We start from the raw sequence: 288,358 nt of genomic DNA on the forward strand, positions 1-288,358 counted from the left end.
ACATTTGAAAGTTATTAGGAGAGTAAATCTTAAAGTTATCATCACACCCACAAAATGATAAGTACGTGAGGGGATGGAAGTGTTAACTAACCTTTTTGGGATAATTATTTTGTGATGTATACGTGTATCACATCATCACGTCGTACACCTTAAACTTCTATATATGATATACCAAAAATATCTTAGTGGAACGATGGAAAAAGGTGAAAAAAATTTGAGGCCTGGCATCATATTTCCTCTTCACCCTTGCTTTCAGAGTAGTGCATCGGGCACGTATGGAATGTCTTTGTATGACAGGCACTGTGTTTGGTGTTGGGGATGCAGAGACAAAGAGGACAGATCGACAGACCTTCAGGAACCTGTGAATTCAAGAATGGGTGTTATGTATCTAATCAGTCTTTATCCTTTAAAAGTCATTTTAATCATTCCTATCCTTTCCATCCCCTCTTGAAAGCTTCACCATCACTCCGATGGAGGCCTTGTCTGTGCTCTGTACTTAGGGTGGCACTATACCCTCACAGTAATGGTCAGATGGGTCTTTCTCCCCTGAAGACCCTGTTCTAGAGACTGTGAGGACAAGAACATCATCATCTTTTTCCTCTCCAAATCCCTTTGTCCTGATCAGGGAGTAGTGTTTGGCAGAAGTTCTTCCAATGATGAATCTCAAAGCTTGTGTCAGTCTCAGCCTTCTTCATTCAGTGTCATGTCATGTCACTCAGTTGGGGCAGAGGAATATCAGCCTGACTTAAGAAGGAATTGTCTGGCAAAGGAGACCTTGAAGCCAGGTCAGGGCCCGCGGCTCTGTCTCTAATTTGTACTATATATGAATCTTCTCACTTCTTTGGCCTCTAGCAACTTTCTCCACATAATTTTCTCACATATATTGTGGGAAGATGGGGAGTGATAAGACACAGCTAAACCCATCCATGGCCTAGCCAATCACTGTTTTCATACATAGGCTCATCTAGCAAGCATTTATGGAGCATCGGCTCTATAGGAGGCTTTGTGCCCTGCATCTCTGTTGTGCCTGAAGGAATGCTTGCACTATTCAATGTACCCTCTGCTCTCCCACGCCCATCCTTCCCTCTGCTTGGCCTGCATCAACGCTCCCAGACTCTCTGCTTTTTTATTTTGTTTTCTTAATGCTCAGTTTTTGTTCAGGCTTCTCAACTGTCACCTCCTTTGTAAAGACTTTTCTAGGTCCTCTTACTTTCAACCCAAGTGGAGCGTTGGTGCCATTTCATTCCTTCTCTCTGGTGGCACTCCTGGACTCAGAGCACAGCTATTCGTCTCCATGCCTTACCCTCCTGCTACACTGTGAGGGCTGTAAGAGCTGGATCCCCTGTCATACTTAGCATGATCCTTACCCATACTTGAGCCCAGTTAACAAGTATTGCACGGATTTATCTCTGCTTCCTTCTAGAATAGTCTACAGGAGTGGCATTCAAATATTTTGGCCTCAGGACTCCATTTCACTCCAAAGAGCTTGTGCTTGTGTGGGTTATATTTATTCATAGATATGTATTAGCAATTAAAACACATAAATTTTTAAAAATTCAAAAAATGCCCATATTTTCCAAAAGAAAAAAAATTGGTATCATTGTACATTTTTTTCAAATCTCTTTAAAATATGGCTTAATTGAAGACTGGTAGATTTTATCTCCTATTAAATTTGCAATACTTGGTTTAATTGAAGTAGATGAATGAAATCCTGCTTTTTACAGATACAGAGTTGGAAAAGAGTGGGGTATTTTCCTAGAGTTTTCAGATAATTGGAGACATTTTTCTTTGCTACTACATCAAAACTCAAGATATGGTAGTTTCTTAGAATTTAGTTGCCTTGTGAAACTTGGAGCCTATTAGTGAACACTTTGTATTCAGTTCTGTTAAAATCCACTAGTCTGTCTTGCATTTTCAGTGGCTGTTTTCCCAGGCATGGTTTTGTAACACCATGCATTGGTCATTTGGAAAATACCGGTTCACTGACTTACACCAGTCTTTCAAATGTTGACATATTTCATTCTAAAAATTCAAATAATCACATTTGTCAATATCACCACTGATCTAACCAGAAAAGTTTTAAGTATGGGGAAACAGTTCAGTTAATGGTGTTAGATACACATTTCTAACGTTTTAATTTTTGACTGAAAGCTCAGATTTACCATTGGCAAAAGGTGCTGTCTATTTGGCCCTGGAAGCGACAGGCTCACTTTGTTTATTATTAGGAAAATGCCTGCCAAATGCACAGGTTTAGACAACCACAGTTTGTCAGTCATTCTTCCAGGTAAAACTGGAAAAAAGTGATTGGTAAAGCTTACATCTCAACTGCGCCACTCCTTTTCCTTGAAGCAACCGTTAGACGTTAGTATGTGACTGAAGTACTTTATGCACGCTTCTCACCTTGCTGGGGAATAGAAAAAAAAAAATGTGTACTCGAGGCTTATATTCAGTTTAATAAGACTTAATCTATATTAAAAAAATATTTTTAACAGTTCTTTTATGAGTATTCTGAAGTAAAAATTACTTTTTTAAAAAATATTCATGACGGTGAAGATTACAGTGACTAGGAATCCAATTTGGTTTTAATGCCTGGATACATGCTAACCCTCTCCCCTCTTCCCCTACCCCTCCTCCCCAGTTTTATCCCTTGTGGTGTTTACACCATCAGGTCGAATGTTAACACAGTAAAAACGACACAAAAAAAAAGGGGCAAATAATGTTTTTTTATGATGTTAGCATTATGGTGAGAATAATTTTGACCTTGTAGACCCCCTGAAAAGGTCTCAGGGACCCCCTGGAGCTCCCCAACCATACCATGAGTGCTGTTAATCTCCTGGTTTCTGTATTCCTCTCCCTAGACATTATTTGTCTTCATGAAGGATGAGAAAAAGACTAGTTCCATTAGATCTATACTGAAGATTTGGGGAGGGAGATGAAATTTTTCTCCTTGATGTCACTACTTTCAACAATTTTATTCTTTCCTTGAGGTACACAGGATATCCTTCCACAGGAGCTGATGACCTGTCCAGAGGACTGGACAATTGACAGTGATGAATTGATTGGGTTCTGAGACACCAGGAAGAGGCAGAGAAGACAAGAGAGTAGGAGTAAGGAAAGCACAGATGGGAATAAAACTTGAAGAAAGAGAATTGGAGAAAGAAAGAGAGAAGACCTGAGGAGAGCAAGCAGGAAGAGAATAAAGGAAAAGAAAGAGGGACACTGAGAGCAAAGCCAAGAAGATAATGGGAAGGGGTTCCAGAGGTGAGGGCTCTGATGATTCCCTTGGAATAAAGGGATCTGGGTTCAGCAGGTGCACATCTAGCCTTGACTTTGCAAGAGTCACTGTCCTCTCTGGGTCTCATGGATCCCCTTCTGCAAAAGGAGAGGGCTGGGAGGGGAAGGAGTGGTCCAGAAGGCCACTGCACAGGGGCTCTAGGAGTCCCTGCATTCCCCAATTTATGGGCCAAATCTCCAGGGTCTGCTGGGTTTTGCCTAGGGCAAGGGAGTGGCTTGTTTTGATCAGTTACTCAAAGACCTCTTTACCAAATTGTGTAAACCACTTACATGGATCGTTTAGGATCTTTTCTAACCCTAAAACTTTATGATTCTTGCATGGAAGGGGAGCCTGGAAACTGATACTAAAATTGTTTTCTGGCTCTAGAGGTTCTCCTTCATTGTCTCTTTTGACTGAGCAAAATTCAGTATGAAATCTCTAGCCTCTATAATGACCTGTTCTCTCCTACATAGAGGGGAAAAAAAAAAAAAAAAAGAAGCAGCCGTTGCTGGGAGTCCTGAACCCTGGACACACTGCAGAGCCCCACAGGTAGGACAGGTGGGAAATCAGAGTGCTGGGGGCCGCCGAGCACAGCAACAGCCCGTGGTGTGCATGCAAACAGAAATGGCTTCACTCTGCATGCCAGAGCCGCAACCCCTCTGGTCTCAGCTTGTTGACTTGGTCCCAGGGAAGGAACAAAGCTGGCCAAGTCCAATGAATGGCCGGCAGTGGAAAACCAGCGCTGCTGTCTGCTGGCAGGCAGGGCGGCCGACACCACACTTGGTCAGCTCCCCCCAAGCGGCGCTCTCCTTCCCCCGCCACGGCTGGCTTTGGCAGGGCTGCCAGGCCTGGGAATGCAGGAAGTTTTGGGTCATGGTGACCTCTAGTTGCTGATGCCAGATGAAATATGCCCTGGAGGTTCTCCAGGGTCACATGGTGTGTGGAGCAAGAGAAGGCAGGGCTGCTCCTGTGCTGACAAAGTGGATTTTGGCTCCAAAATGGCACCCCTTGGGGAGTAGGAGGGGTTGTGGGTGGGAAGGGGGGGCAGGCGAGGCAGTGGCGTGAGAGTGGGCAATAGGGAGAGTCAGTCTTGCTTTTTTCATCCCTTTTAGCCTTCCAGGAAGCCACTTACTTGCTCCTGGAGGTGGAGGCACACTCCCAAATCTGGGGTGCAGAGATTTAGGGAAAGCTTTCTGTGCGTTTTTCTTGTTTATTTGGCAAGATGGGTGCGTTTTAAACTCTCCACGCGCTGGGCCTCGGCGCCTGATAAAGCGGGAGAGGAAATGGGGTTTGACTTCATGCTCCTCAGCAGTTCAACTGCTCAAAACGGAAAGGAAGTGGGCTTTCAGCCCCTATCTGGGAAAATAAGGCCTCTACCTTTTCCTTCCGGCTGAAATCTCTCTTCCCCTCAGGCTGACATGCTGTTCTCCTGAACCCCAGACTCCTAGAGGAGGCTCAGCTGTTCCAAATAAGGCCTCGACCAGAAAGCCAAAGATGGACACCAAGCTTTGGTCCCACTTAGGTTTGAGGTGCCCTAATATAGTCCTTTCACCTTCGCCTGGGCAGAGGGAAGGGGCTTGGCTACTTTTGCTTTCAAGAGTCAGAAGCAGAGGCCTAAAATGGAAACAGCTGAGAAGAAAGGAGCCAACTCACAAACAAGATCCAGCTGCAGGAGGTCAGGCCCGATAAGCAGGCCGACCACAGGCTTGAAAAAGAGGTCAGGTCCCAGGAGCAGAGCTGGAGCAGCGAGGAGTGGCTCTGCCAAGGGGAGACAATGGCCTGTGAGGTAGGTGGGCTGTGTGTTTCCACCCCACATTCGGTTTCAGTTAGTGGACTGAGGCCTTGCTGGCTTCCCTCGCGTTCTCGGCTGACCGCGAAGTTTCGAGGCTTAGCTGACGTGGGGAGAGGAAGGGTATGGCTGTGCAACTGGAGGCGAGGAATCTTTGGGGGAAAGGAAACACTTCCAACCTCCAGCTCCAATCTCACCTCCTCAGAGAACCCTTGCCAAGTCACTCCCCGTGGGTCTTGGCTCTACCTTTCTACCCCATTCGATTGCACTTCATTTTTCGCTTCTGACATGTATCTCCAACTGTCACCTAGTAAACTACTTGGTCATGGTAGTGCCTGATATGTGTATCGCGTATGTCCATTTGCAAAGTTTATTACTTTGGTGAATATCAACTCCATTGTTCTCTGTGACGACCTTGAGAAATAGTTGAGTGGTTACTGATAGTCTCCTTTATATAGAGGCAAACTTGTATAGAAAGCATAGATCTTGATCCCATCAGGTAAGAGTTTGAATATAAACTTGAATCATGGGCTGACCATGGGAGCCAGGACAACTTGCTGGACCAGCTCAGGCTGCTGGTGGTGCCACCAAGAGAGATCTGGACCCTCTTACTTGTTACTGGAGTCACGGTAGCTTCCACCAAGAGCTACATTTTTGGTAAAAGAAAATCCTGCCCTGGCACACATAGGAAAAAAAAAAAGATTACTTTGGAGGCATCATATTTTTTTACCAACATTCTGTTTGGAACCCTCAGCAAATGCCATGGTTTTCTAGCATCAAAACAAGTTTATTCCAAAGTTTCTTTTGGAAATTTGAAGGCAGTGAACTCTGCCAGAGTTCACATCATAGCTTTCCTTGGCAGATGTGCCCTTGGGTTATTACTGCTCCACTAGTCACATCCCTGCACCTCTGTCCTGCTTTGATTCCTTTCACTTTTCCCTTCTGCACACACTACCCCTTCCGATCTTTTGCGTTGCAACTTTGAAGCTTGCCTGTTCATGCCGACAAACTCTCTTCTACTGTCAGTCTTTTTACAGGGTTCATTCTCTACCCTCTGTAGTAATTGGAGCCTGGTCTCCCCAGAGAGACCACTTACCTGGAAGTTCTCTAATCTGGAAAACCAGTACATTTTTCTTAAATCTTACCTGTAAGTAGAGCAACGTGACCTTTCTCTATCCCACATGTTGCTGCTTCCAAATCATCCTTCTTCCTCCAGTTCCCTATTTCTCTTGAAAACAAAACAAAAACAAAAACATGGCATTTGGCTATACCTTCCAAATCCTCCCACTCCCGCCTACTCCTCCTGCCCTACCACCTTGTCAACCATGGACCTCTTACTGTCTCTTCACATTCATTGATTCATTGAAGACTAAGGACCACTTGTTGTTCTCCTTCCTTCCCTAAGTCCAGCCATTATCCTCAGTGATCAGTATCCAGAGGACTATTCGACTCCTTGTCTTTCAGCAATACAAAATTTCATCCTCTGACCACAAACCTCTCATTGCATCTCTTACCCCTTCATCTGTTTTCTGGTGTCCATGCCTACCTTCCCCCCACTAACAGTCCTTCTCTTTTTTCCTGTTCTTCTGATCATCCTGTCCAGCCTGGATGGCCATTCTCTTGTTGGTATCTTAAGTCTCTCTCCTTGGACATTACACATGCTAAATCAGCTCCACTCTGTTTCCTTGCTCCTGCACTTAGAGCACAGAGCCAGCTGGGGGGAAATCATGCCACCACATGACTTGATGCCACTGTAAGTTCATGGTTCCAACCTCTGTCTGGTGCTCAGTGACACCTGCATAGTCTTTTATGTATTGAGAGTTTGGTCCTTTGGCTATTTTCGACAACAGACATTTTAGACTTTTCTGGAAACTCAGTTGCTCTATCCCATGGCTCCAACGCTCCCAGCAAGATAGCATGTTTACTCTGTGACAACGATGTTGAGGTTGTCAGATGAGAATTCTAGCTGAAACCACTCTTTATCTTGGCTACACCTGCTTCTGTGGAATAGGTGTCTCTTTCCCTTCTAGGTCAATTCCCCCTGAGCTCTGAATCTCATCATATACCTCTTCCTCCTCAAGAACTTTGATCTAGCTGTTTTCTCCTGTTCCTTGTATCTTCAACCTCTTCTTCACTACTTGCTTTTCATGTTCCACATGGAAAGCTACCCATTTGTCCTACCTTAGCAACCCACACTTACTAGAAATTACATTCTGTTGACATCTCCCTTAGTCAATGTTCTCTGCTTCTTACACCTACAAACCTTTTAGTATACACTTAGCTATTATTGACTCTGCTTCTCCAGCACCCACTCTTTCCTCAACCAGCCACAGCCTGGCAACTGTCTCCCCTACCCTGCATATGACCGTAAAGTGGGTAAACCCACAGATCTATTTAAGGCCCCTTTTTCTTGACCTCTCTACAGTATTTGATGTTCTGTGTACTTCTTTTCTTTTCTTTTCTCTTTTCTTAGCCTCAAGGATGGCACTTTCTCCCACTTTTCCTGTTTTGCCATTCATTCATTTTCTGTTTCCTTTGCAAGGTAATAATAACGAAAGTAACAAATATTTCTTGACTATTCACTATTTGCTGTGTGGCATGGTCAGATATTTACATACATCTTTTAATTGATTGTTAGGAGTCTAGGAGTTTGTTGCTATTATTATTTACCCTTTTCAGATGATGAAGCAGGAATACAATTGTCTGAGGGATTTTTCCAAATCATGCTACTGCTAAGAAGAAACTGGACTGGGATTTGAACTCAGGCATTCTGGCTCCAGGGGAGGGACATAACCACCATGGACACTGCTACCCCTGTAGCCTAAAAACTTAGTTTCTGGAATTTCAGCTTAAATCTTTCTCTTTTCTCATCCTACATACTCTTCGTATGTCATCTGCTCCTATGCTCGGTTGACTCCTAATTGAGTAATTCAGGTCAAGAAATAAGAAATCCAGCTGGAGTTATTGTTCAAATACATTTTCCCTGACCTTTCTTTATCTGTGAAATGGGAATAATAATTGCACCTAGCTGACCGATGTGTATAAAAAGCTGGTCTACCTTCATGACCAGGTGATTGCTCTCCTACATCTCTACTTAAATGTCCCACAGGTATCTCACACTCAACAGTTAGATACTGAACTCAGGATGCCCCAGATATTTCAGTGCTGATGACTTTCCCCCCTTTTATCTGCCCAATAGTCCTATGGATAGTCTGTTCCTTTTTCTCTTGGTCCCACATATAACCTGTCTCCACATTGGATCCTACTGATTCTAATGCTTCAGTTGACTTCATTGCCTAGAGCTAGGCCTTTAAACCACTGTGATTCCAAACAACTGCAGTGTTTTTCTACCTGAAATCCTTCCCCTTGTGATCCTGAAATAGTATCAAAGAAAAAAAAAAAAAAAAAGAAGAAATCAGATAATGTCTATTCTGCTCTGTCTAAAATTCTTCAGTGGCTCCCTAATACCTTGGTTTTGTTTGTTTGTTTGCTTAAAATTGTCCTTGCTTTCCTTCTTTGTCTTATTTTTGACACTCTCATAACTTTTTACTTCTTGTCCCAGTAATGGAAACTATTGGCAATCCTTCAAATGCCAGGGTCTCTTACAACTCATTGCATTTATAAATGCAGCTTTCCCTACTCATCTCCTCTTCCTCTAACATCCCTTTGTTTTCAAAGACTCCATGAGGGTATCATCTCTTGAATAAATGTTTTATCCTCATCCCGTAGAATACTTTGGTGCTTTCTCTGAGTTTCTACAGCAACTGATGCACACTCCTGTCAATCAATTACCATTTCACATTGTGTTTTTTAACTTCACATTGTCCCCGAATATCTGAGAGCTAGGATTGGCAAACTACGACTTGTGGATGAAATTTGGCCTCTTAACCTGAATTTGTAAATAAATTTGTCTTGGAACACAGACATGATCATTTAAGTATTCTCTGTGGCTATCTTCGTGCTGTAAGAGCAGAATTGAATAATTATGACAGTCTATACTATCCATAAGGCCAAAATATTTACTGTATGGTCCCTTGTAGAAAATGTTTGCAGACCTCTGATCTTACATCAATTACTGTGCCTCACTACAGTCAGATTCTTAGAGATGCCAATGCCTGGAGAGAGAAAGTTGATCAAAATCTTGCAGAGGATGTATGGCAAAGGAAGAGGCATTTGGATGAGTCAGATATACACTGTAAGGGGTCATACGTATTCCACCCAACCCTGCTGAGAATGTTGTAATGATCTATGTCCACACCTGTGTCCTTATGAAATACCTCTTAAGTTATAAGTCAGCAACTGTATTTTTTTCATCTTTGTCTTCCATGCATAGCATGGTGATAAGCTACTAGAAGTTTAAAAAAGAAGAGAAGCTTAAGCAGAAAGAATTTTTGCAGGACCCCAAGATATATTCATGAACTCCAAGGAGAGGTGAATACCCAGTCCCTGGGAAAGGTAAAGCAATGGAGAAGATATATGACTGCCATCAGCATCCAGGCTGTCTCGGGTCTCTGCTGTTTTTCACTGTGCCAGCTTCATTTTTTCCCTTTTACTGTGGACTTCCTCCAGCTGACAAAAAGCATGGTCATTCACAGCTTCTGAATACTTCATCCTATAGTTTTCAGCCAGTGACCAGACTTCATTCTAATTTTCTCTTAGTCCCAAATCTCAAAATACTAAGTCAATTGACCTCCACTTATGATCAAGAAATAGGTATTAGTTGAGAAAATGAAAGTTTTTTGATACATACAGATAGACTAGAGAAACAGGAAGGCCCCAAAAGAAAAGCAATCCTTTTTTTAAAAAAAGATTTATTTTTATTTGAGAGAGAGAGGATAAGAGAATGAGCAGGGAGGGGCAGAGAGGGAAGGAGAGAGAATCTTCAAGCAGACTCCCCACTGAGCATGGAGACTGATGCAGGGCTAGATCCCAGGACACTGATATCATGAAATCAAAAGTTGGCCGCTTAACCTGCTGAACCACCCATGCACCCCAAAGTGGTACTGGACATATGAAGCAATGGGTGCATCCTATAGTAGCTCTTGGTAGGTTCCCCTAGAATAGCACTTGGTAGATGCTGCCTACACCAGCAAGTAAGAGGTGTATAACCAAATATATTGGCTCAGTAAATGAATAGCTGAGTGAAATGAATAAAGGATTTAACCTTTTAAAGTCTCTTTTCCTCCTATAAGATGAGAATAGCATTTACTTTACAGACTTGTGTTGAGAATAAAGTACTTGTGCACTGGCAGATAATAGACACTCAGTAAATGCTATCTAAATGTCTAAACCATCATCTGGGTTGGGATTGGGAGGGGGACTTAGGAAGAATGTAACATAGCCAGTCACTTTTTTGAAATTTCATCAACATGATGGACTGACAAAATCTCTATCAGTCTCTGTGTCCCATCTTGTCTCCTAGTCATACTTAAGTCAATATAAATAAAGCCCAGGACTCTCCCTTGGCTCAGGCTGAATTGCCATATTCCCTAAGGGAAACTCTAGGGCATCACTGAACAAGCCCTCATTTGTACCTGTAAGAGATTATATTCATATGTTCAGAAGGCTAACAGAAACTCAAGGTTAAGAACCCCTGACCTCCTGAATCAATGTTTATTCTTTCACAAGCAAAGTTTCAGCTTATCTGTTCACCAAACTAGCTCATACAGCCCACACTCACACTATTGATTCTTGTGCTTTCTTAAATATTCGGACTCTCTTGGGTTTCTCTTTCTCTTTCTCACCTATTAAAATGATTCTTCCTGCCTTGTTAACTTCACTTCCATAGCTCTTCATCTCTGTGTCTGCTCTGGCTCTATGACTTTTCTGGCCCATGCTCATCCACCTCCAGAAGTCCTTTAACAACTTTCCCCCAGATCTGGTACACAACATTTATGCTCAAGCCAGGTATCCTGGGGCTCTCACCTCCCACCCCAATTTCCCTTACCAAACTGTACCAAAATTCTAAACCCATAATGAGCAATGCTAACAGAGATTTCTGATAAATAAAAATTTCCATCCACTAATAAAATACATTATGGTAACCACTGATAGCTGCAAAGCTTCCAGCAGCTCTCCCATGGTGCTGTTATTAAAGCCATCCCACTCCTTATTATAGTTCCTGTCTCCTAGTTGATTAACACTTTTGGGAGATGAAACTTCTCTTTTATTGAGAAGAGTTTCTTAAATCTTTCTGTTAAGAGGCACTTTCCAACGGTATCTCCTGGTGCCAGAATACACTTCACAAGTTGTCTGTTACATTGGTCCTTCAGGTTTTGTCTGAATTTTCTCTAGGTGTCCCCAAGGGATGATTGAATCTGTACATACATTTATGATTCATTTGTGACTTCTAAAAGAATACCTATTTCTTCCATCTGCCAAATTAGACACCTCTGACTCTTATCTGATTCTTTCTTATAGACTGAGGAATATTTTGTCCTCCTTTGAACTTTAACCATGACATCCTCTGGTATCCATTAGAGACCTTTGATGCCCCCTCTTTTCCATGTGACAGCTTTGTGTAAGTATGTCAGATCCAGGCTCTGTCTCCTTTGTTTTCTCTTTCCTAGGACCAACAGCCTTAAAATCATTAACTTTTGCTTAAATGTTAATGTTTTGAGTCCACTTATCTTTTCTCAAGATATATTCTAATCTATCAATTTTTTTAATTAAAATGCTTAATTTGGGAACACCTGGGTGGTGCCATTAGTTAAGCATCTGACTCTTGGTTTTAGCAGGCCATGACCTCATGACCATGAGATCAAGCCCAGATCAGGCTCCATGCATAGTGTAGAGTCTGCTTGAGATTTTCTCCTTTTCTCTTTGCCTCTCCAGCTCATTCTCTCTCTCTCTCTCTCTCTCTCAAAAAAGCAAACAAATAAATCTACCTTTTAAAAAAAATTCTTAATTTTAACCAGATGACTCTTTTTGAAACCTATAGAATAGAGGATGTCCAAAATGTCCTTCAGGCATAATAAATACTAAATATATAGGGATTAGGAATTTTCTTTGGATACTGAGACATTCTAAGTTAGAAACATTTGTTGAGCTTAGAAGGTTTAACCTGAGTGAAAATTAGGATGTCTGTTTTCATAATTGTTCTAGTCTTATCTCAAAATCAGTAGGAGATTATCATCATGGTAGCATGAATTAAAAACACCAGTGGTTACCCAGGCCTTCTGCTAGTGCTTTGGATATATCAAGCTTTTATCATCTCAAAACCTTTGCAAGTATTTTTTCCTTTACTGGGAATACTATCAGCAACCTCTTTCCTCAAATTTTTATCTGCCAGTTCTTTATGCCTCAAGTCTCTGAGAGAATTTCTCTTGATTCCTTTACTCTCCACCCTAAATCCTCTACCTAATTCAGGTCACCCATCATTATTTCCCAACCTGCCTTTAACTGTTCCTCATGGCAAACATCACAACTTTAATTATATTAATTTGTATTATTATTTAGCACCTGTGTTCTTCTCTGGACTGTAAATTCCAGAAAGGCTGCAATGCTATCTACTTTTGTTTGCTGTGAAATTTTTAGTGCCTGGCAGAGCCTGGTTTATGTTGAGAATTCACGTAGTATTTGCTAGATGAAGGAAGGGAAGAAGGAAAGATAGAAAGACGGGAAGAAAGAAAGATGGAAAGACAGAAGGAAGGAATTCTTACAGCATACTGTTTTCTTTCTCCCATGCTTACATTTGTATATGACCTTATTCTTCTCAAAGATTTTTCATGCTCTTCTCATTCTGGGTAGGGAAGGGTGAGACTGTCCCAGTTTCCATCTAATAATACCAGGAAGAAGAATTAACACAGTCTCACTTAGCTGGTAGCATGGGGGACTGTGATCAGAACTGGGAGAACATGTTGACTCTTAGTCCAGGACTCTTTCCAGTAATAATTTTTTTTAAATTTATTTTTTATTTATTTTCAGTATTCATTATCTTTTTTACCACACCCAGTGCTCCATGCAATCCGTGCCCTCTACAATATCCACCACCTGGAACCCCAACCTCCCACCCCGCCCACCACTTCAAACCCCACAGATTGATTTTCAGAGTCCATAGTCTCTCATGGTTCACCTCCCCTTCCAATTTCCCCCAACTCCCTTCTCCTCTCTAACTCCCCTTGTCCTCCATGCTATTTGTTATGCTCCACAAATAAGTGAAACCATATGATAATTGACTCTCTCTGATTGACTTATTTCACTCAGCATAATCTCTTCCAGTCCCATCCATGTTGCTACAAAAGTTGGGTATTCATCCTTTCTGATGGAGGCATAATACTCCATAGTGTATATGGACCACATCTTCCTTATCCATTCGTCTGTTGAAGGGCATCTTGGTTCTTTCCACAGTTTGGCGACCATGGCCATTGCTGCTATAAACATTGGGGTACAGATGGCCCTTCTTTTCACATCATCTGTATCTTTGGGGTAAATACCCAGGAGTGCAATTGCAGGGTCATCGGGAAGTTCTATTTTTAATTTCTTGAGGAATCTCCACACTGTTCTCCAAAGAGGCTGCACCAACTTGCATTCCCACCAACAGTGTAGGAGGGTTCCCCTTTCTCCACATCCCCTCCAACACATGCTGTTTCCTGTCTTGTTAATTTTGGCCATTCTAACTGGTGTAAGGTGATATCTCAATGTGGTTTTAATTTGAATCTCCCTGAGGGCTAATGATGATGAACATTTTTTCATGTGTCTGATAGCCATTTGTATGTCTCGATGGGAGAAGTCTCTGTTCATATCTTCTTCCCCTTTTTTGATATGCTGGCCTGTTTCGTGTGTGTAGAGTTTGAGGAGTTCATTATAGATCCTGGATATCAACCTTTGTCTGTACTGTCATTGGCAAATATCTTCTCCCATTCTGTGGGTCGCCTCTTTGTTTTTTTTTTTGACTGTTTCCTTTGCTGTGCAGAAGCTTTTGATTTTGATGAAGTCCAGGATCCAACAGCACATTAAAAAGATTATCCACCATGATCAGGTGGGATTCATCCCTGGGCTACAAAGATGGTTCAACATTCGCAAATCAATCAATGTGATAGAACAAATTAATATGAGAAGAGAGAAGAACCACATGGTCCTCTCAATTGATGCAGAAAAAGCATTTGACAAAATCCAGCATCGTTCCTGATTAAAATGCTTCAAAGTATAGGGATAGAGGGAACATTCTTGAACTTCATAAAATCTATCTATGATTATTTGCTCCAGATCTTTGAAGAATACCGGTGGAATTTTGATCGGAATGGCATTAAAAGTATAGATTGCTCTAGGAAGTATAGACATTTTAACAATGTTTATTCTTCCAATCCAAGAGCATGGAATGATCTTCCATCTTTTTGTGTCTTCTTCAGTTTCTTTCATGAGTGTTCTGTAGTTCCTTGAGTACAGATCCTTTACTTCTTTGGTTGTGTTTATTCCCAGGTATCTTATGGTTTTTGGTGCTATAGTAAATGGAATCGATTCTCTAATTTCCCTTTCTGTATTTTCATTGTTAGAGTATAAGAAAGCCACCAGTATTCTTCAAAGAGCTGGAGCAAATAATCCTAAAATTTGTATGGAATCAGAAGAGACCCCGAATCGCTAAGGAAATGTTGAAAAACAAAAATAAAGCTGGGGGCATCATGTTACCTGATTTCAAGCTTTATTAAAAAGCTGTGATCACCAAGACAGCATGGTCCTAGCATAAAAACAGACACATAGACCAGTGGAACAGACTAGAGAGCCCAGGTATGGACCCTCAACTCTATGGTCAATTAATATTCGACAAAACAGGAAAAAATATACAGTGGAAAAAAGACAGTCTCTTCAATAAATGGTGCTGAGAAAACTGGACAGCTATATGTAGAAGAATGAAACTCGACCATTCTCTTACACCGTACACAAAGATCAACTCAAAATGGATAAAAGACCTCAATGTGAGACAGGAATCCATCAGAATCCTAGAGGAGAACATAGGCAGTAATCTCTTCCATACCAGCCACAGCAACTTCTTTCAAGATATGTCTCCAAAAACAAAGGAAACAAAAGCGAAAATAAACTTTTGGGACTTCATCAAAATTAAAAGCTTCTGCACAGCAAAGGAAACAGTCAAAAAAAAAAAAAAAACAAAGAGGCAACCCACGGAATGGGAGAAGATATTTGTCAATGACAGTACAGACAAAGGGTTGATATCCAGGATCTATAATGAACTCCTCAAACTCTACACACACGAAACAGGCAAACATATCAAAAAAGGGGAAGAAGATATGAACAGAGACTTCTCCCATCGAGACATACAAATGGCTATCAGACACATGAAAAAATGTTCATCATCATTAGCCCTCAGGGAGATTCAAATTAAAACCACATTGAGATATCACCTTACACCAGTTAGAATGGCCAAAATTAACAAGACAGGAAACAGCATGTGTTGGAGGGGATGTGGAGAAAGGGGAACCCTCCTACACTGTTGGTGGGAATGCAAGTTGGTGCAGCCTCTTTGGAGAACAGTGTGGAGATTCCTCAAGAAATTAAAAATAGAACTTCCCGATGACCCTGCAATTGCACTCCTGGGTATTTACCCCAAAGATACAGATGATGTGAAAAGAAGGGCCATCTGTACCCCAATGTTTATAGCAGCAATGGCCATGGTCGCCAAACTGTGGAAAGAACCAAGATGCCCTTCAACAGATGAATGGATAAGGAAGATGTGGTCCATATACACTATGGAGTATTATGCCTCCATCAGAAAGGATGAATACCCAACTTTTGTAGCAACATGGATGGGACTGGAAGAGATTATGCTGAGTGAAATAAGTCAATCAGAGAGAGTCAATTATCATATGGTTTCACTTATTTGTGGAGCATAACAAATAGCATGGAGGACAAGGGGAGTTAGAGAGGAGAAGGGAGTTGGGGGAAATTGGAAGGGGAGGTGAACCATGAGAGACTATGGACTCTGAAAATCAATCTGCGGGGTTTGAAGTGGTGGGAGGGTGGGAGGTTGGGGTACCATGTGGTGGGTATTATAGAAGGCACGATTGCATGGAGCACTGGGTGTGGTGAAAAAATAATGAATACTGTTTTTCTGAAAATAAATAAGTTGAAAAAATTAAAAATAAATAAATAAATTGAAAAAAAAGTAAATTACCCAGAACGTTAATTTATAATAAATTTTTTATTACAAATTAACTATACAGAAATAATTCATTTATTTTATTAATCAAATTTATATTAAAACTAAAAAAAATATATATCTATGAAAGACCCACAGCAAATATCATCCTCAATGGGAAAAAGCTTGCATCCTTCCCATTAAGATCAGGAACACGACAAGGATGCCCACTCTTGCCACTCTTGTTCAACATAGTATTAGAAGTTCCAGCAACAGCAATCAGACAACAAAGAGAAATAAAAGGTATCCAAATTGGCAATAAAGAAGTCAAACTCTTTCTCTTCGCAGGTGACATGATTCTTTATATGGAAAACCCAAAAGACTCCACCCCCAAACTACTAGAACTCATACAGCAATTCAGCAACGTGGCAGGATACAAAGTCAATGTACAGAAATCAGTGGCTTTCTTATTCACTAACAATGAAAATACAGAAAGGGAAATTAGAGAATCGATTCCATTTACTATAGCACCAAGAACCGTAAGATACCTGGGAATAAACCTAACCAAAGAGGTAAAGGATCTGTATTCGAGGAACTACAGAACACTCATGAACAAAGAAAGAAATTGAAGAAGACACAAAAAGATGGAAGACCATTCCATGCTCTTGGATCGGAAGAATAAACATTGTTAAAATGTCGATACTGCCTAGAGCAATCTATACTTTTAATGCCATTCCAATCAAAATTCCATGGGTATTCTTCAAAGAGCTGGAGCAAATAATCCAAAAATTTGTATGAAACCAGAAGAGACCCCGAATCACTGAGGAAATGTTGAAAAACAAAAATAAAGCTGGGGGCATCACACTACCTGATTTCAAGCTTTACTACAAAGCTGTGATCACCAAGACAGCATGGTACTGGCATAAAAACAGACACATAGACCAGTGGAAGAGAGTAGAGAGCCCAGATATGGAACCTCAACTCTATGGACAAATAATCTTTGACAAAGCAGGAAAAAATATACAGTGGAAAAAGGACAGTCTCTTCACTAAATGGTGCTGGGAAAACTGGACAGCTATATGTAGAAGAATGAAACCCAACCATTCTCTTACACCACACAAAGATCAACTCAAAATGGATAAAAGACCTCAACGTGAGACAGGAATCCATCAGAATCCTAGAGGAGAACATAAGCAGTAATCTCTTTGATATCAGCCACAGCAACTTCCTTCAAGATATGTCTCCAAAGGCAAAGGAAATAAAAGTGAAAATAAACTTTTGGGACTTCATCAAAAGCAGTAATAATTTTTTAAGAATAAAGTTAAAGATAGCTTTTAGAAATAATTTAAATATTCATAATGTAATTTTTAAAAAAGATTTCCTTATTTGAGAGAGAGAGAGATTACATAGAGATTGCTTGAGCGAAGGGAGGGGCAGATGAAAAGGAAGAGGGGAAGCAGGGAGCCTAATGCCTGGCTTTGTCCCAGGACCCTGATATCATGATCTGAGCTGAGATCATGACCTGAGCTGGAATCAAGATGTCAAGAGTCACATGTTCAATGATGGAGCCCTTTTTTTTTTTTTTTAATATATATTTGAAAAAAATACTATTTAAATCTTGGAAATATCTAGGTAAAATGAAGTCTTCTTTTTTAAATTTTTTTTAGGAGATTTAACTTTTTTAGAACAGTTTTATGTTTATAGCAAAATTGAGTACAAAAGGTACCAAGATTTTTCCCTATGCCCCCTGCAATTGCACAACTTTAATGGCTTGACTTCTTCATGTGACCTACTGTGGAGAAGAATGTAAAGAGAAGATCTCACGCACTTGGTCCCATTTCTTTGGGGTTCATAGAACTTCAGACAAACAGTATGGAATACATACTGATTAAAAGCAGGAAACAGTTTCTTTGTCTGAACACATTTATTTTCTTATGAGAGCATCTGGTCAAAATGAAAATTTAGTTTTTGTCAACCAGTCAACCAGTGGCTTAAAAAATTAAAAATTCTCTCAAAATATGCCTTTTGCTTCATAGTATGCCTATCACAGATTTCCCACCCCCACTTTTTTCCCTATGGATTTACTTCACTCTATTAGCCATTACCTTGCAATAACATGTGGACTTGAAAGCATTGCAACATCATCGCTTTATAGAAATTCCCATACGTGGGCCCGATTTTCCTACTGAATCATGTTACTCTTCTTGCTTTATTTCAAATGAGGAAGTTCTGTTCTTTTGCATTCAAAAAAATCCTACAATCTCAGGGCAGTCCTATAGCACAAACTTAAACAAAGTGAAAAATTACATAAACCACTACAAGTATTACACTGAATTAAATACATAATTTAAAAAAATCCCCGAATTTGTAGACTATCTCTGATTTATACCTCAGGTTACACAATTCCTACATGTGGTATCATTTGTTTTCATTTCTCTATGGACTCAGCCAGGCTTTGATTCATTAGGGAAGCGAAGTTTCTTAGAATACCGTATTCTTATGGTTCACCTCCCCTTCCAATTTCCCTCAACTCCCTTCTCCTCTCCATCTCCCCTTGTCCTCCATGAACCATGAGAGACTATGGACTCTGAAAAACAATCTGAGAGTTTTGAAGGAGCGGGGGGTGGGAGGTTGGGGGAATCAGGTGGTGGGTATTGGAGAGGACATGGATTGCATAGAGCACTGGGTGTGGTGCAAAAACAATGAATACTGTTATGCTGAAAATAAATTAAATAAGAAAAAAAATTAAATGAGATAAAATACATTATTATTTTAATAGATGTTGAAATGTAATTGGAAGAAATACTCCTTATTTTATTTTATAGTTGAAAAAAGTTGAATAAAACAAATGGCTAATTAAAAAACAAAAGAATACCGTATTCTTTTCTCACTTCTTTGGAAAAAATACAATTTCATAGAATCCTAAGGTCTTATGGTAGTAGGAGATTTTTTAAAGCCATTTAGACCACGTGCCTTTGAATTTTCTTTGCAATAAGGCCTCCAAACCCATCTATTCTCTCCTTGAATACTTTGTGTGACAGGCAACTTACCACCTGACCTCTGTACACACCCACAGATAAACCAGGTTGATTCTTTCCCCAACTGAAGGTGGTCTCTCTAGCCCCCAGCAGGTTGCTGGCCTGTGAAACACAGGGCTTCATTTAGGTTTGAACAGTAGCTTCCCTGAGATCCTGGACATCTGGAAAGGGTGCTCTACAGTTGAGTCCAACACGTGATTGCTTTGACTATCTGGTCAGGAGGCAGGTTGACTTCCTTTGGGGCTCGAGGCAGGGGCATGTTGACAATAGCTCTCAGAACAAGTAGGTCCCTGACTAGCTGCTTGCCGGAAAGAGAATGTTTTAAGTGAGCTTAGGTTTCTAAATGTCTCCTTCAAAAGTACCTGATTGCCATTAGGAGGTTTAAAACAGGAGAAAATGGTATATGTGAATTAATTACTCTTTTTTACTGATTTTTTTTTTTTTACCTAATATTTGGCAGCACACTTTTCAAAAATCTTATTTTTTAGAATCTGTTTTTCGTGTGTGTGTGTGTGTGTGTGTGTGTGTACGCGTGCGCGCTTCAGAACAGCTGCCCAGAACACTGATAGACCGGCAATGTGTCTTAGTATGATTTTATGCCTATTCTTTTATACTTGTTGGCTCGTACATTATACCTTGCATTCAAAAATCTTTGTTCCTACTTTCTGTAGAACAGTGTAATCTCATAACACAATAACATAATTTTAATAATGTCAGATCAGGTATTTCCATCTTCCTGTAAAGGAAACTGCAATTAAAGTAGCACCTTTAAAATTTCTTATCCAAGAGAGGTGGGGCAATATTTCAAGATATCCATCTGTTCTGTTCTAGCTGTGTTTCCATCTCCCCTCCCTCTCTCTTCACCCCTGTACTTAACTCGACTTGATTGCCTCAGGGGAGGCAGTGAAAGGGCTGAACTCAGAAATAGCCTGCTTGTCTTTCTGACATTTGTCATGGAAAAGCACAAGCCCTCAGGGGAGCTTTGAGAGTTTTCCTGGAGAAGGTAAAAGGTTGGTATTTAAGGGTATAGACGAAGTATTTTGGCCAGAAGCAAGCAGAGGAGAGAGCAGAGTATTCCTCTGGGCACTGTGTACAAAAGCGTGCGCGCGGAAGGTGGGGGCGGGAGGAGGCAAAAAGAAGTGATGATTCAGAGAGCTCTGTGGTCCAGAGAGGAGAAGAAGAATCCTGCTCCCTACTTCTTATAACCTTGACTAGACCCTAAAGAGCAAATAGCTGCCTCGTGCATGAAAAACCATGTGAAAATTGATACACAGCAGGCTTGTAAGAAAAATTCCCTTTCCCCAAGAGTGATGGAAACACTGGGGAGTTACAGATATAATGGGCTATGCAGCACGGGAAAATGGATGCAGCCATCATGTGGAGCTAGGAATATGAATCCATGGCCACGGCACTCCCACCTTGCTACTGTCTGTGCCATAAGCTTGGGAGAAAGCTCGACATGAGTATGGCATAAGCTTGGGAGAAACCAGGATGGGGAATAAGTCCCAGAAAGAACTGACAATGAGCTTGTCCAGCGACCCAGCGGAGTAGAAACTCAGGATAGAAACATTACATTGAATTGTGAGTTCATAATACACCTTAGTGTGTGGAGTGAGAGGACAACTTGTTATAAAATGAAGAATTATTTTTCTCACTTAAAAAAAATTAAGGTAAATTAACATACAGTAAAGCTCATCCTTTCAGTAGACAGTTCTGTGAGTTTTGGCAAACATGGGCTTATAACCACCACGACCACACAACAGAGAACAGTTGTCTCACTCCCCTAGACTCTCTAGGACTCCTTTTTCCCCCTCTCCCCTGGCAACCACTGATTTGTTCTTCACCCTATAGATCTGGCTTTGCAGGATTGTCCTAGAAGTAAGTCACACACTATTGAATTAACTAGTCATTTTCATGGATTTCAGTAGGCGTTTGAGTCTAGCTTCTTCCACTTAGAATAATACATTTGAGAACCGTCCTTGCCATTGCATGGACTGTATGGGTTGCTTTTTATTACTGAATAGTATTAGATATATGTATGTACCACGGTGGTTTCTAGATTTGGGTGACTGCAAATAAAGTTGCTATAAACATTTACATGGCTTTATGTGAACATAGGTTTTCATTTTGCTTGGTGAATACCCGGGAGTAGTAGATTGCTTCATTGTGTGGTTTACGATCAACTTTATAAGATACTTCCAAACTGACTTCCAAAGGGAGTGTAATGCTTCATTCTCATCAGCAACATAGGAGGAATTTTACTTTGCTCCCCTTTGTATTGTCAGTTTTTTCTTATATGTTTTATTTTAGTAAGCATGTAATGGTATTACATGGTGGTTTTAGTTTGCATGGCTTCCTTGGCATTTTTATATTTTTGGTAAATTATCCATTCAAATATTTTGGCCACTTAAAAAATTTTTTTAACTTAATTGTTGAATTTTGAGAGTTCTTTATATATTCTGGTTATAAGTCCAGATATATCATTTGGAGACACTTCCTTTCAGTCTGTGGCTATTATGCCTTTATCAGAAGTTTCAAAGTGCAAAAGTTCTTGTATTGTCTTTTGTGGCTTATGCTTTATGTAAGAACTCTTTGCATATTTTGAAGGTTATAAAGTGCCCCCCCCTTTTTTCTTCTGGAAGTTTTATAGTTTCTACATTTAGGTCTACGATTCATTTCTGAGTCAAGTTTTGTATAAGATGCAAGGTATGGATCCAGGTTCTTTTTTTGATTTTTGTTCTTCGGGCTTTTTGCAAATGGACACACAATTGTTACAGCTGTTTGTTGAAAAGATTACCCTTTATTGAATTGCCTTTGCACCTTTATTGAACTCCCTTGTCCACATATGGGTCTGTTCTTGGTCTCTATTTGGGTGCACTGATCTATACCTCTAACAACCTTTCTCTAACACCAAACTGTTTTGACTATTACAGCTTTATAGTAAGTCTGGAAATTAGGTAGTATAACCCCTCCTACTTTGCTTTTCCTTTCAAAATTGTTTAATCTTTTCTTGTTTCATCATCTTTCTTTGTAAATTTTAGAATCAGCTTATTAATTTCTGAAAAAAAAATTCCCACTGGGATTTCAACTGGAATTGTATTGAATTTATAGATCGGTTTAGAGAAAAATTAACATTTTAACTTGCTGATAATTTGGAAGATTTATGCATATTTCAATCTTTTTGCTGCTGCTGCAAATACTACCTTTTTTGCATTTCAATTTCTAATTATTCGTTGTTGGTATAGAGAAATATGATTGAACATATATATCCTATGCTCTTGTTAAACTCGTGTCTGAGTTTTAAAAGTTTTTTCTTAGTATTTTTTGAGATTCTTTCTTTAGGCAATCATATTATCTATGAATACACACTCATTTCTTCCTTTCTATTCAGTATGTCTTTTTTTTTTTTTTCCTTCCCTTGACTTGTTGCACTGGACTGTACTTTTGGTACAATACTGAGTGGAAGTGTTGAGAACAGAGATGCTGGTCTTGGTCCTGGTCTTGGGAGGAAGACATTTAGTGTCTTACTATTAAGTATGATATTAGCTTAATTCTTTAATAGTGCCTTTTATCAGGTTGTGGAAGTTCCCTTTTATTCCTAGTTTACTGAGAGGTCTGTTTATTTATTTATTTATTTTTTTTTTTTAAATCATGAATGAATCTCAAATTTTGCCTAAAAAATTCCTCTGTAGGGCACCTGGGTGGCTCAGTGGGTTAAGCTGCTGCCTTCGGCTTAGGTCATGATCTCAGGGTCTTGGGATCGAGTCCCGCATCGGGCTCTCTGCTCAGCGGGGAGCCTGCTTCCTCCTCTCTCTCTCTCCCTGCCTCTCTGCCTACTTGTGATCTCTCTCTGTCAAATAAATAAAATAAAATAAAAAATCTTAAAAAAAAAATTCCTCTGTAGCCTGTGAGCTACTCTATTGTTCTCCTCTTTATTCTGTTGGTTTGATATGAATTACTGAGATTTGAATGTTAAACCTGCCTTGCATTCTTGTGATCAACTTAGTCATGATATATCATCCTTTTCATATGCAATGAAATTCCATTTGAAACTACTTTATGGAAATTTTTACATCTATATTCATAAGAGATATTGATGTATAATTTTATTCTTTCCTTTTTTCATTTTCTTTCTCTCTCCCTCTCTTCCTCTCTCTCTTTCTTGTTTTGTTTTGGTATCAGAGTACTGTTCTCAAAGAATTAGAAGATTTTCCCTCCTACTCTATATTCTGGAAGAATTTTTGAGTAACTGGTATTATTTCTTGCTTAAAAACTGTTTTTCCTGATGAAAAATATCCAGATGTTTGTCTGGATATGTTAAAAATTTTTTTTTTCCTTACCTGACAGGCAGCTAAAATACCCCAAACTCTTTATTACATGAGGAAGTTTCTATCCTGATAGTTTTACTGTGGGGTGTTTTGGGAGATAACTAATGAATGCATCTCCACTGGCACCAGCTCTAGGGCAAGTTTTGTTGATTTGTTGATAGGAAATCAATTTGTGGGGCACAGACTTTGTACCAGACACGTAGGTGCTGTGTGTTCAGAATGTCTATTATGCCTCCCCAAATTAAGCAGCAAATACTAGTATTTCTCCAACCTTAGAGGTGAGAAAATAGTACCTTATGAAATCTGGTAATTTTCTTTTTATGTGAATGTGTCCAAATGATAGCACTACACTCTGTTTTTTAAAAAAGGCTCTGGTGTTCTTTTCTGATTTTAAAAATAATTCATGGCTGTTATAGAAAACTTAAATAAAATTTATGGACTATTTTTATTTTTTATAGAGACTCCCAGTCTTATTTCCATATGCAGCAAAATAGTATTTGGAGAATAAAGTGAGAAATGTTTTTATATCTCTATGCTTTCAAGAGCCCTTACCCAACCATACAGGCAATAAAGATAACTTTTCTTGAAAGAAAAAGACAATACTTTGAGAAAGTAAAATGTATGTGTTTTAATTCTAAATCTCTTCTTTAAATAACTAGAGCTCAAGTCTGGAGAATTTAGATCACTGAATTTATTCCATGAATGACACTCAGAATAAGAACTCTCCCACACCACCCAGCTTCCTCCACATAAGAGTTTGATGAGGAAGAGGAGGACTAGTGATGCCAGTGGTAGAATTAGACTTGGCTTCTGTCACTGGGAAGGAGCTCAGCATACCACTTTTTACTTTGTAGAAATCCTAATTCCTAGTATTTGGCCCAGAAAGGTGGGTGATAGAAACTCTAAATAGATTAAGGGTACAGGAGAGCCCAGTGAATTGTTCACTGGATTCCTCAGATGTAACCTCAAGGGGCTGCAATTCTCATAGAAAAATCTCAACTACAATAGAACGATTGAGCTAAACCACAGCTGTGGTTTCCCCTTATATCTAAGGGGAAATATAAGCAGAACTATACTCCTATCTAAGTTCTCTTTGTACATAAAGTCAGAATTTCTGTTTTTGTAGAAGTAAAGAAAGAGACCACTCATCTTTGCTTCATGTCTCCTACTCTTAGACTTGATTGTAGGACACACATGTACTCTGCTTGGTGGGAACTTGTGGTGGTCCTGCTCTGTTTGAGGTAGGATGCGTGCATTCAGCTTGGGAGTAGAGCTTGAAACCGAGGAGGAAGAAAAGCGATTTCTGTAGTAAAACCACTGTTTTGATCTTTGATAATTCTTGAGTCATTTTTCAAGTAGATTGGATCTTGAGAGGAGAGTGGAGTGTTACTTATTACACTTCCACTGCCAACTCCAACATATTGATTGGTACATAGGCTAGGAATCTTGAGAAATAGTCCCAGGGGCTAATATTTGGAGGCTGAGCTGCAGGAGAAATTGACACTTACACAGTAGCTAAGGCAAGAAGTGTGTAGGCTTTAATCCTTTGGTAAGCCAAATTCTCTTGGATCTTGACTTAGGTGATTGGCAGTGGCTCATATTTTGATTATAGAGCTGGAGTTCCACTAATGTGGATCTCCACAGCTTACCTTGGCATAGATTTGTCCAACGCAATTGTGCTTCATTATACAAGCCTTCAAAATATTAGTGGCTGACCATTGGATCCCTGCATTTTTAGTGGGAATGTACCATGAGGCAGCACATGAAAAATAGTATGACAGCCCCCCTCCAAAAAAAAAAAAAACCAAAAAATGGAATATATGATCCAACAATTCTATGTATATACCCTTAAGAATTGAAAGCAGGGTCTCAAAGAGAACACCCAAGTTCATAGCAGCATTACTTACAATAACCAAAGGATAGAAGCAACCCAAGTACCCACTGAAAGGTAAATGAATAAACAATATACATGCAGTGGAATATTATTCAACCCTAAAAAGGAAATTTGGATGCATGCTGCAACATATTTGAACCTTAAGGACATTATGCTAAGTGAAATAACCCTGTCATAAAAAGTCAAATACTGTACAAATCCATTTATGTGAGCTATCGAGAGCAGTCAAATTCATAGAGACTGTGAGTAGAATGGTGGTTGCCAGGGGCTGAGGGGAGGGGAAAGGAAGAGCTGTTGTTTAATGAGGAGAGCATTTCAGTTTTTCAAGGTGAGAAGAGTTCTGGAGATCAGATGCACCACAGTGTGAATGTACTTAACACTACTGAACTGTACACTTAAAATTGGTTAGGATGGTAAATTTTATGTTATACATATTTTAACACAATCTAAAATAAAAATAATAAAAAACTCTAAAAATATTCTTCTCAAAGAGAAGTTAGACTTGGCTGTATCCCCTTTTCCTGTCATATCAGTTTGCCTGTCCTCTGAGATCTCAAACTTTTCCTTAAAGAACACTCTTATCTCCTGTTCAAACCATTTTGCTTCCTTTACCTGAGGCAAAGTTTAATACAAATACTTCATTGGAAGGTACAATCTCAGGTGGGAAAGGTGAGAGAAAAGATGGTAGGGAGGAAAAGACGTAAACGAATATAAGGTGGTAAGTTACTGAGTGGGTCACCTCTTCATAAAAAAATCATTAGTGGTTGTTCAGTCACTTGGGTCTCTCTGGAAAGAGGTGGGGAGAGGAATTTATGTCTTAGCTCCTCACTACCACCTGTCACTCAGTAGTCAAGTTTCTTCCCATAGAGAGACACTCCTGTACTCATTAGGTTACACAACCTGACCCCTTTAAAGGGAAAGTCCCTAGGGAAGCCAGGTTCTGTGTCCTGTGGGTTAGGACTGCAGCCAAGTTCCAAAGTGGTAGAAGGAACAACCACTGTTGTGGGTCAGGTCAGATTCCAGTCCCATGGCCTGGCTTCTGGAGATTCTCTGGTTATGGCCATAGCAAGCACAATGGAGGCCATGCTAGCAGATCAGGAGGTGCTAGGGATGGCAGTAGCAGTAGAGCTCTCCATGAGTAAGTGGCCAAGTATCTGGGAAGCCCCTGAGAACCTATGAGACCCAAGAGGGCATATTAACTGTACCTAACACAGGGGCATACTAACAGAAAATACAGTAAGTCAATAAGAGATGGTGTCCAGGCTTAGCCCAAGTGTTGATCTGGTGGAGGAACGTATTCAGAAAGAGACCATCCAATGCTGGGAGTTATGGACAGACCAGATATGGTCGAAAATAAATGTAATTGGAAAACTTAGAACTCATGACCTTATGACTTTTGCAGTGGAAGGGTTCCTTGATTAGTAATGATAAGTAACACTAGCTGCCTTATAAACCCTTCAATATCTGTGTTTGCCAGAGGCAATGGGAAGAACCACTACCTGAAGCAAACCTGCTTAAAACAGGGTGCGGAGGTGTCATTGCTCTTACCCAGCGCTGAAGAACCAGGAACACAGGTTGAAAGTAAAACTGAATATTGTTGGGTTTCAGAGGGTGGATGGAAGAAAAGCAAACAATGACCCGATGACGGGGACTGCTATCACTGAAAATTTTTAAACTTTGGGGATTAGGGGGGAATCCAAGGAAATCACTCTCTGAAGAAAAAAAAAAGTTGAGAATATGCACAAATGAGTTCTCCCTACCTACAATTAGGGTATATATCCTTATTTTTAATATAATCATAAGATATTTTATTCTAAGTTTCAGCTTTAAGATGTAGACCCTGGACAAAGAGATTGGTAAGGCTAATAAGGTGTAGATATTATTTTTTTTTCCTCTTTATTCTCTTTTAGTCAGATATCCTGGTTTTCTGCTTGGGTCTTGGGAATAGCTATGTGTGTCTTAATGTTGTAGTCCTTGAGTGAGACCCAGGTATGTCATTTTGACTGGGATCTTGGTTCTAAGGGCTGGGGATGTGTGTGTGTGTGTGTGTGTGTGTGTGTGTGTGTGTGTGTGTTTTGTTTATATTTTGAGTGTGTGGAACAGGTATTGTGATAGCATTTGTATATATATTCACTTCCTGCTGGTTTTTAACTAGTGGGACATGAGAAAGGCTGTATTGGATTAATTGAATTTGGAAGGCCCTTTAAGGAATTACTCTTGTTCTATTAGTAGAGAGCTCAGGCTGGGGTGATATGGGAGCCCATGTTCTGCTCACAGTTCTGAGCCAACTGATGCTCTGGCTGAAATGAAAAAGAAATAGGAAAGATTTTGTTTCTTGGAAAAAAATGTACAATAGCTAGGGATGTTAATTTGGGAACCTCAGTTTCTCTTTGAGAATCTGGTAATGGGATGAAGTTCTTATTGCTCAAATCTGAGACATTTTAATATTGTTTTTAGTTTTTCAGGGTTTTTTTTTTTTTGGATAATCTATGACATTTGATGTCATTATCTATATATTGGTAATGTGAATGCATTCACATAATATGGACACCCAGGCTGATTTGGGAGGCCAGGAAAGTCTTTTAAAGAAAAGTGATATCTAGGTTTAAGCCTGAAAGATAAATGAGTGTTAGTTGATAAATGTGCCTGGAGAGGATGGAGTGTTAGGAAGGTTCAAGGGATCTTGTCTAAATTACAGAAGAAAAGGCAAACCTGGTCAACCTTGCTGCTGTGGGTTGAGTGATTTCAGGGTTTTGAAAATTTTCTGAATTTTCCCCCATCACACATATCCCCATCAGAGCCCAGGTCTTATTGGAATCTTTGCAGTTTCAAATGATTGTGGCAAGAGTAGGGAAACCTGTGAATACTGACACATTTATTCTATAATAGAAAAGGAAGACCCCTGTAGAAATGCTAAAGGTAAATTATTAGACTGTACAGTACAGTATGAGCAAAAGTATTTTATCCCAGAGTGAGGTAGGTGGCAGTAAAGACACAGATCTATAGATTTTTATTGTCCTAGAGGATGAAGTCACAGAATTGCAGGAAGATTTCAATTATGAGTCGATTCTGTCAGTTAGGTGGAGAATCCTGAGAATGTGTGGATCTAGTGCTTAAAAAATCTCTTTAAATAGGAGAGATAATCTAATTTAAGTATCAGCCCTCATGGCAAAGATAACACTCTGAGTTTACCACACAATTTTCTCTTCCTGGGTTTGCTGAGACTACACTTCTTAGCCTCTTTGAGGTTAGATTAGGACTGAGTTTTATTGGCCTGAGTCTTGGCCAGCGGAATGTGAGCAAAAGAGATATAAACCACCTCTAAGCTTGACCTTTAAAAATAGCTCCTATATTCTATTTCCCTTTCTCTTCTTATGTTGAATCTGGAAGACAATATACTTACTGTAGATAAAAGGTAGAAGCAACTTGAATCATTGAATGAGGGCTTAGAAGAACTACCAAGTACAGCCAACCTCCATCAAGCTACAACATGAGCAAGAAGTGAATGTTTGTTGTGTTAAACCATTGATATGTCGATAATTTTTTTTATTGAAGCAGAGCCTTGTCTATTCTGATGAATGTACTCCTCCTTGTAGATGTCTTCCCATGCCTGCCTTTCTATTTCATGAGGGTCATTTATGACACTAAGGTTTGGTAACTTGTTTGGCATAGGAAATTAGAAAGCAGGAATCAAGGAAGCTGTTGTTTTTTTGGTTTGTATAGGGAAAGTTGTGAACTGAGATGGAATTTTTCAAGATAGGCCAAATGACAAAGAGTAGGTTTGAGGATAAAAGTATGAAATTAATTTTGGACGTGTTAGATTAGAAGGATTTTTTTACTTTATAATATGGATGATCTCATAAATCTTCTTGAGGGCAGGTATTGTGGTCTTACATGTTTAATTCCCTGTAGTATCTAGTATCTATATACCATTTATATTTGTTGATGGGCTCCCTGGATCAGCTGAATTCTGGAGGAAATTTTCTGACTCCTTGAATCAATGAATTCCTCTGAGAGCTGTGCATATATGTATTCTCTTTGTGACTGGAATTGTCTTGAGTTGTCTACACACTCAAGGAAGTCACGTGTTTAAATCACAATAACATATTTATGCTGCTTTACTTCTTGGCTTCCCCTTCTCCCCAAATCTCCATTTTCTTGAACAGTTTTAAGCAGCATGCTGTCGCTCTTTGTAAAGATATTTCTCATTAGGTAGATTGTAAAAGCCAACACCAAATGTCAAATCCAAGTTTGTTGCACAAGCGATTTGGAAGGTCAGAATGATCTCCACAAAATGCATACCAGCAGCTAACTCAATTTTTGATTTCCCCAAATGACTTTTCTTGTGAAATCTGGTTTTCACATCTTCCCATGCTTTTCCCTAATGGCCTGCTTTTATATTAGAAAAACAACCAAGAGGAAGTATTTTAGAAATGTTATGGTTTTTATTTTTCTTTGAACTCTCTTAGATTATGCCTTTGTGTTTTTTCCTAGAAGACTGTTTTGCATACAGTAGGTACTACCTAAGTATTTGTTGATGGTTTAAAGATACTGGTTTGAGCTGGAAGGAAATGTAGGGATCATCTAGTCCAATCCTGTCCCTTTACAGATGAGAAATTGAAAGCCTGAAGAACTGAAATGTTTTGGCCAAGGTCACACAGCTGATCAAGTGCAGACCTGCTGCTATTACTAATGATGCTACTCCTTTAATTATGTGCATAACTCAACAGTTTTCACAAAGCCATCATTTATCTCATCTGTGAGGTAGGAAACACAGGCATAATCAACACTTTCGGTTTTTTAACAAAGAAGGAAATTGAGGCTCAGGAAAACCGTGTCAAACAGTTGAACTATCTTACTCGTTTATTCCACAAATTTTGATTGAGCCCCTGTTATGGGCCCGCTCTGCTCTGGCTTTGTTCTAAATATAAACAAAACAGAGTTTCTGCCCTCTTTTTATCAGGGAGGAAAAAAGAAGAAAACCCCATAATAAATAATAGCTGGACTGAGTGACCTGGCCTCCCAACTCCAATCCGGTAGTGATTTTTCTCTCCATCCTTGTTAATGAATTAAAACCAATGAAATTTCTGATTGATTGATTGATTGATTCTCTCATACTAAGGAAAGGTAACCCCGTTAAAGGATTTCTCCTGTGAAGAATGCAAAGCATTTTAGGTGCAGCAATAATAGGAGGGCTTCAGAGAGTTATATAATTTTATGTGCTCAAGAGAATATGGGGAAATAGCAGTCCATGTTCTCATTCTCTCCAGTTTTGAGATTTATGATTGGTCTGTTACAATAATAATAACAACTGAATATTGGCACAAGAAATATATTTGATTCAGTGGGTAACAGTTGACAGCCTTAACTTGTGAAATGTAGCAAAGTTCTTGCAGGAAGCTGCTGCAGAATATGTAATACACAAGAAGGTATTCAGGGAACAGGGAAATAAAATCAAAGGAACCTGCTACCCAATCTGTTTCATTAAATATGAAAATTAAAATGCCTTAACAAAATGCTTTCTCTTCCTCTCTCCTCCCAACAAACAAAAGCTTTGGTAGGCAGCCTGAAATTGCTCATCAAGGAAAAAGACCAGACTGATTCTAAACGGCTTCTTTTGAATGAAGCAATTAATGCTAAAAGGAACATGTTGTCTCCTCAGCATTTGTAAGGTAAAACATTCATTGTACTTCCTGGCACTCTCTCAAGCCTCTAGAGCCAGTAGACAAGTGGTTTGCTGCTTGTGCTCTTGACCTCTGGTAATCAGAAGGATTTGGCTGATTAACTTGACAGCAGTGGTTCTTCTTGGGACTAGGAATGTGCCTGAGAACTATATTCCTGGATTCGTCTTTCTCAGACCCTGACTTGCTCGCTTTTGCAGGTCCATCAAGGCTGGCATCCCCTCCATTTACAAAATAGAGATGGTACCTTATGATTGTTAGGTTCTGAAATGCAGGAGAGTAATGCAACAGCGTATTATCTTAATTGCATTTGCTCTCGTGAATCAGCTTTTTCAAGAACACTATCTTCTTAAAGACTTCATTTGCTCACTCACTAACTCATGCATTTATTCAGAACACATTAATTAATGAGGTCTGTGTATCTGAGACAGTAGGGAATGTTCTGGAGTAGGGGCACAGATTAAGACATAGTGGCCATCCTCAGGGAATGCTCAGTTTCATGTGGAAGGCAGGCAGAGATTCTATATGACAGTGAAACATGGTGGCTTAGTGGAAGGAGCAGGTGCAAGGCATGCTGGGATTATGAAGGGGTGGTGGGAGCTCTCTCTGCGCAGTGAGGACTCTGGACTGGGCTGGAGACGTCAATGGCAGGGAGGACTTGGATTTTCTTTTGTGCAAACCCTGCCATCTGCTCCCCTCAAGTGGAGACTTCCTCTCTTATTTGTTTCATACGTACATGTTTCTTAGAAGTGATTTTTAGAACAAAGTGCTTTATTTAAAAAATACAGATGATCCATCTGAATGGTCTCTGTTTAATTCACTTAATGCTCCCTTAAATAATCCTGATAGCAGGAGAAAATGTCCTCCCCATTTTACATAGGAGGAAAATATTTATCTTAAATAAACATTTGTTGTTTCACAGTCAGTGCCAAAAATAATGGTCCTTATTTCTTCCTTCATGAAACCAATCCACTGAAGTATTTTCACATTCCATTTGGGAAGGTCAGTCATTGGCAGGAAGCAAGACAAATATTTGTGGACTGGCTGAATGATGACAGAGATTAGACCCATCTTTGTATAAAATACCCGTTTTAAAGAAATTGTAGCATTTTGTTTGTTAGCCTGAAAGTGAAATACACTTTCAACCAAAGTGATAATAGATCTCTGAATGAGATCCTAAGTGATTCGCTTTAATTCAGGTTAGTAGGTGGTGATCTTTTAGGTACTTGCCCATGCTTAATTTTACTTACACTTTTTGTTTTCCAATCTTGGATAGTAAAAGTAGATTTTATTCATTTAATTAATTTTGATATGATGTCAGGAAGCTTGCTTATACTCAACAAGAGGCGTTATATTTTTTCAACATTTGCATTATGATAATGTGACATAAAAGGGGGGAAAACCTGTATTCCTGAGTCAGAGACTGAGGTTCAAGTTTTTGTTCTGCTACAAGCCAGCTGTGTAACTGTGGGCACATTTCTTTCCTCTACTGGTTTCAGCTTTCTCAGGTATGAAATGGGCTACTAATCCCAGGTGACCTCCCATCATTGTTGAGGATCAAAAGTAATGATCTAATTAAAAGTGTACTCTGAACTATAAAGTGCTGTATGAGTGAATGTGCTTATTATTCATTGAGCCCTGGGCCTCTCAGACCATATGATCTTTTTCCAGGGTTGTTTGTTTACAGTCGATTAACACCCCCTGCAACCTGCCTGCTTTTTAAAGTCCGCAGAGGGGGGATTGTCAAAGAAATAAAAAGCTATAGCTTTCATGTAAAGTTTCTCTCCCACTTAATCCTTCTTTGGATTCCCTATTCATGTGTCTTTTTTTTTAAATTTATTTATTTTTTTCAGCATAACAGTATTCATTGTTTTTGTACCACACTCAGTGCTCCATGCAATCCGTGCCCTCTCATACCCACCACCTGGTTCCCCCAACCTCCCATCCCCCGCCCCTTCAAAACTCTCAGATTGTTTTTCAGAGTCCATAGTCTCTTATGGTTCACCTCCCCTTCCAATATCCCTCAACTCCCTTCTCCTCTCCATCTCCCCTTGTCTTCCATGCTACTTGATATGCTCCACAAAGAAGTGAAACTATATATGATAATTGACTCTCTCTGCTTGACTTACTTCACTCAGCATAATCTCTTTCAGTCCCATCCATGTTGCTACAAAAGTTGGGTATTCATCCTTTCTGATGGAGGCATAATATTCCATGGTGTATATGGACCACATCTTCCTTATCCATTCTTCTGTTGAAGGGCATCTTGGTTCTTTCCACAGTTTGGCGACCATGGCCTTGCTGCTATAAACATTGGGGTACAGATGGCCCTTCTTTTCACAACATCTGTATCTTTGGGGTAAATACCCAGGAGTGCAATTGCAGGGTCATAGGGAAGCTCTATTTTTAATTTCTTGAGGAATCTCCACACTGTTCTCCAAAGAGGCTGCACCAACTTGCATTCCCACCAACAGTGTAGGAGGGTTCCCCTTTCTCCACACCCTCTCCAACACATGTTGTTTCCTGTCTTGTTAATTTTGGCCATTCTAACTGGTGTAAGGTGGTATCTCAATGTGGTTTTAATTTGAATCTCCCTGATGGCTAGTGATGATGAACATTTTTTCATGTGTCTGATAGCCATTTGTATGTCTTTGTTGGAGAAGTGTCTGTTTATATCTTCTGCTAATTTTTTTTATATGATTGTCTGTTTTGTGTGTGTTGAGTTTGAGGAGTTCTTTATAAATCCTGGATATCAACCTTTTGTCTATACTGTCCTTTGCAAATACCTTCTCCCATTCTGTGGGTTGCCTCTTTGTTTTGTTGACTGTTTCCTTTGTGTCTTCTTAATCATAAGGCTCAAATGAGGCAGTACCTTCCAGTCCTACTTGAGGATTCTGGGGGCTTGAGGGTCTCACATTTCAGGGAAGACCATCTAAACTCCCCCTCCCCCCCTTTGCTAAATTCCTTATGTCAGACTCCTTTTTTTCCTTTCTCTCCATAGTTAGAGATTTCATTGCCTGCTCAGAAAATGGAGCTTCTGGCTTTTTAGTTCATTCTGTTAAATTTTGTTTGATATATTAAAAAAAAAGTCTTTAACAATCAGCAAAGTGCTTCTGCAAGCGCACTACTCTGATGGCAGTCCATCTTTCTCGTCTCCGATCAAATTCACTTCCTTGACCATGACCAATTGCAAGGTGGATTTCTCCCCGTCAACATTGCAGGTGCTGCTGTGCCTGGAACAGAGCTCGGCTCCTTCCCTGAGTTTGCAGCATCCTTACAGATAATAAAAATTCTGGAAGCAGGACTTCGCTAGCAGTTTTGGTTTGGGGATTATGTGTGAGACGGAGAGAAGTCCATTTCGAGTTATGAGGTGCTGACACCAGGAAAACTCCTTGTTCCAGATAAAATATGTCAATTTGACTCAGAAGACACAGGAAGGGAATAGAACTATCCTCTTGTAAGATGGCATGACCTTCTTCTAGTATGTATATATATATATATATATATATGTATAATATACATATATGTATAGAATGGCATATATACATACATACATATATGTATGTATGTATATAATATACCATTCTGCTTTCAGAAAGAACTCGAAGGTTATGATTCTTTCAGTGAGGGACACTGGTCATGGAAGCAGACAATGGCTGGACTTCCAGCTTTACCACTTACCAGCTGTATGATAATGGGACAAGTTTCCATTGATTTATAAATACCTGCCTCCTTGCTCCCTGGTATGTTCTGTGGATTAAGTGACAATGCCTGTGTGTGATGCTTTCTGATTTTTAAAGCATTTGCAAATGAGTGGCCAGTAGGTCATTAAAAAAAAAAAAACACACATGTTTTGGGGGCTTTGGTCTGTGTCTGAATCACACTCCAATTATTTGCTAGCTCTGTGACCTTGGACAGTTCGCTTGAACTTACTGAGCATAGGTCTCCTCGGCTTTTAGATGAGATGACCGTACCAGACACCAGGCAGAGCGGTCAGGGGTTTCTGTGCAGTGTGGAGGTCCTCGGTGTGAGCTGCCTCGGGCCAGCTTCTCCACCTGCAGTACGTGCCATGCCTGCTCCAGCCCTGCTTTCCGCCCTCACCTGCCCTGCTGGTGCCAGTCCCCTCTGTGGCTTTAGCTACTCATACACCCTGAGTTGCTGCTGATCGGAGCTGCACGGAGATTGGAGCAACCGGGAAGGGCTGCCTCGCACCCGAGTAGCTGCCAGACTGCTCGAAAGGTTGCCATGGGGTGGTTATTCCAGCAGGAGCCCCGAGGAAACCATGCATGACAGGGGTGACCTGTCCAACACTAGTGCCCTAATTGTGGCCACCCTGGCTACCTTCTGCCCCTGGCATTGCCCTGAGGCATGAGCGGCATCCTTTCAAATCTGGTTAACTCCATCATCCCAATGGCAACAGAAACTTTCAAGAAACACGGAGCACACACCCCAATAAAATCTTTGGAGTGACAACCTTGGACATTGCCAGAGCCAAGACTTTTATTATAGAACTGAGGGGTTTGGCTCCTGCTTGCATCAATGTTCCTGTTACTGGTGGCCATGCTGGGAAGACCGTCATCCTCCGATCTCCCCAAGAACTCTCAAGGTAGACGTTCCTCCAGAACCAGCTGACAGCTGTTACTGGGAAGATTCAGGAAGCCCACATAGAAGAGGTGAAGGTCTAAGCCAGAGCAGGCTCTGCTGCCGTGTCCGTGGCTATGTGGGAGCTGAGTTTGTCTTCTCCCTTGTGGAGGCAATGAACAGGAAGGAAGGAGTTGTTAAGTATTTCTTCATTAAGTCCCAAGAAACAGACGGGCCTTATTTCTCTACACCATTATTCCTGGGGGCAAAGGGCATCCAGAAGAATCCAGGCATCGATAAGATCTCCCCTTCCAAAGAGAAGATGATAGCAGAAGCCATCCCTGAGCTGAAGGCCTCCATCAAGAACGGAGAGGAGTTCATGAAGAAGATGAAATGAGAGAGCAGCCAGCCTGCGGTCTGTTTCCCTAACTTACAAAGACACTTTTATAAGAGACTGGAAAGCCATCTCCTGTTGCTTTGTGTTTCATTTGCATTAACCCCGGGTGTCTTGTTAGGGTCGCCTTCCTTTCCAAATCATGGGTCCATCTGTGGGTACATCAAGAAAAGCAAACTTTTATTTTCTTTTAAAAAAAACATGGGAATGACAATACCAAAGTTGTAGGGACATCAGGAAGGAGTAAATGATGCACGTGAGTTGCTTGGCTGGGTACGTGGTGTGTGGTATGAGCGGTCTGCATGGTTAGGTTGGTAACCACTGGCCCAGAAGGATGAATTGTGTTACTCTACTTAAATCCAGCAGGAATATCTTCTAAAGCAAAGCATACACTTGGAGATTGTGACTACTGTTAGTTAGAATAAAATTGCTTCTACCCTTTGAAGCAGCAAGCATCCTTCCTGAAGTAAGAGGGAGACACCCTAAGATTTCATGCCTTTGATTCATGGAAACCCTATTATTCATGTTCAGGTGTCCCTTGAGCCTGGGGCATGTCCTACAGAAGATCTTTTCTTTTAATATTTCCAATCTACCTATGAGGTAGGGAGAAGGGAACATAGGAGTCTCAACTGAAAGGGAAAATGAGGATACCCATGGGAAGTCCTCCTCCAAAGCCAGGGAGGCACTGGCAACAGTAGACCATGACTCATTTGGCCTCTCCGTCAGAAACCAGAGCCCCAGAGGGCAGAATGCCGGAATCGGAAGGACCTCCGAAATCATCTGGGTGATTATACATGGGAATAAGCAGAAGCTATTTGCCACTGGTAAAATTGTAGCTGTGAAAGTAGGTGCTGTAACCCGTATGCCACGTGAGTGGGGAATCTGGTCTAGGACTTGGGCCTCTTCCCACAAGTGTCACCTTTGCTTTGGAGGCATTGGAGGACATCTTGACATGAACATGACACAATCTTTACCCTCAAAGCCAAAAGGGAGAATGCAGACACATGTGCCTTGACCCCAGGTGAAGGTCTTAGGCTTTTCTCAAAGTAATCTGGAGGGAAAGAAAAACAAACCTTATGCCTGGTTTGGAGAATCAGGGGTACAAATTTCCAGAAGAGATGGTCTTCGAGCAGAACCTCGATGGCCAGCTACTATGCCAAAGAAAGATGTGGATACAATGATTGGCCCTAATGCAAAAAGGTGATCATTTCTGGGTAAGCTAGAGAGAGTCTAAATTATTTTTCTTCCCTCAGCCTCAGTTTTTCATCAGGAAACGGGCACAGGCATACTTCTCCTATGTGGTCCGCTAACGTACAGGAAAGCATTGTGCCCCAAAGCTCCCTCATTTCTCTCCTTCCCTCCCCACAGATCCCAAGAGCTGGTGCATCATCTGCACTCTCGGTAGCTCTGATATTTTTCCTTTGGCTTACCAATTTATGTAACACTTTGATCACTGGGCTGCTCTAAGGGGTGGGTAGTAAAAATACCCTAAAAATTTAAAAACAAATTTTGTACAGTTACAAGTCAGAGAGAAAATTCCTCTGAGTTGCACATTCCCTGTGACCTCACTTTACCAGGTTAGTGACTAACCTTTGTGTCCCCTCCTGGAGCACAGGCTGAGGCTGTGGCGCTGGGGTGAGATCTTTATGCCAGAGGGTCCTCAGAGCAGAGAGCATCAGCACTGTGTAAAAAGAGGCTTGAGGAAGGAAGAAGTGTCTTAAAGAAAGGGACTGACAATTAGAAGTTGGGTAGAAGTAGGATTGCCAGATTTAATAAATAAAAATATAGGATACCCCGTTGGTTTCAATGTTGACAGTCACAATATGATTTTTTAAGGTAAATATGTTTCACTTATTACATGGGATATATTTAGACTAGAGAGATTATTTATCTTAGATCCAAATTTAGTGGGGCATCCTGTATTTTATCTGGTAACCCTAAGTGTTTGGGGCAGGAAATAGTAATGGAGCTAAATAATAATAAAAATAATGTATTTTTAAAGAAAGATTTATAGTTTTTTTTTAAAGATTTTATTTATTTATTTGAGAGAGAGAGGAGAGAGCATGAGGAGGGAAAGGGAAGGGGCAGACGGAGAAGCAAACTCCCCACTGAGCAGGGAGCCTGATGTGGGACTTGATCCCACGATCCTGGCATAGTGACCTGGGCTGTAAGGCAGATACTTAACCTACTGAGCCACCCAGGCACCCCAGAATTTATAGTTTTAAAAGCACCCTTGGAGGGCACCTAAGTGACACAGTTAGTTAAGCATCCGACTTTTGATTTTGACTCAGGGTGTGCTCTCAGGGTCTTGAGATAGAGCCCAGCATAGGGCTCCATGCTCAGCTTGGAGTCTCCTGAGATTCTCGGTCCCTCTCCCTTGGCCCCTCCTGCTCATGCACACTCTTTCTTTCTCTCTCAAATAAATAAATAAATCTTAGAAAGGGGAGGAGGGGCTCAGGTTTCTTTTTTTACTTTGTCCTCACATTAACTAAAGGTAGTGTTGTTGATGTGATGCAGGATAAGGTTCAGAGACGTTCAGTGACTTACCTAAGGAGATGCCACAGACAGTGGCAGTGCCAGCCTTCAAGCTCAGGTACTTTTTAGCTTATTTTGAGATAGTTTTAGACTTACAAAAAAAGTTGCAAAACTAGTAGGGTGCTCCTGTATCCTCTTTAGGCAACTCCTTTTTACATGAACACCTTAAATAGCCATAGAACAATAATCAAATCTAAGGAATTCACCTTGGTATATTAGTACTCTCCACTGAAGTACCGACTTTATTCAGATTTCACAAATTTTCCCACTAGTGGCCCTTTTCTTTCCCAGAATCCATTTCCGCTTCCCACATCACTGTCTGTTGTCATGTTTCCTTAGTCTCCTACCATCTGGAATGGTTCCTCGGTTTTTCCTGTCTTTTGTGATCTTAGTGCTTTTGTCTAGTACTGATGAGTTATTTTGCAGGATGTCCTGCGGTTTTCGTTTGTCTGATGTTTTCTCAGGATTCTATGGAAGGCACTGGGAAGGAATCCACAGAGGAGATAGTCCTTTTCAGGCCATACCATGTTTATTACATTGACATGTTGTATCGGTGATATTAATCTTGACCACTTGCTAAAGGTGGCATCTGCTGAGTTTCTCCACTGTACACTTACTGTTTTCCCTTTTGTGATTACTAAATATTTTTAGAGGAGATACTTTGAGACCATGCTCAAATTCTGTGTCCACTTAAACTTTCATCCACCAATTTTAGCATCTATTGGTAGATTTTGCTTGCTGCCATGCCTAGTGCGGTCCTTATCCCTTCTATATTAATTGGCATTCCTCCATAGGAAAGACTTGTAGGTTTGTCCAGTTACCTCGTTTAAGTTCAGTTATTGTAATTCCAAGTTTATTGTTCTTTTCCCTATAACACAGGTGAAGGAAAAAGGGAAAGAATTTGGGTTACTGTAAAGGTATGATTGTTTCAGATATGCAGTGGGAAGGAGGTAGGGATAATTTTTTTCATTTCACAAGTATTGATCAAACACTTCTATATATGGCATTATATGAGGTCCAGTGAAGGAAAGAGAAGTGTACAAAAAAATCCAAAGAAGGCTGATAAGTCAAAGATTCATACTTAAGGTACTTTTTATAAAAGGGATAATGAAACTTATCAACCAAATATTGAACTGAAAAATAGTCACATCGATGACTATGACAAGGGCAAGTGTCTCATAAGGCAGTCAGTGATCAAGCCCTCACTGCACGGTCAGCTCTGTGTGGTATAGGACATCTCCAACAAGATGTTCATGTTGGGAAGATCTTGGTGCCTTAGTCTGCAGTGTTATGAGCATTTTAAACTTTCTCTCCTAATTCAGAGAGAAGAACCCAACTAGAAGAGAACCATTTGACTGCCTTTGGGCCATTGATTCCTCTCCTATCTGGAAGACAGCACAAGGCTTCAGAGAATTCAAGCATGCTCCTCGTTAGGAGATTGGGAATTAATTTATATATGGTACCTGGAAGAGTTAAACTTCTATTTTTCATGACTAGAACTGACCATATGGGCATAATCCCAGTGCCCCAAATATCATCAGACGATAAAGGACTGGCATGGCCAAAAGATTTCCAAACTAGAGCATATTATGTTAACCAGTAGTCAATAAAGCTAAAGGGCAGTTTTACAGAGAACACTAATTATCCTTTTGTGTGGAGTGTAATGAGATCCAGCTAGGGGCAAATATAGATTCTCCTTGTGTGGGTCAGTGGTTTATTCTCCTGTCTCCTATCAGAGTAATCATTTGCATATTCAGGCAGAATGTGAATTGTTTAAGACACCCTTGTGAAGAATGCTGATGTGAAGAGAATCTAGCTCCGTTACACTAATGTACACTAATGTCATTAAAAAAAAATCTGTCCAATAGGAGAGTTTATTCTAGCTACAACACGCTTTCCTTTATAATCTTCTTCAACTTTTCTGCAGTTGATTCAGGTGATAGCTTTTGTTTTAGAGATGAGGAAACTGAGATTCAGTGCCTTTATGTCATTTTTGCCCACGATGGTGGATCTAGATCTCAGACCCAAATGTTCTGATTCTAGAAAATGTGTTTCTAGCCTTACGCCATATTGCCTCCAGTTAGTGATATTCTTAAAATTCCTTATAACTATAAGTAGTATGATCATATGACCCACTTTTCTCAGAGTGGTTCAGATTTATATTTTCTGCCATGGCATAATTATTGATAGTATGACTTTCTATTCTAAAGAAAATAAAATGTCCTTAGACAAGAGAACAACATATCGCCCTTTCCATAGTAAGGCTCAGAGAAATTCTAGCTGAGAATTCATGCAGTCTTTAAACATATGTTAAGGAAATCCTAGTAAACTCCCTAAGTGTTAAAAACTAATTATGTCAGGGGCACCTGGCTGGCTTAGTCAGAAAGGCATGCAACTCTTCATCTCAGGGTTGTGAGTTCAAGCCCCATATTGGGTATAGAGCTTACTGAAATAAAACATTTAAAAAAGTGAAATTATGCCATTTAAATATATCATGATGCATTCTGCTGTTGGAATAGTATGCACATATAACACGCACACATATACCCAATATTTAATGATCTGGAAAAAAACTCAAAAAAGACAAAATTATAATAACTTGATTCAAATTGTATGTGTATGTGGTTATACCTAGGTAACAAGATTATAGATGGATTTTCCTTTTTAAAAAATATGTTTCTGGATTTCTAAATAGCCTACAATGAATATGTAAAAATTTTACAGCTAAAAATTATCTTTAAAATCTCTCCTTTAGAATAAAGGGATTTCTTTTGACAGGAGAATATAAAGTTTTCACCTTGGAGAAAGTAAGAGCTCATAGATAGGAGTCTAGTAGTATAGTAATAATCCTTCTCACAAGTAGAACAGAGCTTTATATCCCAAGAATTTTCTGATCATATTTTCTTGCTTAAACTTCCAAAGAAGGCTGTAGTCAGTAAGCTTATGTCCCATTTCACAAGGGAAGCCAAAAATGCAGAGAAGACAGTGAATAAGGCATATGTGGGAGCTCCAAGGTTGTCCCAGGTAAGACCTTCCACCACTGGCTCTTATGCTTTTCCTACATTGGTGTTTAATGTCAACAGTGAGACCCTGAGCTAACATGGAGAAGTGAGTCCGTTTGCTCATGCTGCCCGTCTCTTGTGTGGACTGTAGAGAGAACAGGGCATACTGCCGTCATGGTGTAACACGGGAAACGAAGAGAAGCTTTTCCTTTATTTAAGCAACCATTTAGCCAGACATTAATTTCAATCCCCAGCCATTCAAAAGAACACTGACTACAACTCTAAGACAGGTTCCAAGCCTGAATTTGTTGTGACTGTGTCTGCCGTATGATTTACGGTGCCTTGCTTTTTCCCTCTGGTCCTGGATTTCTCCATCTGCAGAATGAAAACTTGTAACCAGATCACCTCTATGGTTCCCTCTGGCTTTGATAGTATGTGATTCCAGGCTTCTGAGCTTCAGAGGGAAAAAGTGAATTCCAAAGCTGTATTCCAGAAGCACCCTGTCTAACTTGGGCTCTACTTTTCTTTGCATTTGGAATCAGCCCAAAGAAAAGGTCATTTTTGCAGACATCTTGAGGTTGCGCTCCAATGTCCTCATTAAATAACAGGAACCCAGACTGGCAGGCCCAGGGGAATATTCAATCAAGGAGAAAAAGGCCAAGTCATTACCGGAACCCTATCATCAGAGCTGTAAACACAAGCATTCATTCGTGGGCTTTAGCTGAAAGCATGTTCAATCATGCACTCTCCCTCCTTATACAGGTTCCGTTTGTCAAATGCGTGTGACCATTCCGATAAGTCACCAGGGGTGGGAAGGGAGAAAGAGAAAGAAAGAAAATTGCCACCGTAAATAGACTCTGAACATAGAGAGATCAAAATAGACAGCCTCTGGCTTTAGGGGATGAGTCATCGTCGCAGCCCAGACCGCAAAAACAAGCGTGGCTTCTCTCCTTTGCAGCAGTCTTCCTGTCTGGAAAGGAAACACTGCTCTGATTGGAGATATTGGCCATTTTACATACTTCAGAGTGGTTTAGGCAACTGAACATACAAGAAGGGGAACAGGTAAAATGATTTTTCCAAGTGCTTCTCTGGAGAACCAGCTACCAGCTCTGATCTGAAGATGAGTAGAAAATTTCCTCTTCAACCAATACTGGGTTTTGTTTTGTTTTGTTTTTGTATGATGGTCTTCATTTCTGGTGTGGTGTACATGTTTGTTTTCCTTCAAGTAAAGAAGTTATTTTTCTGAGACTTGGTTTCTGGGCACTGAGCTGAGCACTGTGCGGAAAGGAGAGATGAGCTGACATGAGGAGCATCTAATGAGGAAGTGGACAGGCACACACATCACGATCTTATGAAAGGAGATACGTGCTGAAACAGGAAATACCCAAGACCACGGGGGTGTGAGGGAACCAGTAGTGGGCCCTGATGAATGGTCCACTAGATTGAAAGACTGGTGTGAAGAAGGCCTACGTGTGTTCAGGATTTAGCAGTGAGTCTAGGTTGAGCTTGATGCGTCGTGCACGGTGAGGGAGGAGAAGAAATAAGGCTTGAAGGACAGATTGAGTCCAAATCCGGAAGGAGCTTGAATGCCAAGATGCAGTTTTGGGCCTTGTCCTCTATGCTGTGAAGATGGGGAGGGGAAGAAGCAGAGACACTGTGGGAAAGTAACAATGCCAGCCGTAGGGAGGAAAAGATGGAGAAGCAAGATCAAGGAAGATTGGTTAGGGACTCTCATCACAGTTTAGGAAAGAAATAAACTATGGCTCCTGTTCGCATAATAGGAAATATATATTTGGTCTTTGTCCCTAGTTCTTGGCAAAGCGTCCTTAAAACTCTTGTAATTTCTTCAGTGATAGGAATGATAAGAGTATTTTTTTTAAACAAAAATTTTTAAACACAGAGCTCCTATAAATCCCTTGGAATTTCCTGAGTGATAGGATATCTTTTTTTCCTAATGAGACAACTGGCTGCAGGGGATCCCTAGATAATTTCAGTATGGGGCTCATCACCAGAAAAATCAAGGTATGACTAGAAGGGTGGAACTTCGAGTCCCATCTCCCAATTCCTAGAGAAGGGCAGAAGTGGAGTGGCTGGAGCTTGAGTCAACCACCAACGGCCAATGAGTTAATCAACCATGGTGATATCATAAACCCATGATATAAGTCCTGATGATTTATATCCTTTATAATAAGTCTGTGATAGTAAAATATTCCCAAGTCCCGTGAGATGTTCTAGCAAAGTAGTAAATCTGAGGAGAGGATTGTGGGAACCTGCTGAATTTATAGCCAGTTGGTCAGAAGTACAGGTGGTAAGACGGGCCTCTGAAGTGGGGGCAGACTTGTGGGAAAGAGTTCTTAGCCTGTGGGACGTGCCCTAACTCTATGTTAGCACTAGAGAGCTGGGCAATCAGTTGGTGTGGGAAACCCTCCTACACACATTTGATGTCAGGAGAGTCGTGAGTAAAACCAGCTCATTGCTCCCCACCTAGAACATTCCCTTAGATTAGAAAGGAGAGCATCTACAGAAAAGAGTAGAATAAATATGTTTGAATTTTTAATCTGGTTAGGGAGGATATCACTATAAAAATGTTCACCATCATAATGTGTGTGAAATCATCAAGGGATCAAGGAGACAGCTGGAGTCAGCTCAGTTTGACACAAAGGAGATTGCCCACTTTATAGGAATATGGGGCAAATAGATTTAGCTGGCCTACTCACACTGTAGACTTTATTTATTGCTCTGAATTCTGAATACTATTTATTCAACTACATTTTCTTTCCAGGCTATGAATTCTTTCCTGCCTTGGTACCAGCTCTTGGTCTTTAGAAGGCAGTGGCTTGGAAGAAAGAGAGCTCATGTTACTGCTGGCTCAGCTTTGCTTCCTGTCTGACCTTGGGTAGATACTCTGATCCCTCTGGGCCTTGGTTTTCCATCTGCAAAATAGGCATCATGTATTGAATTAATCAGTGCCTGGGACCCCTTGCAGCTCTAAGAGTTTAGGATGAATATTTAGTAATGAAGTAGTCTTCATTACTAAGGTTATCTTTCACAAAACAATCCCGTATCATTGAACCCTCCTGATAAATTGGGATATGCTGTGCAAGTATTATTATATAAGTGTATTTCATAGAGGTGTAGATAGAGGGATAGAGATACATAGAAGGTAAGTAATTTTTACAAGGATATACAGTGAATTAATGAGGTGGTCAGCACTAGAACCTTGGCCACCTGACTCCTAGCCCATGCTCCCTCGGCTCTCCCGGGCTGTACCGGTCCCTAGGAAAGGTCAGTGGAATACGTTGCCAGGAACACACCCAGAGTCCATGTTTGTTCTTGAATATCTTATATTTCCAGTGTTTCTCCTCAGTGATACCAGGCCAAAAGAAAGGAAGCCATTTTACCAGGGTCACTGCAAAATATTACTTATGAAAGACACTTAAAAAAAAAAAAAGATTTTATGTATTTACTTGTCAGAGAGAGAGAGAGAGAGAGAGCTAAGTAGAAGGAGAAGCAGACTACCTCCTGAGCAAGGAGCCCAATGTGGGACTCAATCCCAAGACCCTGGGATCATGACCTATACTAAAGACAGATGCCCAATTGACTGAGCCACCCAGGCATCCTTGTGAAACATATTTCTTTAAAACCACTTCTAGCATGCAACTCTTGACCTTGGTGTTGTGAGTTCCAGCCTCATGTTGGGTATAGAGATTCTTAAGTATAAAATCTCAAACAAAACAAAGCAAAACAAACCCTTTTACTGGGATCTGTGCAGATGTCAAGCTGCTTTTGCTGTCTTTGCTTTCATGGGCAGCTGTAGGAAGTTACCTACTTGGATGTGGTCAGCAGGCAGAGGCTGGACCATCTATACTCCTCAGTGTGTGTCCCTCTGGCCATAAAATTATGTTAGCTCTGGGCCAAATGGACTTTGGAGTTCATCCAACCCAATGCCCTGTCCAGGGCTAGATATTTTCTATAACAGTTCTATTGGTTGTCCAGCATCTTCTTGAACTACTACGTTACTTCTTGAACCTAGACCTGTATTGTCAGCATCTGTGGTTATCTTCCCGGCCAGCTCACATTCAACATGACTGAAGCCAAATCTATGTTATCTTCCCCAAATACTTCCCTTTTCTCCTCCAGTTGCATTGTCTTCCATTCAGTCCAACAAGCTAAAACCTAATCCTTTTAAGTCCATTTGAAGAAGTCCTGATTGTGTTCCATTTGCAATCTTGTTTTCCTGCATCCTTCTTTGAACTCATTTCTGCTCTCCCCTTTCCAGGATTTCCACCATATTTTCCTGGACTATCCATGTAGTCCTCTCACTGATTTCTCAAAGCAATTTGATAAGCAAATATAAATTTTAAATTTCTAAGTGGGAATAAGGGATGCATTTTCCAAACTTATGAACCATGGACATTTGTTTCCAGGGTATGTCTGGCCAATGTTCGTCTAGTCATTCCAGATGAATTATAGTCCCTTATCATTGTCACATCTGTCCACCCCTACTTGTCACTGCACTTGTTATTTCCATTGCTTAGAATGCCCTTCTTCCTGACTCTTGCCATCTGGGGAAATCCTACGCGTGTTTCATGGTCCAATTCAAATGTCTCCTACTCTCTGAAGCCTTCTTTGATCCCATGTCCCGGGATAACCTCTGAGTTCTCAGAGGACTCTGCACCTGAGTTTATTATGATATTTGTTTATTTATTCTGTGTCTATTATAATATTTAAATCATATTCTAGTTGTGTGTGTTTGTATCTGTCTCCCAACACATTGTAAGCTCTTAAGGGCTGGAAACTATATTTTATTCAACTTCCTGTCATAAGACTAGAATGATGATTTTGTTTTCTTTTACTTCCTTCAGTATTGATTCAACAACTTATGGCTGACACTTCATGAACTTGATGCAATAAACAAGCTTACGATTCTAGTACAGTGGTCTCTAATTTCTTTACCTCCCCCATTACTACCTGTGTCTAGATGGGAACCAGTGGGGTTATGCTGTGGGACATGGAGACATTGGTTTAGAAAGCAATATGGGGCAAGTATGTTGGCAGTTACAGTACAAGAACCTTCTGGGAGAAGTTATCTGAGAGAGGAGAGCAGGTATTAGGGATGATTCCTGAAGCTTCAGTATCAATATCCTACCTTTACTGAGTACCTACTCTGTGCAAGGCTTTGTGCTAGAAGCCTGGGGACACCTGATCCCTCAAGGAACTAATAGTTAGTCGTTAGATTGCTAAAGTCTCCTCATTCCCATGAACAAAACCCAATGCTGCTAGCTGGGCTACAAAGATAAATTTATTTTAAGGATGTGAGGGTGTCAGCATCCAGGGGCAAGGAAATAGTTAGGTCTGGAACTGAGTTGGAGCCAGGGGATGAAGAGCCATAGGGGGTCCAGGAAGTGGTTGTACTTTTGTTCTTTTTGTGTGTCTGTTTTCTTCTTTCTTGCTATAGGCCAGTATTCTTAGTTTCTCTAGCAATCTATGGTGCAGAAAGCTGTGTTAGGAATGTGGCTAGCACTGAATATCACTTCTAGCTGAGTTACTTGAGACACATAATTTTCCCAAGTCTCCCATCTATGAGATGAGATTTGACTGGCTCAAATGTCAGCTTTGAGGGCCTATTTTGACAAGTTCTGCCTTAAGTAATTTTTCAGATTTGGTTTCAGATTTTGATTATAAATAAATATGAAAATATTAGAAAATAGTGACTCTGGGAAAACTCTTATCCTACTCTAGATTCCAGTGCTCTCGGGCAGCCAATAAAACCTGTTTTGTTAGAACAACTGAGCTTAAGATTCCTCCCTTACTTGTTACTCTTTTCCACCTAGGAACATCCTGGTTCTCTCTAATCCACACTGCCTTCTCCTTTCTTCATCTCCTCTCTGGCCTGCCTCCCATCTCAGTTGCAACCCTGGGCCACATCAACGATATTATGCACATCCAAAAATATTTGCCAAAATATCTTTTGATATTTTAAATAGCCTAGTAACTCTTCAGTTTGGGGACAGTCCATGCATTTCCCATCTGTGCAGTAGTAATGCTTCTCTGTGTACACGCCATAGGATTTGCCAAGTGTTTTTATGTCTATTAGTTTATTTGGTCTTCACAACAATCATTTAGTCACTCAACAATCTTTATTGACTATCTACCACATACCATGTGTTGGGATAGGTATAGGGCTACAATTGAACAAAATATACATATTCCCTGCTCTGATGGAGCTAGAGGGACAGAGTTCATATTTTCCCTCCTATTTTTAGAGACAAAGAGACTAATGTGAAATGATAGTAGATCGGTAGTAGAGATAGTACCCACTGGGCTTCCCATTCCCTCTCTGGGACTCTAATGTTGCCAACCTTCTGCCTAGCTGAATATCCCTGAGTGATCTCCAGGAGTTAACTCAGAACAGCTGATGCCAATGAGGATGTCAGAGTGACCGATAGAGACGCCCAAAATATCACATTTTAAGAAAGTGAGAAAATCAACCAGCTTCTGAAAACCCCAATGTAGGGGGAAGGAACAGATCCCAAACCAAAACAATGAACAGAATGACAGTAATAGCCACTGGAAAACAAAAATTAAAGTAGTTTGTTCTCTCAGAGGCGAAACCCCATAGGGTGTCCTTACGTTACAGGGAAAGTGTTTGATGTGAGTGTCCAGGTCCCGCTGTGAGCAGAACTCCAATTTGTATCTTCCATGCAGCCCTGATTGACTGGCAGAGCTGTACTCAGAAGGGAACAGGCCACAGCTTGGCTTCTTACCTTTTGAAGGATGATCACGAGGGGTCCTAGTGGGGTGCATAGAGGAGTGGGGTGAGCAGGGAGGAGGAGGTTCCCATTAATGGGTCCTCCCCTATGCCCGTAACACATTAAAGTTATGCCTGCTTTCCTCAGGCCAACCAACACCCTCCCACTCTTCACATATTTGTAACAGTCGAGTGCAGGTCTTGGTTGGTAGATGTCTAGCAATGAGGACGAGAACTTGCTTTCCCAGAGCTGTAATAAGACATCTTAAGTTACAGAGGCATTGATGTTTGCCCCTCTACTCCTCCATCTTTACGCTGGAAGATAGTCTCAGGGCACACAATCCTATGGGTACTGAATGAAGACAGAGCCAAAAGACGAGAGGGTGCTTTCTCAGATGTTAATCAGGGGTTTGAAGAAGACAGGGTTCGTGCTTCAAGAGGAGGGAGACCTACGTAGACCATAATTCCACTATAATCAAATAAAAGGTATGTATGTATTTGGGAAAGCCCAAAGGATAGAGAGATTCCTTGCATCTGGGTGATGCTTCAGAGCAGGACGCTGGAGTGAGAGTTTGCTTGGTAGCCAAGTATAGCTGGGGTTGAGGGACAAGGGGAGAAAATGGCCGGGTAAGCAAAGCCTTGGAGGTGTGAAAGTGCTTGGGGAGTGTTTGACGAGTTGCTGACTGTGTTTCCGATAACAATGTCCTTTATGTAATTAGATAAGTTAGACCGTTGTCTGAGTTTTAAGGTAGGCTGGTTACTTTAACGATCAGCAAATTAGCCATAGAGGTTTAAGAGTGTAGACTTCATTTCTTAGTCACTTCCTAGCCAAGTGTAGGTTGCCAGGAGTTCTTCTCCAGACCATCATTCAGTGGCCTGAATTCCTTCTGTGTGTATCTCTGTTCTCTCATAGGCCCGTGTTTGCCCTCAATGCGTAGATGGAGAAAGAGAAGGAGGATGGGTCATGTATGCACAGATAACTTAAAGGTAAGAGTGGGAAGTTGTGAATTTCACTGATATTCATATTTCTTTGGCCAGAACCTAGCTAGATGGCCACACTTAACTGCAAGGGGTTCTGGGAATTAGAGGCTAAGGGGAGAACATGAAATGTCAAGCAGAACAATCTCTACCACAGCTTGGAGTCTGGAGAACAGAGGAATGGAAAGAATGACGGTATTGTACCTACCAGATTGGAATTTCTGAAAGCCTCCAGCTTCCCTGGGGGGAAGGCGTGTGATAAAGGAGTCAGGCTGGGCTGTTTGTGAGAAGTGCCCTGTGGCCAGACTCTTCAGCAGAAAAGAAGAATGATTCTAACTCAAGGGTGTTTATATCTAGATGAAAGAATTCTGCTCCAGCCATGAGAAAATGGACAAGAAATCATTTCAGTTCAGCTCTTAAAATGGGAACAAAAAGAAATCCAGCCAAGAAGGCAACTTACAGCCTCAACATTTATAGAGAACTACGTGTTCACTGTCTTCAGCTGATCTTCCCGCTAATCTTGGGAGAAGGACCTGGTTGAGAATTCTCATTCCCATTTTAGAAATGAAGAAACCTAAGCCCAGAGAGGTTAAATGATTTACCTAGGGTTGCACAGTAAGAAAGAGACAGACCAGCCATCTAAACCCATGTCGCCTTCTTTCCACAGTTCCACACATCCTCCTTCCCATGGGGCAGATGCTGACCATACTTTGGAAAGTTGACCGAGATCCAGTCCTAGACATGGGGCCAGGATCCTGGGGGAAATTCTCCTCTCAGCTACTCTTCTGTCAGCCTGACTTTTGGAATCAGTGAACCAACTCCTCGTTCAGAGAGCATGTACATGTTAGCTGTCAAGCAGCGCGTGCAGCCTCTGACAGCCCCAATATCGCTGTTTGTATTATCAGACAATTACCAGCCGAGCTCGTATTCATAATTTGACTAACAACTCGCGACAATGATTATTTTTCTTTTCCTGGCAAAACAAATATAGCAGCATTTTCTTTTCAGCATCAGCGCTGATGCTCCTTGGCATTCTATCAGCTGAAGAATTTTTTTTTCCGAAAAAAAAAAAAAATGTTAGTTGTACTCCCCCACATCTCGCTAACTTTACAGTCCCCCATGGCATCTGTGTGCAGTGAACTGAGCTGTTGAGACTAAATGTAATTTGCAATCAAGCTTCTGTTAACATGGAAATGTACCGGCTGGTCTGTTGCAATATGGGTTCTCATTCTGTCTAGCATATGGTTGCATTAAATCCAGTCTCCAGAATGTCTCTTGTTACCACATTGTCAATCCGTGCAGAGCAGAGAACCCTAAAAAACCACTAAAGGAACATATTTTTGGAATTGGCTCTTCTATTGGATCTTGACAAGAGCTGTCCAAAGACATACTTGGTTACTTGAAATGAACTAGCCCTGTCAGATCTATGCACACATATACACAGAGACACACAGTAAACTTGAAACCCAGTTAGATGCTCTGTATGTGCAAGCATAGGAGTTACACTGGAGGACAAAGGGAAAGGAGAAGGCGAAGGACTCAGCTCCATTAGGTACATTTGAGATAGTTTATTGATTGTTTTCTTGATACCTCAATATTCAGAGAGTCCCAGGGTATTAGAGTTGCATGGGACTTTAGCCGTCTTTGCAGCTAAAAGCACGGGCTCTGGAATTGGATGAACCATGGCTTGAATCCTGATGCCATCCTTAGCTTGGTGACCTTGAGGCTTTGTGTGCCTCAGTCTGTCCCTTGGTGAAACAGAGGGTAGTAAGAGTACCTTCATGATGTAGGATGTTGTGGGGGGATTAACTGCTTAGGCACAGTACCTGAACTCAATCAGTGGTGGTCATCAGTATCCATTACTTCTTCCTCACTCTCTCCAAACCCAAATCCAATGCTTATGCACTCCCCCACAGCTCAAGCCACCATTGTTCTCTTATTCATGTGTCACACTGGGGTGGCATCTGGGATGCCCATCGCTTCCATGGCAGCCTGTTCTCTTCTGTGCAACTCTCTTAAGTAGTTTTTTCTCACATTAAAAATAAATCTCACCCCCATCCTGAGTCTTTCTTCTGAGGCATATGCATAAAGCCTAACTGGGTGGTAGGCCTTAGGTATTGGAGAGGCCGTCATGTACCTTGTAGGCATGTCATATTCTCATTCAGCTCCTCTTGTTCCTCCAGCTTTCTTGTCTGATGCGGCATGGACACCCCTTGCTAGCCTGGTCACATGCTTGGGCTTGCTTGGGTATGTCCATGTCACAGCAAACATGGTGTTTGCAGTGAGCCTGGTGTTCGCAGAGGTCCTACCTGGCAATGATTTACCAGATTACAGTGAGCTTTACAGAATATTCCTCTCCTTGGAAAATTCATCAATAACTGTTTTCAGTAAATCATGTAATCCTTTAAACTCAGTGGTGGGGAGGACCTTCATGCCTACAGGTCTCTGCATTATTTTGTGGAGAAAAAAATAATTTTTGGGGCGCCTGGGTGGCTCAGTGGGTTAAGCCGCTGCCTTCGGCTCAGGTCATGATCTCAGGGTCCTGGAATCGAGTCCCGCATCGGGCTCTCTGCTCAGCAGGGAGCCTGCTTCCCTCTCTCTCTCTCTGCCTGCCTCTCCGACTACTTGTGATTTCTCTCTGTCAAATAAATAAATAAATAAATCTTAAAAAAAAATAATTTTTTTGAGGAAGTTAATGCCCTTGTTGTGTATCTATTCTGTAAATCTGAGGTGTTATGGGTTTTATTGGATGTGCTCCAAGTAGGAAACTTGTGCACAGAAAGTGTATGAGACACCATAGTGCTGGGATATAAAATTCTTCCAACATTTGAAGAGTACTTTGGAGGGTCAGGAGAAAATGGGAAAAGTTCCATTCATTCATTCATTCATTCATTCATTCACTCATTCTCTTAGAAACCATTTGTGTGTTAGACACAGTGCTAGGCACCTGGGATATAATGTAAACATTCCTTTCCTGCCCTAAGAAGGTGGCAGTCAGATGGAAGCCTATTAAGATACAGGGTGATGAGATCTAGAATACTGCCAAAATACAAGATGATTTGGGGGCTGCCTCACCAAGACTGGAGTAGCTCAAAATTCCAGAGGTGGGGATAAAAATGTGGATAAGTAATTACATTATTATGGACTAAGTGTTATACTTAAAGATTATATGAAGTACTCTGAGCACTTTGAGGAATTTGTTCAACAAATACTGATTGAATACCAATGTGTGTTGGAATCTACAATGATGAACAAAACAGATAGCCCTCGAAATTTATCAAAGTTACAGTCTTGAGCATTTGTAGACATGTGTACTCAGACAAATATTATTTGTTTATTACTCACTTAAAAGCTGTGATAAGTGTTATGAAGGAACAGAAGAGGATTCTAGTAGAAAATAAGACGACGCCCTGATTTAGATGTTGGTGAGTTATCAAGGAATGCTTCTTCAAGTTGTATTTAAATGGAGACCTGAGAAATGAGTAGGGATAAAATGACAGATGGAAGTGCCAAGTTCCATAAGAGGAATGAGCTTAGCGTTTGAGAGTTGAGAGAAATGGAGCTATAGGAAGGGCTTCACAGCCCATGTGGCTCTGGGCAGTTGGCTACATCTGGTGGGAAAGACAAGGCATCTCAGGCAGAAAGAGAAACCCTTACAGAGGAATGAGTGCCCCAAAAGACAACACACCAGTGCTTAGAGAAGCTCCCTTCATGCTCCTCGAGTGTGTGGGAGGGAAGTTTATGATGGGGCCAGAAATGGAGAGAGGTTGGTCGTGTCATAAATGGCTTTATCCACTATGTCGAAAGATTGATTATATCTGGAGACACCATGGAAACACTGAGAATGTTTTCAGTTGTTTTTATTTTTATTTTGTATATCTATTTCCTCAATTTGTTTCATAGCTTTACATGGGGGGGGGGGGACATGCCTTTTGTATCTGTGTATCCCACCCACAAATCCATGCTCAGTTATAATTGGCCAAATTATAAACTTCATCTCCTCTTGACCTCTTTGTTCTCAGCCCTGATTTATGATCTGTGGTGGCTTCCACTTTGAGATTCTCTGTACCTCATAGTGACGTGGCACTAAAGTGCCTTGAGTAGATCCCTGTAGGATCTCACTTCAACCCCCCATGGTGCTTATGACCTGCTCCTGCATTCTGATGGGAGGGTTTCACTCCAAGATGTGAAGGATGAATCACACCATGACACAGGTATTTTCAGCTGCCAGTTGGCCATCCCTTATTGAGATCACAGAGTCTGAGGCTTGTTAGACTGTTCAGCCCAGCACTCGGGCTCAGTGGAGAAACTCATTAGCTCCATTTAATTAGGAAAACCAAACACTTACAAACCTACTTTGCTGTCAGTCTACTTTCTACCATCTCATTAGTGTATTTCTTTTTTAAAAAAATTGCACCTTTAATGTGGTGATGATTTTCTTAATTTCTTTGGCATCAGAACTCCATAGATTCAAGCTATTTAGTTAGAGAACAAGTAGAACAATTACACGACTAGCTGTCACACTTCTTTGAACCAATATCTTTGGTATCACTAAATTGAGACTTTTGGACTTGATTCTTTATGTACAGGATACACAAAGGCAGTTAGTCCTGTAATATTGCAATTATTAAGACCATCTATTTTTAATAGCATCTTAAGGTTTTCAAAAGCTTTTATATCTGTCTGTTGAGTCTCATAAAATGCTGAAACAGAGTGGAGCAGGAGGTGTCATCTCTGTTTGACATATGAGAATACTGGGGCTCAGAGCCGTTCAAAGATTTCTCAGGATGACAGCCCTGGGATGTCACACCCTCCCCCTCCTCTTAGGCTGGTGCAGGGGTTGACAACAAAGACCCAGATTTCAGGCCCAACTGGCTAGAGATAGTGGTCTATCAGTACCAGAAATGGGGATAATTGGTTCTCTGCCAAAGATTATACTTTCAGGTTAGGAAGTGCTGAGGGTCCGCTGACTAGAGGGCACCCAGCCCTGGATAAATATTTGTATGGCTCCATCTCTCAGCTGCCCTGGAACTGCAAAGCACTGTCTTCTCTACCTGGTGGAGGTCAGCATTTTTCTAAAGTCAGAAACATTTCATGTTTGCCCAAGGGTCCACATGCAGGAAGCAGACTCTTAGTCCATCTTAAATCTGGTAATCCACTGCTCTTCTATCCAGGCTTTCCATTCAAGGTGACTCCAGTGCAGATTTAGGTGGAGGAGATACTGATTTGATAATGTGCTTTTACATGCTTTACCTTGTCTGATGTTCATGGCACTCTTGCACGACGTGGCTTCTTGCGTCTGTCACATCAGTTAGGAAATGGGTTCTGTAAGGCATGAGATTTCTTCCATGGCAAACAGCTCATAGTGGGACATGAGAGTCTCAACCTTGGACCTCTGTGTCCATCATCAGGGCTCATTCCACTGTTTCTGCACAGCTCATGGCCCTTCCTCGTCTTCTCTTTTCTCTCCTCTTTCCCCTCTCTGTGGCTTTCCCGTTCTCCTGTAGGACTCTTCGGGGACTCTTCCCATAGTCCTCTGATCACATCTGCTTTCTATAAAGGTCCTCCTGTCAAGGTCCTCCTCCTCATTTTAGGATGAGTTTAAAACTCGGAGTTTCCCAAAGGTGTACATATTTTCATTACCATCGTCTCCCTGCTGGCTATCACAAATACTTCTTGAGCATTTACCATGTTCCTGGTACTGGGGATACAATGAGGATAATTGCACACCATCCATATCCTCTGGATTTAATGTGCTCTTGGAAGACAGCACTTCCCTGGAAGTTGATTCCAGAGGTCCACATGCCTCATAGGCAATCATTTGTTCCTACAGTTTTGAAAAGTTTTTAATCCTCAATTTGGGGGTTATGAATACTTACTCAACCACTCTGCCAGGTGATGTAGAGGCATGAAGAGGAAAAGGGATCTGGAATACTGATGTAACATCACACTCCAAAACAAAGAAGTGGGAAGTTTTGTGGTCAACCTGAACATTGAAATGTTAACTGGGGTGGGGGTGGTGGGGGGTTGGTGGTCAGTAGGGTTGCTTGATGAAAGAACAGATAATACTGGTAAATTCATAATGCTTTTCCCTTTTAATTAAGGGGTTTCCTTTGAATCTTATCACAGGAATAAACACTGAAGTCAGGAAATTATATGAGTTTTATCTAGGTTCCTGCTGAAATTTTGGAACAGATTGTTACACAATTAATCTGTGGGCATCTTTGAAGAAAAGGCACCCATCACTAGAAGTTAATGCAAGTTTACTGCAAACACATCCTGCTAGACATACTGCATTTCCCTTTCTTATTGTGCCACTGAATTGGTGAATCAGCAGTATGAGGACATTTTAGCAGTGGACTTAACATGACCTCCCGTGATCCGATTATACATGAGATGGTGAACTCCGAGAGGGTTCGTGCCATAGTCACTGGTTTCACAGTAATGGCTCTAAGGGATTGCTAAACATCTTTTTGTGAGCTAGAAAGAAGTCTCTGGCAAGGACCAAAGTCTTTTTCCTGGCCAATACCTTTTATGAACGACCTGGAAGTTTAGCTAGAAGGAGAGATGTACAGATTTTCAGATGACCCCAGACTAATATGAAGAGAAAACACCAGGGACTGGCACTTAGAGATGGCATGGGCTAGAGGAGAGGATGCTGGCTTCAAGGAAGGCTGAGCTGACCTTGCCTCTTGTCCCTGACACCTATCAGCAAACGACAGGAGCCAGGGCTTAATTTCTCTGACCGTTCACCCTCAGACCTGTAAAGAAGCAATATGGTGGTTGGTCTTTTCAGTTCAGTATGAGAATTTAAAAAGGGGCCTGGTATTATACTTGGTACATGTTTTCAATGAATTAATGCCATATTAATCATGATGTTACAGGATTAAAATCTAAAATGGTCTAGAGCTTCTAGAACACAGGACTGACACCAACATGAAGAAACATGTCAAAACTTAAGGTATGTGTGCGTGGGTAGTAGTGGAGGGGTCCGGATTAAATTTATGACACACAAAGCTTCTAAGAAGTACTAAGCATATGTTAGGCACTTTAAAAGTGGACGTTAATGATGGTTTAATTAGCTATGTGTGTTCAAAGGGAAAGAACACAAAGGAGAATCCTATATTGATGTTATATCTTTCTGATGTCTTCATATATATGAAGGGCTGCTATATTGAATAGAATATGGACACATTTATTTGGGATTGTTCTGATGAATAGAGCTAGGCCAAATTGGTGTATGTGCATGACATTAGAAGACTTTCTGTGGCAGCAGAGCTTTCCTATAGTGGGTCTGTGTGACCTGAGGACAGGTGATCTCCTATCAGATCAGCTAGTTGTCCTGGCACTGAATGAAGCATGGACAACACTGGTTGTGTGGAGTAGGCATCGAGGCAGGTCTCACTTCTGTGTCACTTGTACTCAATGTCACTTTTGGGCTGGGCACTGAGCCAAGCATTAGAGGGAGAATAAAGGTATGTGGCTCCCACTTTCATTGAGATCACAGCTGATGGGAGGAGAGGCCTCTAAGTCTCCTTGATGGAGATGAGAAGACTTTTCACAGGACACTACCTTTAGGTATACTTGGAGGATTGGTATGGCTTTTTCAGGTAGAAAGGAATCCATTCAGGTGCCAAGGTTAGAGATATGGAACAACAAAATGTATTCTCAGAAAGACAAATATTTCTGGCAATAGGTATTGCCAGCAAGGCAAGGGTTAGATCACAAAAGGTCTACAATGTCTTCTAAGGAGTGCTGGAGCTCAGCCTCCCTCTCTCTGCTGTGTTAGGGCACTGATCCTGCCACTCTGTCATTATTAGCAAGTGGGCCTATTCAGTGCATAGCAAACTCCTTGAGAAGAGAGCCCATGTCTAGGCATCCTTGTATCAGTCTCCGCTGAGCTTGCCACAGTTTATAAGCTCAGTAAATCCTACTGAATGAAAAAAATTAATCTGAAAACAACATAGGTCTCATTGAAAGGATAGGTCCTGGCATGATTTATGAAGAGTTTTGTGCTGTTAGAAATTTTTGGAGCTGTGTTGAGTATAGTACCAGGAATTAACTTCTGGAGAGCCATGCCTTCCGCAGGCTGTTTCTGCTAATGCTGACAGCAATTGCTAACATGAATTCAGTGCTCCATGAACCAGCACTGTGCTAAACTCTTTACATGCCTTGTCATTTAACTGGCTCAACATCCCTCTGAGATATGTATACACTTTCCCCATTTAATAGGATTTGGGAAAGGTAAGCAATTCACCCAAGTTCACACTGTCAGGATGTGACAGAACCAGAATTTGGCCCAGGTCGGCTGCTGATTCCAGAGCATGTGGTGTGGCTTAACCATTCTACTACTTATTGAAAAAAGCATTTTGCCTGGTGGGAAAGGGTGGGGCACAGAGTTAGATGCCCTTAAGCAAGATCGCCTTATTTGGTTAAAAGAAGTAGAGCTCTCTAGAATCTTCTTGCCTCTTATTCTACTTCTCTAGCAGTAGAGAAAGAAGTCCATGGGAACAGGGCAAATCTGGAGGAATTAGAGCATCATGGATGCTGGTAGAGGCAATTCAGGAGATTACATAGTGGCAAGAGGGGAAGCAAGTAAATGGAGCCGAGACACAGAAACAGAAGTACAAAGATAAGGCCCTTTGGTCTTTGGGCTTTTTTGGTGTGGGAAGTCATTTGGGGATGTTTCTTTCAGTTTTTCATTTGGATTGGAGATGTCTTCCTTTTGGGAACCCTTTATTTATGAGGAGCTCCACAGCTGAACATAGGGTTCACAGCTGAAGAGGCCGGAAGCTCTATGCTTAGAGCACCTACAGTTCTCCTGAACCTGACCCGCCAAGCTCTTGAGTGAGGTAGGAGGCAGGAACCCAGAAAGATCCAATATTTAAAAGTAAGCCCACGTGTTGGGCTGACTTGGGCTTGCTGTCTTGTTCTCACAGATGGAGGTAAGCAGGAGGAACCTCAATGGATGGCAGCAATCAGTGGGTAATGGTGGCCATTTTCTCTAAGTGCTGAAAACATGGCCACTTTGTGCCTCACTATGAAACTCAAATTCAAGTTTCTCTGTCCTAGAGCACTAAACAGTATAATCCTTTCTCAGCCTAAGGGAGGAATACTTTCAGAAAGCAGTGGTATGTAGGGAATACAATGGCTGCCTGAGGGTCCGATTCAGCAGTGTGAATTCTACTGCCTGGTCAAAAGTCCTGATATCTGCAGAAATTTGTTTGTCTGTCTGCAAGGACAGAGAGGAAAGTCAAGTTGCTGTAAAACCTTCTCCTCCCTTCTGATTGGTAAGGGGAAAAAAAATGTCCACACACTGCCATCTGGTGGAACCTATTGGTCACTGCAACTTGAATGTGACCTTTCACTTAACAAACCCTTCAAAGGGGCCAGGCACTCCCTTAGCTGGTTAACAAAACAGAGATGCACAAAACACCATTGCTGCCCTTGGAGAGCTCCCTGTCTAATGGAAGAAACTGACACACCACCAAGTAATTATAACCTAAAAAAAATGCTATTTTAGAGAAAAGTTACTAAGTGTTACCAAAGCAGAGGACCTCTCTCTGGGGGCTCAGAAGACTCCCTTGGGCTGGGTCTGGAAGCCTGCCTTATAGTTAACACTACCAGCAGGAGCAGGAACACAGGAATGGCACAGGCAAGTATGAGCTGCAAATCGTTAGTCTGGTTCATAAGTAATGAACATGGGAAAGAAGCTGTAGACAGAAACTGGAAGAAGGTTGAGGCTAGCACATGGGAGACGCTGAACGCCTGGCCAAGGCAACAAGTCTGCGAACAGAAAAAATGATGGGACCACATTTTGCTGCTAAAGTCATACAGATAAGTGTCTATCATGCATACTTTCACTCATTGTGAACACTGTCATCATTTCAGATCTCCTACAGAAGCTCATTGTGTGAAGTCGACGAAGTCGTAGCTATTCTGATTAAAGCAGAAGTCTCCTTCCCAGCCTGTCACCCTCATGCACACGGGGGCTTTCAGATAACATCTGAGCCTCAGAAGGACCTGATGTGACACCTATCACTCTGGAGGATTCCTTCCTCACAGGACCGCCTTGCTCTAATTTTAGGGGTAACCATGTCCTGTCCTTTCTATGTACATGAGTGTTCATAAAGTAGGTTCTAGATATTTCCCTTTGCCTTCAATTAATCCATTAATTAATGACAAATCATATTATTTGTGTTTCTATGTTTTAAAGAGATTTTGGTTTTTTGGAGCAGTTTTGTTCACAGCAAAATGAAGAGGAAGGTGAGATAATGCACACGTTCCCCTCCCACACGTGCACAGCCTCCCTCGTGACCCCCACCCCCCACCCGAGGAGTGCATTGGTCGCAGTGGAGGAACCTTACATGACACATTGTTAGCACCCACGGTTCATAGTTCATATTAGGGCTGACTCTTGGCGTTGCACATTTTATAGGTTTGGGCACGTGTGTAATGGCAGATATCCATCATCATGGTATCATACTCTTTTCACTGCCCTAAAACTCCTCTGCATCCCGTCTCTGGACTTCCTGGCAACAACGGATCTTTTTGCTCTCTCCATCATTTTGCCTTTTCTAAAAATGTTATTTGTTGGAAACCCAATGGATGTGATCCTTTTAAATGAACATCTTTTTACCCCTGTTGGTAGAATCACTTGCAGCCCTGGAGGCTCCATTTTATGGTGACTCCATCTTATGGATACTTTGACTTTCCTAAACAAGCGATGTATATCCCCATGTCACCCAGTCTCAAGCAACTTTAGATTGCCAGAGGCCAAGTACAGGTTGGTGGCTAGAGACCAGCCACCCCTGCAGGGTCCAGTGAGCATCACTTGCCTGCTGCCCACTGCATTAATTCACATTTAACCTTTACAGCATACATGCTGTTCTCAGCCCACAGAACATCTATGATGGAGTTTGTAGAAGGAACCCTCTGACATTTATTAACAGCATACAATTTGTTGCTTTCATTCCAAGAAGAGCACTCTGGGAAAGCATTCACTAGCCTTTTTACAAGCATCTAAATATTCAAGATGCACAGGTCTTTCTGTTCTGTGAAGACATGTAGCCTCTAGATGGAATTTGCCACAGGGAGAAAGATTTCCGTCCAAGAACGGGTCAAGAGGGGCTGGTCCCTGATGACTAAAGTGGTTTTGTTCCACCAACGTGGTTATCTTCCTGCCCTTTCAGATCCGCTCTTTCTGAAGCAAAACAGAAATTCCACCCACCCAACAGCATTTCTTCTAACTCCTTCTTGTGCCCCCTGTCTTCCCTCACGCCTTGCCCACTCTCTCTGCATGATGGGGTCAATTTGCTCTCACTTGCCCACACGAACTTCTCTGTTGAAAGCCTGTGTCCGGAACTGCCTCCTTCTTGCCATCTGGCAGCTGACATCTGTCAGATCTTTCCAAGGCAGGCCCCCACCTTTTCTTCGAGACCTTCGCAAAAAAGATGTTAACTTTCACTCAGAGACTTGCCCAGTACTTGATTATGTACACAACATTTTCACACGCTTGAACAACTACTTTAGCATCGATTCTTGCCTCCATTACTTAGGTTAATTGTTATTTTCCTGAGGGCACGCTGACCAGTGTCCTTTTATGTTCCCAGTGCCAAGTTCAATAAACATTAACTGAATGGATATCACACTTTAGAATGAATGGGTTGCGGTTGTTCTGTGTTTTATTAGACAAAATGGAAATGCAACTTAGCCTACTGTCTTGTAATAAAGAGCAGCAAGGCGGGAACATCTTTGCACGGTTTTTAGACACCGTGTGGCCATCTCCTGTTCACTTACCTCATTCAGTTGTAACTCTTGGTTTCTCTGCTTGTCTCCCTTTGTTAAGGCATGAACTCCTTAAAAGAAACCTTCTGTGTTTGGCCTAGGACCTGGCTTAGAGTACAGAATCAATAACTATTTTTTTTTTCAATGGATTTTCAATATATTTACAAGGGCCCATCAGAATACTGAAGATATTTGGGACCTCAGTAAAGTTTCCCTAATACCAGGTGGTCACATTTTCTTTTCTTGGAGTTATTTTGAATAAAAATCAACAGAGTGGTGGAGGGAATGCAGTGCTCCCCAGGTATGTGTGGGGTTGTCCAGCGAGCTCCTTAGCTCCTCGAAGGCAGGGATGAGTGGGTATTCATGGAGAGAGTTAGGGCTGGGTGTTAGGACATCTGTAATGTAGCCCTGATGGTCCCTGGTCCTGCAAATGTGACTCTGGGCAAGATACTCTTCTCTGGGCCTCAGTTTTTCCACCTGTGAAATAAGAGAATTGACTCCCCAGGACCTCCCATCTCTGACAATGGTTTGGGTTTCTTTAGTTTTTGTCTCTGTTACCAAAAAAGCCGTGATCTTTTGATTAAAACTGCTGAGTAATTTTCAATTAGTAAAAGTCCAGCTTTGGCTCCCATTCTCCTCTAAAGACGTCTGTGCAATGATCTGCACACATAATTAAAATGGCAAGCATATCTCCAACGTGAGTCTCTTTGCACTGCTTGTCCTTGGGGTTCCATAAGCACAGGCATTCAGGAAAGCAAGTGGGTCTTGCGGTTTCAGGGCACACTGTTGTTAGGGACTCCCTGGTAGAGAAAGAGTGGATCCGAGTTGAGAGGTGGAGCTGATGTGCCAGGAACAGTCTTCTGACTTCACTTCTCAGCACTTTGGAGATGTTTCCTGCAGAGGCAAATTTGACCCTGGGTAGAGCTGAAACCATGGCAGTGCAGAGGGCTTGGGAATGGGATATTAGCTTGTCTTTAATTTGCAGGATGTTAAGCAATCTTGGATGTGAGAAAGGGAAACCCAAGTTAAATCGAGTCATGGAGGGTACACCCATGTGGAAACAGGTTGTCTCTGACTTAACCGTTGAACCTCAGTGCCTAGAATAGGAAGGTGGTCTGGATCCAGCAGGGGTCTAACCCAGGTCTGCGTTAGGGACCACAGAAATCAGAGGACATGAGCCTCATTCTGTGCTTCTCCTTCAGCACAACTCAGCACCTCTGCCAGTTTCTGCTTCTCAGAATCTTTTCTCTTCCTGCTGCCAGGCTGCACCATTTACTCCATATTGTAACATCTGGAGAGAAGTGTTCTGGGTGCTGTGGTTCAGTGCCAGAACCCTTCTTTCAAGTCCTGCCACAGCCATGAATGTAGCTGCTCCTAAGCTGGAGGAAAGCCTGTCACCCAGTGAAGTCTATGCCTGCGCCGTTTCCTCTACAGAGTGATGTGTGATAGAAGACAATCATGTCTGCTCCCTTGACTCATTTGTTGGATGAAGGGAAAGCCTAAGAAGGAGTAAGATTGCTTCGCTCTCTCCCAGTTGACCTTGAACAATGTGGGGGTTAAGGAGGTTGACCCCTGCACAGTTGAAAATCCATGTAAAATTTTGACACCCCAAATACTGAGCTGTTAATAGTCTACTGTTGACGAGAAGCCTTACTGATAACATGAGCAGACAACTGACATATTTTGTTCATGTATTATATATATATGTATTCTTACAGCAAAGTAAGCTGGAGAGAAAAACACGTTACAACAGGCCTAAGGAAGAGAAAATACATTTACAGAATTATATTGTATTTATGGAAAATAATCCACTTGTAAATGGACCCGTAGCATTCACGCCCATGTTATTGAAGGGCCAATAGCTACTGTATGAAAGGGGTGACAGGTGTATTTTAGATTGCTCTAGAAGAGAGAGATCAGACAAAGGATCCTTAATTGAGATCACGTGTTCATCATCTGCATGCTGGGAAGGGCAGGGAAGGTGAGGAAAGCTTTTTCTGGTGGAAGGAATGCACTATATCTTACCAATAACTCTCATCGTGGGATCTGCTTCAGAAGTAGGAAGAAAGTTTGGATGCTGTGCAGGAACACCTGAGGGATGGCCAGAACACCTTTTGCAAAGCTTGCAGAGTGGACATTGTTACCCCGTCTCATTGTTTCGGAAACAGCCTCAGAGAAGGAACTTCACTCACCGACTCCCTGATTCTTCAAACCGTTGTTGAGAGCCTATTATGTGCTCTGTGCCAGGTGCTGAGGCCATGAGCAAAATAAGTAAAAACACGTGCCTCCACACAGTGTGCACTTCTGTGGTGGGGAAGGCACGAGACAGAGTAACTGATCAGTAAAACATATAGTATCGCAGATGGGGGTCGATGCTCGAAAGAAAACTACATCAGGGAAAGAGAGTGGGAGGGTGGTTGTATTATGGAGATATCATTTTCAGGCAGGCAGACAAGGTCGGTTTTGCTAAGACAGTGATATTTGATCGAAGACCTGAAGGAGATAAGGGAATGAGCCCTTTGAGCCTCTGGAGAAGGGTGTCCAGGCAGGGGGAACAGCACGGGCTACATGCTCTGAGGTGCCAGTGTGCCTGGCAGGTCCAAGGGCCCGTCTAGAGGCTGGTGTGTTAGGGTCAGAGCAAGAGCAAGAGCAGCCAGAGGAGGGAAGGGCTGGAATTGCTCGGGCTGGATCATCTGCCAGCCCCAGGGGGTTTTGGAGGCTGTAAGACATTTGAGAAGAGGATGGGCAGGATCGGACTTATATTTCTTTCATTCTTTCTTTCTTTCTTTTTTTTTTTTTTTAAAGATTTTATTTACTTATTTGACACAGAGACAGAGATCACAAGCAGGCAGAGAGGCAGGCAGAGAGAAAGGAAGGGAAGCAGGCTCCCCGCAGAGCAGAGAGCCCGATGTGGGGCTCCATCCCAGGACCCTGGGATCATGACCTGAGCCTAAGGCAGAGGCTTAACCCACTGAGCCACCCAGGTGCCCATCTGACTTACATTTCTAATAAACCGTTCTGACTCCTGTGTCTTGAAGACCAGGTGTTAGGATAGCTCTATTTTTAATTTCTTAAGGGGTCTCCACACTGTTTTTCAAAGTGGCTGCACCAACTTGCATTCCCAACAGTGTAAGAGGGTTTCCCTTTCTTCACCTCCTCTCCAACACACGTTGTTTCCTGTCTTGTTGGTTTTGGCCATTCTAACTGGTGTAAGGTGGTATCTCAGTGTGGTTTTGATTTGAATCTCCCTGATGGTTAATGATGACGAACATTTTTTCATGTGTCTGTTAACCATTTGTATGTCTTCTTTGGAGGAGTGTATTTACCCCAAAGATACAGACGTAGTGAACAGAAGGGTGATCTGTACCCCAATCTTCATAGCAGCAATGGCCACAGTTGCCAAACTGTGGAAAGAGCCAAGATTCCCTTCAACAGATGAATGGATAAAGAAGATATGGCCAACATATACAATGGAGTATTATGCCTCCATCAGAGAGGATGAATACCCAACTTTTGTATCAATGTGGACAGGACTAGAGGAGATTATGCTGAGTGAAATAAATCAAACAGAGAGAGTCAATTATCATATGGTCTCACTTACTTGCGGAGCATAAGGAATAACCTGAAGGACACTGGGAGATGGAGAGAAGTGAGTTGGGGGAAATGGGAGGGGGAGACGAACCATGAGAGAGTGGACTCTGAGAAACAAACAGGGTTTTGGAGGGGAAAGTGGGGAGTTTGGTGAGCCTGGTGGTGGGTATTAAGGAGGGCACTTATTGCATGAAGCTCTGGGTGTGGTGCATAAACAATGGATCTTGGAACACTGAAAAAATAAAATTTAAAAAAGTAAGATTAGAGAATCAAAACATAATAAATAAATAAAATTATCACATTAATGTTCATAATGCAAAAAAAAAAAAAAAAAAAAAAAGACCAGGTGTTGGGGGAGATGATGTTGGTAGAAGGATGGCAGAGCAGGAGAACTGGTCAGGAGGCTGCTTCAATAATCCAAGTCAGGGATACGGGAGGCTGGGATGAGGGTAGTAGCTAAGAGAGGTCCTGGGAAAATAATCAGCATTTGGCTATGCAGTAGACTGAAAAAGGCTCCAAACATGTCCGCATCCTAATACCTAGAAGCTTCTAGCCAATGGGCCTTTTCAACCGTGGTTAAATTAAAGATCCTGAGATGGGGAGATTATTCTGGGTGAGTCATGTGATCCCAGTACACTCACAGTGGTCCTTCTAAGAGGGATGCAGTGGTGGTAGAAGGTACGCAGTGATGAGGAAGCAGAGAGAAAAGAGGCGATGTTGTTGGCTTTGACATCACGTAAGGTAAGGGGTCACGAGTCAAGGAACGTAGCTGGCTTCTTGATGCGGGAGAAGTCAAGGGAAACATTCTCCCCTACAGCCTCCAGAAGAAATGCAGCCTGGCGGACTTCTGACCTCCAGGACTACAAGAAAAAACAACAAAAAAAGTGGCTTTTAATCTACTGCATTTGTGGCAATGCACCAAGCGCAGCAATAAGAAACGAATACAGGCAGGGTGGTGGGGCGAGAGCCAACAGGTTACTGATGGACTGGATGCCAAGAACGTGGGAAAGAGAGGCAGGGCTAACTCTAAGGATTTGTGGTGGATCCGCTGGAAGGATGGGGTGTCCTATGGTGAGATGGGGATGACCTGCTAGGGGGACGCTGAGGGGCTGTAGGGCCATGCCCTTTCTGCTCTGATGTGGCCGAGAGGCGGAGCCAGGAGGATGCATACAGCAGGCTCAGCTGGCTGGGGGTGGCTGCGGTGGTACCACCCTTCTCCCAGGTTCACCCCGCAGAGTCCCCCCACTCTCTGCAGCCTCTCCATCAACCCCCCTCTCCCGCCTCCCTGATGGCAGAAGCAGCACAGAGCCGGATGAGATTAGACACATACATTTTATTTTAAGGCACAGCTGAGAAAACACTCAGGAAATAAAAGTTGTTTTGACGTAAACTGTATTATCTGGAGGCCTGTTGATGGTCTGCTGATGGGGTTCTCAGGCTGTGGGACAGATTCCTTACACCGAGCATCACTGAGATAGTCACTTACAACCACTGTGCTCCTGTCCTCACTACACTTGGCTATGCTCAGCCAGTGACGCCTGTCATGCTGGTGTGGGAGAGGAGCTCTCGGTCAAGGAGATGGGCTACCCGACCATGACTCTGGCTCTGCTACTCAGCTGCTGTAAATCTCAGTTTCTTCACCTGGGATCTGCAGGTGCAGGAGCCAATGATCCCTACAAGCCTCCTTGGACCTGGTTTTCTCGTTCTTACCGACCTCAGTTATGTGTTTTGGAGGGAGGCCTGAACAAGTGTTCATCCAGCCAAGGTCTCAGCAAACCACCCCCCCCAACACACACTCCCCGCCATTCTGTCTTCGGTCCTGAAGAGTAGGCACTCACCTCCTTCTCTCATCTTTTCTTCCCTGCCGTCCTGTTGGAGATTATTCTGACTCTAGAACTGTCCCTGCCCAGCCCACGTTGGAGAGCTTACTTCTATTCCACCTGGTCCACAATTCACATGTCCATGGGACTTAACAGCGAGAACAGGCTCCGTTTGATAGAGTCCAAGGCAGATGGCCATGCTTCCTTTCCAGACTGAACATCAAATGCCAGGGACTCAGTGAGGGGCACCTCCTTCTGGCTTGGAGCTCTGCGAGGCAGACACACAGGCCAGGTTCCGGCCACCTTCTGTTCCGGTTTGCCTAATGATGCTTTTGGCAAAAGACGAGGGAGAGCAGGAAAAGCAAAGAAGGAAGAGAGTAGTCTGTGAAGGGAGTGTGGCAGGCATCCTTTACCCTTTGGGAGGAAGTTTCCATGAAAATAAAACACAAAGCAAAACATCAGCATACTGCTGCCTCCCAGGAGGACGGGCAGATCTGCCACGTGAACATACTCCCCATCGTCCTCCCTGGGCCAGCCTGCTGACTCGGAACATGGCAGTTTCTGTGACAGGAGTCCTCGTAAGTTCTGCCACTTCTCTCCATTCTGGCTGTAGAGAACCCAGCCTGTGTAGCAATAAAGGCTGAATGACGGTTGCTGTGTTTTGTGCAATGACATAGACTGATAAAGGTCGGAAAAATACCAGGGGTATTATCTATTTACTGTGCTACTTTATAAATGTTATGTCACACTTTTGGTTCTCGGGGGCCACATTTATAAAACAAAAACTCTAGCCAAACTATTTATCATGAAAAAAGATACTGAATATCAACACCATAGTCATTGACCGTCAACACGGAAGGGTCCTTCAAACATTATTCTGTAGGAAGTACTCACCATCATTGTGGTTTTCAAAATGTTCTCCCACTCATTTTTATTACTCACTCTCTAAAACAGCCCCAGGAGCTAGGTTTCATCATTATTCTCCTTGTTCAGCTGGGAGAACTGAGGCTCTGAGGCGCGGAGGGGATCTGGGGCCTTTTACTACCTTCACATGGAAGAATAGGCATCCCCTTTCCTATTCCCTGGAGACATGGGGTTTCAAGGGCCTCGCCCCATTTTGTTCACTTCGTCTCCAGTTCGGTGGTTTATAGCTCTGTTGTCTTCCTTTCACACTCCCTCTTCTGAGGAATGAAACCAAATTACTCTCATTTTCACCAGAGATGTTTGCCCACTTCTCTGAAGCTGCCTTCAAAAGCACATTTTCTATCTCAAGAACTTATCAAGGTATTTTTTTTTCTTTTTTAGTCTTAGACAAAGGCAATTTTCTCCTTAAAAAGAATGATTATGAAAGCTGTTAAGATAATAAAGTTTATTGTCTCCAGGATTTTCTTCTGAGGAGCTGGTAGTTATTCCTATAATGATAAAAATGCGCTCCTCTCACACCACATTTACACCCTGCTGCCCTGGGTCTGTGCCATTCGGGGCTCACAGCTTTTCGTTTCAACACGAAAATCGTGGTATACTCTTCAAAAAACATTCAAAATGGTAATTAATCTGAGCAATGTACTTAAAAAAAAAAAAAAAGTAACAAAGGTTCTTTCCAGTCTTTTCAATAAAGAGATAAGGGTAGACCCAACTCTGAGAATGACCAAAGGTTTCCCAAGGAATGGATCTCAAGAAGACGGCATATTCCTTCAGATGTGGGGCGAGGTGGCTGTGGTGTTTCAGGCAGAGGGAATAGGACAGACAAAAGGAGAGAAGCATAAACAAGCTTGGCGAGTCAAGGTGACACAGAGGGGAAGGTGAGAAGTGATTCTGGAGGAGTAGACTGAGAAGAGGGAGGGGCAGAGCTATCCCCCACTGTCCTGGCGATTTCTTAGAACTGATGGGAGGCCCAGTAGAGATGAGAGATGGGAAACTCTCATAAATTTGAGAGCACTGCAGGAATATAAGGCAAGCGGTGTTGGTTCACGTTGATGTTGCTATTTATGTGTTCGTACTGTTGTAACCAACAATCTGCAGTCAGCCGAGGATCTTGGACAAGAATGATCTGATTCAGTGGCTGGTGTGGTTTAATTATCTTGTATGTTATTCTTGGTCCTAGGAGTGCAATATGGGATGAGAAATGCGAGATAGGACATCTGTTTTTCTCAGGTACTGGCAATTCATACCCACAGCCCTGGGGTAAACTCTGTTGTGGTAGGTGATGCTTTGATGGAGTGTTTTTCTGTGGGGTTCATGAGCTGTAAACATCCACTGTCATCAGTTTTGGTGAGCATTGGGAGAGAGTGCTTAATGTCTCTCTATTTAATGTCATGATAAATCCTAAAATTCAAGTTCTGAAGGAATGCCTCTAGGGTGGATGGGTGGGTGGATGGGAGCAGGGGTCGTCTGGTTGCTGAGGAGGTGGGCAGAATCGTTAGCCTGAACTGAGGTGGGCGGCAGTGCTCTTAAAGACTCGTGGATGTCAGTATCTTTTGGCAATTGATCCGTGAGATGAATTTCATCAAAAGAAACCAGAATTAGCGGAAAAACCCAAGGCAGTTAGCAAGTTACCTCTGGGAATTTGACTGGGTTATTTCTTGGCGGAAGGATGAACCCACTCAAGGTTATCTTTGGCTAGGGGAATATGATAGAACTTGGTGCTCAGTAACCCTCCTCTCTAGTTAGAAGTCTTGTAATCAGTCATCTATTTTGTGCACTTCTTATTTTCTTTATTTCCATTCGAGTTTTTCTCAGTGTTTGGTAAATTTCATGTTGAATATGTCAGCCTGTCTCAGTTGTGCTAAGGAAAACAAGAAGAAAGATCATGTTTACCTTAAGCTGCGAAGAAAAAAGGGAAAGTACCTCTCTCATCTTCTCCCCCTCCCCAGCCCTGGGAGATGGGGACTTCCCTTGGTGGTGGCAACAGGAATCAAAATAAAACAACTCTTGGGAAAGATTAAAGCTCAGAGGAAGTGGTGAGATGCTGGCACTGCCGCACCCTCTTCACCTGCTAGACTTGTTTCCATGTGTATTCCTCTCTGAGGGATAAAGATCTCAACCACCAAATGGAAAATTCTTACTGTGTTCTTCATATTCAAGATAGCAGTTCCTGCCATGATGGTGTCTTGTTTTGTTTTTGTTTTTGGTGGAGACTCCTTTTAATATAGTACTTATGGCTAGACTCTGTAGAGACAATGAAACCTAACTGAAAGGGGACTTTTAAAAGATCTTGTTGGAGTTTTGGCTTTTCACTGTGACATGACTTTGGACAAATCACCCAACTTCACTTCCTTCTCTGTAAAAAGATTTATAACATTCCCTTCATGGGATGGCTGGTGAATTTGGGACAATGTGTTAAAAGTATCTATTAACTTACACATGATAGACATTTAGGAGGTATTGGCTTTTATTGTTATTGCCTTTTTTTATTACATATAAAGTGAAGTAATCTGGTATAAGAGCCCCCTGGGGGCTAGGGTTAGAGAGGCTAGGATGCCTCTCTCACTTTTCATTTGTTAAGAGAAATAGTTTGCCATGAGACAACAGCACAGCCTGTAGACCAGACCACTCATGGAAGCTTTGGCAAGTTATTGGCTCTTTTTTTTTTTAAGATTTATTTATTTATTTGAGACAGAGAGAGCAGGGGAGGGGCAGAGAGAGAGAGAAGCAGACCCCCTGCGGAGGCAGGGCTCATATATTCCGACCCTAAAATCACAACCTGAGTCAAAATCAAGAGTCAGATGCTTAACTGACTGAGCCATCCAGGCGCCCCAAGTTATTCACTCTTGTTTCTCCCCAGTTTCTCTAGCCATAAAATGAAGAGCTAGGGTAAGAACCAAATGATACAATTATTTTAAATATTTAACAGAGTGCTGCCCCCCAACCCGAGCTTAGTAAATCCTGCTTTCTTGTTCTTCTTATCGACATCTGCCTGCCTCCCCTCACCAACTACTTTTCTCAGGTTCCAAGACTACACAACATATCCTATTGTCTAGGCTCAGGAGAAACCTGGTGGTTGGTCTAAATGCAATGATTATGTCTCGATCTTTATTCTTTTTTTTTTTTCCTCTGTTCATTCTATTTTATTTCATTCCATTCCATGAGATACATTTTAACTGAGTCCCTGTTATGATACAGGGATGAAGGACTTACAGCGATTAATAGGACGGTTCCTGCTCTTAAGGAGCTCACAGATCAGTCGGGGAAAGGCACAGTCTAGAAATCATGACATGAGACAGATAGGGTCAAGCTGGGGAAGGGGGTCAAAGTCAACCGTGGGTGGCATCTGAAAGGTGGAAGGAACGACACGATCTGGTGCAAGCTCCATGGAAGAGGTGAGTTTGGAATGGTCGTGGGAGCTGTCAAGATTTACTCTAAGTGGAGGGGATGGCGAGGGCCTCCCGGCAGAGGACACATCCCAAGAAAAGGCAAGGGTGTATTGGTGTGTGAGACATATTTGGGGAAGTGGCGATTGTTTAGTTTGGATGGAATGTGTGATCTCTGAAGGAAAAAAAATGGGGAATAAGGGTAAGGCATTATTATTAAGAGTTTTTAATGACAGGACAATAATATTGTACTCAGTTTGATTTGCAGTGAGAAAACATGGAGAGCTTTTTTGAGCAAGAGGGTAAGTAATATGACAAGGAAGATGCAATAAGTTGTATCAGAAGTGGCGTTTGCATCTGGCGCTAACAACAGTCAGATCATGCTATTTATCTTGGTCTTTGATAGCTGATATGGGAGAGAAAAGGTGATGGTGTTCCAGATTCTCAGTCAAAAGGAAAATAAGGACACGGAGTGTGGACAGCCTCAGAAATCATTTGAAAACAGATGAATCTAGGCTGCTTGTATAAAATACAAGTTGGGAAATTTGGAGAGATGACTTCAGGTATCATGATAGGATCTTCCATGGAGCTTGCACCAGATTGTGTCGTTCCTTCCACCTTTCAGATGCCACCCACGGTTGACTTTGACCCCCTTCCCCAGCTTGACCCTATCTGTCTCATGTCATGATTTCTAGACTGTGCCTTTCCCCGACTGAAAACTATCAGTGATGATGGTTTCTCTTTTAGAGGAGATCAGAGTATACATAAGGCTATCAAACAAAGAATCCAAATGAGTTTACTGTTTCTTTGAAGTCAGGCTTCTTGGAAGATCTGTGAACTATGAAAGCCTTTTTTCTTTATTGTGGTTAAATACCCATAAAGTAAAATTACCATTCTAACTATTAAGTATACCTGTATGTTGTGCAATCATCACCACTATTTAGTTCCAGAACTTTTCACCACCCCAAAAGGAAGCCCTAACTACTAAGCTGTCACTCTCCACTCCCTGCTTCTCCTGGCTCCTGGCAAACACAAATACCTGAACAGATAAACAAAATGTGGGGTAGCCAGACAATGGAATATCATTTAGCCATAAAAAGAAATGAAGTATGATATAAGTTCCAAGGTGGGTGAACCTTGAAAGCATCACACTACATAAGTTACATTTTGTTTTTAATTCAATGTTAATAAACAATTACCAGTTGTAATTTCCGTCTTTATGCTATGCAGTGATATTTGGCAGTAGAAAATATTTTCACAGGTCACAGCAATTACACTGTAGCTTAGTGACTTAGTGACCTTTGTAGCTCTGCAAACTTTTGGAAGTTTGCTGATAAGTTTCAGGGGTTCATGACACAATCAGTGCTAGGTTTTTTTCATTAAAGTCTCCCAATTACTAGATTTTAGCATCTTGTTGCAAAAATTAAGAAAACACTGTGGATAAAATAAACCAACCAGCAGGAATCCATTGAAGAGCTGTGCTAGAACATACATAATATAGTTATATGAATCTGGTGCTGAACTCCGGCTTTGTCCTGTAAGGATATGATTTTCAGCATATTCCTTAACTTTTGAGTCTCTTCCCTCATTTACAAAACAAGTCTAATGACCATCACTCCCTAACAGAATTGTCATGTCCATTAAGCATTATTAAAGTTTTGGCAAAGTACAAGACACTAAGATGAGATAATATTATCAGCTGATTGGTGATAATGAAACTAATGGTGCAGAGGCACATGGGTGGCCCAGTAGGTTGAGCATTGGGCTCTTGGTTTCCGCTCAGGTCATGATCTCATGGGTTGTAAGACTGAGCCCTATATCCTTGGAGGTTCTCTGTCTCTGCCCCTTCCCCCACTCACTTATTCTCTCTCTCAAATAAATAAACCAATCTTCTTTTAAAAAAGAAACTAATGGGGGCGCCTGGGTGGCTCAGTGGGTTAAAGCCACTGCCTTCGGCTCAGGTCATGATCCCAGGGTCCTGGGATCGAGCCCCACATCAGGCTTTCTGCTCAGTGGGGAGCCTGCTTCCTCCTCTCTCTCTGCCTGCCTCTCTGCCTACTTGTGATTTCTGTTTTTCAAATAAATAAATAAAACATAAAAAGAAAAAGAAACTAATGGTGCAGATTCTACCTGGTTCTGCTCTTTGGAGGTCTTGAAGTACATTCGGGGGGTGGGGGGCTGGTGCAATAATCCTGATGGTGATGCAGTACCCTTTATGTTGACTGTGACCTAGGAGAGCACCTTTTGTACTTATCACACTGAGTAGCGATATGATACTGGCCAAGTTAGTCATTAGTGCCCAGTCCCCCTACCTGTGAGATGGCAGTGACATGTAGGACTTTCCCCACATGGCTGTTGTGGGGGACACATGATTAATATTCATAAGGCCTTTAGCACTTTCTGGCACATAATTAAGTACTCTATAGGTATTTGTTAAGCCACTATAAATAAATAAATATAGGATACAAGCTGATCCAACATAAGGTTCTTAGTGTTTTTCCTCTGAATGACTAATCTCACTGAGGCATTGATTCAATTTGATGACACCTTGCTTTAGTTGATATTTTAAGTAAAATTTGGGAATGTGCTAGCCCAAGTTATCTGTGTTATGATTCAAGACAGAGCTGTGATCCACACTGACATTATTCAGCTAATCTGGAGACCTTTAAGAATGTCAGACTTGTTCAGGAAGCAAAAAGTTTGCATCTTACCTTCAGTTTACGATGACTTCATAAGCCATTGTTTTGGATATTTTAATGGATTACTAGGATGAGGCTTAAGCTATAGTATTTCTAGGAACTAAACAGGTGACTTTAATAAATTCCAAAGACTTCTGTGGGGTACTAAAGGAGAGTGAAAGGGAAAATAAGTGCTCTGACACTAAAACGAAAGGTAAGACTTCAGGACAGTCATTCCTCACCGTGTTCTGGTTTCCCAAAATGTCAACGTAAGGAATTAGGTTTCTATGGATATTACTGGAGCCTCCCCCACACTTCTTAAAAAAACTAGGGGCGCCTGGGTGGCTCAGTGGGTGAAGCCTCTGCCTTCGGTTCAGGTCACGATCTCAGGTCATTCCTTTCATCTTAACTAGTGCCCTTCAGGCTTCCCTGCATCAGGCTCTCTGCACAGCAGGAAGACTGCTTCCCCCTCTCTCTCTGCCTGTTTCTCTGCCTGCTTGTGATCTCTCTCTTAAAAAAAAACAAAACAAAAACTACAAGTCACAGGGACCTCTAATGGATACCCAGGGAGCAGGAGAGCTTCTCTGGTTGAATTGGGATGGCACCTCCTCACGCTTCCCTGGGGATCAGTCTGTCTCTCCTGGTAGTCCCCAAGGCACCTTAGTGGGACTCTGAGGGCCCCCTAAAACTCATTCTGGAAACTACTGGGTAAGATGAGACTGTTAACTTTTAGCTAATAGTCTATGATTCTAAAATTACACATTTTTTTTTTCAAAAAAGGTGAACTTATTTTTGCATAATAACACATATGTGCATTTGCTTGTATTTTCCACAGAACATGGGACTTCGCTGGATAAATGGGCCCTGTGCTAAAATGAAAAATTCTTTTGTAATGTGAACAATTGCTCTTCGAAGTCTCTGTTTTCAAAATTCTGTGCTCTCTCCTTAGAATGGGATACTTTTGGCCGGAAGAGCTGTTGTGAAAACTTAGGATATCATTAGCTTTCTGTTCAGTTTCTCCGTTTTGAGTCCCTGGCATTTGTCATTCCTTTTACCTCTCTTCAAAAGTGGGATAATCTCAGGGGAAAAAAAAAAAAAAAAGCTTCCGTTTAAAAAAAGGTATCTGAAATTTCACAAAGTATGTTGGCATCACAGCAATCCATGAATATTTAATCATTATCAAGACAGGAGGTTGGAGAGAAAAAATCAGGTTGTGATATTTGGGAACAGCAGGTGTGGGAAGGAGGGTGTTGACACCCTCTGAAAATGGATATGGCGTGTTGTTCCCTCCGCAGTTCCCGCGTCACCTGGGGTCCCAAACGCGCCTGAAGAAAACTCTAGGGAGTGGGAGCTTGTCCTCACTGGCCTCACACCCTTCATGTGGAAGAGAGTCTTCCTGGAAGCGGGGGTGCCCTTCGGGGAACTCCTTCATTTCACAAAACCCTTCCCGTTCTCTTTTCTGTGGGCCTTGGTGTCATGCCACTCGTCGTGACCCGGTCCCTTGGCATCTTCTTTTCCCTTCTCCCTTGGCAGATCGTTGTTAGGTCTTTCATGTCTAGTAAGTCAGTGAGGGTCTAGGGATCCATCCCAGAACTTGGGACCGCGGTAAAAGGCTCGTGGGTCTCTTAGGGACGATCGCTGGTCTTCTGACTTGATCACACACCTCACCTGTCCTACCACCCAGTGCTCTGGCCACACAGGTTCTGCCACTGCTTCTGTGAGGTGGAGACTGCCTCGCCCCACGAGCTCCCGTCTTAGGTTTCTGTGCAGCCTGCTCCAGGTTAGAGCTCTCTGTGGGGAGACTGAGAAAGTGCCGTGCTCTCGTCTCAAACTCATAGACGCACACCAGCCACGCCGCAGGACATCTTAACGTGGGGATTCCTGGGCCCACCCCAGGGGTGCTAATCCAGTAAATCAAGAATGAAGCCTGAGAATATACACTTCACAGGAGATTTTCAGGCAGGTAGTCCCAGAACTGCTTGCACATCAAATGCTTGCTGTCTTTAGGGTTGTCCTTTCTGGGTCTCGCACTAAAGGACACCATGGCCTAAAGGTCCACGCTTAGATTAGAGTCATGAAACCCAAACTGTGGGGCTGGCTTTGGTTCAGGTGGTCACAGAGCATTTCCTCTGTGCAAAATTGTTGTGGGAGTGTGGCCAGGACAGGAACTAGAATAGGCCCTTCCCTGTGTGATCTGGGCAACATCTGAGGCTGTCTGCTTGCAATCTGGTCACAGCCCACAGGAGCGCATCAAATGTCAAGACAGAATCCCTCAACAGAGTCCCCAACACATAATAATGATAAAAATAAAGTATAAGCTTCCTGGCCTAGATTTCCAGACCCTCAGTAAGTATGGTCTTGGTCTCTAGCTCACCATCCCCCTCATTCTCACACATCCCATCAGAGCAGGGGGACTGTTCTAGCAACTGTGCATGGGGGCAGGGCTTGGTCTAAATCACATCACTGGGCAGTGAGGACCCATGGCCCCAGGGTCCCTCCTGGGATACAGGGATACACCACCCTGATGTGTCTCCATCACCTGAGTTGTAACCCTAGCATCAGAAGAATTTTCTAGCAGCTTCCTCTCTGGGTCCCCTCCTGTGGTCAGCACTCAACTTTTGAACTATATTATTTTGTTTCTTTCCTTATTTTGTCATGCCAGCTTAGGTTCTAGAGAATAATTTTACTCTGGAAGTCAGTTCTTAGGTCATGACACTGAAATGAAGATGATAGCATTCTGGTTCTTTTTTTTTTTTTTTTTAAAGATTTTATTTATTTGACAGAGATCACAAGTAGGCAGAGAGACAGGCAGAGAGAGAGGAGGAAGCAGACCCCCCACAGAGCATAGAGCCTGATGTGGGGCTCGATCCCAGGACCCTGGGATCATGACCTGAGTCAAAGGCAGAGGCCTTACACTGAGCCACGCAGGCGCCCCATTAGCCTTTTGGTTCTTAGAAGCACCGAAGGCCAGCCCTGGAAGGACCCTCGTTCTGAGCATGTCCAACCCTCCTTGTGCTGTTGGTCAGGAAGCCTAAGTCCAGACAGGGAAACTTTCCACAGTGTATGCTTGCCCAAGTACAACCAGAATGTTAGTGAGCCAGCCCTCAGCAGTGACTCTCCATACATACACAGGTGTGTCATTCCTTTCATCTTAACTAGTGCCCTTCAGGCTTCCCTTGGAGTCTCGATGTTTCTTCTTCTTCTTTTTTTAAATATACTTTATTTATTTGAGAGAGAGAGGGAGATAGAGAGAGCGTGAGTGCTATAGAAAGGGGCAGAGGGAGAAGTAGGCTCTCCACTGAGCAGGGAGCCTGATGTGGGACTTGATCCCAGGACCCTGGGACCATGACCTGAGGCAAAGGCAGAGGCTTAAGCAACTGAGCTCCCCAGGTGCCCTTGGGACTGGAGTCTCCGTGTTTCAAAACCTTGTCTTACTTGCATGTTGTTTATGATAGGCTCTTTATTTACATGTTTAAGTTTGGTGAAGTTTTGCCTGCCTTCTTTGATTTCGTCTTTACTGAGACATATGATCTGACTTGGGCTATTAGAAGAACTTTGGGTTGGAAAGAAGAGCCAGTGGTAATAGTTTCATTGCACTGCAGATTTAAAACACCAGGCTCATCCTCCGTTTAATCTGGCGTCTATTTGTTAAGCAGTGGAACCTGCTGGTCGCTGTACCCGGGGTGGGATTATGTCACTGGTGCGACAGACAAGTAGGGTCTGTCCCTATGGATCCCAAACAGATAGAAAAGAGAAGTCAGTCAAAAGGGAATTAATGCTGGGACGCCTGGGTGGCTCAGTGGGTTAAGCCTCTGCCTTCGGCTCAGGTCATGATCTCAGGGTCCTGGGATCAAGTCCCGCATTGGGCTCTCTGCTCAGCAGGGAGCCTGCTTCCTCCTCTCTCTCTCTGCCTGCCCCTCTGCCTCCTTGTGATCTCTCTCTGTCAAATAAATGAATAAAATCTTAAAAAAAAAAAAAAGGGAATTAATGCTGAGAGCAGCACAGGAAATGGACTCCCAGTGTATATGTGGGTCAGTCTGTTCTCGAACCTGGAGCGGATTGTTTCCCTGATGAAGGGTGGCCTGTGACGGCTGCTCTGAAACCCTGTCTAGCTCTGTGAGGTCAGGTGGTGACTGGATGGTTTCCACGTTCACTCCAGGGCAACCCACACTTCCTCCTGAGCTCCATGAGCAGGGAGGAGCTCAGTGTGCTGACAGGAATGGGAACCACACCTTGGGCATGAGTCAGGCCCCCCATCCACCCCAGATGGGGAAGCTTGATAGGGGTGGGGCCTGCGGCAAGTTTCATGTTCTCCCACCTTGTCTTCTCTTTGGTTAACTATTTACAGTGACGGGCGTTCCATGGCCAGGCTCTGCCATGTGGGGAGCCCTTCGTGCCTCCATCAGTGGCTGGCAAGGCTGCTCCGTTGTTCTCTTCTTCTGATGTTTTCCTTCTATATTGCTTTAGGGGACCGGGTTTGTAAGACTGGCCTCACTGTTTGCAAGCCTCAGTGCAAAATGAAAATGCAGACCCCTTGTCCAAAAATTACAAATTTTAACACGGTGACAGCTGAACACAACCCAGCATGGGGCTTTCTATCTATAGGGCTCTGGGCTCCTGTGTGGGCTTTTTGCCCAGGAAGCCACCCTGGGTGGGTTGGATCAGGGAGTAGGATGGGGATCTTGAGGCGAGAGTTAGTGGGGGGGGCTTCATTAGTCCAACAGACACCAGACCATTGCCTTGAACCAAAGCTAAAGATGAGACATCTTTCCCCCGTTGCAGTGAATGTGAAAAATGGCACAAGCCTTAGTGCAGTTGGTGGCCAGAGAGTTTCAAGCTTTCCCACGCAGATGCCGCGGCAGTCAAGAGCAGACTTTATTTTGCAAAGAAGCGGGCGAAGCTAGGAAAGGTGATCCGTGGAAGGTTGTGCTGCTCCTTGGTGGTGCCTGGGGACCCGTTCTCCGGCCTTGTAACGTTGTTGCCCTCTGTGGCCCTTGATAGAGCTGGCTACCCGTGGAATTGTTCTCGCTCACTGTGGGTGAAATTGGAATTTTGGGACGAGAGTGAGACGCAGGAAGGGAAATGTGATCAATGATAACTGAATGGAGAAAACAAAACAGTTGAGAAAGCCAGAGCAGTTTGTCTGAGTCCTATCTGATACACAACACACAGCAAAACAGACAAATGTCTGTGCGGCAAAACAAAACTGGAAGAAGAAGATATTGTCAAATAAAATACGCATATTTCCAACCAGCCTTGAGCTCATCTGATAAGGGACAGATTGTCCAGAGTAAATAGAGAGAGGAAGAAAGATGCTTTGGGCTGAATTTAGTCCCCTGTCAAAATCACAGGGGAACGTCGCGCTTCTCCTCCTGCTTGTCGTTTCTCCGGTGGCTGGGCCTTTTTGGGCCACACAGGGGAGCAGAGTAGTTCATACACCTGTGTGTTTGTCTGTCCGTCTGTCCATCTATCTGTCCGTTCATCTATCGGTCTGCCCGTCCATCCTTCCCTCTGTCCGACATCTCTTGAGCACCCCTATTGCCTTTGTCCTGTACTAGGTCCCCAAAGCAATGTTTTAGACAAGGCTCCTTCCTTGTAAAGACAGCAGACAGATAAAGATCAGGGGAGAAGACTAACCACGCTGGAGAGTGACGCTCGTGTAGCCTGCTGTGTGCTGTGGGACTCAAGAGAAAGGGAAATTCATGTTGCCTATATTCCTTGGCGGGTGACCTGCCTGCAGGTTCCTGTTGGCTCTGACAGCAGAGCCTTTCAGCGTCTGCATATCATCCCCGCGCTCCGCTTTACGAAAAGACTCCTAGGGAGGAGGCAGGGCTGGGGAGCAGGGATGCCGGATTGCTACAGACACAACCCATTTACCCCCCGGGGTGTATGCCTGTGGGTCAGTCCTTCTAGGCATGAGGGGGAAGCCCTGGGTTCTGGCTCAGACCTGGTGAGGATCCCTGCGGAACTGTCCTTTTTCCCACCCATCTGCTGGCCCGGGCGTGGCTGTGAGGGAGGCACCCTGCCGAAGTCCGGGAGAGGGCAGCCAGGGGTTATCAGAATCACCCTCTCCCCCCTGCAAAATGGCTGGAGGGGAGATCTAATAAACCCATGTTTCCTGACCCAAATAAGCAACAGCTTACATTTTCTGCCAGTGACAGCAGGATTAAAGTAAAGTAAAGTAAAAAGAGAGGGAACTGTAAAGGCCATCACAGAAGAGAGAGAAGGGACCAGGTACCAAAAGAAATGATGGCTAAGTACTTCTCTGGTAAAATGGTTCTGTGATTCTCGGTTCCTTGGTGGTGGAATTCGTCAGCCTCCAGGACACAGCCTTCGCTATCCCTGAAGCCAGCAGAGGAGAGGTGAATTGAGCATGTCATCATATGTCCCATCGTGACTGTGCTGCACGTTCACAGCAGGACTTAGCATTAACAAAGCTCATCTCACCTCCAGAATCTCGTGCTCTCCCTCGCCAGCCTGGGCAGGTGCGTGGGGTCTGTGTTAGAATTCCCAGTGCACAGAAGAGCCACCCGAGGCCAGGGAAGAACATAGCTACTTGCCAGTTAGTTCCAGGGAGTAGCAAAGAGGGTCCAGAGCCTAGGATTTTTATGGGACAATCTTCAATGGCTGTGCCCTCCTCTCCGGCTATAGAGTTGCCGCCTCCCATTACTGCAGGCTGCAGGGTGGCTGGAGCACAGCGCGGGCTGGGAGAAGCGTCTCGCGGCCAGTGGAAGCCTGGTGATCCTCAGCTGCCCCATGGACATAGATGTCTTTTCAGAATCCCTTGCCCTTTAAAACAACGGGCTACAAACAGTGATGCATGACTTGGTCCCAGGCTGGGATCCTGCACCTCTCAGCCACTTTCCCCTCCGCCCCCGGCTAAGTACCAGAAAGACACCATGGCTGAGTGGAAACAATACATGTCTTGAAATCACGTCTCATGGCCCTGTAGTTCTGTGGTGTAGAAGTAGAGTGACTGCTTATGTGAAGCCCTCTTTTCATCCTGGGGTCAGTAGTATGGAAGGCTTAAATCAGTTACATGAGGGGACAGTCCATCTCACAGTTGACTGCATCGTCTGTACTTGTCGAATGCCAACTCTTCCTACCAGCCCAGAGCTAAGGCTGTCTCCTCCCTCTTGAAGCCTTCCTGGAATTCTCCCTCCTCAGGGTTTCCCTCAGCAGTGGTTCTGATGCTATCTGTGGTGCTCAGGTGCTCATCACTTTCTACATATTTTATTTTCTGGAGTCTTCATGCCAGACACGGTGTCTAGTTCATTTTTCTATCCTTGTCTACACTGAGAACTGAGAATGGCCAAGGGGGTTGCTCAGTTAATTACTCATTGAATAACTCACTTAACTACTCATTGATTATGTCCTAGACATTATGGAGGCATGTAAAAAGACTGGCGGACATGGGATGTCTTTTTACTGCTCATACTTCATACACTGACTCTCTATGTAGAAAAGTCTTATTTGGGTTTCAAGATCAATTAGTTATGATGGAATTATATTTTCTAGTAGTGGTTACTGTGTAAACTCTCATCCTAGGTTCACTTCCTATGCTTATCCTTTCAAATGCAACATCTCTGAAGGTGGAATGATATCCCCAGTTTACAGGTGACCAAAAATATCAGCTCAGGGGCCGGTGGTTCTCTCCCATTGGTTACAAAGCCATTCCTTGGCAGATTAGGACTCATTAAACAGATATTCTTTGATCATCATTCATTCAGTATGTATGTATTTGGTCCTTGCTACATGCTGGACATGGTGGGGAATGTATGGGAGAATAAGATGTGGTCACCTCCCTCCAGGGTTTCACAATCTAATGACAGGGACATACACTTGAACGGAAAACCACGCCATGTGGCAAACACCCTAGAAGAAATACTGACCAGAGATGGCGTTGCATGTGTGTCTGTCTTCTCATGGAGACAGACTGCTCTGCATGTCTTCTATATCTCTGATGGAAAGTGGAAATGATGCTTGGGATCCCAGCTAACCAATAAATCAAGTCCTCGGAGGAGAATATTAACAATAGAACGAAAGCTTCAGGCTTAAGCTTCCTTGTAGCTAATTGGGAGCCCGCAAATGACGTGGGGGAAGGGACAGGAGGCTGCCCCTGCTCACCTCATGAGAAGATTTCAGTCAGAGAGGAAGTTGGCAGGAAAATCCAGGTCTTCTTGAAGAAGAGGAAGAGAGAGAGGTGTGTCAACTAGAACGAGAAAGGCCCCACCCACAAACCTGTCCCTGACAGGTGGAGCTCCGCCCTGTAAACATCCTCAATCCTTTCATCGGACCCTTTGTTGGAGACAGGGCTCCTAACTTGCAGTCCACTCGGTGAGGCAGGGTTGAGACTCAGGGGGTGACAGCCCAAGGGCACCCTTGTGTTGGGCATCAGCTGAGCCAACCACTCTCTGTGCTCTGTCCCCCCCTCATCAAAGAAGAGAAAGAAGAGCCTTGAGGGTCAGCCACAGCCTTGTCAGGTAAGACCAGCTGGCTTGTGCCGGGTTCTGCAAGGAGATGGGATTTCTCTCTCTGTGTCAATTGCTCCTAGCCCCTTGCCTGGCTTTCTGGTCACTTCCACCACAGACAGGCTGTTCGTCTAGGCTTGCAGCTTACCTCGCCCATAGGAAAGTCCTCCCTTCATCCTTACTGCCCGGGATTGATGAGGTTTGTAGACCAGCATTCTTCAGCCTATAAAATTACTTGACATACTTATCTATATGTTGATTTTGATCTCAACTGCCTTATAAAAGCAGTAGGATAGGTATAATTTTCTCTATTCAATGGCTTAGTGAACAGAGCTTGGTGATTGGAAGTGATTTGTTCCAGGAAGATCAGCAGGCTAAGGACAAGATTAGATTTGATTCCTCCTTCTCTCTTCCTCTTTTTTATTTATTTAAAGATTTTATTTATTTGACAGACAGAGATCACAAGCAGGCAGAGAGGCAGGCAGGGGTCAGGGGGAAGCAGGCCCTCAAGGAGCAGAGAGTCCTACACCAGGCTCCATCCCAGGACGCTAGGATCATGACCTGAGCCGAAGGCAGAGGCTTTAACCCACTGAGCCACCCAGGCGTCCCTCTCTTCCTCTTTTGTATGACCCAGCAGGTCATACGTTATCTCAAAAAGCCACAAAAAGTGAAAGGGCTTCCTGCATGGTCCAATGAGAAACAAAAGGTGTTATTTCCTTACAGGCAGGTTGGGAGGGATATTTTTGAGCTCATCCGAGACAGATCTTATAATGCTATATAGGCTCCATCAGATAAGGCTGCTTCTAGAGAATAAATGAGAATTTGTATATAAAGAGGCCTTGCAAACCAAAAAGCGATATGCAAATGTGGGAAAATGGCTCCGTGGAGCCCGAAATATGCTCTCACTCTCTGTATGAGAAGGCTTGCATCTGGGGCTGGATGACACTCTCCTAATGTCAGCAGGAGCCTTATGAGGCACAGCTCACAAAAGCCCTGGGGAAATATTTAGCTTTTCCATCTTCCTGTGGTATGTGGAAAACAGATCTCAATGAGGGGGGAGGGAACACCCCCAAATCCTTTTCAAATTGACTCCTGCAATTTTCTCTCTTATGACAGCTATCATTATATCTCATTGTTCTATAGTTTTAAGAAAATCTCATCTTCAGTGATTATGTAGTTTATTTTTTAAGATGCTAATTTTAGCTATCATTTTCCCTTCATGCTCAAAAGGTTGTATCATTCTTAGTTGTGGAAGGAAATATTTTGTGCAAGTGTGTGTGTGTGTGTATGTGCGTGTGTTTGAGTTTGTTATGACAGTGCTAATATTCATCCCCATGAGCCCACCACAACACAGTGGGTTGCCATGCTACACCGTCTTTGGCAGACTTTTGTATATTCTTAGTGCCCGGCTGTAAGCATCTGGAAGAGTCACTTAATCAATTACCGTATTCAAAATGGAGAAACTGAAGCCCAGAAAGATGACATGATGTGCACAAGCCCACAAGGCCAGCAATCATTAAAGATGTCAGTCAAACACACATTCTTACTCTTTCACTGCCCATGATGCATAGTGAATAGTGCCGGGATCCCTCAGCAGAAGGAGGAGCTGTGTCATTAGGGGGATTGGACCCAGATGTCCTTTAAGATTCCTTTCAATGAAACATGATACAGAACTTTGGCCTTGATGGAAATATTATACCCTATAGAGAGTAGGGGAGTTTTCTAGAGAAGACTCTTTCCTTATTAGCTTGGTTCTTTCCCAATATTTGTTTCAGCCAAATTCCAGAACTGCTTTTTACATATAGGGTTGGGAGATGTGCAAGGAGTGGCAGCATCTTCATTTTGTTCAGCCAGTCTAGATCTTTGTATCTTTTAGATATGAGAGGTGTCACCCAGTTTAACTGGTTGTCATGCTGATTGATCTTGAATTCAGAATTATGGAGTTCAATGGCAGGGTTGAGGTCTAGAGTTCCTTTAATCCAGGGGCTGCAGACCAGTGGTCACAGGTGAGTCCAGCATTCAGATTTGTTTTGTTTGTGGTGCAGTGGTAAACCAAACTGAACCTGTTGCAAGTATCTAACATCCAGGGAATTTCTTGTAAAAGTTCAGATATATCATTTTTAAGGAAGATTGGAAGATCTGGTTATAGTAGGTACAAATACCCACGTGGAAAACATATCAGCTGGGTCTGGGCAGCATGTGCTTCTTGTAGATAGAGCATATATTCCTCAATCATTCACATGTCTGTGGGACCTGATTTTGGCTACCATGTATTTTCATTTGCCAGTGCTGGTCTCTTCTAATCTGTCATGGGCTCAAATCATTCTGTGTATCAGGGGAAACCTAGTTCCACACAATGATAGGCTAGACCACAGATCAATGTCACCAGGGAGGAGGTGAAATTAATTCTTTAGTCCTAACCTCTTATTATTTGTGAGGTAGGAAGAGAAATGATGACTTAGCAGAACATGCCATTGGCCCTGATACCAACCCAAGATATTAAACCAAATGTCAAAGCTCAGTGACTAGGAAGCTTAAGTATTCAGCTACTGACATGGTTGCAGCACAATCTCTGGATGCCCACAAGAGAAAAAATGAAAAGCACAGGGTAATACTCTTTACTCAATAGATCAATGTCACAAAAATAAGAAAAGAAATTATGATGTGTGATAGCACATAGAATACAACACAATGCTCCACATTCCCAAAGAATACAGAACAAATTGCTGAAATTCTGGACACTAGCCCAATAAAACATTTCCCGTAATCCATTCACTAATAAAATAATCATTTCTTGATCACTGATAGTGTGCATCATCCTAAGCTGGGGGATTTAGGGATAAAGAGCAAAGACGCTTCCCCAAAGGGGCTTACACAAATAACCACAATACAGGATAAAAAATAATAAATGCTACAAGAAGAAGAGTTTTTCTGAGTAAAGAGATATTCATGGAAACTATGTAGGTTGGCTACATAGAAACTATGCAGGATGGCTGTAAGGAAGAAATGGTATTTGACCTGGGCTTTGGACCGATAGAGGTAGGAAGAGTTTCTAGCAAAAGAAGAATTTAAATAAACTCATTCAGTGCTATCTGAAGTGTACTTGAGAGAGAGAGTATTCATTGTGGGTACATATAGGGCCTGTGGGAGGAGGGAGATTGAAGCTAGAAAGGTGGGTCTGTACCAGATCTTGGGTGCTGAATGACAAGCTAAGAGCTTCAGAGGAGGCATAAGGTGGTGGATTCAAGGAACATTAAAACTATTGACCAGACATTTGATCCAAGTTCATGGCTACCCAAGTCCATACCTTGGCAGTGACAGAACATCCATGTAGGTACCACTAAATTTAGCTTTAGGTTTTTCGAAAAAAACTAAGAGGCAAAAAACAGAACCGAATACATCTAAACATGGTAGACCATATCAGCTGCTTAGGGACCGAGGTAAAGTGGTAATATACAGAAGAATTACAAAGATGGATTAAAATTTTTTTTAAATATGTTGAGAACTTGTAAGGAATACTCGGGAGGAAAAGGTAAAGATTTATTTATTTATTTATTTTTTTAGAGCAAGTTTATTCTTCTGGGTTATCTGAAAGTTGTAAAAGTGATGTGCATAAGTTCTTGTGAGATATAGAGTGTTATTTTTAGCTAATAAGCTTTTCCCTTTGGTCTGGAAAGCAATCACCCCCACCAAGAAGGTTCTTGGAAGTCCTAGTCCTCAGCTCTTTCCTTAAAACATTGCTGGAGAACTCCGCAAATATTTGGAGACTTCACTGTGGTTTATAGCATTCCTGATGGTCTGAAGGGAAGGTTCTGGTCTTGTGAAGGACTCCACCAGTCACCAGAACAATGTTTCCACACATACCACAAGGTATTTGTGTAATTGACCAAACTGTTCTAATTTTCATGCACATGTTTGTCTGTGAGATTGGATCAGCATTGTACCCACATCTCAAAGGCCTGTGCTTGAAGGGAAGTACACAGATAATGTGGCACAGAGATTCATTTAAAGATATCCGTTGAATATCTGTTCAATACAAACATCACTTCAAGTTTCATTCTTTCAAAACTATTTATTGAATATGGATTCTAGGGTTTGAGAAAACCTCTACAATGAACAAAAAGAAATAATCTCTGCCCCCAAGTAGCTTCCACGTCTCATGAGACAGATGTTGGAGCCTCTGCTTTCGGCTCGGGTCATGATCCCGGGGTCCTGGGATCGAGCCCCACATCGGGCTCCCTGCTCCACAGAGGAGCCTGCTTTCCTTCCTCTCTCTCTCTGCCTGCCTCTCTGCCTACTTGTGATCTTTGTCTGTCAAATAAAGTTAAAAAAAAAAAAAAACACAATATATGAGATGTAGAGAAAAAATAGGGAAAGATACAGGAAGTCTTAGAGAGTTGAGATTTTGGAGAGGGTGCTTGAGGAGAAATAAGTTGTTATTTGAGTAAAGAACCTAATGATACAAGGGAATGTGTCATGTAAATAACTGGGCAAATTGTGGTCCACACATCTAGAGTAGCAAGGGTAAAGGTCCCCAAACAGAAGCATATCTGCCTGTCCCTTTAAAGTATATTGCAGAGAGTAGACTGAGCAGAAAAATCCTTAGAAATAAAGCTAGAAGGATGATGGCAGGGTGGGGAAGGGGACAGCAAAATGCAGGCCCTATAAGACACAATAAGGACTTTGACTTTCACTATGAGTAAAATGAGAGCCATTTGCAGATTTTTGGACAGAGGAATGATATGGTCTAACTTACCTTTCAAAGGAAGTCCTTGGTCTGTGTGTTGAGAATAGATGAGGGTGAGGTAGGGAGAAGCCAGGCAGAAACAGGGGGTTCATAAAGGAGTTACTGCTATAATCTGGATAAATGATGTGGAAGCTTAGACAAGTTGGTAGTGGCAGAGATGAGGACATGTGTTTGCATCTTATGGTTGAGATGGATTGAATGGTGAATAATGGGACAGGAAGGAGCCAAGGATGGCTCCAAGGCTTTTGATGAGCAACTGGTAGAAAGCTGTCTACCAGTACCAGTACTACTCTGCCTTCTGTCTGAGATGAAGAAGACCGTGGCAGGGACAAGATTTGAAGGAATACTAGATTACTTTTAGACAGGTTAAGTTGGAGATGTGGATTAGTGAGTTTATATACAAATCTGAGATTCCATGAGGATATCTGAACTGAAGACAAAAAGTCACCAATATATACATGATATTTACATCAATGAAATTAAATAAGATTATCAAAGGAGTTAGTATACACACATACACACACACACCAAAAAAAAAAAAAAAAAAAAAAAAAAAGGAAGAAGAAGAGGAAAGAAAGAAACAAAGTAAGTGAGAGATTGAAGGGATGACCTGGATACTGCAAGACTTTGGGTTAGGGAGGTGAGAAGAACCCAGTCAACAGTGTACCAAAGGGAAAGGGGCATGGTGGGGACAGTTCTAAAACAGTGGAGAGATCTTCACTGAAATTGTTTAGAATCCTCAGCACATGGTAATAATGAAGAGTATTTTTCATTTACATTTTCTATAGACAGTGTGTCCCTTTACCATCTGTACCTGGAGCAGACTACTCCTTCTACTCCCACCACCCACTACTTCTCTCTGGTTCCATGGGAACCAAGACAAAAGATGGAGAAGCAGCAGCTGGAGTGGTGGCCCACACTAAGTGAGCGCCATGCTCTCTGATCCAAGTGCAGAAGATTTCTGAGGAGAAGAGGGAGGTCAGATGGCACAGATGCTACTGAGAGGTGAAGGGAGAGGAGGTCAGAGATCTGAATACACAGAAAGCAGTATGGCTGGGTGGGTTCTGGAGAGAATGGAATAAGAGGAATTGGAGCTGATGAATACAGATGTTCTTTCCAAGGAGCTCATTTGTAGAAGGACCCGGAGAAAATGGACACAAAGTGGAGGGGGAAAGAGGGAAGCATTTTTCCCCCCTTAAGGTGGGAGGCAATGATCAAAAAATACTTTTGGAGAGCTTATAAACTAACTGATACACATAAAGTATTTTCTTTTTTCTACTTCTGTGAAGCAGTCTTGGTAAAGGTAATCATCTTACCTTTTTTCAGGGAAGGAGAATAAGGCTCAGGGGGTTGAAGTCATCTGTCCCAAACCTCACAGCAATCTAATAAGAGATGGGACTCAAATATGGGCTCTGAAAGTCAAATTCATTGTTCTTTTCTCTGCCACAGCCTCATACTACACAGATAATATCGGAGCCTTAGAATGCTCTATAAAGCTTTACGAAGCTTTGATTTGGTCATTGTTTAAGCCCCTTTCATACATCCCAGGGAATCTGGACTTCACAGCAGTGCGTCCTGAACTATAGGTGTGATTTAACCAGATGCGGGATGTCTGGGGCCTTGGGAGGGAACTCAGCATCTGTATCAGAGCAAGCTTGTCATATTTAGAAAGAATCTTCCAAGGATGGTCAACACAGGACTTCATGTTGAACCATTTCCATGCTGGATCACAAGAATGCAATTTCTTGTCTTTTTCCTTTTTATTTATTTATTTTTTTTGAGAATTCAATATATAATAGATCCTTAATGGTGTCTGCTGCTTTCTTTCCACTTGGAGGTCAAACATGATTAAAGCTCTTCCTGTTTACATGGAGCTCCAACCACAAGTTTCTGGGTCTTCAACCCTACATGGGTTCCAACTGGGATATTACTACTCTGTAATCAGGGATACATTGAAACCTATATTATTTGACCCAGCCCAGAAAAGCGCATGTCTGTTTGGTGTTTTGCTTCGGATAAGAACTCTTAAATCCATATAGCTTCAGACAGCTCAGCATGACTCTGCACTTCCCCTAGAATTCTTCTTTGCACTTTGAGCAGATGCCTATCTAGATCTTTATCCAGCCATCTTAATTATCTTTTGGCAGATCTGATTCTTTTATAGACATTTTATTCCTTAAGGGCAGAAATTTTATTTGCAGGTTTTCTTCTACTCTCAATTTGTCTGTCTTCCCCAGGACCATGGTTGGCACAGAAATGGTTCCCCAAAATATGTTTGAATTGATAAATTAAAATGAAGTATTTTGTACCATGCAGAGTTGCACCATGAAGACTAATTTATATCACACAGGAAAAAAAAAAGTAGAGTACTCAAGTTCAAGATATTCTTATATGCAGTTAGTAAGTTAGGCAAGTCAAACTTACAACTTTAGAAGCCAACTGGTGTGGTTCATGTGCCCTTTAGTCAGACATACCTAAGCCTGTATAACTGATAAGCCTATACTGAAAATTTTATACCATCATTACACACACCTGTAACTTTTAGTAGTGTTACTATAATCATTAAGAGCTGTTGACATTATGAACATTTGTTTGTTTATGCATTTAGTAAAATGAAGAATTCTTGTGGATCAGTAAGACCAAACAATGAAACTAATAAAAGTCCAAACACACACATCCCCCCCAACCTTTCAAACTCATAATTTTAAAAAAAAGCATTGCAAGATAAAGCAAATACAAGACTCATTTAAACCATTAATTGCAAAACATGTATTTTTTAAAATTACAAAATTCTCTCCTGACATGCAGGAAAATTGACTATATATATATTTTTTAATTTTTTATTGAAATATAATTGACATGTAGAATTATATTAGTTTCAGGTTACAGTGTAATGAATAGGTACTTGCATATATTGTGAAATGATCACCATAATGCCTCTAGTTAATGTCTATTACGTTACATCAACGATGTAATGTACATCATTACAAGAGTCCTTCTTTCCTTGTGATGAGAACTTTTAAGATCTACCCTCTCAGCACCTTTCAAATATGCAACACAATATTATTACTTGTAGTCACCACGCTGTATATTACATCCCAAGACTTATTTATCTTATAACTGGAAATCTTTACCTTTTGGTCCGTTCCACCATTTTGCCCATCTGCCAATCTCTACCTCTGACAGCTACCAATCTCTATCTATGAGCTTGTTTTTTTGTTTTTGCTTTAGATTGATTGGTTGATTGATTTCTTTCTCTCTCTCTCTTTCTTAGGCTTCACATATAAATTGTATTCAGATTCTACAGAGACTTAAATTTCACAACATTTCTGGGAGGGGTAACGTGGCCATATCTATCAAACACCTGAAATCTACAAACTCTTTGACCCAGCATTTCCATTTCTGCAATTTATACAAAGGAAAAATGTAAGGATCTTTTTTTTTTTTTAAAGATTTATTTATTTGACAGACATCACAAGTAGGCAGAGGGGCAGGCAGAGAGAGAGAGAGGAGGAAGCAGGCTCCCAGCTGAGCAGAGAGCCCGACTCGGGGCTCGATCCCAGCACCCTGGGATCATCACCTGAGCCGACGGCAGAGGCTTTAACCCACTGAGCCACCCAGGTGCCCCAAAATGTAAGGATCTTGAAAAGTTTTACCTGCAAGAATCTTCAGGGCATAGTCATTAAAAAAGCAAGGTAAAGAAGCAGCAACACGAATAAGAAACAATAGGAGTTGAGTTAAATAAATAGTGGCAGAGTTAATAGAGTTAATATAATAGAGTTAAATAAATAGTTAAATATGATGGCATAACAAAGCCTTTATGGCCCCCAATATGCTACTGTAGGAAATTATTTATTAGCTGAATAGTTTAGTGCACTGACAGAAAACAGAGCATGAGGTTTGAGAGAATTTTGATCAACTTAGAGCTCTTATCACTAACTGTGTGACCCTGAGAAAATTCCTCAACTTTTCTGAGATTCAGTGTCCTAATCTGTAAAATGAGGGTAACTCTGATACCTGGACCACAGGGCTGTGATGTTGAAATCAGCCAATGCAGTTAAAGCCAAGTGTTTGGCACCCAGTGTAATATTCAACATAGCAAGTATATGTACAATATATGCCTCAATATATGAAGCATAAAAGGCAGCTTTTGAAACAATATTTACAGCATAACTTCATTTTGGAAGTAAAAAATGATATTATCTACAGATATAAATGGAAATCTTAAAAGACACACATGAAAATTTACTTTCATTTTCTCTGCATGGTAGATTTAGGGGAAGATTCCTTTTCCTTTTGCTTTTATGTATGACCTACAATGTAATAAGAAATGTTAAATGGCTCCAAATGGTCATCAGTATCAATCCCTATAAATGAAAATCTCTCAACACAGGACTTCTTTGCCTGTGTTACCACTGTTCGTCTCACTGTCAAGTCACCAAAATCTCTTCAAATCATTGTCATGGAAGCCATATGGGCTGTGGTTGGTAGTGCTAGGCCGATTACCCATGGGTTCCCCTCGCTGCTCTACCCTTGTCCTCTGCCGTTCCCCATGGGGTGTATCTAGTAAACATTTAGTAAGCATCCTTCTGTTGGGAGCGCTGGGGATGCTTACTGGGGTGGGGGAGGATACAAAGCAGCTCAAAGGTTGGTTTCTGACCTAAAGGAATCTCTAGTGCCTCCAAAGGGAAGTGCACTTAGCTTATGTGCAGGTAATGCTTCATCTTGTTGAGAAGATCCACCTGTCTCAAGGGAGTTTGGATAGCTAGAGAAAGCTGTCTTAAGGTGGTAGGGTGGGGCTACGAGAGGGGCATTAAAAACAAGTGTATTTCCATGGCCTACAGGTAGAATGATCTCTGACTAGGATGGAGCCCTTCTAAGCTCCTTGTGTCACCACTACCTTTGATAAGATTTCTTGTGTGATGGCCTCTTTCTCCACCTGTTTTCTGAGGTCTTAGATGTTGATTCCTATATTTCAGTCAATTCTTTTGTGCCCACACTGCCATGACTCTGACATGAGTCATCATTTGATAAACATCCTTGAAACATTAGTTTTCACATTTTGGGGGTCCTTGAGCATAACTATAATGTATGTCTAATGCAAAGATAAAATTTAGAAAAGTTAGAAAAATGTAAAGAAGAAAGTAAAAATCAACCATAAGCCAGTCATGTGGAGATAATCATTCATAACATTTTGGTGCGTGTGTTTCTAATACATGTGTGGGTGATTTTTAATATAATATTTTTAATCTGCATTTCTGTTTCATAATAATATATCTTTTCATGTCAATTAATATTTGACTACAGGCTTATGCTGTGACATCTTTTACAACCTCCCCCTCCTAGAGAGAAGCTCACTTTAACGCTTCTGTATGTTAGTTTCTAGGACTTTCTTGTGCTTATTTAAATATATTTTAGGTTTTAAAAATAAAACCTAAGTCATGTGTAGCATTGGACCTGCTTTTTCACTTAACATTATTGTGTGAATTTTTATCCATCATGTAACTGTCTTAAAAATATGATTTCTAATGGTTCCATTATATTCCACTAAGGGTGTGTACACATAGTTGATACAATAAATATCTTTAATTTTAAACCTATCTAATTTAGGATTGATGCTTAAATCATTACCCCTTCCATAATGAAAGGGGTAATGATATTTATATTTATATTTATTCAACTTCATACAAGAAGATCTAGTTTTGTTTCATCTTTGTAGTTATATAGCCAGTTGAAAAAGATGAAAACCTTTATTCTTAGATTAAATCCTCTCAATGGAAGCTTCCATTATGTGAATGGATCCAAGAAGTTATGGCTAGGTCACTTCAGAGGGTGGAAAGGAGGCCATGAACCACAACATTGTGGTTGGTTGTGGTAGGAGAACAACTTGTCCTTGAATGGGTCAGGTGGGCAGGATGGAGGGCAGGATGAATGCCTAGGAAGGGCATCCTCTCCAAAGTGCCACCCTCACTATTTAGAGGGAGCACATAATGAAGCCAGGCAAGAAGTTCCCAACATTTGGTGTTTCTTGCTTGTTGAATTAAAAACCAAAACCAAGGGGCACCTGGATGGCTCAGTGGGTTAAAGCCTCTGCCTTCGGCTCAGGTGATGATCCCAGGGTCCTGGGATTGAGCCCCGAATCGGGCTCTCTGCTCTGCAGGGAGCCTTCTTCCTCCTCTCTCTCTGCCTACTTGTGATCTCTGTCTGTCAAGTGAATAAATAAAATCTTAAAAAAAAAGATATTAAAAAAAACCAAACAAACTAGTAACTTGTTCTTCTTTTTGATTTCATATCCCTGGTTCTCTTAAAGATGTGACTCTATAAACCAAAACAAACTAGTAACTTGTTCTTCTTATTGATTTCATATCCCTGGTTCTCTTAAAGATGTGACTCTATAAATCTATAACCAAGGACTAGTAAGTTTTGATTTGTACTGGGATGAAGGTGATTAAAAAGAAATGTATTCCATCTTGTTATTTTTGGTATTTCATCTGCTTTGAAAATGGCCTTTTAGCTCTCTACTTCAGTTTAGAACTACATGCTCTGATCCCAACTGTTCAAGTGTCTCTAACATAGATTCTGTTGATCATTAGACTTCTAGCTTCCTTTTCCTGGAAATCTTTCAATAAAACTCTATTATAGTTTAGGTACTTTGTTAGGTCTTTAAACCATTAATTCCTCTCATTCTTATCCTGTCCTGCAAGGTAAATATTGAATCTATATACATTTGAAAAAATGGAAGCTAAGGATTTTAAAATTGCTACCCAACCTCAGGCAGCTGGTAAGTTGTGGGGTCTGGATTGAAGCCCAAACCTGTCTGACTCCAGAGATTTCTCTACTGTGCCAGTCTCTGTCCTGATACAGGAATTGATTGCATGAAATAAATCAATTTATGTCTTTACTATTTCTTGTCTATTGTCTTGTGGAAGAGCTGGTTTAATTAACTCTCCAAACATTTGTGCCTTTGAGTTGCGGGTCAGTGATTTTGACACATCCCCCACAAAGCAGCACTTAAATCAAAAGCAAAGACATCTTCCAGGCTCCAGGAGAGGAAGCTAAGTTGTGTAACTTAGCCACTCCTACTGATTGGCCCAGCTCCCAAACAGGATTGCAGCTTGACAACTGAAAACAAACAAAAATGAAAGTTTTATAAATGTTGGGGGAGAATAAAAAGCATAAAAGGAAAAGAAAATAAGAACCTGTTCAATAGCACATAAGTGAAGTCATCTCTGCTAAAAGAAAGGATGTATTTCAGAGAGACGCACAAAGAATCATTGAGGAGTTAGCAGGTGTGAAGGAAATTCAGGGCTGTGTTTTGGGATATGGATTCCCTTGGCCAGGCATCTTCTCTTGACCTCTTCTCAAGCTTTATAGGTTATAGTATGACTTCCAAGTCTGTTTGGCACAATGCAGTGGGTATGAAAGAAAGTATTTTATGCTTGGTTTCAAACTGATGTTTTAAAATCTGACCTATGTCAAGATCAGGTTGGTGTGGAAGGGTTCCCCTCAAGAGGCCCCTCCCTGCCACTTCCCCAGGAAACTCTTTTTTTTTTTTTTTAAAGATTTTATTTATTTATTTGTCAGAGAGAGAGTGAGTGAGAGCGAGCACAGGCAGACAGAGTGGAAGGAAGAGTCAGAGGGAGAAGCAGGCTCCCTGCGGAGCAAGGAGCCCGATGTGGGACTCGATCCCAGGACACTGGGATCATGACCTGAGCCGAAGGCAGCTGCTTAACCAACTGAGCCACCCAGGCGTCCCTCCCCAGGACACTCTTACAAACGAGGGGCCTGCTGCTTCTTCTCCAACTCCACATCCCATGCTGTGACCTTTTGCTGGAAACCTGCAACTTCTGCCAAATTACTCTGTCCAGTCCACTTGTAAATAAGGGCTTTGTTCTCAGAGGATCTGCTTATTGGAAGTGTATTGGACTTATTTCTCTAAGACAAGTATTTCTCCCACCTTTTTCCCTTACAGAATTTACATAACCGGTTTGTAACTTGTGGTCCACATAGTGATTTCATAACTCTTTGTGATAAAACTTGCCTAAGAGACAGTATCTTTGTCCATCTCTCACTTTCTTTTGATTTTATTTCCTCAATACAGCCTTTGCATATCAGTGGGCAGACAAAAGTCATTGTCCAATAGACCAGCTATCTGTGTACAGAAAATAGTCTTTATCTGTGTATGATTTTTGGCCTTCTTCTGACTTTAATTTTGGGGAAATTTCTGAGGGCCAAATTTTGATGCATATTCTGTAAAAAAACAGAATTTATTTTATCTCTGCCACTGAGAATAAGAGATCTGTGATGAAAATGTGTGTGCTTAATGAATCTTGGTGCACTGAGAAAATAAAATAAAGTTAAAAAATGTGTGTGCTTAAAAAACCATTAAGTTTTCAAATGTTTGGGCTAGAGCTAATAATTCTTTTTCACTTCATCCTCTTTAAAATATTTTTATTGTAGAAAATTAGAAAATATAATTAAGGAAAAATATCTATAATCCCTGTATTAGAGAAAACCAATGTTAACATGTTTGTGGTTATCCTTGTAAACTTTCTTTTATACATAGCCATATTTTATTTGTATAAAAACTAAGATCACGCTCTGTCCTATTCTATAGTCTTTTTTAAAAAAAATGCCTAGATGTCTTTCTATTATATTTGTACTATGTTTATTATATTAGTTATATAATATTCTATCTAAACTATATTAGATATTATAAATAAATTATAAGTTAAACAGTAGTGCTATCTTAAAAAGGAGTTGGCATTGCCACTAGAACATGATGAATTTAAAATAGAGCTAGAGATATCAGTTATTTTTAAATGATATCTCTCTTTCTTTGTTCAGATATGTCAGCACAGCATCTAAAAATGTACTGCTTAATCTCACTTTCTTTACCATGCAATCTAAATCTCTAGATACATACAATTATTAGTGAAACAAAGTAACAGTCTTAGAGACATCTATACTGGGTATGATACTGAACTACCATTAAGTAAGCTGCCTCCTACATTGAAGAGTCTACTTCTAATCTTCCAAACAAAGAATTGATTTCAACTACTCTCTAGCATTTTCAAATAATTTTATCCACTGCCTAGGCTTTGGTGCGAAAATTACTGTTTCTTAACAGAATTTCACAGTCCAACATTAATGGAATTTGGACCCTGACTTTCCTTATTTTGGGTGGGATGCAAGAGAAGAAGTGATGAATAATATCAACAAGGGATGGTACTGGGTATTAGAGATTGGCGCTAGCTCAATAAGAAGGGAAGACAACTACTCCGGCAACTAATATTGCATTGTAGGTTAACTAAGTAAAATTTACATTAAAATAAAAAGAAGGGAAGATAGGATATCCTTCATGGATATTATATTTAAATATATATTTATTTTGGAAAACGTCAAACAGTTCAGTGATCTCTTTAAACACCATGCAGGGTCATGACTGAAGGTCTAAAATGCAGAGATACTGCCAAACAGTAACACTGTACTCCAACCTACACTAAGTAATACTTACTTCAAAAGAGAAGCTCTCAAAGAGTGGCTACACTTATCCATTGACTTGAATTTCTCCATTCACAAATAGGACATATTATATAAGCCCCAGATGTTCTTTTACCAAGTTGATATTCTGAAGAGATACTCTAGAGGCAGGAAGTGTATATATGGATGACTTTGGCAAGCATCGGCATCAAATTGGGCTTCATTTTCTATCTGGTCTCCTGGCCTAGTTGGAATGGTTGCCTCCTAGGAAGATCTGGCACATCCCTCGTCTAAACACAGTGTCTCCTCACTATCATCCCCCGCATTTTGCCAGTAACTGCCTTCAGCAAGATAGGAGTCGCTTTCCCTAAAGGCTTTGGACATGATCACTTTCCCCTTGGCATCTTTTAGGGAATGGGAAAGCTACTGCTCAGACATTATTTTATTAACTCCTCTTTTTTCTGAGATAATATACTAATGGCTCTTCAAAAGATGTAAGATCAAGGTACTCTCTATCATTTGGAAAGGACCTTCAAAACCTTTTCATTTGATCTTCACGAACAATCTCATAGACTAAGCAGGGCAGGCATCCATAGGCAGATTTTCACAGATAAAGAAATTGAGAGGTATTATTACAACATATATGTGCACTTAACATATGAAGATGACATTGCTGACAACACTTACAAATGACAGGCTTTATCCTTCCCTGGTCCATGTTCCTACACCCACTTGATTGCTTTGTGAGTGAAGTCATACATTTGCAGAAGGCTGAACATAACCAAACAGCATTCTTCCCCAGGAAGCCAGCCTTGATATACACCTTCCTAGAACCAAGGAACTGTGAAATATCACCAGCAGCATTTTAATTTTCTCAATGCATTTGCTAACTACTCTGTGTCATGCTGCTTATTACTTCAACAGTAGATGTAGCAGAGGCCACACATAAACATACACTTATCCTTACTTTCTAATATTCTGGACTTATTTATGTGCATGTTATTTAGTTATGTACATATATAATTATATTCTCATAGGTACTAACATATTTTGTTTTCTTACTGAAATACAGAAAACAAAAAGGCCTTTTGTGACAGATGTTATTATTCCTCATCTCTAACTCTTATCTAACTACAGCAAGCTAATATATATATATTTTTTCACTTCTTTTTTTTAAAGATTTTATTTTTTTTTTTTGACAGAGAGAGATCACAAGTAGGTAGAGGCAGGCAGAAAGAGAGAGAGAGAGAAGCAGGCTCCCCGCTGAGCAGAGAGCCCGATCGATGCAGGGCTCGATCCCAGGACCCTGAGATCATGGCCTGAGCTGAAGGCAGTGGCTTAACCTACTGAGCCACCCAGGTGCCCCAGTATATATATATATATATATATATATATATATATATATATATATATATATTTTACTTCTTATTCATTAGAATTCTGACCTGTCCACTCTTCTTAAATCATCTTATAAAGAATGTGAAGGTCCTTCTTGAAACAGAAATGTCCTCATTTCTCTATACCTGTATGATGGCCTTCATTATTTGGATAGGAGAATAATGCTTTGCTTTAGTTCTCTTGCCTTTTCGCTCTCTGGGCAGTGTTCTCTGGACCTACTTGGATCCTCTTGGCATCTTGTAGAACAAGCTGAATCCCAGGTGTTAACGTTCTTCCCTAGGAGGAGTGGAATTGGGTCAAAATTGCCTTAGGATGATATTACGCTAACACTTTCTTCTAGCTAAAAAAAATATTGTGCCATTTGATGTCTTGTTTAGTATTCATCATTGGACTTCAATGTGTATTTCACTATTAAAACATGGATTGTCAGGGCGCCTGGGTGACTTAGTGGGTTAAAGCCTCTGCCTTTGGCTCAGGTCATGATCCCAGGGTCCTGGGATGGAGCCCTGCATTGGGCTGTCTGCTCAGCAGGGAGCCTGCTTCCCTCTCTCTCTGCCTGCTTCTCTGTCTACATGTAATCTCTGTCTGTCAAATAAATAAAATCTTTAAAAAAAATGGATTGTCTTTCAGTTATGGTGACCAACGAGATGAGAAGTTAACAGTGTCTGTTTTTAAGACCAGGTTTTTAAGACCAGACTTCCCTATCTGGTCTTGTTCTACCCCTTTCAAGTGTCTGTTTCCAAATATTGCTCTTTGGTTTCAGGAAAAGCTCTCCTCTACTCCTTCCATTCCTAGACCGGCTTTCAGGAAAGGTGGTCATATTAGTCATCTACCTATCAGGGTAGTTTGAGGCAGAAGTGACTTTCTCCTTGCTCTGTCTCTGGTGGTGCAGATGTCTTCTGTGACATCCGCTGTGACTGAGCAAACTCTCCTGAACATAGGGTTAAGTATCCTGTGGGCATCCAAGAGGACAAATGAGGCCGTGGTTCATTCCCTCCCAGAGCTCACAAACTACTCAGGGAGACCAATTACAGGCAATGACTAAAGAACTGGCTGATAAAAGATCATGGTCACAGGAGAGCACAGGAAAAACTGCATCTCCAAATTGCCGTTCCTATGAAACTTATGGGAACTGGCAGTTTGGAGCCTGGTTCAGAATAAAGGTCTTCGAATCTTCTCTTTTCAGGTCTGATTCCATCACATCTGAGAAGAAAGACTCTCTAAGCTGAACCTCCTTTGCTTTTCTGTCATGGGTGCTTCATGGAATAAAGATATCTATGACTGATCCATTTGTTCAGCTAACACATAATGAACATTGATTATGTGCTCTACTTGGTGCTAAGCATATCACAGTAAGAAAACTCTGTCCCCATCAACTATTTTATGTACTATTGAGAATAATGTGAACGTTAAGGGATAGCTGTGATATAGTGTGTCAAGTATTGTCATAATGATAAACACAGTCTACAAGGAGAAACAAGGGAAAAGCACGTAAGTTATGAGGCAAGATTGGACAGGGAAGCCTCTAGCTGCTTTCTAAGTTGAGACAAGAAAGGCAACGGGAGTTATCAGGGAAAGGAACTGAGAAGGAGCAGGGTGAATTTATGAGTCTAAAGGTAGAGGAGTGTGGCCGAAGCACAGGTTGTGAGTGCTGGGGTATAGCAGGGAAGATGGGAGAAGATGGAAAAGAAAACAGAGGGAAGACACTTGGTGAGACATGAGCCTCTATAGGTGAGTAGGAGTTCAGATCATGCCTGCCATACTCAGGAGCACCTACTTTATTTGGAGTGCCATGAGGATTCATTGAAACTTAGTCGGCCAGTGACACAATCTAATTTGTATTTTAGAAAGAGTAGTCTTCCTGCTGTATGCTGCATGAATTAGCAAAGTATTAGAGAGAGAGCAGTTAGTGAACCTTTAAAATGATCCACAAGAGGTGACCATCAGGCCATGGCAATAGCAGTGGAGCATAATAGAGAATTCAGTAGATGTTGAGGAATTAAGAGCTATAGGACTAGGGGCCTGATGGCTAAGTATTGCGGAAGAAGAGAGAATCAGACGGACTTCTGGCCTGGCAGGCTTTATAGCTGTGACCTCATTTACTGAGATTGGACTGAAAAGGAAGAATGAGTTTACGGGGGAGATATGAAGATGATGAGTTCCTCTTTGGATAAAATGAGTTTGGGGCACCTGGGTGGCTCAGTGGTTTAAAGCCTCTGCCTTTGGCTCAGGTCATGATCCCAGGGTCCTGGGATTGAGCTCCGCATCGGGCTTTCTGCTCAGTGAGGAGCCTGCTTCTCCCTTTCTCTGTCTCTGCCTGCCTCTCTGCCTACTTGTGATCTCTGTCAAGTAACTAAATAAAAATAAATTTAAAAAAAACTTTAAAAATGAATTTGCAGTACGTGTGGGTCAACAAAGGTGACATATATATTAAGCAGTTGTTTAGATGGATTTGAACTTGGGAGAGAGATCTGACTGGAGATACAGATTTGGGAGTCATAGACGTAAAGATTATGGCTAAGCAGTAAGAATGATGGAGCTTGCTTAGAGAGAACATCCAGAGTGTGCTCTGACAAGCACCAGCGTGTGAGACATGGGTGTGTGCTGTGCGTTTGTGGTGGGGTCTTCCTGAAAGAAATACATGCAGTGAACAAGCAAGTAGAAAGAACACTGGGAATGTGCAGTTCCAAGGGTCAGAAGGACACAAGAATTTCTAGAAGGATGATGTCATCAATCAACTGTGCTAAAGATGATCAAGAAGGATACGGAATGGAAAGTATCTATTGCATTGTCACAAAAGCATCACTGAGAATATTTCAAAGGGACTGAAAAACAGATTTCTATGGGTTCAGATGTGAATGAGATAAAAGTAAATAGAGACAGCATGGCGGCCTTTTTTTTTTTTTTTTTTTTTTTTTTTTTTTTAGAAGCTTGGTCATGAAAAACAAGACTCTTCACCTTTCTTATGCTTCTAAGGTCAAACGGAATAAATGTGCTCTTTTCCTCCTGGCTATCTGTTAGATATCTGAGGAGACTGCTTCAGTGTCCTCCATATTTTCTTTCATCTCAACTAAAATTCTCCAGTTCTTTTTATTGTTCCTCATGTTGGGGACCACAGTTGGTGGTCCCTCACTCTCTTCAGCATAAAGGGGAAGGTTATCTCACAGGCCATGGGTCAAGATGACCAGTCTGATCATGGAAATAGGGAGAATTTGAGAAGCATTGGTTGACATGGTAAAGTGTCCCTTTATTATTTCATTTAACAAATATTTTACCATGTGTCAGATAGACACCAGGAGCCCATCAGAGAGGAAACAATAATTTGTGTGGGCTTTAGAGGAGTGTCTCCAGGATAGCTCCTCAGAGATGAGCTTTATGGAGCCAAGAGAGAGTGAACCTCAGACTCTTGGAGAAAGGAGTCATCACAAGGAGTAGGTTTCTTTTCTTCGTAGGCCAGCTAAGTCTTCCTAGGAGTTGGGGGCAATAAGAACAGGAAAGAGGAGCCTGAAACCTTGCTCTTCCTCTAATTTGCTTTGTGACCTGAACTAAGTCACTCCTCTGAGCATCTGGTTTCTTATTTGTAAAATGAGGGTGTTGTCAGATATCTAAAATGTCTGGCAGTGCTCTTGGATTTCATCATTTGAAACCGACTGAATATTTACTTTGAGAAAAATAAATCCTGTCAATGTGCCATTACTATGGTATTTCTGGACCTATGTGGTAGTTACCTGGGTGTGTTTATTTTATGATCCTTCATTTATGATTTTTTGAATGCATGTCATACTTCAGTAAAAAATATTTCTAATAAAAATGTCATTAAAATAATAAAGGATGCAGTTTTTTTGGGGGAGGTGCAGTTGGAGAGAATGCTGTTGTCAGCATTTGGATAAATGTCTTTCCCCAAATTTCACAAAATCTTTATGTGAGAAGTCACAGTTGGCCCAGCAGGAAACCCAGGCTTGGGGGCGACTTCCTTCAACAAAGCTCCCAGCCAGGAATATCTGGTTGTGGAATGTGTGCTAGCACTGCTCCCTGGCACTGAGACTAATGCTGGGCAGGTAGTAATCCTGGTGACATAATCCACACACTCCCCTGGGATATCCCAATAACTGGGAAAGAGACTTGTTCTCATTTCTAAGCCTCATCACCATCTAGTCTCTGAATCAGTGGCTTCAAAATTAGGGAACCTATTTACTTTGGAGAGGGAAGAAAAGAGGCTGCGGTAGGCTGAATTGTTGCCCTTTGTTGATTCTTTTGAGTTCTCTGCTCCTTCCTTTATCATTAGTATGTGGAAACCATATTTGAGGTCTTATAGTCCCGTTGAAGCACATTGTCCGGACCCGGCGTCTTTATTCTGGTCAAAGAATAAAGATTCTGTTCTTCTGGAGGGGATTGGAAGGTTGGTGATTTAGCCTCAATTATTCTTCTTCCCAGGAGGAGAATTCCACCACTTTCTGTCCCCTCCCTGTCCTAAGCTCTTCACCATCAGGTCAACTGCAAATTTAGGACACCTCTGCTACTGTGTGAGATAAGTCATTACATGTGATTCCTGGCTTAATGGTTGGCTTATACGTTGGCCTCCTTCTGCTTTTTTAAGCACATCCCCAGCCACCTCCTCCCCAACTCACAAATCCTTGTACAGGTTTATATTAATAGCTACTTCCAGAATTTATCTTTGTGGGGGAACTCCATTTATTTGGGGTGCTGAAGGGGAGAACCTGAGTGACTTGGCTATGTGGATAAAACAGATATGTCTTGGGATGCCTGGGTGGCTCAGTTGGTTAAGCCACTGCATTCGGCTCAGGTCATGATCCCAGGGTCCTGGGATCAAGTCCCGCATCAGGACCTCCGCTCAGCAGGAGCCTGCTTCTCTCTCTGTCTCTGCCTGCTTGCGTGCTTGTGCTCTCTCCCTATGACAAATAAATAAATAAAAATCTTAAAAAAAAAAAAAGAAAAGACAGATATGTCCTTCAAATAATAAACACACAAGGAAGAAATTGTTACCCTGGAAAGAAAGAAGACACAGATGAATGGTGCAAAGCTGGACCGTATGCAATGTGACTCACCCCTCTAGGACTTCTTTCAGTCCTTGGTGATGTTGTTAATCTCACAAAGCATCTGGGGCGAGTGAAACCACTATAGTGCCAGCCCTGATGCTGCATTTGGGTTGCCTGTGAGGGAGCTGTTCCAGCAGGGATGGAGGTGTGGTGACAGCAGAGAGGAGGTGTGAGGAAGACTTCAGACTCTCATCCTGCCAGAGAGTGGCAATTTTAAGCAAGTGATACCAACTCCTCAAGGGGTGTGGGCTGGAGGTGGGCAGCTGGCATTTCAGTCACACACACCATATTACCTGCCATCTTTTGAACACAATGCTCTTCACACCTCACAGCTGTGCAAGGACTGGCCTTGCCCATCTCCAACATGCTGTTGGCTCTATGGCGCCTTTCTCTACAACTTTAACTTTCCACACTCTCAGCCCTTCCTCCGCTCACCCCTGTTAATCCTGCCTTCTCTTTCCACAGTATTTGTGTGCATTCTCCTAGTGTGACTTGCTCACCAAAGTCTGTAATTATCTGCTAGATTGTGAGCTTCTCTGAGGAAAGACTGTGCAATGTGCTTCTATGTGTGTCTGTGTCTGTGCCTGTCCAGAAGATGTTTCTATCCATGTTGTGCCCAGAGCTTCATTCCTCAGCCCACCAACATTTACTGAGTACTCATGTATGAAGTATGAGGTCATGTGCCAGCAACAATAGATCTGACGGAAGCCTTGTCTTTCAAACTTAGACCTGACAGAGAAACAAACAGGGTGCCCATTTGAGAACTTGTACTTGGTACCTGCTCTTTGTCATGCCCATGACAACTTTGGGTTATAAAGATGAGTGCTTGGAGTTGCTCATGGCCCAGGAGTGAGGACAGGGATGTCGTGGGGATGACACAACAGCAAGATAAGTGCTACAAGTCAGGGACGCAAGCCCTACCATAACCTCACTTTGGAGACTAGTGGAAGTGTTTGTGGAATGTGTAAGAAAATTAATCTCAGGGAGTCACAAGGGATCTGTAGCCTCACAAATTTTTCCAGCCAATATCTTTGTCTTTATCAATTCTTTTCCATATACATTTTTGAAGAACCCCCTTTAAAAATTAGTATCTGGTGTGAGGGGCTCAGCAAATCTCTGCATGTTTACCTTCTTATATGCAAGAAGACTTATTGGGGCCCTAGTGTGTCTCCAGCCCTGGCTTGAGTGAGGTGCCCAGGGTATGTCCCTAGTAGCTCTGGTCAATATAGATAGCCATTTGCACTAAAGGGAAGTCAGAGGCCAAACACCCCAGAGTCTTCACAATGGGCACCCAAATTCATGACATGGCAATTCTCTTCCTCTGACCCTACAGACTGTGCATCACAGGGGAACTACCATGTTTGTGGGAGTCATATAGTGAAGATGAGATGGGGAAAACCATACATGAGCAACCTCTCCAAACTTAGATCTAGAATATTGTGGGCACTGGAGAAAAGTCCAAATCTTGTAGCACTGTTGAGCTGGAAGGAAACTTGGGTATAATCACTCGAACAGTTTTCAAACTTTCACATAGTGTTCTCTCCACATGAAAGCTTCAGAGAAGGTCCAAAACCGGAGAAGTGGAAACATTTTGATTGAAATGAGTTACTCATGTATGCAAACCATGAAGTCTGGCCGCTCACTTTTGTTGACAAGGACTCTACGGTACAGAAAGAAGAGGGACTTCCCTAAGGTTACCCAGTGAGTGAGTGGGGATGCCTTCTTCATGCCAGACCTGTGTTTCTCCCACCCCCTTGGCCCTGAATGAGCACAAGGCCCTGCCCGCCAGGGGGGGCCCAGCTGGGATTGAAGAGACCCTGCATCCATTCAACTTTCCCCCAGGATATAAGCAGCCCTGCTGGCACATTATCACTAATGTACAAAATGTGAAATTGTGAAGGCTTGTTTGCCAATTCTCTTATCTCCGCTGGCACAGAGAAGGGCTCGTTGGAGTTCTGCGGTGTTAGAGTATTGTTTCTCCACCTCACATCCCTTGGCTGTTCTCATAGAGACTCAGGAAAGGCTGCGCATATAAATTCACATAAATTACCTTTACAAAATGTCAGAATTAAAAGTGGATTTTTATTTTGGGGATGTGCCTCGAGCTTGTTAACCCCTTCTAGTGGGTACATGTGTCACCATCAGAAAAGCAGCTGACTTCTTCAAAAGCAAGGTAAGCCACAGGAACTTATGCCCACGCTCCCTCCCCAGCCGCGCGCTACCTCATTGGCAGAGGTAGCAATTCTTGTCAGAAAACTATGGACTTTCCTAAGCTCCTGGCTGGCCCATAGATAATCCTCTGGAAATAGTATTTTTAATCTGGTGGCCGCCATAACTTCACTCTTTATCACTTCTTTTTTTTTTTTTTTTGAGTTTATTTTTTAATATTTTTTTAATTTTTTATTTTTTATAAATATCACTTCTTCTTAATTGACTTGACTGGTCAAGTTCAGAAGAGACACAGAACCCACCTGGGCCTCAATTTCCTCATTGACAAAATGTGGAGGCTAGCACAGATGTGTGTTTCCTAACTAGGCATTGTCTGCCCAAAGATCCAGAAAGGTGGTAAGGGGGATACTTAAATAGCTATTAAAATTTCAAAAGCTTTACGGAAATCACAAGGCACCTGCAATAGGGTTACATAGAGTTAAAATCAATCCCATGGAGACTTCCGGAGTTACATGGGAGAAGCCAGGGAAAGTAAAGAAAGTAAGGGAGAAACAGCTGTGCAGGCTTGCCAGGGAGGCAGAGGAGGTGAGGATCCAAGACTTCCTAAAAGAAGATGGAAAAATGGGAAAGATAGTGCTGGAGAGTGGCATGGATGGGCCTTGAAAAAAGGTCCACCATGAAACAGCCCGAGTTTTACTGCTATTTATTTTACTGGTATCTCTGTGATACTTTTTATCATGTCTGTCCTATTCTTTATTAAACTTTTGTGAGAAGGAAAAAGTCCCCAAACTCCCCCTTTCTTTGCCTCTGGTTGGAGTTGTGGCCACTCAGTGTGGCCAGCTACTTCTTTCAAGCTGACCAGAAATTTTCAGCATAGTTCTTTATACACTTTTCTAGAAAACAAATATTTATTGGGGTCAACTCTTCAGGATGTCTCTTTAATTTTAATAAAGCAAAAAATAATTATCTTAAGATTGCACAGTTTTTCCACAGGACAGAAAGACAGAAATCTTTCAGTACATAGTGGAGGAGAATCTTCCAGAATAAGGAGTTTGGAGGCACTGGAAAGGGTGGGGAATGTTTCTAGATCTGATAGTTTATTAGAATGGAATGGAATATTTCCAGAAATATTAAGGAGCCAGTGTCAGTAGTAGGATGGAGCTTTGATTCGGGGTCACATTATCATTTCCATGACACTAAAACTCTTTTGTCTTTATGGGCCTCTCCACCATAACATTGTCAATATTAAAACTTACATTTCTATGTCATTAAATAGTGTCATTAAATCAAAACATTTCTTTTGACCATAAAAACTGTCTTTTCTTTTCTTTTTTTTAAATATTTTATTTATTTATTTGACAGAGATCACAAGTAGGCAGAGAGGCAGGCAGAGAGAGAGGAGGAAGCAGACCCCCCACAGAGCAGAGAGCCCGATGTGGGGCTCGATCCCAGGACCCTGGGATCATGACCCAAGCCGCAGGCAGAGGCTTTAACCCACTGAGCCACCCAGGCGCTCCTCTTTTCTGATATTAAAATAAATTGACATGTTTCCTGAGCCTCTAAAAGGTTTGTGGACCATAGGCACTGTGCCTGTCATACTTAACAAATAAAACTCAACCTGATGCGAGGTAGAGGAGAAAGCTTTAGCTCCTGGGGTTGGGTGCTGGGTACCTGCTGGGGATGCAGGAGAAGTTGCTTCCTGGGAGTTTTATCTCCCAGCCCCAGAGCAAAGCAGAGATGACTGACTGAGACATTCGGCAAAAGTGTTTCCAATTGATCAACATGTAAATTTGGTAACTGTATCTCGGCTTCTCTTCTAGGTGCTCCAACTTGAATCAGTGAGCAAGAATCCGAAGTCCTGTTTTGATTCTATTTAGCTACTTGGGTGAGGCCCTCACCTGAGTGTTCCAAAGTTTGCAAAATGAAGGCGTTGCACTAGACATTGATTTTCCAGCCACAATTTATGCCCTATGTGCTTCTGAAATACTATCAGAAAAGATCGTAGAGAGATAGATGAAAGCATGTATATAGTGAGGCAGGTATACTAAGGTGAGGACCCAGAAATAAGTTATTTACTGCAATACTGTATTAAATTTAGCTCTGAATTTGCTGGCAGCTGAAAAATATAGAAGACTTATCATCTAATTGAAGGAAGAATTGCACAGGTTATTTACTTTAGATATTTACTTGGCATTACATTGAAGGTCATGCAGAAGATATGATCACTAGTTGACCTTCGAGGTAGCTAGCCTCAGGGCAGCTGGAAAATTCTCCCCCATCCCCTGCCCTTGAAATGTACATTCCACCCACTATTCCCACAGTGGGAACCACAGCTGAGGAGAGACAGGACATAGCTGAGAGAGAGAGAAAGGAAAAGAGAGTGAAGGTGTTAGAGACCATATTGACCTTATATATGATGGAATCCAAGTATGTCCTGTGTACAAACTTTGAAGATTATGAAAAATCTTCAAAAAAAAAAAAAAAAAGGCAGGGAACCTGGGTGGCTCAGTGGGTTAAGTGTCTGCCTTCAGCTCAGGTCATGATCTCAGGGTCCTGGAATGGAGCCCCATATCAGGCTCTCTGCTCAGTGGGGAGCCTGCTTCTAACCCTTTCCCTCTGCCTGCTGCTGTCCCTGCTTGTGCTCTCTCTTTGACAAATAAATAAATAAGCAAGCAAATAAATAAATCTATCTTTAAAAACTAAATAAACTTTTACGGTTCTAGCGGGCACATGTAGAGAGGTGCCTGTTTTGAAGCACCAAAGACAGCTCACATTAAGTTCTCTTGCCTGTTAAACCGGCCACCTACTGCTCTTTGTCTGATCTCTCCTTGCCCTCTGTGTCGGGGGACGGCTTCATATTATATCAGAACATCTCCAGAATTCGCAAATCAACATATTTACTAAACATTGTATGTTTTATTACAAAAGCAGCACTAACACAATTTAATTTTTTTTAAAGCAAAAAAAAAAATCACTTTTAATTCAATTACCTCAATAAATCTAAGTATTTTTCTTATGGTCTTTATCAATGTAAAAAATTATTCAAATCATCCTATCTAGAGAAAATCTTTTTTTGCTTTTTTTTTTTTTTTTTTTTTCCACTTAGGAAGATCCGTTCTTCACTTCCTTGCTCTGGCAGTGGTTATGCATGTTATTTTAAATGTCTGCAGGCTATCAATTGGACAGACTTTGCAACTGTCGGTATTTACTTGATTTCTATTTCATTACCTCCCACAATAAGCAATTAATATGACTCCCTTTTGCTCATTGGAATGAGATCAGGTCAAAAAGCATGGACTTCTTTTCTAAGCCTTGACCTTACTTCCCTTAGAAATTGTGTGATTTGAGTACTAAATGCTAAAACTTAAGATTCCATGGAGTGTTAGAGAATAAGGATCTTTTTAAATTATAAATGGCCCCGAATGGGTCTGTCACAAGGCATGCTTTATCCATGTGAAGCAGCAAAAACATTTGAATTTGTCTGGATTTGTTTTCAGTATTAATACGCTTTTAATATTTCAATGTCCACTATTCAGGCAGAGGTAGAAGAGCTTATCTGTTGCGTTGGGGAGATAAATCGTCTGGGAGGAGGGTGATGAGGAGGGGAACTGGCCCCTTCGATGTGGGCGCTCCTCTCATATTGGGGAGGTTGTAGAGGAAGTTACATTTGCTGTCCTTGCAAAGATGTCCCCATGACCAGAGCAGAGCTGGAATCATCCTGGATTAAGGCGGCCAGACTCCATTTTCCACGATTCGTGGCTGTTAAGAATTGAATTGGAGCTGAGTTTCCTTCTTTCCTGGATCTCAAACAGCTTGGTCTCAAAGTGCTCTGATTTTCTTCCCAGAGTGTTTCCAGAGAAGACAGCCTGAGGGAGAGGAAGTGGTGCAAATTAAGTCCTCCCCCTGTTTTCCAGGCACAGGAGCCTTCTGCAGATGTCTGTTGTGAGGCATGCGTTCACAGAGTGTGGCAAATACAGAAGCAGGCTTTTCTTCCCGCAAAGGCACAAACCTTCCTTAACAGGTTACAGGGAACTCCAGAAACACTCTTCCTTCTAACAGCCTGGTGGGTGGTTGAGGCGGCAGACCTGCCAGGGAGGCTGAAGTACTTCACTGATTGTTCTGTCTCTGTCTCTATCTCTCTTTCTCTCTTTCTCTTTCTCTCTCTCTCTCTCTCTCTCTCTCTCTCTCGCACACACGCACACACACACACAAGTGCACGCACACACGATTTCTCCTGCTTCTATGGGTGTGCCTTGTATTTCCTACAGGCCAATTGCTGCCTTTTATGCATTTAACTTAAAAAAAATTACTGAAGACTCAGCAAAGCCATCCTGCTGTAACACAGCGTGCCTCAGGATGAGCGCGCTGGACTGGTCTGGAAGCCCGGTTGGGAGCCCAGGGTGGGCATCGGATGCCCCCACAGCTATCTGAGTGTGCCCTGGGTGGGTCCCTAAATGCTGTGATTCCCAGAGAGATACAGGTAAAATCATCTTGTAGGGTTGCTGGGAGGATCCAATGGGGGACTCATCATGTGACCTACAGAGTCCCCTAACCAGCTGTGTTTTCTCCTGCATTCAAATATCACAGGGTGACTGGGTACGTCCACCTCTGTCTGAGAGAATCCCTGTCATAATTGACATAATTGCTAATAGTGCGTTTTTCATGCTCCAAAGGGTCCAGCTTTAGGCAATAGGTTATGTGCTCATACTATTGTTACCTCTCTTAATTCCAATGTTAAGAATGTACACTGGCTGGGGTCAGGGCTGTTTCTCATGGTCTAGTGTTTCACAGGAATTGAGGAGATCGGATTTATCTGATTTAGGAACACTGAAGCAGCTTTGAGAATAAGATGGCATTCCCAGTCACAGTGAAGCAGGGCGCAAAACTCACCTTCTGTGTAGCCTGGACAGTGTACTTACTGCAGGCCAGACTATCTGGTCTCAGCTTGGAAATGGTGACCTGATGTGGGGGCGCTTTTTACTAGAGTAGCGTGTGCTTTCTATTTATTTTGTTCAATTGTGCTGTGTATTTATAAAATAGATTAAGTTTATTGTGTTTTTACTTAAGTCATATATAATCATTGCAAGCATCCAGAGACTTCTAAATCAAAAAATGAAAATCACCTATCATCCAGAAATAACTATGAATATTCTATTTTATTTCTTTTTAGATGTTTTCTAACCCTGCCACATAATACATGTATATACATATTCAACTTCCAGTTTCCTTTCTTCTTTCTTTTTTGTCTTTTTGAATTATTTTTAACCCATTTGAATCTAATAATTTATAATTATTCATAATCTTTTTTCATTAACAATATATTTTGGATGGATTTCCATGATAAAAATATGCACTTACATTTTTAATGTATATAATGTAAATTACATTTCACTTTATGATATAATGTATTTAACCAATTCCCTACTGACTGGTTCTTCATTTTACTATATTCTTTTGGTATTAGAAACAGTATTGCATGAGTATCTAATGTGACTGTTACACACAATGTTTTGCTATTAGACATAAAGTTGTGTATTTTTCTACTATTAGACACATGTGATGAACTACCTTCTATATTGATGTCTTTGGTCATTTTTCTACATTATTTCCTTAGGATAAAATTTTGGAATCGTTGTTTTTTGAGTTAAAATATGCTCAGTTCTAAGTGCTTTTGTGCCCTATTACTACCCAAGCAGCATAGGAAAAGGTGCATTATTATTCCTTTTAAGTGTTAAATTTTAAGTTGTCAGGCTGATGGTTTTTTTAAGCAAAAATTCTATGAAATCTTGAAGATCGATTGCTTGGTAATTATTTCATACTGCCATCTCCATACTCCGCTTCCTGTCCTCTGGGATTCAAGGCTGGGGGGTGGGGGAGGATCTACTTACAGCCACCTTTCGTCTGTCTAGAGGGTCTCTGCTTCCCACCCCTCCTACTCCCCCCCACCAAATGGCCTAACAGGGTGGTAGTGTCTGCGTTATTGAACTGATTCATTAGTGCCTTTGTTTAGTTAACGTGTGGGTGCTTTTGTCAGTTTCAGGAACATCATTTGCACACTGCCTACTTTTTGCCAGAGCAAAGGACAGAGGTGACTTCTTTCCCCTCTTTTTTTTTTTTTCTCTACTGAGAAGATTGTTTTTTCCCTTGTTTTAGGTAGAAGAAATGTCAACGATTAGGAGTTTTGAGGGATTCCACCCTGTGTCTCTGAAGCAAGAGGGAGATGACCAACCCTCTGAGACTGACCAGCTGTCCATGGAGGAGAAGGACCCAGGCGAGGACCCGGAGCCAAGGCAGATTTCAAGGCAGCCAAGTGTGACTGAATCAACACTCTACCCCAATCCTTATCACCGACCTTTTGTCTCACGGAAGTACTTCGCTACACGGGTAAAATTTTTGAGGTTACAGTTTGACCTTCTAAAATACTATGCAAGACTACTCTTTAGAATATTCTAATATCATTATACATGCTGCAACTTTTACCAAGTATTTTCACATTTGTTACCTAACAGTCATAATAAGCATGAAGTAGTTAGCTATCCTTGTGGCATTTTATAGGTGAAGGAGCTGAACTTCAGAGAAGTTAATTGTCTATTTTTGATAATCATGTAGTGTTGAGGAGAAGCTGGTTATCTTGTTTCCGTGGATCCTTGGCTCTTCAGTCCTGTGCTCATGTTAACCTTGATCTCCATAGATTAATGACCTATGGAGAGAAAATCCAAGCAGCTGGAATATAAATCTGTGTGCGCAGAGTGGGTATTTGCTGCATGTTTGAAAAAGACGGGGTGATGGAGTAGAAAGCCTTGCTGAGAATAGGTTGAACCTCAGGGTCTACACTGGGATACTGGGATTATAGTGTGGGAGTAGCACTTCGAAATCCCAAACCCTTGCCTGCTGTCTGAACCTGAGCTCTTTCTCCTGAGCATTGGAGCTGAGAGAGCAAATGGAAGAATGAGTATGGATATGGAGTTTGTATGTCTAAATATAAAAAAGAATGAGGTGCCTGGGGGGTTCATTCTGTTGAGCATCTGACTCTTGATTTTGGCTCAGGTCCTGATCTGGGGGGTTTGAGATCAGGCCCCATGTCAGGCTCTACCCTGGGCATCGAGTCTACTGGAGATTCTCTCTCCTTTTCCCTCTGCCCCTCCCTGCTCACTCTTTCTCTTAAAAAAAAAAAAAAAGAAAAAGAAAAAGAAAAAAAGAAATTTTGAACCTCTAGCATTTAGATCAAGTGGCGATGGCGAGTGCTTCCTGGGTTTGAGTACTTTCTCTCTCTCAAACTCTCCTTCCTACTTATCAGTGCTCTTTCCCAATCCTTCAGGGTTCTTGTTAACACAGTAATTGCTGGCTCACAGGCCACAATCAGTTGGTGGATAAATGCAATTGCACAGTGTGGCAATAGAGACCATCTCATTTTTGAAGCAATACATGGGACACATTTTGAAAAAAAATTTTTTTTTCAACTCAATCTTATGAATAAATTGTGGCTAAGATGTGACAATATATAAAGCTTTAACGAATCCTGATTTGGTAGTTTTTAGAACATCTTTGGTTAAGATAAAAGTTGAACTAAGTTGACTCAGTGTGTGTGGGGTGTGTGTGTGTGTGTGTGTGTGTGTGTGTGTGGTGACATATGCGGAGCATATGGTTTGTTTTCCAAATCCTGTGAACTTTATTGAATAAGCAAAATTAAGTTGTAAGATGCATCTGGGAAGGAAATCAAAGCCCCCCACTTAAAGTCATCTCATCTTTGGTAATGATGATGTATCAGTCACAGCTTGATGAGATAACAACCATGAGTGGTACAGAATAAGAGAGGCATCGTGCTCAGAAGTGGGTGCAGTTATGAAGGCTGGGTGTGTGTGGGGGGGCTATGCAAAGCTATAGTCTTTGCCTCTGCTGATGGGCCTGAAGTTGCCCCATGCTGTCAAGTGAAGAGGCCGAGAACACGAGCTGCCACAGTGGCTGCTGTCCTGCACTGATCTGCAGGGAAATGACCGAGGTGTCATTCTGCCTTGCAGGCCTGACACTAATGTCTCTCATGGCCAACTCTAACTGGGAAACAGATAGGAAAGGAAATTCTAGAAAATGCAGTTCTAGCTTAGCTACATTGACAGTGTAAAGCCACCATGGAGTTTTCTTTGTTTGAGTGATGCTTCTATTTGTGTGGCTCTATGTAACTTATTCAGTGAGGCCCCCTGGAGTGACACTGTAAGGTAGGCCGAGGAGGGCTTATCATTCTGGTTTCATTGTGGACATATTACAGCTTCAGGGGAGTGAACGATATTAGTGGAATGCCTATAACTAGAATCCGTATCTCCTGTCTGTAAGTCCAGTCAGTGGTCTTCCCACCATCGAATACAATCGCATTTACCGCCCTTTCCTAACGGAGCCAGTGACAGACTCCAGTCCATGTGAAGAATATCTTCTTCCTTGGGTATACAGAAACAAGCCCTAAATTCTCAAGAGGTTGGGAGGGAAAGCTTCTAATCTTGTTAATGAATTTAAAGTAGACTTGAGGACTCTTTAGGGGCTGAGAGGGCTACATGCTCAAGGCGCTCAGCATTTGCTCTCCTTCAGACCAAGAAACAGTGTGTGTGTGTGTATTTATATATATATATATAATATTCTGTGAGCATGTGAGTGTAATGAATGTGCTTTATATGTATTTTTATATTTTTTATCTATATCTTTATCTATCTATAAATTTTCTCATTTGCAATGAGCAGATAAAATACCAGTTTTATACAGAGGTTTAAATATTCTTAGTACAATGCGTGGCACTAAATGTTCTAAATATTCTTAGTATAATGCATGGCATGTCTATTAACATTTCATAAGCAGCATCTCATTGCTATAATGAATGCTTTCTTCCTTTCCTGTTGATTTGACATTCCCATTTCTGTATTTGGTCATAGGGAATGAATGACGTTAAGTGCCTGTGACCTCACCATGACTTCCAGAGGGAGACACCAATGTAGATGTATAGCATCTATAGTAGTAAAGAGGTTTGAGTGAAGGAAACTAATTCACTTCTCAGGGAATAATTCAATAAGACCCTGGCTCTGAATGATTCAGATCTATGAAAGATTCATCGTAAAGTATCACTTCTTAGAACTGAAACAAGATCGACAGATGATCTGGTCCCCTGGTTCTCCATCTTCATCATGTAGACAAATGACCTGGAAATCTTGTGATAATGCTCATCTGACTCAGTAGGCCTAGAGGAAAGCCTCATACATATCTTCTGGCAATAAGATGCAATCTGTCCACAGACCAGACCTGGAGCACCAATGAGCTAGTCAACATCAAGGCTTATAGAGGGATGCTTGACCAGTGTCATAACCATTAGTGAGCACCAACTTCCCCAAGAGGCTAGTGACAAGTGCTAAAGCTAGGGTTAGAACCCAAGTTTTCCAATTCCCAATTCATAGTTCTGTGATCCCATGAAGCAATTAAAAGGAAATAAGTTTATTACAGTACAAGAGTTTAAAGCATATAGTTTGTAAATTCAGAAGAACAGTAAGTAAATGAGTTGAGGAATTTCTTGATCAAGTATTTTGTTTTATTACATGTTTTAAGACCATTTCACAGAATGTGGTTTATTGAAAAAAAAAAAAAAGAAAAATGTCAATAAGCAAAGTAAAAGTCACCATAATCTTCCTGTCTAACTTTAACCAAAGTATATTGAGTGTGTGCTTATACGTTTTGGTGTATATTCTCTCTTACTTTCCTCCTCACATGTACAATTGGTTGTATAAAAATATTTCCTATGTCAATAGCTAAACTTCCATAAAATCATTTTTTACCATTCAATAACATTCCACTATAGAGATATGATTTAATTTATTTAACTTTTGATGGATATGTTGTTTCCTACATATATATATATATCCATATATATCCATATATATATATATATGGATATATACTTAAGATTTTATTTTATTTGTTTGTTTGACAGAGAGAAAGAGTGAGAACACAAGCTGGGAGACAGAGGGAGAGGGAGAAGAAGGCTCTTTGCCAAGCAGAGAGCCCAATGCTGGGCTCGATCCCAGGACCCTGGGATCATGACCTGAGCCGAAGGCAGATGCTTAACCACTGAGCCACCCAGACGGCCCTTCCTACTTATATCTTTTAACCCAGAAAGGAGAGTTAGTCTTTGGCTTGCTGTGGCAGAATGTCACTGAGTTTCTTGGGTACTGAGAGCAGATACCCAATGTTATGATAAGAAAGAAGCCAATTATAAAGTCAATTATATGAGTGTCAGACTGCATATGCAAAGATGTGACTGGTCTGGAAGTTTAAATTAATCCAAGGCAAACAAGAGGCTCTATCTCATGACCCTGAGATCATGACCTGAGTCAAAATCAAGAGTCAGACACATAGCCAACTGAACCAGCCTCGCAGCTGTCCCCAAGAGTCATTTTTTAAGTATCATAACCTCATGCATTAGATCATACCTCTAATGCCTTAAATCATACCAGATCATAAAGGAAGTCAATCTGGTTCCTTAAACCTCTCATGTTATTTCATGGGGTATCTGGGATATTGTTTCCTATCCACAGACTTCCAGACTATTATTTATTTCCTGAACTGTGCCCTTCCAACATAGAGACATTCTTGCTCAGAGCCAGAAGGAGCCTTAGAGGAATATCCAGTCCAACCCCTGAAACACACAAAGAAGACATGACTTGTCCAAAATCAACCAGCAGTTAAAGGCCATGCCAAGACTAAGAGCCAGGACTCCTGACACTTTTTACCACCCCTCCAGAGCCTCTGACCTTGGACAACGAATGAGAGTTCGTAGGAATGAATGTCTGAAGCACTTGCCGTCACTCTGCTTGGATAATTTTTTCTCCTGTTTTTGTTCATTTGCTATTTTATTGCCTAGACATATCTAAAAAAGGCCTAGTGCCTTTTCTGAACAAAAGTACCACTCAAGGCTAATAACTCGAGGTATATTATGATAATCCCTTTAGTTGTGGAGACTGATATTCAAAAGCAACTTCTTATGAAAGGAACAATACTTGATACGCATGGGGAAAGATATTTTTAAACTCCCTGTAGGACTCTATATTTGCAGATACCTTATCAGAAAGTTGAAAGCGATTAGGGATGGGGAATTATCTCTAAATTTATACGTGAGAATGTAAATTACATACAAACTAATGGGACTAAAACTATTTGATCTTTTAATATTTAATTAATGGTTCCCCATGGCCTTTTTATAGCCTGTGTTCTATTGTGAGGAACGAGACTTTAATAAGCAGGTTTGGGACTTCCCATTGTGTAGCAAGATGTCATTGCTTTCATGACACTAATTTGGCTTTCATACTCTCTCCCTTCCCCTCTTCTCTTACTATAGGGTTCCCTGTGTCTTGCTCTTGCATTGGGAACAACTAAATATATTAGTTGTATTGTTATTGTCTGTGTGAGCTTCTTCCTGGTCTAGAAATTACACATCTCACTGGGCAAAAGGTTTCTTGATTCCCCTCCTTACAGTGAAATCCCTTGAAGATTGTAATAAAAGTGGTGTTTCTTTCTGAGGGCAGGCACTTACCAATAAAAAAATAAGCAACATTTCCTTTATTTTCAAAGAGAGACAAATTTGCCCTGGACTTTACAAATTGCATCCAATTTAGAGCTGTTTTTTCTTCCCGTATGTGTTTACCATGGAGTGATTTCTATCTGGGCATGATGGTATCCACAAGAGAGATCTTATTGTGTGTGAGTCCCTGGGAGCACTCCTTTCTATGCTGCCCTCTCCTCTTACGGTCTAAGGATCTAGTACATGGTAAACTATTATCAGCAGATGGGAGTATTATTTGTGTGACAACTGGCCCCTGGCTAGTCTAGCTTCAGGAAAGGTAGGGAACCCCCCCCCCAACACACGTCTTTGAAATTCCCTTAGTAGGTTTGTTTTGACTGAAGATACTCAGCGCTGAACTATTTAGAACAGATATTGCCTACTCAGCTATATAATAACTTATAAATAAGGATCCCCCTCATAATTTTTCTTCAAATTTAACATTAGAAATATACACATATTGAATGATGGGTACTTATTATTCCATTGTACTTTCCTATTAGTCTTAGGCAGCATGGCGTCTTCAAGCTAATTGTTCCATTTCTGTGACCATTTGACCCCCAAATCCTGGTACGACTATTTTCCCTGTATTTAATATTAACAATAAGAATGAAAATACAGTGTTTTATTATTCAATGTTCCCATATGTTTTTGGCATTTCCCAACAATTCTGTTACAGTTAATATTATCTTACCCACCCAGCAAATGAGTAAACTGATATCTGGAATAATAAGGACATAATATGGGTCTCATGGTGAGCAGAAAGTTTGAGATCTAAACCTTGTCCTGGACACAAGTCAGAGTGTTCACACACTATCTCGTTTTCTACATCGAATGGCAGTAGTTAATTTATTCCAGTTAACTAACAATGGCAAACAGAAGAGAGTAAACTATTAAAATACAGTGATTAACTGTCCCATAAAGGCACAACGACTGTTTCTGCTAAAGGTGATGACACCACACTCAGTGACGACATTCACTGACAGAACCCTAGAGACTTCCCAGCCATTTCATAAAAACCACAGTGATGTCCAGTGTTTAGGTTTTGAAAAGGTGTACAGTAGAACATCACCTCTAGCCACTGCCCCTTATGGGGACCACAATTAACATTTTCTAGGTATTCTTCTAGAGTTGCCTGAGCATAGATAAGCACATGCAAATATTTATCCTTATCTGTTCTCCTCTCTTTTATAAAAAATGTGGCATATTTGCCCTTTCTTCTGAACATTTTTTCATTCATTTAGTAATACATTTTGAAATCTTTCCGTATTAGCACAGATTTTCTAATTGTTTTTGTACAGTCATCATGCTCCATTGTATGGATGTGTCCCCTATTATACCTAACGAGTCCCCTACAGATAGATATTTGTCTTGTTTCCAAAATTTTGCTATTCACAAATAAATCTGTGGAGAACACTGTCTATACATCTGTCATTTTTCACATATGCAAGAGCAGCCATAGTATGACTTCACAGAAGTGGAATGTGTAGATCAAAGGATAGATCATTTTGATAGATTTTGCCAATTGCTTTCCATAGGGAAGACAAGTAAGGTTTTGAGAAATTCTACAATTTTATATTCATCTTCACATATTCTGGCAAAGTGCCTGGTGCAAAAGCATTCAACAAAATGCTTATTTTAGGATTATTTCATTATTCTCCAATTTCACTTGCAGTTTTTTTTTTTTCTTCTTCTGAAAAGTATTAGTTTCACTACTGAGTTATGTTAGCTAGAGGAAGAAATTATGTGGATATAAGAGGAGAGACAGGAAAAATAGCCTGATGAGTCATCAAAGAAAGGATGATTTGGTCTGGTGCAGTCAGGCTGCATCCCGGGGAGCTCAGGTTGGGAGATGGGAGCATTGTCGTGGGATCATAGGGGATTTCTCTCCAGCCTAGTTTGGTCCTGCCAGTGGGTAGAACAGTGATGTTGGGACAACCTTCTCTGTCAGCGGGGGCTCAAGGCCTACTTGATTAATCCTCCAGAACTAACTGATTTTATGACTTATAGTTTCCAGCAGACATAGGCAGCCATGTTAGCTCCCTGACAACCCACAAATTAGCAGCTGAGGATGACAAAGGAGTCAGAAATCATTCAGTCCACTGGCTGACTATTCCATTCAGCAGGAAATGTGTTAAAATGAGGAACTCAGAATGTCTCAGTATCAGGGCTATGATCATATTTTCTTAAAGACTTCCAGGAGGCTTCCATCATCAGCTTGGCTTGGGAAGCATTGGTTCAGTCTCCTCATTTGTCTTTGTAGATAAGGAAATGTAGGCTAAGGAAGCTCAAACCATTAGCTACAGATCACAGAACTGATTTACGACAGATCTGGAGCAGGAGCCCAGGTCACTTGACTCTGTTTAATGGACATTTCCTTGATGCCTTGGGCTCTGTCCAGTGAGTTGGATGGGGAGGGGCAGAGCTAAGTTGGGAAAGCTCCGTACCATTCCTACCACTTCATCTGAAACAGTGCCTTTCTTTCTTTCTTTCTTTCTTTCTTTCTTTCTTTCTTTCTTTCTTTCTTTCTTTCTTTCTTTCTTTCATTTTTGTATATGGATTCTCCTATTCTAAGGTCTTTTTCTTGACCAATGGACTCTGTGGCCAAAATGTTCCAAGCCTTTCATCATAGACTGAGAAAGCGAGCAAACCCAAATCTACCACCTCTCTACCTCCAAGAGGAAAAGGCATTTGAATGGGTCCTAGGCCAGGTTAGTGTCCTGGTTTCCTTTCATGAGAGAAGGGTCTCAGGCTGGGGGATTAGGAATGTTAATATTTAGAAAAGATTAGGTGGTTAGTATCAAAGTCCTGTTACACAGAGAATATTCAAGAACTGACAACCTACTCGTCAGTAGTTCAGGAATGAGGATGAGGCCAGCACTGCCTTGTAGGTGGGGCAATGAAATGTCTGTTTTCTTGTCTTGTCTCTACCCTTCTTAGCTGAATGAACTTGACAACTTACTTCCCCACAACAGCCCCCATTTCCACACCTATAAAATGAAATTGCTCAGGCTAGATAATCCCTGGGCTGTAGTGGTTCTCAAACTTGTCTACACATTAGAGTCATCTGGGACACTTTAAAAAAATCCTGGTGAGTCCCATCCACTGAGAATCTGGATATCATTGCCCTGGTGTGCATCTTGGGCATTAGGATTTTTAAAAGCTCCCCTGGTGATTTTGATGTGTAGCCAAGGTTGAAGATAATGGTCTAGAGAGCAATAGTTCTCATAGTATAGCCCATACCAACAGCACCAACTGGGAACTTGTTGGAAATGTAAATTCTCAGGCCCATTCCAGACCTACTAAATCAGAAAAGCTGGAAATAGTGCCCAGACATCTGTGTTTCTGATTCTGATGTGCACTGAAAATTTAGGGATCACTGAGCTAGAGATCTCTGAATATCTTATCAGGAAAAGGGTTAATCAACTTTGAACTAGAGGTAGGCCCATGCGTGGGAGCACCTGTTTGGAGAAGGGTAAAGAATGCAAGATAATGAGACAAAAAAGCTAATTGCCCAGAGCCAGCTACAGTTATGGTCAAAATATTAGAAAAGGATTTCTCTTAGGTCTTTTATTGCCATGTGCTCTTTGAAGAGAGAAACGTTTGATTTTAAAAATGTATATATTGCTAAATGTTTTGAAATTTCTGTTAAACATGTTTATTGAGGAAAACTGGCCCTCTGAAAATGGCTGACATCATTTCTGTGAGAAAGTAGGAGTTGGATCATGGGAGACAGCACTCGGATCCCTTTGGTCCCACTCAAGGAGAACAGCTTTGTAAATACCAGAGTTCAAGACTCAGCTCCCCGGCAGGCTGTGCCTAGAACAAACAGACAAATGCAAGAGCTATCTTTCCCATCGACTTTCCAGAGGAGGCTGTGGGTTATACTCACTAATCATAAGCACACAGAGGGCTCAGTTTCTCTAAACTCGGTATTTTCTTTTTTCCATCCAGCCGGGGGCCATTGAGACTGCCATGGGAGACTTGAAAGGGCACATAGCCGAGACTTCTGGAGAGAAAATTCAAGGCTTCTGGCTCTTGACAGAGTGAGTAGTTATGGCTAAGTGAAGGGCAGTGGAAATCTGGCATTTTCCTTAAGACCACTGTAGCAAAATAGGAGACAGACATGTGAAAGAATTTATTCTGGATGCCAGGTAAGATCATTGATTGACATGTCCCCCAGTTAGAGAGTCAAGTTTCATGGTGCCCTATGGCTGATGCATGGCGAGGTTGGACTCTTGGTGAGTCGCTTCACTCAGCTATCACTCTGACTTTCTGACAGGCCCCCTCATCATGGCTCTCAAGGACTATTGCAGGGGCCTCCTCACCCACCTCTTCGGTTATAATCTGTCTCTTATAAATACTTTCCTTCCAGCACATCAGACTACTAACCCATCACACTCTGGGGACAGTGGAAAAGAAGGTTAAAAAGATGAATGAGGTCAATGTATACAGTTTAAATGTTATCTTTTGTGTAATAACCTGGGCCATGAAACTAGGGAAATCATGCAGGATAGAGAAGACAGGCCACCAGTCCAGAGTTAGGATAAAAGCCAAGTCTAACACTTGATTCCTTTCCTTTAATAAGTGTTCTATTCATCCTAAGGCCTATCTTAGCTCTAAGGGCTTTAATTGCAAATGACACCAAGTAGATGGTTATCTTTGTGTCTTGCCCTGAGATTCTAGAATCTGTGACTTTTACCAGCAGACTATTAGGAATGCCATGGTATTTACAATGATAAAGGAATATATTCACATATATTCACATAATAATATATTCATATAATAAGAGAAAGAGGCATCTCTTTTCTGCTACAGAATAGCAGTAATATATTCATATAATAGAATTTACATAATAACAGAAAGAAGCACCTCTTTCCTCCTACAGAATCCATAATATTAAATGGAGACTGTACTTAGAACTCCATTTTGGATACTCAGTTGATTCAGTAAGGTTTCTGGCTTCAAAGAGTCCAGAAGAAAAGCTCAGTAATTTGTATGCTTTGAGTAGAGGATCATTTAGTCTTTCACCCCTGGGCAGGACATCTTCTTTAACCAAGTTTTTTGGAGGGGAAGGGTGGGGATAAGTGGGGGGATGAGTAACACTTGAATGTTCAACCTTCCTAGCCAACAAAACTCCCTCAGTCAGTGGAATGTAGAATCCGATCACCTGTGGATCCATCTGACTGACCACCATCTTCCATTATTGTTTCAAATGGGTTCTAAGAATTGAGTGAAAATGAGTTTGGAAAACCAACCTGACCATTTCTGAGCATTTGTTTCTTCATGTATACCCTGGAGATAATAATATGCATCTGAGGAATTATTACAAGAGCTAAATAAGATGGCATGATAAAATTCTTAGCAAAGTCCCCAGCCCACAGTGGATTTTCAACAGATGTCAGTGTCTCTCCTCTGTTCACAAGTTCTAACTATTGGTCAAGGCCTTCTGTTTTTGTTTGTTTGGTTGTCCCTGCCTTGATTCCTGTCCCATCCATCTCTATCTCCTTCATCCCTGGGTTATCGCTAATGAAAAGAAAAATCTATAATTCAGGTTTTTTACTGATTGACTTTTACCAATGCACATTTCATACCCACCTTCCATCTGCAAAGTAAAATTTGATTTGTGCAAATAAAATGTCTACCTTGATTAGGACTGATGTCTACTTAAAATCTGAAGGTCTAATCAGAAATAGACACCTATTTTTTCTACAGTGCATTTCATTGATTAGAAAAAAATGTACAAACCCAGTCTTTCAAAATCAGGGGTGGCATTTTGAATTCTCAAATAATAGAATCAGCAATTTCTTTAATAGTACATGTTTGAATTGTCTTATTTGTATAGAAATTTGCCTTTATGTTTGTTTGTTTGTTTAAATGTCTTTGTTCAGTGATTATAAAGGCCTAGGTATATCATTTGTCCAAAGATAAATGTGTGATCTACATCGAGACTTAGCATCATAATTCTGTTTGATTTAACATCAACTAGGATGATTAATAAATCCAGGAGTTTTCAGATAAATATGGACAGTTGTGCCCCAAAGACCCAAGTTTTACACTTAGCTCTGAACCTAATGGGAAGTTCAAAGAGTTGCTAAGGACTATCTGGCAACTGTTTCTCTTTTGCTTTGTGGTATTTCTTTATATCATAGACAGTAATGAGGGATGTATCTTGTTCATGTGGAATTTTAAGCAATCGTTGTTCCCTGTCAGACTTTCTCCCATTTGCACTTTGAAACCATTTCTCCTCTTTTATTATTTTTTAAAAGGATTTTATTTATTTATTTTTAGAGAGAGAGTACAAGAAAGCAGAGGGGAGGGACAGAGGGGGAAGGAGAGGGAGAGAAAATCCAAAGCAGACTGCATGCTGAGCATGGAGCCTGAGATGGGGCTCAATCCTAAGACCCCAAGATCATGGCCTGAGCTGAAACCAAGTGTCAGATGCTTAACCAGCTAAGCCAGCCAGGTGCTCCTCATTTCCCCTCTGTAAATGGTAGTTCCTTTTTATTCTCTTTGGTCTTCCTCTCTGCCAAAATCCTTTTACACCTCTTCCCACACTCCATCTAAAGCTACTTAAAAGAAAAATTATTTATTTGCTTTTATTAACATGAATTATTTGTTTCAGGGGTACAGGTCTTTGATTCATCAGTCTTATGCAATTAAGTCATTTCTACCATAGTAAGAATTTGCTGTTTGCTTTTCTTTGCCTGTTAAGCCTTAAAGTTGGTTCAGACCGCCTTCTTGTCATGGAACGAGCTGCCAGTTGTAAATAAGATGGGTCAGGCATCTGGGCTAAATGAATAGGCTCTAAGTCACTTTGACTGTTCAAGCAGAAGATGGGAGGCATTTGTCAAAGGAAGGGCACACCTAGACCTTCTGAATGACCTTTCACACTTAAGTTTTCGTAGTGCACCAATGTAGGGAAAGCAAACACAACAATAAAAACAATCAAACATAACCCCAAATCCCCAAAATGACAACAGCACAGCAAAGCAAAACAAAACAAAACAACATGCCTAAACAAACCTATAAATATTCAGGCCCAGAAAGGTGAGAGCCTGGGGCTACTCTTGCCTCCTTCTCTCTTTTTTTCTAATGGGATGAGACCCATCCATTTAGTTCTTATGAGTTGCAGAGACTGTTCTATAGATCAGCTTCCCCAACTGCACCAACCACACAAGGCTCTTGTCAAGTGTAAGGCTTTTGTGTGTGTGGTAGAAATGACTGGGCTTTATGCACATCAACGGTTAGCTCCTTTTATGGAAATGAGAAGCCCCTAGCTACTATCCAGCAATTTTTAAAGAATGTTTGCTTTCAAACAAGTTTTTCAGTTTCAGAATGTAAGAGTGAAGACTCCTTTAAACTATAGGGCACATGACAAGCTAGCTTGGTGTCCATGAACTTGCTTTATGTGCGTGACAGCCTTGCTGGTTTTGTGACTGCCATTTGATAGGTGAGAACTGGAGGTGAAGGAGGAGGAAGTAGGCAGATGAAGAGCATATAACAGATAAAGCGAAGAAGGCAGACTGCATTCTTGCACTAGCTGGGTTCTGATTCTTGCCCAAAGGATGTGATGTGATGTGTAGATGTGGGGTGATTAATGAACTCAGCTCAACCTTTAAGTGGTGAGTCCCAGAAGTGGTTTGATACAGGAGGGTGATGTGGGTGGGCATGATCGTGAGGGCTAAGGGCCCTGAGTATCTTGTTTAAGAACTTAAGATTCTGCCCCGTAGGCTACGGAGTGGCACTGATGGGTAACCAAAGTGTGACTCTATTTCTACTTTATAAGGCTCTCTAAAGGCCCACAATCCCTTATCTAAAATTTTTGGAACCAGATGTGAATCAGATTGAGAATTTTTCAAATTTTTAAAGGGAAAACAATGCATATGTGTTTTATCTGATGTCCCCAGGAGAGGTCTGGGACAGCCCTCCATAATCAAGCACATGAACATTTTTTTTCAGGAAAATAAGTGACATTAAAAGTAGAGTGATAGGCTGCATGAGGGTTCAGATCTGGCTTGCATCACAGTCGCCATTTTCAGGGCATTATTGAATTCGGAATCATGGCTGACGGAGTAGGGTGTGTACATCTTTGACATGTGAAGGATCAGTGTACAGGGGTGGAGGGGCAGGAAGTCTGGCTGATGGATTAGAAACCACGCAGTATCAGCGGAATCCAGTCCAGTGACGGCCTGCACCGGTTCAAGCAGGCTTATGACCGGTGAATGTTACCATTTCAGCAATGTTGAGAGCTGATTGTTAATTATTGAAACATAAAATTCCACACCAAGCAAATTCAATATAAAACAAAGATAATGAACTCAAGCCTCTTTACTTTCCGACGTTCTTGATTTCACTTTGTTGTTCCATTTGCTCTTCATGCTTCTGGTATTTGTATCATGGAAATGCTAAAGGAAGGGGTATTACCGCACACCTCTTCTTAGCTATACCTTCCATGCCGCCATATTGGTCACTTGGAATCAGCCCTGGTGGCAGCAAGTAAACCATGGCAGTCAGCAAATATGAGAGATTAGAGCTCGATGTTTGGCTCCGTGGACTGTCTGAACTCCAGAAAACAAGAGAGAATGTCTTTAAAAAGCCGATGAAATTCAAAAGTATGTCATGTCTGTGGCTGTGATACTATAATAATATACCAAAATATTGAAATATTTTTCCAGCATTTAGGGAAAAAAAAAAACCCCAAAACCCTATTATCCTGTTCCATGAAAGTCACTTTTTTCACGGAAAAGGGGGTGAACCCTGAATAGGCAGCTGAGGAAAGCTTACTGTCAAGCAGAGGCTGCAAGGCTGCTGAGGGTCCATGTTCTGGGCCTGAGGCTAGGGCCCAGGCCATTGCTGCTCTCACACCTGACTGCTGACCCCCAGTATGAGCTGGAAATTATAAAAATCCACCTTTTTCTATTTCATCCCTCTTGTGCTCTCTACTGCAAAAGTGTAACATTGGGCACACATTAAAGAAGAAATGCTTCACAGAATTCTGTTCAGCATAGAGCATGTGCTGAAGGGTGCATTTGGGATTGAGAGGTGAACTAATAACCTACAGAGTTGGACTTTGTGGATCTCTGTGTTTAACCATCTGTGAGGGAAGAGTTCAGGGCAGCTGGTGGTCTTTGGCCTGGGAAACAGATGGGTTCACTCTACCGCCGTCCCTGGTTTAGAAGGAAAAGAGAACTCTCCTTTATCGAGAACATGCCATATCCCGAACGTCGCAGAAAGAACTTGGTGCATGTAATCTCATTTAATTATCCAAACAGTCTTGTCGTTTGCTTTTTTTAGAACTCATTGAGTACAGTTTTGGGGCAAAATGTGTGTGAGGTGTCCATAGAGCATCTGCATGGAGATGTTGAGTGTATGGCTTTACATAGGGATCAGGTACTATCTTAAGTGATCCTCACACATTTATTTCTTACAGTCTTATCTTCTATAGTCTCTAAGGGCATTAAATAGCATTAAGTCAGTAAAGGCACTTTCCAAGGGCTATCACCCCAATTCAGAGGAGCTGCTTTGTGACGTTCTAAATGTATACAGGTAGATTATTCAGTAAAACTAGAAAAATTAGTTTGAAGGCACTTGTGTGGAGGATATGAGGAGGATGGACAGAGAGGCCAAATGAAGAACTGGAGAGATGCAACCATCAACTCCAGCTAGTTCCCAGTTAGCTGGAACTATTAAGAATAGAATCCTAAGAAGACTCTAGTTAGGACTCAGGCCTCCAACCCAGCCCATCCTGGAGCTTTATATGTTTCTATAGCTATAAAGACAGGATGGTATTTATTTTAACTTTATCTCCTCCTCTCACTGTCCTTCTTGGCCCTACTGGGAAAGAACTTTTTGAAGAAAATGTGTGTATCGTTTCAGAAGTGATCCATTAAGGCAGCACCAAGGAGAACATCTTGACACTCTGTAAGTCTCAAAAATTGTGTTATAATGGCAATGAAGTAGCTCTTCAGTAGAATGAACTCAAGATGTCTTTGTATATGGTACTTAAGGAGGCAGGAGGAGATGGGATCTTTCTCTCCAACACATTAGTCTGAAGTGGTGGGGCGGATATCCTCATTCCTCTTATTCTTAAATGAGAAGTCTTGCCTCCAGTGGCTGGGGGTCAAGTAACTCCCACTCTTCATTTTTGTGGAATATACAGTGTGTTTTATTGTCTGCCTTCCCCTAAACCCACCAAGGTTTCTATCCTAGCACTTTGGCATAATAAATATATGAAACCCAATTCTCTATCTATGTTGAACATACAGACAATACAAAAGAGGTGAAATCAAGGTGGCAATCTCATGTCATAGAGAGTCTTGGATTTGCAGTCAGAAGACTTGGGTTTGAATCCTTCTTCTGCTACTCACTATCAGTGCAGTGAAGTAAACTTAAGTAGGTTTTGGCATTTGTTTTTTTAATTAGGGTATTTTTTTTAATTATGTTATGCTACTCACCATACGGTACATCATTACTTTTTGATGTAGTGTTCCATGACTCATTGTTTGTGTATAACACCCAATGCTCCATGCGATATGTGCCCTCCTTAATACCCATCACTGGGCTAACTCATCCCACTCCCCCCTCCCCTCCAAAACCCTCAGTTTGTTTCTCAGTGTCCATAGTCTCTCATGGTTTGCCTCCCCCTCTGATTTTCCTGCCTTCGTTTTTTTCTACCTTCTCCTAATGTCCTCCATTCTATTCCTATGTCCCACAAATAGGTGAAACCATATAATAATTTACTTTCTCTGCTTGACTTAATTCACTTAGCATAATCTCCTCCAGTCCCATCTATGTTGATGCAAAAGTTGGGTATTCATCCTTCCTGATGGCTAAGTAATATTCCATTGTATACATGGATCATATCTTCTTTATCCCTTCATCTGTTGAAGGACATCTTGGCTCCTTCCAGTTTGGCTGTTGTGGACATTGCTGCTGTGAACATTGGGGTACATGTGGCCCTTCTTTTCACTCATCTATATCTTCAGGGCAAATACCCAGTAGTGCAATTGCTAAGTCGTAGGATACCTCTATTTTTAAGTTTTTGAGGAACCTCCACATTGTTTTCCAAAGTGGCTGCACCAACTTGCATTCCCACCAACAGTGTAAGAGGGTTCCCCTTTCTCTGCAACCTCTCCAACATTTATCGTTTCTTGTCTTATCAATTTTTGCCATTCTAACTAGTGTAAGGTAGTATCTCAATGTGGTTTTGATTTGAATTTCCCTGATGGCTAATGATGATGAACATTTTTTCATGTGTCTGTTAGCCATTTGTATGTTTTCTTTTGAGAACTGACTATTCATGTCTTTTGCCCATTTTTCGACTTATTTGTTTTTTGGGGTGTTGAGTTTGAGAAATTCTTTATAGATCTTGGATATCAGCCTTTTGTCTGTAGTGTCATTTGCAAAAATCTTCTCCCATTCCCTGGGTTGCCTCTATGTTTTTTTGACTGTTTCCTTTGCTATGTAGAAATCTTTTATCTTGATAAAGTCCCAAAAGTTCATTTTTGCTTTTGTTTCTCTTGCCTATGGAGATGTATCTTGACAGAAGTTGCTGTGGCCCATGTCAAAGAGGTTGCTGCCTGTGTTCTCCTCTAGGACATTGATGAATTCCTGCCTCACATTGAGGTTTTTCATCCATTTTGAGTTTATCTTGTTTTAATATATTCTTTAGTCCATTAGAAATTCAGTTGACAGAAGCACAACTATTGTTAATTTTTGATGTATTTTATTCCTGCTTTTCTTCATGCATCTTTGCTAAAGATCAGAAATAATATTAATAAATAACTTACTGAATGTTTAAATTGTACCACATGTTCTGATAAGTAATTTCCCTGCACTTGCCATTATACTGTTATAATACACATGACTTAGATGATCTCTAAATGGCACTTCCCTTGGGCTCTTCCTCATATTTTCCATGTAGCTTTTATAAAGTTACTTGACCATTCATCTATTACTGGGTGATTAATTCCAAACTATCAGTGGCTACAAAAATTTAAGGATTGATATTATTTCGTTTACGTTGAAGCCCTCAGTAAGAGATATTTACCAGTAGGGCAGAGTGAGACTCCGCAGTTGGAAAGAGAAATGAAAATATATAAGACATTCTCCGTTTATGTTTTGATTTTTTTTAAAGTCATGTTCTATAGCACTTTGTAGTTAAAAAGTGCTCTTCTTCATTTAATCCAATCTTCATAGCAGTCCTCTGACATAGGAAACATTACCTCCAGTTTGGAGGTGAGGAAATCAAGGCTCAGAGAATAAGAGAGCTGGGGCTGTAGTGCATTCTGCAGCCCTGACTTTTGCTAAAATGATCCTTTTGCTGTTGTGCCCAGATTCCATTTGCGGCCCTTACTGGGTTGTGGTCTGTCGTTCTTCCAGCAGGAACAGGTTGGATAAAATCAGAATTCTGTTTCTTGGGTGGGGTAAATGGAAGGGTGCTTAACTTAGATTTCCCAGAAGAAAGAGCTATCTTGGAAGCTTAAATAAAAAGAGAGCCATCCTGAGAGAGAACGGGATGTTGAGGAACAGACTACTGGAAAGTATTTCCCAGGCACAGGGTGCCCCAGGCACTAATGGATCCCCAAAGCAGCACTGTGGGTGATCACTTTCTCAACTGCACTCCCATTTGATCCTCAAACAGACCAATGGGGGGAGGCCAGAAGGAACTATTGACTTTATTTTACAGATGAAGAAACCCAGAGATTAAATGACCTGCCTAAGGGCAACCACTTATTAAGGTCACAGTAGGCTTTAACTTCACAGTGCCCCTCACCCAGCCTCCTTGTCTTCTCTTTATGTGGCTCATGCTGCTTTTTGTGAGTTTTCATCTCTGGAGACAGTGATCACCACAGTTTAAAATTACCTGAATACTCTTTGTGCCTGGGTCCAGTTTCTTTGTTGATTGTGTGCTGTCTGAAGGGAGGAGGACAGAGACTCACTGATCAGGTTCAGAGACATTTTCCTGTTTTCCTCTCCAGATCTTACTCTGCTCCTGTTGTTCATTTGACTTTACTTAGTGTTTTCCCCAAATCAACTAAAAAGTCCAATACCTATAGGGGTGGGTGGATGCCTCAAATGGGCTAAGGCCCATCTAACGCCCATCATCTTTTATCTTGTTCCAGTCTAATTGTAAGGAGTATTGAACTACTTTTTTAATGAAAAATACTGCTACTGATAACTTCGGAAAAGTAGAAAGACCCCAAAGAACTCTGGAACCATAGATTTCTGATATTTTTAGTCCTGAGTAATAAACTTACTGTGCAAATTGAGTTGACATTCTGAAGTGTATCTCCTACTCATCCCCATCCATTTTTACATGCATTCTCTTTTAGACCTTTCTACTGAAAGAGTGGTCTTGGAGTGAGTAGCATCAACACCACCTAGGGATTTATTAACAGGGCTCATGCTCGGGACCCACCCCAGACCTACGGAACATGAACCTGAATCTGTTTTCCCAGGTTCCCTAGTTGGCTTGGGTGTACATTAAAATTTAAGAAGTTCTTGTTCAGGTCACTCTTGTGCTTATCATCCGAGGAATTTTGTGGCTCCTCACTGCCTACATACTCTTCTGCTGTATCTTTAAAACCCTGTGTATTATGGATTGAATTTGGCTCCCTAGCCCTATTTACTATGATGTCCCTTTACAAATTCTCAAAGTGAACAAATTCTCAAAGTAAACTCAAAGCACATTGGTTTCCTAAAGTTCCCGACACAGTGCTTTGGCATCATAGCCATGATTGTACTCCCTCACTTTATTTCGTATGCTGTTCCCTCCATTCTGTTTGTTCAGAACTTTCTGGATCTTCAGAGGTGATATGTTTATCAAGCCTTTCCATATAATTCTCTCAAAATGTTCCCTTTCTTCTTTCTGGTCACATTATACTCTATAGCATAGGTTACATACTGTGAAGGATTCATCCCTTGAGGCAGAGCCTGATTCTGATTCACATTTATCCAAGCCCATCTCTGCCCACCTCCCAGTAGTGTCTGGCATGTTGGGGCTCAGAACCCATCAGGAACTTGACTTGAATTTAATTCTGATAGAGTCATCTCCTGTTTGAAGCCCTCCACTGACACTAACACGGTCCATCCATTGAGTCCTGCCTCCATTTCCCTGGGCCTCCTAGAGACCCCTTGCTTCCTCCCCTGAAAGCACTCAAGCTGGAAAGTGCCTCAAATCCATTAAGATGTTAATGACCTGTGGCAGGACTCTGGCAGCAACAACAGCACCTCTGTTGCCAGAAACCATTTATACTGGGTGGGTGTTTTCGACAACCACTTAATTAAACACATTGCCTTTCTCTATAAATTCCCCATGGCAGCAGACGCATCCAGATAGCTAATGGTCCCGGAGTGACCTGAATTATAGGACAGCGAGGGCATTTAGTTACTGCAGTCACAGATGTACTTGGAAATGTTTGTTTTCCCAAGACTGCTACCAATTAGGGAGGAGTCAGAAAGAGCCAAGAGGTGAAAAAGTCTGACGCAGATAAATGCCCAGTTCCATCACTTACTAGCCATGTGACAAATCTCTTATATCCTCCAGGCCTCAGTTTTATAAATAATAAAACTATTATTTCATTATTTATATAAATAGCATATAAATTATACATAATATATAATAATATATAATATATAAACAACATATTATTTACATTATTGTTTATATTTATAATATATAATATATATGATATATATACTATATATTATTTATATTTATATTATTATTTATTACTTATAAGATGGGGATGGAAAACAGGTTATTAATTTAAGGATTAAATTACTTAATATATGTAGAACACTCACAATGTTTGTAACACCTACAAGGTGTGTATGTACCACCTGAGAGCTGGCTTTTCTTATTATTATTGTTATTGTTATTATTTATATTGACTCATTCATACATTCATTTGTGTATTCACCAAGCTCCTCCCATAAGCCAGTCTCCACCCTAAGTGATGAAAATACCAAAATAACAAGACAAGATTTTTTGCTCAGGGAGCTCTCAGTCTGGAGGGAAGGAGGATATGTAAATGAAGTCAGCATATAATATAGGTTGATATACAGCCCTGCAAATGATCTTTCAGGAGCATAGAACTTTGCATTCGTATTGTTGACTTAGGTAAAGGAGATACCCAAGATTAAAGAAGAAAGAGAAACTTCCAAAAATATATGATGAAGAAGAACTTCCGAGGAAGAGGGAAAGAACATGTGTAGAATAACAGACATAGGCTCTAGGAACCACAAATTGTTCAGTATATCTGGGTTATAGTGATCCATAGTAAGAGAGAGAGCTAGAAACAAGCTAGGAAGGTAGAAAGGAAGCAGAAAGTCAGGAATTTTGAATGCCAGGGCTAAGGAGTTTGGATTGCATTTTTTTCCTGCAGCCACAAATTGGAGATCCATGGATCATTCAAATGCTTTAAATTGATTATGTATTCCCAATTTGCCAACATCATGTCACTCCCCATTACCTCATACTGGCCCCTCTTTATTCCCTTGTTGCAGTGATGGGTGGTGCTCTCTTCCAGTCATGAGCGCCAACAGTAGGCCTCTCATGATCAGTGACCGTAGCTTGGCATCTTGAAATCAGTGTACTAGGAAAATATATACCAAAGAAATGAAATGGGGGCATCATCACTATCATTACTATTATTTTAGAAAGAGTTTACAGTTTACAACACGCCACTGCCGTTATGTTTCCTTCGTGACCACCATAGGCATTTCTTTCTTGAGTTACTGAAAGATATCAAACAGGGTCTTGACATTTTTAGAAAGGTAATAGGTTCTGGAAATGATTTACCAATAATCTAAAGTTAATCTTGATTATTTTGGGACCCGCCAATGTGTGTTTCAGTAAAGAAAATAAATAAGACCTCAACTTTAATATTGAGGCTATCAACGCATTTGGGCCTCTACAGCTGTTATACAAACAACTATTAAAGAGTCTTATGAATAAACATGTTGCCTGATTCACAAACAGCAAATTGTGTTTACTCTATGAGGTACCTAGGCTGTCCTCAAATGCCCTGTTTTAGGGAACATAGGGTGAGTCTAAGAAGAGTAATCTGTGTGAAGAAGCGGGAACTTCTGCTTCCACTGGTCTCTTTAGTAGGAAGAACAAAAAAGTTTAAGAAATGAAATGCTGTGCTTTTTGAATTAATAAAAGTGTAGACATTTGAGCAAAGACAATTACCCAGGGCAAAGAAAGACTTATATAATGATAAAAGGGTCAATCTACCAAGAAGACAGAACAACCGTAAATGTGCCTACACCAAACAAGAGAACTGTAAAATATGTGAAATGAAAACTAATAGCATGGGAAGGAGAAATAGACTAATCCATGATTCTAGTTAGAGACTTCAATGCCATTCCCTTAATAAACAATATGACAAATACACTGAAAGTTGGCAAGGATTTAGAAGAACTCCCAATACCAACAGAACCCAATAGGCATTTATAGAACACCCAGAAAAAGCAGAATTAATGTTTTTTTAAGTACCCAGAGAATATCTACCAAGATCCAACATCTCCTGAGCCACAAAACATACCTCACCAAATTTAAAATAATTGAAATCATTCAGAAAGTATTCTTCTACCACAATGGAATGAAACAATAAATTAATAACTGGAAGAGAACAGCAAAATCTCCAAACCGTTAGAAACAACACATTTCTCAACAATCCAGGAGTTTCAAAGAAAAAGGAAGTTTCAAAGGAAATCAAAAGTATATTGAAGCTGAGTTCAAGTAAAAATATAACATATGTGAGATTCAGATAAAGCAGTCCTGAGAAATTTGTAGCACTAATGGAAGAATGCTAAAGGCAACTGAGGAAAAGTCTCAAACCAATAACCCAAGCTCCTGCATCAAGAAACTAGAAAACAACAACAATAAGAAAACAAACTTAATAGTAAAAGAAGGAAGGAAATAATAAGGATAAGAGTAGAAGTCAATAATAATTTTAAAAAATAGAGAAAATTAATGAAGGAAACGTTGGTTTTCTGAAAAGTTCAATAAAATTGAGAAACTTTTAACAAGGCTGACAAAGAAAAAAGAAATAGGATACAGATTATTAATATCAGAAATGAAATGGAATATCCCTACAGACCCTGCAAACAACACAATAATAAGTGCAAGAAATAATAAGTGACCATAGCTAAAAACTCTACACACATAAATTTGCCAATTTAGAAGAAATGGATCAATTCCTCAAAATACTCTAATGACCACAACTCACTCAATATGAAGCAGATAACTTCAGTAGCTCTACAACAATTAGGAAATTGAATTTATAATTAAAGATGCTCCCCAAAAAGAAATCCCCCAGCTGAGGTGGTTTCACTGGAGAATTCTATGAAATGTTTAGAGACGAATGAGCACCAATTTACATAATCTTCCTCAGAAAATAGAAGAGGAAGAAACAATTCCCAGCTCATTCTGTGAAGACAGTATTAACCTGATACCAAATCCAGACGAAGACAGTCACAAATAAAACTACAAACCTATATCTGTCATGAATATAAATGCAAAAATTCTTATTGAAATGTTAGCAAATAGAAATTAAGTAACATATAAAAATAATTATATATCATGACAAAGTAGGGTTTATTCGAGGGATATAAAACTGGTTCAGTATTGGAAAATTAATCAGTGTAATCTACCATATTAACTGGCTAAAGAAGAAAAATTACATGATCAGATAAATTGATGCTGATAAATTTGGCAAAATTAAACACACACATTTCTGATAAAAGACCTCAAAAATATGCAGCAGGAACTTTTTTGATTTGCTGAAGAATATTTATTAACACCTGTAATTAACTTCATGCTAGTGGGAAAAGACTAGTGCTTTCTTTCTCCTTAAGACTGGGAAGAAAGCAAAAGAGTCAACTCTCAACTACCAGTATTTAACTTGGTAGTGGAAGCTCTAGCCAGCACAATAAGGCAAGAAAAGGAAATAAAAACCACACAGATAAGAAAGGAAGAAATAAAAATTGTCCTTAATTGTAGATGGCATGAAAATCTTTGTAGAAAAACCCAAGAAATCTACAACAAAATTCCCAGAAGTAATAAATTACTTTAGTGAAGTTGCAGGGTACAGGATCATATGAAATCAGCTGTATTTCTATAGGCTAGCATTCAAGAAGTGAAAACAAATTAAAAATACAGTAACATTTATAATTATCCAAAGAAAGAAATACGTAAGTGTAAATATAATAAAATATGTATAGGATTTGGCATGCTGAAAACTACCAAATGCTGATGAACAAAGTCAAAGACCTCAATAAGTGAGAGACATACCATATTCATAGATCTGAAGACGCAGTATAGTCAAGATATCAATTCTCCAATGTTTGACCTGTAGGTTTAACATGATTCCTTTCAAAATCTCAGCAAGGTTTTTTGCAGCTATAAACAATACATTCTAAATTTTTTATAGAGACCTAGGAATCAGAATAGCTGGAACAGTTCTGAAAATGAAGACTAAAGTGCATTTCACTGACTGCTCCTATGTTCTGCTCTGTGAGTTCAGTCCCTGGCCATAGCTGATTGGACAAAGAGGAGCCGATCCATTAACTGGCCCGTGATCCAAAAAGATGGCTCAAAGGAAAGCTCAGGACTAAAAGAATTCCAGATCTTGAGCATTTGAACAGGGAGGAACAGCTATCATGGCAATGAAAGTGGATCTGGAAGTTCATGTCCAGTTAGGAAACAAAGGTCATAGGCAAGGTGAAATTAAAGAGGAACAAACACTGGTAGTAAGCAAGGGAACATGGCAATCAAGAGGAAACATGCAATGTTCAGAGAGACCCAAAAATCATGATAGAGACAGCCCCCGAGGGAATAGCTTTTGATCCTTGTGGCTTTCCAGCTTTCATAACTGCGCAATGGTTCCTGCTCTTGGATTTCTGTGGGATTCCTCAGAGTATTTATATATCTCCTCTTTCTGGGCTCGCCCAATCTGGGCTGTGTCTTCTGTACCCGAAGAGCTGAACTGACATGGTGCAGTAAATAGACATCTCTCCCAGTTAAAAAGAATAATACAATGGAGGTGGCACAAAGTGAGCATTTGCTGTATCTTGTCCCACTGTTCTTTCTTCTCTGCCGCCTTCTCAAAATTAGGCCTTGTTCTCTTGCCAGCTTTTTTGGCTTCTGATCAAGTGAATATCCCCAAAGTCAATTCAGGGGAGGAGAGAGCTCCTCAGGGGGTGGGCCTCCTGTTAGCCCCTGGTGCGCTGGGGGGACTTGAGCTATTCAACAGCTATTCAGTCGTTCTGTGGAGAAGAGAGAAGGATGGGGTGTGCCCAGAGTCTTTTCTTCAGTGTAGCTTTTAAAATACCCTCTTACTGATGGTACTGTGACAGGGAGAGCAAAGTTGCCTGGCTGTATATGAAAAATAAGTGGGAGAAGCAGCTGGATGGGATGTATTTTGCCTGGGCTAGGGGTGTCCAAAGAGCTGGATTCTGGTCTTGCCTCTGTTACTCAGTACTAGGTGCATGTTGCTTTATTGGGGCTTGGTTTCTCATCTGTAAAGTGGAGGATAACAACCGTTTACTATGAAAAACATTCATAAATCACGAAGAAACTGTAGTTGTTCCAGCATGGGATGTTGCTTCCGTTTACCTCTCCCTCCGCTCTCCTCCTTGCTCCCTTCACCTTGGTCATGCCGACTTCCTTGATGTTCTATGAAATGTGATGGAGCCTGTCTCTGGGCTTTTGCACTAGCTCTTCACTTCACCTAGATATAATTTCCACAGATACCCTCATGTCCCTTTTACCTAGGTCTTCACATTTACGTGTCCATTTCCTTTTTTCTGTGTGCCTTCCTAGAATGTAAGCACGAGAGGAACAGGGGCTTGTTTAGCTCACCACTATACCAGTAGACCCTGGAGCATAATTATGGCTCAACAAATATTTGTTGGATCATTAAACGGGATTATGTCTGGACTGGATATCTAGTATTGCTTCTCTAAAGAAATACCTTCCTTGGGGCATCTGGGTGTCTTAGTTGATTAAGTGTCTGACTCTTGATTTTGGCTCAGGTCATGACTTCAGCGTCATGAGATCCAGTCCTGCATTGGGTTTCACACTCAGTGTGGTCTGACTGAGATTCTCTCCTTCTCCCTCTACCCCTCTTCCCTGCCTGTGCACTCTCTCTCTCTCAAATAAATAGAATCTTAAGCGACTTCACATATGGGGCAAAACTCTACTTGGGGCCGCATCTCATGACCCTGGGATCATGCCTGGAGATGAAATCAAGAGTCTGATTCTAAACCAACTAAGCTACCCAGGTGCCCCTGCTGCAAAAGTGCTTAAAGGGAATTTAAAAGAATTCTTTATCATCATTTTCTCCTCCTCCTTCTTCATCACCATCATCATCATCACCATCACCATCATATTAATAGTCAATGAAAACTAAGTGCATTATGTGTGCTTTGCATTCTACTAAATGCTCTGTAACACTATTTTAAAAATTCATAACAACCCTATGAAGTATATTTGTATTATTATTATTTTCATTTTAGAGATGTGGAAAATGGATTTTAGAAAAGATAAGTAACTTCTGTAAGATCTCACAGCTAGTAAGGGTCAGAACTGCATCTCTAACTCTGGTCTGTGTGATAGGAAGCCCACTATTGCTCAGGAATCTAGCACTTGAAATGTACCATGAAATGAAGACCCATTTGTGGTTAAAATGAGTCTAATGCTCACAGGAGTATCGGCAAAACTACTGATCAAGGGCTGTTTGTCTTCAGGACAGGGACATAAAAAAAAAGAAATTAACATTCACAAAGCAATTTCTGGTACACCAGGACTAGGTTGGGACTATGACATAATATAATGATCCTTTCTGGTTAGTTATTTTGGCTGGGAGACTAAGAAGCAGAAGAGGTTCACTCCTGGTGGTTAAAGAACTTTTGATAAAGTGATGGTGGTCATGATTAATTATTTGCATTGGTAAAGTAATCTTTAGAAATACTCTGTAGCATTCTACTCTGGAAAGTTGGGTAAATCCACACATCTTCCAGTGCCACCTTTAAATTCTTTGGGTTTAGGCTCAAAATGGTTCCACCTCAGTGCCTGAGGGATCAGCTCCTGACAATGTCTTGACATTTCAAAACCTTGGTTCTGCCTCTGGATGTTTTTTAAAAGGATAGATGCCTAGGGGCACCTGGGTGGCTCAGTTGGTTAAGCCACTGCCTTCAGCTCAGGTCATGATCCCGGAGTCCTGGGATCCTGGGATCGAGCCTCGCATCAGGCTCCAGCTCTACGGGGAGTCTGCTTCTCCCTCTGACCTTCTCCTCTCTCATGCTCTCTCTCTCAAATAAATAAATAAAATCTTAAAAAAAAATAAAATAAAAGAAGGATAGAGTCCCAGGATTCCATCTCAGCAACTCTGAATCAGAATCCTCCTGGGTTGTACCTTCTCTTTTTATGGTAAATCTGTTTTCATGAATTTCCTTTACATACTGTGCAAAAATGTGTGTTCTAACAAGTCATTCTGTACATGTCATTGTGTGTCTTTGCACATACTGTTTCCTCTATCTAAAATTAATTAATCCACCTTCTGCATCAAGTTATTTCAAAATAATTCTTCAAGCACACTTTATCCAGAGCCTTGCCTCATTTTCTTGGGAGTTTTAAGTGCCTTTCAGTAGCAGAGTGGTTAATCAAAAGTATGTTTTCTAGAGGCAGACACCCTCAGTGTGAGTTGTAGTTCCAGAATTGGGCAAGTTATTTCACCTCTTTATGTTTTCTTTCCTCATCTATAAAATGGGGATAATGACACATCTTCATGGGTTTTCTGTGAGCATAAATGAAGTAATTTATACAAAGAACTTAGTCCAAAATCTTACAAAGTAAACATTAAATCAATAGTAGGCAGCTGGGATTTCCATAGCGTTGTATACAAGCTTCCACGTTATTATTTATCACTCAATACCATAGTACTGATTTATGTTCTCCCACATTAGAGTATAATCTTTTAAGAACAGGAAAAATTGAGGAGGACTTTACAGTGTGAGCACCTACATAATGTCTTTAATAAAACACAACTGACCCTAGAACAATGAAGGGATTATGGGTACTGAGTCAAAAATCTATCTATAACTTTTGGCTTCCCAAACTTTACCAAGAGCCCACCGTTGACTAGAAAGCTTACTAATAACACAGTCAATGAACACCTATTTTGAATGTTATATATGTTCTTACAATAAAGTAGGCTAGAGAAAAGAAAATGCTATTAAGAAAATCAAAATACACTTACACTACTGTACTCTGTTTACCAAAAAATCTGCATATAAGTGGACCCACACAGTTAAAACCTACGTTGTTCAAGTATCAAGTGTATAAACACTCAGCAATATTAATTGATTACATGATGAGATTTCATTACCTTCCTAATAAGTGGTGTTTTTGTAGAGAGGAGAGCATTAGGGTTTAAGGTGGAACATACCTTGGATGAATCCAGGCTATGTTATTTGGAACAATTTAGCTTCCTTTATTAGTCAACGTGGGTTGCTGTGACAAAATGCTCATAGAGTCTGTTAAATGACAGACATTTATTTCTCACAGTTCTGGAGACTGGGAAGTCTAAGATCAAGATGCCCACAGATTTGGTTCTCAGTGAGAGCTTTTTTTCCTGGCTTGCCTTCTCATTGTATCCTCACATCCTGGAGGGAGAAAATTCTTTCTCTTCCTCCTCTTTTTTTTTTTTTTTTTTTAAAGATTGTATTTATTTGACAAGTAGGCAGAGAGGCAGGCAGAGAGAGAAGGGGAAGCAGGCTCGCCGCGGAGCAGAGAGCCCGATGCGGGGCTTGATCCCAGGACCCTGGGATAATGATCTGAGCCAAAGGCAGAGGCTCTTCCTCTTTTTATAAGGCCCATAATCTCATGAGGGGAGTTCCATCTCCATGACCTCATCTCACCTAATCACCTCTGAATGGCCTCACTGCTTAGTACCGTCATTTTGGAAGTTAGAGCTTCAACATCGGAATTTTGAGGGGAAATAAATATTCAGTCGGTTATACCTCCCTGAGTCTCCATTTCCTCACCTGTACTCATCCAGACTGTTCGATGCAGATTAAAACAGGTAATATTTGTGTAATATCTGGCACACTACCTGATCCAGAGAAGACCCCCAATAAATGAAGGCTTTTTATTATAACCTAAGAAAAATGCATGGCAGAATTATTCATATGCATGTAGATCTCAGAAGCTTTAGAATTGGCATATATATGGGTGTATATATACACCCATATATATATTTGCATATACACATACACACACATATAAATTATATATGTGTATAATTTCCCAAGTAAAAACTGATTGTTTATAGTTTCATTATATCTTTTAGAATTCAAAGACTCCATTGTTTTCTGAGGGAAAAAATGCCCATTGTTTTTTCTTATTCAGGAAAAAAACAGTCTTTGTGGGTACATGAATGGATGTTTCCAGGTCTATCCTGTCTATGTTTTATGGGGACATTTGTCTATCCTACAGTGGTATACATTAAGGAAGTGTTAAACACACACACACACACACACACACACACACACACACACAACTTAATACTCCTGAAAACTTTTTGCATGTGTTTATTCCCAAGAATCATTCCTGCTTTGCAACGTATGTTTTTTCAGCACAAAGATCTTACACCTAACAGCAGAAAATGAAGTGTTGATAAAAGAATGTTCTTCAAGGGCATGAAATAGGTAGATTCCTGGGGTTCCTTTTCCTCATCCCTGTGAACAGGGGCTGGGAATCTGGAGACCTGAGTCTGTGGACTTGTGTTAATATTATAAAATCTCGTCACAACTTTAGGTGCCATATTAGTTCTTCCATACATGATTTCATCTCATGTCTTAGAAAATTGTGTATTCCTTAAGAGCAGAATATTCTTCTCACTATTCCCAGTAGCTACCACAGAACTTGGAACATGCCTAGCTCTGTGGGGTAGTGGGGAGAAAACCGAACCACAGGAAGTCAGGTCAGGGGATCTGAGAACAAAGAAGGTTTGTGGGCATCGGGTTTTTATTAGAATACCGTGTTTACTTGGAGGGTCCCCTATTTTAAACAAATTGGAGAGTGCCCAGGAAAGAAAAACCAAATGATTGAAAGAATTTAATGTGGATTATTTAGCTACAGGTTTTTTAAGACTTCACTTAACCCAGGGGGAGGAAAATTGCTTTGCTTCAATGCCATGCATTTTTCATCTGTTTATGTTTCAAGAGCAAACCCAAATTGGATTCTCTTCAGGGCCTGGAACCCAGTGGGTGCTCAGGGAATATGTGTGGAATGAATGATTCAGTGTTTTCCTCCTGGGTTGCCGATTTCTGGCTAGCCAAGAAACTGTCTTCCTCTTTTAAGGTCTGGGCTGTGCTAAGAGGCTGGAGGGACACACGAAGGAAGATGAATTTGTAAACGAGGTATAGTCAGTCTATTCAGTATTAGGGAAGATGTTTCTACTGAATGGTGTGTGTGTGTGTGTGTGTGTGTGTGTGTGTGTGTGTGTGTACATACATGCATGTGTGTAAGTGTGAAGGAATAATGTTAGAAAAAATATTTTGGGATGAAAATCATTTCTAAACCACAAATTAGTGTGACACAGCCTTAAAAGAGCAACTGAAAGTATTGTTGGGGTAGGGCTGGGGCCACAAGGAAAGCATCTGGATGGTTTGAGTGACCAGGTAGGCGCCCTGGAAACTTGCTCTGCCCGGTTGCCTGTCATTGCTGGTTCGCTGTTGCCCTCTGCTGGCAAAACTGTTGTCATCCCAGGAAACCACAAATCTGGAGTTCCTAGATTCCCTTTTACACTGGGGTGTCCAGGCCCTTCATCGAATAGGGAAATGACACTAGTGTTGAGGAACAATAGTGGCAACAGGAGATACGGCAAAGCCTCTGCCAGGAGACACTGAGTCTCACAACTAAGAGGATGAATCATGGTTTTCGTCTTTTATGCTCTGCTTACTTGCTATGATTTCTATCTCGGCTTTGGTTGGGCATAATGAGGGGACCCAGACAGGACTAAAACACCTCTCTGTACTGGGGGGGTGGGGTGTCGTTCATCAAATGTGGGGAACAAGAGGATATTCTGCTCTATATTATAGAGCAGATTGTGACCTGGGCCACAGCTGAGACTGATAAAAAGCTTGTGTGTCTTTAAAAAAAATTTTTTTAAAAGATTTTATTTATTTATTTGACAGTGAGAGAGAGATCACAAGTAGTCAGAGAGGCAGGCAGAGAGAGAGAGGGAAGCAGACTCCCTGCTGAGCAGAGAGCCTAATTCGGGGCTCGATCCCAGGACCCTGAGATCAAGACCTGAGCTGAAGGCAGAAGCTTAACCCAGTGAGCCACCCAGGCGCCCCAAGCTTGTGTGTCTTTAATGCAAAGAAATACGATATCTGCTTTGCAAGAGGTAGGCTGGAGACTGGCGAGGGTGAATCTCCATGAAACAGATAGCATTTAAACTGGGGACTTGAAGGATAGGTGAGGTTATTTTTTTAAAAAATATCTTTTTGTCATGAAAGTAGAATGTGTTCATTGCCAAAAGAAATTAAATACTGGCTAATAAAAGCATGAAAAACCCCAGCACTCAGAAATAATCAGTTACCATTTTGATCTATGGATTTGTTGTTACAAAGTTGGAAGTATACTGAAAGCAACATTTTGTATCCTCTCTTTCTGATTTTTACGCTGCATGAACATTTTCCCAATGTTACTGATTAGTTTTTGAAACTGTGCTATTTTATGGGGGAGTATTTCAATGTGTAAACGTGAGGATAGGATTCCCAAACAGCATGAGCCAAGGCATATGGCTTGTACAGCACAAGGATTGTTCATTCTTTACTAATTCATTTCAGAAATATTTTTTGGACACATGCAACCTCAAAGACACAATGTGCAGAATTATCTCTATCTTTGTGGCGTTCATAGTATAGGAGAGGAGGCAGACGTTAATTAGGTCATCACAGAAATAACTAAAATTGCATCTGGGGTAAGCACTATGAAGGAGAAGTGTGCGCATTATGTAAGTGTACACTAGAAAGAGCAGAAGTAGTCACCGAGGTCTGGGAAGGCTTGCCTGAGTAAGGAGTAATTGAGCTCAGCACTATAGCAGTTAAGTAAAGAATCCCAGGAGGAGGCGGCAAATGCAAAGTCACTTTAGAAGGAGTGGGGATGTTGAAGACAAGAAACTGAAAGATGGAGAAGAATGAGTGCAGAGACTTGACCTGGGATGAGGCTGAAGAAGTTAAGTAGGGCTTGACCATGGAGAGCATTTCAGACCTGGTGAAGAACTTTTGTCATTTCTTACGAGAACTCCGGAGAACTATTGAAATGTCTGAAGCCAAAGTGGAGAGGTGAGGGCCAAATTCGTTTTTTTCAAAAGGTCTTCCTCAAAATGTGGAGAGGTTAGGAGGGAACAAGAGTAGATGTAGGCAAAATGGGTCTCGGTGACTAGTAGCCAGACTTAGTCAGAGGATGACTGTGATAGTCTAAGCAGGAGATGAGGGAAGACTTGATCCAGTCAAGAGGAGGTCAAAGTCAAGATGGAGATAAGTGGGTGACGTTGAGAAATATTTTGGGCATCAAATGTTTAGGACCTGGCAGATGAGGTAAGGAAAGGGAGAGTCCAGAATGACTCCCTCCTATGTCTTTGGCTTGCATAACTGGAAGGAGGGTTCTTCACCAAGATTAGGAACACTGGAAGAGGACAACGTTTGAAAGGGACAGTAATGTGTGTTTTCTCAGGAGAAAGGTTTCCCAGAGAGAACAGTCCCCGGAGTGGTATATATCATCACATCAGCTCCTTCCAGAAGTGGGTTTTACAACATTCTCATACCACCTGAAGGACCCTCTCTTTGGAGGTGGATGGTACTAGGAAGAAAGCCAATACCATGGCTGGGTTTTATGTCTCTACTTTGTCTTTAAAATGAAGGTAATAACATCCAGTCCAAAGAGTTGTTGTGAGGATTAATAGGACCACCAATATCCAAGGACTTTGTAAATCTCCACAGTATTTCACTGTTACTCCTATCCCTATATTTGTGGTGGATACTGTTGCCAACCCAACTTCAATTATGTTAATATTGGGGATATGAAATTCAATGTTTTTTCCATGAGTTATTTGGGGAAAAAGGTGCGATTGAAGTCTAAATAAATACATATACCACCCAGGAGCTAGAGATGTGGCCCCAAACTATTTATAAATCTGTGTGTTTACTTGAATTCAGACTTTCCCGACATGTAAATTATGCAAAATCTGTGTCACAGCAGAGCACTCTGTGTTCCTAAAAAGAATTCTCTTTTTTTCCCAAATCCTTTACCTTTTAAAATAAATCTCATTATGGAGTGCTGACATTTTCAGTAAAACCATTCAACCAAAAGCTGTGGTTTTTTTAGACTAAAACCAAGTCTGGTTTATTAGGCAACAGCTTTTAACTTGCTGCTAAGTAGATGCAAGCTATTTAGAGAAATTTATGTAGATATCCGATAAGACATTTCAGAGTCCCCAGTCTCTTTCTGATTAAGACTGAGAGTGTTAAACAGATCATCTAGAATTCCTTCCTTTTCCCAGTACGTCAGGAGTTGAGTATGGCAGTGTCGTTGAAGTGGAGGGACACAGAGGAGACAGGATTTAAACCAAATCTCTCAGACTCTGCACCACTGATCCTATTACCATATTCTAGTTGACTGACTTCAGATGAGACTTTCTTCAAAGGATTGTGGGGGATGTAGAGCTAATACTCTTACCACATTATGGCTACCTTACAGCAGGACCTCTATCAATGATCCCAGCCTTCTTGTTTTTCCTTTTTCTCCTTTTCTCTCTTCTCTTCTATCTTTTTTCTCTTTTTTACATGTCTACTTTTCCTTGCACTGATTTAATTCTTGGCTTGCCTTGCCTGTCTGGGTTTAGGTTATGCTGTACTGAGGAATGGCTTTTATCTGGGTTGCCCCAAATTCCTTAGTGACTGAGGTCCCTGCCCCGGATCATAACAGCTGATTTTATAGAGCACTGATTGAGAATAATTTCCCCTAATCCTCTCCCCAAACTTAGGAGATGAGCGCTAGTATTGTCTCCATTTCACAGGTAAGGAGCAGGAGCCAAAGACAGGTTAAATATCCAATCCTACAGAGTTATAGAACTGGAAGTTTTACCTCCGCCCTCATCTAGCCCAACAACCTTCAAAATTTTTGATTAGCACTCATTTATTCACTCAACAGGAATTTATTTATTGTAGGCTATTTGACAGGAGCTAGATAGAGTCTCTACCTTTTTCACACACACACACACACACATACACACACACACACACACACACACACACACAATACAGAGCTCACACTGACTGCCACTGTCTTCCCTCTGTATTTTGGTGTCCTTTCTGATTAGTCAGTGTCCACTTGGTACTTACCTCTAAACGTTTTACATATCATCCCTCCTTACAAAAAGCAATGGGTCCAAAAATGAAGGAGGATCAGGATGCTTTGAGAGAACATAATGGAGTAACACATTTGTATAGAAGCTGAAGAAATCCTCTTGCATGAGGCATTTGACCTATAAATCATAGGACAGTTAGGGTTATGAGATAATGCTACAGTCCGTGGGATTTGCTCCTAACTTGGATTCGCTCCTAAGATCAAAGACATGCTATTTAATAAAATAAATAGGGGAGTGATGTCATTCTGTTTGTATTTTAAAAATAGCACTGTAGTTACTGTGTGAGAATGGATGGGAGTAGGGTGTCCTTTCTGTCTTTACATTAGACTGATTTTGTGTAGTGAGGATTCAGGTATAAATCAGTCACAGATCACCCTTTTCAAGTTACCTAAGGAAAACAAAACATGTACTGAAATAAATCTAATAAAAATCGTGAGTGTTATATCCTAAAGACTATAGTAGATAGACAGCAAAATTGCTGTGAGTGAGAGGATTTCCAGACCATGTGCATTTTCTTCTAACCAGACAGCATTGCTTGTATTTCTTTTTGTTTTCTCTGGTGGAGATTCTGTTGGAATCAAAATTTTCCATTCATGCCCTGAAAGGCTCTCAAAGCCAAAGCAAATTAATTTAGTAAACAGTTATCTAGTGTCTACTTTGTCCTTGGCTCACAAGAACACCAGTTTACTTGTTCAAGGATATGATAGGATGAGCAGATGGCTTGTGGGGGAGGGGGTCAGTGCACCTGTCTCCATTTTATCTTCACTCAGCAACATAACTTTTGGGGATTAGAAAAAACTAGTGTGTGGTGAGTAAAGTTTATAGTAAGAACTGAATTGGGGAAAAGAACAATGTTTTGGTGTCCTTGGAGGAAGATGAGGGTTTTCTAGCAAACAGGGAAGATATGAAGGAACATGAATCAGGTGTCTGTCAACACACTACAAGCTTGTCATTACCCTCATAGATCTCTTCATGGTTACTCACCTCTGAAATTGTATTCTTTCTGCAATCTTCCATCTTCCCTCCTCCCTTGGTCATGGTGCTGGACTGAGAGAGAGATCACCCTCTTCTGAGGTGATCAAATCTCCCTATTTTCTGTGTTAGTAGAGGCATTTCAGGGAGTGCCATTATTTTTAACTTGGAAAGACCATGCCATTAACTCGTATCCTCTGTGATGATTCCTACAGGATAGACCACTGGAACAATGAGAAGGAGAGGATTTTGCTGGTCACAGACAAGACTCTCTTGATCTGTAAATATGACTTTATCATGCTCAGCTGTGTGCAGTTGCAGCGGATTCCCCTGAGCTCCATCTACAGAATCTGCCTGGGCAAGTTTGTCTTCCCTGGGATGTCACTGGACAAGTGAGTGTGATATCTTAGATTTGGAATACTGGTTCAGTGGGGGCGTGTCACATAGGGAGTCCATCGCAAAGTTCAGGTTAGTATGGTAAGCTTCGTGAATCCATAGGGAAAAAGTGAAGCTCTACAATTGATTTCATCAATTATTGAGTTTCTACTGTGTGTCAAACACCAGGGATACATCTTTAAGTAAATTTGTACTTTAATATGAGAGCATGAGAAACAAGTGGTTGAATGTAAAAATGGATGGAGCTGTGGGAGCATGGAAGAAAGATTCTCAACCTAATTTGTGTGGCAGAGAATCAGAAAGGCTTTTCTGGATAAGGATTTGAGCCTACATTTGATGTTGGGTGGGGTTAGCCAAAGAAGGAGAACAAAAATTCAACATTCCAAGCTGAAGGAATAGTCGAGGGAGTAGAGGTGGGAAGAGTGTAATGCCTTTGGAAATTGAAATTATTCAGTAAATTGAGCAAACAGAGTCTATGATGGTTAGTAGCTCTTCTTCTTCTTTTTTTAAAAGATTTTATTTATTTATTTGACACAGAGAGAGATCACAAGTAGGCAGAGAGGCAGGCAGAGAGAGAGGAAAAAGAAGGCTCCCTGCTGAGCAGAGAGCCCCATGCGGGGCTCAATCCCAGGACCCTGAGATCATGACCTGAGCCGAAGGCAGAGGCTTTAACCCACTGAGCCACCCAGGCACCCTTAATAGCACTTCTTAAAAGAAGTCTCTTTGAGCTCTGCCCTGGCAGCTTAGTGGAGATGACATCAACCATCTCAGTATTGTGTTGGCATTCACCATGATACCTGGTGAGATCTGGAGAAAGTTGCTATACTAAGCTCTTGTTATGGTTTTGGAAGGAACTGTTTTTTCTATATATCTTGTATCTAAGTCAGAAGGACAGCAGTCTTCCTCTGAGTCTTTGAATGTGAGGTGCTCCCATTGAATGGTGAGCTCCTTGAGGGAAAGTACATTGTTTTTATTTGTTTGTTTAGTTTTGTTTCTCTAAACACCTGGCCATGGGCCTAACAAATAGTAAGAGCAGGAAAAAAAAAGTGCAATTCAGTCGAGTGGTTGGTTTCTTTACAAAAAGCACACCATATCAAAGATCTGTTTTTTAATTTACTTTTCATAGATGTAAGATGCAACAAATTGATTTTTGCTGAGTTTTCAAACTTTTGGATATTTCAATAATATAGCAGTTGTAAATATATTTTTAAATATCTTAAAATGTTTATTTTCAGGGAATATCTCCCTCAACCCAGACTCTCAGTTCTCAAGCATTATCTCCCTATGTAATACCCAATAGTTACACATTGTTGTTGTTTTAAAGAAATAGTATGCAAATAAAAAAGAATATAAATGTTTTTGTATGCATTTATGTGTGTTTATACATATTTATAAGTAAATATCTGCACATGTACATTTGTCATAAATTACTTTACACAATGGGAACACATGTCATAAATTGTTTTCCCTTAAGATATTTTACCCAATGATATGCCTTGGAGATTTTATTATATAATCATCTATAGATCAACTTCAATCTTTTTAATAGTACAGAATATTTTATTTAAAAGCTAATTTATTTATCCAGCCCTTCATTAATGGATATTTATTTTTACCTTTGCTATTACACACAATGCGACTATAACTATTCTTGTGTAAAGGACTTGGCACAAATGCGAAAATATTCCTATAACGTAAATTCCTATTAGATCAGAAGTCTTGTGAATTTTAACTAATAGATGTTGTCAAATTGCCTTATACACAGATAACACCAGTTTATACTCTATACGTTATTATGAAGTATATTATAGAGTATATTATAGCATTTATACATTATACAAAGTATACAAGTATCCTTTTCCACACATCTTCACCAATATCACACATGAATCTTCTCTTGCTTTGCCAGTGAGATAAAGAAAAACAACCCATTTTTGTTTTAATTTCCATCTCTAGAACTTGAAGGAAGCTGAGGATGTTTTTCTTATGTTAGAAAGTCCTTTATTTATTTTTCTGTGACCTGCCTAATCACGACAATGACCTATGTTTTTTTTTCTATTGGGACATTGATTTTTTTCTTATTGATTTGTAAGAGTTCTTTAACTATAAAAGAATTTGTCCTCTATTCTGCCTTATATTTTACAAATATTTTTTTTCAGCTTTTCTCAGCTCTCTTTATAAGGCTTTTTTTTTTTTTTTTTACTTTCTTTGAATTTTGGGTTGTCAAATGTATCAGTCTTTCAAATCAACTTTCTACATTTACTTCTTTTTGTGAAGCCTTTCTCCACATTGAAATTTTAAAATATATTCCAAATTTTCTTCCAGTGTTTTTATAATTTTATTTTTTTAAATAGTTAAATTTGCATTTCATCTAGCATTTACCTTAAGTGAGAAAAAAGATATGCAATCCGCTTTATTTTTTTTTACCTAAATGGCAGGTTAGATTTCTCAGCACAATTTGTTCAATACTCCATCGTGTCCTCTCTAACATATAACCTTTATCATGTGTATTTCTCTTTATTTCTGGAATCACCATTCCATTTATCTGTTTATTAAGGTACAAAGTGGTTTCCATTATTATAATATTTTATTATGTTTTCATATCTGATAGAGTTAATTCCCTGTTCTTTTTAAGACTTTTTAAAGAATTTATGTTTATTTATGCATATTTATTTTTGTCTGCCAGCTTAATTAAAAATCCTATTTATACTAGGATTCTCAAATATTAAATCAACTTTGAATTCTTAAGATAAACACATTTAGTCATGATGTTTTGTTCTTTTTACACATTGTTGGTTTCAGTGTGCTAATATTTTATTAAGGAGTTTTGTGTCTATGTTAATGAGAGATATTGGTCTGTTATTTCACATTTGCAATATTTTATAAATATTGGGTAACGTCATAATTCTTTGATTTTGTGTTAATTTTTGTAAATTTTATTTTTCAAGGAATTTGTTACACTTACCAACATCGTGGTATTTGTTTTTTATTTTTATTTTTTAAAGATTTTATTTATTTATTTGACAGAGAGAGATCACAAGTAGGCAGAGAGGCAGGCAGAGAGAGAGGAGGAAGCAGGCTCCCTGCTGAGCAGAGAACCTGATGTGGGGCTCGATCTCAGGACCCTGAGATCATGACCTGAGCCGAAGGCAGCAGCTTAACCCACTGAGCCACCCAGGCGCCCCTCGTGGTATTTGAAAATATAAACAGGTTAATAACATTCTTTTTTTTTACCACATTAATGTATAAAAATATTTAGTGATATCCCTTTTATTTCCTGATTTTGGTGATTTGTGGGTTTTTTTCTTTTTTTCCAATGGACCTTTCAATTTTTTTGGTTTTTAAGAACTTGCTTTTAGTTTTGTTAATTTTCACTCTCATTTGATTTTTATTTTGTTGATTTCTGCTCTTTGATTTATTTTTTCCCCATTCTTGTACTTACTTTTTGGTTTACCTTTCCTTTCCTTTTTTTTTTTTTTTAACTTCTTAATTTGAAACCCAAGGATATCAATTTTAGCCCTTTCTTCTTTTCTGATATGAGTGGTTAAAGGTCTAGATTTTTTCCTAAGGACTGCCTACACTGGACCTCATAGATTTTGACATATTGTGCTTCTATTATCATTCAGCAAGAAGTAGTCTCTAATTTATTTTGCGATTTCTTCTTTGAGTCATTTCTACTTTAGAAATTGATTTGGCATTTTCCAAATATTTTGAGTTTTCTTAAGATTTTAATATTATTTAATTTTAACTTAGAGAATATGTGGCTTTGATTTTAATCTTTATAAATATATTGAGACTTCTTTTACTGACTGAACAGAATGATCTTGTTCATTGGAAAAGAATTCTGTATATAGTTTTCTATAAATATCATTTAGTTCATTATATTTGACAGCATTGTTTACATTTGACAGATATCATTTAGTTCATTATATGTGCCAGCATTGTAAAAATCTATATTTTTACAGATTTTTGTCTAGCTTTTTATTGGTTATTGAGAAAGGAATGGTGAAATCTATCATCATGGGGTTTTCTTGTTGCTTCTTTAATTTTATTATTCTTTGCTTCATGTATTTTGAGAGTCTTTTATTAAGTACATATACATTTATAATTAATATGACTTCCTGAAAAATTGAGCTTTTCTTATTATGAAATATTTGTTCCTCTTTATCTCTACCAGAATTCTATGTGTTGAAGTTTATTTTTAGTTTATTGAAGTTTATTTAATTTAATTTTATCCACTCCATCATTTTAATACTTTTTTTGCATAGTAAATCTTTTTAAAATCCATTTACTCTCCACATCTTAGTATTTCAGCTATATTTCTTTTTTTTTTTTTAAGATTTTATTTATTTATTTAACACAGAGAGAAGAGCGAGAGAGCACAAGCAGGGGGAATAGCAGGCAGAGCAGGAAGAAGGAGAAGCAGGCTCCCCACCAGGCAAGGAGCCCGATGAGGGACTTGATCTGAGGAACTCAGGATCTCAGGATCATGACCTGAGCTGAAGGCAGCTGCTTAATTGACTGAGCCACCCAGGTGTCCCCAAACCTCATTTCTTATAAAGATCACATAATTGAATCATGCTTTTAATCCATTCTGATAATCTCTGCCTTTTAATTGGAGTGTTAATCCTTTTACATTTTATATAATTTTAATTTGATTGAAGTTGAGTCTACCTATTACTTGTTTTCTGTTTTTCCTTTCTAGTTTTTATTCTTTTATCCTCTTTTCAACAGTCTTTTTAATTATTTGAATCTTCCTAATTCAATTTTAATATTTCTGTTGGCTTTTTAGCTATAACATTTATGTCATTTTGTGATTACTTTAGGCAGAATTTCTTAATATCAGCACTATTTACATTTTGGACAGGATAATTCTTTGGTGTGGAAAGCTGTTCTGTGCATTGTAGGATGCTTAGCAGTAACTCTGGCTTATACCCACTAGATGACAGTAGTACCCTGCTTCTGTTATGACAATCAAAAAATGTCCCCAGACATTGCCAATGTACCCTAAGGGCAAAATCACTCCATATTGAGAACCATTCCTGAAGGAATTATAGTGTATTTAATTTTTCACAGTCTACTTAGAGTTAAATTTTTAATGCTATACTTCAAACATAGAAATCTTGTAAACATTTTGTTCTAGGAATGTAAGTGTTGGATATGGTATGATAAAGTTGGTATGGTCACAGGCGAAAATGAGAAAGCAGCTTAGAAGAAAGAAGTTTATTATATTCACAGGTCCAAGATAGGAGGTCACCGTATGCCATATAGGGCACAGGGGAATTCACCAGTGGCAATCAGGAGGCTGAAAGGGCAGGAGCTATGAGAGAACTTTGACCATGGCCTTTACTGGAGTTTCTACAGGAAGGGCAAGGCATGACAAAGTAATTAATTTGGGGATTGGCTAGTTTTAGTAATTTTGGTGGACTTTAAGTCATAGGAGTAATCCACTGTTTCTTAGTACCTGACCCCGGATTAATTAAGGCAGAAGAATGTTGCCTCATAGGGTATATGGACCAGACAGAAGAGGTATGACTCTGGGTTGTTTTATATGCATATCACTGGCGTACTCTGGGTTGGACTATCTCTAAAAATAAACTATTTCCAAGAGTTTATTGCCCAAGAGGGGCTATCTCTCCCCAGACAGAAAGTCTCCCTTAATATGTAAAAACATCATAATATACATTAAAATATATACCTACCTTCATGCAAACACCTATACAATATGCATGTAGCACTATTTACACCCCTTTCCTCACTGAACTTCATGGTGCTGTTGTCATGCATATTACTTGTATGTGCATTTTAAACCCCCCACCATAATGTTATAAACTTTGCTTTAAGAAATTATATGTGGGGCACATGGGTGGCTCAGTTGGTTAAGCATCTGCCTTTGGGTCAGGTCATAATCTCAGGGTCCTGAGATAGAGCCCCACATCAGGCTTCCTGTTCAGCAGGGGCGGGTCTGCTTCTACCTTTCCTTCTGCCCTCCCCCTTCCACACACACACACCTGCGCTTGCTCTCTCTCCTCTCAAATAAATAAATTATTTTTTTAAAGAAATTACATGTATTTCAAAGAGATTAGGATATATAATTGTATCTTGTATTTAAATAGATATTTTCATTTCTGATACTCTTCATTTGTTCCAGATTACTTAGATTTCTTTTTGATGCCATATGCCTTCCATATGAAAAATTAATTTTTTATTCCTTGTACTGCAATCTGGTTATATATATATATATATATATATATATATATATATATTTTAAATCTTTATTTAGCCTTCATTCTTGAATGATATTTTCTCTAGTTAGAGAATTCTGACTTGACATTTTCTTTTCTTTCAGTACTCTCGAGATGTTCCACTGTCTTCTGGCCTCCATAATTTCTGAAGAGAAGTTCATAGTTATTTGAACTGCTATTCTGTGTATTCTTTAGCTGCTTTCACATGTTATTTTTATTTTTATTTTTCAGAAGTTTGACTGTGATGTGCCTAGTTATGTGTGTGTGCATGTATGTATTTGGGATTCCCTGAGCTTCTTGCATTTAAAATTTGTATCTTTCAACAAATTTGGAAATTTGGGGTTTATTACCTTTTAAAACTTTTTTTGTCCCATTCTCTGTGTTTTTTTCTCCCTGATATTTCAATTACATGCATAATAGAAATTTTGATATTACCCTACAGGTATCTGAGTCTCTATTTTTTCCAAGTCTCTTCTCTATCTCATCTTCATATTGGCAATTTCTATTAATATATCTTCACATTTACTGACATTTTTCTTTTTCATTCCATTCTGCTATTAAGTCTATCAAGTATTTTTTTTTACTTCAATTGTTCTTTTTGTTTTAAAACATCCATTTAGTTCTCTTTTATATTTTCTATTTCTCTTAAAATACTTCATATATTTTCTTTTCTTTATGGATATATTTTCCTTTATCTTACTTAGCATAATTATAATAATTACTTTAAAGTTCTTCCTGATATTTCAAGCTTATGGGTCATCAATTGATTGCTTCCATTGATGGTCCTTTTTAGGGATAGGTCACACTTTGTTGATTATTTGTATACTGATTACTTTCAAATTTATTCCTTCTGGCATTGTGGAGACTTCCTTTATTTACTCTCTAATGCCATAGGTAGAATATTTATGGGGAGGAAGATGGGTCTTTTGGGTTTTATTTTGTTTTGTTTTTTGGTATTTTGTGTAGAATTTCTAGTTGTTATCTTCAGAAGAACTAGTCTTCTGGGAATCTATGCTTAAATATTGAATTTCTACAAATGCTTTTATAGAAAGCATCTTTGGAGATACTATTTTTCTCCTGAGATCTGATTAATATCATGAGTACTGTCACACATTTCTTAATATTAAGACATTTTTATATATTCAAGGTATAAATATTCTATTGAATATTCATTGCAAGTTTTGAAAGTGTTTTTCATATCAATATTCATAAATTTGATTGATATTTAATTATCCTCTATTGGGCTCTCTTTGCAGATTTTGGTAATTATATTAAAAGACAATGTTTCCCCTCCCCTTCTTGATTTTTACCAAATAAAGAAATGACTTTATCTTTTACTAAGATGATTGGTATATTTCACCTATGAACATGACTGGACCTGGTGCTTTTTAAGGGGAAGTAGCACTACAACTTTCTCAATACTCTCTACCATATTGACATGTTTAGACATTCTCTCTATTTATAGCTATTTTCTTTATTTTTTACTAGATAATAATTCCATTTTATTCAGGTTTCTAAATTTTCACTGAAATGAGAGAAGTAAGAAGACAGATGATTAAAGTAATAATAAAATATTATTTTATATGTAATGCTTTTTTCCTTACGTAGGTAATTGAGTAGCTAATAGTTGAGTTCAAAATACCACCTCTTGAGTTTACTTGTTCATTTTCCCATTGATAATTTTTTATATTTATTTGTATTTCCTGTTGCTCTATTTGTGTAAATTCTGTTGTGCATTTTGTAACTTTTTCACTTAAAGTTTATTTAGAGTTATTTTGTATTAAATGCATAAATTCTATGAATGTTAAATTTTCTTTAATTAAGCTTTTCTAGCTATAATGTTTTATTATATTTCAAATGCCCTTTTGTTTTATCTTTGATTCAAAGATATGACTAAGGTAACTTTTTTTTAAAGTTAGAAGGGTTTTTACTCCTTTGTGATATATTATTTATTTCTAGATGTATACATTGGTTTTAGAGCCTGTCTTCTCTATTTCTGTGATTTTGGATTTACTGGATATTTTTACATTTAAATAGTTAATTTTTATCCACATTTCATAAATACTTGAATGTGCAGTCTCTGTTTCTGTGTATAGAACCTGATAACTGGTACTTTGATCCACTATCATTATGTTATATATGTCTTCTCTGTCTTTGACTATTAATTAATTAACCAATTATTTTTTTTTTTTTGGCTACTTGATCTGTCATAGACTGAGTGTTGAGAATTAAATTTTCCTTAATTACTATGTTTTTTTTTCTTTCATGACTTTACATTATGAATATTAATACTGTCTTATTTAAGACAGACGATTGGTATATTTCAATCTGTAAGTATAGGAACACTTACAGAATTTGATATTTATCTTAGATTAGAATTTTTTCCTTATAAATTTTATCTTATTTAGTGCCTCGCCTGCTTTTTTTCTTGTCTGGTGAATATTGTAAAACTTAAATTGGTTTTCTTTGCATCTTCTTCATATTATTTGCTTAGTTCATACTATAAACCTGAGTCTCTTTGTTTTTCATATGTTCATATACATAACATATGATTGAATTTTGCTTTGTGATCCAACATGGGTGTCTTTTCTTTAAATTGGTAAGATGAACCTACTTACATATAATGATACGACAATGATAATCTTTATTCCACCATCTTGATTTTTGTATTGTTATATTATTTTAAATATATTGCCATATTTTCTAGATTTCCTTTGCTTTCCATTGAGTGTATTTTCTCTCTCTTTTTTAAAAAAATATTTTATTTATTTATTTTAGAGAGAGAGATCCCCGCAGGGAGAGGAGAAAAGGGGGAGGGAGATGGAGAGGGAAAGAATCCCAAGCAGACTCTGTGCTGACAGGGCCTGTCAAAGGCTTAATATTCTGATCCTGAGATCATAACCTGAACGGAAATTAAGAGTTGAGTGCTTCACTATATGAGCCACCTAGGTGTTCTGAGTGTATTTTTCTTTTAACAAGAAGGTTTATAGTCTATCTTTTTCTGTGGGTGATTAGAGGTGTAACTTAGCACAGTATTTTTATCCTAGCCTTTTTGACTAATATCTAGTGACTTCCTAATATAAACCCATTCACATTAACAAATAAGAACTCATTTCTTTCATCTTCTTTTTGTACTTCTCTGTCATTCATTTTTTAAAAAAAATGCCTATACTGATCATTTTTAGTTACTTCAGTGGTTATTTAAATAATATGTTTCCACTCGATGTGTTATCTTAAATAGCTTACATTGAACCTCCAAGAAATCTGCATATTCATACTATTCCCATATTCTCGCATCTTTCATCTCCCTTCTTTCATTAGTTTTACCAGACAAATTTCATTTTTTTATGGCATATTTTATTTTATTTCCCACGAGGCACCCAATTATTACCACAGAGAGTTGATGTAATTCCCTCCTAATTAACTTGTGTGGCTTTCTCCAGATTTGCATTCTGGGGTTAGGGAGAGAAAGCCTGTGCCAGCAGCTGGCATGTTGGTAAATGTGAAGGGCTTTCCTGAGCCCCAGGTAGTAGGAACACAGTGTGAGGAAGGCGGGTGGTATTCTAAGTTCCCCTCAGTTCTCTTGCAAACCTCCATAGCAGATTGCTGGACTAGGAGTGGAGCCTGGGTTTCAGCCCTGATCTTATAGCTGTTAACTTTGTTTACTCATTTCTCAAAAAAGGTGACATTGATCATCATTCTGCTTCATTAATAGTCATATTGTAAGGTTCTAATGAGATAGCTTGAAAGCATTTTGTAATATGCCTCATAGATATCAACTGTTAACGAGTTCTGATTTTTCTCCCAGATAAGAGCTTTTGTTAACATGGAACTAAGTAGGCTGATTTGATTGTTGTCTTTGTTTCCAAGTCAGTTGGCCCTCCTTGGTTGGGCATTAAGTCACCATTAATAAGGTCAGAGGTCAGGCAGCAGCTGGCAGAGGAGGAGGAGAGGCAAGGGAAAACCAGCTGCTGACTAATCATAAGCCCATCCCAGAGGAAAGCTTGGACAGAGTCAGAGAAAATTCCCTTCTCATAAGAAAATGCAGTGATTTAATATTAGCCTCCTCTGGCTGTAGGTGGTAATGCTGACCTTGTTTACCAAATAGCTTTAACCCCCTGTGCCATTTGCCCTTCAACCCCCAAGAAGAAATAGGCTGAGTGAATACAGTTTAGAGTTGAGGCAAGACAAAAGAGGCTCTGGGATTGGGGCACGCTCCGCTGTTTAGTATCAGAGCTGGGTTTCGAAATCAATTCTTCCAACTCCCTGTCCAGTATTATTTTTGGATAAATACTATTTTATTTGCTTCTTTCTCTCTCTCCCTTTTGTCCTCCTTCCCTTTTGGTCCAGTCCTTTCTCTTCTTTCCCCCTCGTTTTCTTATGATCTTGCCTCTGTGTTTTTCATCCTGTCCCTTCTCCTTTCCTCTTCTCTATCCCTGTGGGTGAATATAATCTCCCCCTGTTAATGTAGCTCTGCTTCTCTTAAGAAGCCACTAAGAGGACTATTGGAATTTAGTGGAATGTGTGCCAATGAATCCCACATATTGGGGCTTACAAAACAAAGTTGTTTTGTTTTATCCACTGCTTGCCTTTTGGCTTCATGTGAAGGAGAGGGCAATAGCCAGAGAGGACTAGAGGCTGTGGGTTAGGTATTTGTGAGATGAAGGCCAGTTCCCTTTGGATCAGAACATTAACTAGAGACAAAGTCAGGAAATGGTACAAGACCTGGTTTATGCTCTAGGTCAACTAGTTGCTAGTACATAGTGTTTGTTACTATTTCTTATCTCAAATTGAACCCTACACCTTATTTCTATCATTATTGGATTTATTTTCAGATTTTAATTAGAAACCCCTTTTCATGATCCTGTTGTATCTGTAACCTTTCGGAAAAGTAGAGGAGAAGGACACCTCTCAGTGGCTTGGTCAGTTAAGTGTCTATCTGGCTCCATTTTGGCTCAGGTCATGAACTCAGGATCATGAGATGGAACCACATGTCGGGCTCTATGCACAGCTGGGAGTCTGCTTGAAAAGTCTCTCTCCCTCTCTCTTTGTTCCTATCCCTTACCTCTTTCTGTCTCTCAAATAAATAAATAAATCTTAAAAAAAAAAGAAAAAAAGAAGAGGAGAGAGGACTAGGCTTCTGTGAGATTAACCACAGGTTAAAGCTATGACTAATCTCTTCTTTAATAAATATTTTATTTATTTATTTGACAGAGTGAGAGAGAGATCACAAGCAGGCAGAGGGGCAGGTAGAGAGAGAGGGAGGAAGCAGGCTCCCTGCTGAGCAGAGAGCCTCATGCAGGGCTCTATTCCAGGACCCTGAGATCATGACCTGAGCCAAAGGCAGAGGCTTTAACCCACTGAGCCACCCAGGTTCCCCAAAGCTATGACTAATCTTAACCATACCGATTTTCTTGCTGTTCAACTTTGAACAATGTATTTTAATTCCTGGGCTTTCAATTTCTAATCTATAAAATGTGAATAATAAAAATTCCTACCAGGCTAACTCATAGATTACTATCAATTTTAATGATGAATGTGAGAGTGTTTTGTAAATTGAAAGCTGCTAAAATAAAGTAAGTTGTCACAGAATTCTAGAAATCCATACTTACTTGATAACTCTCTCATTAAAAAAAAAAAAATGTCCACAAGAGCTAAGGGTGAGGAAGCTGTGATCTTGAGTGGTCTAGTGACTTGTATGTAAGTAGACAGTGGTGGGGCTGAAAACTTGAGGTCTTCTGATTTCAAATCCTCCCTTTGTCAAGCTCCTGATTCCTACTCGTCCTCAAATTCATTGTCCTTTTTGAGGATAAATGGGCCCCATTTCTTTTCCTCCACTCCTGTCTGAACTTTGTAATGGGGAGGTAGAGAATTCTAGAACTTAGCAGGTTCTGAAGTCAGGCTGCCCAGGGAACTGATCCTAGATCTGCTTACGGGTAACATATAGGGCAAGTCCCATAGCAGCCTGTGCTTCAGTCTCCTCATTTATAAACTGAAGAGAGTAATAGTATCTATCTCATTGGTATGTGTGGAGAATTAAATGAGATAATACATTTCCAATGCTCAGAAAAATATCTGGTATGAGTGAGCACTCCGGTATGTGATGCAGCAGAAGCAAACCTATTGCTTCTCTAGTAGGTTTGGTGGGAAGATACTAGTTTAGGATTCAGAGACCTAGGTCCTGATGGCTTTCCTGATATGTCTCTGCCCTTTGCTGAGACTCATTTTCTTCATTGATAAAATCTGTAAGGGTTTTTCGTTTTTTGGTTTGGGGTCTTTGTTTTTGGTTTGTGTGTGTGTGTGTTTTTGATATTGAAATTCTGTACCTTTATGGTACTCTATTGGAATACCAAGTTTTTAAAAGTCATTCATCTTGGAGGGCTAGATGACTTTACCTAATCAATTATTCCTGTGAAAAATGTCTCTAAAGAGGTTTCATGCTGGAAAATACTATTTCTGTCACATTGATATGTCAACAAAAGCTGAGCAGGAAGGTCATGCCTAGAAATGTCTTCCTACAAGAGTAGGCATCACATATTGATCTCTCCATGCTGTTTAAAATTTGCATTTGGCATAATAGAAGGGATAGACTGTGCTGCAGAAGTGAGGCTTGGGAAACTTCCTGTGGAGGACACCACCACTCATTCTGTCTGTAGAGATGCTGGTGGAAGCAGGAGATAGAAGCCGCCCCCTGTTGACTTAGTGTCAGCACATGCAGAGGGCGGCAGGAGGGGATCCCAGACATGACTCCATCAGCTCAGCAGTGTTCCCTTGGATCCAAAGGCCAGTGAGCTGCTCTGTACCCCCAGAGTTCTAATTGGGCTTCTTTTTCCCAGACAAGAGCTTCAAAGTGCCTCTGCTCCGCTCTGGGTGAAACCGGCTCGTGGCCCAGGCCAATTCTGCTGTCTCTGCGTCTGTCAGTGTGTTCTAATCACTGTTATAAGTGTGGTTCTGTGGAACACCTTGTAAAATATTTTCCTATTGCTCCAGCAACATCTCCTGTCTAGACAATCTAATTACGAGCAGCACAGAGCAAACAGCTGAAGTCTATTCCGCCCCCAAGGGTTGCCTAACTCCCAGGAGTGGGGGTGGAGGATGGGGGGCGGTGAAAGGTATTGGTTGCTTTTTGTTGACCTGACCAGAAAATTGAGTGCTCCAGAAGAATCTGGCTAACTTTTAATTAAAAAGAAATGATCTGGTGGAAGCTGGCATTTTGTTGTTTTTCCAAAGTTAGTGGAGGATTAAAGGTACCGATTTATTTCCCTCCAATCGCATCTTTTTCTTGGCTTCAGAGGTGGTTTGTGGTCTTTGCTTTAAAAAAACAAAAAACAAAAAACAAGAAAACACTGATTTAATAATCTGCTCTCCCAACAGCATGTTGCAAATAGAAGGCGGCCCCCTAAAGGCATGCTCTTTCCAAGTAGTAATTCAATTATATTCAGTGAGTGTTTCCTGAGCCCTGGCCAGGTGGCAGGCATTGAGCATGACAAAATAATGAGACATGGACTCTGTCCCCAAGATGTTCACAGTTTCACCAAGAAAGCAGACCCATACACACTCATGCTTTAAGTGGCATTATTTAATGCTTTGATGGAGAGGCAACAGTGTCGTGAGCACCAGAGAGGGGAAAAGAATTTCTACTACGATGTATGGGGAGGTCTAATGGAGGAGGTGGAATCTGGACAGAACTTTGTAGGATAAATCAAATTTGGGCAGAGAGATGGAGAGGGGCAGTGTGGTCCAGGCATAGGAAAGTGAATGCCCAACCGCTGAGACCACACCAAGTCTTCCATGGGGCTTGGTCCTGGCTGTTGGGGAAGTATAGTGGAAGCTTCTGAATGGTTTTGAATAATAACATGAGGAATTTGGGATTTAGTCATAAAAGCATGTAAAGGGATGAATTTGGGGGCATGGGGAGAAGCCTGAAATCATTGACATTCTGCTCAGGAAGTTAAAGGCGGCAACCATGTAAGAGATGGTTTGGAAGAGACAGAAACTGGAGAAAGGGGCTGGCTAGGGGACAGATTCTCTGGTGGAGAATCTGAACTAGACCAGTGAGTGGCAAAAGGAGGGCATGGGTGTGAGAAGGCTCAGTTGAAGTAGACTCTGATACATGGTGACTGGATTGGGTTTTCTTGAGGTGGCAGAGGGAGATGGTGACCATGAGCCTCCAAGTGGAAGGTGCTCTTCATGTTTGTTCCTGGGGAGACTGACTGGTTATGGGGCGATGTTTGGATAAAGTCTTCACATAACTGACATTTATTAAGCACTTGTCATGCCGGTTGCTGGGCTGTGTACTGTGATGCCATTGTGATAGAGTTTCTGCCCCATCAGACAGTAATGAAATCATCATAGCAATAAGATTAAAATTACAACAAGGATATGCTCTGAAGGACATATATGGGACGTGTGAATTATCTATTGCCATGTAATGATTTACCTCAGACCTAAGTAGTGTAAAATGAAAAACATTTATTATCCCTTGGTCAGGGATGTGGGTGAGGCTTAGCTGGATCCTCTCATTCAGGATCTCTCCAATGCTTCAGTCAAGATCACTTGGGCCACAGCATCTCAAGGCTCAATGGGAGAGGATGAGTCTCAAGATTGCTCATGTCATCAGGCTCAGGTCCTAGCTGGCCGTTGGCTAGAGAAATTAGTTCCTACCTTGTGAGCCTTTCCCTAAGGCCACTGACAACATGGCTGCTTGCTTCTGTTAGAGAGCAAGGGAGAAGGTGAGAGAGAGCAAGAGAAGTTGAGCAAGATGGAAGCCACCATCTTTAAGTAACCTAATCTTGGAGGGGACATCTATTACCATTATGTGATTATCTGTACCACATTCTGCTCGTTGGAGGCAAGTGAATCCAGCTCACACTCCAGGGGAGGCTGTCGCACAAGGGCATGTGGATCAGGAAGCAGACATTTTTGGAGGCCATCTGAAAGACAGGTAGCCTATCATCTGAAGGATACCAGAGCACTTATGACAGGATTTGGACCTAACATTGGAGAGGAAAGAGCAGGGAAGGCTTCTCTGAGGAAGGGATTCTGAAGCCAGGGTTGGAAAAAGATGGATAGGTGTTGACAAAGTAAAGGGGGTTATGGAGAGAGTGTTCCAGGCAGAGAGAAGAATGAATGTGTGCAAAGGAGGAGAGAATTTAGTACCTCTGAAGAACTATGAACCGGCCAGCATGGCCCGCTAGCTAGGAAGGGCTAGAGGGACGCCAACATGGAGATGAGTTCTGTGTTTAGCTGTGGATGAGCTATGTTATTTTGGAGGAGTTAGAGTAATTCTGCTTTTATCTGTCATTTGCGCTGGCATTCACTAGAGAGTGAGGGGGCTCAGAGTTAAAACGAGTTTGAAAGCCCTCGCTCTGAACTGTAGGACTGTCTCTGGACTGCTGGGAAATGGGTCTGATTCAGTGTACAAAATGAATAAAATTGCCCACTTATCTCTTAGGATAATTACTTATTATGTAATGAGATAATGTTCATAAATCTCCCTGGGCTTTTTGGGGGAAGGTGTTATATAAACATACGGCTTTATCAGTGATGATGGAAACAGATTTGGGGGATTAAAATCAGATGTGCATGGTGATGGTATGGCATTTTACTCCAAACCAAGAGACCTGTGAAGTTTTCCAGAGTTCTTGGGAAGGGTTTTAGGTCCAGAAATGGAGGCAGCAGGGTAATCAGAGATTACCCTGAGGCAGGTTGGAGTTGGGGGTGAACTCCTTTTAACCCATTCACCTTAATAAGATAGAGCATGGCTCTTATTAATCTTAGTTAAAGGAGACTTTTAAAATGCAATATGATATCTCTTCTTCTGGGAAAAAGAAAAGTCTGAATTCTTCATCCATATTCTGTCTTCAGTTTGCTGTATATCCTTAAAAGATACGTGTTTCCCCTCTCAGGGCCTTAATTTACCCACGTATAACATGAAAGGAGTTAAACTAGATGATTTTTAGGGTCTCTGCCATTTCTTGGGACAGGGATTAACCAAGTTTTTGTAGCATTGTTTCCAGTTTTGCTTCCATGAAATGAGAGAATAAGAACGACTTTAATGTCAGCAGTCAAAAATTGCTCTGGCCAATGACAGTTTTTTGCTTTGGGAAAGTTGAATGTTGGCGGCAGAAGCTAGACATCTGTGCATTTACTTTGCTGACCCATGAGAAGGATGGAACAGGTGAAGAGAAAATAGTTCCGAGTTGGTATTTGATCCACTTACCTCCAGCTTGTGCAGATGCATTCTTCTCCTCCCCCACTCCTCCCCGCCCCGCCTCAGTCCCTGCTTTTCTTAGTCCAGTTTTCTTACTTCAATTTCGGTGGTTATGAACATATTCATATGGTTCATGTTTTCATTTTGTCATCCCTTGTTTCTCTTTTTATTAAAAACACCCAGTCAAGTGTGAAACAGGTTAAGTTCTTCTTCACTTAAATACGTGTGAATATTAGATTATCTATCCAACAGAGCGTTTATCTCACAAGGAGGGTATTTTATAAAAAACTCACAAAGCAAATATTCTCACTAGGTGTGACTGAGGTACAAGGTGATTGGACCAGAGTCTAGTCTGTTGTTTTCCTGAGAAGTAACTGTCCGGCTCCGGCTTCTCATCCTCTTCTTCCCCAAATACTCCCTAAGTGAATAAGATACTGTAGAACAGTACTTTTCTCCCCAAATTAATCCTTATTTACAGAAGTAGTTCTGCACTCCACAGGACTCAGGATAGGAAGACCGGGGAACAACTGAAATCCCAGAAAAATTATAAATAGCGTCAGATTACACAACAGGCAGACAAGCCCTGGGAGAATGACGACAACGAGGTACAGTCACCAAATGGTGACAGACGCTTAATCCTGGGGTATTCACTCGCCATTGTTAATCTGCAAAGCCTGAAAGAAACTACTTCAATTTCGGTGGTTATGAACATATTCTACTTTTTGATTCTGTGTTGCTTGTATTCTGACTTACACAGGAGTAGAGAAGGCCACAATCTTTACAGTGCTTAGGGTCACAAAATCTTTAGTAGTGCTTTCAGTGTGAATGGAGGCCCTGGAAGCCAAGGGAGTCCTCTCTTCTGAAAAGGGCATCGCGCTGAGAGACCAGACGTGGTTGGTTCATCTGATCCTCCCACTATGGCAAAAAAAAAAAAAAAAAAAAAAAAGCAACAATTTTTACCTTCTCTTTAGAGTATCTCTAAGCATAAATAAAAATGATCCAATTTTATTTTTTCTACCTTTTCACAACTGCATGAGAATCTGGCACATTCTGTCTTTAAAACATTAAATTAACCTTCAGAGTAGGAGCAATGTCTGCGAAGTACGAAAGTCATTATGCCAGTTCTCAGTAAAGTTCTCTCTCTCCATCTGACAGAATCCCTAAGTTATTGGGGGCGGCCATAGCTCTAACTGAAGCATTACATTTCTCAGACTCTCTGGATGCTAAGTATGTCCATTTGACCAAGTTCTGGCCAATGAATTGTAACCAGAAGAAATGGGAGGGCCGTTTGGGAAGATTCCTCAAAAGGCAAGGACACACTCTTCTCTGTCCTTTTCTACTTCCCCCTCTTTCTATCTATAACAGGGATGTAACACTCTGGCCCCAGTCCTGGATGGTGGATCCAAGGATCAAACTTAAGGGTGGTGGGGGGAGGGGGGCAGCTGAAAGGAGCCTGGCTTCTGAATGACTCTGTGGAACTTCCCTTCCCCTCCTACACTGCCCACCTCTGATCTTCTTTTACCTAGAGAGAATGTGCATTTCATCCTTAGCTGGTATTTTTTCTGTTACATACAACCAAACCTCTTTCTAACAGAGCATAGGCGATTGTGCCAACTCTTGAAGGCTGATGATGACAGAGATGGCAGTTTCATGTGGTAGAATGTTCAGGATTCCACAGACTATGGTTCCAATCCCAGATCTGTCACTTGCTGTCTTGGATACATGACTTTTCTCAGGTTAGTGTTCTTATCTCTGAAATGGGGTTAGTAATACCCACCTCATGGAGTTGTGAAGATTAGGGAAGGACACTTGAGAGATGCTGGGCTGGTCACCGCTATAGGTGGGCTCCAAACTATTAGTTCCCTCTCGCTTTCCACTTAACTCTGCTTTTATTAGGGAGATGACATGCTACATGTATTTTTCAAGGTATTGGGAGTGCTCATAGACAGCTATCCCCCAAGAGGCTGCTGAGTCACCAAGTGGGGCAGCTGGGACTATAGGTCTGCACTGTAAGTTCAGCAGGAAAGGAGTGTTAATTGTTCACTCAGCTCTACGCCTGTCCCTCTGTGTCAAGCTAACAGGGAGCTGGGGTCTATTTTCTGGGAGGAATAGCAACTTCATGAGTTGGTTTGGGAGAGTCTGAGCCGTATGAACAGGAGATAAGGGATCTATTTCTGTGAGTAGGGGAAGCACATGTTAAAATGCTCCTAAGAATGAGAACGTAGCTCCCAGTTCAGACCAAGCAGAAGGCGTGTATAGGAAGGAATGACCTTTATAGGTATGCACAGAGAAGTGACCCAAATCCAGGGTGTGCCTACCTAAAACACCTTGTGTTATATTTTGTCCCATTTGCTGAAGGCGTGGCAGATAGAGGAAGTTGGTTCTGGTGCAAAACCCAACTTATAATTAAGAATGATAGGTAATTAATATTACCTTGATTAATATCAATATTACCTTGGTTTTAAATATTCCTTGATTTTTTTTTTTAGTTAAAAATTATTTCAGCTGTTTCATATAGTTACCATCATTGTGCATTTTCCTTGTGTGTTTTTTGTTTTCTTTCATGGCATATTAGATATTGCTGTACCCAGATCCTGGAAGAAAGATTTAGTTTTGATAGGATTAATGTGGTGATTCAACCAATGAGAACAATGGTGTCATAATTTCTACAGGGGAAAGGAGATGAATTACACATCGGCCGTACTCTCCAAAACCTGAGATCTAATTTGGGCTGGGAGAGTATGTACCTAGAAAACCAATCCTCATATAACACACATGCACGACAAACCCTGAATGACTGACAGAGGCAGTGCACTATGGGAGCACTGGGAGCACTGATTAGGCAACTGTTTTCCTAAGCATGAAAATTATTGCTAAAGATATAATAGACTAATGGATTTTGGTAGAGAACAGTAAGTGCCTCATGGGCTAGGGAAAGAGTATTATCAAAAGACATGATACAAAGTGTGGAAAGTTGTTTCAGAAGCCATGACTAGCCTCCTAGGCCACTGGAGGACAAGAAGGGTAGAGAGAAGGAGGGAGGGAGGGGAGGAAGGAAAATCTGTTGATCGATGATGTTAAAAGGCAGGATAAGGAGGTTTTCTATATTTTGATTGGTCAAAGGGAGTCATAAAAGTTATAGAGCAAAAAGGCTTTTATGCATCTTGGTGTTTTCGCAGCTGGTAACACAATATTCCGTGTGTATTCAATGGGTGGTAAATAAATGATTAGGACAGGTGGTGGTGTGTGGCGTGGGTTAGAGCACTGAGAAAAGTTTGATCAGATCTTCGAGTCAGTCTTGCTGAGAGATGTTGGATACTTAACCTAGGTGTGGAAAGAAGTTATATGTGAGAGTCTGAGTATCATCTTCTTGTGGGCAACACTGATTAATGGCTCCAGATTCCATGGGAACCAAGTTGCTTGAGATTCGCTTGGATGGAAATAAAGTCTGAATACATTGCCTTGAGGTTTATGGGGCTACCATCCTCTCAGTAAGGATCGCGTTACGTGGCATTCTATGGTGAACTGGGCAGCAGGCAAGGATTTTGTCACGCATGCCCGCCACTTTGCCTTCGGGGGTGTGGGGGGCGGGGTCTGTGCCAAGAATGCCCTGGATTGGATGTTGGGTGCGGTGTCGGCCACTCACTTATAATGCCCAGGGAGGCGTGTTGACAAGGATGGGTGGATGGTGGGGGGTGGCTGAGCTATTTCTTGGCAAAGCCCTGGGAGGAGGCGTGCCTCGGATGCCACAATCCTGTTATTTTTGAGTAATTGGCTGAACCCAGGTGCCTGATTGGACAGGGCCACTCCCAATTTCTTCTAGATAAATATTTGGTTGCCAGGAGGTTATATTTAAATGAGCAATACCTCCTTGGGAAGTAGTTGCCTAGGAATTCCTGCAGAGGGCAGGATCCCATCCCTGCTGGGATATGCTTGAAAACTACCCCAAAACTTACTCTGCAAGTACTTACTGTGTACTTACTGTTAGGGCACCCGGTTTAAGGTTCTATTAAAGTCTGTTGCTCCAAATAACAAGAAAACCCATCAGTGTTAGAGGCACCGTGTTTCTTCAGAGAAGCGTTTGTGGTCTTCAGTGGCGTAATGGCCGAATTTTGAAGCACATTTGGAATCCAAGTCAGGGATTTGGTGTTAAAGAGACAAATAGTAATACGTTATATGTTAATAAAATAGAAAATAAATAAATAAATACATAAATAAATGAAGGGACAAATCAGTTCTCCGAAACAGAGCCTGATTGTTGCTGGAATCCAAAGCACAGAGTCTGGGAAGCTGGAGAATGTGGATCTTTCACACACAGGGCACTCTTGACTTTGTTCTTCTTACTTGTAATCCATATTTAGATGTTAGCTTTTCAGGCCTCATCAGTTTAGCTTTTCTATTCTTTCTATGGGGAAAATGCTCTTATATTATGTATTTTCCTTCTATTTTCACCAAATGAGAGTCTGAAGAATCAGCAATTAAATCTTAGAACTGGTATTTGGATCATCTATCTTTAGAAATACCCCAGTTAACATCCTCAGTTTTTTTTCCCCCCAAAGGAAAGAACACAGAACAAAACACGAATAAAAACACACGGCAAAAAGCAGGGCATAAGGCAAAAGCACAAATAAAAAGGCCATTATTCTAGCTTTCTGACTCAAAGTTCAGTGTTTCTGATCCTTCTGTCAAGATCCATCTTTAACATACAATTGCCATAAGAACGTGTGACTTCAAGGTCACATGCTGTGACTCTCCCCATCATTTTCCGAATCATATCTTGATCACCAACCATATGTTATTTTTTTTAACCCCCCAAACTCCTTTTCATTAGGGGCGGCATGAATGTTCACTGACTAATGGATCGCCTCAGAAAAGAGCTCTTACCCATGTGTACAAGCTTACATACAAATAAGAAAAGGCAAGAGTAATTACCAGGTTGGCCTGTGCCCCAGGGCTACATGGGGTATGTCTCAGAGAGAACCCACCTGGAGGAAGGTCATGGAAACTTAGGGACGCTTGGCAGAGAGTCAGAGTTCAGGATTTGTTTCTTTTAATTTCTTGCAGGGGGGGGGGCCTGTTAACTTTGATGTGTTTAAATTCTTTCAAGGTGCCATTATGATAATTCCGTAAATGAGAGTGAGTGATGAGAAACACAGGCTTTTGGAGCTTGAAGGGATTTTAGAGTGTCTGGTTCAGTCTCCCTTTTTGAAGAGATATAAACTGTGGTTTTAGGGGACTGTGCTCGGGACCCCAATGACAAGGCTGAGAGGAGAACCTACAGAAGGGTAATTAATTAAGAAGGTTGTTCATTGACTAAATCTTTAGTGTTGTTCTCTTTACATCATCAGGAAACAGGGAATCTACTCTTTAGAAACATCTAGGGAGTGGAGCATCAGCATAAGATAGTAGATGTGGAATGAGTGTTTTGACTTTCTGTAAATGAGCTCCCTGACCCTGGCTCTTGACGATCTTCTCTCTTCTCTTCTCTGATCTTTTTTTTCTTAAACATCTGCAGAGCAATGGGAGCATAGGCTCTGATCTTCCAGGTGTCCTTCAGAACTAAAATTCTGTAATTCAAAATTCTTATCTGGGTACTCTTAAATAATAATAAGAGGAGGAGGAGTAGTAGTAGTAGTAGTAGTAGTATGCTGAGGAGAGAAGAAGCTTCAAGTGGTTCTATAGAAATTATACCTGTCAGGAACGTGAAATTTGATCCAGTCTTAGCATGGAACCTCTCCCGCATTTATAAGTTATTGCTGGGGAAGGGGTTTTCAAAATAGGTCTCCCTTCATTGCCTCTTGGACTTTTCAAATAACTACTGCTTTCAATTCTGCATGTATGAAATGCATGCAGTTCCTCTGGGCAGTTGCTGGGTGGCAGCAGACGTACTGAAGTATTAGCCCACGGGAGAAGACAACTGGCCATGTTCCTTTAGCACTGAGTGGCCCCCACAGCAAGTCAGTGACAAAGCTGGAAGGGCTGTGAGGTTTCGGATTGGCAGGTGAGAGCGGGGACAGGGATGGGGGGGGAGCGCTTAATCTTTCCTTTCCCTTGGTTTATGACTGGCCATTTGAAAAGGGTAGTATATCATTACAGTGCCCACCACAATTTATTGAACAGCCACTGTGGACCAGACAGTGTGTTAGGATCTTTCAATATGTCATTGTGAATTCAAATATCACCACTCAAAAGGTATTATTACCCCATTTGACAGATTGGGAACCTGAAGAAAAGAAAGATTAACAAACATACTTAAGGCAACAAAAAGCCAGCCAGTAGTTCAACTGGTTTAAAAACAAAGACACTAAAACCCATGCTTTCCCCACCATAGGAGTGCTTAAATAATAATAATAATAATAATAATAATAATAATAATAATAATAAAGAGAAAGCCTACCCCAGAAATCGCATCTCTGTTTTTGAGGTGGGAGAATCAAAGAGAGTGGAAGTGTCAGGCAAAATTTTGGCTGGAGAAAGGAGAATGTCAGCTCTCAGTACTTCAGAGTCTTAGAACCTGCAAGGCCCTGCACTCATTATTTGGACACACACACACATATACACACACACACCCTTCCATAATAAATGCAGGAGGGTGGTTAATTTCAAATTTTGTGAATGACGAAACTGAGGCTCCCTTGAAGGTAAGGCATCTTATCAAAGTCCTTGGAGTACGTGATGCATAGCTAAGTCTAGGACATTTTCACCACAGCACAGTGGCTTGAAGAGATGGGCTGTTTTCTCTACATGATTAGTCCTCTAGGATCTGTAGGCTTAGAGGTGGAGGGACAGTCTTCAGCCTTAGTGCACACAGTTGACTGTCCCCAACTTGAGGGCCCTCTTCTGTCAGCCTGAGCTAATTCCTGCCTACATTTACGATGATGCCTGTTTAAGCTGCAGCTGCTTCCAGATCTCTGCACACAGTAGATGCCTCACTTAAGCTTGCACATCACACATATAAAGAAACTGTGAATACGTTGCGTCTTTACTGAAGGTCTTCATTTGGTGCCAACACTCAGACAAATCCAGCTAAATGTGCCATAGCAGAAAATAGAAAAGAAAGCAATCTAGAAATTGTGGAAATTGTGCATTGTATGTTTTACCTTATTTATTTTTGGATAGGACATATACTAGAACTTCATTTCAAATCTTGGATATTTGAGATTGTGTCGGAGAATGGACCTTCAAGATGACCGAAGACCCCAAGAAGGAAAGTTACTTATGTAAAGTCAAATCCATGTACAGGGCCACAGACAGCTCGGGTGCCCTGATCCCTTGGGGAGGAGCTTGGGCTTGGGAAATGAACAAATGTGGATTTGAATCCTGACTCTGTCATTTACTGGTAGTATAACCACAGGTTAAACACTTGATGTCTCTGAGCTCCAGTCTCATCTTTAAAAATAGAGATAATTATAACTGCTTTGCATGGTAGTTGGCCAGTCTAAATGAGGTAGTATATTCAAAAGCTTCATGTAGTGCTTATATGCTTTGCCTTTCCTATCCACCCTGATGCTCCAATGACCCTGATTTGGTATGGATTCTAATGAAATCATGTGTCTTAGAGTTTACAGCACAGATGACCCACATGATAGAGGAGTACAACTCAGCCTTTGATGGGAAAAATACAGTGCAATCAATCCCTTTATAATTTATTTACGTCATAGGTTAACCATGTTATAGCATGCTTTTCCCATATGTAGTTTTAGCATCTATTATTACATTTGGGATCTGCTTTGACTTGTATTCCTGAACCTGTATAATTAGTGTTATATTATAGTGGGCTTCACAGCACTGGGTAATGAAAAGAATTCTGGCCTTGTAATCAGCGGGATTTTGTGCCAACCCTACCAGGCACTAGGAATGTGGTTAGAGATGTCTACCTTTGAGGCCTGAATGTGAGCATTTTAGTTCAGGTGATTTATGAGGTTCTGATAAGTTTTCAGATTTGCTTTGTCTATGTTTTCTTCTCCTAGCATATATTGGGACCCAGGTTTATTATGACTTTTATAATGTTTCTTGTGGAGTAGGAGCATGTGTCATTCTAACTCAAATCAACTCAGGAGTGGAAGATTAAGTTGACTTCTCAGCCAGAGACCTCTCCTACTAAAATAAGCATTTTTGTTTGGTTTTGATTTTGCTATTTAACTGCAGAGGCTCCACATACAATAGAATCAGCAACCCCATTAGTCCGCTCTAGGAGGACAGACCTTTAAAAAGTACCCCAGGTTACAGGAAGGTGGCGCTAGAGACTCTTCTCTCAAATCAGTCATGAGACCTGGGTGCTGGAATGGAATAGTCCTAGAATCACTAAACTGGAGACCACCCAAAGCAGGTTTCTTCTCTCCAGTAACCCTGGCAGGTGATTGCCCAGCTTCTGTTTGCAGGCTTCTGTAAAAAAAGAAATCACTGTTATCTGCCTCTCCTGTCCCACTCTTGGAAGGCTCTGGCAAGAATGACATTTCCTATATTGAGTTGAAATAAGCTCTTCTTGAAGCTGCCATCTATTGGTCCCAGTGTTTTTCACTACAGCTGCATAGAATCAAGAGTCAGTTCATTAATTCAACAACTATTTAGTTCCAACTGTATGTCAAACACTGTGCCTAGCTCTGGAGAGATAAAATAAGACATCTTTCTTTTCAAGGGCTTCAGTGTGGTTGGAGAGGTAGACAAATAAAACGCCAGTCACAGTATGTTGTGACAAGTGCTGCTGTGTGTCAACATGGAGTAATGAGGGGCACAGAGTTCTTCTTAATCAGAAAAGGAGGCAGGAGAGATACCCCAAAAGTCTTCATGTCTTCCTTTACTTCTATCCTCCTCAGGTTAACTGTACCTCTAGGAGGTCACAGGCAGTGAAATTTTGGAAGTCATAGAACTCAAGAGACTTGAGTTCTAATCCCAGTTTTGCCGCCATCATCCTTATGAGACACTGAACAAGTCGACTGATTCATTGCCCATAGTAGACAATGTAAATGGCATCTTTTCATGTTATTCGTCCTTGATGTTTTCAGACAAATAGCAGATGTCCTTACCTGATGAGTCTGGCCTGGCCTTTGGATGACAGGTTATTTTTCACCTCTTTATTTCTATTCGTTACTGGTCAGCCTAAAGTAGATGATCAGTACTTACTTCTCCCTGCAGTTGGGCCTTCCCAAATCCCTCTGAGCTCTCTCTTCCATGCTATGGACTGTATTGGGGTGACCCTTAACTTGTACTTGAGATGTTTTCAGCAATCATTAAATTGAAAGCACACTTAGAAAAACCCACAGAAATTTTGGACATGCCCAGGCAAATTGGAAGTTGCCCCTGGGATCTTTCCATTGACCAGCACAAAAAAGATGACTAAGGCAGTGTCTGCCCACTCCTATGTGGAAATAATGTTGTGTTTGTCTGGAAGCCAGTGAAAAAAACGTACCTTGAAAATGGCCTGATGACAGGTTATTTTGTACCCCCAAGTGCCTTGATACCTTAAGTCCTTTATTTTTTTTTTTTATTTGTGCACTTCATTTTTTTTTTTTTTTCCACTGATCCTTGGAGAGATTTTGAGGGAAAGAGCTAATGACTCTGACCCAGAGGTGTAAGGAGTCTGTTAGAACTGAAGTAGGCGTTACTCCCACCTGCTTCAGCCAAGCTCTGATGATTTTTTTGGAACTAGAGTGAAGGCAAAATATTGGGTCAAAGGGGCATCTCACAATCACTGAAAGGAAAGACCTTCATGATGAGATATAGAATCCAGACTCCACGTGCTGTTACATGAAATATTCTTTTTCTTGGAATAGGAAAAAATGTAATTGCCATTTGTTTAGCCTGTCCGGATAAATTTCAGGATCAATGCCAATCTCTCTTGGGAGTTTTTATATTATAGAGAAATTAAATCAGTATGTGGACCCGAGAGGACAGTGGACTCACTGATTTTTGGACTCTGAATGATTCTCATGTGAATGGTGGAGAGACTAGTAATTGAGGCATGGGACCCACATAGTAGCTCTGAGAATCCTCTAAGACTGCTATGTCAGAGTAAAGATTTTTCTAATTTCAGTAAGCTTTCATCATTGATTCAGAATTTTGCAAAGGAATCCCCAGGATTTGCCACCTCCTCTCTTTTCTCTAGGCTAAAAGAAATGAGGCTTGTCCCTCAACTTTACAATAAAAATTCCTCACCAATTTAAAAAATTCTGGAGAGTTGGCGATTTTGATCATATCTGAAAGCATATGAATAGGTCTCAATTCTTGCTTTAATTTTGATCTGTGCTTTTTCTTTTTTTTTTTTAAAAGATTTTATTTATTTATTTGACAGAGAGAGATCACAAGTAGGCAGAGAGGCAGGCAGAGAGGGAAGGAAGCAGGCTCCCTGTCGAGCAGAGAGCCTCGATCCCAGAACCCTGGGATCATGACCTGAGCTGAAGGCAGAGGCTTTAACCCACTGAGCCACCCAGGTGCCCCCGGATCTGTGCTTTTTCTAAAACAAATAATATCCACGGAGTTTTCCCAAAAGCATACCTTAGCAATTTTGTGAATTTTGAGGGATGGGTAAAAATAAAGTCATAATTGACTGTAATAATTATAAACTACAAAACCACTCATTTATGAAATACTCATTAAGGTTAGGCAGTACTCATATTTGTGCCTTTTGATTGCTCTAAGAAGAAGAGAATAAAAAATGCATTGCCTTTGGTGAGGTCTGAGGCCTTTTCCTCTTTGACCGAGCTCTTCTAAGATCAAGCTTGTACTTGACAGTTTGGCTCAGGCACCAAGGAACATGCATAAGGCACTATTTCAAGCCAGGTTCAAACAATCAGTTCAAATGCAGGAAGCATGCTCTGGATACAAAAATGCACACATCACTGTGTTACGTGTCGTAGTGATACAGAGCTAAGTGACACAGTCCCTGCTGGAAATAGTGCACATTCTAACAGCAGAGAAAATTTAAGTCAAGCATCTGGAGAGCTTTGCTTTAAGGTGTGGTAAGGTTATGTCATTGGTTATACCATTGGTTATGCATAACCATAAGGTTATACGGAGTTGACATGAGAGAGAATATTTATACAACTGTAGCTACATCCGAGGAACATAAAAAAGTGGTATGTAACATGGTCTTTGAAGGATGGATCTAGGATATTGGTGGGAGTTAGGATGTAAAGAGCTAGTTAGAGGTAGAGGGTGGTCCACGTAGAAGGTATAGCAAAAATAAAGCCTGGTCAGGAAAAGAGCAGGGAAGCAGAGACAAAAGTGAGTAGGTGCAGTTTTGCTTGAGTATCATGAACGCAGGGTGGATGATAAGGCTAGAATGGGACCAAATGAAGAAGGCGGCTTTGAATTTCCTTGTAAAATGCTTGTGCCTTCTTGGTCACTCTGAAACTACTGTTGAATTTTAAATGTGGAAGTGCATCCATAAATAGATTTTGTTAGTTTTTGACATACTCTCTCCAGGTTGGACTTGTGAACTGTTGAGAATTCAAAGGAAAAAAAAATAGATAATTTCATATTATGAACTCTTCACTTCTGGGTGGGAAGAGAGGCAAATACAATTATTTTAATATATTTAACAAATATTGTGGGGGCATCATGCTCGGATAACTAGGTGATCATGGAAAGTTGCTTAATTGGACCTCAAGCATGGGGTAAAGTCTGTCGAGTGGGCGAGAATGAGAAATGCTGGCCCAGAAGACCCTGTCACCGTTTGTGTGATTGCTAACACAAGGCACACGGGGAGGGGAGATTTGGCAGGAAGATGGTGTTAGGGGAGACCAGTTATGTGGCTGCTGAAGCAGCATGGGAAAGAGGAAGGGAGCATGAGCTAAAATGGTGGTAAAGATGAAGAGAGGGTGACCTTATCTATAGAAGAGGCAGCATTAGCAGAATCGATTAGATGCTGGAAAGGGGTTTGCAGAAGTGGAGAATTGAACAGGAGCTGAAAGGGTACCGCTGGAGGTCTGGGAGGCAAGGAGAGGGTTGCTCCCATTGGTAAGGATGCAGTAGTCAGGAGAAGTTGGTTTCCAAGGAAATGTGTGGAATTCAATGTTGGGTCACTGCTAGAGAGCAAAATAAGCTAATCTCCATAAAACTGGGCAATGAGCAAAATTTCTTAAGCTATGATGTCATAATTTCTCTCTTTTCTCTCCCCCCAAAAATCAAGGCCATAGGAGTGTTGCCCAAACATTGCCTCAAGCACACTTTAAAGTATTGATATCAAAGACAAAAAGATCATGTATATGAACTAGAAAGTGTAACACTAGACATTGTTAAGAATTCTTAGACTCCCTTGGCTTGGCTATGGACATTCTAAATAATACGTTGAAATTATGTAGGATTACTGCTTTGGCATTCCTCTGGAACTTACACATACACTTACACTTCAGCAAGCTGCTTCCTTGGGAAGAGACCAACAGGGACATGGTTTTGTCAAAACACCTAATTTTCATTTCTTTCTTCTTTCTTTTAATTAGCAGATAAAATTGGTGATTAATGGACCATATATGCATGATGATTATGGAAATATATATATAATATAAAACTATATACATTATATATATTTATACATATAAATATATAATAAATAAATATATAAATATAAATATATAGTATATAAAATAAATATAAATGTAAATACCATATATAAATAAATATTATATATATATATATATATATACACACACACACATATATTTGTATTTATTGACCCCACATGCTATCAGCATGAATCATGGTGGTCTCTTCTCTTTGCCTCCTCATTACTTCACTTCCAGCTCCATTTCTGTCTCCACTGTAATTGCAGCACTGGGTGAGATGCTGCTCAGGGAGGAATTAGCTGAACTGTGGTGGTTTGGCAACAGAAGGGTAGAGAGGAAATAACATGGAACAGGAGGTCTGGGTGAAACATGTAGCCTTGTGGCATTCTGCCCAACCAAGGCAGCTTCCTCTATAATCTCCAGCCCTCCTAGCACTCTGAAAGCATGGAGTATGAGATGGGGGTAGGTCTCTATGCTGCATTTGCCCCAGATATAATTCTCCAGCTACAGAGGGGGGACTGTAAACACAACATGCACACACACAACACCTCATAACCTGAGATCCCAGGGGAATTTCAAGACCATATTAGGTATCAGAAAACAGTACATTTGAGGTAAGGATTATTGATTTGAGCAATCTAATAGTTCAGTGGAGAAAAGAATATAGATAGTAGGATGAGTTAAGAATGGGAGTATAAGGGCACATATGTGGCTCCATCAGTTAAGCATTTGCCTTCAGTTCAGGTCATGATCCCAGGGTCCTGGGATCAAGTCCCACATTGGGCTCCTTGCTCAGGAGGGAGTCTGCTTCTCCCTATGCTTATTGCTCCTCCTGCTTGTGTGCTGCTCTCTCTCTCTCATTTTGACCAAAAAAAAAAAAAAAAAAAAAAAAAAAAGGGACTATAACAGGGGCACTTGTGTGGGTCAGTTAAGTTCAGGTCAAAAACTCAGGGTCCTAGGATTAAGTCCTGAATCAGGCTCCTCACTGAGCTGCATCTCCCTTTCCATCTGCCCCTCCTCACTGCTCATTTCTCTCTCTCTCTCATATAAATACATAAAATTTTAAAAAATGGGACTATAACACAGTTCTATTCTATTTGAAACAGTTCTTTTTAAATGTTGTTTTTTTCCATTTGCGACTCAAGTCTCCCCGAATCAAAATGCGTCACTCAGTAGGACTTTGCAGTCACCAGTGTTTGATCATTGTACAGAATAGAAAAGACTAAATGAAAACTTATGACCTTGAAGTCCTGAATGCCAATGATTCAAGTAGGGAGGTCAGTTGTGGAAAATTATGCAATTAAAGGCCACTTCAAAACACCTCTATGAGCAGCAGGGGTAGCATCAGTCCCTGAACTAGAACTATTTTTCAGCTCTGCTTGTCCAATTCCACATTCTGTATTGGATCACTATTGTATTGTCTGCTGAAGGGGAGAGTGGTGTCTGCTCCAACATGCTCAGAGATGGGGAACTCACTACCTCCTCGGGCAAACTGTTCCGCTCTTTATTGAGGTACAACTCTTAGAAGCTTCTTCTGTTTTGCCCAGTCTGCCCCCCTCTGTGCTTTCTTTGCATCAAGAGCCACAGAAAAGTCTAATTCTTCCTATCTATTCACAGGCTTCAGATCTGGGAACATGTGCTTTCTCGGGCTATGTGTCTCCTGGCTAATGGACCCTCTTCATAGAGGACATCCATTCATATTTAAGACTTTTATCATATATGCCTACTCATACCTTTGGTTGCTTGACTTAGGTTTGGTAACTTTTATTTTCATGACATTCTGTCTTTTTTTTTTTTTTAAGTATTTTATTTATTTATTTGACAGAAAGGGAGGAGGAACAGGCAGAGTAGTGGAGGAAGAGGGAGAAGCAGGCTCCCCACCAAGCAGGGAGCCCAGAACGGAGCTGGATCTCAGGGCTCTGGGATCATGATTTCAGCTAAAGGCAGTTGCTTAACCTACTGAGACACCCAGGCATCCCTCTATAACATTGAGTCTTAATGGGTTTAAAATGGTGCGGTGAAGGGTGCTTTGGTGACTCAGGCAGTTGAGCATCTGACTCTTGGTTTTGACTCTGGTTGTGATCTCATGATCGTGGGATCAAACCCCAAGTTCAGCCTTGAGTCAGGCTCTGTGCTCAGTGGGGACCCTGCTTGGTATTCTCTCCCTCTCCTTCTGCCCCTTCCCCTGATCACTCTCTCTCAAATAAAAAGAAATAAGTAAAATCTTAAGAAAAAAATGTACTGTGACTTCCAAGGCTCAGGAGCAGTGAAGGACATGGGGATCTACCACTTGGGTCATCTGTTTGGCTGTTCCCAAGATGAATTTAGATAATGGTGAGAATTTCCCTGGGTTGGGGAAGAACAGTAAGAGTCCAGAGGTCAGTAGAAGTCTGGACTATCATAGCCCTGATATGTAGGTCTTGTAGACCAGCGTGGGTTGCCAGAAGCTGGTGCTGGGAAGCAGACTGGCTTACAGATGGAGCAGGTAGCTCATCCAGATCCATAATACCTCATCTCAGTACCATGGTAAATGATACTATGAGCAATGCCTCTTTCTCCCCACCTCCCTAGTCCATGTGCTCATTAAATAAGGTTGGTTATGGATCTCATCATAGAGGGACAAAAGTGCTTAGCATCTATGCTCAGTGTTCTTAGGAAGTTTGTTTGTTTGTTTGTTTGTTTAAAGATTTTATTTATTTGACAGACAGAAATCACAAGTAGGTAGAGAGGCAGGCACAGAGAGAGGGGGAGGCAGGCTCCCTGCCGAGCAGAGAGCCTGATGTGGGGCTCGATCCCAGAATCCTCGGATCATGACCTGAGCCGAAGGCAGAGGCTTTAACCCACTGAGCCACCCAGGTGCCCCAGTACTTAGGAAGTTTTTACAGAACATAAAATAGTAAAACGTCATAAGTCAAGACTTTTTAGGCTGTATTTGAGGTCAGGGATATTCTAGACTAGAGGTCAACAAACTTTTCTGTCAAGGAATAGATGGTAAATACATTAGACTTTATGAACCATACGGTAAGTGTCACAACTTCTCAATTCTGCTCTTTTAGAGTAAAAGCAACCATAGAAAATATGTAAATGAGTGGGCACAGCTCTCTTACAATATAGGTTTGTTGTTGTTGTTGTTGTTTTTAATAATAGGCAGTGGACCAGATCTGGCCACACACCGTCATATGCCAATCCCTGCCCCAGAGGGTGGACAGCTAACAAACTGGAGGACAGAGCTTGGCAGCTTATAGAAAGGGCCCTGTTCTGTCCTGTTCAGCATTCCTGTGCATGATTCAGTGAAAGGCAGAGGGCACGCCTGGTAAATCTGTGGATTTCAGAAATCTAGAATGTCCTTTATTATATTTTGCAACATGACTAGGATGCAGAAAGAACCAGATATAACCTAGTGGCCAAAAACACTAACTTTAGAGTTAAATAGACCTACATTCTAACTGCAATTCTACCATTTTCTGTTTAGAACAATTCTTAGTAACTTGTAGAACTTGTATTCAGCCTCTCTGAGCTTTATTTTCTTCATCTGTAAAATGAGCATAATTTTCCTTGTCTCAGTTTATTGTGAAGATTAAACTAGAAAACATATATGAAGTATTTAATCCAATGTTTGACACACAGTAAGCCCTCAGTACAAGGTAGTATGAAAAACCTCTCTGGGTCACAACCAAAATGAAGAAAATCACCTGATTTGGAGAACTCACATAAGCTGATTCCCCCGATGACTGTTCCATATTGTATCTGGAGTATCATTATCAACTTGTGGATTGTGACTTTGGATGGAACAGTACAGAGAGGTGATTCCCTCTCTAGCAAGGTCTTTAAGGAAAGTTACAGAGGGGGATGGATAAATGAAAGGGAAACTGGGTCTAGTCCTTCAGATATGCAGAGGAATTACAGGAAGGGGCCTCTCAACATGGAGTGAGAATATTCTGGTAGACCATGGGTATTTATCTGGAAGATCTCTGAGCTAACTCTGTCACCACTTTCTGTTATCTGGGGTTAGCTAAAATTCCTATTGTGGAGGACAGGAGCAGTAGTAATACTATTACACCTTCTCTCTGCTACTCAGAGATTTTGCTGTTAGCATGAATCCCATATCAGCATCAGCCCTTCATAGACCATCACCATGCTACACTAGAAGGTATTTCAGATGATGAACAGGGTCTTTGTCCCTCCAGCCTAACAGACTGTAGAAGATTTGTTTGTTTGTTTGTTTTTAAAGTAGGAGTCTCATGAGTGATAGAAGACATAGTTCATTTAAATAAATACATGTATTAGGGGTGCCTGGGTGGCTCAGTCCTTAAGCATCTGCCTTTGTCTCTGGTCATGATCCCAGGGTCCTGGGATTGAGCCCTGCATTGGGCTCCCTGCCTCTTTCTCTCCCACTCCTCTTGCTTGTGTTCCCCCTCTTCTCTTTCTCTTTCTCTCTGTCAAATAAATAAATAAATACATACATAAAATCTTAAAAAATAAAAAAAAATAAACGCATGTATTAGTAATGAGAACTAAAGAACCTGTAGATCTTCTTAACCACTTCCTTTTCCATTTTTTTCTTCCCTAAGCCATAGCACAGAGACAAGTATGAATCCTTCCTGCATATGCCTCCGTAAGGCTAAAGGAAAACTCTGCTAATAGAGACTCAGAGAAGCCTTGCATCCTCCATTAAAGTGAAGCTGATTGCCATTATGGAGAGAACATATGACTAGCAAACATTCTGGTTTCTGGTTTCAAGGACCAACCCTACCATTGCTATTTCCATTACCTTTGGCAAGTTCACACTTCTGAGTCTTAAATTTTTCTCTGTAATATGAGGATGATGCCATCTGCATCTCAGAACTATAATCAGGATTCATGTCTATAATACAGGTAGTAACCAATGTTGACTGCCTACCTAACAACCCCTTACCCCCTCCCTCCATTCTAACCCGATCCAGCTGTCCTCAGAGAGGTCATGTGATTCAGGGAAGGTGGATTTCCAGTCCCAGGAGATGAGTGATTGGTTAAGCTCTTTCCCTTGTCAGTTAATGCTTCAGGCATGAGCGTAACCCAGTTCAAGCTCATTAGCTAACATGTAATAGGATTTACTATGAACCAGATGCTGTCATAAAGTCTTTATATACATTAATTCAGTTAACCTCCTATGAGGTAAATATTATTAACTTCATTTCACAAATGAAACTGAAGATCAGAGAGGTTAAGTAACTGGTCCACGGAAACACAGCTCATCAGTGGTAGAACCGTGTTCAAACCCCGGAGCCTGTCCCTAAAATCTGATCCTCCTCATTAAGCAAAATGCCTTCTCACATAAGTGAAATTCTGTTAAGGAACTTCAGGGAAAAGTTTTCTTCATTGAAAAGTTTCCTTCATTGATTTAAAAAAAGAGCTCTGCATTGTTAGGTCTGCATGTGAGACCTGCCATAGCTCTAGCCATCCTACTACCATGAAAGAAACTAACATGAAATATATAGGACTGCAAAGCAAACAGATCGTTAGAGCCTGTTTTTGTTTTTGTTTTTTAAATGACACTTAGCTCCTGAACCAAACAACCCTGGAGCTGTATCAGAGCAGATTTGCATGTGTATGCATGAGTGTTTATGTGATATTGGGACTATTTTTTATTATCTACTTATGTGACAATAACTTTATAAATTCAAAATCAAAAGATAATTGGTATTTTTCATCTTCCTTAATTTTTTTTTATTTATTATTTATTTTTTTTTTCATCTTCCTTAATTTTTAAATACAGAATAGATGATTACTGTCATTTCTGGGGTTCACAGGTTTGAGTTCTAGCCGAGTAGGTAAGTTTTGTCCTCAGTGACTTTAGCTTTCCGGTTTGACTCTTTCCGGCTTCGGTACCTCTGAGTTTCATATTTTTTCCTCTTACCCTGGGTCCAAACCAGCACCCAGGAAAGCTCTTGAAAGGCATCCACGAGAAGATTATAAATGGTTGCAAAAGGCTGAAAGAGTTTCCTAGCTCAGGGCAATGTCAGTGGGCATCATAGCTCTTTCCAAAATAAATGAAGCAGGAAGTGTGGAATCTTCGTCATCAGCCAATGCATAAAGTGCTGTTATTTTGGGCAGTGGGTCATCTAGGTGCACCTGAAGTCATATCTTGTAGGCGTTCCGTCTGTTCTCTTCAGTATGCCAGGCTGGCTCTAGGGGCTGCTTCTGCACACTCTTCTAACACCTTTATCTGCCCAGACACGCAGTTTGGAAGGCAGAGAAACTTGGGGAGAGGGCATGAAACACGTGGTTTTGTGTCTCATTCTATTTGGTCTCATTTCTCCTTCCTTCTCCCTCTGCTTTCTTGTTTTTTCCTTGCAGTCCTCTCTGTTAGTCCCCCGGCCCCCAAGCTCAGTCAGTGTCTGTCTTCTTCTCTCCCTCTCCCCTCTTCCTCTCTGACTTTCTTTTGTAGCTGATTTAATGGAATCGCATTTTCTGGGGTTTTCTATAAAATGCCTTGGGGCGGTTCAAGGAATACCTTTCCCAACTCCTTGTTTTGATTACTCGGAGCAGGCATACACAGCTGGCCCCTTTTCTGTTCAAGTAAAACCACAATCCACTCGGCAAATCACTGCTTTTCATTTTGCTGGCTGGAGGGAGAAAGGATCAGATAGGCAAGATGAAGATGTGGGGAGGGGGATGGGAAGATAATGACAGATTTGATGATAATTAATATTTTCTGTGTCTGAATAGTGAAAGTCTCGTCCAAGCCCCCCAGCCAAGCTCAAGTTAAACTCTTGGTGTGTGGGTTTAAGTGCTCTGTAGCCTGGCGTGCTGGGGCTGGTCGAGAGGGAGTGATGCTGTAGAAGTGGAATTTTGTGGTTCTCTTTTATTATGATTACTGAGTAAACCATGCATATCTAAAAAGGAAATTTTAAGTCAACTTCTCTCAAGGTGAATTAATGTATTGGGTCTGAGTTACCTCACCCATAATTTAAATTACCAGAAGTTTTATGTATTAATTATTAAAGGCTTTGGAGTTCCTCCATCATTCATTTTCATTTTTGTATCAAACCTCAGTTATTTGTGCATGATGTTTGTACCTATTTCTTAAAGTAATGAGACACCTAAGATCTGATGGACTGGTAACGATTTTCAGATTCATTAAACTGGTCCTCAACTTCTTTCAGAATTCAGAACTGGGAATGTCTCTTTTGTGACTCCCAGGCTTTATTCTGATTTTTTTTTTTTCAGCAAGCCAAATAACCATTTCCTTAAGATCAGTAGTCATTTCTTTTAGATCAAACTCAAAAACAAAATACAATTTTCTTGCAATACAATTTGTTAGAAATTCTCAGCTCTTTGTTTTTTATGAATATATCTTAGTAGAATGTATCTGAATGCTATTGGATTTGCTTACTACGAGATTGATGTTTTTAACAGTGTCCTTAAAAATAAAATTGGATGGAGTCATAGAAACCAAGGGAGAGGGTATTTTTATGATGGGGGAATGGTCAGCACAACGAGCCATCATTCTACAAACATTTGGTAAAACTGAGCGTGGCAAGGGATTGTCCTACTCATTGTTTCATTTAATATTTATGATAATCTTGAGAGGTAAAAATTATTTTCTTTTTTTTTAAAAACAGATAAATTAAGTCATGGGGAAAGTAAATCACTTGTTTAGATCACAGAGCTAGTAACTAGCAGGGCCAGGACCCAAACCCAAATCTCAAGTTAAATAAACTAAAGATGTGGACAGAGGGGTGAACCCTTCAAATTTACTTTGCTGTTTTTGTGTTTGGCAACAGACAAGATGACTGGAGACTTCTCCCTCTTCTCCTGTGATCAGAATTATATTAAAAGTGGGGGCAGATCAAGGACATCTAATAAAAAATGGATGCACAGATGTACTTGAGACAGGCATCCAATGTAGCTCTGCTCATGTTCCCTGACTCTTCGTCAATGTTTCTCCACTAACTTCAAGAAGAAAACTTCCTGCCAGTCCCCTGCCCCATTTTAACTTCAAATTTCCCACATTTTCTTAGGAATGCCCTTGATTATTTTTCTACAGTACAGGATGCTGCCTTGTTGGGAGAATAAAGGTGTCACACGCAGTTTGCAAAGTGTCAGTGGACTTGACTTGTGAGTCTTTCTTGCCAGGGCCTGCCAGACCTTTGGAAATTGGGCCCACAGTGCTGTAGCTCACCAAGAGAAAGTACTGTGGCCTTTCTGTATCAGAGAGAACCAGGCCCTTTGAGGACATTAGGTCTAAAGTTCTCCATGGAATCACACACATCAAAAAGTTGTTCAGTGCTCCAAGTAAATGAAGAAGTATCAGAATGCAGGAATTAAATAGGTCTCCTAAAAAGGCCCTTCAAGAATGCTGGTAGACTGGGCGCCTGGGTGGCTCAGTGGGTTAAGCCGCTGCCTTCGGCTCGGGTCATGATCTCAGGGTCCTGGGATGGAGTCCCGCATCAGGCTCTCTGCTCAGCGGGGAGCCTGCTTCCTCCTCTCTCTCTCTCTGCCTGCCTCTCTGCCTACTTGTGATCTCTCTCTGTCAAATAAATAAATAAATAATCTTAAAAAAAAAAAAAAAGAATGCTGGTAGACTAATGTGCATTGTGAATGTATAAAAGAGTGGTTTTCCCACAAGTTCTTTGATCATAAGAACTCTTTTCTCAAAGCACCTTTCTGCATATAAATAAGCCAGGCATTGCATAATTTAACTTAGTTCTTTCTCACAACAATTTTTGAAGGCATACATTAAATCTCTTTTACTTGGGAATTGAAGAGGCTGATCTCTTGTCCAAGAACCGGCTGTCCTAATGGTCCTGGTAGGATCCGAACTTGAGTCTTTCTGACTCCAAACCCATGATCTTCCCTTATGCAATCCTGCCTTGTACTTTCTCCATACAGACTTCTCTAACTTTCTGCACATGATGATTTCTTTTTTCCAACAATGTACTCTAGCCCCCTTATATCAGTGTGTAGTAGACATTTTTGAGAAATATTTCCCAACCTATCTTAGTCTTGTTTGATCAGGGGACTACTCTCAAAGGTAGACACCAAGAAGATACAGTCTGACCTCTCACTTGACTTATCTGCTACAACTTTCTCTTTAGTTCAGACTGCTAAAGATGTGTTGGTTCCATGGTGTTTCTTAGAAAATTGTCAAGTAAATAAATTCTCTAGTTTCAGGGTCTTCACATCTGCTCTTTTCTCTGCCTAGAATGTCATCCCCCAGATATCACATAAAATGCTCTCTCATTTTCTACAGCTCTCTGTTTAAATGTCACCTTCCTAGAACCCTGACCACCCTATGGAAAAAATAGTAATTTTCCCTGTCATATCAGCCTTTTGCTTTACCCTACTTTATTTTTCTCTGTACCACATATTTCTACCACATATTATATGTTGGCTTGTTTCTTGCCTGTGTCCATGGACCAAAAGCAGAACTCCATAACAGCTGGGACTTGATTTGGTTTCCTGCTGTGTCCCTAGTTTCTAGAACAGTACCAGACCAGAGCAGGAGCTTGAGTGGTTTAGTTGTAAGGATTGCAGACAGCTGTTAAGACAAATAGTGGTTTAACACTTGTTTATGAAAAAGTTCAGCACTGGCACCCAGTGATGGCTCCTGAAGCCATCAGGAATTCAGCCCCCTTTCATCTTCCTATTCTGCTGCCCTTCCTCTGAAGACCATGGTATTCATGCTGTCACTTAATGGTTACAAGATGGTGCCATACCTCCCCTACCATCACTTCTGCACATCAAACAGGAAGAAAGGGGAAGGAGACTGAGGTTTTCTTTGCCTTTTCATTTCAGAGAGGTTGTCATCCTATATCTCACCCTCTGGAACAGTGTCCTGACTTAAGGTAATCAAGTATTTTAGCTTTTTTGATATTTTTATATGAGGATGGCAAAAGAAAAGAAGGCTTCAAATGGCTCTTGGTTGGCTAGTTCAACAGAATTTATTGTAAACAGCAGCCAAAAGAACCTGCTACATATCCCAGAGTTTATCTCTACTCATTCTCAATTGTTTTCTCTTTCTAGTTTGAATGTACTCTATTTGAAAGGGGGACCATACCTAATGCTGTGGCCTTCAGAACATGCTGAACATACAGGCTCCATCATATGTAGATGCTGTTATGGGCTTTAATTTGGTCTTTGAGAATCTTCTTCTTCTTTTTTTTTTTTTTTTAAGATTTCATTTACTTAGAGAGAGAGAGTGAGAGAGAAAGATAGCACAATTGGTGGTGGGGAGGGGCAGAGGGAGAGGGAGAAGCAGCCCCAATGTGCATCTTGATCCCAAGACACCAGGATCATGACCTGAACTGAAGGCAGGTGCTTAACTGACTGAGCCACCCAGGAACCCCTAAGCATATTATTTTCTACCAAAGAAGTTTCAGCTCCAACCCATATTAATGGCCAACTTTTTTGACTCCAGTAGCATTTTATGCACAACTGCATGTCTTAAAGATTCCACATCTCCATTGTAAGCACTTGCTGGTTGGGCTGGGCCTTAACTTTCCCATTAAACTCTTAACACAAGTTGTCTCATAGTCAGGACTCAGTGAATCCATAATAAGTGAATCTACGTGTCATTGAATACTACATCTCAGAATTCTGTGTCAGAAGGTGTTATTTACTGATTTATTGGTGATATTTCATTTGTCTGCATATTTTCTAGAACTCAAATAGAAGTAATATGTGTAGTTCCCCTATAAATACTACTGGACACTTAGAATTGTCTAAAAAAGAACAAGACTATAAACTTTGTTGAGAGCTATCAAAATGCTTGTTTTAAGTTGTAATCTGCAAATGTTGTGACAGATATGAGCCTCGGATATGAGCCCAAAGGAGAGGGGAAGTAGAAGCCAATAGATAACACAAAGGACATTGGGAGATGGAGAGGAGAAATGAGTTGAGGGAAATTGGAGGGGGAGACAAACCATGAGAGACTGTGGACTCTGAGAAACAAAGTGAGGATTTTGAAGGGGAGAGGGTTGTGTGGTTGGGTGAGCCTGGTATTAAGGAGGGCATGTATTGCATGGAGCATTGGGTGTGGAGCATAAACAATGAATTTTGGAACACTGAAAAAAAAAATGAGAAAAGACACAAGAAATACCTGAGAGCCCCAGGCAGTTCAAAGGGCATTGTGCTTATTTCTAGAAAGTGCCTCTAATATCTGAGCAATTTGCTCTGGTGCTGATAATTTCACAGAGGAAGTATTCAGAGATGCTGGTGTTGCTTAATGTTCTAAGTGCTACGGTGCATCACAGTATCTGTCAGTACAAATGTTATTTGGGTTCAGGATGCTAAGTTAATGTTGCCCAGAAAAATCACTGGTGATGACTATTTAAAATACTTAATAACTATTATATGTGAAAATATTTAATGACTATTAAAATTTTTCATTGAAAAGTCAGCTCTAAAAGCATAACTTAAATGCATTTATCTTTGTATGTTGTCCCCCCATTTTATGGTTTGAAAAATTTTTAAAAGAAAAAACTTCTGCGGTGGCAGTGTGGGAACAGATTTAGAGAACTGAATCTGTAGTGATAGGACTTTTTTACCCAATACTATAATCATGGAAATTAGCATTTGGATTTTTAACAGAAAGGTTATATCAAAAACAGCACAATAAGAGAGAGTGAGATAATGTGTGTGTATGTGTGAACACAACCAAAGTTCAGCCTAAAGTAATAAAATTCATTTTCAAAATTTTAAAAATTCAGACCAATAATGTATCCCCTTCACTTGTTAAAAAAATGAAGAATATATTGTCTATAACCAGCAGATGCTGCTATCTGTGAAAAACTGTGAGAGCAAAGTTTCCGTATTCTGTTTGGTTGTTTCTGGAATCTGTAGTGAGACTTCAGTGCAAAGTAAGAACAAGCTCCAGAGGTCAACATATATTGCAGGAGGAAAGGAAAGACTGGTATGGCAGACAGAACTACTATGAAAAGCTCTCTATTACTCACTGTTACTTTTCGGGTGATACGCTTATTTTTAGAAAGACCAATCCCAATTTGTCCTGTGATCCTAAGTCCCTACCAACTGAAACACAAAATTCACTTCTCTTTCTAAGTTTATTTATTTATTTTTTTTTTAGTAATCTTTATAGCCAGTGTGGACTTGAACTCACAATCCTGAGATCAAGAGTCCCATGTTCTTCTGGCTGAGCCAGTTAGGTGTCCCCCACATCAGCATTTTAAACGACCCAGTGGCTTCTGTGTTCCAAGTCTTTCCTCTGCCAACTTTGGACTCTTCCCTAATGTCCCCTTCTTTCTTTTTTTCTTTCATTTCCTCAGCCTAATTAGGAGCTCTCTTAGACCTCACTCCAGACAAAGGAAATAATTTTGAGCTAAACTGCACTTCTGAAACTTCCAAATAGACTTCATTATCATGCAGGAGCAAATTCACCTTCATAAGGGCAGTTTGCTTCAGGGAAGGAAGGAATTACTCCACTGTTACTGCATCTATCCTCAAGCCACTGATTTGTGTACCTAATATTTTGAGTTTGGAATATAAGCAGTGTAAGGTGATTTTGCAAAAGGGTCCAGCTTATTATGAGGTGGCTGAATTTATAGGGGTTTTATAGTTTTTTGTTTTTTGTTATTTTCTTTTCCAACTCTGAGCATTTATGGAAAATTCTATCCTGTCACTCACCAATTTTCAGGGTGAGTCTAAGACTGAAAATAGGCTGCAAATAGCTGATTGAAACTTTATCAAGTCTGGGGGCCCAGTGATGGGAAGCACTCCACACCTGCACTCCTTCCCCTTGGCTGTCTCCACCTGTATGCCCCACAGGCATCTCCAACTCAACACATCATCTTCCTCCTATCTCGTGCTTCCCTAACAAACCTGCTTCTTTTCTATAGGCCTTTATTTATGAGGATGGCCTCATTATCATCCCAATTATCCAGGTTTCACAAATCAGTCATCTCTGACTCCTTATTTTCCCCCAAATCTAACCAGGTTGTCAAATTCTGTCAAGTCTATCTTTGCCACATTACTCAAACCTAACCCTTTCCATGGCTACTGTCATGATGTTACTTTGGGTCTTTATTACCTCTCATTTCAATGAATATGGTGGTCCCCAAAGCACTTCAATGTAGTGTTTAAGAGCCTGGACTCTCTAGACTTGTTCTGGTTTAAGTTCAGTTTCAGCCACATACCAACTTAACAACTCTTCAGAATGTCTCTTATATTCCCTTTCCTTTGGTTTCTTTAAATCTGTGAAATGGAGATGACGATAGTTTGCACTTCATAGAATTATTGGGATTAGCTAAGACTATTTATCTTAAGTGTCTGCTATAGCACTAAATAAATACTAAAAATTATGAAGTTATTGCATCTTCCCGCCTCCAATGTCCACCAGTCCTCAAATTAATCCAATTTAACACTCTAGGATTATCTTCTTAATTTATCACTTTGATTGATTCATCTCTTTCCTCAAAATTCCATTAGTGATGCTCCATTATCTCTTTATGCTTCACAAGCTGTATTGCAGAAAATCTCAAGTAACAGAGATATGCTGGGGTCTCTGAGAAGCCACAGAATAAATATGCCTTATCCATCGGAAGTCTAAATTTTGATGAGTGTTAAATGGTTAGGATTTTAAAATACTATTTTTAAAGTTAAAACCAATACATGTAAATGAGATATAGCAGGAAACCTAATCATATGGTTTTAAGGATAAAACAAGAGATTGCAAATAAATTTAGTGTTTAAAGCAAGTGGCCTTGCCCTTACAGCCTTAGGAATATTCCACAGGCAAATATGAGAAGCAGTAACATACAGTTTCATAGCTTGGCTTACAAAACTTTTGCACTATGATCCCAACCTACTTTTTTAGCCTGTCCATTCTTATATTCTCTTTATATAACTCAAAACCTCATCAATTCAGACATATCAATGTTTGCCATACATGTACCATCATTCTACTGCCAGTGAATGTTCTCACATAATTTCTTCCTCTTGGGCTGCTCCAAGCTATCCAACTATGACACCTCTCATGCATACTGTATTTACTTTCCTTTGCTCTAAATTCATCCATATCCTAAAGCCCATGTCTTGGTGATGAACTGATGGAGCTGATGAAGTAAAGAGAAGTGTTAAAGATGACTTGAAAGTCTTGTCCATGGAGTACCCTCACACAGAAAGCTGTGTCTTAAGTCTGTTAGAGATAAATAAAAAAGATACTGTTTGTGATCAATGAAATCAGAAATTCAGGATGAGCATTTATTAGAGAACTGTTGGATCTCTTTGGAAGGAATAAGATTTTGTGGAGGAAAAATCTCTGAATGGTTCCAGAACAGAGGCTTGGCTGTGTTTGAGTGTAGACTGTTGTAGTTCATGACACATCTCCAAAGGCAAGAGAAACAAAAGCAAAAATGAAGTTTGGGACTTCAACAAGATAAAAACCTTCTGCACAGCAAAGGAAACAGTCAACAAAACAAAGAGACAACCCATGGAATGGGAGAAGATATTTGCAAATGACACTACAGATAAAGGGCTGATATCCAAGATCTATACAAAACTTCTCAAACTCAACACCAAAAAACAAATAATCAAGTCAAAAAATGGGCAGAAGAAATGAACAGACACTTCTCCAAAGAAGACATACAAATGGCTAACAGACACATGGAAAAATATGACTCATCACTAGCCATCAGGCAAATTCAAATCAAAAGGACACTGAGATACCACATTATACCAGTTAGAATAGCAAAACTTGACAAGACAAGCAAGAAACAACAAATGTTGAAGGGGTTGTGGAGGAAGGGGAACCCTCTTATGCTGTTGGTGGGAATGCAAGGTGGGGAGGGCACTTTGGAAAACAGTGTGGAGGTTCCTCAAAACTTAAAAGGAGAGCTACCCTATGACTCTGCAATTGCACTACTGCGCATTTACCCTCAAAGATACAGATGCAGTGAAAAGAACCCAACGTTCATAGCAGCAAAGACCACAATAGCCAAACTGTGGAAGGAGCTGAGATGATCTTCAACAGATGAATGGATAAAGAAGATGTGGTCCATATAGACAATGGAATATTACTCAGACCTCAGAAAGGATGAATGCCCAACTTTGGCATCAACATGGATGGAACTGGAGGAGAATATGCTGAGTGAAATAAGCCAAGCAGAGAAAATCAATTATCATATGGTTTCACTTCTTTGTGAAACATAAGGAATAGCATGGAGGACATTAAGAGAAGGAAGGGAAAAATGAAGGCAGGGAAATCTGAGAGGGAGACAAATCATGAGAGTCTGTGGACTCAGAGAATTAAACTGAGGATTTGGGGGAGTTGGGAATAGGTGAGCCCGGTGATGGCTATTAAAGAGGGCACATATTGCATGGAGCACTGGGTATTGTACACAAACAATGAATCATGGAACACTATATGAAAAACTAATTATGGTGACTAACATAGCAGAACAAAAAATTAAAAAATTAAAATTAAGTAGGAATAAGGAAACAAGAAGAAGAGGAAGAAGGAGGAGGAGGAGTAGGAGGAGGAGGAGGAGGAGAAGGAGAAAATCATGAAGAGGAGGAGGTTTGGCATGAGGCCCATGCTGGAGAACCTCTGCAGGTATCTTTTGAGTTACATAGGCTAGAGTGAAGCCAGGTAAACTCCCTCTCAAAACAGGGATCATATGTATGGACCTAGGGTTATTTGAGGAGTTAACTGAGTGGTGAAGCTTTCTGTGATTATTTGAATACAGAGCCAACAGCAGTTTAATTTAAAAAAACCCAAGGCAGACCAAGTTTTAGACCAAATCTGCCCTGTGAAAATTTTGTGAACGTGGCAAATTGACTTTCTGATTCATAATTCTATCATCCAACAAAATAAAAAAAACTATTGGGGATATAAGAATCAAATGAGGCGATTGGTTTATATGTAACAACACTTTGTAAACTTCAATGGAGCCTCCTTATCTGTGAAATGAAGATAATATGGCTCCACACTGGGTCAGTGTGAGAATTAAGATGAGAAAGCCATGCAAATCCCTTCCAACGTGTTGAAAATAAGGTGCCAAAGGAAATAAATATTAGCTGTCATCATCATCATCACCAATTATTACTATTCATATACTACATCTATGAAAATGGATTTTTATTACAGTAGCATTTTTATTATGGTTTGGCAACTAATTTATGGTTTAGGGTTATAAACGGATAGCATCATGATTCCCTTTACCCTGTGGCAAAATCTTTATTTCTGAAGTTGGGTCCCTAATTATTAGAGATTTGAGCAGTTATCTTTCATTTGCATACTGCTTTATTTCCAAGTGCTTTCATAAATATTTATCTCATTAACTCCTGAAAACAATCCTGATCACTAGGCAGGGTAAGAGTGATAAACTTGGGAGTTGGACAGACTGAATCTGAGGGCCTCAGTTTTTGTCCATGGTCACAAAACAAGCTTATGGGAAATACCGTGGACCCCTCTGACTGCGACTTTGGAGACCTCCCAGAGCTCTGACCATGCCTTTGTTTATCCATGGCTGCTATTTTAGGGGAGTTTGTGGAGGACAGGTACCAACAGAATAGGAATACCTTCTAATTCTCCAGACTTGATGACTACTTCTCACATTCACTTTTTTAAAACATGAAAATATCTTTCCTGTTTTTTCTTGATGATTCTGAATATGACAAGAAGATGTAATTTGTTCAAAAGCCTTCTGTAGCATCAGTGTAGGAGCTCCAAAAAGGGAGTTAAAACTTTTGCAATTGCAGGATTTACAGCAGAATATTAAGAGTGATTATCTCTGGGTGGTGGGATTAGATGCAATTTTTCTTTTCTTTTTTCTTTCTTTCTTTCTTTCTTTCTTTCTTTCTTTCTTTCTTTCTTTCTTCCTTTCTTTCTTTCTTTCCTTCTTTCCTTCTTTCTTTCTTTTTTTTTTTTCCCTTGCTTATCCTTACTTGCTAGCTGTTTTCTCTCCCCACTAAATGTTATCTAAAAATAGCAATTATATTAGCTTGGCTACAGTGCCACACTTTGGAGCTGGTATATCTCCCCAACTTGCTACCTTTACGACCTGGAAAACCTCTTTCACCTCCCTGTTTCTCAATTTCTTTTGTATAAAATAGAAATAATCATAATCATAATCATACACGACTCACTCGGTTGTGGGAGGATTAAAAACTAATATATTATAAGGATCCTGGCGTGGACTGATCAGCTAATATATGTCTACCACCACCTGTACCTCTTCTTCCCTCCTTTCAAATTTATATTAGTTTCAGGCTAGAAAAAAATCTAAGTGATAACTCTAAATTTTTTAGAATTTAAACATACTCATTTGCAAAAACAAGCAGGTGAAAACTTTAGGGTGACAAGTTATCCCACATCTTAATGCTTTCCCACAAGTCCTTTGGTGATGGGCTCTTACAGAATATTGTAATTAAATGCCACATGGCAATGAGCAAAGAAGCCAGGACAGATGATCACAGGAGCGAGATTGGGAAGCATGTTTGTAAAGACATCCTTAAATGTGAGGAGATGGATGAGAGCAGCTTCTACAGCCCAGAGTATTGGGCTGTCTTCCAGGACAGGCCAGAATTCAGGCGTCCCAGGGTCCCACATCTGCTTGCGTTGGCCCTTGTTCAGATCACTGCACCTATTAAGAACCTGAAGCCTCTGTTGCAGGGTTTGGGCTTGGTTTAGGCAGCTCTCTAATTGGTTTATGTCATTCATTAGGAATTTCTTTTCTTTAAAATTGGCGACTTGAAGCCAGATTGTGAGGAGAGAGTTCATACCACCCATATCTGTTTTGTTATTCCCCAGGATATAAATGAGGAGATGTGGGGGCTCCTCTGGCAGTGTCCTTAACTCCCAGTTTCTGGAGTTGGAGGCCTGGTCTGTTTGGATGGGAAGACCTCATCTTGCACCTCCCCCTTCACAAACTGGGCAAAGTCCTGGTGGCAACCTGCCTTGTGGGGGGCGGGGGGGGGATGGGGTAGGCACTCTCTTCTTTCCTGCTGCACTTAACACTGAAGGCCTCCTGATCTGGGGTGTGGATAATTAAAGAGCTTTTCACTCCTGGAGAGGGTTTGGCACAGGGAAGGTGGGGTAAGATGTGTCAGGAAAGGGAGCAGGGAAATGTCAAGAATGACTTTGCTACACCACAGACCCCTCAAAACCAGCAGGCCCAGGAATAGACCTCTCTCCTATCCCAACCCCACAGGGACTGCTCTAGTCAAAGGCACCACTTTCTTCTCACTTACTAGGGATGAAAACCTCAGGACCATAGGATCATTGCAAGAAACATACACTGAACAATTTTTCAAAGAAATTTCCAGGTGGAGATCGAGATTCTATTATCTTTAACCCTGAAGTCTCCCTCAGTCTCCTTTTTATTCTCCTTGGTAACACTCTGCTCTAGGTCTCATGATTTATCCACACTGACTCCTAACTGGTCTCCCTTACTCTGTACCCTCCAAATTCATCCTACCCCTCAGATTCTGACCATTTAATTTTAAAGTCAAAGTTATGGTCAAGTTCATATCTCTTCCCTTATTAAAAGCTTTCCTCAGCCCCCAGTTGTTTACAGCATAAAGACAGACTGTGTGGTTGAGTTTTCCTTATCTTTTGTTACCCGACTCAAATCTATTTGTCCAGCCCCTCTGTTGACTTCTTCTTTTACGTATGCTAGGTTTAAGTCACACTGGCAAATTCAACAGCTTTTGTATGTACTTTACAATTTCTTTTGGGAATACTATATGAAGCTTTAAGATTAAGAATTAATTGGGTACATAAAACAATGTGAATGTCTCCTTATCAGTTTACCTTTCCTACCAGATGGTTTTGTCTATGGGAGACTGACTGGTGATTTTGAAGACTGAAATTTAAGTTTAAAGAGAAGGATAAAAGTGAAGATTTGGGATCCAGTATTCAGAAACTATGTTACCTCTACGGTGGATAAATAAGAACCCGTATATGGGAAGAAAGAGAAAAAGTAAACAAACAGAAACAAAGCAAAGCAATAACAAAAACAAGCTATTTCTTGGAATCTATTCTCAATTATGTAATAACCAGGTTGATGGCATAATACCACCCCATAATGTAACAAAATTTGTGTTCCTGCCCAGTTTGCTTTTTAGGTATAAGAGAATGAGCAAAGGCAGAAGCGAAATGATAAACTAGCATTATTAAAACACTCTGTATCTTCGAAGATTTTTGTGAGAACTTTGGCTGAGAAAAACATACTACTAGCCCACCTGCATCCTCTTTGGAGAGATGGAGAGTGGACTTGTTTATCATAGGAGGAAACACATAGGCCCTAAGGTCAAACAAAACTGAAGAAAATACTTCAATACTTCTAAGTAGGGTTTTTGAATAGTCTGAGTTTCAATTTCTTCATAAATATAGAAAATAATATCTGCCACAAAATTGCTATGAGATGTGTGGTTGAGGAATGTAAAGTGTCTATTTTTTAAAATAAAGATTTTATTTATTTACTTGAGAGAGAGAGAAAGTATGAGCACGTGGGATGGGGTGGATGCACAGAGAGAGAGGGAAAAGCAGACTGCCCAATCAGCAGACTCCCCAGTGAGCAGGGAGCCGGACTCCTGGCTCCATCCCAGGACCCTGGCATCATGACCAGAGCTGAAGAAAGGCTTAACAGACTGAGCCACCCAGGCACCCCTAAAGCATCTGATTAATACATAGGAGCTAGGCTTCTTATTATACCAGACTGTGACTTACCAGAGAGGGTCTGCTACCTGCAAACTATGTGCTTCCATGTGGAACACGAATGCTCCCCTTTTCTGCATCACCCTCACTTTCTTAATGTGCACACACACGGAGGGGATGGTGGTGAGGGGAGAGAATTTCTCCCTCATTCTAGAACAGGAAGGCACTGGTTAAAGACATTAAGCTCAAGGATAATACCAGAATTTACCTGGCCCAGGGTGAGAAGTAGAAAAACTCCAATAATTCCCCACAGTCATGACTTTATGTTATGTTCTTCCATTTGGAGTATCTTCCTCATCGTTGAATGCCCACTGCATTTTATACCTCCATGTTCTGATTGTCACAACTTTCAGGATTCGCTGATCCTCAAATCACGTGTGGAATCTTCCTGTATGTAATGATAGCTTCTCTTCACTGTTTTCTCCTCCTATCTTTCTTTCTCAGGACAGTTAGTCTTTCCTACTGACTGTGAGCAACCTGCATGAAGACCAATTTCGTTGTTTATCTCAGATAAATATTGCCGGGGCAGTGTTTTGAACAGAGTTCCACTGAGCACACATCTCTTGAATGAGTATTGCTTCTAAGATAAATTTCAATACTTTATATCTTTTTTTTTAAATTTTTTATTAAGTTATGTTAGTCATAATACATCATTAGTTTTTGATGTTCCATGATTCATTGTTTGTGTATAACACCCAGTGCTCCATGTAATACATGCCCTCCTTAATACCCATCACTGAGTTCACCTATTTTCTCCTCCAAAACCCTCAGTTTGATTCTCTGAGTCCACAGACTCTCATTATTCCTCTCCCTCTGATGTACCCTCCCCTTCATTTTTCCCTTCCTTCTCTTAATGTCCTCCATGCTATTCCTTATGTTTCACAAAGAAGTGAAACCGTATGATAATTGATTTTCTGCTTGGCTTATTTCACTCAGCATAATCTCCTCCAGTACCATCCATGTTGATGCCAAAGTTGGGCATTCATCCTTTCTGAGGACTGAGTAATATTCCATTGTCTATATGGACCACATCTTCTTTATCCATTCATCTGTTGAAGATCATCTCAGCTCCTTCCACAGTTTGGCTATTGTGGTCATTGCTGCTATGAACGTTGGGTTCTTTTCACTGCATCTGTATCTTTGGGGTAAATGTGTAGTAGTGCAATTGCTGAGTCATAGGGTAGCTCTCCTTTTAAGTTTTGAGGAACCTCCACACTGTTTTCCAAAGTGCCCTCCCCACCTTGCATTCCCACCAACAGCATAAGAGGGTTCCCCTTCCTCCACAACCCCTTCAACATTTGTTGTTTCTTGTCTTGTCAAGTTTTGCCATTCTAACTAGTATAATGTGGTATCTCAGTGTCCTTTTGATTTGAATTTGCCCGATGGCTAGTGATGAGTCATATTTTTCCATGTGTCTGTTAGCCATTTGTATGTCTTCTGTGGAGAAGTGTCTGTTCATGCCTTCTGCCCATTTTTTGACTTGATTATTTGTTTTTTGGTGTTGAATTTGAGACGTTCTTTATAGATCCTGGGTATCAGCCCCTTATCTTTGCAAAAGATATTTGCAAATATCTTCTCCCATTCCATGGGTTGTCTCTTTGTTTTGTTGACTGTTTCCTTTGCTGTGCAGAAGGTTTTTATCTTGTTGAAGTCCCAGAAGTTCATTTTTGCTTTTGTTTCCCTTGCCTTTGTAGATGTGTTTTGAAAGAATTTGCTGTGGCTAATGTCGAGAACATTACTGCCTACGTTCTCCTCTAGAATTTTGATGGATTCGTGTTTCACATTGAGGCCTTTCATCAATTTGGAGTTTATCTTTGTGTGTGGTGTATATTCTTCTGTTTATAGCTGTCCAATTTTATTGAAGAGACTGTCTTTTTTCCATTGTAAGCACTTTTAATGGCACTTTTCAAAGTGCTAGAACAAACAATCTTAAAATTTGTATGAAATCAGAAAAGACCCCAAATCACCAAGGAAATATTGAAAAAGAAAAACAAAGCTGGGGACATCACATTGCCTGATTTCAAGCTATATTATGAAACTATGATCACCAGGACAGCATGGTACTGGCACAAAAACCACATAGATCAATGGAACAGAATAGCCCAGATATGGACCCTCAGTTCTATGGTCAGTTAAAAGCAGGAAAAAAAAAAATATCCAGTGGAAAAAGGACTACATCTTTAAATGATATTGTTTCTGTGGTTTTAAATGATAATTAATTTTTGTTTGCCTTCTGGAGTTAGGTAACATACTCTATTGGGCATAACTCAAATTGCAAAAAAAAGATCTTCATCTCCTTGACCTTTAAATTATTCTGAAGATGCTTTTTTGATATTCTGAGAATCTTTTCAGCTCTCTGTAGAAATATGAGCAGATATGGTAGAAGAAGACTGTAGTTGTACTCCAAGTATCTTTGGGAGATTGTTTATATGTGCGAATTTTAATTTCAGTAATCAGCAACCAAGAGTGAATGCTGCTGTAGTAGGCTTGATGCAGGATTAATTTGAGACTGTGCTCAGCTTTTGTCTTTGTGGCTCCTACAGCCTTTTGGTTAATGCTTATAATGCAAAAAATAGTTGTGGTTACTGAAATGTCCTACCACCTCTTTATTATATTGTGGAAACATTTATTTATTTGATTTCATTTTTAAATGATTTTTTCCCTTAATTTTTAAAAAACACTTAAACCATTTTTAAGCTTTGGCCAAGAGAGGCAGTTGATCTATCTATCTACCTACATACCTATCTATCCATCCATCTATGCATCCGTCCATCCATCCATCCATCCATCCGTCCAATCCATTATTTGTTTCAGCTCTACCTCCCTTAATTCAAGAACTAATCTAAAATGGAGGTAACATTTTATGATGAGCTGGTAATTTAATGCCTGCCCTACCAGGATATAACACATTAAATTCCTTTTGTTTTTGCCTTGAGCATTTAGCCTAAATAAGTCATCAGGAGAGTTTGTTTTGCCTTATAGTTTCTGATCAAAAGTTTCCTTATGAAAGATCAGGTGCCAAAGGTGGGATTTAAGTATGAGCTGTATTTTCCAGGTCTACTTTCTCCAAAGTCAATTTGAAAAGTCAACTCTTCACAATGTAGTTTAGCAGCAGCAGGCGTGAAAAAGACTTAGAAATTAGAAACTGTATTTTATGGTGAACTCTAGGTGAGTCAGCAGTGTGGTAAGTCACCTGCACAGTCAATGTTATTGTTGGCTAAATTCACTGATGTACAGCCTCCAGAAGGAGAGGCTTCTAGAGGAGAGTTGTCATGGTATTCCACACTGACTGGATCACTATTGGAGTATTGTTTTCCTTTCTTGGCCATATACCATTTACTTTAATTAGGATTCTCAAAAGCTGGAACATTGTATCTATACCTGTATATCTTTATTTATATCTATACCTATACTATCTATCTATCTATCTTTCTGGGAAGAGATTCTATGATTACAAAAAAATCTTGTATCACTGAACATTTGAGTAATCTTTAAACAAATTTAACACTAGTCTCTTGATGAAAAATCAATTTTTTTCAGGACTTCTGTTAGATAATTCCATTGTATGATAGGAAAACTATCTTGATTGCAGGCTTTGGATTTTGCCTTTAACCACAGATTATCGATAGAACCCTCTTCTTTTAGATTCTTGCCTTGCAATCAGGCACAAACCACTGGGCCTTCCCTTGGTCAACCATGACTCCTGCCCTAGTCCCACATGGTAGATAGCCTTCCTTTGATCCTTATCCATCTGTGACCATTCCCATAGACTAAGGAGGCCACAGGGCCATGGGGATATGCCTAACTCACAGCCTGCACCCTTCCCCCACTGAGCTACTTGTTACTGGGACTGGTGACATCAAGATCACCTGGGAGCTTGTTAGAAGACCAGAGTTTTCTAGATTCTCAGGATACACTACACCAAGTGAATCAGAATCTGTATTTTAACAGGGTCCCTGTGTGATTCAAACATATATTAAAGCTTGTCAGGCATTATTCTAGACCATGCTCTGGGTACCACAGACCCTAGAATTTGCTGCCCAAAATGTCCTACATTGGCCTTCAGGGCCTGTCCTTCCCAGAGCATTCTGTGCTGCCCAGGGACATAGCCTTAAGCCTGAGGGGTAACCAAAGGGTGACCATTTGAGGGTGGAACTTGGAGATATGGGCTGGTTGTTCTCGCTTATGTAAGCAATGCCCCCCACTGAGGGACTGGATACCAGGGCTAAAAAATAAGAGAGAAGATCCTTGGTTTCTGTCTGTATTTGTTGCTCTGGGCTTGGATAGTAAAATAAAGCTCTGTGGTAGAAGTAAATCTTAAGTGAAAACAAAAGCATAAAACCCCAATCTCATATGTATGCAAAGCAATACAATTGCAACATGAAGATTAAAAAAAAAAATGCACACACAAAAAAACCCACACACACATTTGCTCACATACCGCAAAGCAAATATGCACTGTGGAATGTAGGTAAATCAGTTCTGTTTTATGAAATGTCTGGATTTCTTAACTTTGTATATAGCCTTTATTTCACCCCTTGTTCCTTCTTTGTCCTCCTCTACCACCCGCACCCCATATTTATGATTTGGCAGTTTTTGGTGGATGGAAAAGAAACTAGCAAGAGTGCAAGAGAATTCAGAAATGTCTTGCCTTCTGATTGACTTTTCAGAGGTCTGCTAAAGGAGGGCTTGAAACCTCTGATGAGAGGTGACAGGCATACTATACCCAGCCAGCAACAGTTCTGCTAAATAGGCAATTGTCTCTTCCTTTTGCAAAAGAGAAAACAGACTAGGAGGATTAAAGTGCCTTTTCCAAGGCTACATAATAAATGAAGGCATAGATTCAAACCCAGGTCTGTATCCTCTCTCTAAAATCTAGGGCTTCTTTATTATATCAAAGTACCTCATAAATAATATGGATGTTTATGTTGTCTGAATTTTACCTATGATGGAGTATATCCACTTTGGGCAGGGATGGGGGCAGGCACTGAGCACACCGTTCTTGCTGAACAGTTTGAATAGCTTATGTCAACCGTGACCAGGAAAGAATGTGATGCTGATGGTGGACCACGCCTGTGTGTAGAAGTTAGAGATGGACGGATTTTTATTGTTTATTGGCCAACATAACATACTGTAGGGAATATCATAAATAAACTTCCTCACAAAATGTTTCTTAAACATCAAGGGGAAAATAAGTAGGTATATCACGTATAGTCTCTTGAGATTTGTTTCATTCCAAATTCCTCCAAAGTGGAAAAAGCAAAATGCTTGCTGACTCAGGAGCAGGATCAAGGTGAAGCATTGGTGGGCAGAGCTGAGTTTCTTCTCTCATTCAGAGCTCTCATATGCCCATTGCCTTCCTGGGTGGCCCCGTCTGCTTCCAAAGGACACAGGAGAGCTGGGCCACAAGTTTCTGGTAACTGGTCTCTCTCATTGTCTGTGTATGTATTCCAGACAATCTAATCTCCATCTCCCTTAAGAGGAAATGGAAACAGAGGAGATTCAAAAAAAAAAAAAAAATGTTTTTCTCAGATGCTTTTCTTTCCTTTAACTTAGCTACTCCGTGCCTGTTGAAACTTGGCTGTTCAGGGTGCTTAAAAGCAACTTCCTGTTGAGAGAGGAGACCAAAACTTACACAAACTCAAGGCTAATGTGATTTGCCAAATATCCCCATTCATAATAGAGGGACATGCCTCAGAATAGTTTCCTTTATTGTGTGGCATTTTCCTGGATTGTAAAAGTTGCCCTCTCCTCTGTACACACAGAAACCTCAGCGCAGGCCTGGCATGCTAGCCCCTGCAGCCAGTGCTCTTAGAGCAGGGTCCTAGATAACCTGCAGGCAAAGGTACAGCCCCTTCCATCCTGGGCCTTTCTCTAAGCATGTCCTTTTAGGTAGACTTCGGCCCCCTCCGCTTAAACAAACAGAAAACAATGGGAGAGCTCAGTTTTAAAGAGTGCAATTCAGAATTGTAGACTAATGAAAGACAAAAGCAGCAGCCTGATCTATCTGGTTTGAGGGAGAGTATTTTTGTTCTGTTTTGATGTGTACTTTTTATAGTAAAGACCATGGGTCTACTTATTTTTAAAAAAATCATTTACTGGGTGCCTGGGTGGCTCAGTGGGTTAAGCTGCTGCCTTCGGCTCAGGTCATGATCTCAGGGTCCTGGGATCAAGTCCCGCATCGGACTCCCTGCTTGGCGGGGAGCCTGCTTCTTCCTCTCTCTCTCTGCCTGCCTCTCTGCCTACTTGTGATCTCTCTCTGTCAAGTAAATAAATAAAATCTTAAAAAAAAATAATTTACTGTAAGATAGTATATCTTATATAAGATATTATATATCTTATATATAAGTATATCTTATATTATTATATATAATAATAAAATATAATAATGTATTATTATATTATATTATATATCTTATATAAGATCTTGTCGGAGGGACGTATATGATTTATGCATGGACCCTCGTTTTGGACAGCTCGCGGTTCATTTGATGATATGAGACAAATACACAGAATAATATCATGTTGGTGGAATGATCACAAACGCTGTAAGCTGGGCTCAGCAAGTTGCATTGTTTGGTTGGATCATTGAAGAGTTGTGGCTTTGAGTTTTGGAAATGAAAGAATGCTGGAACCATAGTGCAAAAAGTCTCGACTGTGAGGCTGAGAGATTGTTTCTGAATTTTGAAGGCAACTGGAAACCTCTTTAGGTGTCAGAATCAGCATTCTGGAGAAAGGTGTAAGAAGGTGGATTAGTTGAGGTGAACAGAAACTACAAATAAAAATGTGAGCTCTGCATTGATGGGCTTTATTTAGGTTTGTGGGGGAACACGCAGCTGGTTGGCACCAATGTTCATCTTCGTCTCTGTCTTTTATATCCAATGGGTTCCATGCATTTGTTGGGGTGTGTGGAACCAGGGAGATCTAAATCTGAATCCCAGTTCTACCACTTACCACTTGGTGGCTTTGGATCTCTCTGTGAAATAGAGATTATAAACCAAACTTGTTTGTGGTAAGGACTAGAGGTAATAGATGCAGAGGTCTTAGCCTACTGCTGGTGCTAATTAGTCGTGGCTCTGGTTGTGATGGATGACATCATCTTAAATATGCAATTGTTCATTTCCATGTAAAAATAATACATTCTCATTACAGAAAGTAGGGAATTTTTTAAAAATTTTATTTATTTATTTGACAGAGAGAGAGAGAAAGAGAGAGATCCCAAGTAGGCAGAGAGGCAGGCAGAGGGGGAGGGGGAAGCAGATTCCCTGCTGAGCTGAGATCCCGATGCAGGGCTTGATCCCAGGACCCTGAGATCATAGCCTTAGCCAAAGGCTTAAACCACTGAGCCACCCAGGCACCCCGAAAGTAGGGAATTTTAAAAGGAGGAAAGTAATTCTATTGCATCAATATTTTTAATACTCTAGAATGTTTCTTTCAATCCTTTAACCAGAAGGGAAACAAGTTTACTACTGTCCTTCTTGAGACGACTGCTTCCTGATTTGCTTTGCTGTTTACAGGAACAGGACCTGGACCAGATAGGCTTTAACTGCCTTTCTCTTTCATCACTGTAGACACAGTTCTGATCTAGATCTTTATTCTGAGCACTGCTAGGAGTAGGCAGACTTCCAGAAATGCCACGAAATACCCTCTTTGTCCATCCACCCTCAGATCTCCTAAACATGTACGGAATGAATGAGGCCCTATTTGATACCTTCAAATATAAGGGACTGTTTCTGCAGCTAAATCCCTGTTACATTTTATTTAGACCATTTTCTCTGGACTATATTTAAGAATACTAGCAGAGATATGCTGATAATTTTGCTACTCAGATTAATCATTAAGTATTATGGGAGCTATACTCTAAACAGTTTGAAGGATGGGTCAGAATATAAGACTTCTTGTACAGAATATGACAGTGCCACTCCTTGTACAGAATATGACAGTGTCAGTCTACCAGAGTATGACCTTAAGGATGACAAAATTTCATGTCAACCCCATTGGTGGAAAGGTGGTTGTCATTATTAATTCTGAGATCAGATTTCATTCTCATAGGCATAGAACTCCAAAAGGACTTTCTAAAACTTGAGGCACTCAGATCCCCATCTAAAAGTTATTCAACATCAACACTATTGGATTAGCTCTCCATTTCAATATCATCTATGAAACTAAAGCTTTTGCTATAAATATCCCTTACAGGAAAGGGCATAGAAAAGAGTATCATTTTGTTTAATTATTTGCCCATGACCCCAAAAGTAATGCATTCCTAGATTCTCCCTCAGTAGAAAGTTCAGAAAAAGCAAATTAGAAGGAATCAGGAATGTTGATAGCAGCAAGAAATAACAGAGGTGAAGGAAGAGAGGGCTGATATAAGAACTAAAAAACTTGGCAGTCAAGAATCTTTCAGAGTTTGGGTAAATAACCTTACTCTTCATGTACAGCCATTGGCTTTCATAAAGAGAAGCATTGAAGTGTAGGTAAATATTAGGAGGAGATTGAGCATGAATCCAGGTAATCTTTTAGATTTCAGTTTTTGTTTTAGTAAAATTAAGGGATCATGAACATAGGACACAAATGGTTAATAATAAATCCCTTTTAGGTCTTAAAATTTGGTTTGTGATGATTTTTATTAGGCCATAAAAATACTCTTTATATTTAATATAATTTGCTTGAGAAAATAAGTATGTATGTTTTAGAATGATTGCTATCTAAATAATCCATTCATGTCAGTTCTGGAAAATAAAATATCTCTGTATATTATTTAAATGAAACCCAGAGGTAGGTAATGATTAAGTCTGGTGAGTCAGGAGTGTTCCACGGGCACACACTTGGAGCGTCCTCTAGAGAATATCTGATCCAAAGCCTCTGTCATCATCATGAGCACACGGCGAAGGCGCACACAGGAGTTGGATCTTTCCGCAAGGTCAGCTTTGTTCAGTCAGAAAGCAAAGTTAAATCACAATTCTAAAGCAGGTTCAGAATTCCAAACTCAATGACAATCCATCATGTGATTAAATTTGGCTTCCTACACAGCCCACAGAGCAGGAGAGAAGACAAGCCACACAACAAACAAGGTAACAGAAGGGTGTAGGAAAAAAACAAAATGAATGCGAACTCGGTCTGTGGGTACACAGTTGAGATAAGGCCTAGGGCTGGTCCGGGTCCGCTCTGGGCACTTAACCGCTTCTGATGTTCATGGAGGGAAGGATCTCCGTTTTGTTAGGTGATTGATTGGGCAGATTGTGGCAGTTGTCTTTTTAAGTGGTCAGACATAGAGGGGTCATGTCGGAAGAGTCTCACAGTTTGCTGACAAAATCCTTCCCTTTTTTTTTAAGGGATTCAGTCAGTTTCGGGTCTCTGCAGACCTCCTCAGGTTCTGCTCATTATCAGTCCTGGGGGGAGGTCAGCTGACGTTGGTCCTGGTGAGATCTCCTGACTGCAATACCTTAAATGCTTGCATCACTGCTTGACACAGGCTCCTGCTTGACATGAGAGACTCCATTTTGCTCTCTACAATTATTTTATAAGAGGGATGTCTTGGTCTTCTGAGGCTGCTATAATAAAATACTAGAGACTGTGTAGCTTATAAATAGTATAAATTCCTTCATCATACTTCTGGAGGCTAGGAAGTCCATGATCAATATGCTAGCAGATTCAGTCTTTACGAAGTGTCTGCTTTCTGGTTCACATGTGGCACCTTTTCCCTGTGTCCTCATATAAGCGAAGTGGTGAGGGAACTCTCTGGGGGCTCCTTTATAAAGACATTCATCTCATTCATGAGGACTCTACCTTGTGACCTAATCACCTCCCAAAGTCATCACCTCCTGATTTCATCATCTTGGTCATTAGGATCTCAATATATACATGTTGGTAGGACACAAATAATCAGACCATAGCAAATGGAAATGGAGGCTCAGTGATGCTGTGCCCAGCTCTAAGACACAAAGAAAGTTAGCATCAGTAATAGGTTTAGACCCATATTTTACTGACTACAAATTCAGGGCTCTTACTACCACAACATATAAGATTTTATGAATGGAATGATATGGCATTCGCATTCACAGGCATCCTAACTGGCTTATGAATTCTGTGAATTTATTTATTCATTCATCTTTATTAAACATGGATTTATGGAGTGATTACTATGTACCTTGCACACTGTAACTTTAGCCTAAACATTAGCTGTGTGTGTATGTATGTAGGCATGCACGCGTGTGCACGCACACACACACAGATATATACACTAACACTGTGAGTCACAAGATCTTAGGTTGGACCTCTGGTTTGGACCTTAGTCTTCTTCACCTCAGCCCTGAACATGGTGCCCTCGAGGACAAGCATTAAGTTTCCCAAGCAAATAAACATTTCTTTTAAGGACTTTCAGCCTGAGAGATTCCATAGTCTTTTTCTGTAGCTCTTTTTCTAATTCATCTCACTTTCTCTGGGTTCTGATTCTGGTTTGTTTAATCCTACATCTTTTATTCTGTAGTTTAAGATCCATTCTTCCTCTAGAAGAAGAAAAAGTCTCAGCAGCCCTCTAGGAATCTCTCCATCACTAATTTCTCCTTTGGCTTTTTGTCTAACTGGTAGGATATAAATTATTTTTTTCATAATAGATATTAATTTATCAGGGCATAAAAGGAGATTAGAGGTGATCTAGTTCAACTACTACTTTTATAGATGGTCCCCTGGAACCCAGAGAGAAGAAATGGTTCAAATTACCCAGCAAGTTCGTAGCAGGTTTAGTCTTTTGACCCAGGTCCTACCTGTCATCCAAGGTGTTTGCTATGACACCACATTGCCCTAGAGTTCTTTCTTTACGGACACTGCTGGTCTGTTTTACTTTATCACTTACTTCTCCCTCATGTAAAATAACCTACGGAATTTTTTGGTTCCCCATGCCAGGAAATGGTTAATCTCACTGAGCCCAAGGGCCTGGAAACTTCTGGGAGGGAGCCAGGTGAGCAAAGAGAGCAGATAAAGGCACCACCTGCCGATGGGTTAGAACAGCCTGGGGACACAGAGAGAATGTAAACACATTCTGCAAATCTTATTGTCTGACACTGTGCCAGCGTCTTTGGGGTTCTTGTCATGGAAAATATTTCATCTGAGGTCATTCAATGAGCAAAAAGAAGCATTGAATACCCTCCAGGGTGCCAACTCTGTCCCCCCACTTTTGTCCAGATTAAATAAGAAAGAGACTGACATTTTATGGTTCTAGAAGGTCTGCTTTTCAACAGTATAGTCTGTAAGGTAGGGAAAAAGGAGACATAAAATATATTGTGTTGTTCTGAACAGCTCTCTCCCCTGGGCAGCCGCCCTCCTCCCCTGCGGCCTCCCTCTGTTTGCTCACATACTTACAAGCACACGCCCTGCGTTTAGAGCAGGACTTAATGTCTGTGCTTCCTCATAAATCTCGGCTTGGTGCCTGGAGCTATGTTTTTAATTCTGTGGTGGAGCTTTGAGATCTGAGATGAGTAGAAAGGAGGGGCAGCTGATGGAAGCAATAATAGAAGTTGCCATCTCTCCTTCAGGGGACTTGCCTCCTCATTCACATCTTCTCTCAGGTGGTTGAAAGCCTTAGCTCAGCCTCTGTGAAGGCCAGGGTGGAAGGAGAGTGGGAAGTCAAGAGAAAGAATAGCTATGTTGTACGACCGCTATGTTGTACTATGCTGAAGGATACATGGCTTCTCTCTGAAGGTAGTAGAATGTGCAAATTAACTCAGTCTGGTGACTGGGTGGCATAGTTTTCTGGTTCAGCTAAAAATGACTTCAAGGACAGGAGTCTTTCCTGTCAAAAATAATGTATTGTCTTACGAAAATTGTTATCAAAGAAAGTTTTCCCTCCATTCAACTTGGAGCTCCTTTTTTTGTGGTGTTCATTTATTTTTCATGATTGGTCATTTGGCACTTGGATGATAGTTTCTTCTGTATAAACCTCATCTCTTCAACATGCCTTTGTTTTTTGTGGTGTAGAAGGCAAATCTCTTCAGTTGCTATGATGGTTTAAAGTAGTAATTGCTTAGGTTTCTACCCTAACAACAACTGTGTTTGAGTAGAATTCTAGTCTGAGTCACTGAGTGGAACATGTAATTAACAAGACTAAAGGAAGAACTCTGATCTTTGAAAATTCTGGTCCTCAGTTTATACATCTATAAAATGAAAAAATTGGAAACATATCTCTTAAAAGGCCTCTAACTCAGTCCGGGATCCAAAAAATCTCCAACTGTTATAAGCACTCTTCTTCCACCAAGTTCTTATGAATCCTTATGGAGACTTTCCTCTACTTCTATATCTTTCTAGAAGGTTTTGAAATTTATCAGAAGTGAAGGGTACATTGACTTTCTTGCTTCTACTACTGTGGGAATGGAGGCCACATCCAGATGGTCTTCCTGATGATAGAAAACAGGAATGAAGTAAATTGTAATGGGTGAACTTCTGCTTTTATAAAGAGATCTGTGGGTTTCTATTTGTACCTGTTTGAGGTATGGGAAAGAGATGATAGTAAAACAGATGATGGGCTTCTGGAGTTCAGAGGCTGAGTCTTATTCATTTCTCTACCTGCAACAATACACTGTACTGTACAGAGAATATGCTAATTACATTATGGGAGTGAAGTTAAACTTCTTGGGACTGTTTCAGGGAATCACCTCTGAGGCAATTAAAAAGATTATTTTTAAATTATTAGAAAAGTTTTACAGAACCATGTTGATTCAGTCTGAAGAAAAAAGAGCTATAGGGGTGTTTTCAGCTGAATGGAAGTCTCTGATGGATTTAATGTAAGTAGGAAGTTATACACATCAAAATATTGATAAAGCAGAAGCTAAACTCGTTAAGTATTCAGAGACTCAGAGTCAGGTGGAGGAAGAGATCAATAAGTGAAGAAAAATGTAGAATATTCCAGAACCTTCTGTTTTTCTCTGTTCTAGAGATTTGTTTTTCTGCTTTTGTCTATGTAGGAGTCCTGGTATTTCTCCTCCCCCTTCTTAGTCTGTTCCTTTAGTGGTTCTTGACTTGCGGATCTGATTAAGTCTGGTCATATTCTTTATCATATTTCTTATTAAATTCATTTATTTATACCAAAGATGTTTAGAAAAATTCTGTAACAGTTAATAAAATTTAAAAATATAAAGTTTCTAACAGTACACTGTAAGCGTTATGGTATACACTAAGAACTCAAGATTTGCTAGTGGGACAGTGCCTTAGGGCATACAAAACACTTTTTCATCTGTTATCCTCTTGTTCCTCATGAAGTTTTTGTTACCTAAAGATTGGAAAGATGGTATATAACGCTCAAAGCCAGGGTTTACACTCAAAGTATGATTTGGAGCAGAAAGCTGGCAAATTTTTCTTTACTTAACAATTTGGGGGGCACCTGGGTGGCTCAGTTGGTTAAAGCCTCTGCCTTCAGCTCAGGTCATGATCCCAGGGTCCTGGGATCGAGCCCCACATTGGACTCTCTGCTCCACAGGCAGCCTGTTTCCTCCTCTCTCTCTGCCTGCCTCTCTGCCTACTTGTGATCTCTGTCAAATAAATAAATAAAATCTTAAAAAAAAATTCTCTCTCTCTTAAAAAAAAATAATAATTTGGTGTTGCATTCTTTATCCAGAACTGTACCCCACTTTGATAAACTTGACCATAGCAGCTCGGTGAGAAAGATCAGTCTTCTACCCTGAAGACATAACTTGTTTGTAATTTCTTAATTTCTCTCTTCACTTCCAGGGCTACCTTATTTTCCTGCAATCTCATAAATAGTATACACACACACACGTATACAAATGTGTGTATATATATAATTTATATATATAATTTATTATTATATATTTAATATATATAATAAATATTTATTTATATATAATATTATTATATAAATATGTATATATGTGTGTGTGTGTGTGTGTGTACACACACACACACACACATATATACACATACACACACATACACAGTTCCTTTTGCGGTTGCGATTTCCTTTTTTACTTTCAGCTATGATCTCTGGGCAGGCCTTTTGCCTACAGATGATGACGGTCTCCTCAGGGCAAGTCTTTTAACTATATGTCAGTTGGAAATAAGGCTGTGTTGTGCAAAAGCAGGACCTTAACTTGGAATGCATTTTGTGATGATATCCCAGAACGGTGAAAACACCCCTAAATGATGTCTTGGGAGACCAGGGCTCTCAACAGCTCAGTGGTGTGTGTTATGATGCTTCAAGGAAGCTCTAATCCTTCTGTAGCAGTTTTCTCATATCCAGAAAGAAGGCACTGGGTTTTACCTTCCAAGAGCCCTTCTAGCTATGAAGTTCTCTAGTTTATAAACATTAAGATGCTATTCCATCACCGGTGGCAGATTTGACCTTTTACATGTTTGTGAGGTATCATGGAAGGTGCTGATGTTCCCTAGGAATCATGGGACAATGCTTGGTGTAGTCTTTGCACCAGAAGAGGTGTACAGGGGGCTAATTTGATGCCTCTAAACTGAAGCCATAACCCAGAGGTTTCTTTCAGATCTTGTATGTCCTTGACTGGATGAATGTCAGTAGCATCATGACCGTAGCTGTCTACACCATTTACATAGTTACTGAGGTCATGAGGTGTCACATGGAAACATGCCAAAGAGCATAAGGTAAAACTGAGATTTAGAAAATGAAACGAGCTCATTCATAGTCACACAGCATTAAGCTTCAGAACAAAGACTCTAACAAAATTATACATGACATCCTATTCTTTGCATTTTTCACTTTATTCTGTTATATCATATGCTATCTTTCATGGTGAGCCTAAGTAACTAATAGAATGCTCCTGGTCATAAAGGCATCTATATTCTCCAGAATTATTCTAATGACATTTGACAGAACAGAAGATGACAGATTTTCATAGGTCTCTCGTCTGAGAAGCGCTGCCTTAGCTTTACCTTTGGAAAGGCTTCTTAGTTGCAGATTTATCTTCTTAGATATCACCAGTGGAGCTTAAGAGAGAAGGTTGGCTGAATTTGTATGCCTATTTATTTATTTTCTTTTTAAATTTAAATTCAATCAGCCAACATATAGTATATCACTAGTTTCAGATGTAGTGTTCAGTAATTCATCAGTTGCTTATAAGACCCAGTGTTCATCACATCACATGCCCTCCTTAATGCCCATCACCCAATTACCCCATCCCCTCATCCACCACCCCTCTAGCAACTCTCAGTTTGTTTCCTATAGTCGTGTCTTATGGTTTTTCTTACTCTCTGATGACTTCCTATCGAGTTTTCCCTCCCTTCCCCTGTGATCCTCTTTTCTATTTCTTATATTCCATTCATGAGTGAAACCATATGATAATTGTCTTTCTCTGATTGACTTATTTCACTCAGCCTAATACTCTCCAGTTCCATCCAGGTCGATGTAAATGGTAAGTATTCATCCTTTCTGATGGCTGAGTATGAACTTGTATATTTAGAAGTATGCTACCTTTCTGAGAAATGTCATTGTCATGCTCAAATTGATTGGTTATTTAGAAATAAGGTCCCTCTTGAATTTCACGCTTAAACTTCATTTGAGGTTTCCCTAAGGTAAAAGAATATAAGGTGTACTTATTAGAGAAGCTATCTTGGCAGATTTTCATTGCCTTTGGATAAAAGCAAAATTGCACTGAGCACATAAATTGACATATGAAGCAGTAAATAATTCCATTGTACAAGTTGTTTGAAAGGACTAAAGCCAGAAGGCTCCATTAGCCAGCATGCATAGAATATTCACTGAGCTTAGAGTTTATCACCAGGCCAGGCGGGTGGGGGCTGGGAGGGGGGGAAAAGAGAGAAAGAAAGAAAAGAAACAGAATGAAGGAACGCATGGGGGTGAGGGATGATAAACCTCAGCAAAGCAGCTGGGAAGGTAAGAGGTTAGAAAGGGAACTTTAGAGGTATGTACAATATGTTTCTTTTCCTCTCTTCTTCTTCTTTTTTTTTTTTCTTTTGTGGGGAAGGATTAAGTAAAAAAACCAAAATGGTTCAGTGTCAGCTTTCAAACATAATGATCAAAAATCTGAGAACTGGGCAGTAGAATGAACCAGACTCTTTTCTTATTTCCTTTTGAAAATAGAATCTCAGAGATCAGCCAATGGGAAAGAGGGGTGGCATATGTCTATGTGTGAGATTGTGTTTATACACATCTCTACTTGGATAAACACCCAGAAGCCACAATAGCATTCCCAAAGGTATTCTTCCTTAATACAGGAAGTGACAGCTTTGTGAAGGTACCACAATTAAGCTCTGGGTTTTTATTCTAGATCCCAGGATTTAATTTCTAGAAGAAATGAGAGCTCTATGATGTTCCATGGGGCTGTTTAGAATTACAGGCAACTTAGTTTTAAAGCTTGTTGAATGCAAAGCACCTGAGCTTAGCTTAACCTCCAGGGATCTCTTTGCATTTAGAAATGTCTAAAACCACAAACCATAAATTCTGATGGGCACATGTAAAAGAAGAGACCACAGGAATTACAGTTTTGTTATTCAACGTGGCCACACTCTCCTGCCACAACTTCCCTCCCATCACTCCCAAGCTTCCTCTTGTTTTTGCACTTGGGTTTACCAGATGACCAGGCCTCGGTTCTACCAGGTAGTGTGTGAAAAGGCAGGCACAATTCCTTTACAAGCTTTGATATGTTTGTTTCTGCAACTTTGCTGCCTGGAATGTGTGCAGAGAACAGAGAACCAAAGCTGAAGTCACAGATATTTTGAATCGGTCATCATCCCTCTTAAGGATCATATATACGCTACTGTTCTTGATGTCCCATGTCTCTTCTCAGTCATTTCCTGCTTGCATTTTTTTTTCTTTTTTGTAGAAACTGGAACTGCTGTCATTCCCCTCCTTCCTGAAACCTCCTGCCACCTCAGCACCTTGAATTTTCCTGTTCCTTTCCCATTTAACCATTACCATTGGAATATTGGCACGAGATTAATATCCCTATTTCCATCCCTGGCTTCGGTCCTCAGCACCAGAGTCACATTTCCAGCAAGGCATTTCCAGATAGGATTCTCAACAACACCCAGAACTCATCATGTTTGGAACCGAATTTATCCTTTTATTCTTACCTCCTAAATTTCTGGAATAATCAATTAGTTAGTAGGCAAGTCATTTAGCATTATTATAAAGGTTAACTGAGACACTACCTTACTTTCCCATCCTTTTCTTTATGTGTTAATCTAATGGCAATGGCTAATCTAAAGGAAATTCCTTTCTTGTAGGAGACAAGGAGAAGGCCTTAGGATCTACTGGGGAAGTCTGGAACAGCAGTCCCTCTTTTCCCGCTGGAACCCATGGTCCACTGAGGTGCCTTATGCGACCTTCACTGAGCACCCTATGAAATATTCCAATGAGAAGTTCCTCGAAATTTGTGAGGTAGGCAGTTTGGGCATCACTCTTAGATCACCTTTGATGGTGAAGCTGTGTGCTTCTAAAACATGTAGTGTTCCAAAAAACAACAACAAAAAAAAGGTAAGATACAACCTGGGTTTATACAGATACAAACTTTACAAGGTTTGCAGTACTTTTTAGTAAACAGTGGAGCTGTTTTATTTATTTATTTATTTATTTATTTTTAAAGATTTTATTTATTTACTTGAGAGAGAGACAGTGAGAGAGAGCATGAACGAGGAGAAGGTCAGAGAGAGAAGCAGACTCCCCATGGAGCTGGGAGCCCGATGCGGGACTCGATCCCGGGACTCCAGGATCATCACCTGAGCCGAAGGCAGTCGTCCAACCAACTGAGCCACCCAGACGTCCCTGTTTTATTTATTAAAAATATAAAATGTCAGGGTGTCTAGGTGGTTCAGTGGATTAAACCCCTGCCTTTGGCTCAGGTCATGATCTCAGGGTCCTGGGATCAAGGCCTGCATTGGGCTCTCTGTTCGGCAGGGAGCCTGCTTCCCCCTCTCTCTCTTCTTGCCCCTCTGCCTACTTGTGATCTCTCTCTCTTTCAAATAAATAAATAAAATCTTTTAAAAAATAAAAAAAATATATATAATGTTTATATTAACCATATTGATTCCTCCTTGCTAATTTCTTACCAAAAATTATAGTGTAATATTATTTAAAAATCACAATACTTGTGTCTGACTCTGTTTATTGCTGAGAGGATACATATAATTTTATGAATGTCATTAAATTCTAATTATTTTATTCAGAGAAGGAGTGTGGGATAGTATGAAGCATAAAGTCAGATATGGCGCTTTGGTCATGTTTGTCATTTTTCTTTCTGGACCTTGGTAGTCTCATCTCTAAAATGGACATAATCATGATCACTGCCCTTCCTCCTAACTTCATTGGAGCACTGTAAGGTTAAATGAGATAATGTGTATATAAATGCCCCACACATGGTAAAGCAATCAGGAATTAATTAAGAGTATTTTTATGTCTTTCCATTTCATCTCCCCAAATAGATTTTACCAGGGAGGGATAGTGGCAGGGAGAGTCTTTCTACTCTTCTTTCATCCCCCCTAGTGAAATTCAGGCAGCGCTAGCACACTAAGTAGGCAGGAAGTGAAACAACTGGAGCTGTAAATGCTGAGAAAAATCAGACTTTTATATTTTCAGTAAAATCTATATACACATAGGAGTGTGCTTATAGGCCAGAGGTAAACCTGGAGACCATACGCCCCTAACTTCATTGGAGCCCTGGAAGGTTAAATGGGATAGACGAAGAAATTCTTGCCTTCTCTGTCCTTTCTACATTTACTTCTATATGCTGTGATTCACTTCCAAGCATCACAACTCTCTATTTGGTATAAATTCAAAAATTAGCAACATACATCTAAAGTCCTTCTGTGGAGGGACAGCATGCATTGCATTGCCTGTGTTGTTTCCAACACACCTATTCATGCAAGTATGCATATGTATAAATATATTTTTGATTGATAAACCCCCTATTTTAAAAAGGATTTGAGGCAAAAACATATATGATTATAAGATAGATGGAGTCTTCATTCTCTTTAATATATAGATGGAGCTGGCTTAAATCCCTTCTGCTCTCAGAAAGATCAATGGTCTTTACAAGATTGATGCAAACGTCCTCAGGGGCTTATGGTCTTCAGGTTAACCTCCAGCTAATTCCAGGCACTTAGTTAGTTCATTATATGGATCATGTAATAGTCCAGTTTCACGATGCTACAAGCCCAAGCTTCAACATCAGCCCCTAATCTGACTCTACTACCCAAAAGCAACAAAACAGAACAGAATGAAAACCAATGAGAACAACAAAAACCATTACACAAAGGCATTGATGTGAGAGTAGACTTGCTGAGGGTTTCAGTGAGATGGAGTGGGAATTTATATCATAATGAGTCCAGACTTCACAGGGAATATCAGGTGTCCCTGTTTTTAAAATCCTTATTAATTATAGTACTCTGATACATTGCTTCACAATCCTTTCTCCTCTCCTCTGGATCCTGTCTTCCTCCTCCCCAAACACTTGTCTTTCCTCTTCCTCTTTCCCTTCTTCTCCTTTCTTTTTCTTTCTCCTTCTCCTTTTTCTTTTTTTCCCCCCTTCTTCTTCTTCTCCGCCTCCTTCTTCTTTTCTTCTTATTAACAGTTCAGATTATTTTGTCTGTTTCTTTTTTTCTAACACCTGCTAATCCAACCCCAAATGCTTAATAATAAATTTTTCCAAAGTAATCTCCTACCTTTAAAGAAAGTCTAGTTCTGGTCATTAAAATAATATGTATTTTGCATTAATAGTAATTGTATTTTATTGTAAGTTAAAATAAATACCAACAGCCTTGGTTTCTACATCCATCACTTTCTGAGCCAGTCTCTTATTCCTCATACCTGATGCATTAATTTCTTACTCCCTGAGTGTCCTTTGCTGGAATACGTTCAGGGTAAGGGACTAAAGAATAAGTTCTATTCACTGCAGAGAAATGACACTGCATTACTCTAATTTCTGATGGTACTTTGTTTTATTCTGATACACACACACACACACACACACACACACACACAATAAAATAATTTTAAAAGGAAGATAAGAAGCAAAATGTCAAATGGAGGGATAGAATAATTGACTCCCAAATACAATGAATGTGGTTAGTAGAATGGAGTATTAATTTTACACAAGCCTTCTTATTAGTCAAGGCTAAAAGGAAAACTCAATATTTATAAAGCTCCTGTTAGATGGGAATAAGATAGCAGGTGTGTGTGTGTGCACTTGAGCTCACATATGTGGATGTGAGTATAATGAATGGTTGTTTAGTTGGTTGGTTTTCAATCAATCAAAGTATTTTGTGGATCTGTCAAGTGTATTTTCTTTAAGGTTTTTCTCTTAATCTACTCTTCCAAAGCTTTTTATTTTTATTTTTTTTAAACTTCCTGGCAACAGTCTGGCATTTTCATTTGCCAAACTATTTCTTATTCAAAGGCCACCCCAAGTCCTGATTCTCTATGAAAACAAATGATCTCCATCTGTGATGTCAGATGATGAATATTCTGATCCAGTTCTTTGAGTCTCAATTTCTCTTTTGTTGTTGGTTTTATGTCACAATATTATTTGTGCTTAGGATATTTTCCAAGATGGGCCTTGATTAACACTCAGTTATATTAATGTAAATGAGTAAATAAGAAGAAAGATGATTCTGTGGATATATAATTCCTTTTATGTGAGTATTTTGGCATAACATAAGATTTTAAAAGGATGATATAAACTAGTTTTTCCACCCCCCTTATAAATGAAATGGGAAAAAGTGGAAAAATATGGGGAAATTGCATAACTAAATTGAATACCTGAAGTAATTTAACAAGTCCATTGTAGCAGAGAAAAAGGAATCCTATAGAGCTGGGTTACATATAGTCAAAATTTTCAAATTATGTACAATCCAATGGAATAACTTATTTAAGAAATACCTTAAAAAAATCCAAATATATTCTTACTCAGAGTCTTTTCTTATGTGGTACCTGAGATCTCTTTATTCAACAAGTATTTTCTGACATCTACAAAGTATGGGTATTATTGTTCGGGATGCAAACATAAGTGAGACAAGATTCATATCTTCGTGGAAGATATTGCTTAACAGAGGAGGCAGATAAAAATGCAAAGATTTTTAAATGAGTACTAAGTTGATTAAACTAGAAGTTTAGATCAAATGAAGAAAAGTGGAGGCACATGAAAGTACAAGTAACATTCGTAGAAACAGGGTAATTTATTTTATCTGGAGTTTATGGAATTTTATCTTTTATATTCCTATCATGATTATAATGGCTCAAATAATAGGTATAAGGGCTTAAGTTAAGGTCAGTAAGAATGGAGAGAAAATAAAGAAATTTTGAGATATTCAAGACACAGAATTAATGGAAGCAAGTAACTTACATGATATAGAAGGTGGAGGATAGAAAGAGGTTGAAGATGATGTAGTTTCTGGTTTGGGTAGATGGTGATTCCATCAATTTCAATGGGGAAAACTGAAAGGAGAGTACGTTTGGAGGTTCAGTGTAGGACTTGTTGAGTTTAGAACGTCATGGAACATGGAGTTTAGTTGGTTTCAGGCAGCTAGAAATTTAGGTCTGAAGCTCAAGAGAGAAAGAAAAACTGGTAATAGAGGTCTCAAATTATATAACTTTGGGTCAAAGCTGAGTCATGGGCTTTGCTGGTCAGGCAGTTACCATAGGAAAGATCATCAATGGACACATTAATTATGCTTAAATCCAAATTCATATGATCTCTAAGTCTTTTAACACTTATCTAAAAAATTACTATCAAATTTATGCAATACAGCTTCAAAATATATCATTTTTTTCTTGTATTCATCTCACTAACTCTATAGCATTCTACATCTGGCAGATACAATGGTCAAATGGCCTCTTTCCAGACATTCTTACTTATCTCTGAGCCTCACCAACCTATGCATCTGTGTATGCATATACTTTGCATTACTCATATAAAACAGATGTAAAAATAGGAAATAATCATTTTTTGGCATTGACTTTCTTGTTACAAGATATAAAAATAATCTCATGTAATATAGTATAATCAGATGATATTTATTGATTACAGCTTGCATGTAATTCAACTAACAAAAATCCTGTGAGGTCAAAATAGCTATCTCTATTTTTAAAATGAGTATACTTAGAGTGATTAAATGAATTGACTAAGGTATTACAATAAAATGCTCTATTGCCAACCTAATCAATTTATTAATAAGCGAGGAAATGGGTATAAACTTGAAGAAATTCTTTGTGCATATGTGTATGTGTGTATTTATTGATATAATGGAATGTGATATATTATACTTATGACAAGACTCAATTATCCTTGATTGTTTCATTCACTTTATATCTGTAATTTGTAGCCTCATTTCCCCTGTTTTAACTGTTGCCTTTCTGGGCTCTTAGGATGTGTGGACAGTCTTGCTGGGGTGAACTAATGACCTAGTCCGGAGGTGGTGAATAATAGTGAATGGGTCATGAATGATCTATAATCAAATTAAAGGGATCTATAGACCAATCATTTTTACTCTTTTATGGCATATTTACCCTTCTTTTCAAGGGAAGTATGAAAGTGAACTCATGTTTTGGCAATCAAATGTAACTTTACATCATTAGTTTCTTAGTTTCCCTTCACATCAATTTGACAAATATTCATTGAATTGCCCATCTAGCATTGAATACTACATACAAAACAATGTGCTAGTAAGCTGGGATACTGAGAAGAATAAAACATATTCTTCCCTCCAGACGCTTAGAGAGTAGAGGGAGAAAGGTAATTAACAAATTATAATTTAATATGCTAAGACGGTTGATAGAGGGACTCACAAGTTTCTACGGGAGCCCAGAAGAGGGAAAAAGTAAATCCGAAAGTTAGCAGATATGATAACATTTGAAGTGAAACTCAAAGTATGAGTGATGTAAGAATCAAAAGATGTGAGAAAAGACATTTTAAAATAAAATAAAGGTGGCTGGAAGCTGCAAATTGCCAAGATATATGAAATGTTCTTGAATAAAGATTAGCTCGTTTTAGCTAGAATTTAGAACAAGTTTGTGTTGATTGGGAAGAATTGGGGGAATGGAATAGGAAGAGGATGAAAATCAGGATGTAGAGGAACCTCTCTTAGAGGAAAGAAGCTTTTGTCTCAGCCTCCTTTTTCTCTCTACACACCTGAGCATACCCACAGTGACAGCGACTCCATAAAAATAATTCCAGGTGAAATGTACCGGGATGATAGAAACATTCTATCCAGCTGTGTGGCTTTTCAATTGGTTTCCAGGATTGGGTGTTGGATGGACTTGCTCTTTATCCCAGCATGCTTCACTTCCTACAGAGGGAAACTTATAGCCTGAAGGTTTGGAAAACCTGCTCAGCTGAGGAATGTGGGCCTGCAGGCATGAAACCTGGTCTCTTTACCCAGTGTAAACAGGAAGCAAGTTATGGTTGTAATAAGGAAAACTGAGACTCTAGGCAGTGAACTGCTGGCAGACGGCACCTGAAGCACCCCAGGAGCCCAGTCACTCAGCTGGTAAATAATTGCTATAGAGTCAAGAAGAATGTTCCGGGCTCCCACCACCCTCTCTCCCCCCAACCTCCAACACACCCACCCACCCACACACACTGCTATACTTTACCCCAAGCAGCACTCAGCTCCTATGTAATTTGAGTTGTTAAAACTTGACCCTCTGTCTTTAAGACTGGAATAAAAGAAGGAGCCAAGGGTGGGTGTATAAAAGCTTTTAGAGAAAAGAATGTGGCTGGTGGCATTCATATCAGATGACACGGCGTTCCTGTCACACAGATTGAGTTCAGGTGCTTGAGATGCTCAAAAGCCAGCTTGCAGACTTGGCCTTTTGTCTGCCTTTCCTTCAATGTGCTACTTGTCACTTTGTCTTCATGGTCCCTCCTCCTTTTAGAGGGCTCACCAAAATGACTAGAAATGAAGTGCATCTGACACTAATGAAATGCCAGGTTCATGGAGTATGAAATAGTGTCAACTTTTTCTTCTAGCACTTAGATGCTGAGGCCACAGAGGCTTCTCTGAATGAAGCTGATGATGAGGACTGGAGAAGCATCCGGTCATCTAATCTAAAGACATTTATCGAGCTAGGAAAAGATATCCTGACAGTCTAGAGGGTGTTTGCGATGGAAATGTCGAGGTGAATTGCATTTTGGTCTTCAAGAAGTCATAGTTTGATGCTGATATTGTCAGTGATTTTTTGACAGTATTTGTTGATTCCTGGTAATAGGCTTCCTTAATGGCCTTTGCAATATGTCTCCATATTCCAGCCTCATCTCATTCCATTTTCCCAGCCCTTCCTAAAATACATGAATATGTGTATCTGTACATGGAGAGCTTATACACAAACCCTTCAGTTATTAAAGTTGGTTTAATCTTCACAGCCACCCTCTTCCTTTGACCCTATTATTATTATTATTTTTAATGGAAAAGGAACGATAAAATTCAGAGAGGTTGAATAACTTGCTCACAGTCATACAGCTCATGAGTGCCTTATTTGCAGCCCAAGACTGGATTGGTTTGATCTCAATACTCATGTTACATCCTGCATACTTCCTTTAGTTCAGTGCTTTCCTACAGGGGATGATTTTTACCTCCTGGGGGACATTTAGCAATGTCTTAAGACATTTTTGGTTCTCACACCTGGGGTGGGGATACTATTGGTATCTGGTAGGGAGAGGCTATTGAGGATGCTTAACATCCTAAAATATAGAGGACATTGTCCCTCACAGTAAGGAATTATTTGGCACAAAGTATCAATAGTCCCAAGGTAAAGAAACCTTGGTTTACTTATGTAGACAAACAGCCACACTTATGACTCTAATTCTTAGAAAACTGGATGAAATATTTAAGTGGAGATCTAAATGAAATGTGATAGAATAAAATATTAATTTTTACCTTCAGTAGATGGGAGAGCAAGTGGGAGAGATAGGATTTGCATTTTGTTTTGAAAAATGAATAGGAACATAGACAATATAGATCTTTGTGGACTTGAAAACACTGTCAGAGCTAGAGGTTGCTAGGCAAGCATAGTGTAGTGTTTTTTAAAATTTTTTTAGAAGCAAAAGACTTTTAAAAAATAAAATCTTATTTGAAACACAAATATATAAACCTGTTAAAAATAGAACAGCTCTAATTGATGTGATTGTAGCAACAGGCGTATGTTACTTCCTTGCCTTCCCATATCTTCTCCCCAAACCATCAGGAATATCTGTTATTCCAACATTGTTAATAAGAACACTTCCTTTCTTTCCAAAAGAATCTTGGTTTGGATAATAAATCGTATGGTCATCCAACCTATGAGGAAATATGGTGTTCTAAGGAACATGGTGTGAAAATTCTGAGTATAATTTTTTTTCTGTCCTTTCTGAAAAATAAGGACCATAAATCCTTTGCTAAATATTAGAGTTTTACTGCTCATAATAACAGTATGTTATAGAAGAGAGGAAGGATAAGTCAGGATACTTGGGTCCAAGACTTTGCTCAGTTATTTATCACTGGAAAAATCTCTGAAACACTTGGACCCTCAGTTAACCTATTAGATCCCCTATGTGTTACCCCCAATGCCTAGCATTTTGCCCAACAAAGCTTTCTGAATGTGTGGATTTATTTTTTTTTAAGATTTTATTTATTTATTTGACAGAGAGAGATCACAAGCAGGCAGAGAGAGGCAGGCAGAGGGGGAGAGGAGAGCAGATTCACTGCTGAGCAGAGAGCCTGATGTGGGTTTGATCCCAGGACCCTGAGACCATGCCCTGAACCAAAGGCAGAGGCTCAACCCACTGAGCCACCTAGGTGCCCCTGAATTTTTGGATTCCTAATCTCTGCCCTATAACCAATCTTGGGTAGGCTATTAACTTCACTTTATGAACATTGCTCTTGACCTCAGGATCTATAATTATTATTTTGGAATCATTGACTATAGACACAGACCTATCATCTCTACATTTCTTCATGCCCCAGACTCATGTATCCAGCTGATATTAGAAATTACTAAGAGGCTTACTGGGTAGACACCTCAAACCACACATCTAAAACAGAATCCTTGATCCCTATACCTCACCAAGTGCAAGCTCTTCTCTCACCGAGTTTTCCCAACCCAATAATGAAATCACTTTCTATCTTCTCACACCAAAAATCTAAGTGTCTTCTTTGATTCCTCTGGCCTCTTCATCCTCTATATTTCCTTATACTAGTAATTTCTATGACTCTGCATCAGGTAGTATCCTTAAGTCAACCAGTTCTCATGTTCTCCTCTGCTCTTTTTGTCCAAGCCACCATAATCTCTTGCCTGGGCTAATGAAGTGATCTACAAATTCCTCTTAATCTTCCTGTTTCCATTCTTGACTCTAACAGTAAATTCTCCATAGAATAGCCAAGATTATTTAAAACAAAACAAAACAAAACAAAACAAAAAACAAACACACAAAACCCCACCAAAACCCAAAAAACATACATCATTGAACTTATTTTTAAAATCACTTTGGGGCACCTGCCTTTGGCTCAGCTCATGATCTCAGGGTCCTGGGATGAGCCCCACATCGGGCTCTCTGCTCACATTGGGGAGCCTGCTTCCCCCTCTCTCTCTGCCTGCCTCTCTGCCTACTTGTGATCTCTCTCTCAAATAAATAAATTTTTTTAAAAAATCTTTAAAATCACTTCAAAGTCTTTATATGGCTCACAAGATGCTCTCTGCCTAAGATTTCACTTCAATCCCTTTTGTTTAATCACTATATTATAGCTGTATAGGATTTTTTTTCCCTGTTCCTTGAATAAACTAAGCTCATCCCTATCCCACAGACTGTACAAGTGCTTTTATTTTCTCCCTGGACTACCATATGATTGCCTCTTTTTCATACTTTGGGCCTCAGATGAAGTTTTACTTTCTCAGAAAGATGTGCCCTGAATTCAATATCTAAACTAACCCTCAATCCTATTACTTTGCCCTTTTCCACATTTTATTTTCTCCTAGAATTTATCACCATCAAAATCACCTATATTTACTTTTTCTTATACCACAAGACTGTAATACCCATGGGAATAGGATGGCTGTCTTGCCTATTTAGTCACAGTGCTTAGAAAATGCCTGGTGAATAGTGTAGGTGTTTCATTAATATTTTTTGGATGATTTTAGAGCTTTTTAATCTATTAGTGACATTGAAAGTTAGTTTACAGTATTAATACTGATATAAATAATTCATATATACACAGAAAGTTGAAGCATGTTATTTTTGACATTAAGATGCAAAATTTGAGGGCTCCTGGGTGGCTCAGTGGGTTAAAGCTGCTGCCTTCGGCTCGGGTCATGGTCTCAGGGTCCTGGGATCGAGTCCCACATCGGGCTTTCTGCTCAGCAGGGAGCCTGATTCCCTCTCTCTCTCTCTCTCTGCCTGCTTCTCCATCTACTTGTGATCTCTCTCTGTCAAATAAATAAATAAAGAAAAAATCTTAAAAAAAAAAAGATGCAAAATTTGGCCTGAAGAAAGTTAACGTTAGTAGAGTTAAACACAAAATTAAATGACAACTAAAAATACACTCAGGAAAATAATAATATTAAAAGTAATCTTGTCAGAAGAAAACTTAAAAATGACAAATCTTGACATGGATAAAAATCAACTTTTTTTTTTTAAAGATTTTATTTATTTATCAGAGAAAGAGAGGGGGAGAGAGCGAGCACAGGCAGACAGAATGACAGGCAGAGGCAGAGGGAGAAGCAGGCTCCCTGCTGAGCAAGGAGCCCGATGTGGGACTCGATCCCAGGATGCTGGGATCATGACCTGAGCTGAAGGCAGCTGCTTAACCAACTGAGCCACCCAGGCGTCCCAAAAATCAACTTTTTGATTTAATTTAATGGTATATACATGAATTCATCCAATGGAAATTTTTCAGAAAAAAAAATGGAACAGTTTATAAATTATTTCTTTCAGATGGAAAATTCTTCAGTGAACCCAATTGTCTTAGTGTAATTCATGTCAGAAAACAGAGTCTTAATAAAAATCAGTAATGCTGGCATAACTTTGGTGTAGGTTTATATTAAAAAATATAGAGATAAGAGAAACAAAATGAAAGTGTCATCTTGCACCTGGTTTTCTTTGGAACTTTTCTCCTTGATCAAGTGAAAACTTCAATAATCTTGAGGAACTAATATTTAGGATTTTCTTTCAATTAAGAGTTTAAAGGCTTTTTATTTTGAAATAATTTTAGACTTACAGGAAATTGCAAAGGTGGTAAAGTTTCCATGAACCTGTCATTCAAATTTTTCTAACAACTTACATAATAATATAATATAATATAATATAATAATTAAAACCTGGAAATTCAACAGTGGTACAATAATATTAAGTAAACATTGTTAAAATGTCTATACTGCCTAGAGCAGTCTCTACTTTTAATGCCATTCTGATCAAAATTCCACGGGTATTCTTCAAAGAGCTGGAGCAAATAATCCAAAAATTTATATGGAATCAGAAGAGACCCCAAATCGCTAAGGAAGTGTTGAAAAACAAAAATAAAACTGGGGGCATCACGTTACCTGATTTCAAGCTTTACTACAAAGCTGTGATCACCAAGACAGCATGGTACTGGCATAAAAACAGACACATAGATCAGTGGAACACAGTAGAGAGCCCAGATATGGACCCTCAACTCTATGGGCAAATAATCTTCGACAAAACTGGAAAAAATATACAGTGGAAAAGACAGTCTCTTCACTAAATGGTGCTGGGAAAACTGGACAGCTATATGTAGAAGAATGAAACCCGACCATTCTCTTACACCACACAAAGTTAAACTCAAAATGGATAAAAGACCTCAACGTGAGACAGGAATCCATCAGAATCCTAGAGGAGAACATAGGCAGGAACCTCTTCTATATCAGCCACAGCAACTTCTTTCAAGATATGTCTCCAATGGCAAAGGAAACAAAAGCGAAAATAAACTTTTGGGACTTCATCAAAATCAAAAGCTTCTTCACAGCAAAGGAAACAGTCAAGAAACAAAGAGGCAACCCACGGAATGGGAGAAGATATTTGCAAATGACAGTACAAACAAAAGGTTGATATCCAGGATCTATAATGAACTCCTCAAAACAGACAATCATATTAAAAAATGGGCAGAAGATATGAACAGAGACTTCTCCAATGAAGACATTCAAATGGCTATCAGACACATGAAAAAATGTTCATCATTACTAGCCATCAGGGAGATTCAAATTAAAACCACATTGAGATATCACCTTACACCAGTTAAGAATGGCCAAAATTAGAGGTCTTATTCAAATTTTACTTTGTTTGTTTGTTTGTTTTATGTTTCCTAACATCCTCTGTTTGTCCCAGGCTTTAGATCAAGATAACAAATTATATTGAGCTGTTCTGTCCCTTTATTCTCCTCCAAACTGTGACAGTCTTTCATTCTTCCTTTTTTTTAAAATTTAAATTGAATTAGCCAACATAAAGTACATCATTAGTTTTGATATAATGTTCAATGATTTATTAGTAATGTATAACACCCAGTATTCATCATATCCTTCACTCCTCCTTTGTTTACATGATCTTAGCACTTCGGGTGAATACTGGTCAGTTGTTTTGTAGAATGTCTCTTGATTTGGGTTTGCATGATGTTTTTGCATAATTGAATTGTCTTCTGCTTTTTTGGTGCAGATACTAGAGACATGATGTTGTTTGTCTTTACTATAGGCTCACAGCGCGTATATGCCTTATTACTAGTGATGTTAACCTTGATCACTTGTTTAAAATGGTGTATGCTGGATTTCCCCTCTGCAAAGTCTGTATTTCTCCCTTTATAACTGATAAATAACTTGGGGGAGATACTTTGATGTTCAAGCCATGTTTTTTGAAACCCTGTTTTCTGAGTAGAATTTAATATATCCTTTGGCATCCAGAAAACTCTGTTACCTTTTAAAAGCTCATATCAGAGTTTAAAAACTGTGTTTTGGAGTCTATGATTCATATTAAGGAAATTAGCATTCCACGTATGGAATTGAAGGGAATGGGACTGTGGAAGTCAAAGTCTTCTCTGCCTATAAATAATGAAAATATTTGTGCTTATAAATACTTATAAATACTCTTTCTGCTTTTCTTATTCAATCAACTAAAACACTGGTGGAATATGCTGAAAGGAAGGATGTCCTTCCTTTTAGATGTGTGATTGTAGCTTGTATCTTTCAGAAGCAGCAATGTTCAGATCCTTTTTAAGATCTCAAAGAGGATGTTGGAACTGCAAATAGTAATAAGAAGTACCTTCTATCTGTCATTGCTGTTACCATGGAGAACAAGCAAAACCCTACTTCTTTGTTAGTTACATTCTTTAGTCTCAGTGAAGTGAGTCCATTTTTTAAAAATTAATGTTTTGGTATTACTCAATTACTTTAACTCTTACTTTAAAGAAAAATAGAGAGACTAAGTTGGGCACTTAGGGGCACCTGAGTGGCTCAGATGGTTAAGTGTCCAACTCTATTTTTTTTTTTCCTTTTAAGATTTATTTATTTATTTAATTGAAAGAGAGCAAGTGAGAGAGAGCATGAGAGAGGAGAAGGTTGGAGGGAGAAGCAAACTCTCCATGGAGCTGGGAGCCCGATGTGGGACTTGATCTCAGGACTCCAGGATCATTACCTGAGCTGAAGGCAGTCACTTAACCACTGAGCCATCCAGGTGCCCTAAGTGCCCAACTTTTAATTTTGGCTCAGGTCACAATCTCTGGGTTGTGGGATTCAGTCCCTCCTCAGCCTCCATGCTCAATAGGGAGTCTACTTGATATTCTCTCTCTCTCCCTCTGCTCCTCCTCCACTTGCACATGCACTTGGTTTCTCAAATAAATAAATCTTAAAAAGAAAAGAAAAGAAAAGTAGAGAGACAAATATATCTGTTTATTTGGAAAACCTAGAGATATTGAGGTAGTCCAGAAAACTATGTTGCTTTATCATCATAATCATTTTTTTAACTTCTGATATTATGATATTATCTAAAATCCGTAGATCTCAATGCTTTTCAAAAGAATGAACTAAGGCTCAAAAGGGGAAATGAATTTACAATATTACACAGTTAGAAAATTATAGAAGTTTTATTTGCTTGGCTTTTTTTTTTTTTTTTTTTTTTTTTTGCTTATGGGTTAGGTTAACTAGCAATAGTAGATACATTCTAAATTTTAAATGTTTTTTTCTTACTGATAAGGAAACTAAGACTAGAATGAAGAAGTGTTTTGCTCAAGGGCAATATAAAATTAAGAACCCAGGATAATATCTATATGGAAAATTGTATTATAGAGAAAGACTACAAGCTTCTCTATCTTCATTGAATCATCAATCTTGTGTTAGTCCCTTAAAGCAAAGATTTGTCTCCTCATGGGCAAATGGGAAGAACAATGATCATTTTACATAGTATGCTTAATAATTTGAATTGATATAGGAATATACTCTAATAAGAGTCTTAATTTAGATTAGTGGCCAGTTGCTTAGGAGACAGATTTGTATCTCACTGTGAATAAGATTTTATTCCCCATGTTCTTTTTCACTGTGATGCAGAAAGTGGAGTTACTGTGGGTAAGTCATTTACCTTACATGAGCCTTGGTTTTCTAAGATGGAAGTCATGATAGCTTCTTTGACTTACCTAATACATTTATATAAGAAAGAAATCATGGAAATAAAAAGAGCTTATTTGAAATACAAAGATATGAGCTTTCCTACTTCATTTCCTTGCTTGTTTCTCTATTTAGAATGCTCCCTGAATTACCTCCTCTTAATCCAATTCATCTTGGCTTGAACAAAAAAAGGAATTTTTCTTTTACTCACTTAAAAGTTCAGGATCGACTGATCTAATAACTTGAATGACTTTGTCAAGAATTCATCTTACTCTACATCTTAGTTCTTTCACTTTTGTGGGCTTATTTCTCAGTCAGGTTCTTACTATGTGTGGCAAAATGACCATGAATACCTCCAGGCTTGCATTCTATCAGTTTTATAACAATACTGTTCATGTGCTCATTCTGAACCAATCTCTGTGACTAGAAAAATGGAGTCCTCTGATTGGCTAGTCTGAACCATATGCTAAAGTCAGAGCCACTTAAACTCTGTGGGCTAAATTGGATAGGGTGGTTGTCCAAAGAACAAAGGAGGTACTCTTGTTGGAAGAAGTATCTCCCATGACGGAAAGGATGCTGGGTTGGAAAAAAACAACAGCTGTTGACAAGGCTCTTCCTAACCCCATTTTACCTAATGAAACCCTGTGAACCCTTTAAGGATTGTCTCGAGAATTGCCTTTTGAGGTCATTTCTGATCTTCTCATTACATATGATTTCTCCTTCTTTTGTGTTACCTTAGCATCCTGTGCTTCTTTTGCTTTTTATTTTCGCAAACTTTGTGTAATCGTTACAAGTTCATTACTTAGGGGCACCTGGGTATCTCTGTCTGTTGAGTACCTGACTCTTGGTTTTGGCTCAGGTCATGCTCTTGGGGTCATAGGATTGAGCCCCACCTAGGGTTGCATGCTTAGCACCAAAGTCTGATTATCCCTCTCCCTCTACTCCTATCCTGCTCTCCCCCTCTATCTCTCAAATAAATAAATAAAATCTTAAAAAAAAACCAGAACTTCATTTCTTAGATTATTGTAGTATCACTTTTTTTGGAGACAGAGACTCTATGTTACTTGTCATTAAATCTTCAGCAACACCCAACAGGTATCTGATTCATAATAGACTACCAGCAAATATTTATTAAACTGACTTCTTAATGTTGTACAAATTATGAAGGATGAAAAATAAACAGGATGAGGCAGATGATTTCATTATGTACATAATCTTTTGACTGATGAATTTATAAAAGACTAACAGAAGCAATGTTGATAATCTGAGAAACAATTTCTAAATAAATAAGGATAGTTGCAGCCTCAAGAGAGTTGTCCACTTAGGTGAGGACTGGCTGGGGAGGAAGTGTCTCTGGACCTACTTTACATTTACTAACTGTGCCTTCTTTTCCTCTTTAGTTGTCTGGGTTCACGTCTCAGCTTGTTCCAGCTATCCAGAATGCCCACAAGAATTCGACTGGATCTGAAAGAGGAAAGGGACTGATGGTGCTAACTGAACCCATTTTGATTGAAACCTACATGGGGCTGATGTCATTCATTGGAAACCGCAACAAACTTGGCTATTCCCTTGCCCGTGGGAGTATTGGTTTTTGAGATGTTTTTTGATGTATAAGTATGCCATCCACTAATACATATTTATCGAAGATTCTGTTTCAGGCCACCATAGTTTTGGATTAAAACAAGTCATTACTTCCTAATACTATAACGTGACTTTGAATACTTAGTGTTTCAGAAAATCTAAAAGCTTGACTAGACTGATATGTGTACACTTCAGACCTCGTGTAAGTGTAACCAAATTTCCTAAAACCAGAAAATACATTCTCTTAAGCTCATCAAATAATGTTAGAATGCCTGATCATAAACTGAGGGTAGACTCTGGGTTCTTATTCTTCTGTCCTCTAAATGTAGGCATTTTCTGGATCTTGACCTTGAGTCCTTTGATTCTGATCTCTTTCACTGGGGTCTGACTATATCAGGATGAATTACTATATGAGGATGAATTACAAGTCCATATTTATATCCCTGATATTGCTTCAAGATTCAGTTTTGTATTTCTTTCTGCTAATCACATATATCAGTGTTCCAACAGCCACTCACATTCAACATCTTCAAAATCCTAGAGTTCTCTGTGGCATTTTTATGGTTCTAGTCATATTCTCTGAAAGCCATCAGTTTTGATATACCTAAATTCCTTGCTAAATAATTTCATATAGGATCTTTCTTTGTCTGCTTGGACAGTTATTACAAAATTCCACAGGCTGGGCGGTTTATAAACAACAGAACTGTATTTTTTTGGAGGCTGGAATTTAGAACAGGCTGCCATCATAGGCAGGTGAGGGCCCTCTTCCCAGGTGACAGACTTCTTGTCATATCCTCACATAGTAAGGGGCAAGAGGGTTCTCTTGTGCTTCTTTTATTAATCTTATTCATGAGGGCTCTGCTTTCATGATGGAATCACCTCCCAGAGGCCACTTTTTAATACCATCACATTGGGTTTTAGGATTTCAGCATATGAATTTTGGGGTGACACAAACGGTCAGACCATAACAATACCAAATTTATGTATGGCTTAGTATTGTACCCCAATGCCCAGATGTCAAACTTAAAGTTCATTCTTCTTTCAACCTTGTTCATGAACTCTTTTGCCTTTCCATTTTCACGGGTGTGTATTATTAGATCAAGTCTCTAATTCTGTTTCCCTGGATAATTTTGCCATTGCCTTTTACTTGGGATCTTTGATCTGAGGCTGACTCTATTCTAATCCAGCCTGCATTCGGTTGCCAGAGTTCTAAAGCACAATTTGACCCTATCACTCCTGGCTTAAGAACTTTTAGTGGTTCATTTCTTCTGCAGTCTTTTGTTCAAACATTTATTTCATTTTATTTTACAATAGCAGACACTTTCTTCTATTGAAATATGTTTTAGACTCTTAATGTGTAGAGCAGAGAGAAGTAAGGCCACTAAGATTGAAGTGGACATGGGAATGCCTCAGATTCCTCTTTTCATGGGTCTTGGAGGTGCCCCCTGTGGAATGTTGATGGGTCCCAGAAGGTTTTGAAGAGCATGTTTTCAAAAATACTGTCCTATCTTATCCTGTTTCCTTTGCTCTTTTCTCTCATGTTTTCTCTCTTCCTTTCCCTGATGAACTACTCAGGAGATTATCTCATCTGTTCTCATCTCTTTGAGTTTTTCTTTTTTCAATTTTACAATTTTATTTTTTTAATATATTTTGAAAAGTTTCTTTGAATGATGAACACCATAAATATTATTACAATCAGCTTTTCAAGTCTGTCTCAAGACTGAAAGTTAAGACACTTCGGTTTGTATTCAAGTTAAAAATTCCAGCTATTTTTTTGGGGGGGGGTGGCTTGTGAAGAGTTTATTTTTAAAGGCTTTTCTTCTAAAATTTTATTTCTTCAATTTCAAAGATTTGTCCTCTGATTCATTAACTAACATCAATTTGATGCAGACATTCAAAACCCACACCTTAAATAACCTTCATTTTATTTAGTCTTTGTCATTGTTTACTTCCATTAACATTTCTCTTTTTCTCTCTCTTTCCCCTTCGCAGCACCCACTTCCCCTCAACAGTCCCTGCCCCCCCCCACCATGATGGCAAATATTGTTCTAGTCCCCAAGGCAGGGAACTTCTATTCAGACTGTAAAAGGAAATGTTGAAATCCTTAGCTGTCCTGTCAACAGTAGTGGAATGAAAAGTCGTTGGATTGTTTTGGCAGTGGTTCTGAAGCAGGCATAATTGGCAAATTATTATAACACTGTTGCCCGAAAAACTCTGTTTGCCTCAAGATAGTGGCATTTGTTGGCAGAAGCATCTGAAATGTCCAGCACATTCTTTTGAGTTACCATTTAAGGATCAGCCTGACAATAGACTTCTTTCTGCACATTTGTCCCCTTTGTAACTTAGGACAGACTGTTCCCAAGTGACTTTCTAAAGAGCACAGTGCAGTCCCACCAATGCAAAAGATGAGAGGAGGGAGATGTCTCTTAGCCCTGAGGTCTAGCCTCTAACAAATAGGATAAGCATTTAATAACACTGAAACTGTTTGCTATGGGGAAGACTGAACTCAGGGATGATGACATGAGAATGCTTTGCACATTTCACAAAGACTGTCTAGTGTGATATCCCATAAACTGATATGTGGGACCTAAAAAGCAGGCTATGATTAGAGGATGAAAGGATTCAGGAGTCTAGAAAGTCTAGAAAGTGCATTAAGGTAAAAAAGAACTTCTTACAGGTAGGGATGTTGAAGATGGAATGGTTTCCCCTTGGAAGAGGGAGCCTGCTGTTACTCGATGTAGGGCCTAGGTGAAGTGGATATTGTGAACAGGATTGACAAATGGGTGATTGATATTACACTTTAAAGCTAGAGACCTTACTATGATCCTCCAAATAATTGTTACTAATGATTAGATAATTAAATCATTTTTTCTTTGAAAAGAATTGAATCAGTCAAATGAGACCCTAGAAAATTACCTCAACTTTCCTAAGATTTAATTTCCTCATCTGTAAAATGGAGACAGTGATAACTTTTCTGCCCACTTCATAAAGATCTTGTAAGAACTGAATGAAATGAGGTTAAATTATTGTATTAAAAAAACAAAAGCAAATAAAAAAAACCAACACCCCCACAAAACATTGAGTACCTGCCTGTAGAGTGATAAGACTTAGAAGCAGAAAGTAGGACAACATCCTTGGGAACTATATTTAGTTCCCCCTGGGAATTATTCCCACTATGGACCTACTGACCATCATTCTCCCATTTGATCCTTGGTGTTCTAACTTGGGTTCCTTGTCCATAAGCTCAACAGGAAATACAAACCACAAATCAGAGGACCTACTATATGCCTGGACTGTTCATTCAGATTGTCATCTGAACTATACTAATAAAGTTTCTGAAAGGGACATCATTAATTTGGGAATATGGTTATTTATAAGAGCCATTAAGTATCAGGCACATCATCATAATAATGTCATGGTTGGCCATCTTCTTTATCTGATCTTTATCCCATTCAGGAAGTCCTTGATAAATCTCCTTTCAAAAACTGCTTGAACATCTTTCTTGACAGATAGTTCAAGGTTTCTTGATAGATCTTGGGTCGTTTTGATGGTTAGAATATTCTTCTTCTTTTGTTTAAGACTCTGTAACATCCACCCGCCGAGACTTCAGGAATTAAAAAAAAAAAAAAAAATTCTTTTGCTGGAGTGAGTTTAGCTTCAGTTTTCACACTGGGATACCGGGATGTGGGATACTTGGGTACAGAGGCGAGGTTGGTGGATTCTCTAATGTTTACAAGAAGGGGAGCTGTCAAGAATTGGTGAGCCTGACCTTCAAGTGGGCAATAGGGCCTCCTAGGAGGCCTGACCTTTGGCCATTTTCTAAGGCAGAAAAGAGAAGCCAGTTGATATGCTTTGGATCTTTTGCCTCAAGGCCTGTTCTCCTTGTCCCCTTGCTCAAGCAATACTAAGAAAGCCACGCACAGAACCCTGGGGCTAAGGAGTCAGGAAAATCATCCAACCCCATGCATTCATTTCACAATGAAGCAAAGGGATAGAAACTGGAAAAAAAAAATGCTCAAAAAGCAGATGGTACTGGGATTAAACTCTAAAGCTTCCAATTTCCTATTCCTGGCCCACTGCTCTTTGCATAGATCTCTATTCCCGGGGAAAGGCATAGCATCTAAATCAGGGCCTCATAGTTGCTGGGCTGATTCTGAGGTAAGAAAACAATAGGTCATCGTTTTTTGAGGGGAATTTCCAGAAATTACCTGTCTTTTCTTAAAGGCTAAGGTCACTCACAGAACTCTCTGATTTCCTATCTGATCGAAAAGCCCAAACAAAGCTGCGGAAGCCAGCCGAGCCAGCAGATATTTTGTAAGGCGGCTTTACCTCTGCCTGGCATTTGGTGGGGCCAGAGAGGGGAGGGCAAAAGTATTAAATTTAGGCTTAAAAGCTCCTCAGAAATTCTTTACACACAAGAGACCAAGTTGGAGAAAAGAAGATGACTCGTGCCAAGGGGAAGAAAGAGAGACTAATGCCTGTGGTTTTCAAAGGTTAACAGCAAAAAAAAAAAAAAAAAAAAAAAGCCCAAGTATTTGCACAGGGATGAATGCTCATTGGCTCCTGGCCAACAGTTATACAAGGGCTTATGCCCACATCCTGTAGCTGTGGTTTAGGGACGCTGCTCATGAGTGACTTCTTGTGCTTAGTGGCAGGAAACTTTAGTCGCTGATGTGTAAACTCACCTTTGGTCTGCACCTCCCACAACGTGCTCCTTAAGCAGTTAGGGGGCCAGGCCTCCTGACTGCCTGGCAGATACCTGTTCCTTGGAGGCTAGGGAAGGACTCCTTCTGAGGCCTTGGAAGTGACTGAGGTTTGATCCATGCTTTTCTTATTCCACTTGACTGCCGCAGCCACAAAGAGGAATCACAGACTCTTCTGCTCACTTCTCGCTTCAGCCTTAAAACCTGGGACAAAAAGTACATGAGCTGGATTTCATTTCAGAGCTGCAGCCAATGTGGAATAATGAGAGGCAAAGTCATGAGGTTGCACCTGAGTCTAGATCTTGTATCTGATGGGCTATTTGTGCTCAGTCTTAAAAGGATCTTAGCAAACATCTCCCAAGTTTCCTCCTGGTGAAGCCACGTGGAATTTGCAAGGAGTTGCTCAAAAAACAGATGGTGATTTTTTGGCAATACCAGGATTAGATCCTACATCTTCCAATTTCCTGTTTCTGGTCCACTGTTTGTTCCACGTATCTTCCATTCCCAGGGAAAGGCATGACATCTAAATCACTGTATCACCATTGATGGGTTAAATTGAGGTGAGAAAAATGTAAGCCCGATGTAATGAACTCATGTTTTTAGGTAGATAGGAAGGATCAGGATGCTACATTATGAATGAGAAATATGTCACGATCAGGTTCTCTGAAATAGCCCCCTTGTGTCTCACATCCTGTCAACAGTGCCCACACCATGTATCTCAGAAATTCCTCTTTGCTTTTACATTCTGCTTACTCTTTAGAAGCTGAGACTGGAAGGGACCTTAAGCGTCATCTACTTTAGCCTCCTACCTATTGCTGGAATTCTGTTAAGCAAAACACGTAGAAGCAGCTGCAGACAGAGCTTCTGCAAAAACATTTGCAAGGCAGAGAATCCCTGGCTTGCTTGCTTGCTTGTATTTTTTTTTTTTTTAAGATTTTATTTATTTATTTGACAGACAGAGATCACAAGCAGGCAGAGAGAGGAAGGGAAGCACGCTCCCTGCTGAGCAGAGACCCCAATGCAGGGCTTGATACCAAGACCCTGGGATCATGACCTGAGCTGAAGGCAGAGGCTTTAACTCACTGAGCCACCCAGTCACCCTGAATCTGTGGCTTTCTACAACAGCTAATACTATGCTCAGCAGCTGCAGTGAGGAGAAAGTTTTTCTGAACATTGCCCCCAAACCTTCCTCTCTAGAGATTTGTCTATTTGATCCTACATCTTCCTCTGAAGTTACCCCAAATAAATCAGTTTTGTACCCCATGTGGTCATACTTCAAATAAAGGCAGTTAACTGGTATTCTCCCAACAAAGTAGTTGTGTGGGGGTTTTCCTGTTTGTTTTTGACATGAAAGCCCCAGTTCCTACAACCGTTCTTCATGTGATGGGTTATAGAGAGCCCTTACTGAACTTGTCTCTTATTTGTGGTATTTGCTTTGGTTAACCTTTCTTTGAAAAGATCATATTCAACACAGGCCTGGCAGTTCATATACAGATTAGAGTGTAGTTTTTCTTCACTTGCCACCACACTACTATTGAGGAAATATGGGTTTTCTTTATCATACTATTTGTTTACAGGAAACTTAGGGTCAGTCTCATACTGTATATAACTTTTTTTTTCTGATTTAGTAATTTCACTTAAGAAACAAATGAAGGGCGCCTAGGTGGCTCAGTCAGTTAAACATCTGACTCTTGATTTTGGCTTGGGTCATGATCTCTGGGTCATGAGATGGAGCCCCAAGTCCGGCTTTGCACTGGGCAAGGAGCCTGCTTAAGATTCTCTCCTTCCCTCTGCAATTCCCAACCCAGCCCCTGCTCATTGATGCATGTGCAGTCATCTCTCTCTCAAAAGCAAACAGACAAATGAGACCAATTTTTTATGTACTCATAATAAACCTGTACTAGTTGCTAGTAATTACTGATTTTCTTCCTGACTTTTATATCTATTTTTAAATTGTGTTGTTAAAGAATCTGTTTAATATTTAACCCTAAATCGCTAAGACATTTCCTCTTCTATGGTTTCTGGCACCCAAAATTATTTTTAAGTGGGATTATTTTTCCCCCGTCTCCAATCTAGAGGACTTGGTGGGCCTGGCTATCATGATGGGAGCTGAACCAAAACAGTAGTCAGCATGGTTGGATCCTTAGAGATACTTGGCATTGGTTAATTGATTGTTTTGTCCCTGGAGCACACATAAATGGGCAGCCCACTCAAGTCTTATTTGATCTGAGCAGAAATGAATGGAAGTGTGTCTTGAGTCAGGACACACCACCCCAGGATACCCTTCTCCCCACTGAGTCCAGAATGCCCAATTCAATGGCAGCAGTTCCCACTGCCATTTCTGTCGACAGAGAATAACCACAGTGGGGCTACATCTTAAGCATGTCGAGATTTCCCTCATAAACGTATCTCTCATAGCTTTGGTGAAGGAAGCATCTCTGGACCTTCACAGAAGGGAGGTGGGGTCCTACATAATAATCCACTTTGGCCTTTGGATGCCTTCCTTGGGCAATTCAACTTCACTGAGCATATACTTCTTTTGGCCCCATGTTTTAGGCAATTTATGAAGCAAACTCTTTGAACTGTTTTTAGTGGCTTATATGCATCAAAACTAGAATTTTAACTTGGTGCAGTGTAATTAGTAAATTTTGTCTGCTCCAATATTATATTTCTTCCACTCTGCTCTAATATCCTTAGGATTGGTTCCCATTCATGTTCTCCGGTTTTTTGCTAATATAAATTTGCAAAACCTCACAATTATTTTGGGTATATTATACCTTCTCATGAGTCACACTTTTTAACTGACTTGTTAGAAACTGAATTTGGTTATGTGTCTACAAAAAGTGAGAAAGGATTATTATGCATTTAATCAAGTGCTGACTCCAGCTCTACCAGGAATGCAGACGTGTGAAAGTTTCTTTTTTGCTTGAGTAAAAAGTACATTCCCCGACAACTGGTATGCTAGGGTTTTGTTGTTGTTTTGTTTTGTTTTTCTTTTTACCTGTTATTAAAGATCATCATGGGAAGTTTGCTTTCAGATATTGGGACCACTAGTACACTCAGGTTTATGTCAACCTTCCAAACCTATGTTAGAATCTAGTCAAAGGGAAATTGATTACCTCGCTATCCTGTAAGACATCACCCTGGTCTGTTTCACTGATGAGATCATACTGATTTAACCAGGTGAACAGGGAGTAGGAACTATTGTAACACTTGTGTGACACATGTGTGGAAATATACCACCCCCAGATTCTGAGGCCTTTGTCATCAAAAATCACACAGCTGACTTTTCTAAGGGATCAGTGGTCTAGGACATGTCAAGATACATGTCCAAAGGCAAATGGCAAATTTTCCACCCTTTTATTACAAAGATAGAGTCACAGTGCCTAATGAAGTTCTTTAGATTTTGGAGGTAATGTATACCTCACTTGGGTCTGCTACTTGAACCCGTTGTGCATTTAGTCCAAGAAGTTGCTAGTTTCAAATAGTGCACAGAATAGAAGAAAGATCTAGAACAGGTACAGGCTGCAGTGCAGGCTATTTTATCACTTGGGTTATATACACAGCAGATCCAATGTTGCTTGTAGTATCTGTGACAGATTGAGATCCTGCATGGGGCCTTTGGCCAGCCCCTGTAGGTGAATCACTGGCTAGACCTTAGTATTCTGAACAAAGATACTCCATTCTCTTAGATAACAATTTTCTTTTTGGATCACAACTGGGCAATTTTACAGACTGAGCACTTGGCCATAGGGCACCAACTTGTGGTACAGCCTACATTGCCCAACTCAATGTTGTGTGACCCATCAAGTAAAATATTGAGGTATGCACAGCAGAACTCCATCAATTGGGGTTGATATATACATGCTAAGTCTAAAGTAGGTCCTGAAGTCACATGTAAGTTGCATGAGTAAGTGTCCCAGAGAACCATGATATATATTCCTACTACATTTTCTTCTCTCTCTCGGCCCACATTTATAGCTTTGTGGAGAGTTCCTACAACCAGTGGTTTGGGGGAAATTTTTTGAACCTATTTACAAATGGTTTTAGATAATATAGAAGGCTTTCTATTATTTGGAAGTATCCAGTTATGGTACTTACTCCATTGGGGATCCTGAGACCAGGTAGTAAGGAAAATTCCTCGTAGTGAGCCGAATGAATCAAATGCCCTTTACCAGTACTGTTTTACTACTACCCTCCATTTTATAAATGAAGAAACGGAGACTTGGACTAGTGATATGACCCAGTTACTGCCACGCGGACCTCACACAGCCACCACTTGCTAATGGCAGAGAGATGATGGCCCTTCTTCCATCCTGCCTCTATCCCGTTTGGATTCAGTTTTACCTCATAGAAACCACTTCACTATCTGAAAGCAAAGTGTTTTAATAGATGGATTTAAGTACTCACAGCATTCTTAGGAAGTCTGGAGGCCCAGGCTCTCTGCTGGAGTTCCGGAAGTGATTCCCAGAACAACAGGGCAAAATTGGTCCAACTAAGGATTCTTTGTCAATGCCTTATAGGAAGCTAAGCAATCAGGAAGTTGTTCTTCCAACAGCAGGCACCAGGATCACACCCCTGGGTCACCATCCAATGATCAGGGGCTTCCATTAGACCCACCGGGTCCAGAGCTATGTTGTATCTGCTAGATCTGCACCAGCAAAGTAAATGTGACGCTTTCTGTCTCCTTCTTCCTAACTTATCCTGAAGCAGGACGTGAGAAGAATGTTCCAATTCTTCCTCTTAATAATAATTGCAAGAATTTATTAAGTGTTTCTAGGTACCAGGCAGGAGGCTAAGGTTTTTGTATTCACTGTACCAGTGAATCTTACAACTCTGTCGAGAATATATTGTTATAACCTCCATCTTGAAATGAAGAAAGCAGACTACAAAGAGGCAAAGAAACTTGTCCAAGATTGTGTATTTGTAGATAGAAGACTGGATTAAGTTGGAACTTGATGATACCCAAATCTAGCTACAGAGGAATCTGAGGTTATAATATTTAGCTTTCTACCTTCTGTAGTACAAAGGGCCTACTAGAGCAAGGTTGGTTGTTGAACTGGCCATCCTACTGGATCCTCCCTTTTATTAAAGAGAGCTGCTAAAGTGTTTTTTCCCCTGATTTACTGTGAAGTCCTTGAAGATACCCCAATTTCTCCTTTAACACAGAACCTTACATAATATGTAATTAGTAGATGTGTTTTTTATGACACTGATGCCATAGGCATTTGGGGTTCACCCCATTCCAGTAGTCCATGTTTAAGCTGCCATGGAACCACTGCCTTTCTGCAGTCTGGTTTTACAGAGCAGTGGCCCAGCTTAGGCTTTCTCCTTGATGTTAGAAAAAAAAATAGTATTTTGATTTTAGCAAAACCCTTTTTATGCTCCAGATATTGTTGTGGTTACATCAAAAACACATAGCAATTCTCAAAACATATCATAATTATGGAAAGTAAGGAATGACATTTCACCGGGGTTTTAAAAAAAAAAAAAAATCATAAGACTAGCTGAGTGATGCCCAGAGGGTCAGTCAGGGGCTTGTTGTAGAAGTATAGACCACATCTAGAATAAACAGAAGGCGATGACCTGGTAGATACTACAGCCAGAAGAGGTGTATCTAAAGGAAGTGATAAGCTAAGGTCTCCCAGACTGCCATTGATTTCAGGGAAAGTGATGTGACCTGCAAGCTGTGGAAACCAGGCATCTGATTCTAGTGACTTCTCACTAAAACTGAGTGACTTCAACACTACAGGTAGGGAGCATAGAGAGTAGACGTGATTTTCACAGAAAATACAATGTGTCCAGATTTGGATAAGTTGCATTTGAAGGCTATGTGACATCAAGTGAAAATAATTCCTATCTAACCAGCAGGTGCTTATGAAGGTGTGTCCTCAGGAGAGAGGATCTTTGGCTAGAGATAAAGATCAAGGAGTCATCCAAGAATGAGTGGCAGTTAAAATTGTACGTGTAGATGAGATTGTAGGACTTCCTGTAATAATGGAAACCATAATTCTGTGCTGTCAGACACAGTAGCCATGAGCTATGAAATATGACAGATGAGACTTAGAAACCAAATTTTTATTTTATTTTAATTAATTAAATTCCATATAGCCACATGTGTCTTGTTCTATTGACCAGCACATATAGAATGAAAAAAAGAGATGGCTGAAAACAAATCCTTAAAAACAAAATGTTGAATATCTGAGGTTATCTTGATAACCAGAACACAGGCCTTTCTGAATAATTTATTTTTTTCTTTTATATTTTGTCAAATGTTAAAGAAAATCAAATGATACAGAAGAGCTTCTGTTGGAAACCAACAGCTTCCCCCACTCATCGCCAACTTCCAACTTAGTGTCAACTTATTTTCTAAGCCTTTCTGGTTATGCTGTTAGTCACTTTGAATACTCTGATAAATATGTTTCTATTTCTGTGTATTGATTTATCAACATCAGGGACGATCTATTGACTTCCTCTATGAAAGAACCAGACTTAATTCACATATACTATACGTCACATTTCCCTTGCTGTCTTAAATGTTCATTATTTTCTTTTCTTTTGACTATATTTCTTACTCAGATGATATGCTTTCACTTTGATTTCTCTATCAACTTTGGTTTTTATCTCATCTCCCCTCAGGGTCAATAAAGACGTTGGTGAGATAACTTTAGCTTTTCTCAGCAGCTCTTATTTTTCCCTTTGTCAAATATATCTTAGCTTCTACATAGTTCGTTAACATTCTTTTCTGGAATCATTAAATTTGTCACCCTTATCGTGTACTTAGTAATTCTAAGGTAAGTGGTGATGGGAATCACTTCCTTGTAGAAGGAAGGATGTGAAACAAATTATCTGCTCCTTAACTTCAGTCCTCCATCTCTGTTGGTGCAAACATGGCAACTCATTATCTATATGTCTTCAAATTTACCATGTACTTTATTTTAATGATTCTCTCACAGGCCCATAAATTATTAATATCCTTGTTCTGCAAAGAAAGAAATCCAATAGAAATAAGTAGAATGACTTGACCAAGGTCACATAACTGGGAGGTAAGTACTTGAGAGTCGATTAGGTTTTCTGGTGAGAGAACACCACACAAGTCTGTTCTCAGTAAGGTTTTCTAACAAGTCAAGTTTGCAAAAAAGTTTATGGGTTGGGTTTCTTGATTCAGGTTTACAAACCATGGTTCATGTTGAAGCAGAGAAATTTGAAGCTTGTGTACTGTGACCACATTTTCTTTCAAGGAACTGTAGAAATGCCTCCAGGCATCTGGGTGCTTCATGAACTCAACTTGGCAAATGCTTACCTATGGGTAAAGAATCATCTAACATTAAACTAACATTTACCAAGCACTCATGTCCTAGCATCGGGGCTAGGATAGTTCATATATGTTATCTTATTTAACCATCAGTAGGGACTATTTCAGAGATAGAATTGAGTAGTTGGAATTTTAATAATTCATCCCTATGATTGAGTCTTCTTTTTCTGTAAAATGGGCTGGAATAGCCTCTCTCCTGGACATGTTTCATGGATGTGCATATTTGGAAGATGAATTGGATTTGGTAAAATCAAAAGAGATTAAGTGGTTTGGTTGCTTGGGAGATAGGCAGTATACAAAGATAATGTCGATGAGTAATTGCAAAATGTTATAAGGCTTGGTTCCTGTTACCAGCAAGGGAGGTGCTCCAGACTGGCATTGGGAGATGGTTCCTGTGCACAGAGTAAAATACTCTGAACACTCTTCTAAACTGCCCAATTCCCATGAGGATAGTGCTAGAGTTATTGTACAGTAAGGATGAGCTTCTGACCCACAAACCCCACACTGGACAAGTTCTGTCATTTTTAGTGATCCTGTGGTGAATGCAACATTATTAAAGAAGTATCACAGACTGGGGACAGATCCAAATTTCATACAGCTTATATGACATAGGGGCTCTCTTTAAGAAAAAATAATATAAAATTATAAATAGAAAATTAGGCGCAGAAATGAATATTTTTGAATGACAAAATACATCGCAATTACAAAAAATTGTAGCTATTACAAACCTGACAAATACTACAAAAAATAAAAAATCCAGAAAATAGCATACTACCTTTATTAATTATCTCACCTATCCATATGTTGTACACTTGAAAATAATACAACATTTTATGTCAATTATACTTTAATTTAAAAACCCCACACCTTTAATACTTTATTCAAACCTGGTATTGACTGCATATTGGTTGATTGCCTCTTCTTATGACTATGCATTTTTAAAATTATTTTCTGTAAAAAGAGGAGATAATTCAATTTTTCCTCAGTTTATTGAAATGTATTCTTACAAAACTGTTATTTCTAAGCAGATAAGTTTCATTTAGCTTCATGAATTATCACTGATAATGAAAAATGACTATCAAATTTCTTTCACATGTAAGACATGAGATTTGGGGAAAAAAAAAATTTATTCGACAGAGAGAGCAAGAGGGTGCAAGCAGGGAGAGCAGGGAGCCCAATGCAGAACTTCATCCCAGGACCCTGGGATCATGACCTGAGCCAAACTGATTGAGCTACCCAGGAGCTCCCTGAATCCATGTGTTTTATTGGCTGATTGATTGATTGATTTAAAGATTTTATTTATTTATATATTAATTTGACAGAGAGAGAAAAAGAGAGAAAGATAGGCACAGAGAAAGCACAAGCAGAGGGAGCAGCAGAGGGAGGGGGAGCAAAAGGCTCCCCGCTGAGCAGAGTGCCCAAAGAGGGGGCTCAATCCCAGGGCCCTGGGATCATGACCTGAACCAAAGGCAGATGGTTCACCAACTGAGCCACTAGGCGCCCCTGAAACCATGTGTTTTAAACCTTGTTCTTCTTCATTATCCTCATGTTTCCTGTGTTAGATGCCTTAGGGCCTATTAATATCATCAGGGAACAGAACTTTGGCCATGCCGTCCTTTTGAATACTGGTGCTAGTTGTAGAAGTGTTCTCAGAGGCCCATCCTATATCAAGCAAGATAAACAATAATTTCACTCTTTATGAAAGTAACTAAGAACCACATACTAATATCTTACCAGCCCCCAACTAAATGTTAACCTACCTCAACATTCTCTTAGCCAGATTTCACAAATTCCCATGTCCATTCTAGTTTCCATCTGGAGGGGAAAGTGACAATGGAGGGCAAAATAGAAAGGAACAGCATTCTTAACCCATTTTAGTTAAAATATCTTACTTTTGAAAGAAGGAAGAGAAGGAAAGATGGGAGGGAGGGAGGAAGGAAGAAAAAGAAAGAGAGAAAGAGAAAGAGAAATAAAAAAGAAAGAAAGAGAAAGAAAAAGAAAGAGAAGCCAAGGGAATACATGGCTAAGATCCCTCTCACAGCCTTGGAAGGGATACCTTAAAGGAAGTATTTTGAATTTAATCTTTACTAGCTTCCCAGTAAAATCTGCTCTGATGCAGGATGGTGGAAGGAGTTAACAGATTTGTAGTGCATGACCTTAATTGCAGTCCTGGCTCTCCTACTGATCCACTGTATGGTCCTTGGAAAAGTTATTCAATCCTTGATCCTCAGTTATTCCTTTAAAATAGTTAGTTTGGGCTAGATAACTCCTGAAGTCTTCTTCCCCCTTTGACGTGATATTGTTATCAAATAGAACTGGCTGTAGTAACAAAATCCACACAGATGGGGGCATTCCTGTCTTCACAGGCTCAAGACACATAGCATCTAGGCCTAAGTTCAAGAGATGGGAGCAACCCTAGCCATTCCACCTTGTTCTGGAAGTGGCTGCCTTGTTTCTCAAGAATGCGGTCTGATAGCCCTTTTTAAGGAGAAAGGTGTTGTCTTTCTGGGACTCTAGTCCCCTTTGCATCCCCATGATCTCCTGGTGAGTCACTAAATGACTGATGAGGGGCTTGTTTCCATGGTGACTGCTTCAGCCCTTCCCAGCAGCTGGAGAGCTTAATCCAGGCCTGACACAGCTTCCTCAGTTGGGCTGGGCATCCACTTAAGCCAAACATTCAGGGCAGGACTTGACAGCTCTGCACTGTGGACCTTGGAAGGGATTCCAGAAGGGAGAAGGGTGGGAGCCTGGTGAAACGACTCATCTGTGGTCTCATTTTTTCCATGGGTTAAGGTCTCATGGGGTATGTCTTAGCTAGAAAGGAACGTTAATGGCAGAGAAGCCTTGAGAGGCCCTCAATGGCTGAATGAAACATTTCTTCATGGGTGGGGTTGTCCAGTGAGTCTTCCTATTCCATTTGCTTCTGACCTTCCTAGATAATCTTCTCTCTTCCCTGGTTCATTGGGCTAAATTCACTGCATCTCGATCTCAGTAAAGCCTGCCTCTTTGCCATCAATTGACTTGCTGATGGTTTTTGGATTTGACCTCCTCTAGTTGCCTTTTCCCCAAGGTCTGTCAAAATAAACCTAAAAGCCATCTGCTTGAATGGAAAACCATGCCTAAAAGTTAACAGGCGGTCACAGCTGTGTTAGAGGATTCAGGCGTGAGTACATTCTAAAATAGAACTCGGCCACACGGCCATGGAGACATGCTGTGCTCAACACTGCCAGAGAATGTGGCCCTGAAGCTTGGGTTTTTCACGCCTCAAACTCATTAAACCTCTAGCCTGCATTTCACACATCAGGTCCCTCCAAAATCTCTGGCTTCCTTTCTTTAGACAGAACACCCTTTTCTTCCTTAGGTAGCTTCCACTTGTCCTTTCCCAATTTGTTATTGATATTACTATTCATCCTAAATTTTCTGAATGCCAAGGTTATAAAAGAAGGGAACAGAATATCCCTCTGGAGGAAAGGATTGCTCTAATTATTAGAATTAATGGATTGTAGGCACGTAGGGCTGGAGGGGATCCTAGAAATCATGTAATTTTACCACCATTCTCCTATCACTTGGGCCAAAGGAGAACCAAAGTTCGCACTGTGAGTTTGTCCTATTACCAAGAAAGTGGAAACTGATTCCTTGCCCTGCATTCACTTCCATGAAACCAGTTCAAAATCACTATTCTTAACATCAAGTAATTTGTAAAGGTACTTAAAGTTTATAGAAGTAGGTACCTAATACAATCAATTAGCTAATTGTCTTCATCTTTTTCTTTAGTTTTAGAGTACAGCCTGGTCTAGAAGTGCCAAAGAAATTACCCCATGACATACACAAAAATCCAGGACATTTGTTTTCATTATCCAGATGCCCTCGTACTTCTATGATGGTTCATAACTAGATGCGTTGATGCATTCACATATTCATTCAACAAGCCATCTGACCGTGAACTACTGACTACTGACTACTGACTATTGCTTGTGCAGGTGCTCTTTCTGGTACTGTGGGGTGCTGGGAAAGGAAATATGGGAAAGCCTAGGTGGGGTTCCCAGGAAAAAGAGAGCTTAAGTTCCTTTTATTTATGTACTCTGAGATTCTAGAATAAGGTGGGTCAGGATACTTATTTTAAAAAGGCATGTGATTCTCAAGGAAAGAGATAGAATGATTAAACCAGGTTATGCACAGAAGGCTTTTAGGGAAGGTATTTTTTGAACTGGTTTTAAAAGTTGGGTAGGAATTGTGCCTGTGCACATCAGTAGAAGAGCAAGAATCTAAGATGGGGAAATAGTGTGGACATAGCATGGGGCTGGGGGTGGGCATTGAGGGTTTAGGCACCACTTTGTGGTCAGCTGATGCTATATCTCACAGCTGACTAAGAAGGAGGAGGAAGCACAAATGCTACTCAAAGAGTTATACCTAAATTTCTAGGTGTGAATTCCCATATCCAGGAAAAAAAAAAAAAAAAAAACCAGGCAGGATTTTCATATTTTAAGACTTTGTCATTGTAGGCATGTCTCTGTAAAGAAATGTCAATGTGATGAGGCTTACCTAGGTTCAAATCCTGGCACTACTACTTCTAACTCTGAGACTTTATGCAACCGATCCAATCCTCTCTTACCCTTCCTTCCTATTATAGTAGGGAGTAGACTATCCCTCTAGAGGGAAGAATAATTCTAACTATTAGAATTAGTGGATTATAGGCATGCAGAACTGGAGGGGGTCCTTATATAAATTGCACATGAGGATTCAAATGACACAAATCATGGAAACTTCTCAGTATGGTACTGGCATGTGTTAATATTTATGCTCTTCCCTCTGACCTCAGTCTACCAAGGGCATGAAGACAAGTATGGCAACCTGACTGACTGGATCACTTCTTAAGGCTCGAGTTTAATTGTTGACATATAAAAGAATGCAGTTATGTGTAATGTGTTCAAGTGTCCTGGTTTCTCCATGGCCAAGGGCTTTCCTGGGATAATCCCAAGCAAATCAGGATGATGGGTCACCCCACTCTTCTATGCAAGAGTGGAGGCTCCAGGGCCAGACCATTTGGGGTAAAAATCTTAGTGTTGCCACTGTCAATGCATAATCTTGATCAAGTCACCCAACAGTCTGTGTCTCAGTTTCTTCATCTGTAAAATAAAGATTAAGTTAATAATGCTGACCTCATAAAATTGTTATGAAGATTTAATAAATTAATCTACATAATGTTAGCTATTATTTGTAATGGAAGATGTCAAAGTCTCTTTGTCTCCACTCACCCAACTCTAATGTCCTTAGACAATGATTTACAAAATAGTTTGTTGAAAGGAATTAAACCAATTTCTACTTGTGTCCTTACACACTCTCTTCACAAGGGATTTGAGGTAGAATGAGACCCTCCTCTAGATGTCCCTGGCACCCTGGGCTTGGTTTGTTTTCACACTTGTACTGTCTCTCTTTGTCTTTTGCACCGTTAACTGCAAATAGAAATCTGTGAGAGTCTTTAGGGTGGGAGAAGAATGAACCTCATTTCTCAGGTTCTTTCCACCCCTCAACCCCACCCTACAGAGGGCAGTGTGGTGAGGTAGATGGAGCACAGGGTTAGGAGTCAGGACACTGGGTTCTGTCACAGGTTTAACCTTGGCCTGGTCTTCCCCTCTCCGGAGCTCAGTTTCCTAATCCTTTAAATGAGGGTGTTGGGCGGCATGATCCTCCTGGGCCCTTGGAATCTGACTGAAACACTGCATGGATGCATTCTCTTGTGTTCCTTTCTTTAGCTCAGGAAATGGAGAAGGGAGAAGCAGACAAGAGTCTCCTTGCATTTCCCCAAATGTCTCTGGATCCTAAAGAGAGCAGAATTCTGAAGCCTTGCACAAAGGCTCTGCCCCCTCTAATTAGGGCCCATTAAAGCCCCAGATCCCTCCTGTCTGCAGAATGTGCTCTTTAACATTCTCCCTGGCGGTGCCTTGGCCCAGGACGCAAGCCATTGCACTCACTCCTGTTGATGTTTATGTTGAGAAAGTAGATAATCCTCGCTGCAGTGACAAGTTGATTGAAGCAAGTAAAAACCGAACAGGGTTTAGAATTCTAATTGCTGACAGATTCATAATGGTTTGTGAGCCTGGCTGCCTCGCTGTTGAGAACGAAGTGTGAAGTTAAAGAGTATATTGTTTCTGGATGAGATTTCTCAACCCCAGAATTGTTTCTTTTTGAATGGAGGTGTGAGAGAGAAGTGTGGCTTTCTAAAAAAATGAAGAAAAACATTTACAGCACTTACAAGAGGGGGAACAAGACAACCAGGTGGGGTTTTCTAGTGAAAAGGGAACTTAAGACCCAGGTGTAGGGGGAGGGCGTCTGGGTTCTAACTGAAAGACGACACTGTATCACTTGGGGCAAGTCCTGTAACCTCTTTGACGTGTCTGTTAAATGAGTGTGTCAGATTGAAATTGTTTACAGTTTTGTTATGTTATGGTAGTTTTCTACGAACTATTTCTAGGAAAAATAATATAGAAGTGGACAGAAGCAGAATAATTGTGACTGAAGGATCCTGAAACCCCTGGAAGTAGTAGAGAATATATATGATCCCTTGATATCAACATGGGCAGATGGAATTTTATACATGGTAGATTATAAGGATTTAAAACATTTTTCAAATACTGGCTGTCCCTGGGTTAACAAGGAAGGCAGGGAGATTTAGGGTTGGGGAAAAAGAATTTTAACAATATCTGCGTAATTTTATTTCCTATAATAAAAATGTTTGAAATAAATATGGCAAAATATGAACAGTTGTCAAAGAGGTACGGTGGGAACCACAGGCATTGTAATAGTTGAGTATTTTTTGTACATCTATTTCTCTAAATTAAACTTCAGATTGACTAAATATCTATTACCCCTTCAAATTCTAATGTTTTGTCATTTTGTTTCTCTCTTTGAACCTCAACTTTCTCATTCATAAGATAAGAAAGTATGTCCAGGCTATGTCTAAGATCTTGTGAATCCCTAAATTCTATCTCTGGTAAGAAAATAACAAGATGGCTAATTGACAGGGAAGGAAGAACCTATGATTTTTAGCCAATAGGCTGGAAGATTGTACTGAGACCCTCTTGAAAAGGAACAGGATAATTTTTTCTTCCTCTCACTTTCTGGTGAGTCTATATAGATACGTAGTTTCCAATTGCTCATTTTAATATCTGACATTTGCAATTCCCTGTGGTATTTCTATGCCTTTGCAGAAATCACCACTTTGATTAAGAGGAAAGTGGTGATTATTTGAGAGGAGGAATGAGCCCTTGTAAGGAAGTGTTGTTTGAGCATTAGAAGATCCAGGATTTTGGTCCTGTCTGTGGTGCTTTCTACTTTGGCGACTTTGAAAGTTTCACTTTAAGCTCTTGGGGACCTGTTTCCTCATTTGTAAAGTGAATGATTTGAACCAGGTAATCTTTAAAGTCTCCTCTGTAAGGGAAAAAAAAGAGTGAACATTTTGCTTAAGAATGAAACAGCCCTGGGAAGAGATATGAAACAAATAGCAACAAATTAGGAATCCCATAAGTAGAGCTCAATGATTCTAGTGATTAGACTATCTGTGGCCAGTCTGTAGGTTATCCAGGAGACAATGACATTGCTATTCTTTAGTCCTTTTTCCCTGGACTTGTTTATGTCATTCTCTCTTTAACATTTGTCTCATTACTGCTTTGGTCTTGTACTATTTTGACTCCTGTATCTTAAATATTATTTTTCTTGATGCTCTGTTGTTCTCATATATATATTTATGGTACACAAATATATATATTTATGGTACACAAATATATATTTATATATGAGGTTTTATTCCACTTAAAGTATAGAATGCTTCTTTTCCTAAATAAAATTTAATTTTCTACTACAATTGTTATATTATTTTGTCTTTTTTATCCTCTCATACCAATCTGACTTTTAGAATCAACTTTTGAATTTAAACTAGTCTTTCTCCAGGAGGATGGTGAGAAGCTTCAGGCACATTACAAGCTAATAAATTGACAGTTTGTAGATTAAAGCAAATGCAGAGACAATGATTAAAGAGCTTCTACACTAGTAAAGTGAATAATAAGCACTCAGAGATTGTCCTTGGATAAAGGCTCCCTGTGGGCATATTTCAAAGTCCATTCAGTGGCCAGTGGTTGGAGAGCTCTTCTACAAGAACATACCATAAATCACTTGCTCTTCAGATTTTTTTCTAAAGAAACAAAGACTGAAGCCATGACTCAAGCTTGCCAAGACTTTAGACCTGTGGTTCCAGGAAGTCTGAGAATTTTGAAGCTGAGACCACTGAGTTATGTTTCCAGCATCAAAAGCCAACTGAAGGGTGATACTGCCTTGACAACCCTAGGAAACTAACACGAGATGGTTCTCTACCCTTTTCTAGATGTTTCTTTCTTCATACCCTTTCTTTCCTTTTTCTCTTCCCCCTCTCCCTCCTCCTCCTTCCCCTTTTCCTTCTTCTTCTTTTCTAGTTATGACTTCTATTCTCTATTATGGATCATGGTATAAACTCAGAAAAAGGAACCTGTTGGCCACTCCAAATTTACCAAACATATTAGCCATTCATAACATAGAATCCTTTGAATCCTTTTGTGAGCTTTTTTTTTTTTTTTTTAAGATTTTATTTATTTATTTGACAGACAGAGATCACAAGTAGGGAGAGAGACAGGCAGAGAGAGAGGGGGAAGCAGGCTCCCTGTTGAGCAGAGAGCCCGACGTGGGGTTCCATCCCAGGACCTCGATCCCAGGACCCTGGGATCATGACCTGAGCCAAAGGCAGAGGCTTTAACCCAATGAGCCACCCAGGCGCCCCCCTTTTGTTAGCTTTTAACACTTGCCTTTTCAGAGCTGTTCATCTTTCCTTAATGAAATCCCACTCTGATCAGCTTAAAGTGTAATTGACAGAGAAAACAAAGCTTGGATTATTGTCACTGTTGATGGACCATAAAGAAGACAAAACCTGATGACAGTGACATGGGGGGAGAAGTTCCAGAGATATTATATTTTCTGATCCACTGACAGTCAACATGTGTTTATGGAAATCAGTCTGTCACTGGATTTCCCACCCAACCCTTGGGAAAAAAGACTGAGAAGGTGAGGGGGCGGAGGAGAGATTGGGAATTATCCCTGATAGAGATCATATGTATGCTGTAACATTGATTTCTTGTAAATTTGGTTCTTGCCTTCGGAACAGCAAGAATTAAATTGCTATGCTGAACTCCTCTTTTTCTGCAGACATCTATGAGAAATAAAATACCTTTTTTTGAAAAAAGATTTTATTCATTTATTGGAAAGAGAGAGAGAGAGAAGGAGAACATGAGCAGGGAGGAGGGACAGAGGGAGAGGGAGAAGCAACTCAGTGGGCACCCCAGCTCAGGGCTGGATCCCAGAACCCTGGGATCATGACGTGAGCTGAAGGCAGATGCTCAACCTACTGAGCCACCCAGGCACCATAATAAATGAGATATCTTGATATTAGACTTGAAGTGGGAGATTATTAACCCATCCTTCTCATTTAAATGAAGGGAAGGCTTCAGCCAGCAAAAGCCCATGATTGCAGAGTCTCTGAGAGGCAGAGTTGGAAGCTCTGTTTTTTGTTTCTGTTTTTTTAATTCTTGGGCTCATGCTCAGCTTCAGTTTTGGAGGAAGACTGCACTGATTTAAATTCCAGCTTCTTGCCTTAAGAATTGTACATTTGGGGGACACCTGGGTGGCTCAGTGGATTAAAGCCTCTGCCTTCAGCTCAGGTCATGATCTCAGGGTCCTGGGATCCAGCCCCACATCCCGCTCTCTGCTCAGCGGGGAGCCTGCTTCCTCTTCTCTCTCTGCCTGCCTCTCTGCCTCCTTGTGATCTCTGTTTGTGACAAATGAATAAAAAAATATTAAAAAAAAAAAGAATTGTATATTTTGGGAATTGCCTGGTTGGCTCAGTCGATTAAGCATCTGCCTTCAGTTCAGGTCATGTTCTCAGTGTCCTGAGATGGAGCCCCACGTAGGGTTCCCTGCTCAGTGGGAAGACTGCTTCTCCCTCTCCTCTGTCCCCCGCCCCCTGCCCATGCTCATTCTCACTCTCTTTCTCAAATGAATAAAAAAAATCTTAAAAAAAGCCCAAACAAACCTGTGCATTTTGGGGCATGTTATTTAACACCTGTGCCTCAATTTCCTTATCTGTCAGAAATACTATTTATTTCACAGGATTATTGTAAGGATTAAATGATATACATTCAGGTAAAGTGCTTAACACAGTGGCAGGCACATGTTAATACAATATGTACCAGCTATTATTGTTATTATTTTTATACCATGAAAATGAGGGCACAGTGGGTCAAAATATATAGTCCCTAATGAGGGTCATGAAAAAGAGGCAAATGTCGTTCAATCACCCACTGTCATGTGGAAACTCTCGAGGCAGAGCCCCTGGATGGCTCAGTTGGTTGAGCGTCTGACTCTTGATTTCAGCTAGGGTCATGATCTAGGGTCCTGAGAACTAGACCAGAGTAGGGGTCTGTGCTCAGCTCCCCAGCCGGCTTGTCCTTCTCCCTCTGCTCCAGCTCCTCCCTCACCACTCAGCTCCCACTCTCTCTACCATTCTCCCTCTTTTTCAAACAAAGAAACAAATAAATAAATATAATCTTAAAAAAAAAAAAAAAAAGAAAAACACTCTTGAGGCTCTGCATTGCCTTCAGAGTCTAAGGATGCTTTCCTTATCCTCGGGATAAGGCTCAGTGCTGGGTTTTGACAGATGTTCCCACCCCATCCTTTGCCCTTCTCCCTCCCAATTTACCAGCCTCTGGTTCCCCTCCCCAAGGTTGGATCAGTCCCACCCTAGTTTTTTTTTTTCTTTTTAAGGTTTTATTTATTTATTTGACAGAGAGATAGAGAGCACAAGTAAGCAGAGCAGCAGGCAGAGGGAGAGAGAGAAGCAGGCTCTCTGCTGAACAGGAAGCCTGATGTGGGGCTTGATCCCAGGACCCTGGAACCATGGCCTGAGCCGAAGGCAGCTGCTTAACCAACTGAGCCACGCAGGCGCCCCCACCACCCTAGTTTTATAAACAACCCATGATCTCCCTCATCTGCACGGCTTCATGACACACACCTTCTCCAACCTCTTTTCCAAGTTAATTCCACTTACTCTTCAAATTCGCTCAGCTCCACTAAACAGCCCCTGAATCATCTGTCCTTACTTTTCTTATCTTCTTTATGACACACATTTGATTTTTCGACTTCCTTGTCTATCTGTCTGGATGGAGTAGACATAGCCCTTAAGGTCAGGGACTATCGTTTTTCAGGTTTATCCCCAGCTTCCAGAATAACGTCTGCCGTGGGATAGCGGCTCAATAAATATTTGTCAAATTAAGCAAACGACCCACAGGATTCCTTCCCCTACACGAAGAACTTTGAGGCCTGAACATAATGAGAGGTTTTCTTGTGCTCCTAGTGGCTGGTAAGTGGGAGCTTACAGGTCAGTGTCAAAATCACTGAGGCAGCACTTTCCCAAGAGGGAGCCATCCAAACCTCTAACTTCACATGAACAGGCTTTAGGAGACGGCATGGCCTTTCCCTGAGACAGACCTGGAATATCAACAATCAGACCATGGGAAAAAGAGGAGAATAGTGATTAGGTCTCTCTGCTAAGCAAGCGACTTGAAGAAGTATGATTTCCATTGTCTCTCCCGGTAATCCTCCCGTACATTTTCTCATGATTGCCTGCAATAAGATTTCTTAATCGTTCAAGGGGTTTAGAGTGTGATCCCTTGAATGTATAATTATCTCCATTATTCAAAACAAAGAAGACGCGTGCCAGTCGGAAAAAAAAAATAATAAAAATAAAAATGTAGCCTCCAGCAGAAAACCAAGTTTGACTCCCCCCAGCTCCCAGATCCTCCCTTTTGTTTTTCTGTTTTTTTTGTCTTTTCCCAGTGCTCTGCCTCACATGACACGCTCCACACCCCAGCGTTGGTGGCTCTTAGATCTCAGCCACGAGGTGGAGATGGGTACTCTGACTGTAGAGTGGGCAGTATCCGCTTCAGACAAGAAGGGTCCATATATGGCCATGTCACCCAACAGGACACATGAGAAGACACGATAAATTCGCCACAACACCTTCATAAATAGTTTCAGCATTTTGGTTTTGTTGTCTATTTTTTTCCTCCTCTCTCTAGGAAACATTCATTGATGCTAAGACCCCCAAAAGTGGGTCTTGTGACCATGGCCCGCTCAGTCACTGGCTAGCACCCTATGGTCCTTGGGACTCCAGGCCACGGACTATGATGAGAAAAGCCCTTACATGATGAGATTTAAGTGATCCCAGCATCATCACTGCCACATGCCAGTGCTGGGAGCCTGAGGTACTGCTTGCCTCTGGGTTTGTGTTTCCTTATCCTCAAAAGAGGGCATTGGTTTATGCCAGGGACAGATAATTTTTTCTGTCAGGTGTCACTGGTGCGTATTTTGGACCTTGCAGGCTATACGATCTAACGTTGTATACTTATGCTGCCCCGTTGCCATGTGCAAAAGCAAGATACAGACCATTCAGGTGAGCATGGTTGGGCTCCAAATGAAACTTTGTTCATGGATGCTGAACCTAGAATTTCATATCATTTTTGGGGGCAGAAGTATGTCATGAAGTATTATTCCTCTTTGGATTTTCTCAACCTTTAAAAAATATAACAGTGATTCTCAGCTCATGGGCCATTTAAAAGCAGGTGGCAAGCTGGATTTTGCTGTTGCCTGATCTACACTTTAGTTATCAAAGGAGGGTCTATAATAGGTCAAGGGGGAACGTCTGGTATAAATACACAACAGCATACTTTGTTCTGTTGATCTGAATTGCCTTTTTGCCACAATTTTTAATTTACTTTGAATTTCAAATGCAATTAAGTGTGGGTGTGGGAATTTTTATTTCTCAAAGGGAGTTTGTAAAGAGTGTGGAAGTCTTCTGATTTTGATTTTAAGTTTTATTATCTCCAAGGCCTTCCCATTCACACTCTGTGAGTCTTTGGAATCAGTTGCAGCTGATCTTCAGCTTCTAGGGTGATTGTGGGCCACTGTGGACCAAACAACATTTGTTCAGTTTCATTTATGCATGGCCATGACAGGGAACTGAAGCATGAATAATACAGAAGAGTGGATAAAAACATCATTTATACTTCTCGCGACTTTAAAATACATCATGGATATGTTTTTCCTCTGAAGATTTACTTCCCTAATCCCTTTTGCTGATGTGAAAATGAGTTTGCATTACCTGAGCTCAGAGCAGGTTATGGTAGAACCTGGGTGCAGAGGAGAAAGGTGCTAGAAATGCAGTAAAAGCAACACCCCCGGCTAAGGCTTCCTCCCTTTTGTCTCTCCCAGACCCTGGGATTTTTCTTTTTCACCAGCTCCTTTGTTGCACCCACTTACTGGAGCCCTGATACTGCCTTTCCCATTCTGACTATTCTATTCATCACTGGCTTGCCCCTAGTCCTGGAGCCGCGCTGATGTTTCCCGAGTGGCCACACACTGTCTCACTCATCTGATTTTGAGGCCAGGATTTAGCAAATACCACATAATTTGAGCATCAGTAAAAAAGGAGATGACTAATAATGATGGGTCAATTTCAATATTTTCATATTTTGAAGGCCCTCTTACGGTGGAAATCTGCCTTGCTCACACAGTGATAAAGGTGGACTAGCCTTCTGCTCTGGCCTGTGTTTTTTCATAGCATCCTCATTTTTAATCCAGGAGAATGCCAACACTTTCCAGTTACTCAGACCACTGTAACAAGTGAGTGCCTTTTACACAGACCCAGCCTCCCTCTTCGTCAGCACTCTGAGCCTGCCAGGATACGGTCTGAGTGTGGATCCCTAGGACATGCTCTAGCCATATGGTGATACAATTCTATGCAGGGCCAGTAATTACTCTCTGAGATTTTAGGGGCCAAATGAGTTCTTATAACTTACACGTGAGTATCTCAACTCATTCAGACAGGAGGTAGCTCAGAAGGGAGTAATGAATCCTGTAATGTTGCCTGGATGGGAGATGAATGGTACAGGAATAAGGTACTCTGCCAGGTCTTCTGAGAATGTGTCTTGGGATTCTGTAACAGGAGAACCTGGATGATTTAAAGGTTGGGGTTATGGGAATTCTAGATTATAAATGCTTGCTAACCCCTCCTTCGTGGCAAGGATTCCAAACCTTCCAATTTTCTGGAACACTGAATAAGATCTTAAATATTAATTGATGAGTTCATCCCCTCTGATTTCTTGGATCCTGGGGCTTATTCACTTTAGTCTCATGTCCTCAGGATGAATTGTTACTGCAGAAGCTCAGACACCAGGAAGGAGAAGAGCCTCAATTTTTTGTTTCAAAATAGGTTTTTTGAAGCTGATGACAGAGATTGGAAAAAAAGAAGAAGAAGAATAAGGAGGAGGAGGAGGAGGAGGAGGGGAAAGAAAGAAAGAAAGAGATAAAGAAAAACATGTCAGAGAAAATCTTGGGGGACTTGGAAGAGCCTCGGTCTTTTGGAAGTCAGTAATGAGGGTTCTGGCATGGACTGATGTTGGCAGAGTGTTAAACATAGACTGGTCTCCATATCGACCATGAGGAGTTAAAAATCTGAGGATGAGGAAGAGAGGTAGCCAAACTAGTAAGAGGCTCGGGAAGGTTTCTGAGGACGTGACTCCCCCACTCAACAAGATGAAAGGTGAGTGGGTAAACACTCCACTTCCCTCAGATGAGGTGATCTGCAATTACAGCTGACCAGGAGCCTACTTCCTGAATGGATTCTGGCAGGTTTCAGAGTACTGATCACACTGATAAGGAGTGGTGCTGTATCATGTCTGCACAAAGGAGACCAAAGACAGCTCTGGTGTGGTGTGGGAAGTATCCAGAAATCATCCGTGCATCTCTTTGGAGGGTCCTGAGACCCTGAAAAAGTCACTCGGTCAGCAAAAGGCAATGTCAAAGCAGTATGTGATGTGAAATACATAGCAAGAGACTTGTGGGATTTCAACTGGTGAATATTTATCGAGAGTGCTGACTAAGAGCCAGATACTGTTCTGGCTACTTGGGGTATACTAATGAAAAAAGAAAAAAAAAAAAAAAAGGAAGAGAAAACATTAAAATCTCTGACTTCATGAAGGATTTTGATGATGCGACCAGAGGGAAAGGAAGGGAAAATAAACACAATAGAGGAATATATTTTTAAAGATTTTATTTAATTATTGAACAGAGGAGGAGAGAGAGAGAGAGCGAGCGCGCACAAGCAGAGGGAGCAACAGAAGGAAAGGGAGAAATAGGCTTTCTGCTGAGTAGGGAACCTGATGTGCGACTCAATCCCAGGACCCTGGGATCATGACCTGAGCTGAAGGCAGATGCTTAATTGGCTGAGCCACCCCACGTACTCAATAAAGGAATACTTAAGAAATTGAAAAGTGCAATAGACAAACAACAACAACAACAACAACAAAAACACAAAAAAGTAAAGTGGGTTGAAGGGTCCTGGAGGGAGATAGTTGATTTTAAATATGGTAATCAGGGGAGGTCTCATTAGGGCAATGACCTGAAGGGGCAAGAAACTGAACCAGGGGGACACCTGGCAGCACTCAGTACAAAGGCCCTGAGGCAGACATAGGTTTAAAATTTTTAAAGAACAAAGAGGCCAGTATATCTGAGTGAGGAGTGAGTAGGGAAAGTCAAGGTCAGACGAACCACATGTATCCAGATCATGTAGGGCCATGTGGTTTATTGTAAGCATTGGCTCTTACTCTCAGTGAAGTGAGAAGCCTTTTACTGTTTTACACAAAGAGTGACATGGTCTTACTCAATTTTCAACAGGATCACATTAGATACTCTGAGTAAAATAGTTCATAGTGCTCAAGGGGAAGCAGAGGCAGCAGTAAGGAGGCTACTGCAATAATCCGGGTGAAACAGGATTGTGGCTTAGACCAGAGTGTTGCAATGTAGACCAGTATAAGTGGTTGGACTCTGGATGCATTTAGAAGATAAGAACAACAGGGTTTTAGGATAGAATAAATATTGAGTATGAGAAAAAGTCAAAGAGAAGTCCACCATTTTTGGCCTGAGCTACTAGAAGGATAGGGGTGCCATTTCTGGAGTATGGAAGAACTGAAGAAGGAGGTTTGAGGCTGTGGCATATCAGGAATTGATGTGAGATATGTTAAGGGTGGGATGTCTATTTTACTTTCTGGTGGAGGTGAGATCTTGTGTACAGGTGGAGAGGTAGAGAGAAGGAAAAGCAGAGAAACACATGGACATTGATGTTGGCAGGTAGAGACAGACACCTCTTGGTTAATACCAGCTTCCACAACTGATACAGTATAGGCCACAAATGTTTCTGCATGGTGTGATACCAATCTCCTCAGAGCTTCAATGCACTCTTGCAAAGAAGACAGAAGGCAGATTTAAAGTGATGAAAGTTACCCAGAATGGCAAATATGAAGTTGTTTATTTGACCCACAGCAAGGCAGAAGCTCCAGTAAGGATCCTATATGACCATCTTGCAGATTTCATTGCATTGGAATGAAACACCTATGTTTGGAAACACCTTATATGCTACACATTTTAAAAGCACGGGTGAGAAAAGGCAATAGGATGAGCGTATGAACTTAAAGAATGAGCTAAAAGGTCAAGTTGAAAGCTGAATAGAAAATAGAAGATGAAGGAAAGAGATGTGGGGCTCACATTAACGGATGAGGGACATTCATAATGGTCTTGCTCTTTTGCTTTGTCAGAAAAGATGTGGATGGCTGCTCTCGGATCTAGGGACCAGACTTTTGACCCTGACAGTGAGAGGAATCCTCAGAGGAGCATGATTCAAATGACTTCCCGGGAGGGAGTCACTTGCAGAAGACTCAATGGAATTATTGTTACCATCTTCAGGTTTCTGAAGGGCCGGCCAGGAGGACAGATTGTACTTAGGCTCTGCAGCCCTGAGGGATAAGTTAAAGCTAGCATTATAGAAGCTCCAGAAAAAATGATTTCACAAGGTGAAATAGCCAGTGTTGTTCAAAGGTGGGTGAGCTGCTCCCCAGAATGACTGAGTGCGTTAGCTGGTTAGTTCTTCATCATAAATTCCACAGCCATTTGGCAGAAAACTACATAGAGAAGATCCAGCATCGAGTTCCTGCCCAAACCTGAGATTCTATTAGCCAATAATGGCACTGTGAAAACACTGCCTGAGACAAATGCTATCTGTAAAGACTCAGCAAGATAGGCAGAAGACCAAAAGTCAGGACAAAACTCATGACATAATTTTCTGTTTATATGTATTTGACAAAGAAGAATAATGAGTGGCTACATAATCTAGCATAGAATTCATTGGCTGGTTCAATATAGAAAGATTTTAGGTTTATTTTAAATACAGAGACTTGAATATTGCCTAAATAAATAGTGGATAATTTGGCAGGTACTGGTAGTTTCAGAAGAGAGTTCTTATTCGCGCCTTTTTATAAACATCCATAAGAAAAGGAAAAAAAAATGTTTCTAAAGGAGGTTTTAAAGGATCAGAAGCTGGGATTGAAGAAGAGGCCGCAAAGCTCCATTTGACTGTGGGGTGTCATTTTTCAAATGGCTCCTAATCACATTCTCCAGCCTGTCTGGAAAGGCCAAAATATTAGTGTTCTTAGCAGCAGGCAGTTAAGTGATTACCGTCTCATGCAAATGCACCTCGGTTTCAGCTAAGATCGACACAGCAAAATTACAGTCTCTGCATGCTTCAGTGGGCCTCAGACATTTTTTTGTCAAACAAAAAGACTACAGCGAAGCCACTAGGATGTGCATGAAACTTCACGTAGAACTCAGAAGCATGATCTGCTTTGTGTGCTATCCTTCTCGGAGTTTGCCACCCAGAGTTTCGAAGCTGGGCAGTTATTGTTATTATTATTTATTCGGAAATTCCACAGATGGTATGTTAGTACTTACTGCGTATTGGCTTCTTTTGTCACGGTGGGGTTAGCAGTGAACACGAGCAACGCCCTGGCCTCAGGGGGCTCTTGATGGAAGGGGAAATTGAGGTCAGCAGAGATGCGGGTTATGCCACATGCTGTGATCGAAACGGCAGAAGACATGGCGGTAGTGGTAGCCTTCAGGGGTGACTTTGAGAGGTAATTAGGTTTTAGGCCAGAAGATGTGATGGAAGAGTGTGTCCAGCAGAAAGCAGAACATGGAAGGTCCAGGACCATGGAAGAAACGTATTCAAACCTATTTCCAAAGCCATTAGTACAAAGATACTTGTCACAGCATTTTTTTTTTTTTTTTTTTTTGGAGTTCTCTACATTTGTTCCTCTAAAAATCTCCATCCATTCTGTATAGGGTTTATATTTTGCGTCCTTACCTTTTACTCTCTCCTGCTATTAAACTTTTTAAGCTAGCCTGCATGGAAATTTAGAAAAGAGTGAGTGTTTTTATGCAACCCATTTCTTACTCAAAAGGACTAGTTATCTATATATTCTCTGTCTTCAAATACATGTGATAAATACCTGGAAAATTTGATTAACATGTTAGCTGCTAATAGTGACCTTTCTTTTTCATCTCTGATTCTGAATCTGTACAGAATGTGAAAAAATCACCTGGGAGTTTGTTCAAGTGGCTTATTTGGATTGGTACTGTGTCTTGCAATTCCCTGTGGACCCTTCATTATCCTGCTGGGTTTTAGCCAAATGCTTTTTCAAAGGTTTTTTGCTTTTGTTTTTGCTTTTTGAGTCATTTAATAAGTTCACCCTATTAAGCAGTCACTGTAATTATTCTTATTTTACAGTTAGAATTTTGTTACAGATCAAACATACATCCTCCAGAGAGAAAGGCCAGACTATGTGCAGCGCACTAGCTCTTAGGATGTTCTACCCATGTCTTGACACTCTCCAGATGTCTTCCTGAGCACACCTCACCACGACCAGAATGTCTGCTACCATTTTTTTTAAAATATAAAAGCTTTAAGACAGTTATATAGCTCAGTGATGTAAATCCAAGTCGAATCCCAGTAATAGGAAAACTTACATGTGAACTGTTCACTTATGATTAATGAACTCATTCTTTCATTTAAGTGTTTATAGAAATCCTGCTTTTGTGCAAAAACACAATTCTAAATTCTGGGCCTATAGGGTAGAATGAGAAGAGATGGTTCTTTGTTTTTTAGGATACTTATCTAATAAGGGAACTAAAAGAGACAAATAACCAAAACAGGACCATTGGATCCTTATTATGTGCCTGGCACTATACCAAGTATTTTACCTTCCTTCATTATTTCATCTCACAACAGGTAGTATTAGTATTCCTATTTCATGGGAAGAGGAGCCTGAGGTGTAGAGGCATCAGCCAACTTCTTCAAAGTCTTACAACCAGTAAGTGGCAGGGCTGGCTCTTAAACCCAGGCAACTGGACCAAGGGACTGTGTTTTTAACCTCCTCATAATGCGGCTTTCATAAAGAAGGTGCTCTATGGGGCAGTTTGAAAATGGGAGTCCTTCTGGAGGCATTGGAAAGGTGTGGTCAACAATCCGTATGTCCTCAAGTCTAGTTTGTCACTGTTTTCCACAAGTTTCACACATATTTTCTCACTTCTTCACACTCTTGCTGCTGCTTTGACTTCAAGTTGAAATGAGATCACCCCTTAATTATCCCTATCAAAACCTGTCTGTCCCTTATGTCAGGCCCCTAGAGCACTGAGTGCCTGAAGGCCTTTTTTGAAATCTACAATTGGAATTAATTGTTTGTGTTTTTTCTGCTCCCCATCTCCATCACCTGTTGTACCTGTGTTTTACTTTGCCTGATATGAAAGACGATTTCTTTTACCAGTTTGTTTTCTCTGTGCCTTTCCTGAGTGCAAGATGTATGACTCGTCTTAGGCCTTAAGACAGGGCAATGGTACTTGCTTTCTGAATAAATGAATGACTTCAGTTTGTCCCGAAGTAGGCATACTATGGCCACCTAGAGGGCTTCAGTGTCCCGAAAAAGGAGCTGGGCTTGGAGTGGTTATGTTTTTCTGAAATAATTAGGATCGAGTCACTTGTCTTTAGGTCAAGTACTTCTCCATCCTAGCATGTCTGGAAAAAGAACATTTTCCTTGGACCTAGCTTTCCTTCTTCTCTCTCCTCAGGGAAGAGAAGCTGCATTGAAGTAGGTTGTGTAAACCCAGATGAGACTTGGTCACAAATACCACAGATCCATTTGTCCCTCCTCCAAGTCTGAAGGCTCAGGAGCCTGCTCAGGGCCTGCTCTGTAAAGGTTCCTTTCTCAATCAGTCTGCTTCTATCACATTAAAGAACAAAGCCACCGAGATTCTTCCTAGTTCTGTGCTCTGTGCCTGGTTGATGCAGAGATCCCGGGAGCTGGAACGTGCAGGACTCACGCAATCTTCCCACTCCACAGGCCTCGTCTTCTCTCCTCCAGACATTCACACAGGCTTAGAGAGGCTAAGTGATTTGTCCAAGATCACAGAGCTACTTATTAGGACTTTTTAAAACTAACTTTCCCAAATCACATGGAGCTAAAATGATATTACCAGGCATTGACAGTTATTTTATAGTTCGAATCATAATCAGTTTCTTCTTTCTCTCATTCAAGAGACCTGAGAGATTATATCTCAACTTCTAAAAAGGTAGACTCGGGGTGGGGGGGGAAGCGGTGGGGGTAATTTTTATGAACCAAGGGCTTAAGACAATAAAAGAAGACACAGTTTCTGGTTTCCCCATCATCTCAAGCGCCGTTGGATCAGGCTGTATTCCATCCCAGCTAGAGTATCAGGTTCACAGCAAGCTGCTAGGAAAGCTGTATCTATTTCAAGGTCACAGCCCTGGCTGTGCCTTTTTTTTTTTTTTTTTTAAATCTGAACTCTTGAGCCAGGAAGGGGGGTCCAGGAGGGTAGAGAGACAGAGGCAGAAGAGAAGTGGGGGTTATTTCAGGCCTCGCTTCTCTAAGCCTTCAATGTCTGAGCTCCAGGACAGACCTTCCTGTTGTGAAACGCTGGGCCAGTTGTTGCGGTCTGAAGATAAACAACATTCCAGTAGTTCTCCTGGAGGCTACCCGAGGCCTTGTGCTTTTCAACATTTCCCTGGCCCTGTGATGATCCAGAAGCCGGGAATCAGTGCCTTACCTGCTGCGGTATACACAGTGGTAGTTTTGTGGTCTCTGTGCTCTTAAACTGGCTAATGGTAATGAGGTCTGCTTGGTTGTTAAATGGTGAAACACTGGTTCCTTTTGTGTCACTTTGGATGCCCAAGCTATGCTGATTGAAGGTTGGTGAGAACAGGGGCTCTTTGCCCTGATGTGCAAGTTTGCTGTCATTGTTAAAGTTTGAGGCTGATTTAGGACTCACTGGGGTTATGTAAGGGCAGGTCTGGAAACCAGTTGCAAGCCTTTAACAAAATCAACCTGGGCTTATCATGAAAGGGTTGGACCCAAGTGGTATTCCCAATAAAGCAAGCATTTCAAATGAATTTCTCATAAGTTCTTATAAGAACTTCATTCTTATATAGGTAGGCGTGGCTTGAAAGGGCATAAAGCCACAACAAATGAAGGAATAGCCCAGTCTTGTCTTGCACACTGGGACTGAGGGCTTGAGGGATGATTCACGGACTGTGAATGCTCACCCTGGTCCCTGGCTTAGGTCTACCTACAAACGCTACCAGCACCCAAGAATTCACAATACACTCTTTCCCTTCTGGATCACTTTCTACAGTTTATCAATCACACTCCTACCCATTTATACAATTGTTCCCCGTACTCACCCATAAGGTATAATAAAAGGTATTATTAACCTCATCTTCGTGATAAGACACTGAGGCTCAGAGCGAAGAAATGTCTTTCTTTCCCAATATCTTATGGCTGTCACCCTTGCCTAAGTAAAACAATGAAAATTTTTGTTGGCCTTAGATATTGCTTTCCTTTTCGTGTGTATCTATGTGTAATTGCTAATTGAGTACATTTAAGATGGCTGTTGCAGGCAGAGATATCAAGTGGTCCCAGTGATTCCTGCCTCCTTTATTCTTTGCAAAAGGAAAAAAATATATATAATTGATGTGGCAACACATTTATTATCAGGGTCTGGTCTGGGTCTTATAGTATAGGCTACTTGAATAAATATTCAGATGAAAATATTGAATGTGATATTTTCAATAAAAAACATATAAAAACCATAAGTTAATAGAAAGGTGAATGAAAAGGAAAATAACTCTTTTTAATCATTAACAAATAAATACAGTATTATCATCTGCACCTTCTTAATAAAGCTTGGCACCTAGCCTATAATTTTTGAAACAATGACACAGTAAGGTAACTAAGAGAATAAGTGATAATAACAAAAAGACTTGTGCAGTAAAACTAAATAGTTGCATATTCATAAGACATAAGGCTGGGTTATAGAGAAGAATATCCACAATAGGATGGCAAACTCGCATTATGTGGAACAAAGATTGGGGAGGAGGTTAAAAAAGAGAAATAAATGTAGTAAAAATGCCTCACATGTACATGAGCCATATAGTTTTCAAAATTGTTTAATGTAAGTGATTCACTCTAATCTTTATAACAATTCTGTGAGATCTTAGAGAAGGCAGGGTAAAAATGGTTATTGCCATTTGAGAGGCATGGAAAATAAGAGCCCGTCATGTTAAAATGTTGCCTGAGCTCTTAACAACAGAAAAGAGAAGAGGTTCATAACAGCCTTTGCATTTGGAGCTTTATATTAGAGCTTATGCGTTTACAACTTAGCATTTTATGACAGTGTGCATATCAAAATGTGTGTGTATGCTTACAAGTATGTAACATATAGAGTTTTGATGGCCAGTAAGTACAGGCATAAGAAAAAAAAAAAAAAAGGAAAAGATGAACTCTAGACATTTTAAGGCAGCAGTGGAGTGATTGCAAAATAATTTTACTTTCCATTAAAAATCAATGAAGACTTTCCAAATAATCAGCATTGGAATAATTCAAGAACTGTGTTCATATAAACCTCCCCCACTTCATTTAAAATGTTAGGTGTTTGTTTTGTTTTTAGGAATAAGAAATCCAGCATCTGTGACATTTGCTTATAAAAAGGGGACATTTAAAAAAAATCAATGTTGGATAAGGATTAAATTTCCTATAATGATTTATATTCTGTCTTGGAAATGTACTTCAATGTGTGATGTGGACTCATCAGACCACCAGACATATTTTGCCAGAAAACCTGATGAGAACGCATTCAGCAGAGTTGGCGAGGTGTGGCACTTGGTGGAGGGGAACCAACAGGGATGGCAGTCGTCATCTTGTAATGGAGGAGCTTACGATAAGGGAGAAGCAGAGAAGCCCTGACTTCCCCCCTTTAAACTACCACCCAAGGCCAGTGCAACCAGCAAATGTCAGAGCTTAAAGATTCCTTAGTTCATTTATAGATAGAAAAATAAGAAGCCAACACAGGTTGCCAGGAAGACCAGCCATCTTCTGTGATTTCCATTCTCCTTCCCCCTCTTATATTTAGAGGAATAACTAGGGTCTCTCTGCCTGTGCCAGTCCGCATGTGACGCAGTGGGAAGAGGAGAGTGTATTTAGTATTACACTATGATGACTTCAGAGAACTAGCACATCTCTTTCCTCAAGGTCAGGGAGTTGGGGGTGGTGTTCAGATAATTCCCTGTGCAGTGACTCTGACTGAGGCTTGACCGTGACGTATCTCCATGATCCCTGCTTCGTTAGCCTAGCCTGTCACTGTGGTGTAAGGAAAAAATGTAGTGTCCCAGGGCTCAGATTTTCTCTTTCTGCACTTTCCACCTAAAACCCAAGACCAGATCCTTAGCCTCACATGGCTTCAGTGTTTTTACCTCCTGCACAGGATTTAACGATTCCTACCATGACATCTTCCCACATTTTTACAGGAATTAAATAGGATGGGGGTATTAAGATTTATAAACCCCAAAAGACAGCATAAGTATTAACTATCATCACCAGTTCCCAAGGGGAGTACAAAATAGTGGTGAGAAGCTCAGGGTCTAGAATTAAAGTTTGTTCAAATGCTGCTTGGGACACTTATAAGCTGTTTGAATTTGGGTGCGTTGTGTAACTGCTAAATCCCAGGTTCCCCAATCTGAAATGGCCGTGATAATAGTCCCTTGAATGGGTTACTTTGAGGGTTAAGTTAAGCAGTGTCACAGTGCTTGACACATAGTAAGCAATGGGCACATTTTTCTGTCACTGTTATTCTGCGTTTCCAAACTGTGGCTGCTGTGATCCCCGAATCTGGTAGAGCAAAGCCTTTCTGGAGATCCACTGACATGATGGCCTGGGTGCTCTTTTGAGCTAATCCTTAACTATTTTCAGAGATTTTATTATTCCCCACTTCTAAAATGCAGTTATTTTTATAGAGGGCAGTAGCAGTGGGAAATCAAAAAGGTTTTTTTTGCTTTTTTTTTCCCCTTTTAAATTTTTCGCACTTCTGCATCACCTCTAATTTTTCTGGAAGGGTAACAGGCCTTTGGAAGTGAGTGAGTTGAAAGGCGGGGTATATCAGGAAAGGGAACAAAACAGATTGGACTGGGAATCTAGTCCTGAGTCTGCTTCTACATCATCATGTGACCTGTCCCCCTGGTTTTCTTTTCTGAGAATTCTGGTTTCCCATCAGTGAACTAGGAAGGATAAGCCTAGATATTTTTCAGCAAAGTAAAATAGTCTTGGTAAAGCATGTAACATAGTTTCTGACACAGGGTTAGGACCAAGTAGTCATTCTTTCCCACTCTCTTTTTTAAGGAATTTCTAGTTCTAACATTCTGTGATTTTAGAATCACATTTTTTGGCACCTTAGTCTTGTTGAGGTATTTGACATAAGGACAGAACCTCCTGGAAAAGGTCAGGATATGGTTTCCTGGGCGTATAAACTCTTTCCTGGTGTACCTCTAAGATAGCTTCTTTGATAATACTTCTGCGGTTTTCTTCCAATTGAGCCCATAACATTCTTGGGTACAAAGCAGTATGTACAGAAAATGAGTCATTTACCCCCAAGTGGTGACTGATATCTTGTTGCAATGCCATACACTCAATCACCAGAGTCCTTTAGAAAGCAATGTTTATTAAAGGAGGATGGGCCATGCTGAGCCAAACCTGAAGACCACACAGAGAACTGAACTTAGAACCTTCACCTAATTAATTGCTCTAATTGGCTCTACTACAGCCGGCTCTACTATAAAGATATTATCTGGTAGAGCTGAAAGAAGACCTTAAGTATCCTTTCTAATCAAGCTTCTCATTTTATAGGAGGGGAAAGTCAGAAGAGAGTCACAGTATTGTTCAGGGGTCACAGATAGTAGAAGAGGTAGCCTGAAAAGCTAGATCTCTTGATTCGTAGCTACTATATCAGTAACACCTACAAAGAATGTCAAGGGAGTAGAGAATACGTTTTTCTTTATGTTTAACCAAACTTTCTTCTGCTAAATTTTCCAAATCTCTAGACACTGATGTGTTCAAGTTCAGTTAATTAAAGGAAAATATTTTGTGTTCTGTAAACAAAAGGTGCTGCTGAAGGCTATTTAAAATGGCTTTGAGACTGAGGCTGCTGTGTTTGCCCTGGGCCAGTCTCTGGGGGGCGGGGGGGTGTTGGGATGCCATTTACTAGATGGAATCTCAATGCATAGATTTCAGGTTTTTATCCTTTGGGTTCAGTTGGTCTGTTGCTATAGCTGCTGGAGGTACAAGGCGTACAGTCTCATTCTTCTATTGCCTCTATGGGGAAATTGTGCTTGGCGATGTCAGAGCATGGATCCTGCAGAACCCAGACTGACCAAGGTGCAGGGTCTAGTGGATACATGTTGACTAGGGGTGGTGGGTTTATGGAGAAGCCTGAGAAAGCTAAGCAAAATCATGCGAAGAGAACAAGGGATCTCAATTTTGAGTATGCATCAAAATCACCTGGAAGCTTCGTTAAGACACAAATTTGAGGCCTTACCCCCAGTATTTCTGATTCAGTAGTCTGACTCACCTATTGAATCAGACAGGAAATCTAAAATTTTCCGAGTGGTCCCAGGAAATTAGTTTTTCTATCAATTTCTTTAGTGATGCTGATGATACTGGCCTCCGGACCACACTTTGAGATCCCCTGGCTTACAGCATAATGTGTTGATGCACACAGCTGATAGCCAGTATTTGAATGGAATATAAAGAATTCAGGAGGCTTTCTCCTTAATGGGCTCCCTGGGCAAGGACTTCAGCTTTTTCCCTTGGGTCAACTTGGGTCTTTAATGATCTGGCTAGCATTCAGGAAGGCATTTGATATTCTGGTTTTAATGTAAACACTTCCCACCTGTCCCAAGTATGTGCATCCCTTTCCAAGTGCTGCAACATTTCTGACATTGGCAGAACCCTAATCTTCTCTCTCCTCCCTTCTCCCTCTCTCACTCTCTCCTGGCCAGCATCTGTTCTTTTCACAGCTGTGCGCTTTCATTCTGTCTGCCCCTTTCTCTTCTTGTCCCCAGGCTCTCACCGCCCCTCCCCCTCCCATTAGGATCAAAATACTCTGTTTTTATTTATTTACTCCACAGCTGTCAGTGTTGTGTCTGGGTCACTGCAGTGCAACTTGCAGGGAAATGCGATCCATAGAGAGTTCTTAAAACTGCAGATACTTGTAGTAACCAATGTACACACACTCCATAACACAGGCCCCTTCCTCCTCCCTGGGTTGGTCTGAAGTGGCTGGCTTAAGGTTGTGTGTCAGGGTGACCCCAGGAGGAATGAACCTCATGGCCCTTGGAATTTGCACCAGGCCATTTAAAGGTATTGAACAATTCTGAGTATTTCAGACTTTAACACTAGAAAAAGAGACAGAATTGTTTCAGTGGAAAGAGCTCTAAATTAGGAGCTGAGAAACTGAAGTTCTAATTTCAGCTCTTCCACTAATAAGCTGAGTGACCTTGAACAATGTCCTTTCTCCCTCTTTCTCTGTCTCCCTTTTCTCTCTCATCCTTACATTGAAAACAGCGGACCTAATAATTTCCAAAGTCCTGTCCTCAGTGGCTCTAAGTTATACTCTGACTCTGTTGAGCATTTGAATCCAGTGTGATGGGTCCACATACTGATTCCAGTATGGGTTCTAAAAAGCTTCTAATAGTTCACCCCAAAGTAATTGCAAAACTAGAAAGGGCAGGACTTTGAGGCAGACTTGAGGACAATGAAAGCAATATAAGTTAATAAATCAACCAATGAGGATTTATTTGGCAAGTGATATGTCTCAAGGAGATGTCAAAGAGGCAATTTAAACTAATTCCACTAGTGGTGGAGGAGGCACCAAACTGGAACAGATACAGGAAAGGTCAATGTTAGAGAAGGATCAGTGTGATACAGAAGGAAGTGACCAGACTGTGAGTCTGTGCTATCTTCTATCCTCCACATCATGTTCTGAGCTAAACCAGCCTGAAGGATAAATTGCACAGTCATGCAGAAAACACACTTAATAATTCACTTTAGAGAGCCAATTACAATTACGGTACACAATCACACTGCCTCTTTCATTTAATTAACACAATAATCCTATGAGGTAGCCGAGTAATCATCGTTACTCTCATTCTTCACGTTCAAGATCTGGGATCAGAGAGGGTGGTGGACTTTGCTAACTTCTCACAGATAGTGATAATGTCACCAAAATACATAACTTAATTTTCATTCATTAATTGAAAAAGATGTAATATGTCTTGGAAACAGGATTTCCTGGGGTATGTGAAGATGGATGAGATAGTTTCTGTCCTCAAAGGTAATCAAAGGCAAGTGTAGTGGACAAAGTCAAGTGTGTAAACGAGGGGGTACCCTCATGAGTTATAGGGGTTGTGATAAAAGACTTAAACTACCTAAAGTTTGACAGAAAGGCATACTTTTTTCTGTTCATCCCTAAGTTATGAAAGTTTCTGTCTGATATATTTCAACCACATTTTATTCTAACTCTATTTCTTATCATCAAACAATTCAATATGTAAAGTACATATTAATAAGAATTTACGGTAGAAAAAATACCGTCTAGAAATATTGACTGTGATGCTCGTTTCTGTAAAACAAATATGACTTATCATGTCTCATAATTTATAAATCAAACATGTTTCCATGGTGATAAATATCTCAAAATATGATTTTGAAAAGAATTTGCTGAGGCATGGTGTCTGGGTGGCTCAGCTGGTTAATCATCAACCTTCAGCTCAGGTTGTGATCTCACAGTTCTGGGATCGAGCTCCACGTCGGCTCTGCTCACTGTGGAATCTGTTTGTCCCTCTCTTTCTGCCCTTCTGCCTGCTTGTGATCACTCTCTCTCTTCAGTAAGTAAATAAAATATTTTTAAAAATTTGCTGAGGAACGAGTCAGGAAGGGGATTGTTCAAGATATTCTGTGCAATATTAACATACTTGTCGACAACAGGCAGGTCCCCTTTCCTTCATAGGACTTTGACTACATTGCAGAAACTTTTCAACTTAAGGATTTCCCCAAAATTTTAGTTTTCTGCCTACTTTTATTTCTTACCCTTCCTTTTACATTTTCCGTGTTGGTAAATGCCCAGCCTAAAAATTTTACTATGAATACAAGCCATTTCAATAAGGGGGTTACTTCTTTTTTATATTGTCTTTCAAGTATTTGATTTTTTCAGCATTAAATGCATATATTTATTATTCCAGAACATTAGGGCATAACCTCACAAAGGTTATCTAGAGTTTGGTTGTTTGTGAAATAAATCAATATGCCTGATTAACATTTCCTTATTAATTTCTTCTAATGAAAGTCATGCTCTGAACTTTATATGATGGAAGAATCTTACACTGACATATGTGCAAAATTTCTCTAATAAGTACTTATTGAGCAAGAACAGCTATGCTGGGAAAAGTAGTGGCGTTCTCAGAGGGGTCTTAGGAATGACTTCATTAAAGCCTTTCATTTTAGAGACGTTCAGTAATTACCATATCTCACCCAGCAATGCAGAGGCAGATATGGTACTAAAACATTGCACTGTTGATTTCCATCCTCAAATGCCATTTTCCTGTAAGGTCAAGGTATTTTTTTTTTTTTTAATTTATTTGACAGAGAGATCACAAGTAGGCAGAGAGGCAAGCAGAGAGAGGAGAAAGCAGGCTCACTGAGCAGAGAGCCCGACGCGGGGCTCGATCCCAGGACACCGGGATCATGACCTGAGCCGAAGGCAGAGGCTTTAACCCACTGAGCCACCCAGGCGCCCCTGGTCAAGGTATTTTTAAGTAGGTCCTTTTCCCTATTCCAACCATTTCACCACAAACTTAATTTAATTATAGGTTCTTCAGAGACTTCTCGTTCACCAGATGTTGAACCAAATCTCATTGAAGCTATCTGGTAACAATGATGCTTGGAAACTTTAATCAGATATTTGTAGAGTTTCTAAGCAATTAAGTGGTAGTGGTATTCTACAGTGCAGAGTCCCCTGGTATGTTAGTCACTAAAGAATCCTACTAATAATTTTCTGGGAGCCCTTAAGCCAGTCCTTTAATTTCTATAGATCCTAATTTTATCTTTAAGATGAGGCTGGTTTAAAGATCTCATTCACCCCCCCCCCTTGACATTCTGGCTCAATAACTCAACTTTGGCTCTCATATAGATATTTGGGGTTATAATGGCCAGATTCCAATATCTTATCAAAATCCTGTATTATGTCACACATATTTTGACTGGAGTCTCATTGTTTGCTAATATTCAAGTACTTTATAATGAATTTTTGTTTAATGTAATTTTTAAAAAAGATTTTATTTATTTATTTGACAGACAGAGATCATAAGTAGGCAGAGAGGCAGGCAGAGAGAGAGGAAGAAGCGGGCTCCCCGCTGAGCAGAAAGCCCGATGCCGGGGCTCAATCCCAGGACCCTGGGACCATGACCTGAGTTGAAGGCAGAGGCTTTAACCCACTGAGCCACCCTGGTGCCCCTGTTTAATTTAATTTTTAACATGTATATATTTTCATCGATACCTGGTGGTTTGGGGTTTCGTTCACCAAAATGTGACTGTACTGTGAAAGAAAATAGCTATAGAAATGTAATCTCTTTCATGGGAAGCAAATCTATATAAATATAATTGTGAATAGTCTGTTCATACCTCTCTGCTTTTGTTTACGAAATTAACAGAATTTTAGTCTTGGGTGAAATCAGTTCCACGCACAGAGAGAGGGGAATGTGGTGGCCTAATCACCATCGGAGAGCGGACTAAAAATTCTTCTGAAGTGGCCTGAAGTTGGAATGGATCGCTTCGTGAATTCTTTCCATATCCAATTCTCATGATTCTGCAATAACTCTACTTCCTGAACATAAAAATAGGCCGTTAGCAGAGCAGTGGAATGGTGACTCCCTTTTACCCTAGGAAGAAAGGTTCTCTGTGAGGAGAGTAACTCTCAAAGTTGGACAGGTCCAATTCCCAGCCAGATTCACCTTCTTTCAACTCAAGTGAAACACCACATCTAACTTTTTTGTTTTTTTAAAACCACCTAAGTTTTGAGGGGCAGATATGACCGAGAATACTGAGAGAGAGTGGACGCATTCTTGGAATTGAAAGGTACTCTAAAAATACAGCTATCGTGTACCTGGCATCAGAAGGTCCTTACTCCAGCTCTTCCTTCCCCTCCCCCACCCTTGCAGCCAACTTCAGTAAAGTCCCATCCAAATATAAAGTAGATGGGTCGTGTCCCATTCCATGGGGTCTTGAAATGTCTGTACTTAAAACAGGATAAAGCTAAAGCTGTGTTTGAAGTGTCCTAAACTAGGGCACCATGAGCAGCTGCTCTTATTTCCAGCTGGATCCTCAGGCTGGCAGTGGTGAAGGGCAAAGCAGGAGTTACCTTGATGAATTCTCATTTCCAGGCATCTGGAGGTTCAGCTGCATGGACTGCTGGGGCACATAGTTGACAAATTCAAGCAAAGCAAAACGAAAGAGCAAGAACCAGAACAACAGTAAACACTATTCTAATGCGATTCCTTTTTCAAAGGAAATGATCCATTTAAAAATGTGAATTATATGCATGGTACCACCTATAGTATTCAACATAACAAAGTTTAATATCATTTTGAGGCTCATTTAACTCTGTTGCTTCTGATTTTTGTGGTTGTTCTTACTTAGGATGAGAAGACAGGTACTCAAAACTTTACAGGTGGATTTTGATGGCCACATTCAGAAATTACCTATCTATATTAGAGGCTTGATCTTTAGTACCATCCTTAAAGTTAAGGGGAATGACTTAACAGTCTGAGAAAACTCATTGTTTGCTTTTCTATTACTACCTACCATTTATGGATATTCTACCTTACATCAGGCGTTATATTAAAACCTTTGCTTATTTTATTTCACTTTTACTTCAGTTTTACAAAACAAAACATGATTAGTGTTAAGATGTAGGAAGCAAATCTCAGAGAAATTAAAATAACCAAGTTCACAGAATTAGAAAATGGTAGATCAAAGATCCAAACTCAATCCAGCTACACTGCAAGCCTGCCTTAAAAAATAACAACATTGCATGGAGGGCAGAATTTTTGAAATTATAACTGATATTATTTTTCCTCAACTCTAGTACTTCCTTTGACACCATGATGCTACCTGGTCAAAGGAGGTAAATGTAAAAAATCTAAGTATATTAACTGGCAAAGAGATAAGAGAGCAGAATAAGAGAAGGGGATAAAAAGTCATTATTTTGGATTTCGCCCTTCTAAAGAATAACCCTTGGAGAAAAGAGAGACTACCTGATTTTAGACTAACCCTATTTCCTTTTTCTCCTGGCACACAACAAAATTTTAAGTGTCAGGCTTCTCTCCGTTCAGAGTGGCTATAGGGTGTGAGTGGAGATGAGGGACAGCATATCCAGGCTGGGTGCATTAAAAATTAAACCACTGCCACAGAGGATAAACCATGCTCCTTTTCCCTCTCCCACTGGTTGGCTGGCTAGAATGAGAAGTCCAGTCGGCAAACTCCAAAGGCAAATGGCACAAGGAGGGACGCAAGATCCTAGGTCCTTCTATCCATCACTGTATGAAGGAGAAGCACTGTTCACATGATCAGCAATGCCTGTTTTAAGCTTTACTTGAAGAAATGAGTTTGTTTTGTGTTAAAACATGCCAGTCCGGGCTTAGGTGTCATGCATAAATACAGGTGGCAATGGTAAGGAGTTTGAAGAGGAGATTAAGGAGGATGTCTGATGAATGTGGGAGGTGGGAGTGGGGGTGTGCCCCACCTAGAGCACAGATAAGGATTTCTTGAAGGTATACAGGGGTAGGGACCCAAACCTTAAGAGACCCTGAACTCCAGGAAACAGATTGAGGGTTGATGGAGGGGAGGTGGGTATAGGATTGGGGTGATGTAATGATGCACATGGGTACATGTGCGCATGATGTAATGAGCACTAGGTGTTGTATGCAACTGATGAACCACTGAATTCTACCTCTGAAACTAATGAAAAAAAAAAAAGAGGAAAATACATAGGATAAAGGATCTCGTTTCTTCAAGCAAAGAATTTTTTATTTATTGTTCTTTTTTTCTTGTTTTTGTTGGGAGAGGCACAGAGACTTAAGGAGCAATTACCTGCAGATAAAAATACATTTATAAGACCTATTAATTAATAGCAATGCAATGGTCTTGTTTTGATCCTAATTCAAACCAGCTGTTTAAAAACAAAATAGTTCTCAGATTCTGAAGTGTAAAATATGTGAACACTAAACAGATATTTGATGATAAAATTATTACTGGTGTTCTGTAATAATAGTATTGTGTTTTTCTTTTTGAGATAATCCTATCATTGAGAAATTACCTAAATGTTTACAAATGGATCGATATGATACCTGGGATTTTCTTTAAAATGCCACTGGTGGGAACTGGTGGGAGTATAAATGAAACAAGTTTGGCTTGAGTAGTTAACTGTGAAACCTGGGTGACAGGAACATGTGGTTCATTATATTTTCTCTGTTTTTGCCTATGTTTGAAATTTTCTGTAACTAAAAAGTTGAAAAAAGAAAATATTTCTTTTCTTTTCCTTTTGAGTCTCAAAGCAGTGAATATGTAGATATGAGACCTGAAAGAGTCACTCTGCCACTCTCTCTGCCCCAGACTGAAGCCCTGAGGAGGACAGTTGAATCCTCACACAGATTCTTGGGACTGAATAGAGAGGTCTATGCTTTGCTTTCCAGGAAATCCTGGGCAAGAAGCAAATCCTAATGCAGAAAGAACGGCATCGTGTTTTGCCATTAACATGCTATGAAGGCTCACGCATGAGCTATGTCTTTTCACATGTCAGATTTATTCAGTCATAAAGCAAGGTAAGCATAATGATAAAGCAGGTTTAGGATTCCAAACTCAATGACATTTCATCCTGTGTCTAACTTGGCTTCTTACATGTCACACAAAGCAAAGCAAAAGACAAGTCATACAACAAACTAGAACAGGGGGTAGGAAGATGACAAACCAAACACAAAGCCAGGCTGTGGATGCACAGTTGAGATGAGGCCTCAGTTTGGCCTGGGTTGGCTCCCTAAGCTTACTGTCTATGATGTTCAAGCAGTAGAGGATCTTTGGTCTCTTCCAAGATCAATTGGGCAGAGCTTTTCATGACAGCTGCCTTTTTGAAGTGATCAGAAGTAGAGGGGTCAGTGTCTAAAGATTCTGACAGTTTGGGGCAAAACCCCTCCCTTTTTAGAGGGATTTAATCAGTCTTGGGCCTTTAAGACTTCTTCTGTTTCTGCTGGCTATCAATTCTGAGTGTATCATCAAATGGTGCTGGTTTCAGTGATATCTGGTCTCAGCTGCAGTTTTCTTAGCTGCCATTGCTTGACAAGAGTGGCTCTCTCCATGTATGTAACCAGGACCTTGGCCTCACCAAGTCTTCTGTGGCTCCATGTGGCCCAGGAGGAGCTGGGGAGTGGGGACTGAATCTGACATACAGAGAGAATCAGACCTCTTGTCCATGAGAATGAGGGATGACAGGTGTGACTGTGTGGACCCAGGAACAAGAGTCCAACTCTTGGTGGATGTCTCAGTGGATGGTTAGATGGCAGATAGGACCAGATGTCTCCTGGTGTCACAGCATAAATGGGGTCCTTTGGGGCTTACATGAAAACCTCAGAAGAGGAGAGAAAAGATGAAAAGTGACCAAGATTACATTTCCACCACCTGGCAGAATGGGAATTCTACATATACAATAGGTTGAACTATATAAAAATAAAGAAAATTAAAAGTCTTGCCCACCTGCATGTTTGAACTACAATTCATATATACTGCAATTATAGTGCCTTTCAAAAACCCGGTGATTACTTCCACCACATTTAAGTACCCCAGATGAAGCTCTAAACACATCCTTGTTTCTTTGTTTTTCCTCTTCATTAACTTCATCTCAGCCCTTTAAGTCAGTTAAATATTTTAATTCTTAGTTCCAATGGAAAAAACTCTTCCTGGTTGATGACAGCTCAGGGCTAGAGCCTGCTTGTGTTCTTCTAGTAACTATTTGTGTGATGGAAGAAAATAATTTACCTCTTTGGGCCTGAGTTTCTTCTTCAGTGAAAGGAGGCTTTCATTCTAAATCTGCATTCAAAGTCTCTTTAAAAGTGGGTGTCTGGGGGCACCTGGGTGGGTCAGTGGGCTAAGCCTCTGCCTCCAGCTCAGGTCATGGTCTCAGGGTCCTGGGATCAAGTCCGGCATCGGGCTTTCTCCTTGGCGGGGAGCCTGCTTCCCAACCCCCTCTCTGCCTGCTTCTCTGCCTACTTGTGATCTTTCTTTCTCTCAAAAAAAAAAAAAAAAAAAGTGGGTGCCTGTTGTTTTGGGTGTTGTTGCGTGTCTTCAGATTGCCAGAAATGCCAGGGAATGTCAGACTGTGCTGTGTAGATACACTAGCTGATCCTGTATGATGAGGCTTCATGGATCTTAGTCTGAGAGTTTCTCAAGCTGGATTGGGAGTTGGGATTGGAAGTAATCAGGATTGTATGTGCATCGTATTTGTGGAGAAATGATAAAATAACAAATCCTAAATATTACAAGGGATCTCAGAAAAGGTCTAAAGCACTCTCCTGTGACTCACAGGAGATACTCACAGACTCACTGTGACTCAGTGACAAAATAATAGTGGCACAGCCAGGCTTTGAACCCAAGTGCCCAAGTGTCATTGTTATTGTTTGTGGTGGTGGTGGTGGTGGTGGTGGTGGTGCTGTGTGTCTGTGTGTGTGTGTGTGTGTGTGTGTGTGCGCGTGTGCTGTTTTGGTTATATTCTCACTATTCCTGCCAGCCTCAAATATAAAGCTGTACATTTCAACACATTTATTTTGTTTTCCAATTCCAGATACCATTACTGAGCATCTGCTCTATACTGAGCACTGTGAAAGCTTTGGTGCAAATTCTGTGAGTCACTGTTAGGGAGCTCACATTTGGGAAAGTAAGGGGCACCTCTATTAAGTGCTAATACTAGGTAATGCATTTCCGAGTGGACTTGAATGATCACTTTCATAGGGGTCTTGAAAGGGCATTTTGGATGTAAAGCCGAGAAAGAGCACAGTTCCAGGAGAAGAATGGTGTTCGAGCTGGACCTTGCAATTTGGGTAGAATTTTGGAAAATTTGGGGTGGGAAGAATGGGCAAAGGTATTTCAAAGGGACCAAATAAATAAGTAAATAAATAAAAAACCATGATAAAGTCTGAAAGAAAGAGAATGTACAGTACCTGGGGAGAATCTCCAGTATACTGACAGACCCAGAGTCATGGAAAAGCTGGAAATGAGACTGGGTTTGGCTTTCCCATGGAAGAGGGAGTCCTTGAATTATATGTAAAGTGGCCAAATGAAACAGGCAATGGTGTGAGCTCTGGGACACATAGTGTCTTAAAATCAGCTTTGGAATTTAAAGAGTCTTCAGGTTGACAAGTTTAACTAGGTCCCTATTTGGAAAGATACGTTTGCATTTTTCAGTACAGCACACACAAGCATGGGAAGTTGCAGGGAGGAGCTCTTCCTAAGTCCCTAAGGATGTAAATGAAACTGGAATGAGCTTCACTGGGAACATAACATTTAAAATTTGAACTCAACTAGGGACCAAATTAGTACCGGGAAGAGGCTGGCGGCAAGCCAGAACTCGGGAATACACTGGTAAATTAAGTTAAAGTGGTTTAAATAGTTTTAAATAAAACCATTTGCCCAGAAGAGCTTTGGGGCTGTGTAAGGGCTGAAATAATTCACAAGTGTGCATTTACACGGTGACAGGAGCAGCTGACGTTGCCTACTCTGGGCTTTCTCTCGAGGGCTTATTTTAACATTCTCTTTCACAGCACGTAAGGGTTAGCTTTTCATAATGAAAACCAATAATCTACTCTAAAAAAATGACAATAATTTTGCCAGGTTTTAGGGTTCTTGTCAGTTCCCATCTGGGTTGCCTCTGCCTTTGTATCTGGATGGTTCTTGCAAATCACTACTGTCCCAGGGGAGTCATTTGTGCCAAAGAAATGGAAAAATAATGAAATCTGTATGCTTTCCTATGGTAGCAGCTGATCTTGTAAAAATTCCCTCCATATGCAGTTACTTGAAATACTGTGGAGATTTTTAAGAGCGCTGGCTTGAAGCCCAATACCTAGATTTTAATTCCACTTCCACTACTTTCTAGCTCTGGGACTGTGGCAACTGTTCAGCTACTCTGTACTTCAGTTCCTTTCTTGTAATACAGAGATAGCAGTACCTGTCTCATAGAGTTGTTTTGAGGCTTAAACAAATTATCGTATGTAAAGAATTTAGAAAAGTGCCTGGAGACAGTAAGCATCATAAAAAATGTTAGATAAAATACTATTAATTATTCTTAATTAATTATTTATTTCCACCAATCACGGTTCTTGCTCTGCCCCTCGTTCTCCAACAAAACTGAACAGAGGCGCTTTCCCCTTTCTTCACTTCTGCTCAAATAGTTCATGCTAATGAAAGAAACTTCCCTCACTCAACCTCTCTCTGAAATTTCTCCCCCCCCCCTTTTTTTAAAAGATTTTATTTATTTATTTGACAGACAGAGATCACAAGTAGGCAGAGAGGCAGGCAGAGAGAGAGAGAGAGAGTGGAGGAAGCAGGCTCCCTGCTGACCAGAGAGCTGGACATGGGGCTTGATCACAGGATCCTGGGATCATGACCTGAGCCAAAGGCAGAGGCTTTAACCCACTGAGCCACCCAGGTGCCCCTGATATTTTTTTCTTATTTAATGATTGAGTCCTGTGACATTCCATTTGTGAGGTCTTTTCTTACCAAGCCCTTTTTCCAGCAACACCTGGTGGGATGAACTCCAAATGCTTCTGTGCTTCTGTACCATTTTCCACATGGTATTATCCTTACTTATTTGTCTTTACTACTAAAATGTGAGCTTCTTAAGTCCACAAAATAGTGCCCTTTACTCTCCTCTTTGGAGAACCTTAGAGAACTTCCTGTTTCAAATAAATACTATATGTATAGTCATTGAACTAATTAATTAGATGTCACTGTGCATATAGATATCAAAAAAAGTAAATTCATGAGAAATCGTGACAACTCCAACAAAGATATCACTGAAGTTTGTAGAGATTTCTAGAAGTAAGAATTTAAGTAAACTAATACTACATTTTGGGATTATAATGAAAAGGTGTAACTTGGATAAGAAAGGGGCTTTTCAAGAATTTTATCATAATTAATGTCATTAATTGTTATAGACTATGAAAACAATTTTTCCATGATTTACTTCCACAACTATCACAACAATTTTTTTTTCCAATAATTGTGATGATTTATAGTATGATATCCTCACCATACTTCAAAAGCTTTTAGGTCCACCCAGAAACCTGGGTAGCTCAGTAAGTTGCGTATCTGTCTTCGGCTCAGGTCATGATCCCAGGGTCCTGGGATACAGTCCTACATCAGGCTTCTTGCTCAGTGGGGAACCAGCTTCTTCCTCTGCCGGCCACTCCCCCTGCTTGTGCTCTCTCTCTCTCTCTCCCTGAGAGATAAATAAATAAAATATTTTTTAAAAAATTATGTCTACCAAGTGTTACCTATCTAGTCCTGAATTCTTAAAGTTATATCATATTTATGCACACTTGCACGTGTGTATACACACCAGTAACACCACTGCCACCATCCCATTAATCTGATGCACTTTCTCACAGATTCCCCCAGTTAATTATTTTCATGATTGGGACTGCTGAACAATATAAAATCCTTTATTAACACTTTTGGGAAATACATAAAATAAGAATAATTTTAATACAGATGCATCTGCAATTAGAATATGTCTGATAATTCATCAGATGTTTCCTAAAAGACAAAATGCATTATTGTATTTCAAAAGAAAGGACCAACAACGTAATAACAATAATAATGATAGTGATAAATGCAACAACTGATCAAGAACAGAATGCAGTCATCAACTTGTAGTTCCTAAGCAATGTTGCCTCAAAATAGTTAGTTCACAGGGGAGCTGGACAAATTTATAACCACTGTGGGTGATTTTAATCACACATCTATCAGCAACAAATCTAGCAATCAAAATTTAGCACTAAACATAGCAGATTTGGATACAAAATTAACTAGTTTATATAGACGAGTTCTTCATTCCTAGCCAAGCAGTTGGTCACCAGGGAAGCTATACCAGATTTCTGCACCAGTTTTCACAGAATCAATATCGTGTTTTTTGAACCAAAGTAGATTTAAATTAGAAATCATTTAGGTTAGAAAAAGCCCATGCCCACACATAACAGTAAATGAAGAAACACAGTCTGAGATAGGTTATGAGTAATGAAAAAATCACATCCAATTCAAAAGTGACAAAAGAGAAGCAACGTAAAATGTTAAAAATAAAAACGGAGGAAGAAAAAAACAAATGGCAAAAGTAAAACACACACACACACACAAAAAAAAAAAAACCTTTTTTTTTTTTTTGAGAGAGAGAGAGAGCATGTGCACATGTGCAAACATGCACCTGGGGTAGAAAGGGGCAGAGGGAGAAGGGAGAGAGAGAATCTTAAGCAGGCTCCATCCCCAGCATGGAGCCCAAAATGGGGTTTGATCTCAAAATGCTGAGATCATGACCTGAGCTGAAATTGAGTCTTGTGCTCAACCACCTAAGTCATCCAGGTGCCCCAAAGTCAAAAATAGTTTAAATATGAAAGTAAACAATAGAATTAAAAGTCAATTCTTTAAAAAATAATGAATAATAATGAATGAATAATAGATGATAATAAATGAATCACACTAAATATTCAATAATAAACATTGAGTAATTAGTATTAAGTTGTCAAATATTAAGGTTACAGATAAATGACTATTTTCTAGAAAAATATTAATTGTAAATTTGAGAAAGAATAAACATGAAACAAGAAAAAAGAATAAACATGAATTGAATTAATAGCAATGATAATAATTGAATTGACAATCAAATGCCTCCTTATCCCCTTCAGAATATACAAAGTGTGTGTTTTTATGCTGACTTTTTCCAAAATTTGAAGGAATATGTCCTACATATATTAACCAGAATATATAGTAAATGTACCTCCCACAGGTCATGAGGTAGATATTACTTCAATCTCAATAACAGTAAAGTCAATGTGACACTTCGCTGCAGGGCACATACTATTTTAAGAGGAAGTGCTAAAATAGGAATTTTTTTTACACTACTGGTAGAAAAATAAGATTATACAACTACTTTAGAGATATCTAATAAGGCTGAAGATAAACATTTTTTTTTTTGACTTGTCAACATCTTCCCAAGAGATGCTCTTGTATTTGTGCCCTAAGAGTCAGGTACTAGAATGTTCATTGTAGCATGATATCAATGAAGAGTTAGAAACAACACAATATTTATCAAAAGAATTACAAAAACAGACACATAGACCAATGGAACAGTGTAGAGAGCCCACATATGGACTCTCAACTCTTTGGTCAAATAATCTTCGACAAAGGAGGAAAATATATCCAGGGGAAAAAAGACAGTCTCTTCAATAAATGGTTCTGGGAAACAGCTATGTATAGAAGAGTGAAACTTGACCATTCCCTTACACCATACACAAAGATAAATTCAAAATGGATAAAAGACTTGAACATGAGACAGGAATCTATCAAAATCCTGGAGGAGAACATAGGAAGTAACCTCTTTGACATCTGTCCTATTAATTTTTGGCCATTCTAACTGGTATAAGGTGGTATCTCAATGTGGTTTTGATTTCAAGACATGTCTTCAGAGGCAAAGGAATCAAAAGTGAAAATGAACTTTTGGAACTTCATAAAGACCTAAAGCTTCTGCACATCAAAGGAAACAGTCAACTAAACAAGGAGGCAACCCATGGAATGGAAGAAGATATTCACAAATGACACCACAGACAAAGGGTTGGTATCCAAGGTCTATAATGAATTCCTCAAACTCCAAGCCCAAAAAACAGATAACCATGTCAAAAAATGGGCAAAAGAAATGAACAGACACTTCTCCATAGAAGACATACAAATGGCTAACAGACACACGAAAAAATGTTCATCATCATTAGCCATCAGGGAAATTTAAATCAAAACCACATTGAGATACCACCTTATACCAGTTAGAATGGCCAAAAATTAATAGGACAGGAAACAATAAGTGTTGGAGAGGATGTGGAGAAAAGGGAACCCTCTTACACTGTTGGTGGGAATGCAGGTTGGTGCAGCCACTTTGGAAAACAGTGTGGAGATTCCTTAAGAAATTAAAAATAGAGCTACCTTATGACCCTGCAATTGCACTACTGGGTATTTACCCCAAAGATACAGAAGCAGTGAAAAGAAGGGCCATCTGTACCCCAGTGTTCATAGCAGCCATGGCCACAATATCCAAACTGTAGAAAGAGCAGATGAATGGATAAAGAAGATATGGTCCATATCTATAATGGAATATTACACAGCCATCAGAAAGGATGAATACCCAACTTTTGTATCAACATGGATGGGACTGGAGGAGATTATGCTGAGTGAAATAAGTCAGGCAGAGTCAATTATCATATGGTTTCACTTACCTGTGGAGCATAAGGAATAACATGGAGGATGTTAGGAGGAGGAAAGGAAACATGAACTGGGGTAAATCAGAGGGGGAGATGAACCATGAAGGACTGTGGACTCTGAGAAACACAGGGTTTTAGAGGAGTGGGGGTTTGGGGGATGGTTGAGCCTGGTGGTGGGTATTAAAGAGGGCATATATTGCATGGAGCACTGGGTGTGGTGCATAAACAATGAATCTTGGAACACTGAAAACATAAAATAAAATTTAAGTTCAGTTAATACTGAAAACCACATACAGTCTTATGGATACATCTCAAAATTTGGGATTTGGACAGTAAGTGTAGAGCAGCCTACAGAGAGGTGATAAACACAAAGTCAGAGTAAGGGTTCTGTAGAGGTAGGGGATGGAAATAGAATCACAAAAGTAATTATAAGCAGATTCTATGGGTAATATTTTATCTGTAATTGTATCTGTAATATTTTCTCTCTCTGAAAAAGAACAAAGACAGAAAACAATCTGAAGGATAATAATAATGGGATTGTTTCTCATCCAGTTAGAGAAAGCAAATCTACAAGGGATAAAAATCTAGGCCAAAATAAGATATTGTTCCAATGACATTCAATTCTGGACATTCAATTTTAGTGCCTTCAGGTTTCTAAGAGAAGAAACTGTGACTAAAGAATATTCAGTAAGCTGGGGGCACCTATGTAGCAGAGTCAGTTAAGCGTTACTCTTGTTAAGTCAGTTACTCTTGGTTGTGACTCAGATCACTGAAGATCAACCCTTGCTTCAGGGTCCTTGCTCAGCATAGAGTCTGCTTGAGATTCTTTCTCTCCCACTCCCTCTGTCTTTCCCACTGTTGCTCTCTCCCTCCCTCCCTCTCTCTCTCTCTCTCTCTGTAAAATAAATAAATAAATACTAAAAATAAAAGAATATTCTATTAGCCAAGATACCATTCATGTATAAAGACAATAACAGGATGACATTCTCCCACATGAAATGTGAACCCTTTTGGAAAACATTTCTTGACAATATCTAGCCAATTAAAGGGGGACTCAAAGAGCTCAGAAATGAAACAGGCATGATTAAAACAAAACAAAACAAAACATGACTGCTGGTAAGCAGTGACTCCCCTTAAAAACAGAATGAGTGCCAAACAATTTTGCTAATTATGATAGCAGAACAGAACGTATATTTTATAAACATTAGTGGTGTAAAACTAATAGAAACCACAAGCTGGGAAGAGGAATGATGCACTAATTGTCAGAGTTCTCATATGTTCATCTTTTTTAGCTAAGGGACTCACAATCCTGTCTACATTCAAAGTATGTAGTTAAAACATAATGACTTCACTTCTTTTTTATAATTAAGGTTTTAAATCTAGAATAATCTTTAAATAAGTAATTCTTATAGCAAAGAAATTTTTCTAAGAAACATCAGCAACTTTTAATTCATTTCACTTTTGCTTCCTTCTGCTAAGTTTAAGTAAGAGCACTCTTCTACTGTTATCACCTTTTATTATTATAAATACATATCATATATTCATGATATATTAATTAATCACTTAAAGACCATATTTTTTTCTAAAAAAGTATATTTCTCTGTGTTGTGTTCATCTCTTTCTTTCTTTTGGTCAATATCTGTGAATAAAAGAGATGTCTGAAATGGTAGTCATCCAATGTTATCTATAGTCATGGGATCTCAGGTAATTATGTTATTATTCTAGTTTTCTGAATAATTAAGTAAAATAGAACTGCACCAATTTTACAGAAACAACATCATTCTTAAGGATTTTATTCATTCATTCATTCATTCATTCATTCATCATTTATTTATTTACTTAGAGAGCACACCAGTGGGGATGGGCAGAGGGAGTGAGAGGAGCTCAAACAGACTCTACATTCAGTATGGAGCCTGACACAAAAGTTGGAAGCTTAACTGACTGAGTCACCCAGGTGCCCCCAAATAATGTATCTTTATTAAGATGTAGACCTGATCAGCATCTCTACCTTTCCCTTGAGCTACTCAAGAATCCTTGTTTTCTTCCATTTTTTCCCTTTCCCTAGCCCCAACTTTCTTTCACATCTGTTATTGAACATCTCAGGTTTTACTTTCAAATATGGATTATGGATTTATTATAATAAATGGCTGTTTAGATTGTTTTCTGTGCTCTTATGTATTCCTTGTACCTAGCATTTTCCTTTTGGTTTTTATTTTCTTCAAAGACTACATTGACTAATTCTTTTTAGAGAGATTTCATGATGTTAAACTCCCAAGTTCTCACATGCTGGAAGTGAATTTATTTTGTCCTTACACTTAGATAATAGTTTGGTAAGTTATTGAATTAGAAGATCAAAGTGCTTTTTCTCAAGTTGTGAAGACATTACTCAACTGTATTCTTATATTCAGGATTGATGATCTGACTCTTGTTTTTAGGATGGCTGTTTTTCCTCTATGGAAGCTTTTAAGGTTTTTGTCCACTCTTGCTTTTCATGTGTCTAGATTGGAGACATCCTTCTACATAATTGGTAGATTTTTCAATATGAAGAATCATATCTTCAGTTCTGGGAATTTTGTCAGTAGTAGTAATAGTGTTGTTATCAAGCTATTATCTCCCTTGTATTTACTTCCTTTTCTCTTTCTAAATTTCTTTTTTTTTAAAGCTTGTTTATTATTATTAAATTTTTAGTAATCTCTGTGCCCAAGGTGGGGCTTGAACTCACAACCCTGAGATCAAGAGTTGCATGCCCTTCTGACTAATTCCTCTCTCTTGATAAATTTCTTTTGAGGTGATTAGTAAAATTTTGTATCTATTCTCTTTATCTTGTAACTTTTCTTATACACCTTGTCATTGACTTTTCCTCTGTGTTTTTGAAGAATTTATCAGATTTATTTTCATCTGTAGCTATTCTACTATTCAATCCATTTATTGGGATTTTGATTTGGGCAATCACATTTTATTTTCAAGACATTTAAGTGGTAGTTTCTCACAACAGAGTTATTGACTCATCAATTACTCTGAAGATACTAATTATAATTTTCAGAGTATGTTTTTGTTTTTGTTATTTTTTCTTACACATTCTTTTTTTTAGGATGAGAGGTATTTATTTGTTTATATTGACATACAACATATTATATTTTTGAGAGGTACAGCTCTGTGATTCATCAATCTCACAGAATTCATAGCACTTGTCATAGCACATACCCTCCCCAATGTCCATCACCCAGCTCCTCCATACCTCCCACCCTGTCCCCTCGAAGAACCCTCAGTTTGTTTCCTGAGATTGAGTCTTTTATGGTTTGTCTCCCTGTTTTCATCTTGCTTCATTTTTCCCTCCCTTCCCCTATGATCTTCTATCTTGTTTCTCAAATTCCTTGTATCAGTGAGATCATATGATAATTGTGTTTCTCTAATTGACTGATTTCACTTAGCATAAGACTCTCTAGTTCCATCCACATCATTCTAAATGGCAAGATTCAATTTTTTTTTTTTTTTTAGATTTTCTGGTCATTTATTTTTAAGATTTTTTAAAAATTTTTTATAAACATATAATTTATTTTTATCCTCAGGGGTACAGGTCTGTGAATTGCCCAGTTTACACACTTCATAGTACTCACCATAGCACATACCCTCCCCAATGTCCATAACCCTATCCCCTCTACCAAACCCCCTCTCCCCAGCAACCCTCAGTTTGTTTTGTGTGATTAAGAGTCACATATGGTTTGTCTCCCTCCCAATCCCATCTTTTTTCATTCATTCTTCTCCTACCCCTTTAACCCCCTATGTTGCATCTCCTCTTTCTCATATCAGGGAAATCATATGATAGTTGTCTTTCTCCAATTGACTTATTTCACTAAGCATGATACCCTCTAGTTCCATCCACGTCATTGCAAATGGCAAGATTTCATTTCTTTTAATGGCTGCATAGTATTCCATTGTGTATATATACCACATCTTCTTTATTTATTCATCTGTTGATGGACATCTAGGTTCTTTCCATAGTTTGGCTATTGTAGACACTGCTGCTATAAACATTTGGATGCACGTGCCCCTTCGGATCACTATGTTTGTATCTTTAGGGTAAATACCAAGTAGGCAAATGCTGGTTCTATATTTAACATTTTGAGGATCCTCCAAGCTGTTTTCCAGAGTGGCTGCACCAGCTTACATTCCCACCAACAGTGTAGGAGGGTTCCCCTTTCTCCGCATCCTCGCCAGCATCTGTCATTTCCTGTCTTGTTAATTTTAGCCATTCTGACTGGTGTGACGTGATATCTCATTGTGGTTTTGATTTGTATTTCCCTGATGCCGAGTGATGTGGAGCACTTTTTCATGTGTCTGTTAGCCATCTGAATGTCTTCTTTTCAGAAATGTCTGTTCATGTCTTCTGCCCATTTCTTGATTGGATTATTTGCTCTTTGGGTGTTGAGTTTGCTAAGTTCTTTATAGATTTTGGACATTAGTCCTTTATCTGATATGTCGTTTGCAAATATCTTCTCCCATTCTGTCAGTTGTCTTTTGGTTTTGTTAACTGTTTCCTTTGCTGTACAAAAGCTTTTGATCTTGATGAAAACCCAATAGTTCATTTTTTGTCCTTGCTTCCCTTGCCCTTGGCAATGTTCCTAGGAAGATATTGCTGTGGCTCAGGTCGAAGAGGTTGCTGCCTGTGTTCTCCTGAAGGATTTTTATGGATTCCTTTCTCACATTGAGGTCCTTTATCCATTTTGAGTCTATTTTAGTGTGTGGTGTAAAGAAATGGTCCAATTTCATTTTTCTGCATGTGGCTGTCCAATTTTCCCAACACGATTTATTGAAGGGGCTGTCTTTTTTCCTTTGGACATTCTTTCCTGCTTTGTCGAAGATTAGTTGACCATAGAGTTGAGGGTCTATTTCTGGGCTCTCTATTTGGTTCCATTGATCTATGTGCCTGTTTTTGTGTCAGTACCATGCTGTCTTGATTATGACAGCTTTGTAATAGAGCTTAAAGTCTGGAATTGTGATGCCACCAACTTTGACTTTCTTTTTCAATATTCCTTTGACTATTCGAGGTCTTTTCTGGTTCCATATAAATTTTAGGATTATTTGTTCTATTTCTTTGAAAACAATGGATGGTATTTTTATAGGAATTGTATTAAATATGTAAATTGCTTTAGGTAGCATAGACATTTTCATAATATTTGTTCTTCCAATCCAGGAGCATGGAACATTTTTCCATTTCTTTGTGTCTTCCTCAATTTCTTTCATGAGTACTTTATAGTTTTCTGAGTATAGATTCCTTGCCTCTTTGGTTAGGTTTATTCCTAGGTCTCTTATAGTTTTGGGTGCAATTGTAAATGGGATTGACTGCTTAATTTCTCTTTCTTGTGTCTTGTTGTTTGTGTAGAGAAATGCAACTGATTTCTGTGCATTGATTTTATATCCTGACACTTTACTGAATTCCTGTACAAGTTCTAGCAGTTTTGGAGTGGAGTCTTTTGGGTTTTCCACATATAGTATCATATCATCTGCAAAGAGTGATAGTTTGACTTCTTCTTTGCCGATTTGGATGCCTTTAATTTCCTTTTGTTGTCTGATTGCTGAGGCTAGGACTTCTAGTACTATGCTGAATAGCAGTGGTGATAATGGGCATCCCTGCTGTGTTCCTGACCTTAGCAGAAAAGCTTTCAGTTTTTCTCCATTGAGAATGATATTTGTGGTGGGTTTTTCATAGATGGCTTTCATAATATTGAGGTATGTATCCTCTATCCTTACATTTTGAAGAGTTTTGATCAGGAAGGGATGCTGTACTTTGTCAAATGCTTTTTCAGCATCTATTGAGAGTATCATATGGTTCTTGTTATTTCTTTTATTCATGTATTGTATCACATTGATTGATTTGCAGATGTTGAACCAACCTTGCAGTCCTGGAATAAATCCCACTTGGTTGTGGCGAATAATCCTTTTAAGTTACTGTTGGATCCTATTGGCTAATATTTTGATGAGAATTTTCGCATCTGTGTTCATCAAGGATATCGGTTTGTAATTCTCTTTTTTGATTTGATCCTTTTCTGGTTTGGGGATCAAGGTGATGCTGGCCTCATAAAATGAGTTTGGAAGTTTTCCTTCCATTTCTATTTTTTGGAACAGTTTCAGAAGCATAGGAATTAATTCTTCTTTAAATGTTTGGTAGAATTCCCCCGGGAAGCTGTCTGGCTCTTGGCTTTTGTTTGTTTGGAGGTTTTTGATGACTGTTTCAATCTCCTTAGTGGTTACAGGTCTGTTCAGGTTTTCTATTTCTTCCTGGTTCAGTTGTGGTAGTTTATATGTCTCTAGAAATGCATCCATTTCTTCCAGATTGTCAAATTTGTTTGCATAGATTTGCTTGTAGAATGTTCTTATAATTGTTTGTATTTCTTTGGTGTTAGTTGTGATCTCTCCTCTTTCATTCATGATTTTATTTGGGTCCTTTCTCTTTTCTTTTTGATAAGTCTGGCCAGGGGTTTATCAATCTTATTAATTCTTTCAAAGGACCAGCTCTTAGTTTCATTGATTTGTTCTATTGTTTTTGTTTGTTTGTTTGTTTGTTTGTTTTTGGTTTCTATTTCATTGATTTCTGCTCTGATCTTTATTATTTCTCTTCTCCTGCTGGGTTTAGGATTTCTTTATTGTTCTTTTTCCCGCTCCTTTAGGTGTAGGGTTAGGTTGTGTACCTGAGACCTTTCTTGTGTCTTGAGAAAGGCTTGTACCACTATATATTTTCCTCTCAGGACTGCCTTTGCTGTGTCCCAGAAAAAAATTGTTGTGTTTTCATTATCATTTATTTCCATGAATTTTTTAAATTTTTCTTTAATTTCCTGGTTGACCCATTCATTCTTCAGAAGGATCCTGTTTAGTCTCCATGTATTTGGGTTCTTTCCAAATTTCCTCTTGTGATTGAATTCTAGCTTCAGAGCATTGTGGTCTGAAAATATGCAGGGAATGATCCCAATCTTTTGATACTGGTTGAGACCTGATTTAGGACCCAGGATGTGATCTATTCTGGAGAATGTTCCATGTGCACCAGAGAAGAATGTGTATTCTGTTGCTTTGGGATAAAATGTTCTGAACATACCTGTGATGTCCATCTGGTCCAGTGTGTCATTTAAGGCCTTTATCTCCTTGTTGATCTTTTGCTTGGATGATCTTTCCATTTCAGTGAGGGAGTGTTAAAGTCCCCTACTATTATTGTATTATTGTTGTGTTTCTTTGATTTTGTTATTAATTGGTTTATATAGTTGGCTGCTCCCACGTTAGGGGCATAGATATTTAAATTTGTTAGATCTTCTTGTTGGACAGATCCTTTGAGTATGATATAGTGTCCTTTCTCATCTCTTAAAATCTAATTGATCCGATATAAGAATTACCACCCCTGCTTTCTTCT

The 288,358-nt window shown here is 40.2% G+C and overlaps 1 protein-coding gene and 1 pseudogene across 5 annotated transcripts; both read left to right on the top strand.

The window, feature by feature from the left end:
• Nucleotides 1–3,768: 3,768 nt before the first annotated feature.
• On the top strand, nucleotides 3,769–228,106 carry TPRG1 (tumor protein p63 regulated 1). 4 transcript variants are annotated; one of them, XM_082694902.1, is made up of 8 exons: nucleotides 4,857–5,060; nucleotides 49,273–49,346; nucleotides 56,222–56,298; nucleotides 111,002–111,232; nucleotides 120,390–120,481; nucleotides 146,077–146,253; nucleotides 212,099–212,252; nucleotides 227,840–228,106. In XM_082694902.1, the coding sequence occupies exons 3-8, from the start codon at nucleotides 56,284–56,286 to the stop codon at nucleotides 228,032–228,034; spliced, it is 864 nt and encodes a 287-aa protein (XP_082551028.1). In that variant the 5' UTR covers nucleotides 4,857–5,060; nucleotides 49,273–49,346; nucleotides 56,222–56,283; the 3' UTR covers nucleotides 228,035–228,106. The 4 variants fall into 4 exon arrangements, with proteins under 4 accessions (XP_082551027.1, XP_082551028.1, XP_082551026.1 ...); XM_082694901.1 differs by lacking the exons at nucleotides 4,857–5,060; nucleotides 56,222–56,298 and adding an exon at nucleotides 3,769–3,823; XM_082694900.1 differs by lacking the exon at nucleotides 56,222–56,298.
• On the top strand, nucleotides 26,490–36,074 carry LOC309860228 (malate dehydrogenase, mitochondrial pseudogene; annotated as a pseudogene). Its single transcript has 2 exons — nucleotides 26,490–26,553; nucleotides 35,252–36,074. The product of its transcript is annotated as a malate dehydrogenase, mitochondrial pseudogene (transcript).
• Nucleotides 228,107–288,358: the final 60,252 nt, after the last annotated feature.

The sequence above is a fragment of the Mustela nivalis genome, assembly GCF_964662115.1.
Source record: "Mustela nivalis genome assembly, chromosome: 1".
Lineage (NCBI taxonomy): Eukaryota > Metazoa > Chordata > Mammalia > Carnivora > Mustelidae > Mustela > Mustela nivalis.

Coding starts and splice junctions, on each gene's coding strand:
- TPRG1 (XM_082694901.1), top strand. CDS start 49,290: ATGCGTAGATGGAGAAAGAGAAGGAGGATGGGTCATGTATGCACAGAT. Junction 111,233..120,389: donor GGAAGTACTTCGCTACACGG/GTAAAATTTTTG, acceptor TTTTCCATCCAG/CCGGGGGCCATTGAGACTGC. Junction 146,254..212,098: donor CCTGGGATGTCACTGGACAA/GTGAGTGTGATA, acceptor CCTTTCTTGTAG/GAGACAAGGAGAAGGCCTTA.